This window comes from Bombus vancouverensis, chromosome 1 (assembly GCF_051014615.1).
Source record: "Bombus vancouverensis nearcticus chromosome 1, iyBomVanc1_principal, whole genome shotgun sequence".
Lineage (NCBI taxonomy): Eukaryota > Metazoa > Arthropoda > Insecta > Hymenoptera > Apidae > Bombus > Bombus vancouverensis.
The window spans coordinates 12,802,260-13,046,052 of NC_134911.1; the positions used below are offsets into that span (position 1 = coordinate 12,802,260).

Sequence of the window (243,793 nt, forward strand, 5' to 3'; positions counted from 1 at the left end):
TCTTGTAAGAGACTGTTTTCAATGGGCAAAATGTTTGTTAAGAAGCTGTTCGCAATACGCAATTTCAATTTTTGATACAATTCTGCTGATCTTCTAATTTTGCAGTAATAGCAAAGTAGTGGGAACGAAGTAATAGCAAAATACGGATTGTGAAGCACTTGAAGATAAAGTAATTTGTGTCAAGAATATCATTGAATAAACATGATGTACATGGATCATTTAACACGTTATAGTTGTAATAGTCGCTCTCCTTTTTTCACGGTCCAATTGCAACCTCAAATGAAAAAATGTCGATATCCTTTCATCGCTGATCTTAAACGATATATCCATGAATTCCGACAATGTTGCTTGGGAAATTAGAAAAGAAACAATTGTAAAAATCACAATAAATTACGAATCATACAAGTTCGTAATATTTTATAGCAGCTCTTTGAAAAATCATGGCTAAGAAGGTAAGTGTAAAATTTGATTGAAATCGATATCTTAACGTTCTTTCAGACTCAACCAAATTTTTCCTGCTGTCATCAGAAGTTCCTACACGCTGCAGCGAATTCGCGGATTTATTGTTGCGATCGTAAAACTGTCAGCCGATTCGCCTACGGGTAAATCACTCGAGGCGATGATCGAAGAAGAGAGAAGAGGAAAGAGATCTATCGGCGGCAACCGTGGCCCTTGAACGCGTGTCTCGTAAAACAGCCACCATCGAATGCTAATGGCGGGTAGCGTGGTTTTTATAGGGTCGATAATTTGGCCGAGGTCGAAGGTCGAAAACTCGCTACGAGGATATACGAAGTGTGAAATATATTTAAACAACCCTCGTGACCGGTACTTGCTGCTGCCGATTATTTATCTCCTTTCCTTCCTCTATCTTTTCTTCTTGAAAATATTCCCGAGAAATTTATTTTCGTCAGCGAGGAAAATCTCGTTATTAATTCAATGAACGATGCTCTCTGGGTCGATGGACAAGACGATCGTATTATATTCTCACGTTCTTGAAACCTACTTCGGCACAGAGGAGAAGATTTCTCGCGATAGCGCCGTGGAAACGACACAATTGATTGTGGAATCTGTTGGATTGGTAACCGTAATTCGTTTAGATAGCGAGATCCGGTTGGTTATAGTTTGAAGAGGGTTCTTAAAGAGCTTAACTTTCGGAAACCGTTTTTGGATAACGGAGAGGTTTTGGACAACGGGAAGTCGACCGGCTCGAAATACGTAATCAGCTGTTCCGAAATGCACATCCGCTCATCCGGTGGAGCGTGCGAACATTTTCACAGAAACGAGGTCGATGCTTCGAACAGGCAACGGTAGAATCCGTAATATCGATCTATTTGATACGACTCGCAAATATCGTATATTTTATCTCACGTTAGTATAACTTACCATCAATTTCAAGCATAAGTTGGTAAGACAAAAGATCTCTAAAAATCTTCGCAACTGCCCAAGTTTTAGTTTCTTCAATGTACCGCGGAAATTTCCAAATTTAACAAAGAATCAAAAGTATAGTTGTATTCAGCTATAGTAAGTACGATTCGGCACATTATCCGGCCGATCGTCGAAAGAGGTATATTTCTAGGAAATTTCGAACTTCTGTCTTCTGCATCGAGTGTAGGATACGGATATCTAGTATATTTGTTTTTTTTTTTTTGTCGAGGTTGACTGATAGAATAACGAATGGATGAATTTGTAGTACAGAAATATATTGAAATAAATAAAGGTATAAGTATAGTGTAAGCTGACAGATCCTCACTCTGACAGTGTTACAATACAATAGAAGAAGCTATGATAGCGAGCACGTTCATATATTTATAGCAAAGAACATTACCAAAAGGTTAACCTTGTAGCTCTAGCTGCAGGCCACAAAAACAGCAAGAGAAATCTACTTATAGTTCTTTTGTTTCTAGATCTTGTAAACCAAAACATAATTTATATTCAAGGGCACAATAATATGGACCTCTTTTTATTTCGAATTATTTTTTTGTTTCATTAAATTCTATTCTCTTCGTAACAGCGGTCTCCAGGTCACGGATATACGAAAGTAAAGATGTATAGTTTTTCTTGAAGTAATTTTACATACTGAAAGCTCACTCCACGAAGTGAATTTCAAGAACTGGCAGGAATCGAACGCCAACCAACTAACGAAGTAAAATGCCAGTCTAACCGTTGCAAGTGGAAATGGACAGAAAGAAACAGACAAGCCCCACTAAATATTTAGTCTGCCTCAAATTCGGTAGAAACTGAGGTACACGCCGGACGCAGTAGAAAAAGAAACGAAAGAGCAGACCTCCAAGACGAGCGTGTGCGCGGCGCGGCGTGAAGGAATTCGCGACGAGGAAGAGGTCGCGAGCCGAGGGCAGCCCGGAAACGCGATATATCCCGAGGGCTGTCTCTCTTGGTTCTCGCTTGATATCGGCCTGGGCCACCAATATGCGGCCTTTCCGGCTCGCGGGAACTTTGCGAAACTGCGCAAGCACGCCGCGCAATTTGATTCGGGGTGGCCCGGCTCTTTTCTCTTGGACTTACCAACATACGTACGCTTCTCGTAACGGTACGCTCTTGAACCTCGGGCCGAGGTAATTGGGTCCGTCTACAGCCACTTCCGGTTCAGCCGCTCGCTCAGAATCGGTACTTCATCAGGTACGAGAATCACGTCCACCGATACTCTTTCTTCCGCTACCTGGAAACGTAATATTGATGCAACAGGTTGATGATAATAATTTGGACGATATATTGATTGACCCAAGTGTTTTTTTGTGATTGATTTATTTGATTATATTCAGTGTATTATACAATTTGGTAAGATTCGAAGAGAATTATTTATTACGTAGGTACTTTCGCAAAATGATACATAATTGGTTATGGTATGTATTTTAATTTGAACATTTATTATGGAAGAATTTTAAGAATGTATTGTGTGTGTTATGCGAAATTTTTGGAAATTTCATTGACACTATATACAGGGTGGTTGGTAACTGGTGGTACAAGCGGAAAGGGGGTGATTCTACGCGAGAAAGAAATCGAAAATATAGAATAAAAATTTTTCGTTTGAGGCTTTGTTTTCGAGAAAATCGACTTTGAATTTTCGCTCGGTAAGCGTGCACTTTATCACGTCTCGTTATAACGGATCTCACTGTAGATTTTTAAAAAAATTAAAAAAAAATTGAAAAAACAATTTTATTCTATATTTTCTTTTTTCGCGTAGAACCACCCCCTTTCCGCTTGTACCACCAGTTACTAACCACCCTGTATAATGAGGCGCGACTATCGCGGTTACGCTGGTAAAATTTGAAATCAATTCGATGTATTTAACTTGATAATTTTATTCGATCGCGCTCATGCGTTGCAATATAAGTTATTATTTTACGTGGACGAGAAACTTTTTAATCTGCTACGTGGAGACGCAATTGATCTGGAAATAAACGAAGCAGGATCGATTAAATCGCAAGGTAAAATTAATTCGGCCATTCGGACACAGATATTAATCTGTCAAAATTGCATTAAAAAAAATCGATATTATTTATAGCATAGTAATTTGTCGGAGCGCGATTATCGAGGTTTTGTATATGTCCCGATTTCAATCAAAGGGAAAGGAGAGGGGTCGAAGGAATAAAAAGCATATTTCAATGCCCCACTATTTCCGCATGTAAATATTCAATAATTTCTGAAACTTGTGGCAATAAAAATCGTATTTCGTGGACTAATATATTTTATACTTCATATACTTACCAATATATTTTATCACTTTTATACTTATTTTATACTTCGTACATTTCGTCCCATTTTTCTTATAATTTACGTTTATACCCAGAAAAAAGAAACAGTCCGTGCTCTAACGAATTTTAAAGCATATCTATAAATCTACCAGTGATCAAAAACTCTTATTTATTCAGAACGGTAAAATCAACGTTTCATTTGCATATTAACCTCCTGGAGTAATCGAACGATTGTTTCTCGCATCTTTATTACCGTAACACAGAAGTACCGTTGAACGTGTCTCAACATTCACGACGATACACAAGCGATTTATACAACCAATAAATGAGACACGAAGAGATACAGAGAAGAAACACGTGTAAGACACGAACCGTGTACGATTCGATCGATCATTACGAATGAAAACGCAATGGTAACAGGTCAATTATATGGTATCAGGGCTTCTAGTATCTCTTATCGAAAGGATCGTTCGTTTGGCCATTTGTCGTCGGTCGATCCCGAGGCGGGTGTCCCGAAAAGGCGTTACACCGTGTCGCGTTTCAATCTCCCCTCGGATCTGAGAGAAGGAAGGATCCCGCGCGTGCATGTCTGGTATCTACAAATGGCAGAACAGTATCGTACGATCGATTCCTATAGCGGATCGTGCATGCTCGATTCCTCGAAGAACGGCCGCGACTACGTTTTCTCCCTCGCTTTCCACCAGCTGTGCGCCTCTCCCAGTTGGCTAAGAGAGCGAGGGAAAAATCGTCGACACAATGCCGGTGCTTCCCGGAAGGTTGCCAATGCCCGTAAGCATCGCATTAGAAAAATTGGCGGACATTGTTGTGACCGGTCATGCCGCTTCTAGGAATGCGTGTCTCGCAAATTGCCGACCTGTTGTCCACGTACTGTCTCCCCGCCGACTATTCCTCGCCTTTTGTGCTGTCCTCTCCGTGGGATTCGATGGCCTTTTCTTCTTTAAACGGAGATGTGTATGGTATTTAAGTTGGGAAATTCCATTTTTTTATATCGTATAAATTGGAACTGTAGTAAGCGAAGAAGTGGTAAATGTAAGAAAAGAACACAGCGCGGACAAACAAACTGTCGATGTAAATAAATAGCGTTAGGACGTGAACAAACCTAATATACTAATAAATATAACAATTATGTAACTATTTAAAACATTCCTTTGTGGTGTACTATTACCAACTTCTACATACAATAAAACGATACTTTATCATAATCCAAAGAACATCCAATACCAAGTACTGAATCATCCTAAAACCTACTAAAATTGACGAAACAATTTTCGAAGAAACATTACAAAACATCCCTTCGCATTTCTACCAACGCTACAAAGAAATTCTTTCAAATTCTCGATACTAAGTCATAGATATCGTCAAGTTCTTACTTTGATTATTCCCTCCAATCGTCAATAGCAAGAAAGCTTCTTCTTAGCCCATATGTAACCTACTCAGTCGCTTCAGAGAACCGAGAAATAGAGAAATAGATTCGTTCGTGAGAAAAAGTTGCGGCCATCCGGTTTCCAGGAAGAAATTAATGAAACACATCGAATAACGTTGCGTAGCGGTTACAGCTTATCGTAAGGCTCATTACTTGGCCGGGGAACGAGCACGAGGACCGACCGGCGCGCCTATTAGATCTGTCGCGTATCTCTTCCGGCGAGCTAATAGACCGTCGAAGGTCGATTCCTGTCCGATTTCGCTGCCAATCAGCTCGTGGACCGAACGGTTCGTCGGTTGACACGACCAGGACGCCGGTGTCCGGTACGATGCTCGTCGTCGAGTGCGCGCGGATCGTAAATCGACGAGAGACAAGAGTGTCGCGGCGAGGCAGAGTCTTGCTCGTCAGCCAATCAACGGGACGAGCACCTCCGATAAGCGATAAATCACGCGGCTTTCGTTCCAACCGTTCCAGCTTGGAACCACGCGTGTTCCTCCAAGTGTTCTCCGCAATTAGTGTCAGCCCCCCTTCTGATCGATCGTTCCGCCGCGGATTCTTCGCGAACGACACACGGCCCTCCCTCCACGACTTCAACGACGCGACGGCATCCTGACCCACGCCAACGCCGCACCTCTGACGACTCTGTTCCTCGAACTCTTTACGATCGGTCATTTCTACGATCGCGAACAGGACACCTGCAAACGTGTCCCGGCTTCTTCTCCCCGTTTCGGCAGATTCAAACTATTGCATCGCCTCGGTATGGAATCTTGAATGTTGTTGAAAGTTCTTGCGATTCAAAAAGTACACGACTGGCAGCGAAGGTTAAACATTTTTCTGATATTATTGGAGATTCGATGACATTAATATTTTTGACTGATATTGTGTGTAGAACTTTATCGATAATAAAGTAGTGACAGTTAAGAAATAATAATAGGGTATAATAAATAATAATAGGTAATTAATAATGGGCGATAATAAAGTAGAGAGGTAAAAAATGTTGATATTTCTGGATACTGTATTTTAATATCTTTGTTCAACGTATATCGATGTATGCCGACAAAGATCAAGTATTTGAAGTTTTCTTTACACCCTTACGATATTTAACTGGTGCATCAAGTTATACGTGGATATAATAGGTATACTTTATTACAATTTGATCGCCTCGGTGACTGGAAAGTAAGCCTCGTCTCGAGAAATTGATGACCTGATTTTTGAGAAACTAAACACCGGTCATACATGCTGATATTAAAAAACTCAAAGTTAAAAGAATATAGTGCTACTCGGTTCCATTGCTGGGCAATTTATTCGAATATGCCATATGTTTCTATTCTCGACAAGTTTACAATAAAAACTAAACTAATGCACGAGGTGAAACGTCGCGGCAATAATTTACACCTTTCCCTTATAATCCCTGCAAAATTCTCGAGAGCGACGCACGCGCTCGTTCACATCAGAACAGCGGCAATTACTCTCGGGGTTCGATATCGATCTAACGATACACGATGTTTTACACTTTTATATTTTCCATGCTTTCCTTCTCCTCTATTACAACTTACATAACGCGATATGAAACATGGCCCAGTTGAAATATGCTCCCGGCGCTTGTTTCTATTTACTCACTACACTCGGTACAGTAATAGAATCACGTAGTCCGTTCACCGATAAAGCAATTTTGTAACGTGAAACGAAAGGGATCGATCTAACGGGCGGTCGAATAATTAAGGAAGCCGATCGATTGGGAAATCGATACGTCTAACGCAGAGACGAATCTGAAACGGTGACTATGCCACCTAATTCCATATGTGGCAATTCACGATCGACAATATATCTGTGGAACGCGATGTATCCATCATGATTCTATCCATTACGCGGTCGCCCCGTCACAAACCATCCGTCTTGATCTATCGCGAACCGATCCAATAGAATTAGAAACCATAAACTGGAACCCAGGCCTGGCCTCTAATCGTGGACCTGTCTTCGATAAAATATCACTGAGATCCCCTGGCTAGGCGTATTATTGATTCAACGACCGCCTGTAAATCTCCAGGCACACGACGAAATTAAGTCATCGTTTGATAAATCGTATCGATTCGCCGCGTCTTATTTTCGGGCCAGAAGGTCCGACGTTCGAATCAATTACACACGAATCTGTAACATTAATTTCTTATGACGCTGTTGGGTGAAAGTACCTACACTCTACCGATTTTCGTGCCACTGCATCCTCTATATATCTATATTTTTACTTTCCTTTCTATCTTTCGAATATTTTGTCACTTATCCCTACAATATTCTGTAATCAGCTATAATCCATACTTCGTGAGTTCAGCTTCGAATTGATTTACGTAGACTACAAAAGTATATCTATCCTATATGACTTATCCTTACTATTCTTAAATCTCCATAATTCCCAAAAATTGATCTAACATTAAATTTCTACATATTTTCGAAAAATCAATCTGCGTTGATCTGCGTGGTATAAACAAAGTTAGATGTTTCAGACTATTTAATTTCATTTATGAAGATTCGAAAGTGTAACTGTACAGTCGTAGCGGTCATCAGATGGGATTCATTTCCGTTGGTTTACGGTTCTCATCGGAGGAAACGTTCTTCGAATAGCTCCACGAACCAATGCAATCCGTCGTTCGCGACAAGATTGTCAGACTTGCTGCTGTTTACTCATGAAGAAAGATGACACGATTCGACGGAAAGCTACCGTCGATCTAGTAGGAGGAAAGAAGCGTGACGACCATTAGAATTCCATCCCAATGAGAAGAACGTTTGAAATCTTCAAAGTGTGCTTTTACGATTACGCGTGATCGTTTTCAACATCGTTTCGATTTTTATACCCATTCCTGTATGTTGTTTTTTAATGATTATCTTGAAGCTTACCATATTATCAATATATCAACAATATGTCAGTCTATCAATTCTATACGACTTCTTCGTAGCTGTTCGCTTGGTTTATACAATAGAGTTGATCACAATATCGATCGTCTAATCGTCTCTAGTAGTTCCTTAAAAAGAAATCAGAAAATGTAGTAGAGAATTTGACAGGGACACATCTGTCCATATTGGTATGTTAATTTAAATGTTACTCGAACGTACCATTTTCTCATTGCCTATATTGTAACAAGCAAAACAACGAATAAAAATATCAAGGGCGAACAAAACAAATCAATAATAGGCAAATATCATCTTCTAACCTGAGATTTCGCTAATAGCTACATAACATGACAATTACACAAAATTCGATAAATCGCTGCTTGACAAAAACAGAACAAATCAAGACTGGCTCATCTTCATCGACGATCGATTATCACATCTAAATCCCTCAAAACTCTACATAGAAGACTGCAAAATCAAGTTCGACGATTCGATATCGCATGCAATGGCTCTATGAAATCCATCGTTTTTCACTTTTTCCCCAATTTTTTTTTTCTCGTTCCTTTTCTGCCCATTTCGCAAACGTACGGACGCGAAGGAAGACCTTTTTCTCTGCCGCGGGCGCAATATCTCGACGTATTACGAATTACGAAGGAACCCGATGCCCAACTGGAGCTCCTCATGCCACTCCCACCATATAATCAGGCTTCTTGGCCCGCCACTGCTGGATGATGGCTTGCGTTCTCTTTCTGCCTCTTTCTTGTCCCCCTCCTCCTCCCCTGAACTCCCCCAACCGCCCCGCGCGAACCCCTGTTTTTCTTTACGTCGTTTCCTTTCCTTTCGCGGCCACCTCGGCCTTCTCTTTTCTCTTCAGTGTGTACATCTTCACGCGCGGTAACCAATAAAAACGGTTTCGGTAATGAGCGGTTGCTCGCATCTCCTGTTCGGGGCCCTTCGCCTCGAATACTTTTACGCCCCTGAACGTAGAACCCTCCGGGCCATGCCGTGCGCGATCCCGCCGCTGGCTTCGATAATTTCCGGCTCCCGAAAGTGAAATTCGCTGACAGCGTCGATGGACGCTCTACCGAACCTGTGCTCTTTCAACGTCGCGTTTCTTCCACGAGTGTCTTGGTTCAGTTTTGCGTCTGCTTCGAAGGTTATCCTGAGGTACGGTTTGAGTCACCTGAGCTTCGAGATCTTGAAATTTAATCTTCAACTTCTCACGCAATATCAGCGTTTAACATGGCAACGATAGGACGAGAAAATGCTGTGCAAATACTTTGCTTCCAAGGAAAAATATAAAAGAACGTGGAAATAATTCGAATAACCCAGTGAAAGGGTCATTCGGATCAATGAGGAGATGTTATATAAGAACTAGCGAAATGAATGATAAGATAACTTCCACAAATAAATATACACACGCTATTGAATTACGTATGTAATTACAAGTGAAAACAGTTATTTAGTTGAACAAACCATTCTCCTCTTAATAAGTACGGCGTAATGTATCCTTCATTTACTTTCTTTAGATATTTCTAAAAGATGATAGCTTTCTGTCATTTATTTTTGGTTAATTTTCTAGCTGAACAGACTAAGACAGACGATTGAAAATTATTCAATCGTAAGTTTGAACTTGTTTGAAGTTGTCAGGATAATAAAGTTACATGCCTCGGTATGTCTGATTATACGGTTCCTCGGTTGTAGTATTAACGACACGTTAAACATAAACGATGAATCTACGCGAAGCATTATAGAACAAACCAACGCTACATTAACTGCAACTAATATCGTACCAATGCGAACAAGGGCAAATATTTAACCTCAAAGTGAAATAAAAACACATGGTCTTGATAACGCGTGGTTAGCTAAATACTTTTTAAATTAAAAAATTGTTTCCGCGAGTAAAGTAGTATATATAGCCAATCGTGTTATTGCCCTGCAGCCTTTAAATGACTATTTCATAATACTACACTCTGGCCGGGCTGTGTAAACGCTTCTGAACGTAACGATGCAAACAGGAGAGTGAGTGAGGAATGCGAACGAAATAATCTTCTTTCTTCCTACAAGATTCAGCGTAAGTATCATGCACGGACGGATAAAAAACACGTTTACTGCATGTGCTACAGTCATTCGACGAAGACCTATATATTTCGCATTTATTACAAGCCTAGTCCTAAAGAACTAGCTTGGAAATCGTTGCAATTGAAATTGAATCGGGTAGTCTCAATTTTCTGATCTAGTAAACGATTAATTGAAAAGTCAAACGGCTTTAACCACGTTCATGTTAGGTGGAGCATGAGCCAATGAGTAATAACTCAACGCGAACGTAAGATAGATTGCCTTAAAAACACGAGCGCCGCACTCGACTGAGCAATATTTTCTGTTGGCTGCGGTCCGCTCGCCGTTTAAACCGAACGGTTTTAACAAATAGACTGTCAGACGAAAATTCAACGATGCTTCAACCATGACCGTAACGATTTTTCTACGCCTTCCGCTTTGTTTGACGTCAAAATTGAGTTTCTGAACGGTACAAGTTTTTATCGACCCCTTGACCGGATACCGGCAAGCCGCATATTACGTATCTGACAAAGTAACGTTCAAGTCGATCCAGAAATCGAGTACCTTTACCAATGGCAAATAATTACAATTGTAAGGGTTAAATTGCAACCCCTTTTACAACGATTAATTGTAGAAAGAATTGCTTCGTATTAAAGGGATATTAAAACTGAGGAAGATTTCATCGAATACAACAAGCTCTAATCTCACTTTGTAATAGTACGAAGGAAGAATACACAACCAGCTAAGGTTTTGGACGATTTAGCTCGATATCTTTTCGAAATATTTCCATGGAACGAAGGAAAACAATAAAATTTTAAAAAGCCTATTAAAAAAGAAAATGTCACATGTGATATTTCCAAGCAACAGTAGTACATTAACGAAATACATCTCAGGTAAAAAAAAAAGATAATTGAATATAAGAAATTATGCATTGAACCATGTTCTACTTAAAAGGTGCTTAAACTATAGAAATAAACATTTCCCAGAACATCAGACTAAAAAGAATAGAGAGAGAGAGAGAGAGAAGGGGGGAGGGGGAGAGTAAGAGAACAAGATACGTTCCGTGACTCGTCTGAGGTGCACGAGGTTCATCGTGGACGAGCACAGCTCCTCGGAAGGAATATCGCGGGCGTATCACGATTCACGTATTATGGACGCAGTAATCCGATCCGGCCGGATTACCGGTGGAATCCACGGGAGGACGAGGTTTGACGTATCGCGCTGTACAAGGGAAAAATATCGTCCGCCTCCACAGAGCCGGTATCGAATGCTCCGATGCGGCTGTCCCGAAACACCTTACGGTTCTCGAATTACCGCCCTCGGGCCTTCTTAAGTACCCCAGAATCGAGTCCACGGAATGTCAATAAAAACAACGGGGCCAGCGCAAGAAATTTCGGCAGAGGTTGTGATGCAACCCATCATGCACGTTCCGCTTTGTACATATTTGGGATAAAGGTATGTTATCGAGGGGAAAGGATTTTTGACGTATGATTTAACAGAGGCGAGACGATGGTTCTGGGAAATGACAATTAGAGTACAGTGGGATTTCACTTAGATGAACTCGATTTAATTGCATCAAATATTAGTGGTCCGGCGGACTGTGGTTACCTGGAATAAGGGTGAACGATCACGTAACGATTCACAAAAGAAAATGATTTAATGATAACAAAAGTATAAGGTGTTTCTAGGAAATTAGAGTTCGAATGTAGGGGAATTTTCGCTACTCTGCTGATCAAAAGATTGCAATTCTTATTATCTGAATGAGAAATTATAGTTTGTTTTTGGACAAGTTCGAATAGATAACTAAAAGTGTACTGTAAATAGAAGAAATAGAAAAGCAGAATAAAGTTGTATAGAAAATAGTGTGCCGTTGACGAGTACGCTATTCAATGGTATAGACTATGCTAATCAAAATATACCACACAAACGTTGCACGATTATTTTACAAAGAAGCATAAACAATTTTTTTGCTAAATACATGCCCCTTAGAGGACACAGAAACGAGTCGTCGTATAATCGTCATCACGTATTCCGTATACATTAAACATGATACCGAATGCTCATAATGGACAATTAACCCCGGTAGAAGACATCAATGTCAAAAAACTTGTATTCTAACACAACGTTGAATAGTTATCAGTTAATCGAAGAAATACGCTAACACGTAAATATGATAGTAAATGATGAATCCAACCTTGCCAAGCCACATAGAAGCTCTTGCAAATGAACGTTATTGCCTAGTAAATGGAAATGAATTTTGACGCTCGTTGATATACATGCTGACGTGTATTTGAAACGAAATGCAATAAGGCAGACAGTGGAATATTCGAATCGAACGATCCGCCGGGAGTCTACATTGGTTGTATGCTAATCTAATCCCGATAGAAGCCACAAAGTTACTATCGTCCTACGCTTGACGCTGGGTCATTGAATTCCATGGTGTTTCTTCATTATCTCATTGAATACTAACAGCTTGACGGTGTTTCCTCATCGGCCGTTCTTCCGCCTCCTTTGCATACGCCATAGACGATCGTGGATCGTAATAGCCTCTCTGTATTTACTCGTTAATTCTTCATATGCAAAGCGCGCCACACCTTGGAAAAATCGTCGCGAAAGGTCAGGAACTGGCCCGGAACGACTTTCCGTTGTCGCGATTCAACTCGTGGAAATCGAACGATCATTTGCATACGAAGTGACCTCGTGACTGGCAAGAGTATAATACCGCTCGACGAATTATGTTGAAAATCAATGAATTCGTAATTAAGTATGTGCGAAGGTTGATTGTTTCGTTCTTATATAAGGTACAATAAAAAGCATGACTTATGCTTTTGTGTCCTTTTACTATCGAGTTGATGCAGATATTAATTTGTGTATTGATACGCTATAATTCAATTAAACGGTAAAAAATCAAATCATTCCAGCCGCGAGGCAAATAGTTAAGTCACTAAATCGTTCAACTTTGGAATCAAATATATTTTTTATAAACATACTTCATCCATAACTTATACCACGTATTATGATCTACGTGTAAAATAAGCTCTAACAGAAATTAATTGCAATAATCCTACAATTATCAACCATTCTTATCTCTTCATATACCATAATTAATACAATAACCCATTAACAATGAAGTTCTGTTTTCCAAAAATATTATGTAATTTTGTAGATTTTTAGTATACGATACTCGACAAATTTACTCAGTAAATATTCTTAAAAATCAACTACACCTATATATGTATATCTTTTTATTCAAATAAATGCCCATTTAGAGAATCTATGAAAAGCAAAATTTCTTTTCACAATCCTCGAAATGAGATCGTGGCGTCTAATACGTCGATAGGTTAAATGTAACATTAACATCGGAAAATTCGTAAAAATTCACGGTAAATCTTTTAACGGAAGGTATCGATTCGTTTTCAAACGGTCCGCGACAAACAAAGGGTTCGTCTATCGCGGGAAGAATGACATCGTTGCACGAAGAACACGTGAGTTTCGTACGTGTTCGTGTAATTCGTGACCAACCGTTACAAGGCCTTCCGTTGGACTCGCATCGTAGACTGTTACAACTATGTACAGAGGATGCACCGGCATTCGACCCCGAGAGATGCACTCGGTTGCACGCGAGGGACGATAGTTTCTCAGGTGACTGTGGCTCCCGGGAATTCATTCATGCACGGTCGGGGCCGCTACTGCCGGCTTTGCATACACGTCAATGGGATACCAGCTTCCGATGGATTTCACGCTCTCCGTCTTTATTTCATGCAATTTACGGTTTTCCTTGAGAACTAGATATTATTGCGTGCGAAGAACGCATTCTAATCTTTCTAGCTATGAATAATAATTAATTTTTTGAATCTAGACATCTCCAAATTTTCTCATCTTCTTTAAATACAATTTCAACGTCTATTTGTAACATAGATCGAACATATCGAGTAAATTCTGTATCGCATATTTGTTAATATTTTATTTATTATTTTAATTGTCTAAATAAAAGAATATTAAACGCGAAAGGTGCTGCAAAAGATTATAGGATAGATAAACAGATAAATTATCTCGCAGTCATATTTATGGAAGGATAATAAACATATCCGAGTTAAGAAAATATTTGTAAGCGTTGAAGCTTTCTTAAAAAAATTTCGTTTCGATAGAAAATTAATTACCAATTTAAAAAATTACGTACTAAATAAAGTAGAAGGATGGATGTTAAATTTTTGTCTAATATTCCTGGAATAGTTGATATAATGATTTGCCAAGGGATCGTTATGAGATAATGGAATTGTTCTAGTGTTTCTGGCCTCAATTAATTCCCTGTACCTTACGATTCTCGCCCGTGCAGTCGGGCTATCGGTTGCACGATTCTTAAGGCGTATCCACACGCTCGGCTGCTTAAGGAAACTTGCGCGTGCCTCGTTCTTCTTCCCCTTCAATTAATGTCCACTCATTCTCAATTAATCCGCACTGTCTGTATCGATTATTGCATACCACTTGTCGCTCCGTGGATCAGTTTTACTGTTAAGGCTTGCCCTAACGAACCACCGTCGTAAAAAACCTGAACTTGACGTACCAATACGTCCGGCCGAAGTATAGATTCCGATGTTTTCTTGTCGTCAAGGCTTGTTCGACGAAACGGGCAAGGGAACCGATCCTATTCCCGTCAGGAAATTCGCGAAATTATCGCGTGTTCCGAGTAAAACCGGGAGAACGTTGCGCAGGCGTGTTTCACATGAAAAGGCCATCAATTCTCTCGCGAAATCAACTTTCTTCTCGTCGAACGATCATTTCGTCACATCGATTAACGATCGATCGAATCCTGGACCGATTCTTTGTTCAAAACAACGTCACAGCAAATTCTGATACCTTAGAAATTGTATTTGTTTTTTATAACCTGCGGTTCTAAAAGGAATGATGCGGGACAATTTAGTTTCCGACACTGAGAGACGATCATAGAAAACACATCGATTCAGCCATGCTAAAGTTGCTGTTATTTTACGCTTACTTTATAAAGTTGAAATACTATTAACTTTTGCACGGCGAATGCTGGATCATTTTTTCCCACAGCGCGCAATGAATTATTTTATAGATGAAGTACCGTTAAAAAAGTATTTCGCGAAAGGAATAAAATTCAAATTTAATGTGAACAGTCCGTTCATAGTGTCTACGTTGCAACTTCGATGATAGCTCAAAGTAATTCTGTCGTGATTCTAGATTTGTCATTGAATGGTAAAATATCTCCTATAATCCGCTTGTTGTGTTGCGCGACGACATTCTGTAACCCATAACAATGAAAAATCGAAAAACGTGTATCGAATATCGATGAAAAAGCAAATGGCCATGATCGTTCAAGACCACGATAGGATCACGAGAAGACGTCGCGCGGTCGGGTTGCGTCACTTCGGGCTACGTAAACAGCAGGTGACTGATTCGACGAATCGGGCAGTTGTATTTTTACGAAGCCGACCGTCGACCTGACGAGCGAAATAATTCATCCCTGAAAAGGTTAATCGCAGCGGGACTCGAGCTTCTTTCGCTTCCGGCGAGAGGGTCCGCGAGTGGAAGAGAGGAAAAACGAGCAGCAAGCAAGGAAGGGTCAGTGCAAACGTAGCTGCGGCAACGGCAGAAGAACCAGAAGAAGAAGAAGAACAGAAGGAAGGAGAACGAGGAGGAGGTGGTGGAGGAAGGTGGAGCAAAGACTCGAAAGTTTTCGGTATTTCGCTCACGCACGCTCGCACGCAAGCACGCACGCACTCGCTCACGCAACAAGAACGTTTCGCAAAAGCCACGATCTGCTCTACGACGGAATTGCTCTTATTCGGCACCGAGGTTGCGCTATAGTACGGGCACGTTTCGACCCAGTGCCTTTATTCCAAGCCAGATAAACGGTTGTCGATTAATCGTGAAATTCCATTCTGCCTTTTACTTGGACGCGATGTTGCTCATCGCTATGGAATCCGGGCGAATAATTAAATTCGAAGGAGAAAGAGTTCACGTTCGTCGATGAGAAATATGTATCTGTGTACAGCGAAACGTGAATCGCGTTGCGACCACCGCACCAGCAGCAGATTCATAGAATTAATGGACGCCGAGGCTGGACTTCTTGTTTCGTAGTTGTGTATTGCGAGGGCACTTCATTAGTCAGTTTGTCCGGGCACTTTTTAGATCCAATCGGTAGATGAGTGTATTACAATTTATATGACGGTAGCCTGGCTAAGTAAGAACGAGACACTTCTACAAATGATCGCGCGACTCCCCTTTTATAGAACTCACCCTCGTAGACGCGCATAACACGATCTTTTAAACCCTCTCGGGCATTTAATATCGCTTCATTTTTAAATATCATACACCGCATTCCTTTGCTTTTGCTATGTTAAATTACCAGCTTTTATGAATGGAGCATCTTTTAAATTCTATACAAATTGCGAATGAAAAAGAAAAAAGCAGTCCCGATCATCGTATAAAGAATGATATGAAAATTCATAGATTTAAGAACAATTAAACATCTTATCAAACGACACCGCTTCTTTCAATGGCTTTTATCATTGGGAGCAGAGAACTTGACTTTTCATGGGTTACGAATACGAATATTTTATTTTCCACTGATTTACTGTAATTTAGTTGTATAAATATCTTGATATCTTAAAATCGTAGTTATCTTTTTACCGATTCCGCGTAAATACAAGGATCATAATTTTAACCTCGCTTATCACGAAACACAACTATTCAAATTTCAGTGATATCAGATACGAATTTTATTTGTTCCAAAGTAAAATCGTCTTGTACGAGCCTGGTCTACCATATCCGTAGATTCTCAAACACGTTATTAACTGTCTGAAAACTTTGATATTTCACATACGAATGAGTAAGATTCAACAAAGGGCGGCTGATTTCTGCTGCGAAAAGTCAGCGCTATCATAAAGTAGCATTATGATCGCGATAACGGTGCATCGAAAGTCGCAATGCCAAGCAAATTAACGGGAGATACCGGAACGGGGTAATTTAGATTAGGAGCGCCGCGAGGCCGCGCAATTAAACATAAAATACCGGCGCTCGCTGGAATTTCAAGCTAATAAGTAATAAGAGACGATAAGGGAGGGCCGTCGGCTCGTACATCAGATCGAACCCACGCACCGCGGAGCAATTTCATTTCCAACGCGCGGCACGTACGAACAGATTATCAGAATGTTGCGGCCAGCATCTCGTGGCTACAATCTCTTTCTCTCTCTCTTCTATCTGTCGCTCTCTTTCGCTCTCGCTACTTGTGCTATCCGGATGGAATATCGTTTCGCGTGATACAACCGCGACCAAACGGATCTACGGTCACCTGTTGCGCCGCCGCGCAAATCTATTTTGGAAATTGAAATCGCATGGAATTACGTCAGGGTTGGTTCAACTCTGGACTTATCGAGAATCAACTGTCCTTCAAAGTGAGATTTGCTATTGCATACATTTGATATTGCATACATATGGTTTCTGATTCTTGCGATTAATTAGTACACAGGTACACGCGAGGTATCGTCTTCTTCAGATAAAACCCTAACTACGTATAGCTTTTTCCAGATACGAAGATCATAAGTTAAAAATATGATAAACCTTATTCGTCGTCTTTTATAGAAGACACTCGAAATTTTCAAATATGTTAGTAACCGATCATACATAAGAAGTATGTGGAAATGAATAAATTAAATAAATTAAATTAAATTAAATATTTTTGTCACCTTCTTGGGCGCTTAAAATATATCAAGAACGTTAGTTGCGTATACAGTCTAATATTAACGAAGTTAAGTTAACATAGCAACTGAATTAATATTATTCGTTTCTTACGAAACATCGTGGAATTACCAACTATTTTCAAAAGACAGGAATGATCTGATTATTCTTATCTGAACAGAGTATTTAATAGCTTCTATATCATGTTTAAATTTCAACTCTAATTAAATGACGAATCTGTTTATGTATAGTGTTTAATATTCAACAGCAGCTGTAAATGAAGTATAATATTACGGAAAGACTTGATGGTTAATGAGATTTGTAAGTTTCTACTATTTCAGAATCATCGATTAAGAGAAGGAAGGTACGTAGACGCAGAAGCGAGAACATCATTGACAACCATGTGCTTGCAAACAAGACTCGGCAAGGTTATCGTTCTATCTGCATACATAAGGATTCTACTTACACGCCACACCTAAAACACGAATATTACTTCGATTTTTACAAAACGACCGAATGCTAAAATTGTACCTTCATGTTCTGGAACACATCCAGATAACTTATTTTCTTAGCATCTTAATAAACGTAACTCAACGAATCGTATAACATAAATAGCAGACTAAAATCTAATTAGACTGACTCTAATCCCTTATGTGTGCACACTGATGTCAGGAAGCTTGTTAACTTTCTTATTTTCTTTCGTTTATCGAAACCAATCTCGCCAAGGGATCTATAAAAAGCTATACGTATAATTTACACCCGCTGAATACACCGCATCACGCACAACCATAAACATACGATCAAAAAACCAACAAGAATGAACGACGCATTATTGAAAATCAGAGCTCAACAGACCACGTAGAACGTTATAAAGTGAACGAACAGAACCATGGCCGATCCCTGGGATTTAATCAAAGAGCGAGTCTCGATAAACTCGACTCGAGGATCATACTTTCGCATAGATTCGCGAGATCCCTTGCTATTTGCTAAGAGAAGAGAGAGAGAGAAAAAAATAAGTTCCAGTACACGATACGGGTTTAGGAGCGCGAACCACACTCTCAGTAGTCTCTCACCTGTTGCGGTGTGCTCGTCGTACCACAGGTGGGGCCGTGGGTGGGAGTGCTCCAGGTAAGAGGCTGCAGTTTGATAAAGAGGAAGATACCCTTCCTCCGATGCTGCAGCTCCACAACGAAGGACGAAGAGGAGAAAGGGAGAAGGAGAACGAGTGAGTACCGCAGAGGGCTCACTTTTACCCGCGCGCGAGGGGAAAAGAGTCCGCGGAGGCTGCCAGGCTGGCTGGCACGCTACGTGAGCGGCATGCACGCACAACCTTTCCTCTGCTTCATCCCCAGCTTCTTCGATCGCTGTTCTCCCTACCTGCTTCATGTTCTTCCTCTTTATTCTTCCTCCCTTTCTATCCTCCTTTTTACCAACGGCTCTGGTCCATGGTCTGTTGACTCACCCGCACCACGCCATCGTACCGCCGTTCACCCGTATACTTCCAGCCAGAGCTCGACGATGCTCGAGAGTTTGGACAGCGAGGAAAAAACGAAAGCTATCGTGAATCGAAGGGAGGTAATTAATTGGCCGAAGGTTAATACGCAACGCTATCTCGATTGACCCGTCTCTTCTTCCAGCGAAGGAGAATAGGTAGAGAGTAGCGAGCGTAGGTGGGTCCCTAGAATGAATCGAGCGCGGTGAGTCTCGAGAACTTCCGATCGGAAAACCAATTTCCTCTACAGACGAAGAGCAGCCCCTCACGACCATGTGTAAATACGTACGATCGTGGCGTGGTAAACAATCGACAGAGGTTAATTCAATTCGGATATCACGATCGACCTTGCACGAACGCGTAGGCGTTTAAAAGGCAGGGACACGAGCTTACGAGCCATGACGGGATAATTCAATAAACGTAGAACCGATCGGCTCACGATCGAGGATTTCGAGGGCGGCGCGGCCCTCGTGGACAATATCGGGGGTCCGATGAACACGAAATGAAATTCAGCGGAATTAATAACCTCCGCGCACGTAGGTATCACGGAGGCCTCGGAATTTATTAGTAGCCGCGGTCGTTGCACGGTGTTCGAGCTCGAGATTACTAATAATAAAACTGCTAATGATATACTCACTGCGAGACAACCGGTACTTGTAGTCGGTCAAAGTACCACCGAACTTATAAACAGCACCGATCCATAACCATAAATAATACCTAAGGCCACGCTCACTGTGTTCGTGCGATCGGCGAAATAAATTGCGAGGCCGGAGCTCGCGCGGCAGCGCGCGCACGCACGCGGGCCGCCCTCACGATCCAGCACGCGTGTACCCGCGCACCTGCACCTACGCCCTGGTGATACTTTAGACTCGCCCTTTTTTCCAACTAGCGTCCACCGCGAACCTCGCAAGACCGAGTATCGACCAAAGTAGATAAATCGGAATGAGGCGTATATATACGGTCAAGAGACCTGAGATACATACGTCGCGAAACCTCGCTGCACTACCAGCGATCTAACCCTGTCCGAAGATGATAAAAACGTCTGCCATGCTCCCTTTCGCTCCCACGATGTTGATATCGTGAGATATTTTATGTTATATTTGTATGTTTATATTTTATGACTGTTTATTCGAGGTAGGAATTTCTATTTACGATACGTTTAGAAACATAACGAAATATGGCAACACGAATGTAATTGGTTCTGAAATTTCATTCATCGTAATATTTATTTCAGTATGTTTGTTCTCGTATAAGAATAAATTTTGACGATTATAAAACGTTATGATATCCTGATTTCGTTAGTAGAAACATCAATAAAAACGTAGCTGTAGCATTATTCATTTCAGTATACCATGTTATATGTAATGTTATTTTTCCTGCATTCGGTATCCTAAATCGGAAGTATTAATTAAGTTTATTATTGCTGTTTATTATTCATATATAGTTACATCCACCTAAGCAAAAGATTACCGTTGAATGTGATTAACGCTGTCAGAAATCACGAAATAATATTATCCTTCTAGCAGAATGATAAATACATCCGGATTACAGCTTGTCAAAAGAATGAATACGATTCCTCGAATGACCAAGCACGATTTCTTAAAATAATAGAACGTCCAAGAACAGTAGCGTATATTCCAAACACGCTGCAATAAACACACCTATTTGAATCATTAACCTGGCAAGCAAGTTGCGCTATCAAAGAAGTCTAACAAGAACGCGTGATCGATGCATCCCTTTCTTGCGTAAATACGAAACTCCCGGAATGGCACAGCGGAAACGGTAAGCATCGATTCACCTGCAGCAGAAAGACGTAGCAGCGACCAATCATCGAGCACAGACACGATCACGCTTTCCACTAATTACGAGAGCTAATCCCGTGTTGCGGCTGGAGATGAGTCACGCCTTTCGCGAGCTCGTGATTACCAGGCTTCGCTCGAGGCGTTCGCTACCCGGCAGCTCCTAAGTTACACGTCGCACCCGGAGGCTCGAGGATAAATCGAAAGAAATCACGAGCCGGCGCGGCGATACGTCACGCGTGCCGTCCCTGAAACTCGCAACTACCACCCTTTCTCCGAGGGAAACGCACACGCCACAGAGACCACAGAGTAGCTCGCGGTGGTGGCTGTCGGTTAATTAAAGTTTCATCGAATATATAACGCGATTGATTCATAATCGTAAATAACCAAGGTAGGCCGCGTTCCTGCGTTCTAACTAATTACACGAAACGGGGCGCAAATCGTGACGCGACACCTGCGGTCGCATCTGCGCCCCGAAGGTGGTAGCAGCCATGGACTTCCTTTTAAAGAGTGCCAGTCGGCCGCGAACCGCCGACAAAGTAGATAAATCAACGAAGACGATCACGACTCGGCGATAGGAACTCTTATCGCGATACACGTATCGCCGTGTGGAAAAAGTCTCGGCGGTGGACACGCGAGTCGCGAGGCGACGCGACGCGACTAAGAACATCATCCTCGCGGTTCGTAACACGGCGCTTGCTGTTGCAAGACAAATCCTCTGGCAACATAAAACGCGATGCTTATGCGCGACGAACCGTGCCCCGCGGCGTTGGCACCCCACGGCCAACGGGGAATTAATTCGAACGGCCGAGTCGATGTAATTAATAATTAACCGAATGCTTAATTAGTAAGGGAGCATTCCGACCAATTAGACCGACCGGCACGGGATGAAGATGTGACTGTCCTTGCGTCCCACTGGGAAAGAAGATCGTGCCACTCGACTTCTCTCCTTCGCCATGGATGTGCACGTCCGCCCCATCCCTTCCTGCCGCGCTGAATCTTCCGACGTTTCGTGGCGTGTAATTGCTGCCTCTTAATTGCACTCCTGTGGAACCTGGCATCCAACGGCAGCTCGATCCGCTGCCTCTCAACCTCAATACCGATGCATCTCCGAAGCTGTGTATTTATGTTGTTTGTGGTTGCTTGGCGTGATCGTATTTGACGCAGGTCTTCAGTATTAATTGTATTATAATAGAAATCGTTCGAAATTCTAGCAAGCATTCGTGTGGCTCGCTAGTTTGATAGCCAAGTAAAGAGAAACTCACTCTCAGTTTTATATGCGGTAGTTTATAAGTATTCGATCGCTTATAAAAAACTGTTTATGAATATATTACGCGTGTTATCTGAAATATTTTCCATTAGCATTATAATTGTTACGCGATTATGTCGAAACAAACCTGAAAACGTACATAGGAACTACAAGGTACGTCGAATACACAAAAATTAACTACGTAATACCAATTACAGGCGAGTTTGTATCCAATAATAATTAATGTGGCAACTTATTCCTAGCGAAATTTCTTAATAACATGGCAGTTAACACAGATTTGTTCTCCTATGCCGTTATTACGCGAAACCGCACAGAATACCTGCATCGAAATATTCTCCATATATTCATAGAAACCTGGAATTTAATTCTCAGCAATCAAAATTCGTTGTGTCATATGCGTATCATCGAGAATACTAACTTAATCTAATTTCACGATGAATTTTCGAACAAATAAAACGGAAATCACATGGCTATGACTGTAACAAGAGTTCCAACAAGAACATTCATCGTGAATCAGTCATCCGCGAATAATAGCTCGCAGAGGATGACAAGAAAAGTCACCGGCTGTTGATTTATCGCGTCGCGGATCGACATTGTCGATACAACTACCGCGTGGAGCCCAATAGTTTGTATCGTAGACATAGGTAGTCTCGACGAGGACCGTGTAGTCCATGTAAGTTATGGTTTAATACGGCATATGCTAATCCAGATTGATAAAATAGCGGTCGACCGGTCGTAAATCTCGACCGGTGGACCTTCGCTCGCGATTGGACCAGCGACGCCTCTTACGAAAGCCTTGAAAGCCTTCGTATCTCACCCTCCGCGTAATCGAGCGAAGCATTGATATCCCGTCGTGTCGTTTAGAACCGAGATAATTCGTACAATAGCCGTGCAATCGTTTCTGTTTCTTGTATCGAGCAAACAAAGTCACAGTTGATAAATGAAAGAAAAAATAAAAACCAGCCGGGGAATAGCAAAAAATGATTTTCAGTGGTTTGGGCGGAGAACAGGAATATTAAACTGGGAAGTCGCGTAGGCTGGTTTTTCTCGCTTCGACGATTCGGAACCATTGAAGCGGTAATGGTTTATCGAACGACTTTCCGCCAGCTGAGATTGATGCGGAGGGCATAAGATTATTGGAAAACGCGTTCGTTAAAATTCCTTCGAGTCGATGTGGTAGCTTGAATTGCTCTCAGTAGGAAGGAATTCGTATTTGTACTAAATTGGCGTATTGTTGCGTACGGAATATCGGTAAGTTTAAAAGATCGTTCGAGAATAAAAATTCATACATCGATGTCCGACAAGTTTTGTCTTGCAGATTTCCATGCAATCGAAGGCATAAATCTTCCCTTGTCTTTTGTAAATTCTTCAAACTCAAGTCTAACGTTAGGCCGGTAGAATTGGCAAGTAATAGTCGAGGTTGAAGGTGAAGTACCGTGTGCGGGAGAAGCATATAGTCATAAGTCTTCGATTTTTTACCGACGATTCCATCTACTGTCGGCTATACGCCATATTTTATCGACTATACGAAGAATTACAACTCTATAGTCATCGTATCCCGTATAGTTTAGCCAAACAGCCTCCAAACTAAAAGCAAACCTATTTAAAAGCCAAGAAACAAAGCAAACTAAAACACCTTATTCGCGATCAGGCCAACAAGGATCGTAAAAGTCTCCTCCGTAATCTTCTGTAAGTATCTCGACTTTCTAAAGTTCGACAGATCGAACACGTCGAAAACAAGCGTTCCGTTTCTGCGTATCCTTGAAAGAGACGCGTACGAGGGTTACTCCGCCGCGAGGGAAAGCAGGACCGGACGTTGGTAGCCGAAGAGTAGCCCCTGTGGTAGCAGCGATGTGGTAGCCCAAGGCTACTAGAAGATTGCCGGCAGACAGGTGGGTGAGGCGAAGGATGGCTGAAGTAAAAGGCAAGAGAGGATGGTGTTGTGTACCCCTCCGCCTTTCCTCTCCTCTTCTTTGTCCTCGTCTTCATCATCATCATCATCATCATCATCATCTTCTTCTTCTTCTTCTTCTCTTCTTCTTCTTCTTCTTCTTCTTCTTCTTCTTCTTCTTCTTCTACCTCTCCTTTCGGGGCTCCTTTTCTCGGGGCCCACTTAGCCGCACGCGAGACTTCCAGTGCTCGAATAGAAGCCGTGCGTTCCCCGCAGTCTCCTTCCCCTCCTGCACGCTTTTTTCTTTCTCTTCTCGCACTCGACTTCCAGCGCCCTGGGGGCGCGAGAAAGCTACGAACGCCACACAGGGACTGTTGCGGAGGAGGAGAAAGAGGTTGAAGAGGAAGAGGACGATGTGATGAACGAAGGAAGAGAGAAGGTTGACGCGAAGAGTGGTAGAGGAAGAGGTAAGCGAGGATCGTAGCGACGAAGAGAAGCGGGTAGGGTGCATTAATCATAGATTTATTCGAACGGGAAGCCCCGAAATTGCCCGATTACGGTGTTACACGCCGCGCTCATAGGAAGAAAGAGAGGTACGTCACGACTCTTGCTCTTCGTTTGACGGTGAACGAGATCGAGGGAGGGAGACTCGCGATGGAAAGAAGAAAAATGGACGCGATGGAAGGTGAAGAAGGAGGGAAAGAGAAAGACAGAAGAGTGAACGAGCGAGCAAGGGAAGGGTGAAGAGGAAGGGAACAGTGACGGGCCCCAGTTGTAAAACCGACTTTGCGAGACGTAGGCGATGCACCGAGCAATCGACCGACTCCTCTCGGCTCCGGCAATGGAGCACCGGGGCCGTTCCTCTTTTGAGGGTGGCAATTTGCGGTAATATCGCCAACGACGAGGTAGCGCCCATAATGGGGCCCCAGGGCCCCCACCGGTAGAACGTGTAACTCGGCCCTCGCCTCTGCCCCGCGGCACTCGACTCTTCTTTTCCCGAGGGGAACCTGCTTTTCGATGACAACCGATCACGATCGGGATCGTTTCGAGCGCGAGCCCGACTCTTCTCCTTCGCTTGTCTTTTACTCCATCTCTCTTCCTATCTATCTCCATCTCTTCGCCATGTGGTTATTGCAACGTGCAAAAAACCATCGCGTTTCATTCCACCTTCCTTTCCATCCGTTTTCGCCTCGAAACGCGAGCGTTTATGGAACGCCTGAGAAATTGTACATTCAGGCTCGCACGACGCCACGGAAACAGTGATCGAAGGATCGTTTGCCTTGCATGCTGGTAGTTAAACGCATTCTGCATCCTTATGGGTGTAAAAATAAATAAGAAGAAATAGAACCTGAGAATGAATCGCGTTTACACATCGGTATACGTTAACGCATTCGTAGACCCGACAATTACTCCTTGAAAAATACACGAAACAGAAATACATCTTCTTCTAGCTGTTCAATAGAGCCATATTTCCCTGTTTGTTCAGCGTTCGCGTAGTTTCACCGTACGGGCTATCCGGCTGTCGACACCAACATGATTCATTGTTTAAATAAGAAGTAACAGCGCGTAGGAATTTTCATGTACGCCCTGTGGCCGACCATTCGAATAATCGACACGCTTCAGAGAGCTGAAACAGTCGGCAGCAATTATCGAACCTCTCGCAGCAGTCCAGTCTAATCGGTCGTATGCCGTGGCACGACGAAAGGAATCGTTTGTTCTGCATCGCGGACTCCTGGAAGTCTCAACCTGTTCAGGTGAGACGGTATCGCGGCTGCTACAGCCTTGCCCTGAGCTATACACGGTATATAAACTCTCTTCGAACGGGTTCTTCCCCTCGGTTACGGCTCTTCATCGACCAGAGAAGTCTTACTCCGCGTCTGACCCGGACTATCCGCATCGAGAATCCTGCATCCTGCGCCTCATCAGCCTTCACCTTTCATTCATGATCTTCGTTCCTCCACATCACGCCCGTACGTCTTGCTCCGCGTCATAATTTATACGTTGTTAACTCGAAATACACAACATCCCTTTCTTCTTCTTCTTCCTCCGTTTTCTTTCTTCTTTTTCCGGGTTCCTCTTTTAAGTTACCCTTATCCGCTGCTGTTGAAGAGATTCTTTTTATTCAAACGCGAGTAAGGTATTCCTTGGTAGATACACTTGTAGATAGATATTCAGTGTTTAAGACAGGATGATTCGAATTGATTATAGAATGGAATATTCGAAGAGCCGAACGAAGAGTGCGATAAATCATTATATAAAATTATTCCATGTATTTTTGTGTAACGCGGCGAAAGTATGGCGATACTCATAAAATGCGATAGATATCTCGGAACAGCGTGTGAGATAAATTTTGACACAACTTTCAACTTTTTTTTCGTGGAAATGTATTGCACAGAAAATATTGCATCGCTCGTAATAGAGATACTATTTGATTTTGCTATTAAGTCCATACAATATCCTTGAATTTTCTATCGATATGGATTGAAAAAGTCATCAAGCGTAATTACCGCGTACAGGAGGTTTCTGTCGTTAATTCTAGCAATCGCGTGTATCGTGTATTTTAATTATCCGATGTCTGAGAGTTTTGGTTAATTGAAAAGAACGCGAGACCCCTTTTCCCTGAGAGGGGCGTTGCACGTGCATCGAAGAACACGCGTAATACCGTATCGATAACGAGGCATTAAATCGACAATTTTATTTGCCCATATCGATATCTTCCACTCAGCAGCGCCGAAAGGGAAAGCTCAAAATGGAAAACATATGACCAATTAACATCCAAAGTTTCTAATAAAAAGGATGGAACGGGGATTAATGTCATTGGCAATAAATTTCAAACAGAGTCATTGGATTCAATATTAGCGAGCTTCTGCCAAATATTAACTGCTTGTGCAAAATTACGATTATTCCAAACTCCCGGGGAATATTATCTTCTCATTGGCATTTTTATAACTGTTTAATTATCGTACATTCGAATAGATGCCTATTAAATTCCCTCGCTCGTCATTTTCACTTTTTACTCAGGTTTAATGTCGGTGCTCTCTATCTGCCGTATTTATCTTCGGTTTAATTGCCTCTATAGAAGCCGTGCCTCGCGGCTACGACTACGTGAATCACCAAACGAATCGTCGAAAAGAGAAGCTCGTCGCCCGTTTTCTTACTCGTGCGTCGATCCGATTCGCGTATCGATCCGACTCGCTCATTGCGAAACAAGAGAGCCTCTCGTGTGGAACAAATAGCGGCGATCGTTCTCTTCTCGGACCAGTTTCAGTTACGATACGCCTCGATCGAGGAAACATCCAGTCCGACGTAAACCGCAAGGGTAGTATTGCAACTCGAAACGAAGAAAAAACATTCGCGATTATCATCCTTTTTTCGTGAATTTTTAAACTTTCTTCGGATATAGACAGATATATTTTGTTACGAAGAAAAAGTGAATTTGTATTATGAAATGTACAAGGAGAGATACTTTAGAATAGGATAACATTTCAAGATCGGATATACCGAAGAGAAGATTGTAAATTAGAGAATTTTTATCTACCTTTTACTACGGTGTACTCATTGAATTTCTGGAAATTTGTATGACTTGGTTTAAAGAAATCTTTCAGTCCATATTTCTTTCAACAGTTATCCCAAAGTCAATTCTTATCAATACATCAAAATTATAGAATTCCTTTGTTTTTGTTTGCGTGGTTGTATCAAGACGTTCATAGTAGCAATATATATATATATGTTCTTCGCGTCGAAAAAATCACCCAACTTCTTCAAACATTAAGATACACATTTTATGAAAAACGTGGCGAAAAATTGTATTTGATTGTATTTGAGATTGAATTTGTGTCGTAAAAAATACAAAGGTGTGCTGGAAGAGAAAAACGCAAAAATTTCAAGGTCAAGGCCAGCAAAGGGAACATTCCCATATGATGAAAGGTATCCTCGAGATATTGGTGGCCCCCGCTGGTCAGGGGCCTTATGAAACCCCATACCACACGGAAGACCCGCCGGCGAAACATCTTGCTGAAGACATTACTTATGGCAGTAATCGGGCTCTTGGCCACTAAGAGGTGATAAATTCAACGGGTTACATCTGACTGGCTCGCGTGAACGTACGGCAAGCAATGGCTAACTTATGGATGGATTTCCTGACGAATGATCCGAAGACCTCTTCCTCGTGTCTTCGTATTACATGCCGACAATTTCGATCTCAAGCTTCTACCTGCGCTTACATCAATATTTTGCGGTTTGCAGAAAACTATCATTTGGTAAATAGTTGTTTAGACCTATACTGTTGCTAAACTATACATATATATGTGTATATATAATATTTCTTATATCGTGAAGAATTAAATGAGAAACTTTGTGAAAACTGTCCGGTTTTATTAAACTAGTAAGTGTCTAGTTACATAACAGCAAGAGGTATTAATATGTATAGCTATTGACTCATTCCTTTTTCAATGAATGTTGAAACCCGATCCAAGTAATTAATTGCAAATCACAGTGTATTTCTTGTAAGATAATTTTTACTATCATTGCTATACAGTCTGCTAAATATAACAACCTGTTGACTAAGAATGTTCGTAATTGTGGCGCATTTGCATCGCATACTTGAGGCACTCGAAATATTACAAAATGCCGACGAAAACGAGGGCAATCAATGAACCAATAAATTTCTGATTGACGTAAGCCAATTCGACGGAAGCCAAACATCGTGTTGATTTGAAATTTGTCTATTTTGTCTATTAATTATTCACGAATGTTAATCTATGCGCATAATTTATTGATAGTGACATTCGGAAAATCTTTGGTCCTTACTTTCACTTTACTAAAAGTATCACTGATAATATACGCAATTTCAATTTCAGACATTCGAATCATCATCTTATCGATTCCCTAAACCAAATATCTTCAAATCTTCAAATATCCAATTTTTACATTTCCAAACTAAAAATAGTCAAAAATTTCCTTCTTCCAGAAATTTTGCAATTTCCACTTCTTCTTCGATTCTGCTTAATTCCATTATGAAATTTCTAATCTCTGCAAACTAACCATTACACGCATTTCTCACGCGCATCGCACACATTTCTCAGATCGCGTTGGTACACCTCAATACCAAGGCGAAGTACAAGAAACTGTTTAATCTTTCAAACATAACTCAGCTAGTGCCCTTTCAAAGCTTCAAGTACGAACGTGTTACACGTCCGGAGAGGCAGTACCAGCCGTGATCCTTACATCCTCGACGCGATCCACCCCCGCAATCGGCCGGCCGTGTATCCTAAAACGGGAGCTGTCCATCGTTGTTACGATTAATCTTGGCTGGTCGTAAGGCACAACCGTTATCGTGCATCCAGCCAGCGACTGGTAGCTGAGAGGTGTTTCGTGCCGATCCGCCGCTAAGATACCGCTTGCCTGCCTAGACACGGGCGGATATCTGGTAGGCGTGATAGACCGGCTGTTATGCTCGCTAGACGTTCGAGACTCGGGCTACTGGACAGTACTTGTCCCTGACGAGGCTATACTTCCGTGTACGAAGTTCCCGGAAAACGGCACTTTATAGGCGCTATCCTACGAGTTATTTCGCGAAGGAAATCTGCCTGCGGCCATATCTAATTCTGCTTTCAAGAAGGAAATTCTGTGCAAAGGATCCGTCCATTCGTTGAGATCCTGTCGACGTGGATTTATAGATTCTTAAATGGAATACGAATTCCTACTTGCACTTTGAACTTTCGTTGCTTTATTATTGCCCAGTGCGTGTACGATCGATGTAGAGGTACAGACACTTTTCGCATACTGGCTGATATATGTGTGAAATACTTTAGCGTTCGAAAGACGCAAATGATGATAAACAACAATAGAATTTTCAAACACAATTCGTGGATACAATTATCGTGTCGAGTGCAAGTTTAGCATAACACATTTACTTGAATTCTGTGATTCTAAGTGATTATAGTACTGGATGTGTGTCCTACGATACCCTGTTTTGACGTATAAAATAGGAAGTTTAATTGTTGGCAGTCAGCAAATTCTAACCAAACTCCTGCCTTGCATTTTAACCATCGTATAGTTACGTTACAAGAGATTCCCTTACACGCTGTTGTACAGTTTCTTATATAAGAAACCACCAACAGAGTACCTACATAAATATTCATGGTATCAAATTATTCGAAAGCTACACGCTCGTCTTAAAACATATCCGACAACCCGTCACCTTCCTTTCGTTTACTTCGGAAGTGTATACGTTCATTTTCATTCGGTATAATAAGTTGAATCAGTTAAGAGAGATCGAGATGTGTGTGCATGAACGAAATCTCCGGGGATGATTGATAAGACGCGTACGTTCAAGCGATGGACACCCGGAAAAAGTGGCGGAGGGAAATTAAGCGAGACGAAAGGAGAATGCGGAGTTAGTTTATTGACGAGGCAAAGCGAGACAAGGAGCGAGGCGTACGGTCGAGGGTCCGTTGGTGAACGGGGCGCCTTATGGGAACAGGTAGCAGTCAGCGTTCGAGCCGCTCGCGCCGTGTATCGGGCCCCTTTGTCATTGTCAATATTCCGAGGAGGCAAAGATTATCTGGTGACTGATGGCCCATTCGCGTACCCATTGGATCTATGGTGCATCCATGCGCGAGGATGCGAACCGACGCAACGATCGATCGACGCAACGCGAGTCTCCCTCTTTCCTCCTTCATCCGCGAGCGTCTGTTTACCCTTTCTCCTCTCATTTGCCCGCACTTCTACGCTCTCCTTTGCCGATCGACGAACTCGCGGACTCACCAGGCTTTCCTTTTCCCGTTTCTTCGCCTTTACTTTATCCGCATGACGAGATACCTTTCCCGGCCCGATCTTTCGGATCACGGCAGTGACTAACATCGACTCTTTCTCCCTCCATCATGGTCCACCGCCACTTCCTTTTACGTTTTTCTTCTGGTAACCGTCGATACATCTTTCTTCGTCCTTATCTCTCGCTCGATTCCCTCTCTCTGTTTTGCCCCCGTGTTCTCACTCTTTCGAACGTTTCTCTGTCTATCTTTCTCCATCACCACCAACGTATTGTATTGTTTCGAGATTAAAGATAACGAGATGCCTTTCAAGTGGGCCCAGAGTTATGGTGATTGTCCGATGTGGCCGCACTGGTGCGGCCCTTTTATTTTCGATCGATACCCGGTGCATGTGTATCAGGGACAGGCCTGGCCATGCCGTGGAGGATACGCGTGCATACGCGAAGAGCCGAGCGTGAACGACCTCTCGGTAATCGGTGGCAATGGTATGGAATCGGTGGTATGATTGCTTCTGCGGTATTCCATTCGAATAACGATTCTTCGCGCCTCAACGTCATTTACAACCGCTCATAATCTCTATCTGCACCCTGTAATCTTTTCTAATTTCTCTGCATCAACTGACCAGCTGCAAGATTCCAATTTAGGTTAGAAATTAAATCTTCGTTGAAATTCGTAAATTAACAAATTCTACCGTCCCTTCTTCAACCACGGTCAGTTACGAAAGTATAACTTGCTTCTTGAAGAATAACTTTTTGCAGCGTAATAAATATCTGGGCTTTTCAGGAAGCCTCAATTTCATTGCACAAGTACGCGATTAATATTTAATTCACAAAGGACAAATGATTTATTTTTTTCAATTCATTCACCGCATGGAAACGTCACAGCAATATATTCTAAGGTAAATTAAGAAACAGTATTTTTAACTTCATCGCCTTCCTATACTTTTCAATTCATGGAATCGATCAACGTAGCTTTCGAACGCCTCGTTTACCAGGGATAAGCTTCTTTCAGGCTTTCTTTTTCACTATTTTACACTAAATATTTGTATATGTGATAAATAAATATTTGTGTCGACATCAAATTTTCGGATAAAATATACTAAATATTCAACACGGTTGAATGGTTTTACGACTGACTGTATACGTTCCTATATGTACAGTAGGAAGAATGTTGGCTGTTCCAGTTCCGTGAAAGATAAGGAACGATCGAAATAGTCGGCGGTAATTCGCGATGAATCGGATGAAATCGTCGTTCAATACCGTCACGTAGAGTTCTCGCTGCGGATCTTAAAGCTCATTCGTGCCGATTGCAAGAGCTCGATTACGCGAGCAATGATTTGCCTCGTTTCAAAGATCGCGAGGAGGTCAGCCCACAGCGTGACCCTACGATTTCGCGAATTATTACCACCTGGATCGCTACTCCTTTGTCAGACGTGACGTGGCTCGAATCCAACCCCCAGTATCCGCGAACTACATACCACGTTTCCTGGCATGAGTTTGCTAAACTGAAACTGTTGGAAGTTACCAGAATCGCCAAGCATCTTAAGACCGAAGAGACAAAAAAATGTTCCTCAAACTTAATCGCGAATTACCAAGAAACATCGTCAAATGATATTTACTTTTTGTTCTCCTTCTGTTATGTAGTTCCTGGAATCATTAAGAGAAATAATCTAAGCGTGTTGTTTTTTTCTTCAACAATAATACTTTCCTATAATTTTCGAAGATTTCTTTACAATTTTTATTCGTGCTGTTTTCTTCTTTTCTTTTTTTTTTTTTTTTGTTTCAAGTCACTCAGTCATTTCAAACGATGTTTGCAATCTTTCCGTCCTCGCAAGAGGTATCTTGTACTTATAAAAAATTATTTTCTCCTGTATTTTAATATGCATATCTCCGTATCACATGTTTCCTCTTATCTTATATTTATTCATTTTAAGAATAATCTTCCTCGAGTATTCAACGTCCATGAAACATCTTTAAGATTACTCCAGTATCTACTATTCCTCCTTCACTTTGGTATACGAATCTCCATACTGTATGTCTTCTCTTATCTTATATTTATTCATTTTCAAGATCACCTTCCTGCGGTACTCAATATCCATGAGACATCTCTACAGTTTCTCCAGTATAAACTACCTCCAGTCTGTTTGACAATCCTTTTATCCTGCCATAAGTTTTTCCAAATTTTCTTCCTTTTCTTAAATACCATAAATCTTTCATGCGTATACATTTAGAACAATATAATTCATAAAATTTCCTATTCATCCTCTACATATATTATCCTCATTTAAAGCAATTCAGGGTTCTGAGAAAATCTTTGCAAGATTTGCATTTCTCCGATGTCCGGAGATGTCCAATGGATCAAAGAACGAAGCAAAAGAATCGTTCAACGCCGGTGTTCCACTGTCCAGTGGAACAGAAAGGAAAACATATCGTTGAACGCGGCGAGCCAAGAACCTCGGTGACGATGGGGCCTTATGCCTTGATGGAACGACCGTCCAACCGGTAGGTCCCACTGTCGAAATCGTCACGTCACTAACAGTTACCTGTGTTACTAGTGTTACTGGTTACCGATACGGATCTTTCTCTCTCTTTTTTCTCTTGTCCGTCACTGGCCACCGTTTCTGCTCGTCCGCCTTCGACTTTCTTGGCCTCTCACAGTCAGCATTCAGATCTCTCCGCTTCGCTCTTCCAGATCTGTGAGCCAGATGACATCTTGTACCGCATAATGGGCTACGTTAGGGGAATAAATTATACGATACGGGGCCCAGCGCAGAGCCGCGTTCTCCACGGGCCCCTGTTTACAAATATATTTGTCTACCGTGACTGATGCTCGTCAATTAGAGTGAAACTTGCGCTGTACTCCGCGTTTGCACAGAATTACGTTGCATTACACTAGACACGAACGATTCGATGCCATTCTATCCCACGTGGATCCCGCGAGAAATTATCGTCGATACGTCAGCTCGTTTGTCCGCAAACGGAAAGTTATTTTTGTGTTTACAATCGCCGTCGCTGCCTTATTGGGCCAATAGCGAATGTTTCTGTTGAAATATGGGCTATGGAAAGTATCGATAAGTTTCTTATTTACCGTCTTACAATCAGTGGCAGTTTGAAATGAAGAATACAGGAGGAAAAATAATCCGAGTCCGTCCATTGAATAGTACGAGTCGTCTTAACGCGCGACATTCTTCGTAGTTGTACTTTCCTATTTCTTTACTTGCTCGTAAAGTTCCATCTTGAATGGATCACAAGGTGGGATTTTATATTGCAGCAGGGCGCTGATTAACTGAACAGATTCTGAGTCTACTTATCTGAATGTAAACTATTACATAATAGCGAAAATGATAAAACAGTGAAAAAAGCGAATTCCTATCATGTAGGACGTGTTCGGACAAACGAACCTACAATTGCACGCGTTTTATTTTATTCTAGTGCGTTTTTGCTGTTGAGAAATTGGATTATTTGCAAATAAACGACTAAATCCAACACTCGCGTAGAGACAATGCAGAAGGCTGTTAGGGCAAGGGGAGAGAGAAAAACGTTAAGGCGGCTTTAAAACGAGTAAATTATTTCAAGGGTAGGAGGATCGTGCGCTACTTAAACAAGGGAATGCAAAGCGACGATTGACGACGTTCTTTCACCTCTCTACCCTGTTCCTTTGCACGCTCTTTGGCGCAGGTTCAAACGATTTCAACGGGGCTTCGGTTCCACGTCGTTGTTCGTCTTGAGACCGTTTGAAAACGCGATTCATTGTCTCGCCCGCTTGCATTATTTACGTACATCAGAGACGACTTAATTTTGACGCGAGGAAAGATTATTTTCGTATGCATCCCACTCGCGTTCGTCTTCCTTTCGGTGTATTAAAATTTATCTTTATATATAATCGAAAGCTTCGCATGGTTTTGTTTAATCCGCAAATGATATACCCTCTCAAACGTTAAAGAGATTAAAACCATATATAAACGAGGGAATTCTTAGTCTTGCAATGATACATCTACATCTTCTTAAAGATAAAAATATTCGTTTAAAAAAGTATTTATTTCATATATTAAAACCTAATAGCAAAAATTGTGGAAACGAACTGAACATTCGCTACGTTAATACAAACATGAAAAAATAGCATATATTCAGCTGTAAAAAATTACGACTGGCATCGTAGGTTTGCAGTTTTTATAAATAACGTTCGCATTTTTAAAAAGAACAAAAATATTTAAGATGGCCAAACGATAATGATACCCCCTACGTATCTAAATCTCAAACTGTAACGTTTAGCTCAAAAAGTTCATTGAACATTTATCTTCAGAACTATTCTGTTTCGCTCGTATGCAGCAAATCTTCTGGACGATCCAGGAAACATCTCAGGTTGGCCTGATAAAATAACCATGGTATCGCTGCCCTCATCGATTTAGATCTAGCTTATCGCTGACTCGTCGAGCTTCCAGCATCGCGATAGATCGCTGGAATTCGATCTTACCGTTGAGGATCTACGAGGAAGAGAAATCGCGCTAGCGCGGTAGCAAGATAAAAAGCAAATCGCGGCCCAAGAGGCTCGCGCTTATAGTTTCGCGCCGACTGACAGCTGGACAATTGCCAGCAGGGAAGAAGGTACGCGGGATTATAGAAACCAAGATTACCGTGGAAACGACGGACTCGGCTACTTAACGGTAATTGCCGAGCCCGAGTAAATCCACTGGGAGTGTGTGCAATTGTACACGCATACGTGGCCTGCGTCGTTCTTTTGCACAAACCAAGCGTCTATTCGTCAGGTGAAACTCGTAGCACGCGCCTGTTCGTGCCATTTTACTTTCATTCGCAAATGAAAAAAGAGAAATGCGGATCTTTGAATGCCAAGGACCATCACTTGAAATTTTCAGCTTTATGTCTTATCATTCAAATACACTGGTTCACGACAGTATTCGAACACTTACCATAAGAAAACTTTTACGTCCATATTGTATACGTTATGTAAAACATTTTGAAATTTCATTAGTACCGTAGTGAGGTACGACTCGAATATCATGATATGTGCACTTATATTGGTCAAATCAAATCGGGAGACGTAGTTTGTAAGAATATATCTATATTATAAATAAAAGATAATAAGAGACAATGAATTCGTTACAATATTCAAGAAATACGATAAAGCGCAATTATACACTGCGTCTAGTGTAATTACTTTCTCCATGTTGCATTCGATTACCTACGTATCCCACGATCCCAATGTCCAGGAATCAAATTCGTTCGAAGTGATTGAAAGTCGAACAGAGTGGGTAGAGGGTAGAAGTTAATTAAGTTGCAAAGGATTGAGACAGTATTCCTGGCGGAGGTGATTCGGGATGATGCATGAGGCTCGGCAGTCGAGGAAAAAAGGGCAAACGAACCGGAAAGAAAGCACGCAGAAACGAGAAGGAGAAATGTCCTCCCGATTCAGTAAACTTTGACCCGCGAGCGAGCTCGATTCTCGACAGTGATGTATCGCATCCTGTCGTTGACCCGTATTCCTCGAGCGAGATTCCTTCTTCTTCTTCTTCTTCCTCCACCTCTTCTGCATCCTCCGACTCACTCCGTGGCACACTCATTTTTGCCTTTTTTTCCACTTCCCTTGTCGAGCGTGCAGCGAGTGCACTGACTCATTGTCAGAAGGAGTGAGTGCTTAGTCAGTGGCTGGCATGCGTACACGAAGAAGGAGAAGTAGAAGAAGAAGAAGAAAACAGCGAAGAAGAAGGAACTATCATAATAGAGGGAGCCTCTGGCAGGGCGTAGGCGCTGCTCCTCGATTCTTTTTCTCGATGTCCCGCCGTTCTCTGTCTTTCTGCGTTTGTTACGATTTATTCATTTTTCTATCTATCTTCTTCCAGTTTGCTGTCGCGACTAATCTCCGCCTTCCCCCGTTTCTTCCCCTTCAATTCTTTGTTCGCCCAGTTTCAAAGGATACGTCGCGTTTGCGAGGGCGAAAATAACAGAAGAGAGAATGCCGTGATAGAAAAAGAAGACTCGATTCCATCCGTCCAACGTTTACCAGCCCGGATCGAGAGATCGACTAAATATAAACAAGTCCTCCTTTTATTCGCCACTGCGATTACACTGGGAATTTGAAACGGGCGTCGCTTTTAAATGTTTCGAAGGCACGCCACGCGTTCCGTCCCGGAATCCTCGATCTTTTACGGGGGAGGAGCTCAGACTACCTTTGTTGCTATTCATTGTTTGAAGGCTAATAAAATAAGAATCCTATTAAATAGATCTACAGTGCAACTCCATTTATCCGAACTCTATCTATTCGAACGAAATTTTATGATTAACTGAACTTTTGTCCATTGAATTCACTTATCTGAACATGGACGTCATTATCAGCTCCTATCTACATAAATTATTTACATAAACTGTTTGCCCCTCGACAAGTTCATCCTGTCATGATCCTGTCATTTATAGAAGAACAATTTTTAAATCCACTGTGTCGTTCATCGTCTCGAATATCTTTCTCAGTTAATATAGCACTGCTATACATCGCAAATTCGTCGAAATAAACAACATTCTAAAACAGGAACAAATAACTTTTACTCGTTTATAACGACCCTTGGCCCTCTTTTCCGGAACCCAGTCATCTCAAATCCAATGTCAAAGGCAAAGTTGGTGGAAACAATTTCAATGAATACTGATGACAGGTGGGATGCTACCCGGCGCGAGTGGACGCGCGCTGCTTCGCTGCCAGGAGCACGGCTCTATAAAAGGCGGCTTAAATCAACGAAGGAAAGAATACGGATCACAGAGGTATTACCTACGCGCGGACCATTGTTCGCGTTCTCATTGGCATTCATGGGGTGCGCGGCCGGCCGTTCTATCAATACCATAATACCCGACGCTATTATGAGTTATCGCGCCATTGTTTCTTCGGAAGCGTATCGGCCCGGTTTCGTACCTCTTAATGCACGTTTCGGCTCTATATAATCCTTTAACGTCTCAGTTTCGTTGTTCACCGCGATACGGTGGCTACTTCCTAATGTTACATTACCAACAAACGTGGAAGATGCTCTTTGACTGATCCAGAGATTTCGAATGTAAGTTCAATAAGATTCAAATTAATGAAATAACTATAGAAGATTTGATTATTTCATTCGAGATCAGAGATACATCTCGAGACTCTGACGATTCGTTTGTTACTTTCATGATGCATCGACGTCAATTTCAATTCTCATGTAAATACTTTCCTATTGACATGTCGTAATTTTTATAACTTTTAAAGAACGATATTGCCCAGGATATACGAAAATGAAAACGAAAGCGAAAGTACTCGATTATAACTCGCTATTTCAAATAGTATAGAATGACATGAATCCTATTTTACTGAAAAGAGCGTTAGAAAATTCTCTTTAACGCGCAACAATGTCTGGCAGAAACATCTAAATTACCAAAGAATTTTCTCGCTGTCAGAGACAACAGCAAGATGAAGAAATCTCCGCCTTCTCTTTCTGAATCGCGTGAGAACATGGTCCTCTCGACACGTGCGATCGTAGGCAGCTTACACTGCCTCCATAGCTTAGGCGTGAGGTCGCTTGCTGAACGACACTTCCCGTGCATATAAATGACACCAGTTCATCCGTCAAACATAGCATACCGTATTAAAAATGATCAATATTCTATACAAAAAATATTGATATTATTATATAAAACAGTACGATATCCTAAAGCTTAGACTGTCAATAGATTTTTCTTATAAAATAAAATCATTAGTTGAAAAGAACTAAACAGAGATGTAGGCATCAAATAGATAATTACGACACGAAGGCGATAGACTAGAAAAATTATAGTAAAAGATAGGATCACAAGGAGACTTTACAGACTGACAAAGAAGCTACAAGTCATTATAAATATTATATAATTTTTATTATAAGTTAAGTTATACATGTGCACTTTGTTCACACTCCTGTAATAAACTTAAAGAAATTCGAACACTATGTTTCTCTGGCAAGTTTCGGTGTAAAAGTGCGTTTTCCATCAACCGAACGACGAACCGCAACGGTTGCGCGTCGGACAAGACGTAAAAGAAAAGCTGACGAATGCAAACGGTGGCTGGTGCGTGCACAGCGCGCATCACAAATTATATTACCGCCGGCGTATGCAGATACACCGCAAACGCAATTGTCTCGACGTCGCGTCGTGGCAAACGACATAGAGAGTGTGGTGAACAGGGGAAAACGTTCAGGCGGAGGGGTAACGCTGTGGAGACGCATTAAACGAATAGAAGACGTACACCATCGTTCATAAGTATATCCGAACACTTCGGTCGATTTGCAGGAACAGCATTTAAATTCGAACAAAGTTGACAATGAATAAATAATTAAAAATAATTAATAACATTTTCATGGAATCGGCAGATTAGAAATCTACGTCATTTACTAAAAAGGTTGTCTCTATCATTTTAAAGGAATCTTCTTAATCCGATCTACGATTCAGAAATTAAAAAATCTAGATATATAATGTTTAATGCAAAATAATTCTAATAGGATTTGATTATTAGAGACATCAGTTTCATCGTTGAATAAGTAGCTTCCAAAAATCAATTTAAGCGCGTCATAACATTCCATTTTATATAATTACGGTGATTATAAAGAATACGTTGCAATAGAATTTCTCCGTAATTTTGTAATTAAGGTATACGTATGTTGTCAAATGTAAGTGTCCGGATACTTTTGAACTGTAGTGTAACTATAACCGCGTGCATGAAGTTGCGTGTGCCGTGCGGTCGCGAACATTGTGCGTGACCATTTTTCCGGTGTCTACTCCTCTCTCTGGTGTCGTTCTCGTCGCGATTTACGAGTCTATCCTTTTCTCCTTTCTTTCGCTTACACATCGAGTCTCGCTCGTCTACACCGAGATAACGACAGATGCTTATGCATAATGCGTCGTCCCTTGCCCTGTACGCTTCTCCCGTCGTGCTGCCAAGATTCTCGGCTAGGTTTCAGGTAATTTCCGCGTTGTTAGAGTCGCCACGCAACGGTCGTTCTTCTTTCAGAGAAATTTTCTCTGTTAAAAAGGATTCTTTCTTTTGTTGCGGTTCCTGTACACTGACCTTGTGTGCTCAATGTTGTTTTCAAGGTATTTTAACACTTTTACTGCCGTGCAAGTTGGGTTTGAATATAGTAAGGTAGAGTTATTTGAGTCATCTGGGTTTTAACATATTAAATATATATTTGATCATGAATTTTTCACAGAACTAGCGATTAAGCATCATACGAGTCTTGTTACTACTAGAAACGAATGCATTTCTATTCACTTGTATATACTTGTCCCCTGTACCTAGAATCGCTTTATAAATACAAATCATTCTAAATCAAACTGGACAGCCATTCCCAGAAAAAACAGTAGGTGTCCCTCCTCCAAAAATTGTTTTCTATCCCGTCACTCTCTGCTCTACTTGCCAAGTCCTAAAAACCTTCATATTCTCTCCAGTTCAATTTAAGTTTTCAGTCCAATCAACCGTTCAAACTCCGACCAAAAAATAATCTAAGGGGTGAAAAACAACGTTCGCCAGTAAAAACATCCCACGCTTTCGAACAGGTTTGCAATTTCAGTTCCAGCAAACCTTCATCTTAAGATCTCTGCTATCTTCGATATATGAAAAAATTCGAAAAAATTCTCTCGGCAATGGTGCGTGACTTTTAGTCGTGGCAGCTGAATTACACGCACGGCGCTAGTTTTCCTATTACATAGTGGCTGCGCCGTCGCAGAAGCCGCCAGTGATAGATCGGCCGATAGAGTGATTCGCAGATAAGTAAATTGATACGTGAGCAGCCAGATAAAGAAAAGGGTGGTAATAAGGGATAGGTATTCCCTTGGTAATGGCGCGAGTTGCGGCGAGATCGTGGGACGGCTGGCTGTTAGCGGTGTAGAACGAAATTATAAGCGAAGAAAGCGTCTAAGGTTCGATGCACTGCAACATCGTTCTAACTTATTACTCCGAGACAAAGGGTGTTCCTGTGTACGATGGTCGGCGTATTATAAACGGCCGTGATTTATTAGACAGAAAATGTACGTGCGAAGCGTCAACCGAACTTCGCTTAAAAATACCTTGGATGTGGTAGCGGCTACGTTATAATTTCCATCGCGGAGATACGATGAAGATACTGGTCGGCAGCCTGTCGAACATTTTGATATAGTTTCTAATGTAGCATTATGAAATTCACTGCTCCCGGGAAGAGAAGGATGGAGGGAGGAAAGGAAGAACGACTTGAACGTGTTTTGCAAAGTAATTTAGATACCATGCGCAGTATTTTAGAGAGTAGAATTAGAGACTCGTTACGGAGAAACAAAATTATTGATCTAATGTTTCCATTCTTACTTGTACGATGAAACTTATACGATCACGGAATTAACATTGAATAAAGATAAATCAATTACAGGTTAATTTAAATTTTTGGTAGAATCCAACATTAACGAAAGCGCAGTGACACGTCAAAAGATAGAATGGTCCTAAATAAGGATACTGTCCAGGATACTGACAGTCCAAATGACAAATTAACGCGTCTTCTCCGTTAACAGGCGAAAACCCAGATTAAATTCTATGTACATATATGGTAGAAGCAACACATCGCATTGATACTACTTGTGTAGCACCATGTTAGAATCAAGTTCACCATAAATTGTGTATAACAAACAGGAAAGCCGTATATAACATAAATTCCATGAATGACAAGGATCAGGTTTCATGATCCAAGTGACACGTGTACATGCATCCCGACGCAAATATCCACGTAACCGCATGAAAGAAAAATGTCACACAACAATCCCGCGAAAGTTTCAAGCGCCCTCAATACGTATAAACAAACAGAGAACACAAGAGAAAGCTACAAATGTTCCCTTGTAATTCTCTCATTAATTTCGAATGCGGGTCGAACGGGACGCCCACACCGGGTCCCGTGAGAAAACGAGAGAGGAAAAGAGAGCCACGCTTCACTGTCGGCGTGGTGTCCCGTGGCGACTTTAACGAGACAATCGCACGGATGTGCATGAGCTTAAGGAGTCGCCTTAGGAGCGAAGTTCGACTCCTACGCGCTACATGGGAGCCGTGGAGGCGATGGCGGCGGTGGCGGTGTCGACCGGACACGAGGACCGTGGCGTGTCGCGGCCAGGCGTGTACGCAATTTGTCTCGTCCTCGGATAATTACGCCATTATGCCAGGCTTCTTACTTCTCCTCGCCTCGTGGTCTCGCGCTCGCTAGTCCCCCAGCTTATAGGGTCTCGAGCTAGGAACGAACCTGCCTCGCCTTATCCGAGTCGTCCTCGTTCCCTGTTTCTTCGTCTTTTTCTTCTTCTTCTTCTTCATCTTCTACCTGCTTCACCATTCATCCTCTTCCACTTCTCTTTGCTCTTTTTACTTGTTCTCGTACTCTTTTGCCACGTTTCTAACATTCGTCTCAAGAATCACGAAGAATGACAAAGCGTCGCTTGAAATTTACAGTTTTATTTTATAGAGTTTGTTACAAGATAAGTTATCCGAATCAAAGGAATATTTGAGTCAAACTAGATGATTTATCTTGTAATTCGTCGAATTCGGTTATGAACAATGTTTAAGTGACTTACATTTGAAAACAGTGTATTTAACTCGTTATTAATGGCGTCATTAACAGCGAAATGTGTATATTGCGTATAATTGACATTTCAGTAATCTGTGTGTATTATTTTATTTCCAATTATTGTGTTATTTATTTCCTTAATTTTTATAGTTCTTCTTGCTAACACAAATAACGCTACCTTAGAATAATTTGAGTCATCCAGTCCAAGATTAAATTTTGAGTTTTGAGATATTGTATCTTAGGTGACTTAAACAACTTTATGTTATTCTAAAATCCTTGCTAGCTGCAGCACGTGAGATCTTGGGCTAGGAACGAACCAGTCTTTTATCCGAGGCATCCTGGTTCCTTTCTAAAGCTTCTACTTTTTCTTTTTCTTCATCTTCATCTTGAACTTCCATCAGCTTGTGTTCCTTTTGCTCCTTCAGCTTCTCTTCTGCCACTTTCGTGGCGCTCGTCTCAAGGATTAGGCTTACAAAGTGTCGCGTGGTACGCGAGGTGACTATCTTAATTAATACGAGGGCCTCTTAACGTAGCGTTGATTTATGCCATCCGGCTCAATCAGAGAGCGTTCCGTCCCATGATTCCTTGACCCCGGGCTGGAGGACAGCAACTTATCAAACGCGTCTTTCCTCACCTACGTAAGTTTATCTGAAGTTCGCCATTCACGATGTTTGTTTTCAACTGTCTGGTAAGTTCTTGGAGGATAGAATTTACATGCGTCGTCGGTGGCTTTCAGTCCTGTTTTGACATATTTCGAATTGTCGCTGATACGCGCACACAATTTTTTCCTTTTTCATAAAATACCGGTGTAACGATAGCGGCATGCTACTCGGCTACTGGTTTGTTGCGATAATCGTCGAAAAATGTGGAAACTCGCCTTACTCGAACAGTGCCAATTAAAATGTTATATACCTACGCCGTGTAGAGATAAGTTTAACAAGCTGGTAATCTTGAAATGCTGCACGACTTTCCGATATTACTGCGTTTAAATATGATCTGCCTAATCTTCCTAAGTTAATCGTTAGCCATGTCTAAACGATTCGGTAAGTAAAAAAATAAATGCACAAGCCAAGTTCTATTTGAAATTTAATCGTCGTCCGTATCGAATCGCCTGACAAGCAAAATCTGTATTAATTCGACGCATGTTTTACAAGCTTGTAAAAGATGGAAGAGACGTTCGAGGGAATCGGATATTCTCGAGTCGAGCGAAAGGGATCCCACGCGGCGATATCGTGGAGAAAGGCAGGCAGGGATAATCGCGCGAATTCCAGCTGCTTCGCAGGATCAAAGGGACCGTACAGGTACAATGGACGTCTCGTAACTCGCGATATCCTGCCACCATTAGGCAGCGATCGGTCATAATTTTACGAGGTGTTAAAACCGGGTGCAATCCGGGCGAACTGCGAGGAGGCGAACTGAGCGGCGAGCAACAACGCGCGACGATAATATGTAAACGTCGTCGTAAAATCTGCTGCCGCGTAGAAGATAGAGCCGTATAAAATCGTGTAGAGACATGTTTATTAGGGGGTCCTCTATGGGCCAGTTAGAGACATCTCCGTGTTTCTCCCTCTGCATAAATACCGGATACGTAAAATTCGTGAAACATGGACGATATCGGCGTTCATCGTAACGATGCCGGTTGTCATCCAGCTTGTCACCGGATTTGTTACGCTTACTAAGCTTATTTTGTCGTTTACTAAGTTCCTTTATCTACTCCGGCTAACAGATTTATTGCGGTTTTCAATTTTAACGGCATTAGATCCAACTGCTGTTTAGACATTGTACGGAAATCGCGGTTTTTCAATTGTATAAATCAAATTGTTAGATTCTTTAAAAGAATTATGAACTATGGTTCGGCTCTATGTTAACTTTTATTGTTAATTATTTGCGGATATAAGGTACACCGATCGAAGATTGAAAACAGTTTGTCTCTCAGAAGAAAGAATGGTAGAGGAAGAAGGAGTAATAGCAGCTGAGTTTAACACTGAAACTGTAAAAGGAATGCTACTGTTGTAACATACAACCAAACGAATCGTGTAAAAATTCAGGTCTCTTTAACTCTTCATCGATTCACTTACATAACGGGCGTGTGTAAACTGAGAATTCGAAATAGCAATATACCTATACATAACGATATATCGTTTCGCAAATGTCGTCTCATTTTAAACGCTAAATAACCAATGAAAATTGCAAATGGTACGAATCCTTTAATATCGAACCTCGACATAAGATTAATTCGCTTACAGTTTGCCAAATCGATTACGAAAAATTTCAAAAGCGCGTGACAGAAAGGAGAGGAAGCGAGTTGAATGCGAGGAAGCCTCGTAAATACTGTTTTTGCAGGGGGCAATTACGCGAAAGAACAACGCGCGTCGCCGTTAATTTCCGTAGCGGGCAGCTGTGGCGAGATTCAGTGCAATATGTTATGGTATTAGGCGCGGTATCTGCTGTAATTAGGGATTACCACATTTCGCCAATTACCCTACCACGGTTAGGCACGACCTGTGTGGCGAACCTCCACGGGCGCGATCCTGCCCCGCCAGGATTTATGGTTCTCCGGAGGATGCAGCGCCGCTGCACCTCAAGAGGAACAAGCTTTCGGTGCGAGTACCCTCGTCGTGCACCGAAACTCGCACACTGTGACACCGTGTGTTCTCCTGGGACAAGTCGCGACAGCATTCTTCTACACTGATATTACACGCGTACGCGTTACCTGCGGTGGCGTATTAAAAAGATGAATTCTTCGGGGGTGGATCCGTGTCTCACGCGTATTTTCGTATTGTACGAGGCTTTGAATGAATGGAATGTTCGGGCGCAGGAGGGTCGTGCGAAGAACGAGTGTTTTTGATTACTTTCTCTTTTATTATTGGATTTAGTATTGTGTAAAAATATTTGATAGAGAAGTGGACTTTAATTTGTTAACTCGATCTTCTTAATCTTCGGTTTCAAGGTACAAAACAAAAATTGACAAAGAAGAAGATTAAAAAGCTATTAAGAAGTAAAGAATCTTTGAAAAAATGAACTGTTACAATAAAAATATTGGTAACTCGCATGATGGATTAATTGTCAATCCCAGGCTCTTGGCAGTCCACAAAGATTTCAATTGATATTAGATGTAAAAATGTGATATAGACTTACGTCCCGAACAATATAACAAATGAATGCTATATGCCATAATTACAAAAATATTTGTACCCGGTGATTTTTGCAAGGTTATATCAGTAATTGTAAAAATGTTATTTGATAAAGAGAAATATACTTCCTCATTAAATACCGAAAGGCACAATGTTAAAAGTGTTCCACTTCCATACGAAATACACGGATCCATAATTCTTCTATAATGTAGAAAACATGACCGATGTACACATGTATGTGTATTTTTTATCCGATCTAAAGTAATTTATTTTCTTCAACATTACACGTGTCTGGGCGCAAAGAAAGGTTAACGGTATTCGTGCGAAACCGTGGCTTATCGTCATCATTGATGCCGAGCACGACGTTAATTAACGAAGTTAACGCTTCCTTCGTTATCGCGTTACAGGACACGAAGCGTCTTCGTAGCCTCTTTAAATACATACATGTATACCGAACTTCCAGCGATGACACCGTAGTAACAGTACGAGCTAAAGGTATTTAAACAAGATTCGGGAACATCTGATTACAAAAAGAAAGCTGACATTATTAAATCGATAACGTGTAATGCAGAGGACTTCTCATTAAAATTCAGGGACTGACGGTGTTATATCGATGATTTCTATTCGAAATCGAAAAAGGGGTAGAAATTCTTGACGATAAAGAGAAAACAGGTTTCCTTTGACCGAAGAATTCTTTCTACCGCTATTTATAAAGCTTTCGATTCTCTGTTACGTATCTAATCTTCGAAATAATAAGATGTATGTTCTTGGCATAAAAACATTTGAATAAAATCTACTCGGAAATCTTACTAATAGTTCTTAGGGAATTGATAAAAGAATCGAAAAGAACAAAAGACAAAATCCCTCGAACCAGTTTGTGGACCCAATTTCAGTACAGCTCTCCAGACTCTCCAGCGATATTTTAACAAATATTTCGATAATTAATATTTTCAACTTCTGTATTCAATGCTCAACCGATAAAGTATATGGTAAAAAAGTGAATCTCATTGGTTTTTCATCGAATACCACGTAATGTTGTTCGTCGGAACGACGAATTCACAACAACGGAGATCGAGATCAAAGGGCGATCTCGTTGGCCCCATTAATTCGTCTCGAGGCCAGCAGAGGTCAAGCTTCACCTGCTTGAACTACGATCTCCGTGGACGTGGGACTCGAATCGAATTCGGTTTTGATTTCTCAGGTTTGTGCCGCGTGCGTGGGCGAGGATCCCCGCGGTTCGGCGCGGCTCGTCGACCTCTCGGTTCCAAGAAGTCGAAACGTCCGGTCGTATCTCACAGGTGGAAGGGGGGATTTCGTGCATTTCGGGCCTCTCTACGAATAATGTATACCGTCGTTGGTCATCGCCCAGCCCCACGACCCCTGGGGTACAGGCGATACCACGATTAGTAATCGCGTGTTACCGCTCTCCTTCGTGCCCCCTTCCTTCCGTCGAGCATATATTTCGTGAACGCCCTCGCGAACAGCCACTTCGTGACAAATTGCGCCAAAATGTCGGTGAACCATTATCTCTCGCCCCCATAATCTGTCGATCGCCACTATCGTGTATTATTGTTACTATTACTCTTTTTATGTGTACTTCCTTTACTAAACTAAATAAATAATTTGTTTTGTCATCTTAGTTTTAAATACCATGGAATTATATTTTAATATGGAATTATATATGAAACGACGAAGAATTGTGTCCTACTTCAATCGTTATTTAACTTTAAATAGTAAATATCGAATCCATCATTTTGTCATCGCTTCTTCAATCGATCAATGGATAGTAATCTGATTCATAAATGGTTTGAACAGTTGTATACATAAAGTACAGTTTATGGAATAAAAAATGAAACATGCGAAACCTGCGGAAATCTCTATAAAGCTAACGGGAGTATATTCCAGAGGAACATAAAGAATTTCAAGTCAAGAACTGAACTCTAGTTGTTTGTCGTCCTTGTGAACGAACATCACTCTTGATCACTTTTGACCACAGCCGCCATCGATCTTATAATTAATAAAAGCCTTATAGGAGAACCTTATAAATATTAAAGTTGACAAATGAAGGTTAATTATTCTTGTGGTCGCCAGTGTTTGGCTCGTTAAACCCATAATAGTACATTCTTTCACGCTCCACGAAATATCGCTACCTTCAAACCATAATTATTTCATCAAAAAGAAAAATTTGTGGCCGACGATAAAATTCTTCAAACTGCCAGGTTAAAAATTGATTCGTGCCAGCGATCGCGATACGGATGGGTCTTCGCCGTTAACGGCGAAAAACACGAAGAGAACAGCAACTTATACCTCAAGTACGATGTTACAATGTTCGCGATCAATTTCGAAAATTAATTTACAATTTCCCGTGGCTTTTGTGGATTATACGGGGAACCAGGAGGCAAGAAAGGAGGCTTCGTATCCAGCGAATCGCGCAAATAGACACGTTTACTCGGACAGACCTCGTTATTTACGAAAACCCCTTATTAAAGGCTCTAAAGATCGGCGAACACGCATTAAACCGTTGCCTCCGAACTGTTCGCGCGATTATCGTTTCGTCCTTCCGTCGAGAAAGAAGCGGAGGCCGACTACGTTCGACTGCGAAATTCCAGCAGCCCTCGCTGAATCCTGACCTCTTGGAAATCGACGATTAATTAAATACTACGTAGATACCGACCTAACCACTCGTTTTGTGAACTTTCACTATTTGGAATTTGTTCATTTGCCAAGATACAGTAATTGAGAAAAGTATTTGAACAGTATTTGTCATAGAAAAGTTTTATGTATATGTATATCGTGTATGCTATGTAAAACATTTTGAAAATTCATTAATATTTTAACGAGCATATCGGTGTTTGTTAATGTAATGGATAATGATCGTTTAAATAGTTTTATGCTCTCTACGAAATATATACTTGCACTGAATATTAAAAATCAATAGCAACAAAAACTTCTAAATAAGAATACGCTTTAAAGGGAAATTATGTAATACGTATTGTTCCTCGATCTTTCTTACAAAAGATCATCCCAAAATTACCATTATTACTCGGTACTCGAATAATTGTCGTTCCACAGATCCATGTTCTAATATTTATGTGATAAGTTCGCATAATTTGGAAGATTGACATTTCTTATACGAGATATTGTACGGAACATCGATAAACTGGTTATAACAATAGAAGTTTCGTAATGAAATATTACATTTGCGAGTTTCCAATCAAAACGTGATTTACTCGGTAAGTAGAACAATTACAGCAAACAATGCGTATAATTGCAGTTTGCTTTCTCGAAACTTTATTTTCCTACAACTTCTTTTCCTTTTCGAGATACCACGCACAAGAACTCGTGCCATTCAATGGTGATTCTGGCTAATTCTGCGAATAATGCTCGATGAATTCTATTACCGTTGAAAGTGGACATCGAAGCATATAAGGGATCTTTCATCGCCAATTGGAACTAATCGCACCATCTTGACTTTCTATCTTTCAACCAATAATAAAATGTTCCTGAATATTAAACCAGTACCGTTTATTATTTCTAGATCCACTTTCTTTTGCACGTATTATCCAATCATATTACTATATAATCATATTATTACATAACTGTATAATTATATCATTAGCTATCAATTGCCGAACTAAATTAGGTTACACATCTAGAATATTTATGTGACACTTATATATCTACAGACTGAAGGATGCTTATCCATTTATGGCATATTTAATAACGCAAAAATGTATATCCAAAGTAAAGCATTTGACATGATATTTAAGGAACGACACAAATCTTTATTTAATTTTCATCCCTTTCTCGTCGTTACGATATGAATCTGCATGAATATTTGAAGACTACGTAGATATCCGACTTTATCATTCGACTATTTTCTTCTTCTAAATCTTTTAAACTTCATAAAAATCCAAGAATCGAGAGAATAGCGAACCTTAGCGAGGTTTAATTTTAGCGGAAGCTCGGTACTCTAGAGAACAGTCTCGAAGAGGTTAGAGATCAATTTGGAGGCAAATTAAACGCAGTCAGGTAGAACAACGTTTAACGGTGGATTTCGCGAAGATTGGGTTCACCTGGATCGGGCAAAAAATCGGTCGAACAGCATCATTCTCAAGACCACACCCGGAAGAGACGTTTCGTTAAGGTTAATATGGATGAGCCGCGTATTCCATTCGGGCTGAATTTATGTCGATGGCTTTCATTGAAATTGAAATCAACGCACGACATACGCCTCGATTTCGAGAGTTTCGTCGTCGTTGGACTAAATTGGAACCACCCAGGCAGATCCTAAATTTACTTTCCGTATACCAATTTGAAACCCGTCGACGGCGAGGTGTATTTCGAAAATTTGTGTCACACCGACACGATATCGTATACATATACGTGAATGAAATTCCTTTCCAGGTGGACCAAGGGGGAAGTCATAAAGAAACGTCTAACGATCCTTTGAAACCATCGATTGTTAAGGATAAGTATCGATCGGAAAGAAGAACGTCTTTCCAGTAGAAACTGAATCGACAACTCACTGAAGGCAAGTCACGGATTTTCATAAATCTCTACATAGTTTTTAACAAGATACCATACAAGAAACGATTTAATTATATTTACATAAATATAAAAAGGAAACATATATCCCTGATAAAGAAGTAGGAACAATGGTATCGCTGTACAATTATCAAAGAAAGCTACGATCCTTAAACCCATTCCCATGATCGTGCTTCACGCTCCAGAACCTCTTAGCGAATTTATCAATTCGATCGCGCGATATCTCGCAACTCGGTCGACTCAGTAGATCCATAACGTTGATTTCCCCTGAGGACACAGAAGGTGGCAAACGTCTCCCGTAGCCTTATTAACGCTAAAGGCGAGGGTGAGGCTCGTGATAGGTAGAGCGTCGTTGGAATCCAAGCAGGTAGGCGCCAACAATGCCGAGGAACTGTCAAGAGGAGAAAACCGTCGACACCGCGTTAACGACTCGCTGCCATGTAGGGCTACGCGGCCATTTCCCGCGCAAAGGTAAAAGAATCTCTCGAGTGACTCTCGAGTGTAACTTAGAGAAAGAGAAGGAAGGAGCAGAGGCAGCATGAGGGTAGGTAGATAAACGAAGAAGAAGGGAAAGTAACGCGGGGGGTGGGAGGAAAGAGAGAAGAAAAGAGGGAAGAAGAGAAGAAGAGGACGATAAGAGGAGAGGCAAAGAGAAACGAGCCCTACGTAGCTCGTTCCAGCATCCACCGCGTCGGCATGCAAAACGGGCGTTGCCGGTCCCAGCGAACGACAGAACAGTAGGTCCGTATGAGACACACGCTCGAACTGGCAAAGAGGGAGAACATGGAATTCCTCCAGTTCCTCTTTAACCAGTACCTCTCTCTAATAACCACCAGGAGGAGTCGTTCAACTCCTTAGAGAAGCAGCGGCCGATACGAATCTTCCGAAGGAGGTAACCGCGTGTCACCAGGGATCCGATTCCCGATTCAGATACCATTCTCCCGGACGAAAATTAGAAGCCACTTATCGACTACCTAAACTATCCCTTCCCACGGTCTATTCCAATGGGGTATACCGATGAAAATTACGATATTGACAGAATCTTGGAAGTGGAGTTCGATATCGGGGGACAACGACGAATGACGCGCGTTAAAGAAGACAGGTATAAGATAACGTTGGACGGATACAAGTGTACCACAACCTAAGGTGTATATAAGGATCCGTAGAAGGAAAAATCTTCTAAACTCGTAGGGAAACACGGTGCGTTAATGGCAAGTGTATACACCCTGGTAATAGCGAATACTCGGTGTCCCATAAGTCTCCAGTTACAAGACCAACGGCTGGCAGTAAGTAATAACCATCACCTACCTAGAAGAGTTTCCGGAGAGCCAGAACCGATCCGAAAAGCACGAACGATCGTTATCTCCCGTCGCTCGCACGGAATCGATATCAACTTGGTACCGTACGTTACAGAGCACGCGAAGGGTACCACCCGGTGTACCGGTACCCAATAAATATCAGTCCGGGTATACGCACAGGACATATACACTCTGTTACATACACACTCCGGTCCCGTCCACGATATCCCGTGCTATCTACCTGCAAGGTACTCGAGTGTGTAATCGCGAGTCTCGTATAACGCACGAATAGCTGGTCCCAACTCCGAACGATTCTCCAAGACCTCGAAGGCTAGCTAGAGTGCTATTCCTCATCCGCATTATCCGCCAGTTATAAGTCGTTCGACGACGCTACAAAGTCGGCGTGCGTCAACGTGCAAATCGGTGGCCGGTTTAAATAAATGCTGTCGCGAATCCGAGTCGAATACACCGGTGATAGGATTGGATTGGAGCGTTGTACTAGATGAATGTACGCTTCTTTACATAGAATACGAGACAACACGTGTTCATTGGGATTTAGTAGGAGAAGTTTTGAATAATATCACTATGAATCTGTCAATTTCTATTTGTAACAAGAGAAAAATCATTTTTGTAAATTTCCTGAAGAATGATTAGCATTACGATTAAACAGGAGAATTTCGATATTATACGATTGAAAATGAAAACATCCCGTAAGGTTAAAGGATATAAATCTTTAAAAAATGGAAGCTTTGTGGGAATCAAAGGTATAATTACTAAAACAAGAAGTATTTTAAAAATTTCGTAGAGAATGAGAAAACACGATAAAGATACAATTCTGGCATTGATCGATAACGTACTGAATTTGAAAGCTACTTTCCTATAAAAATAAGAAATGTATTTTATCGTGCTCGCCTCCTATAGTGTTCAAATATTTTAGCTTACAATTAGAGCTATTAAGTACACCTACATCGTGCATTAAACTTTCTCTGTGCCTATCTACCGACCCATTACTCTGTTTGAAAGAGATTCTGGACATGCTTAACACGCCTCACGACACGCCCCAGCAATTTTATTATGCGCTGCTGAATCATGATTACGGCGTCGTCGGCCCGAGTTTCAATATCGGCCAAGTTGATAGACGTTTTTACTTATTCGCGAAATTATTAGCGGCGAAAGAGGCGAGTATTCGACAAAACACGAATCTCTAGATTCTAAAATGAGAATGACGAATAGAATTGAAACATTGGAGTGAAGTAGGATCATAGACGAGAGCAATAAGACGCACTCTCACAGCTATCGGCTCCAATTTAATTAACGGCCTCCGGTGAGCCGTAACTCGCTAATTGCGTAGCTCGAGGTGGTCACAAATGCATCGTACACGTCCGAAAGGGACAGGAAGGGCGGCCCGTCGAAGAGAATCGTCGATCGATCTTCCCGACGCTCGTGACTCCTTTTTTCGTAGGCTTCTCTGACTGGCCCTTCTCTTTCTCTCTCCCTCTTTCTGTCTGCGTCTCCCCTCTCTCTCTCTCTCTCTCTCTCCTTCCCCCCCCTCTCTCCGTTTCTTTTCGATCGCCTTTTGCAGAGCAAGCCTTTGCAATCGATTGACTCCGATGTTTCGAACCCCCTTCAAATTATGTGAAATTACATACGTCGCCCGAAGGATTACCTTAAAGGCGATTTTTCTTTTCTTCTCTCTTTATACAGTCCTGAATTAGGATCGAATTAGGATCACTCAAAACTTTTAATATTTTTCATTGCTTTAGTATAGTGACGAAGAGTCAACGAATTCTAGTGACAAAGCTATTATACGTAGGTAAATGTTAATGTTAATGTCTTCATTATAATTCGTAGGCAGCGTCTTTATGTTCTCATTATTTTGACAACGATTTTGAACATTTTGAAAGTTGATTTGACCAATCTCTAAACACGGTGATATTCTTGGATATAGTGTAATGAATTAAGCAAATTGTATAATTGCCATTAATACAACGTCTACGCATTTAGTAATAACTTGGACAAGCACGAACAACGTTACTTATATGACGTAGTATGCGCGCATACGACATACCGCAATTAGGGAACGAGTTAAGTACCTATATATCTGTATTTTCTTCTGTAACTGTGTATATCATAAAAACTAAAATTTAATATGGTCACTCTGAAAGAGTTTCAATATAAAAAACACATACATACAATGTACGTTTTGTTCTTTCAAATACCTTGAAATACTTGCCATTTTCTAACATCTTGCCATTTTGTCCGGCACTAGAAAACCGTACAAAAGTGAAATTTCTCCACGTGTCCTGAATTCGATGGTCAAGAACTGTAGCCTCTTTGATCTGTTTTAATCACGGGTCTTCTAACGACTCGCGAGAAACAAAACCTGACTGGACGGTCTCCACGACACCCACGCGCGGCACCTTCATTACCATAACAATTCTCTTACACGGGGACGAGCAGGCGTAGCGGCCGACAAGGCAATTAATATATAAATCCGCGGGCGGCAATAGATCCTGCTCGTCTTCCCTCTTCCTCTCGTTCTTCTTCGCGCTCGGTCCCCCAAAGTACACGGGTCCCCTTCTCGTCCTTTTCTCATAAGTGCCGCCCGCATAAATCTATGAACTAACCTAAAGCGCGCGTGGTTCCGCGAGATTTATATTAACTGCGCCGGCGACCGTGTGCACGCCGCGTGCGTGTACGCGCGGACAACGCGACCGTGCGCGTACCTACACGCTTTAACGCCGCCGCGAATGCTAAATGCCCATGCTGAAGTGGAGGAAGGGAGAAAACGGCCGGCACGCTCGTAAAGTATAGCGATTTGAACGTAGCCACGTAACCGAGAGCAAAGGAAAGGACTTAGAAGCTCATCCGAAGGAAGGGAGAAACTCGCGCGCGGATAGTAATGAGTGGAGTAATGAATTTCGCTAAACGCCACTCGCCTACGTGGGGATCTCGTAAACACCGCGACTTATGCTCGGGACTCCGACGCCACACGGTGCTCGCTTTCTGTGCGAGAATAGGTATAACAGCCACGCCATTTTCTACCACCCACGACAGCCTTCGTATTTCTTAGAGTGGCTGTTACCACGAACTTGTCATAGGATTTGGTACCTTTGGTTGTAAGAGTTACATGTTACATGAAAATATATAACATATCGATATAAAGTGTTATATAATATTTTTTGGGAAGTATTTTTAATTGTTTCGGATAAAGAAAGAACGATAGTTAGCAATAAATTTGTCAAGCTGGAATATGGTATCCTTGGTTGTTAACGTTGAATGTGAGGGGGCATATAGAATATTTGGAAAATGGTTCTGATCGTTTGATACAAAGAAATAGTGGCATGACAGCGATGAGTCTATCACAGGATTTGGCACTTTGGATTGTTATTGTTAAATGTAGGAAAAGACGTGTAATATCAATGTAGCGTGTTGTATATATTCATTCAGAGGATAATTTTAATTAATATTTTAAAATAAAGAGCTATTTTTTAATGCTAAAAAAGTTCAGTAGGGTTGGCGATGATCGGAAGAACGCTGCAGACGCTTAATCATTCTTATTTTTTTCCTTCCGAGAAATAGTTTCTTATCTGGAATAACGCAAAAAAGATATCGAGACTAACAATCGATAAGGTAGCGGGATAGTATCTGGCTGCGATCATCGTTGTTTTGCGAAACGCAGCGAGTGCGCACACAGGTGCACGATAAGATAATAAATTTCTTGAAACGTAGCTGGCTTACACGGAAACCTCATAAAGCTGGGATTTAGAGTTAGAACACCGGCGATGCTTCCTGGCAAACACCGTTCACGATGTTCGCTCTGGTCTGAACTGTTCTTCTGACCACCTGCAAGGCGGCCCGATTCAAGTGGGCGGCAATTGAAATATTATAACCATAACACCATAAATAAGATAACCGGTGCACTTATAAAAGGCTGCAAAGAAGTAGCTGCCTATAATAGCTTGCAATGGATTAATCTTCTTTTACACGTCGTCTACAATGCCGTTATCATCGAACGACTATTCGCTGATAAACATATCTCTCCAATACCAGAAAGTAGCAAATACTCTGCATTTGAAAACAACTCGAAAAAGAAGGATTATCTAAGTTCACACTCTCGAAGTATGCATCCATGCATAAGTACCCGAACATCTGATACAATTCGATCAAGAATTAATATTTTTAAAGACCTTTTTTCTTAATTATTTACCCCTTGTCATAGATGAGATCAAATGCTAAAAGTATATATATATATATATCGTTATATGTCGTTCATATTTACCTTTAATAAATAATTAGCACTTCATGGAAATTGTACTATAAACGTATACAGGTGTAACATTGAACAGGTACGCTTAAAATCAATTAACTTAGATGTTATCACAGAATAAATTTTTATCCACTTTTGATTATCGCTAATTTTCTATACCGATTAATAGTACCTATTATTTACACCAGTATCTATTAAGTATACGTGATTGTCTGATACGATATCAGTAACTAGAGTTAGATTAAAGAGTTTCATTTGAAAAGTACACTTTATAAATTTGCAATAAATCAAAAGTATTCAAATAATTATGCGCCGCAGTGTATCTAACTTTGAACACCTAACTGACCAAACTAATTATAAAATCAGCAACTCATGTAACGGTCTTATGAATGGAAACGTGTTTGGCTGCAAACGAGCAATTTTTATCAATCCATCAAAAACGTAATAGCTGCCGGATACGATACAAATGGTCGGGAATCGTTCGACAAATACTAGCATTCCATCGACGCCATTACTGTAGTCGGTGTATCGAGAAGTGAATGCACCCATGAAGGCCTTTAAGGCCGTCACGGCGTAGGAATTAATTCGTCTTAGGGGAATTTCCTGGTGAGCGTAGGAGTCCGAGAATGGCGGTGAAAGTCTATCGGGTTCTAAATCCAATTGATCGATTTCTAATCGATGCACGGTTACTGTTATAAATGCCTATTCACGTACGTGACGCGATTTTTGTACTGATATCGTGGCTTAATGGAATTCAGGGAGCGGTATTAATTATCCTGATTTTCATTGATTCTATCACCTTCAAAATTCACGAATCTTTTGTTTAAATATCTTTGTTGCAATATACTAAATATATTCGTCGTCGATTCGGATTGTGGTCCATTAAGGACATACATTTTTATTTGCGAAACTAACGGAGGTAGTGTGATACAAGGGATATAAGTTAATCATCGGTAGTCAGCTGTACAATTTGTATAGTTCCTACCTACGTAATTCCTTAGGTTTATTTTTTATATATTCATCTCATAAAAAGCCAAGATAAGTTTAAGTATTTTGCAACCCATGCTTTAGCATTATATGTTACGTATTCTCTCTTCACTAAGACACTTTTAAGAGAACAGAATTGTTAATACGTATGCTGAGTATTAAAAAATGAAGTGGGCGATATTTATATGATGTGACTCTGGCATTAAATATAATGAACTATCGTTTGTTTCTTTGCAGTGAAAAACACGTAGTGTGAATGCATACAGAAACGTTCGTCAGCTGATTCATTGACCAAAGGCAGCTACGTGTAAGTGTAAATTTCTAATGTAGAATTCGATTGTTTATAAGTGGAGAAAACAGCATCAAATGACATATCTTCGTTGTCTTGAAGTTTGAGATCACACGTTATAAATATTTCTTTCTTTCTTTAGGAACTTGTGTAAATAATTAAAATCGAACAATCACAAATCGTTATGGAGAAGAAATCACGTGCCAACTAGTTCACTATTGTTCCCAAGGTACTCGAGTGTGAGGCGTTACACTTTGTCCGAGAACCGCTCCAGGCAGCAAGTGGTGTCGTTTCAACGATCGCGCACGCGATGTCGAGCGATCATTGTGTCTCGAACAAGAAGGAGGCACACTACCGATAGAGAGACACGCAGCGAAACCCACGTCGCGCGTTATCGTGGTAGAAATATCATCGATGAGAACGAGCGTCGTAATTCGTCGCTAATCACCACGTGCACACGGTGTGGGAGGCGGCACCGCAGGAGAATGTCAGTGAAAGTCTATCTCGGCGATCGTTCCTACGATGATTGTCGTCCCACGTGTTCTCGCCGGCACGACAATCGCTTCCTGATGAAGCGAACGACCCATTCGATACCAACAAGAGAGATTCCAAAGCCTCTAAGAGGATACCCGAACAGTTGTTATGCGTAGTCAACTCGGGAATGGTAATGGAACTCCCTAAACGTCGTTTAGCCGACATTATATCGCATTGCGAAATATGTCTCATAAATTTTAAATTTAAATATCGAACGAGTTTAGTTTCTTTGATTTTCTTTTGTTATGTCATCCTGAAAGTTTCCGCAGTTTTACGCCATTCGTTTGCAAATGATATAACGCGTTTGAAAGTGAACATTTTTACTTAAAATATCTTCCGTAATTTTCAATACATTTTTCTGGCAGTATATAATACTATTATATAATATATAACTCTTAAAAATCAAGAAGCTATGGAAAAGTGTTTTCGATATTCTCCTGTTTTCTAAGTCGTTTAAGAAGATTATTAAGTGTGCAGAATAAGGAAAAATTAGATGGGGAAGTGTGGTGAATCGAGGGTAACATCAATACTCAATTGTTGCAATCTTTGTGGAGTTTGCTACCTCTCGGGTATTTCATTTTTTGAAATATGTTAAATAAAAGATCAATTAGCGACTATTTTAAACAAAAGAAATACGGCAAGTATAATAAATATTCAAAATGTCCCAATATTTATGTATATATGTATTTAGTATATGTATTTAGTACAAGAATAGAAATGTAACGATTCCTTGGATAATTCGTCGATTTGGAACTTACATTTTTAAACTGACATCGCGTGCAAATTTGATTGTGTTGTAAAATTGTGTTTCATGATAGCACGCGCCATATGTAGCAATACAGGCACGAAAAAAATTGCAACAATGGGCTACAAAGCTTTTCCTCCTCCGCCTTATTCATTGTATCCCTCTACCTCAGATTACCATACGGATCTAAGAATGAGTTTGGCGCGAGTCAATTACATATACCTCGCATTGACAAATGAATACTCAGGCTATAACCTATATCTTTTGTATTCTCACAAATCTATATGCTTAGGAGTACTTGTAACAATTTCCTCTAATCAACTCTAAATATAGTAATGAAGCAATCAACGCCTAATGCTAAAGTATTTTGATAAATGAATATTCAAAAGACTGCGACCTAAATCTTTTATACTAGTTAGAAATCTATATGCTCGAGAGTTTCTTTAACAACTTTCTTTAACAATTGCAAATACAGTAATGAACCAACCAACTCGTAATTCTCGAGTGCAGTCCTATAATATAAATATTCCTATAATATTCATATATCCAAATGTTATGTAATTATTGCGTTATACAACTGCAATTGAATCTCGGCGAGTTTCCCTAAAAGTGTCGATAACTTGTCAGTAGAAATTGATACGTTTCAGACTGGAACACGTCGGACATAACTCAAGCGAACAGATGACCACGACTCGATCGATTTGATAGCATAGCAGCAACGGACCGCGCTGCATTTGCAATCGATCTTGATTTATCGGTTTAACCGATGCGATGGACGCGAATGCACCGCCGCAATTTGCATCGGATCACACTGCGATTTGTAACGCGTTCGCGGCTCTCGCCCGCCTAGGACGTTCTGATTTATGCGAATAATTAGAAAACGAGTTCGCACAGGTACACTCACGAATATTCATGCAAGAATACAAATCTGAACGAAAAGGTTTGATGGTTCGAAGGTGGCCTTAGAAATTTTCGCAAAGGCACGTGCACAACCTTGTATCGCATATTGCAAAACGACGAAATTCTACCTAACAAAGTCTCACATATCGAATAGTGTCAGCAGGATGTTGGTCATTAAGGATCACGCTATATCATACCTTGAACCTAACCCCAACCTAACCCCAAAATTCTCTAAATGGAAAATTCAACTTTCCTTACTCTTCAAATTCAATTAACAGTCGCTAATATTAAATATCAAATTTGAAGAATGAAGACTGTGTTCTTCAACTCCAATATTTTCTTTCTTGTTTCTTCCTCTCTCGAAATACAGACGTAGAATTTTAGCGAACATACTTCTGCAATACCCAGTACCCAAAAACGAAACATATCATAAATTACCACATATTCCTGTAAATAAATAATTGCCCTCTAAAAGTTGAACTTATCTTTCGTCGAGCCACCGCAATTAAAAAAATATTAATCCCTGTACAAAGCGATTCTCTCTCATTGAATCGTTTTCCTTTGTTAAATCTCCCCTACTTGAAAATCTCGTTAAATCAGAACCTCCTGAACTCGAAAATTTTCGTTCTTTCGTCCTTTGAGATTCGAATTATCGAATTTCAACTCTAATTGGAAAATGTGTATACTCGCGAATATTCTTCTCAGAGTAACTTGTGGCGAATCCGGGTAATAAGATTCGATAGCTCGAAGGCGGCGTTAGGAATCAGTACGCGCGACTATTAGCTAGCCACAGCTATAAATAGACGCGTATTAGTAGGTACAACAAAGGGATGCCAACGAAGCGGCCGTGCCCATGCCTAGAGACGCGAGTTTCGCGTGCGCGAGTAGCGTGCACGCGCGCTCACGCCCGCGATTATCTTCTACAGGGGCCGTGGTTCACGCTTCCAAGCAGCGGCCAGGCTACGTTGTGGGTAGGCAGTCAAGGTGGGCAGGGTCAGGAATTCCTAGGCGCGCGAGAGTGTCTGGCACACATCGCCACGTCGCGCAGCCCGGAAACGAAGGAGAGCTTTCTCGAGGCCGTTCACCAACAGCCGCAAGGACGTTCTTGCTCGTTGAAGAGGACTCTCAGCGAGAGCCTACTAGGATCCTTCCTTTCTTCGTATAATTGCATAAGGGAGGGGGGATATAATTTTAGATCGTTGGACGAAGTGGTAAACCGTTGAAGAGTTCTTCCAAGATTAGTCTTAGTCATTCTTATGCATATCAGAAAATTATTTTAGGAAAAGTAGTGTTCCTGAAGTTTTGGGTAAAATAATGTTGAGAAAACATTCTAAAACGACATGATTGAGCGATGGAAAGATTTTCTCGTGATTGTCATTACTATGCATTTGTTGAGATAATGAAATATGTAGCCTATAAATTAGAAGTCCTCTATAGATTCAAAAATCGCATATTTTTTGCAAATTACTTAATAGTCGGTTCAATTTTGCTCAGATTTGTTAATGAACAATATATCATTCGAATCGCTAATTTCAATTCATATATTCGTAGAGCCATCTTAATTGATATTCGACACGTTTCCTTGAGAATAGTAATTTTTAAGGTTGCTGAAGATATTTAGATGCTTCGAAGATTATGAAACAATTCGATTTGATATGTTGGGCAAAAATTTTAGTGAAATTCAGCTCTTCCAGTTCGTTCGTTCGCAAATAGCGCCTCTTTGGATTTGCCGCGGCGACATACTGTTGGCAATAAATACCTGGAGGCAACATAATTCTCCGGAAGGACGCCATGCGTCATGCTAGATTGGTATCGGAGACGCGTTATCGCTCGGCGCGACTTTACGGGTATAACCTTATACTTTACACGTGTACAGGAGAAGGCCCAGCCACCCTTCTCGCGTCGTTCCTGGCCGTCGTTCCGACGGTTCCTTAAAATATGTCCACAAACCGATGTATATTTTACAAGCTAAGGCTGGATCTAGAAACTAGACAAAAGACTCGTAACCTTCATCGGAAATTTATTCCTGCGGCCTTCCCTTATCTCATTCATGTAAAACTCATGCCACTCATAATCAGTATCGTATCGAAGTGTCGTAATAAATATTCCATTTGAAATTTCAGTATTCAGAATTTATTGAATTACAGATATCTTGGAATCACAAATTATGAATAGTAATATTTTGCTAATGGAGACTAATCAATCGATTAGCAAGCAGTTACATTAGCAAAATTATAGATAGACTGTGGATTTTTATGTAGCCATGTAAAGTTTGAAGTAAAAAGATACATGTAATATGCAAAGATATACGGTGTCTACAAAAAATGTCCGCGCAGACTCTTATTTTCTGCTGAAGCGTCTTTTTATCAGATTCTATATTTCATTTTCACACTGCACTTATATGAAAATACTACTAAATGATGCAAAATTTAATATGGATCTGTTTAGTTAGTTTGTACAATATGCTGCAATAAATACAATGTCGTACTTATGTAAATACTTTTTGTAACCACTGTATAAAATATTCAAAGTCCTGTGCTCCTCCATAACATCTATACTAATTAGCGGAACAAATCTCTATCTACATTCTACTCTTTTACCTGTAACCACGAAAATATGAATTTGCATAAATTCAAAACACAAAACTAAGACTATACAACTAAAACTATACAACTACAAAAGACAAAACTAAGTGAAGAAGAATTATCGAGGCAGAAGATTAAGAAATTCCATTAATTATCAAGAAAGTCTAAGGAAATGAAAAAGTTCACGGAACCAGCGAAGAAACGAAATTAATTGTCCATTTGGGAAATCAAGAGTTTCACGAGAACCAGAGGGGAACCGCAAAAGCGATCCTGCAGGGCACAGGAATTCGAGGAACCTGCTTGTAGCCGAGCGAATCGGCGGAATAGCAAAGGGTACCGAAAGGCGTTCTTCCTCCGACTTTGCAAAAGAAGGGACCGCCGCGCCGTCCGGCACGTTTTTCCAAGTCGCGAAGCCGCGGTTTACAAAAGCCGATGTCAGTTCCGCCGATAGAGAGATTCCATTGGTCGCTCTCCGCTGGCGCTGCCGGCCAATATCGACGAGCGACGATCTACCCAATTAGTAACCATCGCGAATTCCCATTAGCCCATGCAAACTATCAGCCAATCTGCCTGCCCCGAGCTCCTTTCCTCTCTCTGCGTACATTCGTCACCGAAAGTGCAGGCCAGCTCCAATCGATTCTTTTATTAGGTATCTTACCATAGAACTTCGATAAATTAAGAAATTTTACAATTTCTACAAAGAATTTGCGAAGATAAAATAACGAAAATTTCTCATATACATAGAATGTCTAGAGAATTATATATTCCGTGATATTCTGTACATCTGATGCTAATTAAGAAACGTCTACATATGTAAATATATAATTCTTTCGAAGATCGTCTTATTTACGTTTTTACTACTATCAATGTTTGAATAAATGATGTATATGCTTATCGATACGTCACAGTCAATCTTCATACTATGCATAAACTGTCTGTACTTTTGTTAACGAGTATACAAGATCGTGCCCGCGACAATCTGCCGAAACACGCCGTTAGGGTATCTTCATATCAAATATCAAGCTTCTATACCAATTCAATGTATACTGTCAAAAAAGTCGTCGTATCATTAAATTCCACATAAAAGAAAAGAGAAGTGGCACATATAATTTCAAGACTTCGTCTTTCGAGGATTTGAAAGGACTTATAGAATTCGATCAGGAAGAGTCACTGTGAAGCAGGCTTAATGCAGTTTGGCCGGCAAAGAAGAGAACTTCTCAGTGTAAGGTTCTCTTCGACGCATCCGTTGGCCTGCTGCCTCGGCAGATTGTTGACCGTGATTGCAATTAGTAACCCGGCGGGGGCCCTGTGTGCCTTGGAAAGGCGCGCCTCCTTCTTTCTCGTCCTCTTTTCTCTTCTAGCTAATACCTTCCTTCTTTCGGCCCTGACCGCCCCCGAACATGTCAACCGGGCAAACGGTGACCGGCAAACGTTCAACGAGGACCAAGAAGACGACTGTAATGGACATTTGTTAAGAGAGAAACGACCGATCGAAATGCTTCGTCCAGGCTGGATTACCCGTCGTCGTCGTTTCTCCCCCCTCGGAGGTAACCAGACATCGAGATACCGAATCTATTCCGCGTAATTACCTGGAAAGACGCCGACTACGCTTTCAGGCCGCGTAACGTCGCTCACGCATGCGGTCGCCGCCGCCGCCGCGGTGAGAAACTCACTGCTTCACCAACACCGGTGTAAGAACTCGTCACATCCGGTCTTGAGGCAGAAAAGTTTTGCGGTGGGGAACTTTCGAAATCGTAATCAGTCGGCCTTGTTTGATGATACGATACTTAAGATAACGTTAAGATCGAGGTTAAAAGTTACGAGGAAAGAAAGTAAATATTTAAGACTATACAGCGGCGTTCGCGAGAAGGGATTATAATCGAAATTAATTTAGAATAGCAGTAAAAATAAATTTCCGATGTTTCCTTTCCTCTGATGCTTTAAAATTGAGATGTAAATATTTTCAATGCGAGTGTCTTTTTAATTTATCTGGTATAACCTGCACGATATGTTGCCTATGGACAGAAATTTTGTTTAGAATTTTAATCGAAAAATCAACGAGAATCAACAAAATAACGAATGGTGCCATTGCCAAATGGTCAAAATACGATCTAGAAAGATCGTTGCGTAGCTGGTTGAACGATCGGATGAGAAATCGATTCGATCTCGATAGGCGTTCGATGGCTCTACCGCATACCGGCCGATGAAATATTGGAACGGCCTTTTATATGCATCGTTCCACGGTAGTTAGCCTCCGTCAGGGCGAACACACGCGTACAACCACGTACCGCAGGTGCACACACGCACCATGCGTAGGCAGCGCTGGTAACGAACAATCAACGGCGCCCGTTACAACCGTGATTTTATGTTCCAATTTGCAAACGCGACGTTAAAGGCCCTCTCGACGTCGGCAACCACCAACAACACACCGCCATCGTCATCGTCGTCATCCAGTCGAGTTCGTCGTTGTCCTTCCAAGATACTTCTCCACCTTCTCATCATTCTCATCCACCTCCTTCTTTTCACTGTGCACGACCGTGAGAAGAGATTACCAGTTGAAGCAGCGTTCTGCCGCGCAAGAAACGTCGTAATGTTCGCGGTGAAAATAATAGCGCGGTGAATTAACGAGTCCGTGGAACGTTCGCGATGTTGATATGGAAACTCGTTTTAAAAGTGGTCCGATTCAGGAGAAGTATGACAAAGGAGGCGTGATCGAGGATATTTTCAGAAAATTATTACGTTACTGCGTAATGTCCGCCGAGGAATTAAAACGTACGAGCTTTTTGTTTGATAAAACAAAATGTACGATATATGATAACGATAATATCATGTAAATATTAATAATACTCGATAAGGACAGACGTCCTTGTAGCAAATATACGTATGTATACCGCTTCGAAGCCCCAATAACCCTACATTTTGTATAATCGAACTGTTTTTCTAGAGGGAACAATCTTACGACGCGTTGAATATTCATCGTAGAGTTGATCGATCTGCCTCGGTCCCATCGTACGTAAAATATCAAGAAAAAAACGAGAAGAACGTGCTGTCGTTCGAACAATAAGATTTCGCGACACGATGGACGCAAATGAACGAGAGTGGATGATCATGAAGGGGACTTAACCATCCCCCTCCTCTCGTTACAGGATATAATTTACATAAACCATAAACATCAGCATCGGACAATAAACGTAAATAATTACCTATATTCTTAAACCGTCGTAATAAATTTCGCGCATCCATCGTTTCGCCGTGACTCGTTCCGCTTGAGCCCGCGCAATGGTTCTGCTCCTCGTCTTCTATCGTTCTCCCTCAACTCCAATAAGACTCCTTCTTTCTCGGTCATCATTGCGTTCTTTACCCCGCACTCCTGTTTTTTTCTTTCTCCCGCTTCGGTAAATTATATTTTTACGAGGCTGGATCGCGCGCTGATTACGACGCGAATGATCGTGCGCTGATTACGACGCGAGTTATCGCTGCCTCTAATGTAACATCCCGCGAACCAATGACTACGAACTCGACAACCAAACTGGATCACGGAAATTGTCTCTTCGAGAGCTGTCTTAACGAATCGTGATAACCAGCCAATAACATTGTCTATACATAACATTTATAAAAATTTAATAAAAGATACAATAAAAGTTTGTAAATTGATCTTGTTAGAAGAACAGATGGGAAATATTAATTTTTAATCGATAGCTAATTAATTCATCTTGTCAATCAGCAAAACGTTGATTGGAAGGCGCAAGGGAGCAGTAAACGAGGCTGAAGAAATGAAATTTAATGGAAACGAATCTTATCTGTTGCTCTCTTCGGATCACGTACATGATCTGGAACGTACATATGACCGAGGATCTAGGAATTCGAGAAAGAAACTTGAAATGTTGCACGACGAGATCTCGCAGGAGGTTCATCTAGATCAAAGGCTCCGTTGACCCCCTGACTGACGAAACCCTGGATTTATACCGACGTTCTCCACTACCTCCTAAACAAACCAGACACGTAAACCTCGAAAGAACTAACGAAGGCACACGGATTTGGTGAACAAGAGATGAGGAATCGCGTGACAAAAAGTTAGAAAGGCATGAAACAATACTTGAATCAACGCCATCGATGAAACTTTTACTAAAAACATTGGATTAAGTGAACAATGCATCGTGAATTATTTTTAAAAATATTCTTCAATTGTTCTTAGTACATCGTATATTTTATGTTCAGGCTCTATAAAGATATCATTATAAGCCCTAGGTAAATATGAGATATGTATACCTATAAAGAGAAAAAATATTTCTTTCTACTATAGAAAACTTATAAAATATAAGAACAAAAAGAATTATAAGGATCGACGATATTTATCGCAGTAGGTAGATTATGTGGGGTTGCTTTTACCAAAGACGTTATCAGTCATTCATAGTACAAGTTAGAGGATTTCAACGGGGAATCCCAATCGTGGTCCATTTGCAATTCGGAATTGTTTTGGAAACTAATTTCTACGTAGAACACAGGGAAAACCGCCACGACGTGTCTGCACGGATACACTGTCGTGTACAGAAGCTTCTGGTAAATTAGATTAGTTCGGATGTTCGTTACAATCGCGTCGAGTTACGTTACTTCGTTACTACGACGGACCACGCGTCAATCTCACCGGGGAGTTCCGTCTCGACTCGCGACGAGTTTCCCAATTTTTACTTATTCCTGGAAGTTATTGCTCGGCAAAAGTTTAGATTGCGATAGAAAAAAAAGGAACACCCTCCATTACAAGTTAAATTGTACGCCTAGTGATCGAATCATGAGAAAAATACGACTAGAGATGTAACGACAAACAAAGATGGAATCAAAACATAAAAATAGTAAAAAATAATAAAAAAATATTCAAGAAACAGCGCATAAGTATAGGATAACTATGGCTTTAAAATTACATAGTTTCCTAATAGAAGAAAAAACAAGATAGATTTATCGATAAAATATCATATTATTATCGAAATTGATATTTCCATGGTTCAGAAATAATTCTAAACATAAGTACCTCATACTAACTGACAGTTTTAAGATCTTGCCATACGACGTAATCAACCTCGGGTATTTGACGAGTGCAAATCAAGTGCTAAACTAATTCCGGTCGCAGAATCGGAAGGGTCCACGGTGTAATCAAACTTCCGAAGGTAGAACTCGACGGAAACCGCGAACACGGAATTCAACATCTATCGTGCACGATTCCTATACACTCCACGTTCTGTATTCGACGGTGTACCAACGAGCTGACAATTACAGATGTTGTTGCAGACTTTTCCCTTTGTACGCGTTATCGGGATAAAACGGAACTTTGATCAAACTCTCGATCGCGAAATAATTGCATCTGTAACAAAGCGGAGGGAAGATCCTGTAATCGATGGTCAGCGATAAAAATTAAATAAAGACATAACCAGTGTCGAGAATGCTTTTATTCTGGACCCCATAGGACAGAGCGTGTTCATGTTCTTGTCTTGTCGTGACTGTGCAGAAGCAGAAAAAAGAAAGGGAAGAAAAAGAGGAGGAAAAGAAAAGGAAAAAAAAGAACGACGGGGAGCAGAGTTCGAGATTCGCGACAGCTCGAAGCGCTTACACGATTTATCTGGCCGGTACCGGCCGCGTTCGATCGTAGCCGACCATTAATCGATTAATCAATTAAGCGGTCGATTAATTATCGAAGAGGTACGCCGGTGTGAAGGTAGGACGGGAGAGGGGAAGACGCCGGTAATTAAATCGTCGCGTCGGGACCAATCGGACGCGCTCGAGGGACCCCGACGAGAGGCCACAAATGATTTTGTCGTAACGACGTGGAGCACCCTGGACCGACCCTGGCCGGCTAATTAAGTCTTAGTCGTATTCGTTTGTTTCTTTTGCTGGATGATCGCGTTCGGGCTAACCGGCTCGAAAGTCACCACTTCAAGGTTGATTCACACGAGGCGACACCCTACGCTCCTTCGTTGGCTACCCGCCGGCCAAGTAGGAGTATACTGGTAGCGTACATTGAAATATTATCGCGCTACGGTATCTCGAGTACGCTCTTGTTCTAGTCGGCCATTTGCATGTTTCTCATTTAACCGCGACGCCGATGGTAGCTTTTTCTTCGTCGCTTCTCGTTTCGCTTTCAACGCGCGCTTCGTTACATGCACCGGCTACGTCAAGTGAAAACGGTACGGGTATGCAATTCAGTACATATTAAGAATTATTTTTATATAAAGGGCAACAGAGCGGAATAAAATAAAACTGTATATACTTAGATGCCTGATAAATTAGGTATGATAAAATATGATAAATATATGTTAAACAAGGCAGAGATGTTTTTTTGATCGGTATTTAAAACTACTTTCCTTAACAAGAATACTAAGAATATTCTTTAACCAATATTAAAAATATGTATCACAAAAATACACATATACAATCGTGTGATTCAAATTTCAAACTACAAATAGGTATATGACATAGCATAAAAGAGTTACTTACCTTTTCGGTAACGTCATCATTTCACCTGTTCACAAGAACCGAGGCAACATCCGTAAGAATATGAGAACCCCTGACAGCGAAGAGTCGGACGAAGAAGGACCAATCGTGACGTTGTACTCGCACTCTGGCTGCTCATATCGTCGGAGTCGACTTTCGCGATAAGTACAACGGAGACGATAATGTGAAAGACCGTCGAAAAATCTGTGTATGTGCACGCGTCTGCCATGGGCGTGGGAACCGCAAATAGCAGCCCTTATCGTTCCATACAAAAGAAGATAGTGATTTTTCTTTTTGCACAGTTTCACGATGATTCCGAAGCGAATCGTGGCAACGACCTTCATCGATGGTAGCCGTGTGATTAGAAAACCGTGAGAGTTCAAATGTTGCGCTGGTTCCATGCTCCCTATTCGATGACAGCGATTGAAGCGCACCTGGATTTCAAAACAGAAAGGACGCATCGATTAACTTGGATACGGGACAGAACGCTATTGTATTCGATCTTATCGAGTCAAGAATTATTTGTGCATCGTGATTTTTACGTATCAACAGGTCGAGCTGTTTGATCATGATTATTCCACAATGAACCATTTGCATTTGTTAAATTTATCTTTCCGAAATCTCCTCCCCAATGATAATTTGAGAACTCGATATTATAATTCATATATTATATCATAATACATATTATATAATGTTGTTATAACATGTTATATATTGTAATATGTTATAACATGTTATAATAATTCATGACAAAATAATCAGATATATAATGAACACTTGTAAAAGACTTTTATGAATATATTATGTTATGCAAAACGTTTTGAAATTTCATTAGTATTGTAATAAAAACCGACTGTAATTATATATATGTTATAGCACAAATATACATATATTTTACAGAGATCATAAAGTATTTAAATAATCCATCATTATATACACTAATATTGTATTAAATATATATATGTTTGCAATAGATGTCATGTAACTTATATACCGTAACGTATATCGTTGTCGTATTCTATTACAATGCTATTGAAATTATAAAATGTTTTTATAACATATACAATATATATGTAAAATTTTTCAAAGTGTTCAAATACCTTTGTGAGCCACCACATAACATTACCGTAAAAAATAAGACATACCTTTTAAGTCGATACGTCGATAAGGTTATGGCTAACCTATCTTTTAATAACAATTCCGTACAAGAAGTCGCCTTGACCATCTGGTGTCTGCGATCTTTCTACCGGTCGTTCTAAACCACGACTCGCTGCTCCAAACCGAAGAACGATCGTAAAGACGCGTTCGCAGCCCGAGGGTCTGTGATGAATTTCTCGCGAAATGTCTGACATTAAACCACGACGAAGTTCAGCGCCCAGGGCGCGTGCCGTGTAGCGCGTATATTTGTAATTCTAATGGCGAACCTGCTCGCGGAGAGACTGGAGAAAGCGAGTGTTGTACGCTTCGTAATAGTCGCCGTGGAATTCGGGGCTCAGGGCTCCGGGCCTTCTGAAGAGAAGCACATTCAAAATATGTTATACAGATACCGTACGCAACCGAAAGGAACGTTCAAAATGTCCACACCTACCCCTCATTCGAAAATTCGCCTTAAAGGTAAGCAAAAGCTCTTCATCGGTCACTCATTTTTCAGAATCACGCTACAAAGTTGGTTTTATGACTTTGTAATACTCGTGTAATGTAAATATAACATAGTTGTTAACAGCTCATTTAATACGCGTATATTATTATAAACGATCAATTTTGACGAACACGTGTTACATGATAAGATAATTGATTATACTCGGGATACAGTGGTCTCATTGCATGATAAGAACTATTATGCATTCATATCACGGAAAACGTAATCAACGGTCTGCAACCTAACAGGATCGAACCAAGTGTAAAGTAGAGGATTTTCATGTAAACGTTCAGACTAACACATTCGCGTTCGAAAATGAAGTCGATGTTGCACGAAGTTGGCCGAATCATATCCTGTATACTGTATACTACTTTACGATCTTGACACTCGTACGGCTGTTGATGGCTCACTCTAGATATGATTTAGTAGATTAGACTAATGTGTAATCCAATTCATAAAATCTGATGAAATGTACAAGCATAAGAAAAACATTTTATAATTACAATCAAGCGTGGAATAAGGAGAGGCTAGTGGGAGGAATGCTATTGTAGGACGAGTCCCGAGACTCTTCTTATTTATGCGTTACGTATAACTCGTTTATATTAAGAAAAATAAAAACAACTCTTTTAAAAATGCATTTTGTCTTTCAAACAATTTTAAATATAACTTATTACAAAATAAATTTCATTTCACATTTATGTAAATTTATTTCATCTTATCATTCACCTATCTTTCTATGGATGGCGCCACTATGTCAATAGATCACAATACACGAATCTCTAAAGAAACCTAGCATCGATCATTCGCGAAAGTATTTTAGCGACGGTCGTACAAGAGTTACATTCGGTTTACCAAGCATCGTATTTGCTCGTGGCATATTTCCCGTACTTACCGAAGATCTTTAACACCAGAACATCTTCAATTTTGATGAGAAAAATCGTGGTTTAAGTCGTTGATAAATAAAAGATTGCGCTGTATTCAGCGAGCGGTTGGCCCCCGAGGTTCCCATAAGTGGGACAACTTTACGCAAGTTTTTATATCCTGGGGATTGTCACGGGGCTGGCCCCTTTCTCCCGTTCCCCGTGCACGCATCTTCCTTTAGGCCAGTCATTGATATACGCCGACCGTAAAAGCGCAGTGCCGCTCGCTTGATAATGCGAAAGAGAAAAGACGGAGGAAGAAGGGCGAGAAAAGGGCGACGAAGGAGACGAAGACAACACGCGCGATGGTTACAGGGAACGTAGAAGCGACGACATAAATAAGGGTCGTTGGTACGTGCGCGGATATAACTGTTTCCCAAGTGTATAAGTGTGTAAGCTTTCGTGTAACCCTGTTCCTTCTGTGTCCATGAGTGGTTTCATCGCGCGCTGAGAACGGCCAGAGGCGCCTTTAACGTTGTTAAAGATAATGCTTGCTGTTCGTTGCTACTCTTTCTTTTCCTGTTCCTATGTAAGTATACTTATATTTCCTTTATACAACGAAACGCAACTTTCAAATCGTTAAGCTCAACGCCTTAAAACTTATTCTTTCTCTGCCTATGAATGAATACGATAAGGTTATATAGAATCGTACACTTTATCATTTTTATGACTGAAAATATAACAAAAATATGTTGAATATATCTATTTCTACATAGAAATATATGATTCTATATATTTCTTGCTTTTTAAACCTAAGACGATGCACATGAGTATAGGATCTCATAATACAGGATTCAATTCAATTCACTTCTGCTAGAGGTCCAATAAAATATTAAAGTATTGTTGAGAGCAATCTAGTTATCTTTGTATTTACAGCAGTATGAGGTTGATGTTTGAAATTAGTACTTTCGCGAGTGGAGCGTATACATTTTATGTTATTTAATATGCAAGCGGCGTAAAGTACTTAGAACTGATGTTGATGAAACATTTTCGTAATTGAATATTTAATTAAACGACTTGAATGCATGATAAAGTAGATAGGAAGCACCTCGCGTAGAATGGTAAATGATCAAAGTCAGTAACGTTCTTTGATGGGTCTGTGAAGTCTCGTAAAACCGCAATTTATTCGATTTCTCGGTGACAACTAGCATTCGGTAGGCACGGTTGAGAATTAAAAGATTATTAATTGTATATATCGGGAGATACTCCGTAGGGGGTTCAAAAGAGGAAACATGTAGAGGATAACGAACGTCAAGTTAGATTATCGTCTCCCGTGGATTTTCATCCGATCGGCTTCTTATCGCGCTGACGATCGCTGTAATCTTACGAGTTTTTACTTCAGCTCCCACGGACGAATCCGAGCATGAAGCTGCGAATTCTATGGAAGTCCACGGGTGGCACTACTATCTCTTTATCTTTTTTTCTTTCCTCCAGAACCTTAATGAGAAACAACGTATTGACCGATCGCAAATGTTTAATACTAGTAAACAGCTACGATCAGCCTGTGGAAACTTTCAAATTTTGTTGAATTCTTCCATTTTAGTTTCGCCAAAAATATAACGAACCATTATTTCGAGTTAGTATCGGATTACAATTCGAATTTTTTAAACCATTGAATTAAATCTGTGAATATTTTGCATTGGCTTATTTTACGGATTTGTTAAAGATTTTATTTCATTCCTTGATTTTATCAAAGTTTAGAAATCTTTCTTTCATTTCTGCATTCTACAAAACATTCAGATAAACAAATAATTTGATTATTCTGGTAAAAGTATCGCTTGATTACACATAACGATAACAGACGTTCAGATATAACATACATATTTATAATTAGTTTATTTCTATATTAAATCAGTATTAATCATAGTTGTGTTGCCATCTAGTGGCAACAGCTGCAGTTTGTTACCGAAGAGTCGAAAGAAATCAACGCCGTTTTATTCTGATAATTATACTCTTGCGACGCACATAACTGATAAAGCATGTATGTTCAAATAAACTTTACAAAATGCATAAACTTTATGTACACATAGGTTTCAAAATAATGTTCTCCTTAAAACTAGTATATATTTTTGGATTTTACTCGTTCAAATCTATCTTATGTAACAAGAAAATTACAAATTCTCCGAATTACGTGTGCCTCGAAACGAAGTTTAATTTTTAATTTTTAAAATAAAGATCAAAATCATCTATTTTTGCACTGCATAGTAGGAAAACAGTGCACTGTGGAGGCATAAAATATTAGAAATATACAGCAAGTTACTATTATCAATGAATGATAAAGATAGAACGTTGGATACCATTCCATTGAGTAAGAATATTCATCTGTGCCATTACCAATAACTAAGAACGTGATATTACCGACAGAGTAATATAGAGATACAGAAGACTAGAGATACAAAATAGACGTGATATCACCGAAGAGTTACAGGATAGACATAACATTCATTGGCTTTTTCATTTTGCCACAATGATCTGGAACTCATATATCTTCACCGACAAAGACGACACATCGACCTAGAAAAAAGACTAAGTGCGTTTGCTACGGTGAACGTAGGAAATATCACGAACGAGCACAATGAGGATACAGTTATTCAATGCTCTAATCATGCTAGAATCCTATTTATCCTGAATCGATGACGTTAGAAATGACACTAAAATGGAAAAGGGCTTTAAAGTTTTCTGTACCAACAATTAACTTTTAAAATATGTAGTAGTATTTTAAATAATATCTCTATCTGTACTTTAAGTCTAATATGCGAGCATTAAAAGAAATGTTAATAAAGTATGTACCTAATTGATTGTCAAAAACATTATAGAAATGAAAATATTTATACGTCCAGCGAGTGTTTCAGTTCGTTACTAGATGGCGCTCCCTTGCTCTTTAAAAAGTCGAGAAATACATTCAGTAACTCTTTTAGCAACTCAAGAAATTATATTTTGTAACAATTCTCAACATTTAGATAATTTAGAAGAGAAGTTGTGGATGACAGTAAGTTAGTTTTTATAATTTTTGAAGGATAACATAAAATTATATCTTTTACTATCAATCACTTGTACCTATAGATTTATAACATTATTCACGAAATATTTCCTTAAAGTACTCGTTTTCCACGTTTATACTTGATATATTTATTTATCATATTTTAATGTCATCGATATGTCATAATTAAATTGAAGAATATATTAAATTATAGAAGAACAAAAGATAAAAAGATATACGATAAATTTGTTCCATTAGATCGAATAAACGAAAATGATTTCATCGGGAAATACGGTTTGTGCATAATAATAAGATAGGGCGTTCTAGAAATAAACTGTTGCTTAATAAACAATATCTGGCATAATGTTGAAACGAACATTTCGAGCAAAGTCAACGTACACGAGCTTTCACCAGATCAGCCTGTAGCCCCCGGCTATAATTCTCGTTTTCTCTTCTTCCAACTACGATTCGCTTTTGCTCTCTTTTTCCAGTAGCCTCTCGGTCGCTCCCGTTTCATTCCTTTTCTCGCGTACTTTTCACCCGCCATTTAGGTAAATTTCGTACGTTTCCTGTCGTCCAGAATTCGCTACTGTCGCCGTTTAAAGCGTCTGTCGTCATGGGAAGGTATTTGATGTTGTAATCGAACGCTTAGGCATACTATTGTTTTCTGGCTCACGTTTCAACCGTACTCTGATTACTACCATTTATATAATTTCTAGCCTGACCAAGATAGTTTGAAACTTGACCTTAAACTCACTGACTTCCGAAAAAAATCAATTCTTTATCAAAACATTATAATTAATCGTTAAATTTAATTAAAACTTAGAGAAAGTGATTAAAATGTTAAGCAATTCTCCAAGAAAAATTTGCAAATTAAAAACTACAGTGGAAGAGGAAGATACGAGAAGATAAAAGAAATAATTAAAAGCAAATGAAACAAACTTCTTTTTATAGATCATTAAAACGTCAATTATTATTCACTTTACCCCAACACGAAAGAAAAGTTCTCTGCAAAAAGAATGGCTTCCGGGAACCGTGCATTGAACATTTTATGGAATACTTTATCAAGATCCCGCCATGCTACACTGCTCAAAACAATGGAAGGATTTCAGACCTCACCGAAAACGCAGCTGATATTAACACCAAAAGAGAATTAGAATACGATCCTTAATAAATTCAATTTAGATCAGGAATATATGTAAGTAATTTCCATATATACGCACTAAATTTTAACGGATAATCTGCTTGTTTTAGATCAAAATGCATTCATCATTTAAATGGAATATTTAACATTACTCAGCATAGTGAATCTCATAAATTGGCTGCAATAGATAAAACATATGATTTATGCAAATTCATATGTTCAAGGATACAAGTAGAATAATGAGCAAGCACGGATTTGCACCATTTACCACATATTATAACCAGTATCCTGCTTTGAATATTGTATCAATTTTTACATGTTGCGTGCATTCTGTGTATTCCTGCATCTTTGAACTTCCCATAAATACAAACATTGCTAATTCATGTTTTTATCGTCGCAACCAACAAAGTAAAACCGAAGGAGAAATTTTTTTCATTTGCTAAGTCTCACAAAGGTTAGTACACTTTAAATGTTTTATATAATTTTTCATATGTATATTCTGTTTCTTCGTACGTGCATTTAGTACCTTTAAATTTTACATAAATATATAGATATTAGCTGTGTGCTTATAGGTCAATAAGAAGTCCATCGGTAAGTCATCGTGAACTTCGTAAACAAAGTTCGGTAAGTAAGTACTTAGGTGTATAGACAACGATCACGACGCGGAAAGAGGGAGGTAAAAGAGAGAGGATAGTGGTCGTCAGTAAGTCGGCGACCAGAGAAAGAGGAGGAAGGCCAGCTAGGTTGGTGGTGATCGAGTCCGGATCCGCGACTAGCAGTTCACGGCTGGTAGTCAGCGCACAGTCAGTCAGTCATTCAGGCAGTCGATTGTAGTTAGTTGGTGGTAGAAGTTGCTCCGCTCGCGGAGCCGCGACATGTTCCTTTCGCGTCTCGGTTCGCATGAGTTTCACCCGTATTATTTAATCTTTCATTGACACGGCTTTGTTGCGACTCATCGACCACCACTGTAACCGTTTTCCTCGATCTTTCGCTCGCTCTTTCTTCGTTTCTCTCTTTTTTTTCTTGTACTTCCTTTCCACGAACACGTTGGTTGGTTCTGCGCAGTGAAGTCGATCGATGAAAGTGCAAGTGCCAGTAAGGTCAGTGTGTGCGTAAGGACCTTCCTTTCTTCCAGTGGAACCAGTGATAAAGTGAGAGGAACGTGCGACCTTGAGCAGGATCTCGAAGAGGACCTCCGCGAAGAGGTGACAGCCTGGAGAGGACGCGACGTAAACGCAGCCACGGATGGTTAACGTGAGTATCTTCTGATGTGTTTACTACCTGTAGCTCTGCGATCGAAAAATCTATCAAGAAACTTCTGTAAGAATATGTGTAATTGATTACTGTGTAACTGAACTCGTGTAATTGATTATATAGAACATCATAATGTCGCACCTATATAGAAATTGCAGAGGATTATGTTGATCGAGTTGTATTTTTGATCGGAGCATATAATGACGTGCAGATAGATTTTTCAATTTATCCTTTAAAAATGATATTTAAAAGAATTTTAGTGAATATCGGGTATAAGAATATGGCAAGTAAAAGCAAATAACATTACAAAAGAACGCTGTAAAAATTCATTGAAACATCGTTTTTGGAATAAAAATCTATGTAACCGGAAACTTGTACGTGTGCTGCATGTATATTCGTTTGATATTCTTCCTGACGCTATTTACGATAATTTCAGTACCATAATTTAAATACATAGTTGCTCACATCTCACGCTGCTCCGCGTCCAATTTCGATGCGATGTAACAAAGGATATTAAGAGAGACTGGAGAAAGTAGTTGGCATTACTTATGAAACCGTTCGCGCCGTTTCCTACACCGATAAAAGAAACGAAACACGAGAAAGGAGATAGCCAAAGGTTTTGTTTCAATAGCACCTGAATATGAACGTACAAAGCTGGTGCAACAATTGCTGGCTAGCTTTTCCTAACTTGTGAACACCTACGATCACGATTTGCCAGTTAATCTTTTACAAGGCGGATCTATTTGCTTGGTTCGATGCGGCGATAAATCGCACTGCTGAAAAGAAATTCTTTGTTTTTCTCCACACTTCGGTAAACATACGAACAGAAGATACTCGTGCGCGCCAAGATTTCCCTCGTAGTAGTAGGTCATTATAGAATTTCTAGCGAGGTGCGCCTCGCTATGTGACCAGAATGATTTCTTTGCGTGAAAGTCACCCTAGAATGGTACAACCGAATCCAGCCAGTGAAATGGAAACTATTTGATCCACGTGGAATGCGAACACACGCACGCAGGACTATGTAGAAACTTGTGGAAATGCAAATGAAGTCTCGTTAAACTGCAACTCCAAGACGAGTGGAAATGTAAGTCATATTAACCCATTAAGAGTCAAGTAGTGAGATATGTATAAAGGTTACGTAAATACAGAATTGCCAGAAAACGGGAATGACTTGTACACTGCTATGTTGAGATACAAAAATATACTAGAATAATAGATACTCTACAAAAGTCTGTTGCACGAGTTAGAAACAGAAACAGAGTTTTTGTGATTTAAAACAGAAAAGCGACATTCGCTAAGGTAAATTTAAAAAATTGGAAATAAAATGTTGCGGTGATGGATTCAGCTTCGACTTGGAGATTTCTTGTGTCGTATATGAAAAGATGCCCTAACACATATTTTTCGTCAAACGGTATGTTACTAGCAATACCTTGAATATAGTTAAAAATATTTAAAAACGTTGAATGCTTTCGAAGCTTCAACTGGAAATATAAAACATCACCTCAGTGCTGTATAATGTACTCGTACAGGATGCTTGTTCTATGGATATTTACATTTGTCCTGCCGAGACTTGTATCACGAATACGCTTTCCAGTAAAAGATACGAAACGCTCGTAGTTTGCAGGAGTATCGGCAGGATAATACATGCGATGGAACGGCTGAGGAATAGTGATTTTCTTGTAACGCGGTCCACAACTTCGAAAGCCTGGCATAGGTATACGTTTTATCACTCTGGACACGAGTTTTCGTTTACGTGACCGAACGTAATTTATCCCTTCGCTAAGACGCACGCTTCTCGCTTCCGCTTTTTAAATCTTCCATCGAATAATTCTGATAGCCGTTTCAGCATGTATTAAGTTCGCGTGCGTCCACACTTCGCTTAGATGCGTATAAAACGAATCCGACTCGTTGAAAAAAATAATTCGGCATCCTCTCGCGAGTTGCAATCCGTGAAACAGCCAAGTTACAAAATATTATTAACGTTGATAATTAATTTGATTCAAGGCTAACACCGGACAAACGTATTAAATTATCCGCCTAGCCAACAACTAGGCAAGATAATCGACAAGCTAAACGCGTTAGGAATAAATTTGAAAAGAATTTTCCAGCTCTTAGGTCTGATACGCGTTTCTTCGTGTTCATTTTTATTCCTTTTCCGGTGGTATCTCATAAAAATGAACTCGTCTCGACTCGTAATCACGATACATATTAATCCTTATATACATTTCTGCAACGTCTAATGAGTTCATCGGAACGAATAAAATTTATTCGCGGGGGATGACGTTACTTAATTCTTCGGTCGTTCGACCGTCATGATTACGTAACGTTCCGTGAAAAGGAGATCTATTCGTCGAAAGTGATCTCCTCGCATTCTTCAAAATCTTTCTCTCCATTCTTCCAGCCGTAATTTCACAAGTCGAACGCTACGGTGCCTGCATACGATTACGATAAAGTTGACAGTAGGCGGTATGGTACGACGCTCGGAAGACAATGTACTCCGTATATACGTGTCCCTGGAGCATTTTTTACTTTCCCGAGCGTCGCCCACATTCGTGGCATCGATGTCTTTTGTAACGTCGTTGTCTACGCGGCTGGTGTAACCGTACACACGTCTCATACCCGACACATCCCGCATATTCTCCGTTACGTTAGGTCAGTCTTTGTATTTTGCTTCGTCAACTGCTGTTAAAAGACGGGTTAAGGTGGTTCCTTACGAATTTATGGTAAATTTATTATATTATAATTTTATAGTAAATATATTAAATATATGTTGTATCTACGTTTTATCATATTCGATATCCATTAAATGGAAAAATATCTTCACTACGTAAATATATCTTGACTGTAAGTTGGTATATTCGTTGGATTTGCATAGGTACGTGTAGTATCGACTTGACTCCGTAAACTAAAGATTCGATGTCGTGAAATTTTAGAGGAAACTTTCATAGTAAATAGACATTTAGATATCCAAAGATTTCAGATCGGATCGTATAGGGTATTTTAATCAAGGTCGAGTCGAAATGTTGAAAATATTTTAAGTCAATTGTTCTTTGAAAGGTTCAAGTACTAATCACGCAGCCAAGTAACGAAATTAAACAATTTACTAAAAACGGAGTTAAAGTTAAGACGTAACAAATTCTACGATATGTGCATATACATAGAGAATAATTTCCAAGATGTGAATGTAAAATTAATTAGTGCAATTACAGAAGAGCTTTGATTGTATCTCCAAATTTGAAACGGCTTGTACAAGTTGGATTCTCGACGCTTGGTTCTCCCGAGCGGTCTAGAAATCTGATCTTCCACTTTGTAAAGCGAGTCCAGTTGTAGAACTCATAGTTTCCTCGATATAATTTATTCATTGTTGCTTGTTAAATCGCGAATGAAAAAGCAAGCAACGAAACCAAATCGCGCTCTCGATAAGATCGGAAGTACAACCTAGAGGAACCAGTTTCGCGAATAGAAAATCATGTTGTTACGTTTGCGGGCCTTTATCAGACCGCTGTTAAATTTATTGGCGGCGAAAGTAGCATTTTGTCCAGAAGTAGTTTGCCTACTTTAACAACAGCCTTACGTTTTCAATCCTTCAAACTTAATCGATATTTCTCAAGAACCTCAAGTTCTTCACCTAACGTACAAAAATGATCAGTTTTTCTGTTTCAATTGTTTCTTGACTCTGTAATAACGTTTCTTTTCCTCCTCTAATTATAAGGTTATATCTTATTATTTATGACAATGAAATGCAAAGTACAATATAAGAAGTGAAAGAAAATAATTACTTCCATGAATGCGATAAACATAATACTTTATTCATATGAAAAAGATAAAAATCCAATTATGTATGATAAACGATCTCATTGACCATCGGAGACTTAACTAGAAGGAAATTAGTTCTCTGCTAAATAATTAATTCCAATTAATTCTGATTTAAATTCGAGAAATCGAAAGAGTCGAGAATTTGAGTAGCGAGTACATACTTCGTAAAAATCAGATACAAATTTCGGCGATCTTACAATGAAACCTTGGATACACGAAAATCTAGGTCGTTACGTTCGCATTTCACGAATCCTGGAGCAGGTCGCGTTACAATTGGCGCGTAAGCAAGTAATTAGCCAAAGACTAAATTTTCAATCGCTCGTTCCATCGCACTTTCGCGCCTGTCCACGACGAACGACAACCAAAGTACTAACTCCCTTACAAAAAAGACAAAGAAAAAGAAAAGGAACAGCGTTTATTACAGCACCTGTCTACAACAGTTCTTCGATATGGTCGATGTACCTCGAACTCGACCGACACGTTTCTACCTCCGCGAGATTCCCTTGCCTTCGAAACCGGGTCTTCTTCTCTCCACGACCTCGAAACACACAAATTACGGAGGCACGAAGCAATGCGTGCGTACCAAGAGAGCCAATAGGAGAGACAGGTCGTTCCTTGTGCATCGTGTCTTCCTCCTTGTCGTCGTCGACGTTGCCCTAACGAAAGAAGAATTCCCGGAGACGGGATCGTAGAAAGTCCTCGGAGGTTCGAACGCTTCCGATAGTCAGCCTGTTCGCTCGCTTCCTAGAATTTACGATCCCTCCACTCTCCAGAGGATTCGTTCCCTCCCACGAGAGGAAGCGTGGTTATAAATTGAAGGGAATCTCTTGGTTCTTCGTAAGATTTACTAACCTTGCCGTCACGACGAGCCAAACGATCGTGGTGCGCTTGGTTTTCGCTTGAATGCGAAAGGAGGGAAAACGAGGAGAAGGCAAATTTTACGAGTACGATGCTGAGGTATTTATATAGTTTCATTCATTTCAGAAAAATCAATCATTGCAGCAGTGAGAAAGCATCTTTGATATTTGACCCACAACTGATCAACCAGGGATTAATTTAACGATTATTAGTATATGTATAACGCAGAATCGACTATCTTCTGTAGTAAACCTCTGAATTAGAGATTTATACTTTATTGAGCGTGTTATGCGTTTAAGTAAAAAAAAGAGGAGTATAAAAACGAGGTGGCTTAAGAATTAGTTTCTCTAAAAGTTTAGTCATCAGACTGCAATTTTTTGAAATTAATCTTTGAGATTGTTTCTCGCCACCTTTATAAATGTTACACCACACGTGAAAAAGCATTCGCGGGTAGAGGTTTTTGTCGAGTTTGTAGACGGTTCAAAACACGTTCTTCGTGTTAAAATACCAGCTGAGTAACGACCGATAAAGGTCCCTGGCTATCAATTGCTGGGCGAAAGTAAAACTCCGAGAGCGAGTTTCCTGGGTTGGTTCTTCGTAAACTTTACCTCAAATTGTTCCTGTTAAACAATCATCGTTGCTAACGGTTGACAATGATCGACGACAAAGCACGTACAAAAAAAGAAAATCAACGACGAGAAGCCTCAAGGACACGGATGGATCGTCGACTCGATCCATCATTGACCGCAAAGAAGCGAATCGAAAATGTTGGCGAACCGCTAAATCACGATGAATCACCGTTGAATTTCTTTTAAATCGCTGCCGTGGATAATGATTCGCGATATTATGAAAAGTGTAATCGCGGTTTGCGAAAGAGAGAGAATTCTCGTGCAAAAGGCATTTGCAGATTTCCAATATTTTTCTTTCGTTGCTTAACAAGCTCGGTGTGCATGAATTGTGTATGAAACTTACGATATGCGTTTAATATCAACTCGAACGACGAAGGGAAATCAAAACTCATGGAATTTTAAACAAGACTTTCATAATAATTCATACGTTATATATTCATCGTTTATCGTGAAATTTTAAGACATTATGATAGATTTTACACGAAAATTATTAGTAACACGATGGTATTTTCATAATTAATGGAAATTGGATCAGCTAACTTATTAAAATGTTAACCTACGTGCGTTGGATCAATTTCAATTCCTTTAATGCTAAAAGATTTCTTAATTTCGTTATGTCGGTATTATTCTTAAAACATCCAAAGTCTTTTTGTTCAACGGGAGAAGATCAAAATTGGACCACAAAATTTGAAGACTATTTCACGATTGAGAAATGCCTAATAGATTCGACGAAACGTTGCGTTATAGTCGTGATTAAACGAAGAAATACTAACGTTTATTCGTATCGGAGGAACGGTTCGGGAAGCGAAGACAGATACGTTGAACTTTTCGATTCGACACGTTCGACATGAAGTTACGGGGCAACAACCTCGGCGAACGTCGCCAGAAAAACGTCTTAGAACTCGCTGCCGATGAGAAGAAACTCGACTCGCTGGACAAGTCCTCGTAAATCAGAATCTCTTCAAGATGAAATTAGTGTCAGTTAAAGGATTCCGTGGCGCCGAGTCGTTCCGAGTCGCCCACAGCTTGAATAGCGAATTAACGATCGCTCTTCGGAAAACACGAGCAAGAGTTTCGTTACATTCGTAGGAACTTCATTACGATATCCGTTCGTAATAAAATCGAATATTACCAAGCTCCTATTACTGTAAAATGTTACTTGGTACGTTGAAACATACATCATCGGGAGACACGAGGAATTTAGATCACGTAATGACTTTATAAAATCTGGATTTTCAACCTGTGAATCTCGGGCTTTGGAGTGACTTGGAAACTGGAAAACTGTTGTATGGCGTTTTCTAGAGGCGGAGGAATCTTTGCGAATATTTCGAGTTGTAATTATTTTCATACGAAAATTCATCAGGAAAATTCTTAGCATTTACTTCTTTCTACATTGCAATATTCCAATAATGGTGATTAGATTAATTTTTAATAGACAACAGGAAATAACTTAAGGTCCATTATGAGAGATATTTAAAAGAAATAGGATAGAAGGACACGAAACACAGTTATAAGATTTTAGATGAAAATATCAAATTTATCAAAAGATCGATGAAATTCAGAATCGTAGCAGTTCATAGTGCGTAAAAGGATTGAGAAATCAAGGCTTCAGGGTTAAGGAACGTTCGTCGAAAGGCCGTACAGAAGGTCTCGCGTTCATATCACAGTAACATCTCGTTGAATCACGTCGATGCTCGCTCCTTTCTTTAGTCCTTTTATACTTGGCTAACAATCTCTGAAAGTTTTTCCCACTGTGGTTTCTCGACTCGAGGATTAGCCACAGAAATGATGTGTTTGTATTTACTGAGTCATCCGCAGGGATAAACCTACGATCTATGGAGAAACGGTAAAAGCAATCGGCAATCAACACGACTTACGCGATATTAAATGACGTTCACTGATGTTAATATCAATTAATAAATACATATGTATGTTACATAGAAATCTAAAACACATCGGTGAAGTAATCGTTTAGAAATCAAGAAATTGCGATTATCCACGTGGAATATATCAATTTAAATATACGTTAACACTTTGTGGAGATAAAAGTACAACCATTGATTGAAATTGATTAATTGAAATTCGTTTCTAAAATTGTATTCCTAAAATATATCTTTTGAAATTCCTTTTTTTATTTTTATATTTATTGAAAAAGGTCTTGAACATTCCACTTAACGAATTACCATATGATGTAGTAAATACATTTAGAAGTACGCGAGGATCATTGACAATTTTTTAGGAGCTTAAAATAACAGAAATTGGATTTGAATATAAACTATCCAATTTGTTTACAAAATATGAGAAAAGACTTTTTCTCACGAGTTGAAGATCATCGTATAATTTTAACGTTAAAATCTTATTTAATCTTTTCACGTTCAACTCAAACTTATTACAAACTTGCGAGTAACGTTTCTCGGTAAATCGATCGATCTGACGTAGACGAGCGAATCAATCGTTCCTGGAATCAAGATACTTCATCCTAACACCTGGATATCGCATTATCTCCTCGATTACACGAATCTGTTTATTACCCTCGTAGAATCAGGAAGACTCGAGGTCTAACGAAGGATGCGCAGTAAAATCGCGAGTTGGCTCGCTCTTAAGATAAACCGTCAGATAGCCGTTGGCCTGGCGTGCACTGTCTTTCCTCCTCCACCAGAGTTTGCATCTACTAGATGATGCATAGGAGACCAGTACCACGAGCCGAAAGGGAGAAGACGTGCGTGGTAGATCGAGGCTCGTGGTTCCCCCGATCCTCGAACGTGATAGTGTTAAGGCGCTTGCACAAATTTCCGGTATTTGCTAAGGGAGTGGGAGCACGAGCGACTGCTTACAGGTTGTTTCATTATCGTGCGAAGCGATCTCGAGGTAAAACGGCCCGAGGAGAATAAAGAGCGCGGCTCTCTACCCCCGGAAAATCGGCAAGACCTCGCGCGGAACGCGCGATGAAATTTCACCGTGTGTTCGCTGGTGCACGGTGGTCTGGGAAGCGGCACGTCGTTACCAAAATCCAGCTTTTCAGTTTGTCATAGAAAATAACTTCTTCCTTAAATATCACAGTTGCAAAATCGAATTTTGCTCGCGAGGTGCCTCTTCTCGGATTACTGTACGGTATTCACCGTTTACAATTCCTCTCGAGCGTATCGCCTTCGTTTTTAATGCGCGCCCTGTTTTCTACGATCCATCGAAGATTAAATCGGTTGTACTAAATCGAAACGGCATTCCTGTTCGGTTGATCGGTTCTTGATTTCGAAACCAAGTAAAAATTGTCGAGTGGACACCGCGGAAATCCTGGCACCGAACTCGAGATATCTGAACATGATATTGCGGGTTACGCAAGCTTCTTGCACCGGAATCTGTATACATAGACAGGAAGTGGTTCGCGACAGACGGAATCGCCTTCTCCTAACGAGATACTTGAGATACGGAACAGATTATGTTCGACTTCCAGGTGCATTCTGATGGTGAATTTCATATTTGTTGCTGTTATAGAAGTGACTGTAGAAGCGTTTTCCGTGTTACAGCATTGCCGTAACATCGGATTGAACGATACGATATTAAGATATTATACGTAGTTTGTACGTATTTAATGATCTTTATTTAATAATCCTCCGTTCGAACATTGAAACTGTAAATCTCAATTCAAGTTAATTTCGTTATGAAGATAATCTACCTTTATTGTATCGCGACAAAATTCACATTAGACAAGTCGTTCAGTCTTATGTCGCGTATTTAACTGGTCGAAGGATCAATATGAATATCACAAGAATATGATACAATTGAACGTTGTCAAAGAAACATAATCGGACTATTGAAGAACTTTTCGAAAGTCATTATGGGATTCTAAAGTAGTCAGAATCGTTTATCGAATTAATTAGCTGTAAAGGTTCATCAATATATCTTCATTTATCAATTTTCGAATATTCAATTCACCAATATTACAATATTTATACGTAAGAAACGAGAGGTGTAGAAGTAGAAATTCACGTAAATCCGAAACAGTGCACACAGCGAGCGCACCGACTGGAGAAAGTGTGCTCAGCGATCGGAACGAGCACAATTCGGCGATTTATTCGTAATAAAAATCAACGGTCGTTTCCTTAACACGTTTCTCGATGTGACACGAATTACCAAGTATTATAGAGATACAAACGTTGGACATTTTTTTTACACCAATGATGACAGAAAATGGATTTTGAAAATGACATATAGATTGAAAATAGATTACCATTCGCGTTCTAGCTTGATCGACAGATTTCTTGTGTCTGTGTTTATATATATATATATCTCAAAGATATGTACGAATACAGGTAACAATTCTTTTAGTACAGCTATTCTTCTAGATCAAAAGTCTTCGAAGCATAAGAATGTATTATTTGTTCGCACACCAGCGTACCATTCTTCAAACAATACAAAGCCAAGGAACGTGGGTCTCCTTTATTCGAGTTACTCAAAACTTGGTCACCGTGATGAGTGGCAGGTGTGTACTCCATTGTTCTTCCCTCGGTCATTAAACGGCGACACGAGTCCCCTTAGCAAACCTGTCTCTATGAGAACTGGAACGAACCTACGAAAACGAAAGCAGACGTTCTCTTGTCTCTGGATAATTTGAAATCTTTGATTATATTAGATCGAAGAAGAATTTTACCAAATTCTTCGTCTAATAAATTATGATGGATTACGATATGGTGCAACGTTGCAAGATAGTTTCACTTTCTTTTTATGGAAAAAAGATATCTCCAAAAATTTTTGTTATAATTTTCAGATTTTGAAATACTTTATTCGTAAAAAGTACGAAATACACAAAATCTAGTAAAATGTACCGTACATATACGCTGCCTAGTAAGTAATATTTAGTAAGTAATATCTATTGAAATATAATTTTTATTCGGGAATTCATATTGACTTGGGAGTTTACAATCTTCCTAATCTACATAATCTCGAATGATTTTAGAAAACATCGGATTGGGGTAAACGATGGCTGTCACGAGAGCGCCTCGAAGGCGATCAAGTTATTTCATTGTGCTTCGGAGGTTGGCTGAACTTCTTATCGTGGCAGAAATAATAGTTACGTGGCAAAGGGTATTGAGCCTGAGGTAGCTATAATTTTCTTGTTGGAAAGCGAGGAGGCGGGCAAAAGGGTAAATAGCAGATAAAGATCCACGCGCGTTCGCGTTAATCATTTCCGACACGTACCACGCGCATCCGCAAGGAAACGCATTTGTGAATCGAACCTCGAGATCGCTTGTCTCTGACTAGCCATATAAAGAGAATCGTATTGAACATACACAATTCACAAGAGTGTTCGAACGCTCGTGGACACCTTTTATGAGTAGAATGTTTTGAAATGTCATTAGCACTGTAATGAAACTTGGCCATTACCATTATATTGGTAAAGTGTGAAACAAATCTAAAAATATATGCGTTATATATATAGAAGTTACAAGACATTTATAGTACATGTTTCATAGAGTTCACAAAAATATTGAGACAGTCAAGTATGTATTGTATTAATATTTAGTGGGATCATCTTCAATATTTATTATATGCTTCACATAGTTATCTATTCTATATACTAATTTTTTACTACATATATATTTGAAGTGAATACCTTGTAACTTTTATATAGATCTTCTGATTAATTTCAAACGTTATCAATATGATCGTGGCAGTCGTGTTTCATCATAGCACCAATGAAATTTCCAAATTTTTTGTACAACATCCACAATACACGAATAAATCTTTTCTATGATAAGTGTTCGAATACCTGTGTGAACCACTGTATGTGCTAAAATGACAATTTGTATAACATCTTTGATCTTTAGCTGATAATACATCATTACAGATACAAAGATGATTATTTTTCTGATAAATATTGTCTAAAATCGGAGGACGATACCTGGCAACGGCACTCAGAGGAATATATCTAGAGAGTGAGTCAACAAACTGTTAAAGACAGTCAATGCAGGATTATAGTGATTCACCTAGTTGTTATATTAGAATAACGAGAGGTGATTTCTGCGTTTACGGATTAATATCGCGGATCTCCGTTTCCTTACTTTGCACGTTCGTTGCGTCGTTGGTGATGCAGAGACATGGTCTCGCTTCAGGAGTTTGGCCTACCTTGAGCATAATTTGCTTCTTTCTGTAGCGATCGAGTAGTGGAATGCCAGTTGAGAATTTGATTTCGTTTTGCTTGGTTTTTTTGCATTTCATAATTGATCATTCTCGTGGGATACGCTAGAAAGACGTCTTACTGGTTTATAACCTTGTAGTTGACTCTTTGTGTAAATATTTTTATGCTGGCAAGGAATGTTCGAATAGCAGGTTCGAAGGATTAATATCCTGTTTTAACACGGTTAACGTCGTAAAAATGTTTTCTTCGTGTTATCAACTATCCTCAGATTCTGTGGAACTAGGTTTGTTTTATATTTATTGCCTGTGGAGAACTTCTTCAGCTTTAGCTATTTTTCTAAGGTATTTCCAGTTATAGCAACTTTTCTTAATTGTTTAATTGTTATCTTCATTAGATTTAATCATATTTTGATAATTTATAAGAAAGGGATTTAACTAATCACAGTCTTATAGTTTAACTTGAAACTTGGGAAGCAATTGATCATCATAGACTACCTAGTTCTTATATAATGGTATATTATATTGACGTAAATAGTTTCTACACGGTTAAAGTACAGTCAATGATAAATCCTTCAAAAGAGTGCAGAATTTCTCGTTTAGGTATATTTGAATTAATAACATGTGATACACAGTATGACGTTTGAAAGCGAACTTTTCAAATCTTTATGTCTTAATTGCAGAAACTTGCAATTTTTTATTTTATAGGACTCTGTAAAATTAAAAAAGTTAGAAGATTACTTAGACGACTATATAAACAAAAAGGGTACTTTTAACAAAACAAAAACTAGCACCTTGCCTTGCCAATATACGTACAAATACAAATTTTGTATGCAAAAATTGTTCGTCTTGTGAAACAATGCGTCGTTCAGCGCAATAAATTATATGCACTTACAATGTCGATCCAGTGATTTCGAAATCATTGTTGGAAGAAGAGACGCGCTCGCAAGGGGATGAAAAATGGAGCACCGTATAATAGAAGGAAGGAAATTAAGGTCGTAGTGCACGAGGTTGCACAGAACTCTCCTTCGTGGTATCCCGTTACGTGAGCAACTTGCCACGACTGCTCTGGCACATCGGAGAAATAATCATCCACGCTGATACACGTTTACAGACCATAACCATACGGTGATAATCGATTGCGTATACCAATCGAAAGGAACGCATTCATTGCGATCGATGTTTCATTGAGTAACTTGTCTATATCTATTCTATTTTTACCACATTGTCAATAACAGCTGATCAAAGCATATGCGAATATTGTCTGAAAATAGTTGACAGCGAAAGGAAATGTTATCTTTTGTTCTTACGTAATTCTTACAATTTCGAGATTCTAAAGATGTTTAGTTATATATTTGTATAGCTGATAAAGTTTGTACATATTTATTATTATCTTTTCTTCTTTAAAGTATACGTAACTATGGTATCAAGAAACTATGGAAAGTGTTGAAGTTGTTGATTGAAGTTGCTGATTGCATTAAGTTCTTGGAGTGCGAAGAGTCGAAAGGATTCGTCAGCATAGGAAAGATACGTTTTCATCTTCCGTTTTTATACAATTCTCGTAATTTCGTAATTTCTCGAAGCATTTAGTTATACACCTGTCTTAAAAGATTCGTTGAAATGAACGTGTACGTGGAATAAAGAAAAATGATCGAGGAAATAGAAAGTGTATGATTAGTCATCGAGGACGCAAATACTGAATCACGTTCATGTTGCCAAGTGTTTCCGTGATTTTAAGCTTGTCGATCCAGAAATGATGGATTTCATACATTCTACATTTTTCTACGTTCATATTTACATTTCTTCTGCTTTTATATTTTCTGCTGAAAACATGTGGATACCTACCTTTGATGAAATTAATATCGATTTTTATTCAGATATCAATATACCTACCTATAAATGTAGAAACAGGGTAACTTCTGTTTAATATATTTTTTCGAATTACGAATAATTAAGATGATGAATTGTGTGAAAAAGTTCAAATGTAATACAAAACGTTGATAGTTCTACATATTAACCATACCCCAAGTAAACATATCCTATGATCTATAAGACGTTCTTTCGTCTTTTTATCTTAATCCATATTTTTTTTATCGAAATCATACAAAACAGTGTTCCTTAGAAACACTCTTTTATTCGCCCAATCAGCACCTACTAACCCACGTTCCCGCGTAGTCGCGAAATTTTATCATCCGGAGCCACACCTTCCTAGCGGAGGAGAACATTTCCAATCGGTCCGTTTTACCAGCGTGATTCCGCGCTGCAGGCACACCGCAGTGAATCGTCGGTAATTTGCGTCCCGGGTCGGTCGTTTCTATCGTAGAGCTGTATAAAAGCCGAAGCCTAACAGCTGAAATTCCGGAAGGCGGGGAGCCGGAATCCACGTAGAGAGGCCACGACAGGGTCCGACGCAACGTCGTCTCGGGAGAGGCAAAACCATAAAGGTTTTCTCGTCGCGAGTTTGCAGCGGTGGTTGGCGAGCTCCAAGGCCGCTGGAGAACCAAGCGTGAAACTAGTCCGACCGGTACCAGAGTATGGTAGCTATTATACGGCTTAACATATATATAGTGGATCGGAGAGAAGTGTTCGGTTTAGCGGAAGGCGAAGTCGAATAACCTGGCACGTACAATGTAAAATCTTTCTTTCTCTCTCTCTCTTTCTCTCTCTGCCCGTGGTACGTGCCAGGGGCATCTATCTCTGACGGAATACCAAGCCGCGAGTGTGCTTCATGCTTCCCTTCGTCGAATGATTGCGCCGAGGCTTCGATGCTCCTTACTCCTGCTGCTGACAAAAAAAGATACCGGGCAACCGGTAATTCTGTAAAAGTAAATAAAACGTCCGCGTGGTTTCCTGCGAAATAAAGTTCGACCGGAGGCTTCTTGCCAGCATTTTCGTCTGTTCAATTGGATAATTTTTTGCGGAGTTCCGAATCGTTTGGATCAGAATCTTAGAACGTTGCTCCGTTAGTTAAAATACTCTATCTATCGTCTTGGAAAGAGTCTGAGAATAGAGACAAATTTTATGTATATCATTTTCTTTATGGCAAAATAATTTTTCATATAGTAGACTTAAATTCTACGAAATGTTGCATTTTCTCGTTTCATTGTTCTTACTTACAGTTAATCCTTTGTTGAACGCGAATCGGTCAAGGCCACTTGTAACTGCGAACGATGTCGCAAGTGACCAGTTTCTTTTACTATCTCATTACTCGGTTCAACGACGGCAGATTTGCTTAAGGATAAATTCGAATGGTTTGAACAGAGTGAAAGTATTTCGCATGAAAGCGAAGCCAGTTTCGAGAAATGAAATATATCATATCGTACGATTTGTTTTGCGAGAAACGGTAGATCTCGTAGATTTCCGTAAGAAAACAATGTGGTTTTGTGCGCTCAGCCGTCCAAGCTCCTCTTCGTTACTGGTCTACCGAAACACAACTGCCTTTAAACCGGTTTGCGGAATTAAAATTTATCAGCGACAGTCTGAATCATTATCCCGCTACAACGGACGCGTTACCTACGACACGGTTCGACAAGAGGGTTTCCTTGCTCATTAGGTTCATTGAACAACGAGCAATTCAATAAGCTTGTCACTAACGTACTCGTGTGTTTTGATTGGCAGAATTTATTAATCGTCACGTATTGCGAGAAAATATTATGATTTATAATCAAGTAAAAGACACGAGATATAAAACTCCTATTTGAAATTCCAACGAATGAAGTCGTCGTCCTAAGCATCCCAAATGCAATCATATTCTCTGTAGTTCTAAAAATATCTCAGGCCAATTTTATGGGAAATTTATATACGCACAGAATACAAATAACACGCAAAAGTACGTAAAATGTCCAAAGTATATAAATACATAGTATAACTGTTCTGTAAAATAAATCTCTGTTTAGTCGCTTACGAGAATGGCACTCGTTTGTATGTTTATATAGACGTGCGCATATTTGACAACGCGACTACAGGTGAATTTTTTTCTTATTAGAAAAAGAAGAAATTGAACTTTTAGTCGATGCCTGCGAGAGCATAGCTTTGCCTTCCATTTCCTCACTTGTATCTATAAAAATATAAATTTCCACAGACAAATATCCGCGCTCTACCTATAATGCAAACTAAGCTGTAACATATGACTAATACACAACCTATTTAAATCCAAATTTCGACAAATTGTTTCAAGAATAGACAGCGAGAAATCGTTATAAATAACGTAACCCTATTGCAAAAGGGATTAATTAAAAAAGCAAACAACATAACCGCACCTTTTGTCAACCAGTATAACAATAGAAGAATGCACGCCTTAACCCGGTATGCCGAGGTAACGACATAACATAACAGAAATTTGTGAACCGTTGAAATTGTTCAATGTGGAGGAGCCTCGAAGGCATTCTAATTAGTCAGTACGCGGTAGCAACTCATTACGATCTTAATTGGTGCACCAGATTGTTCTGCGGACGGATTAGTTGACTGGCTGGAACAATGGTCAGAACGTGGCGGGTCCAACCTTCTGTAATTACCTCTACCTGTTTCGCAACCGTGACGCTTTCACGAGTTACTTTTGCACGCGTGTGCGCACCTTCCCCTTCGCGTTATCGCCTACACGCAGTGAAAATATATTATCAACCGCGCGGCGTTGCAAAATATGATCGTGCGGTGTTACCGCTCGTTCAACCGTGTCGAAAATCCTCCTTTCGCGCGTGCAAATCGCCAATACCTAGGCTAGTTCTCGCATCTCTTCCGTGACGATGATTTTGAGTAATAGCAGACGGACGATTCGCCAAGGGGAAATCGTCGATTCGTTAGGATTCGAAAGCGTTTGTACTTTTGCCTCGAGAGATCGCACATTTCTGCGATCTGCGTTACGATCTTTGCAGAAGAAACTTCGTGTATTATTAGAAAGGGAGGAAAGTAGTATGTCCACGGTTATGTTTGCTGTTACAAAATATTTATGATATAATTTTTGTAGAAAGTTCGTCGATATATAATTATTACGTCCTGTCGTTACGTTTGATTAACAAAATGACGGTATAAGCACCAATTGCATGAAATAATTACTTTCTATTGAAATGAAAGAAACAATTCGTTCATGATCCATTTGCATCATTTTCTATTAATGCTAGTTATGATTTACAACGTGAAAGATATATACAACGTTACATCTAAAGGGTCATGTTTTTAAGATAATATAGAATGAAGTTTAGCTTGAAGATGCTCACGATATAAAACAAGATTATGGTTAAGTTTTATCGTAATAAACTTTCGTGGATGACCCGGGGGAAAAGTGGCGCGAATGACGAAACCTTTAATCTTCAGAAATTTATCGAACCGCTCACAAACTACAGTAATAAAGTCCATAGATTGGAAAGTAGAGGAAATTGACGATGTCATAAACACTGCTTTTTAAATCTACCTTAGAATTTACCATTATTTATATCATCCTTTTGTGATAAATGAGTTTACGAAAGTAAGTCATTTGTTTCTTGAGAATCGAATATTAATCATGTACTTATGTAACGAAATTAAGAAATTAATAAAAAGTGGAATTCGTCAGTTTGGTTTCTGAGAAACTCGGATATCGATTTTATGTGTTATTTGTTTTATACTTATCTCATTTTTAATAAAGGCACGTTTGTACCACTTTCCCACTGATTATGACGCCCTCGGATACAAATTGTAAATTGCCTCTTTGTTTTACGGTTAATGATTACTAAAAATATTTTTTCCGCCGGTCGCAATGAGTTTGCTTGCGGTTATAAAGGAAAACGTTGTCTGAGCAACGAAGACTTCCAGCCAGGAGAGAAAGTGTTGACCTCGATACAATGGTTCTTCGATGAGGTCTTGAAACGCGTTATCACATCCTATCGAGGTCGTAATAAACGTTTTTAATGCGCCTGATGTTCACAGTGCTCGCTATCTTACGTAATCTACACGTTGATGTAGCCGACGATAGAATATTAATATTTAAAATTATTGCACGTAACGTTACGAATGGAAATCCGTGGAGGAATTCCATCGTGATAATGGTTATAATAGTGATTTAAGTATGGGAAGCGTCGAATAAACGACGTGTACGGTTAGTTTCTCACCTTCCATACGCAGCTTGCCATAAATATTAATTAAGAATATAATACACTAAACCAGATTCAACCGTGAAAGACCTACTCGTTGTAAAAATATTGTTGATAAATTCAGATGGACTGTTACATAATAATTTTGCATGCACGAATCAAAGAACAGAAAGTAAATGCGTGTGGAGATACTAAAAGTCCGAGTAATTACCGTAGCTAACGAATGGAATTCTATTGTTGCAGGACGTAATGAGCGAGTACGAACGAATCAAGCGTTCGTGCTTGAAACGAGGTGAATTATGGGAAGACCCAGAATTTCCAGCCACGCAGACCTCGGTCTTCTACCATCAAACGCCTCCGTTTCAGTTTCAATGGAAGAGACCAAAGGTAATTTTTTTACCTAATTATCATCTCGTATACTTTAATATTAATTCATTAAGAATAAAAGATATTCCATTCATCTTTCGCAAACTCCACGATCTTCCACGATTTTGAAGTACTTTTCTTTGGAGATTTACAAGTTCAAAGTCATTCGATCTCCAGCTATTTCATAATTCAATACTTCCTTATCTTAAGGTGTTCTTTTGTTCATGACGTCGTTCTTGTTGGTTTACAAGTTCAGGATGTTCTACGTTCTCCTCTACGGTTTCCTGTCATGAGATTTTTCGTATCTAGGATGGTAGGTATTATTTGTGTCCAATAATCTGCTTATGAACTTGGGTTAGCTTTATCCAATTCTACAGCTCCAAGACGATTCAGTCCAGTATCCAATGAATTCGTATCAACTGCAGCTGAGTTTCAAGATCTCGTCATGCTTCCTGAATTGAAATATTGTGACTCAAGATTAATTCAAATATACCTTCATAGTCCCACTGCTTTAGGATTTCATGAGACTAAGGAGTTTGCGTGTATGTCTTCCGATTACAATGCCTTAGGTTGCGGTGGATCTTTGAATTGTTACTAATTCTACAAAATTTCTCACCACTCTTATATTAGAATTTTTATACCGTCATTGATGCGGTCTGTACTCAGTGACATTGATTTACCTCAGTTTCTACGAGACGGAAGGACAAAGAATCTGAAATCTAGGAACCGTAACGGCGGCACTATGCAACCTTGACACATAGCGTATGTCTTTACCGTCTCCGTGTTCATAATCGCGCAGTAACATCTTTACTGTACATGACGTATTAACGGTTTCTTGCCAAGCAAAAAGTCGCTACATAAAATTGCTCGATTAATATCTGTAACGCAATTTCCTTAACTACAACTTCAAATGACCAAGTCATTTATATATCAGTAAAACGGACTATAAGAGTAATAAAATTTTTAGTAAAAGGTAATAAACGATTTTCCGAAGATTTATCGAAGTAGATCGTTCTGAATGAAATATGCGTTTAATGGAAGTATGAGAATTTTCATGGGATCAGTAACTCAGCGGATTAATTACGTAAATTTTACGACGATCCGCAGAAACGAGAAAAAGAGCAAAGAGTATGGTTACCAACGCGTAAGCGGAGTCTATTTAGCCTTTGAAACGAGACATTATGGTTCTCCTTGTTGCGTATAATGATCATAATAAAAGTTACTGACATCGGTGCGTTTCTGCAACACAGTCGACAATTGCGTTCACGCAATAGGTATTACGTGAGACGCGCATTTACGTGTCACACTTTGCTACGACCGGAAAGGATCGAAGGTGAGCGTGACACGAGTAGTGAAGAGGAACGACAGGTTAAATGTTCTGTGCTGAAAAGGAAGATCATCGATGACTACCATATAAATTAAATAGAAGTAATATGAATTATATGTATGACGCAATATCATACATGATTTTGCATTCGTTTTTTTGAAAGCTTGTTTTTCAAAAGTCTTTTGATACCTAATTCATAGTATTGGATCGTGGATGTCTACGTATTTGTGTAATGTGGAGAAAGATTTAAAGTTTCAAGATTTAATATGTTCTTTTTAGAACTGTTTTTGTTTTTGACAAGACCTGTTACATATCGTTATCGTTGTTAATTTGTCGAGCGAATTATCGACCAATCTTACGGGATTGTAGAAAAGTATCATTAAGTTGCACGTTTGATCGTGAAAGATTTATTCGTTAATAGAAATCGGAAGTGCCACGGTAAAAGTGGAACGAACGTGGCAATGAAAATATAAATGACGAACTGCAAACGCTCGAGTCATGTTAGAGGATTGTAATTAGCGGTAATTAACGACTATCTGTCACGTTACGTTGCCAATCTAAATCTTACGTCGTGTGATCGCGAGGAATTCTGCGGAAATGTTTCTTCCGAAACCGGAAGCAACGTGGAAACCGTTTCTAAGTTGCAGAAGGGACGACAAAAAACAGCGACGCTGTAAAAAGTTTGCTCCGTAGGTTTCGATAAAGCCAAGAGCCCATTGCGAGTCGCATTCCACGTCCGTCTGGGAATAATTATGCGTTGTAGAAGATAAAACGAAGCGTTATATAATCAGCCTTTGTTCTGTGACTGAGTCGGTTTCAGTCGGATAACTTCTGATAAATTAATACCACGATATAAAATAAATTTCTTTATTGCTCTAAACTTTTCGCAGAATCAATGTGGCATAAAAGTTCTATGTAATAATATTATGTACCGCTAAAGATGAAGAATTCGAAGAATTATATATGAAGTAAGGATTTTAGAGACGAATAACCGTATTTCCGTTTTTCTTCTTTTTTAGGAATTATGCAATCGTCCAATATTTGTCAACGACACACCAGCTCAGTTCGACGTAATTCCCGGGAAAATGGGTAAGTTTGGAAATCAAACTTCTATTTTCTAATTTAGATTATCATCATGATTATATAATATTTTGCACGCACCTATCAGTTTATCATAAATCAAAGCGAAATAGTTCCGATAGATAAAATGAACGCGGAAGATATAGAAGCATAATAAAATCAAATCGTTCTGTTTCGCTCTTCCTTCTGGCGCAAAGAATCCTCTCATGATCAAACCTAATGATATGGTTCACATGCGTGCATACACGTGAATCAATGAATCACTTCACCTTGGTTGATTTCCTAACAAAAACCGAAGCGAGCACGGTTTACAGTATTTTATACAAACAGTTATGTATGTTATCTTATCTCGTATAAGCTACTCGAATGTTAAATTTGAATTATTTTATATCAATGTTTAACTCTACATTCGTATTGTTTCTTCGTAATAATTTTATTAAACTTTTAAAAGGTATAACGAAGTCACACGTTTTTATCGTTAAATTATGTTTTACCATTTCATGACATCACTGAGACACTTTCACACGTTTAAGATTAGCTACGACTACTATAATTTGCCATTTAATAACGTAACGTTATTATTGTCATAGATATATTACGCGAGTCGACATGCTTGTCAAGTCTTTTTCTGAACGACCTCGAAATCGTACAAACCCTGAAAGTGACTCTGGTAACCTTTGAAGGATGTGGGAGATATGTATAGCGTGGTCGTTTCTACGGTACTTATGGCTCGAAGCTGTTAGATCCAAACGAACTTTCTTCGGGGCACGACAGTTACGACCGTATACCGGTATAATCAATATTCTCGGCGATTTAATTAACGAATAACCGAACTCATCGCTATTGTATGATAATTGTATGGCTACCTCGTACAGCTCCTTTTTGGTACTCACCCTGTAAAAATGTAGAAGTCAATAACTCTGAATATTAAAAAACTAGCGATTTCATAATTACGGTTTACTTTCAGTTTTCAAGAATTATCGAAATGTAATATTGTAATTATCGAAATGAAAATTATTGGTACATGGAATCTGCACTTTTATTATTTGAGGAATTCAAAGTTTATAAGAAGTATAATTTCTTGAATTATATAAGAATTAGAAATTGATTGTTCCAGAATTTACAAGAAATACAAAGAACCAGATTTTATTATTATATGATGAAAAGTTGGCGAGAAAAATTCTATCTAGAAGCATTTAAGTTTAGTAAAATAAATGCACAGTTTGCTTATTTTCCTAAAAATCAAACTTTTCCAGAAACGTGATATAAAGCATGAAAATTATTTTAAAAATCCACCGCCCAGGCGGATATTTTCAGAAATAAACCAAATATACAATAAAGACAGCAAAGAAAACGTTCCACGGCAAATCTGTAAAAGAATTGATTTAAAAAGAGTATAGAAGTCATAAAACGATCGAACATCTCTTTTACATTAGAATCAGCTTATTTCGTAACAGGAGCAATTTGAGTCGCCTTAATGTAGGTCAAAAAGAAACAATCACGTGTCATGGTAATCCTTGCCCGCTTGCGCGCGTACTCTTACGTACTTATGCACGATAACGGGACACGGTGCTGTGAACGCGTCGTCTTCGAGAAACGCGTTTGCACGAATTCCCGGATCGCTCGACTTCCGTCCACGATGCTGTTACGATGCTCGTGAATTACCTACATCGGCTCTCCACAAGACGGAGATTAAGTTCACGATGCGTCCGAGTTCTCTTACTATACTTGGCGTCGCAACTCGTCGACCGCGATGCGACACGTCGATAGAACCGAGTATCTTGCTGTTTCACTGTTTCCAGCCATTAACACACGTGTAACGGAGAATAAAATACAAATTGCAAATCGTTGAAAATTCTCCACGGATGATGCAAAAGAAGCCGACTCCTTCATTTAAAAAATGAAGTTTTAAGCTGAACGGTATCATGTTTTGCTATTTGATAAAATTGGAATCGAAGTGCAGAGATGTTATTCATGTATGTGTAATGGAAGATAAGATACAAGTTACGGGTCGTTAAAATTTTTTATTTGGACGATAATACAACATTACAACTTGACAAGTATTGAGATTTGATTGTCAGGATATAGATAATGGAAGATAAAATATATAATCGCATATACTGTTGAAAATTAATCGACTTTGAATTATTCGCGGACGTAAATGAAATGGATTTAGTGTTCAAAAGATAAATTTTTTATCTAGAAGTTGATACGATTGAATATTCGATAAAATTGAGATTGGAATTTTTGGTCTTTGAGATCGAAGTTTTTATATTAAATGCGCGAATAGTCCATCGGATAAAATATTTTCTTCGTTTTGACGACATTTCTTCCTTTTCGATATAAGAAACGCACTAAATGCTGGAAATGAAAAATTCGTAGAGGTGGTGAGTATTTCGAGAACGTGGAAAGAATTAGAATTCAAGTTTGAGAGAGGCTGGACAATAGAATTACAGGTCTGCACGCTGAATTGTAGACAACCATTCTTTCTCGTTTATTTGAATAATCGAGGCACCTTCTTTTCCGCTCTACAAGCGCTGGCATACATATTTACGTTCCAATGAGAAAAATGCGGGTGTAACGCGACCGTGGTAACAATTATTTAAACGTTTAATATATGAGAAAAACATTATAATAAAAACAACGAATTACGCGCGTGTTGTTACGCTTTATAATTACGATTCGTTGATGATTATCTCTTATTTTCTTACCAGTCGGAGAAAGCCGATTGTTTGATCTTTGCGAATCACTTTCGCGCTATTTACAAATTATACCCCACGATTCAATAAAATTACAAGATTGTCTTGAAGATATCCAAGTAAGTTACGTGAAATGAATGACGGATGTTATAAAATAGAAAAAGAGAGAATGTACACTACCGTTCATAAATCATGGGACACTTGATACAGCTAGGATAGGCATAAGTGGATGTTCAAATCATAAAATGAAATTGACACTTATTAATCACGTGTATAATGAGGAAAACTATATTAAACTCGAATTATATTATAATTTGAATTCTTTATTACAGACATACTTTATTAAAATTCATATTTCGAATTGTATATGTCACGATAGATCGAATAAACGTCACATAGAGGATACCATACCTGAGTTAGCTCTTGAATAATAATCATTAAATCATATTGCATCGTGTGTACTTTATATTTTTAATTACTTCTATTTTAACACGTATATGTCTAATTATATCTTTAATTTCATATTGAAATTACCAGTATCTTTTCGTCCTTCCAAAGATACTATTCCAAAGATAATAAAAATTCCTATATGTATGTAGTAATATTTAGGTATTATTGAACCGCGAATGTCCCTCGTAAAATCCGATTTTAAGCCGTGTACATCTCCATAATCGGTTGTACTCTCTTGCACAATGTATTTCCAGCTCTTGACACCGATGTCAGTGCAAACGTCGAGTCCGACTCGAAGCATAATTACAATGGACCCGGTTTCGTGGGTATTATTCCTCGTCCAAGCTTGCGGGAACGACAGGTTCGAGGAAAAATATTTGTTTACCCGCTGAAAACTGGACACCGGTTAGCTCATCTGTAATCGTTGCGGTTCGGAACCGGGTCTCGTCGTCATCGCGGTTGTGGCTCTAGTGAAAGTGGATCGATGCATTCACCGTTTGAATAGAGACACAATTTAATCGGGTCGTGGCAAAATGTCCGATCGTCGCCGCGTTAACGCCAATCTCGTCGGCGTCGACGATGTTAATTTCAAAGAGAAAATCGTGAGAGCCGGACACGCGTGTTATCCTATTTTTGTACCGGTCGGTGTGTCGCAACCGCTCGGAGATTTTTCTCCTCGTCAATCTCAGGATAATTCTGAGGCGTTTTTTAACGGCGGTTTATTTTTGGCGAATCGAAAAAAACTCGTCGATCGATGATATTTTTAATGTCCTCAACATGTACTTACGTGATTCGATATATTTACGAGGTTTTTACCTCGAACCGGTCGTGTTTTCGATCGGGACGATCGACTTTGGTTTCTCTCTCGGAAGTCGAATAATTAAGCTGCTATGCTCTGGTAAGGCGTTGCGTAACAATGCACGTGTGGTTCTTTTCTTTTCTTTTTTTTTTTTTTTTCGTTTGAATAGAAGCGAACGTGAGAATGCATGAACAAGAATGTAAGAGAAAGAGAGGCGTTTAAGTTATTCGATAAATTATGGAACAGAGCCCTGATGAACTTCGTAGAGGAGCGAAACAGATTCTTAATCTTCGGTCGGCATGTGTCGTAACGTCGTGAGAACATTTTCTGCGATCGAACACCGCGACGACTTTATTGCTCGGTTAACTTTCGTTTTCGAAGGTCTAATCAGGAATTATGCAGCTCGCTTGTTAAACATTTTCCTGTTTAATTATGAGACACGAGGAAAGGAAAAGTTGTACGTCAATTTATTGCATTTACGTGTATTAATACCCTTTTACTTTCGGTCATTATTTACTATTCTCTAATAAGTTCGAATAATGTAACGAGTAATAACGAACAATGCAATTACAAAGATTTCTCGCGATTCTACAGATGATTAATTAACGATAACAGAGCACTCGTAGCTCGCACGGAATATACTTAAAAAGAATTCATTTGGATCGTAATATGGTTAGTTTCGTGTCTGTTGAACCGATGTGCGATGAATAAAGAACACGTGCAAAGGAGAAAATGCAGTTATAATTTGCCTAGTTCATGAAACACGCTTGTACGTCTGCCATTGTTTAGATACTATATCTTTCGAAGATCAATGCACCTACAATTTACATATAAGTCTTCATTTCCATTCAGTAAAAGTTCATTCAGGATAAGAGTAATTTCGTAAGCCTCGTTAGTCAAACATTCGTTTATATCTTCTTACTTCTGCTTACTTACATAATCATTACGGGGAATATTCGTTATTAATAGCGCAGAAGATGAAGTCCTATACTGTAAAACTTAGCTAAACAATTCTCGAATCCTTCTAGTATATATTTTACAACTAATATCTAGATTTTATTCAAATTACGAAGGGATATCCCACAAAAGACTCAGATATGTTTTTATATTTGTATAATTAATAATATTTTTATTTTATAATTATTATAATTATTTATTTTATTCGTTACAGTTATTAGAACTTTCAACACTTTATTCTTAACTTCAGGTGACAAATGGTTAGTTTCTTGCCTGGGCGTTCTGCACTTGAGCAAGGGACTTTTCTACAGGGTGGTACCAGCTGATCAAGGATTCGGGAACAGCGGAGAACCACCTGGGTCACCAACGGCTGAATACGCAGGGGTCTTCAGGTTCCGGTTGTGGTGGTGCGGCGCATGGGTCGAAGTTCTCGTCGACGACAGGCTACCGGCGATTCACGGACGGCTGGCTTTCGTGCAAAGTCGTCACAGTGATCAATTCTGGCCGGCTCTTCTGGAGAAAGCGTATGCCAAGTGAGTACCGGGGCAAGTGCTTCAACTCGAGAGTACTTGCTTATTTATCCATCATGTGAGCGGCCGCGCATGAGATTCTTCTCGCGCCTGCTTCTCTTGTCTTCTCCTTTTGACAAGGTTTAAAGAGGCAAATAGTTGACTCAGAATGAATATGGGACCTACCTAAGGCTTCCCACGATATACGTACGAATTACAGGATTTAGCTAGAATCATCCCAAATCCGTGGATTCCGACAATCTTTGTGGTGAAAACACATCAAACTTACTAGGAATCACATAAAACGATCGTTTTCTTTAAATTTTTTCACGGGAATATGTTCGATATTTACGTATCGCAATATGATTCTTTCTTGTAGCCATTTGGTCAAGTACATGTAAATTTTATTATTAGCTATGATGATAGTTGATGATAGTTAAAAAGTATTTCTCCTTTTTTATATGAATAGAACATTTATTCAACTTTTCTAAACGACGAGTCTTTTAATATCTATCTATTAGTATCCCTGTTACATAATTAATTGGCCACGCTATGGACATAAATGGTAGGTGGATGATGTCATGAATAGAAAAAACGAGTTTCAAAAATGGGCGTATCTTCGGATGTTATAACATCAAACTGGGCAATTGGCCAGTTTCAATCGCATGCAGTTTTACGTGGGCGTAGAAGGCGGTGGCGATCGAGGTTCATCGATCGATCTGGGTAAGGTCGATCTTCGTGCTAACGCACCATGAACGTCCACCTGATGAACACCCACGCCACCCACCGGAACTTACAAGATCGGCCGTGGTAACGTGAAAGTTATTCCGTGTGTTTGCATATCCATCCGATCCACAACTCTCCATTCTCTCAGGAAATTCGAAAGTCATGCGATGACTACAACTTTCGATGTTTTTCATAAATAGCGTGGGTGCAACGAAAACATTAAATATACTTAAAGAATCATTTTGAGGAAATGAAAATTTTTATACGAAAGAAATTGAACCTCCTTTATCTTTAATTACAACATTCATAATTATTGGCAAATTGCGGATACTTATGCAAATCTATACTTTCATAACTACAACGAAAGAAATGAAATGTAAGCCGAGCTTCTAACTGTCACTAGAGATTTTTTAATATTATATACACTTCCGCGTATTATGTGCATTTTTACTCGTTTAAATTTCTCATACATAGATTCTGCTATTAAACTCGCGATATTTCCAAAGAGATAGATTTATCATTTACTTAAGGAGAAGAGAACTGAATAATTCTGCCCCCCTACTAAGAAAATCAAGGAGAGCGTAATTGAAAGGATCGTAGATAGGTTTGCAACTCATGAGCCTGAATGTCGCAGCATTGGAGAACATTTTAATGAAAAGGCAGCAACTTGCTCTAACGGTCGGGAGATATGATCGGTAACGAAGCGGCGTGTAATCGAGCGATTCAAGAACACGGCAAACGAAGCTCGCGTCATATCGCAGGGACATGGAATTTATTCACGGTGTCTCGTAAAATCTACGGAGCAGATCTGCGACGCGAGTAATGGTACCGCGCGATCTCCTCCCCGAGGTGGAAGACGCGTTTACGCGAACGAACGAACAACGATGACCGGTTTTGCCGAAGGTCCTTGCTCCTCCTCTTAATCTTTCCGCTGATGACCGTTCCTCCTTCCTTCTTCTCTCCTTCACCTCGTTATCCGCTTCTTACTCGCGTCCCTTCCTCGGCATCTCTTCGTTTCTTGCCGTCAGAAGGATGTAAACCCTAGCTGGGCGTTGCTCTTGAAACGACTGCAACGTGACGGCCTCGAAGAGGAAGACGACCTCGCGAGGAGCAACTGGCGAAAGAAGAGCAGGATCGCCGATAAGAATCGCCGTGCGACTCATCCTCCGCCTTCTTCCCTTTTTTCTTCTTTTTTTCATTTATGAGAACCACGGCCGTAACAAATTTCACTGGCGATAACGCGATATTTACACGCTCGTGAGCGATGAGTACACGTACACACGTGCGTGCACGTCGTTCCTTTAAACGTCGGGCAACACTTTGCTCGGACGATATTGTGCCATTAAACGTATAATGGAAAGGGTTCTTTTCCTCGTTTTTATACGTAGTCTTAATAGAAAGAATTCCGAGGACGCGTCCTTTGAATCGTTGCGAAAAAGAAAGTTTCCGTGGGTAAACGTTCTCTGGCGCTTACACGGGAATGTTTGAAGGTATATACATATATTAACAACGTTCAGAAAAATCTGATACCATGTAATCTATTGTAGTGATTTTATTGTTATACGTAATACGTGTAATTTATTGGTCATTTTATGTAAAATGTTTTTACTTGCCTCGTCACAGCGCACTGGAGAAACTGGAGATTTCAATGCTCGAATAGCGCGATCGTTGCACGGTTTGAAGTCCTAATCTTCCTTTAAATTTTATACAAATTATTTAATTATGTGATTTACAATTTCTATTAACCAAACACATCGAGATACGTCTGAAATTAGTTAAATTCTGATCTGTTCATTCGTAATTATTCGTGTAGATGTTGGTCAACTAAACACGATTTTCATTAACAACTTCGAGTTTCAGCTAGTGTAGCCTGACTATTTACCATTTTCATTGCGATATAAATGCGAACGTATCGATCCTTGTGCGTTCTTTTCATTTATTTCCAGCAATTAATTTATCAATCCGTTTAGTTAATTCCTTTTACGTAAACTTATCCAATTTTTTCTTACTCGTCAGAGTTTTCTATTTTTGATCATACGCTCTCCTAAAGGCCAACACTCGTAGCACATACCCTTATTTAACGGTCGAGAACACAGCTCGTTATAATTTCATCATCAAACGCGTACATCTTGCATCACAATAGTGTGTGTGTGTACATATGTAATAAGAAATTGTCGTGGTTGCACTGCGTTTTGCCAAGAGAAAGCAGAACAAAAGGATCAAACGTTGTAACATACGGTGGCTACGAAAATATTTGACCGCTTACCGCACAACATTTTTACGAATATAATGTATCTACATAGTGTATTCAGAAGACGTTTCTATAAGTGTTTAAATACTTTCGTGAGCCACATCACGATACCGTACGAAAATTAAATAGCCGATTAACAAATTATACCGCGATAATAATGGTTCTACGTGACACGACCATTAAACCTGACACAATCGTCGAATTGAAAAAAAATTGAAAGTGTGTATTTCGTAAGTGAAACACAACTGAGAACACGTAAAGAAGATTCTTGAATCTTGAGGTCACGACTTGATCAAAGGATAAATAAATTCCCCGTAAATTAATTCCAGACGATCGTTCGATTCATCGAGCATTGGTCTTTCTTTTCAATTAATTTGATTCGCTCGATTACATCCACCGAGAGACGGTGTATCGTAATGTCGCTTACAAGCCGTCTGTACGTGGCAACGATTACACTGGTCAACAACTTCGGCAAAGGAATCGAGGTCGAGATTCATTAATAATTGATAGCGTGTTGCTGTCTCTCGATGACTTCCGTTCGACGTTGAATGTACGATGCAGTCGATTAACGCTGAATCGCTTGAAATCAACTGGCTTCCATAACCGATTATGGCCGAACGATGTCTCACATTTGTATTGAAAATGTGATTGATCTTTGTGTCAATCGACTTTTGCGGCAAATTTTACGACAAAAGCTTGAAAATATCTAATCTTCGATGCTATTCATCGTTAATTTTCGCTGGCACGCTGTGTCACTGGCGATCTTCGAGTACAATTACAATCGTAAGAATAATTGAATCATCGTACGGATAATTGAAGAGCTAGACGTGATCATTATCTTGAAATTTCTTGTGGTTCGCTGTTTGTTTAAAAAAAAGAAGTAGTATATAGCCAGATTCTGCTAATAAATACTACAATAAAAAATTTCGGTAATTAGGAAAATTCGCATTTTTGTTAACATTAATGAACTTTTCTTAGTGTTGGATTATTGTGCTATCCTAATAATAAACCTTTTTTATATGCTATGTTTAAAAATATGCCGTTTATCGGTATTAAAACGGAATTTATACCTGTCATCAGCTAATTATGGAGACTAAAAGGCACTTTAATAAAAAGTAGCCTCAAGTAGTATAAGTATCTAGTTACTAAATTCTTATCGTCTGGTTGTTAACTTAACACGATGCGCTCGACGTTCTAACCAAATTTTCTTCTAAACAAACATTAATAAAATATCTCCATATCCGCTACTGTATTCTTACTAATTAAATCATAATCGGTGTTTGTTTCTCGTCCGGATGCGAATATTAATTGAAATTACCCCACGATATCACATGTTTTCATTCTCTATTTAATTTCCTGGAATCGTACGCGATAAAAATCTCTCTAGAACATTGTCCAAGCGAACCGTGTCTAACGAAGAACATTTTTCTTTATAAATACATTCATAAAAAATGCGCAATTTTATATGAAATCGATATTATCTGGCTAACATTGACCTCAATTCCAATTTCGTTTGGCACACGTGGAGATCCCGTGCGGCAAATAACGGCCGAAATGATAAACCGACTGATGATTTTTGTCACGATGACGAAATTAGTATTCCACGCGTTTCGATTCGATACGGACGCGAGATGAGAAGAGGGGACGCGTTCTCCAACCGAGAGAATCTCGCCGATGACACACTTCTTTCCACAGGGAGAGAAGCATTCGTTGGTTGACCTTCCCTCTTTCACGATAACCCCGTCGCATAGATCCCGTCGATCCGGGACGTACCGTGTATCCAGGCTTATTAATCCGACGGCTGTATTAAAATCAGTTAGAAAGCTCGTACATTCGCGTGCCAGCGCGTGCACAACTAGCCAAAGAATTATGCTGGACGCGCTTCTTCGCGATTTCCATTAGAAACCACTGCCTGTTCCTGCCGCACGGTACTCGAAGCAACAAAGAATCACTAAGTAACGCATTATGCGTTCACTGGTTACCCCCAGTCCTACGATAACACGTTTCGCTTCTAATTATTTTGTAACTGTAACGATCTCCCGAAGTAATTAACTCTTTTTACTCGCTAAAACCGATTCGGTTTCTCCTCTTTAAGATGGTCAATGCGATTCTCTTTTCGCGTGACTATTAAGAAGAGGAATTTCAGATTGAGTTTGATATGCTAAAGCATGAAACATTTAATAATCCAGCGCCGACAGAACCAGAGTTTATTTTGTGAGTCGTAGAGCATTTGATCAGTATCATTTAGCGTCGTTACTATGGTTATAACGGATGCCTGTTCTGACCATCTGAAACAATCAGATATGTATAAAGATTCTTACTAGTATATGCTATATGCACTTCGATCTTCATATGTTTAATTCGTCAGACTCGAACGAGTCATCTACTGTAATTATAATTTTACGTGGTGCTACGTAATTCGATTTGTAGATGCGATACTTGCAATTTCGCCAATAACGAAAATTCGTGTACCTTCTCCTCGTGATCTTGTAGAAGATGATGAAAAAACCTATAATGCGTTTTTGTTTGAAAAGAAGGTGTGAACCAATTTTCATCTATAGATACTACCGAATAAAAATTTGGCAAATTCGCGTATCAACACTGATAACGCAACGACGCAATGACAGATGGATTCTCAGAAACTGGACAAATCGAATATTGAACTTGATCGATCGAGTTTAAACTTTGAAATAGAGAAAGCATTCCTTGCGTGCCGTTGCAAATATTCGAAAATGCTTTTCTCCGCAAAACGTACACTCGAGGATAATGATTCACCGCGTTGGTATTCGGATAACAAGATTTTCAACGATGGGTCACTAGACGTTTTGACGCGCGAGCAACGAGAAATCAGAATTCGGCATAGCTTCGGGATACGCCAGTATGCCGGGCTATATTCGGCGCTGTATATTTGTGCACGCACATGCCAACCATGGGTAGGTATACTAAGCAAGTATATCCGCGGATACTTTCACTCGACGAGTAGTCGGTTCGTTGGTTGCCAGCAATGGATCGGAGGTCAGTGCACCGGTGACCACAGTCCACGCTCGTATCTGAGGCCACGAAACTGCTACAACAAACGTACCGTGCTAATGGACGCTCGAAAACGAGCCTCATTAACAGTTCATCCACCTATCTGATTCCTTAATGTTAAAATCTTATCGGTTTATAAACAGCACGACAGATATAACTTCTCGTTGGAAGTAGTTCTAGCGAATCGTTTCAACGTTAAAGATAATTAAGAGTTCGAGTTTCAGGATACCTCTCATTCTCTGATAAAGCTACTCTACTCGCTGTTCTGGTCTTCTTATGCGAGTACCCAGAACTAATTTTGTTTTCTTACTTTTTTAAATATCTGGAGCAAGTATTCATTTCACGTTCGTTCCTCGTTCCTGCGCATTATTATGTACGAACAATACGAAAGTCTTATGTCCGAATGTGTAGAAATTTCATTCTTTCTTTTTTCTTTTACTTTCTCTATTGTACCTATTTGGCATCAAAGAAAAGCTTAAATTAAGAGAATGAGCAGCGGGTAAGTTATAAATAGTAGTTCGAAGGGCATGGTACAGTAAAATTAATCTTTAATTTATTCGATTACAGAACAACGACAATGATTTATACGTCGTGCTACTTATGAATTTAATAATCGATAATAACCACCACGATGATAATCTTTATAAATCCTTAGTCATGTTTATGTCCTAAATTACGAAGCAATCTCGACTAGCTATGCCGACGTATACACGTTATGTGTAGCCTGTCGTGTAACTGCATTGTACATTGATCTTGAAATTGTTTTACCGTGTGTCACGGTATTATAGATGTGATTCGAAGTATCGTAATGCGACGATCGCACGAAAGAATTGTAAATGACATTGCACATCCGCATGTGACTTCATCACCCCGTTAGATGGTCATGGGACGGAAGTACGTCAATGGCAAGACTCGTGTTACCGTTGACTCACAAACCGACAGCGGTATTACATAGTCGACAGAATGTTCGCTCGAAAGTGCGCTGACTCTTGCGACAAGCTGCCACATATTTTTTTTTTTTTTTTTCTAGTATAATTTCCAGTCTGATCTATTATCTCATCTATCTTTCGTTAAACTTGGTTTAACACTGCAGCAGATTGTCCCAAATGTCTACAATCTGTCCAGTGCTGTAACAGACTGTTCCAAATCGCTCTTACTGTAAATCAAGAGCGGTCAATTTAACCATAACATAATTCAATCAACGACAACCATTAACGTCGAACCGTTCATTTCCTCGAAACGTGATTCGATCAGTGAAAATAGTCGAGACAACGGCTCGATCATTACCCTGTTAACTCGTCCCGCTTCAATCTGGTATTCTGGCCGCGGACCAACAACTTCGCTACACCACTTCCGAGTCATTGCCACTTCCGCCATCGGCAAATTGCGGAACACACCGAATCCAAAGCCCATACGAGGCACACAATTGAAAAACGGATCTGTCTGTTGGTCGCATTGCGCTCACCTTCCCTGAGAAAATACCCATGTGACTGTTTGAACGGCTCGTGTGAATGGTTACGGTTTAGAGATTAACCTACGTATACAGAGTGTTTCAGAAAGTAGCAAACTTAGGGAGCGTATATTATATACTCGTTGAGAGAAGCAAAAATGACCCAATAGACGTGGGTCCAAATATCATTTTCTACTCATCGGAAAAAAAGAAGATCGTCCAACTTAATGTTAATATTCCCAGTTGCGATTATCATAATTCAATAACGCGTGTATATTACTTTATTACTGGAACTTAGTTTGTCGTTTATTTTTTATTAGTTCTTACATATACACAGGGGGCGGTCACATAATATGTATAATAGAAGCTGCATGACGATAAATTTTCAAACTCAATTTTCTCGTAAGCTAAGCCTTAAATGAACAAATTTTATTCCATATTTCGTTCTTATCTTTTCATAAGGAATCTATATATGATATCTAGAATTATTCAAAGCATTTTCTCGCTTTTAATATTTTCTCCTGCCGGAGCTAAGGTACAACTTATATTATTTAATATTTTATCATTCTTTCATTATTAATCTTCGAATTTTAAAATCTCGATAAGCTTAAGCGACTTAAATAATTCTATCTCATTATATTACATTGTTACAAACTCAGGCTGTTAGAAACGTCTTGTAATTTCCAAATTAACGATACATATTTGTATATCATTTTATTCATATTTTTTGAAGACGTTTTTGCTTATATTTACGAATCGTGCCGCTAAAGTTTGGAACCAACTTTCTGAAACACCTTGTACGCTGGCGTACACTCTCGTGAGTATGGAAAGCTCGCTATCTAACCAGGAGCGAGCATATGTGGACGCAGAAGAGGCGTTGGCGTTACTGGGACGAGTCAGTCCACGAACATAGAGCAAGAGAAAGAAACCCCGTTATCTAGAGAACGCTAATTCCCGCAGGAACGGCACATTCGAGCAGATACAATCGCTACCTTCTCGCCTATCCTCTTATCAATCCTCGCGAGATCTCGCCTTTCTATCTCGACCGATGATTTCCGAGACGAAAAGTCTTGGTACGCAGGCTTAATCAAACTGGCAGGTTCGCTTCGTGGAACAAAAGCTGCTATTCCGGTAGCATGGCGAGCGAGATTAACGAGCTGTCGACTCAACTTTCTTCGCGGAATCGATGAGGAGCCCGCGAGAAATCGCGATCGCGTGGTATTCCTCCAGAGGTGCCTCATCGTCGACGGGAAGAGGTCGCAGGTCGAAAAATTCTAGACATCCGCTTTCCCTGAGCCGATCTTGACGTTCCTGAATTTAAAAAATACCGCCTGCATGATACGAGTTTTCACTATTATTTAAACAACGTGAGTGAAAATTCCTGACAACTCGTTGGAATTGAATAAATGAATAGGATTTTCCATGCACCTTTAGACTCGTTATGTTAGGATGGTAGTCGTTTCTTAAGAATTCATCAAGAAATGTTACCTCGAGAAACTGACTTTTTATTATTTGCTTTCAGATTGCACGGATCGTACGAAGCTTTGAAGTATGGAACTCTGTTGGATGGTTTGTCTGACCTTACCGGCGGAATCACTGAGAGTATCGCCATACGCCAAGATCCTACTGCGTGTGGGCGAGTACTAGCGAAACTCCTCGATATGACATCCCTTATCACGTGTACAGTAAATAACAATCAGCAGCAGGTAAACAACACGTGACTCTTTTCTTCTTAATTTATTATCGACCGCAGGTATCTTTAATACTTTGTAAGCCCGCTATTATTAGACTATCGGTGTTTGTACATTTATAGAAAATTAGATCTCTCGGATCGTTCGGATCTCTATTTAGATTCCATTTCTCCGATTATACCCATAAAAATATAAAACTGCTTAAACATGGGCGTTATAGATGTTATAAACATTGTGTTATTGAAAAACTAAATTATTTGTTTTTACTTCGTTTAAGATTCGTGCCAGTACAGAGAAACTCGCCAATGGCATTCAGATGGGGATCAATTACAGGCTGTACGCTATTGAAAGGGTAAATACCAGAGATAATAATCGTTCGATGATCTTGATTAATTCTGACTCGTATTTCATGATGGATCGTTGCGTAAAATATAGGTGGAAACATTCAACGGCGAGGCGGTTCAGTTAGTAAAATTAAGAAATCCTCTTGGACCTGGTAGGGAGTATGTTGGCGCATGGGCGAGAGGTGGCCTTGAATGGGATGAAGTACCTCCAATGGAAAGGGATCGTTTAGCCGTCAGAAATATGGCCGAGGGAGAATTCTGGTGAACTTATTTTAATAATAGCTTAATTTATAAAATAAGCTTTGATAATTTATTTAAGTTATAAGGTTTATTTGAGTACGCACCTCATTAAATTTAGTTACGCGATAATTGCAATAAATGCTACAAACGTGTGAATAAAAATAATTAACAGGAATCGCATGAATCATAGGATATCGTATTCGGATTTCGTGAAGACGTTCACTCATTTAGAAGTCGTACATCTTGATGCCGAAACGTCGAGAGATGAGCCATCGTTGCATAGCAAACATACCTGGCAAATGAAACTCTATCAAGGCAGTTGGAGGAGGGGCGTAACCGCAGGAGGATGTCGGAACAATGAAGGTTCGTACGCGGTTTACTCCAATGATGAACGTTTTACAACGGAAATCCGGTAATACGTAACGTAAGCACTTATTAGAATTACGATAAATTGTTCTACGATTCTATAAATTTATATATGTTGCAGAAACTTTCCATATTAATCCACAATTACATCTAATCCTAAGTGAAATGGAGGAAGTAATTGTCTCTTTGTATCAACACTCTATCATGGAAATAAAAGTAAGAAATACTCTTTATAGCTTTTAAATGTATCCTATTTTAGAAATTTTATTATTTATGACTGTACCATTTGTATTATATTAAGGTGATAGGCTTCACGGCGTACACTTTGCCGAAAAATAGCACAGAATCGATAAACAAGCAATTTTTCAAAAAGAATAAATCTTTGGTTAACTCGCAATATACCAACAGTCGTCAAGTGAGCCACAGATGTCAATTAGACCAGGGTGGTTATTTGTTAGTACCCACTACTTTTGAACCTACGCAAGAAACAAGTTTCACACTGCGAGTCTACAGTAGTAAGCCTCTAAAACTTAAGTAAGTAATTCAATTTTAATATTAACAGGTTACTTGAAAATATAATTTTACTTTATACATATATAATGATTTTATTAGACTTCTCGATACACCGCCATCTTTGATGAAATCGGCCATCATCAAAGCGCCACCCCTCGAAGGCAAAGGTTTCTCACAATATGAAGCCGTGTTTCTGCAACTTGCTGATGAACACAGAACAGTAAACGCTTTTGAATTGCAAGAACTTCTCGAAGCTTGTTTACCAAATGGTAAAAGTTCGCACTATCTAAAATTATAATAAAAAAATTAATTCATCGATTCTTCTAATATTACTTGATAAATTATTGTGTTTCATTTATAGATTATATAAAAAGCTGTGCTTCTATGGAAGTATGCCGACAGGTAGTTCTTACAATGGATGTATCCTTAAAATTAGTTACCTTAACTGTTTTTAATAATATTTTTTTTAATTAATAATAATTTACTGGTGGTTTTCCTTACATTGATATTAATATAGAGTTCTGGTAGTGGTCGATTAAAATTCAATGACTTTAAGGATCTCATGTGCAGTTTAAAATACTGGCAAGCAGCGTTTAAAAATCACACGAAGGAAAAAACGGGTATACTTAAAGCGGAACGATTGCGAGATGCGTTATTAGAAGTGGGTAAGTATATATTATATATATACATGTTTACCGATGTTTGATATTCACCTATCCGTACTCTTAACGCATGAAAAATATTTCTATTAGGGTTCCAATTAAATACGGATGTACTTTCAATTTTAATCCTTCGCTATATGAGAAAGGATGGGACACTCAGATTTGGTGACTTCGTCTCGGCAATACTGCACTTGAGTGACGCATTTGGTATACTTTAAGTTTCTGACTCCTCCTTCTGTATATTTAAATATTTAAATATTTAAATCGCGCGCTAATATTTACACTTATTTTATAGGAATATTTGAAAGTAAAGACCCTTTGCAAAATGGGACCATAAAATTAAGTTTAACTGAGGTACTCACGTTACATATAAAGTTTGGTTTGATTTAGATATAAAAAATTAAATTATTATTTAAAATATCAATATTTATTTTCAGTGGCTCAGATCATCTTTGATGTGCTGAACTTACTACTCAACATAATTCGTGTACCTTGGAATACTTGTAAATAATGTTTTTTACGTCGTATGTAGACTTAAGTTTTAGCCATATTAACGGTTAATGAACAAGTCTATTTTTTGTGCTGTTTGTAAAATAATGTCATTCTTCCCGCCATTAGCAATCTCATCATTCCTTCATCTGATTAAACATTATAAATGACAATGTATTATATGTTATTTGTATAAGAAATTCATACTGAATAATAAAGTTAAATTTATTTTGTACAGCCCCTATCCACAATAAATAATTAATTATTTGTAAATAGGCTTGTCATCAAATTATATACTTCAAAGTACATATAACTTATATGTATAACAAGTTGTACGAATTACATGCATATAATTTGAACTGAATGATATGAATTTGTTTAAAATAAAATTTTTCACACAAAAAATTATTGGAAAAATTCTTATTGAAAATTGTAAATAATATCAAATACCTAATGCTATTAATTTTTTATTGCAAACTGTATATATCCTAAATTCAATCGTCAAGAAGTATTTTAAATAATTGAAAAATCGCACAATAAAAAGTAAGAATAGAGTCGACAATCTCATACGTATGAAGTATGAACGCACATGTATGTATAATGGCGTTCCTTTCGCTGATAAATATTGAGCGTGTTTAATTTATTTAAATTTTGTAAAAATAATGCTAAGGTGGTTATTACAAAATATATACAGTATTCAATATACGGTTTTTATACGGTGACTAGAAATAGTGCTTAGTTGGAAAGTGTCACATCACAATTAATGACGTGGATTTAGGTTAGGTTATGCTTTACAATTTTTACCTGAATCTTGTCGAAATATTACTAAAAAAGTAATTTAAGAGTTCATCGTAAAGCACAAATCGTAAATAATGTTCGAAATTACAGATACGCAAAGTAAGTAATAAATAATTTATAATTTATAAAAAATCTACGATCTGTAACTATTCTCATGAGTACGAAATGAAATGTAAATTTCAAAACACTATATAACAATTATGTATTGATTTCAGAAATAGGAGTCGGACTTGCAGGATTTGGTATATCTTTTCTTTTCCTTGGAATGTTACTACTCTTTGATAAAGGTCTTCTTGCTATTGGAAATGTAAGAACTGTTCTCATAGATCTGTGAAAGCATCTAGTGTACATTATTACATTCCTCTGAATTAATTATTTCTCTATAGATTTTATTTATATGTGGATTATCATGTGTTATTGGACCAAAGAGAACCCTCAGCTTTTTTTTTCAAAGGCACAAGATAAAAGCTAGTGCTTCATTTTTAGGAGGAATTATTATAGTACTTATGGGTTGGCCTATCATAGGCATGATCATAGAAACGTATGGTTTTATATTATTATTCAGGTATGTATTCTACATCTGTTTTATTACCGAATACATATTCGTTCTTTATGAAACTAGTTAAAATTTTAATGTTATTAATTTTTCAGTGGTTTCCTGCCAGTTGCCATAAATGTTTTACGAAAGATACCTGGTTTAAGAATTATTTTAAATTTGCCAGGTTTATCTCGAATATTAGATTCAATTGCGGGAGATCCAAATAGAACAACTGTATGATATGTTTCTTGATATGATGGCACAAATCATTGTATATAAGATCCACTATTTTATATTGTGTCCCAAACTTTCTCGTCATTCCCTTCTGAAATTTCTCTCAGATCTCTGTTTGTATTGTATAAATGTCAAGTGTAAACAACAAAGTTCAATTACCTACCCATTTAATCTAGAAATATTGTGTAAAAATAATATATAAATTTCTCATTTTCATATAAACTACTGTATTGCTGCAGAGACTATATGTGTATTTTAAGAGCATTCCAAAATGTTCAGGTAGATTGAGGATCAAAATTAAAATGGGAAGTATTTTTATTTAAAATCATTAATTCACTGTATCAGTAGATTAATGATATTAAGGCTAACACCTACTTTATATTTGGAATGTTTATAATAATGAAACATTGTATGAAACATGAAATATGTAATATGAAATATGATACGTGACTGTCACTACTCCTTAAAAATATAATTTTACTATATAAGAATGCAGGCATATTATTTATTTTTAGTATCTATTTAATGAACAAACAATAACTTAGATAATTATCTTATCTTGTATGTTACAAAACGTAAGATAAAGAATTTAACTAAAAAAAATTAAAGAGTTATGTTTAAGGTAAGAAAAGACTCAAAACTATGTTTTGTCATTACTTTTATTGATCTGTTGGTTTCTTTGCACACATCCTAACATGAACACATTGGATGCGTACACTTACAAGTAACGCTTCTCATTATCTTACACGTAGTAGTCTGGAGTGTGAAATTAAATTACTGTCACTGAAACTCGATGAATTTCATTGATATCGTTAATATGATCATTTATTATCTACAACGGGCCGAGAGTAAGGGCGGGGGGGCGGCCCAAGTCTACGCGTCCCGCCGTCGCCGCAATGGTATTTCGTCGCGCGTCCTTCTCTTGCTCAAATGTATACGCTTATTTTTGTTATTTTCTTCTTTTTTGTTTAGATAATTATTTTTACTACTTTATGTCTCGACCATCGCTTATATAGTCACATGTATCAAACATTTCACATATCCATTCGTTTTTCTTTACGAAAAGGGAATATGAAATATAGAACATGTGAGCTGCAAGAAAATACTGAATCCGGCAATAAATTAAGCGAATTCTCTTCTACAGTCAAGATACATATTCTGCCGAGTTTCATGCATTTTACAAGATGCTACCAAAAGATCATAGTCTGACTGTTCTCAAATTTCTCGACAGTTCGTGTACTGTTTCAGCCATGAAATCACTTGATCTGTTGTTATGTCGGATGGTGAGGGTAATAAAGATGGTACTTGCAATTGTAGTTGTGAAGGTAATGAGGTGAGGATTGTTATTATGTCTTAAAGGAGATTCTTAATTTCATCATAAAGTACCAACACGAGTGCACCACCCGTACCACGAAGAACGTTGGAGAATGCTCCTTTGAAGAAAGCACCACCACCTTCTGACTTATAGATAGTGGCCCAACAGTGAAGGGTACTCTTGTATAACATATCGGATTTAGCACGACCAGACTGCATCATCATACGCCTACGTACTGTGTCAAATGGATAAGATACAATACCCGCAACAGTTGTGACAACCTGCAAGAAATATTAGATATTAATAAAAGGATTACAGTTGTATCAAAATTTAAAATAGATATTATTGTCTGGTCTGTACCTGAGCAATACCCCATGAAACAAGGAATGGTGTCTTTTTGGGATCAGGCAGCATACCACGGGCAGTATCATAGAAACCAAAGTAGGCAGCACGATAGATGATGATACCCTGGACGGATACACCGAAGCCACGATAGAGGCCACCAATACCGTCAGTCTTGAAGATCTTAGTTAGACAGTTACCAAGACCTGAGAATTCACGTTCACCTCCAGCTTTGCCTACATCAGCAGCCAACCTATAAATAATAAGTGTAAGTAATCACCATATATAAAACTTTATCACACAAGTTGTAATTAAGAATTAATCACAATCGAATACCAAAATAATATATAAAAAGTACCTAGTTCTGGCAAAGTCAAGAGGATAGACAAAGCACAGAGATGTAGCACCAGCAGCACCACCAGAGGCCAAATTTCCAACAAAGTAACGCATAAACTGTGTGTTTTTGTCAACACCACCAAGGAAAACTTGCTTGTACTTGTCTTTGAAGGCAAAGTTCAAAGCTTGTGTGGGAAAATATCTGATAACATTGGCAAAGTTACCACGCCAATAACTGAGGAATCCTTGTTCTTTTGGAATGCGCACAAAGCAGTCAATCATACCTGGAATAATATGAATATATATTTACATCATACTTTATTTCAAGAAAGATTATATTTTGCATGAATAATAAGTGACAAGATTAATTACTTTTTCATTTTATTCAAAGTATTAGAATCTTTTCATGAAAATTTTTGAATATCTACATGAAAATATTTCAATGCTAGATTTAGAAATTCTATAAATTTTGTTTTGTCATATATTGAACTGCATGCTGTTATGTAACAGAACATTGTCAGCTATAGATTTTTAATTATTTATAATATTTCATATCTTCAAGTACATAAGATTATCTTTACAATAACTAAGATATGTTAACATTGCAGAAACTTTAAAAATCCGTTTTTTTTTAATACTAAGCAAAGGAAGATACTCAAGGTCATGAAATCGTATTATTTTAGTATAATTTAAATATCATAAATTTTAATGATAACATATCGCGAATGATTAAATATTATCTACTAAATGTTTATCATAAAACTACAATCTAAGATTATGTATTATTAAAACATTATTATTCGTCAGCAAAATAATTCCACGCTTGAATCTGTGCAATTTAATATATTCGTAATTTTCTTTTTTTCTTAAATAAAACATTACTTATTTTTTCATAATTACATCACATCTTAGATATAGGACAATAAATTACATTCTCGTAAGTATGATTTCAATTGTTCATTATCAAATACATATTAAAAAATCTTTAAAGTAAAATTTGAGTATATGCTTTATATTATAAAGGCAGCCATATTGAGCCGCATAGTCATCGATCGGCACTTGCGAATCCCGTACAAAGAGCAATGCCATGCACTGCCATCTGGTACCCAAGTCATTTCACCGAATATCGACCCACTGGTTTGTCAGAAAAGTACGACTTCCTCTTCAATCGATATTGCAAAAGTTATGTAAGACCCGAAACTTTATCTTTGTTACATAAAGTAGAAAATTAAAACTAGATAGTACTACTACTGGCGTACTACTAACATATAGTATGAAATGATATTACATAACAGTAATCTCGATCTTAACCACCGTGGAGGAACTTGGCGGAAACGCTTGGCAGTTTCAGGATCCCGATATGAGCGAAATGTTCCTGTCACATGTTTTTTATGTTTCGTTGCCTAGTCTTACGCACAGTGATTTGTGATTCCAGTTACTTGCATGTTATGTATCCTGACACTTTGTCCATTTTATTAATCTCTCATAAGTGATCGAATAAATGTAATTGCCTCCTTAAATAGCTTACCTTTGTAACGCTGGTCTTCAGCAATTTGCTTGGAGATATGCTGTACCTGCAGCAACAGCTTCACACGTTCGATGGGAGCAACCGCCGTTTTCGAGATAGCGGCGGCTACACCACCAGCCAAGAAATCCTTGGCGAATGCCACTGGATCCGCAAGACCAGACATATTGATTCAGACAGTTAGTGTGAAAACGGGTTAACAAAATAAAGAGGAGGAACCACTCCTACGTTTCGGACGCGCGCCGGACGACGAGTGACCGAGACGAGTTCCTCTCGTTGAACGGACCTCTGCTAAGAATAGCTGCGCAGGTCACGTGCAGAGTTCTGCGCAGGTTCAATCTTCTGGCACGGCCGCACCTTGAGACCCTGACACTTCATACACTTCGAATGCGTACTCTGTTCCCGAATTCGTGACCTTTCTTTCGTATCTTGCGACACTACGCCTTTCTTCCCCTTTTTCACGGTCACCATGTGTATATCAATTAAATAGAATGCGTTCACGGTCAGTCATTTCGAAATTAGATGTTTAACCGCGCTTATGACGTGTTTCCGGTAAAGAAAATATAGAAATTGTCGCTAGTGTCAAGGTATTCGAAACGCGAAGTAGTTTGGCGGGAATATATTTCTATAAAACGATGAAATATGTATCATATTTTTACGTATTATACCAAGATTTCTTCCGCATTTAACAATAGTGATTAAATGAATACCAAACACGGATATTATAGCAGATTAACAAAAATAATTGATATCAATATTTTTAACATATTTCTACAAATAAAAATTAATTGATGATTGCAACTCAATGTTTAATAAAAAAAAAGAGTATAGTGATATCGTTTTCTTTCTTCATATCTTAATTCACAAAGAATTGTACAAATTATAGGAAGAAATATCGTAGAGAAGTTGTGTGTATATTTGAAATACCCGCCTGATACACCCATCTTTACTGGTTCTCCAGGTACTAACAGGGTATAATTTGCAATTATTTTCCTATTTCAACAAGGAATAACTAATAACAATTTATCTTTACCTTAACTTTAATGTAATTCATTCCTTAATTATCATTTTTATGTAATCACAACATTGCTTAGTTTTAACATAAACATTCTTATAACTATAATATTATTTGCAACAATCGTTAATGATAAAAATTGCTGGAGCGGTCTATAAAATCGAAGAAAATTACATTGAAGAGAAAAATAAGAAAACATTATGTCAAGGATAATGACCGATCGAGTTTTGTATTATACAATTTGATGTGACCCTATTCGATTTGAGGCAGGTATTACAGTACAGTTCCGTCATACCGATCGATCGTTATCTCTACACTTTGGTAATGGTCATGTATATAATATGAATACATAGATCAAGTTATATCCTCATCAATAAGAACATTTATTACCAACATTTTTTATATTTTCATTTATTAATACAAGCAGAAAATTTTGATAAATACAATTGCGATAAGGTACATGTCTTTGGGGTGGTTTCGAGTTTGCGCTGTTTAAGATACAAGAACGAGATACAAGGTCAATCTTTCATGAAGAAGGAGGTCAACAGGGCGTGACTTGCGTAACCCTGGCGTACGGCCAGTATGTTACGAAGTACAACGCCAGAGTTCAATGGAGTAACTTCAAGTAAAGTATATTTATACACCTTGAAGACACGTACATACGTAGTGGACCTTGTAGAGAATAGACTAATGCTAAAAATGTCCTTTGTCTACATCAAGTAAATTCCACTGCGCGTGCAAGTATTCATAGTGAGAATTAATCATATCAACTGATATCAGCCGAGCATAAACCTATGGATACTGGTACATAAATACTAATACAATAATTTTAATCGTAACACTAGTAATCGACTGTATCTTTTAAATGTTCTTGCACTTCCATATAAATTTCTGTTTTCGATAACATTAAACATTTAAAGAAATTGTAACTTGTATATAATAATTATCCATTGTGTTTCCAATTGGATGAATAATTGAATGGTAACAAAAAGTGATTGAGGATACTATAAATACGTAATATATAATTGTAATTCATATAATTATAGAGAATTAAGTAAGAGACTATGTAGTATTCGAGAGGTAACATTTTTGTGATAGGACACTTAAAAAATTTCAAGATATATCATCACCTATTTTTATACCAAAATATTTGTCTATATTTATGTCTAATTCTATCGTACCACTACTAACTTATCTTCATCGATTTATACAGACATTTCAGTTATAACGGGAAATTCCACATTTACTGAGTTCAGTGATAATATTCGATATACTGTTGTGATTATCTACACAAAAACACATGTAAGCAGAATGACTCGTGTGGCTCATATTATGCATTATAATCAGTAATTTGACGACTGTGTAGATATATATAAATAAAAATTCAAAATTTTCGTCAATGCATCCATATATTATCCATCACAGAGTACTTCCTAACTTGCAAACGATGTTACGTAACTATTATCAAATTGACATATAATACTAAAAAGAAATTAGAATGAATAGAAGAAAAACCATTAGATACATACGTATATGCGTCATTCAGTTGCATACATAGAAAGTTAACGATTGCAAGCTCTAACACATTACTATATCGAACTTGCAACGTGGAACTTAAGTGTGTGGATTGGATTAAATAACGACCTTGATGGCGTATGCGGCTGTCTGCACATAGTGTAATAACTGAAGTCATGATGGTCAATGCACCTGAAAGCAGTTCGAAGTGGTTTTATTACTTGATAGAGATCTACAGGATTTATGGTTTTGTAGCGCGACAATACATATCCCACAAAAGTAAAACACCCAGAGAATCGAAAGCCATATTCTTCGCGCATGCCTAAGATTCTTTCTCTATCAGAAAAGGAAGAACTTTCTTGACTGTCTGTATTTTCTGCACGCGTACACTAACAAACAATTCAGAAATCGGCAGAACGACAACTTTACATTATAATAAACACAGCATTTTAGATGCCGAAATTACCAATGTTACATATTTCCGTAATTAATCAAAATGTCACTTTTGCAGAGACTTACTATAGAGATTTTATGTTAAAACTTTCAACTTTAATAATGAACGTCTTTATTTCGGTAAGGCTAGGTTTCCTAAATATTGAGTCATGTATAGATAATATACTAACGTATCGTATACTTACGTATCGTCAAGATTTGAGAGCAATTAAAATTAAGAAAATTAATTTGCGTTACAAATACCTTAAACGTATATAGGATGATGTAAATAATTTATACGAACAATAATATATTATGTGAATATAAATATAAATTCTGATTAAGGGTAATGCTCAAGACATTTATTGTTTTTGCCTTTCGAATAGGACGTCTATTATTAATTACGTAAAAATAAATATGATTGATATTTCTAATTGCACAATGTTCCGATTATACATATACGATGTACAAAATAAAATTTTGATGTTTCTCTACCCGATCCAAATAAGGCGAGCTAAGCGAATAGTACGACATTTATTTGTCACTGCAGAACTAATAAAATTTTATATTTCTTTAATTCACTGTAGAAGTACGAAAAGTTTCTAAAAAAACTTTTCTCGAGTGATTGATTTGTTAGAATTAATAGCATATTCAAAGTGCTTCATTGCAATGTCAGGGTCATTTTACGCACAGGAAGCTACTAACAATTTACTCTATGGTTTCTGTGGCATTTCATAGTATCCGCCGTTGGTACAGTAGAATAAATCCTACCTAATCCAAACTAAGATCAAACCAAGAGTAGTAATAAATAAGTTATTTTAATATATTTTGTAACGTAAAATACAATAAGGTTATCCATGATATACAATTAGAGTATATACCCAAACTTTAAAATTTAGATTATGTAATTAATCTATACTCTGTCTCTAATATATTTAAAAATATTGAAAAGCACGAGTAAACATACATTACATATATTTTATACAGTTCCCAATGAACTTTTTTTTAATTAATAATTAGATCTAACACCCTCTAGTGGAGTATTGCGAAGTATGTTAAATGCAGGAACGTGTGGAATATAAAACTGTGAAGTGACGAATACATACGAATCAAGCCGGACATTTATGAAACGTCAGACTTACAATTAAATTACGATTTTACGGCATTTTACGGTAAATAACATGTTTCTTCTTCACGATTTTCAATTATGTAGTGGTTGTCTAATAATAATGATAGTGTAAACTTTTGTGCGAAATTTTTGTATTGTTTCATAAATTTATAATGATGTCACTTTCTGTCTCAGGTTATGGCTTCCTACAATCTCTCAGACTTTTATTACGCTTTAAATAAACAATTTTTATTTTTCACATATCTCGTAGTATTATTTTGTGCAAGTAAAAGAATTAAAATATTTGAATTCCATAATATATTTATGACAATACGTGGAAATAAAAATATGATTGTCTTATTTTTTAATTCCGACTTGTATAAACATTGTTGTTAGAAAGTTCATATATATTAGCGTCGCCAAGTTAATATATGAATGAATGAAGTAAACAAAGATATATATATATATATATATATATATATATATATATATATATATATATATATATATATATATATATATATATATATATATATATATAAGTACATACAAACGTGTGTGTGTGTGTGTGTATGTTTATATATCTCATTCTGCTCCTATATTTTTTATTTTTGGAAAAAGTAAATATTAAAAGAAATATCTTACATAACATAATTTTTTTGCTGTTTTAGAACGAAAATGCTATGTATTTACAGTATGACATTAGTATGTATTAATGTTGCCTGAAAGCAAGGCATTCATAGACAATATGACAGAAGGTTAGTAAATATAGTATTTATAGCCTATTGTTTTTTAAATTTGAATATATATATATTTTATATTTTAACATGTATCTATCTGATTTATATATTTATCAAGATTATAACGAAATGAATTAATTCATATTTTAGGAGGTGAAACTCAACCAACTCCTGGAAATGAGGCACAACCTGGTATGCTGTTATCTTCTTCATTGATTCTTCATATACATTAAATTTTTCAAATTTTAGTGCACTGAAAATGTAGCTATCAAGCTTAATATAATTAAGTTAGTGTTCATTGTGGGCATCTGTTACGTTACAGAATGGGGCTTCATCTATTAGTCTCTACCATCATACAGAATTAATAGTGTTAGAACTGAGAATATTTTTGTAGTAGTAGTTTCTAGACATGATCATACAAAATATTTGTGTTTAAAACAATATATTTTTATACTTCTATTAAATAAATTATAGAATTAGTTAATATATAAATTTCCCAATGACTAAACCTGTCATTTTTATCAGAAGCCTCTGAAGCCAGGGCCGTACATGGCGAAGGATTACATGAAGCAATAGCAGAATCATCTCAAAGTGTACCTGAACCAAATCAAGATTTACTTACTGTTCATGGAGCAACGCAAGGAGAAAGTAGCGATGCTGTTAGCATTCACACTGCCAGTACTTCAGTTTCTGGCAATGGTTAGCACAGAACTCATATAACATTGGCTAAAGAAATATAAATAAATATTGAAGTTTATTGGTTTTCTTAGAATCAAGTTCCAGTAGAGTGAGTGCAATAACTGTTGTGTTACCTTGGGGTGCTCAGAAGGAAACAGTGAAATCACAACAAATAGGAGATATGGATTTAAGACCTGGAGAGTTTGTGATGCGTACTTTGTTTGCGGAGTTCACCACTCAAGCAGAAAAAAAAATGGAAGCAGTGATGACAGAACATGTAAGTAATTTTATTATTTAGACAAGGTCTGTTTTTGACAACAAATATATTACAGGAAAAGCCACTTTCAAAAGTTTTACAAAGAGGAGAAGATCCACAATTTGACCAATTGTTATCTGCATTTGGTTCAGTTGCAGAACATTGTTTACCTTCTATTTTACGAGCACTTTTTAATTGGTATGAACGTCAGTTAGTCGATCAAGGTAGTGATCAAAGAAAACCTGCTCCTGGAAAAGAAGATCAGAAAGGAAAAAGGTAAAAACATGTTTTAAATATCAAAATTATGAAAATTGTAAAATAAGTGTTCTATTTCAGCATTATGTATACAATAGTATCAGGAAGTGTAGAGACAGTTGAAAGAAGTGAAGCAGATTTACTTCAGGAACGAAGAGATCTTGCAGTAGAATTTATATTTTGTTTAATGTTAATAGAGGTTTTACGTCAATTACCATTTCACCCTGGTCATGAAGATTTAGTAACTTACATAGAAAATATAGCTTTCAAACATTTCAAATACAGAGAAGGGTAAGAGCATAATACAATACAAATTTTATAAAATATCAGTCAGTTTTATACAAGGTTATGATTGTGTTACAGAATACAAAATGAGCCAAATGCAGCAAACATTCATATCATTGCTGATCTTTATGCAGAAGTAATAGGAGTTCTTGCACAGTCTCGATTTATGTCAGTTAGGAAACGTTTTATGGTCGAATTGAAAGAATTGCGTGCTAAGGAACCAGGACCTCACACTACACAGAGTATTATTTCGTTACTAATGGGAATGAAATTTTTTAGAGTAAAAGTAATTAAAAAGCAAAAGTTGTTTTTAAATATTTTTATTGTATAAGTTTCTGTATATATTCTGCATATATGTATAAAATTGTAGATGGTACCAATAGAAGAATTTGAGGCCTCATTTCAGTTTATGCAAGAGTGTGCACAATATTTTTTGGAAGTAAAAGATAAAGATGTCAAACATGCTTTGGCTGGACTTTTCGTAGAGATACTTGTTCCTGTTGCAGCTGTAAGCTTATAACATTACATCACTAATATCTATATTAAAATTTTAACATGTATAAGTGATATTAATTTTATATTTCAGGCTGTCAAAAATGAAGTTAATGTACCTTGTCTAAAGAATTTTGTAGAAATGTTATATTCTACAACATTAGATATGTGTACAAAGTCAAAACATAGATTGGCCCTTTTTCCTCTTGTAACTTGTTTGTTATGTGTCAGTCAGAAAACATTTTTTTTGCAAAATTGGCATTATTTTCTAGCAATGTGCCTATCGCATTTGAAGAATCGAGATCCTAAGATGTGTCGTGTTGCTTTAGGTGTGTAAATAATTTCTTATATAAGCAGATTTTATATTATAATAAAATAGTCTGAACATTTCTGTTTATTTTTCAGAGGCGTTATATCGTTTACTTTGGGTATACATGATACGTATTAAATGCGAGAGTAATTCAGCTACTCAAAGTAGATTACAAAGTATAGTAAATTCTTTGTTCCCGAAAGGTTCAAAAGCGGTAGTACCACGTGATACCCCACTGAATATTTTTGTAAAAATCATTCAGTTCATTGCACAGGAAAGATTGGATTTTGCAATGCGAGAAATAGTATTTGATTTGTTATCCGTGGGTAGACCAGTGAAGATAATTTTAACTCCTGAACGTATGAGTATTGGACTTCGAGCTTTTTTGGTTGTAGCTGATAGTTTACAACAAAAAGAAGGAGAACCACCTATGCCGCGTACGATGGGAGTATTACCAAGCGGTAACACTATGCGAGTTAAAAAAACATTTCTCAATAAGGTAAGTATGGCAAATGAATTGTGTATATAATTTAAATAATTAACTACATATTTCTAACAAAGATTTTAATTTTATAAAATTTAGATGTTAACAGAAGATACAGCAAGAAGTATAGGAATGTCTTCGTATTTTCCACACGTTCGACGAGTATTTGTTGATATACTACGTGCTTTAGATGTTCATTATGGCAGACCTCTTATGATGACAAGCACTCAAAATATGAATAAGGAACCAGATGAAATGATTACTGGAGAACGGAAACCTAGGATAGATCTTTTCCGAACTTGCGTTGCTGCAGTTCCTCGATTAATACCTGATGGAATGACTGGTGCTGAATTAGTTGATTTGTTATCCCGTTTAACTGTCCACATGGATGAAGAACTTCGTGGATTAGCATATCAAAGTCTACAAACCTTAGTATTAGATTTTTCCGACTGGAGGCAGGATGTTGTTCTTGGATTTACACAATTTCTTGCTAGAGATGTCCAAGACACTTTTCCGCAACTTGTTGATAACGGTTTGAGAATGCTTTTGCAACTTCTAACGAGTTGGAAAAATGCACTAACAAGTCCTAGCATAAGATCTAAGGAGCAATCAGTGGATAATGCAAGAACTAATACTCGCGTAGATAGTAACATTAAGAAAAGTGAATCGGGACAAAAGATAGAACCTGTTTCTAGCGTTTTTCATCTAGTGGAAGGATTTGCGTTAGTTATGCTTTGCAATTGTCGCCTTTATCCTAGAAGAATAGCAGTTCATATATTACGTGAAGTTAAACATTTATTAAAAACATTAGGTAAGTTCAATTACATCGGGGCATTTTAACATAAAGAAATCAAACATTGAACAAGCATTTATTTCATTTTAGGAGGCTTAGAAGATGATCAACCTGTGATCGATGTAATAGACGCTTGTTGTCCAATAGTTTTGGAGAAATGCTATCATATGTTACCTCCTGCTGAAAAAGCAGCAGCTGCTTCTACTTCTAACGTTGATCTTCAGTGGATAGCTGAAAGAAGTAGTTGTGTATGGACAGCAGGTGATGATGACAGTGACATAATCATCTTAATTATATTAGCTAAGCATATAATCTCCCTTAATATATAATGTAAAATTACAGGTCTTCATGATGATACTAGTACAAAAAGCTCTTCTTCTTTAAATTTGAATGGAGCAGATCCATGGGGAAGTTGTTTGTTTGCATTTTTAGAGAAAGATAGAGTGCTAACATTGTGTCCCACTGCTGTAGCACATTCGTGGCCTATCGTTTTTACCCGGATAAATTCACTGTTCTCAGTAATTGATCCCACGTAAGACCATACTAAAGTTTGTAAAAAGTTATATGTTTATAATTATACAAAAGTAAAAGTCTTTATTTTTAATTTTTTAGACCTGTAAATGACAATAGAGCTTCTCTATTAAGAAGTTCAACCGCAGTTCGGAAACCTGTGAATGAGAGAGATATGTACATGCATGTGTGGAAAAATTATCTAACTTTTGGATACAGAGTTGTTCCACCAGTACCAAGCCCTGTTGTACGGTGTGCTAGTCCAGATCTCAGCCTAAGGTAAGTTCGTGCTTAAATACCTCTATAGGAACATTAGTCTCATAACGTACCATTTTATGTTATTATTTAAAATACACTGAAGACATTATATTAAAACATAAAAAGTCAATAAACATTAGTCGTGTAGTCGTCATATAGTCCTAAACTCACATTATTTGCACAAATTAGTGCCAAATTCAAAATCATAAATGATGCAGTTTATAGCTCAATTATTAGAGCTTTAGGCACATATAAAACAATGATTATCAGGTGGAATCAAATTTATTTGGTATTAATTGGTGTGGGGTCATGTCTGCTTATGTCTGTTGTATACCTCGGAAATATTTGATATATCGATGTTTATTTCTCATAAACCATTACAATAATAATTAAAGTGTAGAACTCTGTGAATCATATGATTCTTTATTATAACATGTATATCCTGTTGTGGCACGCACGTGGCATCTATATTCCTAACGTCTGATACGTTGCAAGATTGTCTACTCTCACATGAACTATGCACATTATCACCTCTAGGACTCCATTATCGTATTAGTAACAATAAGGTGTTTTATATAAAATAGAAGAGCACCAATTTCTACCAAGGCGCGCTTTGCACTCGGGAGCGGGATTCAATATTGCACATCTTTTTCTTGAGCGCATATCTCTTCGCTTTAGTTTCCTGTAACATTCTTTACCTCGCATGCCATTCGTCACTGTCTCGCACATGTACATCTGGACCTTAGAGTAGTAGTCTCTGAGCAGTAAATAATGTTTGATACAAGGAGCATTGGTGGTACACTGTATTGCATACTCTAGTGGTCAGCATACGGTGGAGTTTGGTGTGTTGTGCATGAGTAAGGAGTTGAGTCAGAGCCTGGAGAATCTCGGTGGGGCACAGACCCTGCCGGGTCGCTTCTCCGTTCCGTCCATTTCCGGCATCTACACCAGGCATAAGCGGACCAGGTGAGCCTAATTAACCATAGCGAACGACGATGCTTCGAAGTCACCCGGGATTAAACGGTCGTTGGTAATTTGCACAATCTTTTTATGAGACTGTTTTCTTTATTTGCAAGTTTTTTAGCTCTCTGATCAAACTGCTGTTGCTAACACGAATATATATTTTTATTTACTCTTTCTATCTAGCCTTACGACCGTTCCCGATCGCTTTAATCGGAAATTAAACTTGTCAGTCGCGCACGATTTACATGTTTGTAACAGTTCAACTTTAAAAGACTTTAATATATGAAAAATTTGAATATTCTCATAGTTCATCGCCGGATAGTCTATCTGCTGAACGAGGTGATAACAAATCACCTGGTACAAATGCAAGTCCTGCAGCTTTATATAAGTTAACAGTACCTTTATTGAGATGTGAAGTAGTGGATGTTAGAGATGCTGCTGTGCAAGCAATCGGAAAAGTAAATGCCGATGCGTTAAAGTAAGTAAATATATAAATTGTTCAGCATGAAGTATCCTTATTGATGATCATTATTTTCAGAGATTTAATGGAAGAATTAGTTCTTTACATCCGTGAGGCGGTTGATCGTAAACAAGAAAATATGAGACGTAGAAGACGAAGAGATGCATTGAGATTGCAACTAGTGAGAGTATTGGAATTGATTGCTGAATATGGAACGTTCGGTATTTGGTTAGTAATCGATCTCTTTAACATAGTTAATCATCACTATCTCATTCCCTTTATTAAATTTCGTGTATTTTTATAGCCCTGCAGTATTAGATCGAGAAACACAATCGCTTCATCCCACATTTGTCGAGTACATCGATGGCGCCCGTTTATACTTAGAAAACGAAACTGATAAAGAAGCTCCTGCGGTTCGTGATATTAAGTTGCATTTCTGTAATTTCATCAGAAAAATGATCAAGAGCTTTTCATGTAAATATCTTATTCATAGAAACACATTTACAGTAAACATTTGTAGTAATTCATATTTCTTGTACTTTAGTGGAGACATGTCATACATTATTGAAAAGAGACTTGAGACGGAACTTGTTTATGCTATTCGCTAGTTGGTCAGGTCCTTATGGACGACCGCTTGCTAGTACATCTTCACTTCAGGAAGAAGAAAAGTGTTGTACAGAATTACAACTTTCAGCGTTGCAAGCTATGAGCGGTCTATTATGTTGTGGGTCGTGTTTTAATCCACAATCACTTTCTGAAGAAGGAGCAATACTTTATCAATGGCTAGATTTACTACTGGCAAGCAAGGATGAAAAGGTAAATTTCAGAATATTCACGATTTTTACGTTTGATAAGTTGTCTTCAGGGATTTTACATGTTGAAAAAATATTTTAGATCTATGCGCTTGCTCGAGAAACAGTAGTTTTATTGTTGGAATGTAACCCCGATATTGGAACACTTCTCGATTGGGTAGTCGATCGATGTTACACTGGTGCTCCACAAGTAGCTGACGGTTGTTTCCTTGCCTTAGCAACAATTTTTAGTGCAAGGTTAGTGACATATTTATACATTCAAATATTTAGATATCTTAAATTATGAAAAATTTATTTTTAGACATGATATCAAATTATTAGACAGTACAAAAAGATTTGGTCATTTCTTTAGTACATAAATATGACACAAAGTATATTTAATGTTTATAGAGAGTATCCTTGTGATCATTATACAAGCATCATTAATGTCACCCTAATGAGTACGGGTTGTCCTCGTGCCCCTGTTCACGATGCAGCACTCCAACTTCTTCAATTGTTGGATCAAAGATTTTTCGGGAACGTAGGTCCTCTTCCCGCTACAGAACCGGAGACCAGTAAGTTTATAATTGTTCGTTCATTTCAGCCTTCTAACGAAAAGTTAACATTACATTTATATTTGAAATTTTACGTAAAAATATGTTCAAGAACGTAGCTTTAAAAATATTAACTTATATCACTTCTTAGATTATTATAAAGTGCTTTACTCTACATTTAATTCATGAAATTCTTCCCATGGTTCCGTAAATACAATCGCATGTTGACGTGTTGCTCCCGTAGTAGACCGTACAAAATTTGAACCTGAGAATAAATATGATTTTCATAAATCAATGAATGAATTAATATTGTGTATAAAAACAATGGCTATCAACATTGATTTTACGTTATCGATTTCGTATGTACCATTTTGTTTTCCTTGATTCGACACTTGAGTCATAGTCACATTTCTTCTACGGAACCGTCTCAAAAACATGCAGCGTATCGCTCTTCGAAAATTTTGTCCTGTTGCGCAGAACAAGATAAAATTAATTCCAAAGTTGGTATTAAATAATAAATTACAAACTTGTTGCGCCAATTCCACTGATCTGGGTGCGTTGCTTTCCTCCTGAAACTATGTTTTTTACATCCAATATTGATGAAATTACGCTAATACATAGATGCTAATCGTTTCAATTCTTCTTGGTTGTACGTACATGTAAAAAAGCGTGAATTCTGAAAACATACGCAGGTAGATTGAAACAGAGGAAGACGCTAGAAACAACGAGCAACATTTTGGTGATCTTGGTCTGCGCCAAATTGTTCCGGAAACTTTGAGCGTATGGTTGTCTCTCTTTCACGATACGCGGTTCGTTGGTTAGAGATTTTCTAATTTTAATATGTCTATAAATAGCTCGTGCAATCAGCACGTTCAGGATAATGATCACCGTGAACGGTATAGCAAACGTTAATACCGTGTCAATCACGTTGTAAACAATAGCCCAAGATTCCAGTCCTTCCGCCAAATGGCACTCGGTTACGTTTCCTTTTTCATTAGACTCTAATCGCGGCGCTGAAAACCATAAAACCGGACTACACAGTATAAGTCCCAATATGGTCAATATAGCGACTGCCAATTTTGCTCTAGCCACTGTACACATTGACTGACGATACAGCGGATATTCCACGGCAATAAACCTCTCGATGGTGAATGCCACCACGAGCCAAATGCTCATGAAACTGCAAAGAGTCGTTAAGTAGATGAAAAATTGGCAGAAACCTGGCTTATTGAACAGACCAACCTCTACCATATTTAGCCAAACCACGAAAACGGATACCAGAAAACCGGTATCGCTTATGGCTAATGCACCGAGGTAAATGCTCGAGGAATACTGGCAGAGTTTCGTTCCAAAAAACACGATTACCGAAAGGCAATTCCCCAGTGAACCAAAGTAGACTAGAATCGGGGTGTAATATAATTGGACGCTACGTAATATGTTTTCCGTTACGTCGAGCTCCACGAGGTCTCTTTGCACGTGTACCATTTTCGCAAGATGATTTTAAACAAGGGAGAGTGATCGATCTTGATCGTATGCAGGATGCGTTCGCAATGACGCGTGACGCTCGAAAATATTTTTATGTTTTCGTTTTTCATCAATTGACACCCCACAGATGCGAATACATTTTCGCGTGATTTATATTTTCCACGTGCAGCATATTTGACTTGATATTTTTCTAATCGTCTTTTAGAAGAATATTTGGTAATACTATTTTAAATAAAGAAATAACGCGATAATAATTGTTTGGAAATTTCATTTGGAAGAAAATCACTGAATTTTCTAAAATTAATTTTTTATGAATCAGGATTGTAGCGCTGAGTATTCTCTTATATTTTATCATTATCGTAAAATAGTGGTCCTCTTAGTTGCTTCGTAGCACCAACATGTTTTTAATTCATCAAAGAGATTCAACGATTTTTTCAGTTGTTATGCTTTCCCAGTCTTTGATTTAAGTAGATGAATTCTTTCTTAGCTTTTTGAAGCAATCTATTCGATTCCATATCGCGAATAGAAACGTACGGTATTTGTTTAACGTTCTACGAAAAACTGTATTGGAGTGTTGCCAAATTCTCTTGACGTCTTCAAAGGTTCACGAAGAAGTGCATGTCACTCGCGTAGGATTTGCTATAATTTCAAATTAGAAAATTCAGCGCAAGTTTAAATTACCATTCATTAAACTAAATATTCAATTTTCAATTAAAACTTCTCACATAAGTTATGGTAAATAGAACTGAATGATACCGAAACGTTTCAATCGTTTGAACTAACATATTTTATTTTATTTTATTTTACCTTATTTTACAGCACAATTTTTGCTTTAATTAATTCAATGATTTTTCCACTATACTGCAGTGAAAAGTGCGCGCACAGTTTATTTGTTTATAATTTTAATAAGTTATATTCGTTGTTATTATGTTCAGTTTCAAGAAAACTTATGAATAGGAACACTATCTTAAATGCTTCTTTTTATTTTTATAGCTTTTTTGCACGTATTATTGGTACTAAAAATGTTTATCGATGACAGATGCTTTGAGGAATTGTTTATTTAAAAAAAGACTTTTCTGGATAACGGACGGGAAAGTTAAGTAGTATACATCGAGATGCCAGCTCGACTATTTCTGCATGGTGCATCGGCAACCGTTCCTGATAAAGTCCAATCCAGCTTCTGCGCACCAAACCGATATATGAACTCTTACATGTTACGTGGAACACTTTGCAAAAAGATAACATATTTATTATCAAATGCAAGTCATATGATATTAGATATTATATAACTTCTACCGACACTATCGTTAAAAAATGTTATTCTATTTGCTAATTATAATACGTGTAGACTTACACTTATTATAATATAATTTAATATATAACATAATATAATATAATAAATAATGTAATTATAATATAATATTTGAATTTCTAAATTGTATTGATTCTCTAAGGAATACTTTTTTCTAAATATGATTGAAAAGCTAGCGTTTTTCCTTCGCGTCCTTCAATTAATCAGTTTTAATATTCAAAAAGATTCCACGTTGTTTTGAAATATGTGGTTTTAAAGATTGTGAAATATATTTCATATGTATCTTTTATTCTCATAAAGTTTAAAATTGGCTCCTCTTATTGGTTTCATTAAAAGCATCTCTTAGTTTTATTCGCTTCCTTAACGCAATAAAACTGTATTGAACATTAATTATACGCTTCCCCATCAATTTCAGAGTTATTTTGACGCGAAGCACTGTCCTTAATAATTCCGCCGGTACTTGCTTTAGGTCAGGATGACCCTGTTGGCGGCTCATCAACTACAGCTACTTCTGCACCAGGACAACAAAGTAATCCCATCGGCGGAATGTCCTCGAACGGTACAATTAGGGGTGGCACTCTTGATGTACTTCTATCGACTACATATTGTCGCAATCAAATGTATCTTTCTCGTCAACTTGCTCAACTTCATCCGGAGCTGACGATGCCAATGTTCAGCGGTAAGTTTCTCTTTCATTGTAACAAAAATGATTTTGCAGCTTTACTTTAACAAAAAATTCAGATGTTTTTTAATAAGCATTTCAGAAGAAAATATTGACTATGAATATACAGTTTAAAAAGAACCATCATGCTATTTATATTCTTTTGGAATAATTTGTTATTTCAATTAGCGGTTTAATCAGTTGCCAGACTAAGTCTTTTAATATTCATTTTCAATTGTTATTGTAAGATATGAGAAAGAGAAACGAGATTACTATATCTTTATCCATCATAATTTGTATCATTTATATCCTACATTATAGTTATGTTGATTGCCCTGTGTAACAGATATTCGTATTTTATATAAACTTATTGATACAAATTGGATGATGCATCGATATGATATTATTTATAGCGTTTATTTTCGCAATTATTTCTCTTATTTTTCGTATCAGTGTGAATTTGTAAGTTTAATATTTTTTCATTATTTACGAAATAACGATTGGTACAAGATGATGATTGTTATTGATCATTGCAATATAATTTTTAGGATCTACATTTATATCATAATAATAAACAAAATGCATTCGTTTCTGTTTCTCAGTGTTTATTGTGTACAACATTTTAGGCAGAAGTCCATTAGACAGCTCAAGCCTTCTACTAGCGGACAGCTAGAAATAATTCATCCATTTATAACTCAGCCTAATACCTCTTTCTCTAGTTTACTTTGTATATTTGTACAGAAAATATACGTTGTCTTACTGGTTTTGATTAGTATTTCCAATGAACAATGATACATGATATTATCAAAATGAATTTCAAACGATACTTTACACGTTCAAATGTAATCTGTCTTTTGTTTGAGGTGTGTGCGTGTCCGTGTTAATTGTAGATGATGGCTGTAAGATGACACTAATGGGGTACTGCTATTTTTCTTCCAAATTTAGATGCGTGGAAGAAAAATCGGACTCCGGGTCGCCGGGATTCGAACCCGGGTCTCGAACGTTCGTAACTTAAGGCGCTAACCACTGCGCTGCTGTCGTCCGATCCTAGTTAGTGTCGAGTGGTGGTATTTGTTGTTGAGTGCTGCCACATGTTTGATCACGTTTTCTGTGTATACATATATACTTAATAAAAAGCAAAAACAGAAATGCTTTCTTTCTGCACTTCACTTGGCAACATACTTATCAAATAATGCATTGAAGTAATTGTTAAGGACATTTACATTACGAATTTAATACATGGTTCTTTCAACAGTGTACTTTAATTATGCGTTAATTAAACGTAATTATATGTTATTATACGTTAATTAAAAATGCAATAATCAATATTTCAATCCATTCAGTAAGAAAAGATGAGTAATTTTCACAAAAATAGTCTTGAAATAGACATAAATACCGTACTACGAATTAAATCAATCAATATCTTATTAAAAGAATTGGTTAACAAATGTATAAGACTAATGTTGTATTATATATTATTTGCAGAAATTACACACAGGTTTCAAACAGCTAGAAGAGAAGTTCGGCAATTGTTACTGCAATATTTGTTGCCCTGGTTACACAACATGGAATTAGTGGACCCAAATGTACCACCACCCTCCAATCCATTGAGTTATTATCAGGTAAAGTTTATAGATTATTTATTAAATAATCTTCCTATTATTTACCATTGAAAATTTAAAATTAATCTTGTAGCAACTTAATCAAAGCTTTAAGTGGAATGGTAACAAAGCCGCGATGAATGTTATTGGTATGCATCTTATCATATATGGAAAAGAGTTTAATTTTTTAATTGTTAAAAAATATTTGGAGGCCCCGGGCATCAATCCCGGTACCTCTCGCATGCTAAGCGAGCGCTCTACCACCTGAACTACCTCCCCTTTAATCCGGTTTATTTCAAGTATTATTTTGGAACAGCAGTGTGATCCAATTTAGTGAAAGGATCGAAAACAAGATTTTGGTGGCGCCGAGCATATATCCCGGTACCTCTCGCATGCTAAGCGAATGCTCTACCATCTGAGCTGCGTCCCTTTTGATTACCTTCCTTGAGAAATTAATTTTTATATCGAAAATAAGAGATTCCTAGACAAGTTAGAATTCAGTAGTATAACATAGGAGATGTCAGACGTCAGCTACGGTACTCGGCTGACTGCCATTTGCTACTCCTATACTACTTACATGCTATTCAGATATTATTGGCGACTAGTTCAATTGGTTTGAAATTCTGCGCGCAATGCACTTTATACAATTTATATTCAACAAAAATTGTTTATGAACAATTTAAATATCATTTGTATATAATTGTAGTAGAATTCATAGGAAGTTCGCGGTATTATACACGAAAGAAACATTTTTGATTTTATAGATGTTTAGAGAAAAAAACGTTATTACACATATATTTACAGAAGGCCATTTTGTGAACAGTTAAGAATAACCATAATGATTACTATCGAAATTTAATACTAATGGGATATCTGCTGGCAAAATATTCAGGATTTATAATTAACAGATACTTCTGCAAATTTTCTACTTTACAAAGATTAAATTAAAACCTTTATAGTCAAAAAATTCTTGGAGGCGCCGGGCATCGATCCCGGTACCTCTCGCATGCTAAGCGAGCGCTCTACCATCTGAGCTACGCCCCCTTCACTGTTGATAATTTTCTGTATCAGTTTGCAGTATCAGAGTGCTCCAATTTCGATAAAAGGATTAAAAGTGAAGTCTGGAGGCGCCAGGCATCGATCCCGGTACCTCCGCATGCAAAGCGAGCGCTCTACCACCTGATTTTTTTTTTATAATGTTTATTGTTCAAGATGAGTATTACATGTGTATGTTATTCACAATAAACAATGAATTTCGGTTGTGGGGTTGTTTAGGCAAAAGTACCGATACGTGACGGTACGACATAGCCATACAATATTACATAGCCATACAATATTGCTCTACCATCTGAGCTACGCCCTCTTTGATCTCATTCCTTTAAATTGTCATTGTAGATTTATAATGTAGTCCAGTTTTGGTGAAAGGAGCAAAAATGTATTTTGGAGGCGCCGGGTATCGATCCCGGTACCTCTCGCATGCTAAGCGAGCGCTCTACCATCTGAGCTACGCCCCCTTCGATGTTATTAATTTTCTTTATCAGTTTGCAGTATCAGAGTGCTCCAATTTCGATAAAAGGAGCAAAAATGAATTTTGGAGGCGCCGGGCATCGATCCCGGTACCTCTCGCATGCAAAGCGAGCGCTCTACCATCTGAGCTACGCCCCCTTTAATCTGATTCCTTTAAATTGTCATTGTAAATTTATAGTGTTTTTTTTTTTTTAAACTGTTTATTAAAACCCAATATACAATTATAAATACATTATAGTGTTCACAATAAACGGTGAATTTATATAATGGTATCTTAGGCAAAGGTACCGATACGCAACAGTACTACGTAGCCATGCTGTAATATGTGTCGACGCTTTACATTTTTCGTGTTGAATATATCTTTTGGTTTAAGCCGCTGGGGGAGCGGAGCTTCTATGTGATTTTGTTTTTACTTGTTTTTATTGTCCTGGAAACTGGGTCGCAAAAACAGGACGCTTCGGTAGTATGTTTTTGGGTGATGTGGAATTTGGGGGGGGGATGAGGGGGCGGGGGAGGGGGATGTTAAATAAATAAGTTTCTTTTAAAAGAAGGAGAATTGCGAAAATTACAATGTTTGCACCTGTGTTGTACGGGGGCAGAATTGAGTTTTATCGGTTTAATAGATTTTCTTTCTTATTTTATTATGGGTTCAGTATCCACCAATATTTTTTTGAATTTTTTCTATGTTTGTCTTTGGTGTCTTTCAGGGGGAGGGCCATGTTGTATCTCCATCTAGTGTCTGCGGTCTGACCGTCTAGGTTTTCTTCGTAAAGTATAGTTTGGGTCCCTATTTTTCTCTTTATGTGATAAATTATCGGGATGTTATTTTGGTCTTGTAGGTAGTTTTTTCCGTCAAGGTATGGGAAAGCTTCTGGCGGGATGTAGCCTGTTGTCAGAGTGTTTTTGTAATATGTGTCATTTGGAAATAAGCAGCTGAAGATTAAACTATTTTCTTTTATCTTTGCCGCTTGCGCGAAGTGGTTTCGTATTAGCTTTAGGATGTGACAGTCTATGCGGTGAACGTTGGCTAGGTCGTATATTATTTTGTTTCTTACGTATTTTTTGAATCCGCTGTGTTCGGATCTGTAAGTGCTCAAACAAGCTCTGATGCATTTTCTTTCGAATATGCGAATTTTTTCCATTTGGGAGGCTGATATGTTGTACCAGATTGGGCAGCCGTAGGTTATGATCGGTCTGATTAGTGCTTGATAGCATAGAATTTTTACTTTGCTGTCGAGATGTTTGGAGTGGAATAGTTTTTTCATTTTCCAAAATGCTTTATTGGCCTTGGTAAGTTGAATTTCGGTGTGCTGCTTGTAGTTTAATTTGTAATCTATGTTTACCCCTAATTTTGCGCAATTTTTGTGTGGTATGAGGGCCCCTTTGTCTGTTTTTTCTCTTATCTGAAATTTTTTGCAGTGTTCTCTTTCTATTGGGCCGATTTCACTTGACTTGGGTCTAAACAGTATGGTTTCGCATTTGCTTATGTTGATTTTTAGTTTCCATGCGTGGTAATAGTCGTTTATTTTCTCAAAAAGTTCTTGGAGTTCCGTTTTTATAGTTTTGGTTTTGCGACCTGTTACGTATATGATTAGGTCGTCTGCGAAGGCTATGGAGCGTTTATGGATGGATGTATTGAGATCAAAGAGGTTTAGTAAGTCGCTGTTGTAAATACTGAAAAGTAACGGGGAATTTACTGTACCTTGTTGTAGACCGTTTTTTATGGAGAATTCTTTGCTTGATGAGTGTGAACCTTCAGTCATTACGAATGTTCTGTTTGTGATCATGTCCCAGACTATTTTAATCAGGTGTTTAGGGAACTTTTTTTTGATCAGTTTGTATATGAGACCTGGGATCCAGACTGTGTCGAAGGCTTTTTCAAGGTCTATTAAGCAGGCGGCTACTCGTTCTTTTGCGTTTAGAGCCCAGCAGATGTCCGACGTGAGTTTGTTTATTGCGTGGATTGTGGAGTGTTTGTGTCGGAAGCCGAATTGATTCTCTGGGATTATGTTATTTTTTGTGCAGAAGGAGGTTAGGGGGTTGTTTATGATTATTTCAAATACTTTGCTTATGTTGGGGAGGAGACTTATGGGTCGTAGGTTTGCGGGCGATGAGCCGTCTTTATCCTTTTTTGTTATAGCTATCAGTTTGGCTTTTTTCCATTTTCTGGGGAAGTATGTGTTGTTTAGAGCATTGTTGAAGAGTACTGTGTAGTACCATTTTATTTTGTTCGGTAGGCGCTTGAGTAAGATGTTTGGGATGCTGTCGAAGCCGGAGGATTTTTTGTTGTTTAGTTTGGAGAGGATTGTGTTTAGTTGATTGTAATTTGTGAAGTAGTTTATTTCTGGATCTGGTTGTTTGGGATTGTCTGCGGTGTTTTCGTTTGAGAATGTGCAGACTGTTTTGTTTAGCGTTTTGTCTTGTTCCATTTCATTTTTGAGTTTGTTAGTTTCGGCGATGATAATTCTGTTTAGTTGTTCTCGGCCCATGTGTTCGTTTTGCGTATGTATTTTGGAAAAGTGGGTGCCGATGGTAGATTTATAGTGTAGTCCAGTTTTGGTGAAAGGAGCAAAAATGTATTTTGGAGGCGCCGGGTATCGATCCCGGTACCTCTCGCATGCTAAGCGAGCGCTCTACCATCTGAGCTACGCCCCCTTCGATGTTATTAGTTTTCTTTATCAGTTTGCAGTATCAGAGTGCTCCAATTTCGATAAAAGGAGCAAAAATGAATTTTGGAGGCGCCGGGCATCGATCCCGGTACCTCTCGCATGCAAAGCGAGCGCTCTACCATCTGAGCTACGCCCCCTTTAGGCTGATGCCTTTAAATTGTCATTGTAGATTTATAATGTAGTCCAGTTTTGGTGAAAGGAGCAAAAATGTTTTTTGGAGGCGCCGGGTATCGATCCCGGTACCTCTCGCATGCTAAGCGAGCGCTCTACCATCTGAGCTACGCCCCCTTCGATGTTATTAATTTTCTTTATCAGTTTGCAGTATCAGAGTGCTCCAATTTTGATAAAAGGAGCAAAAATGTATTTTGGAGGCGCCGGGTATCGATCCCGGTACCTCTCGCATGCTAAGCGAGCGCTCTACCATCTGAGCTACGCCCCCTTCGATGTTATTAATTTTCTCTATAATTTTGCAATATCAAAGTGTTCCAATTCTGGTAAAAGGATCAAAGGTGAAGTCTGGAGGCACCGGGTTTGGATCCCGATACCTCTCGCATGCAAAGCGAGCTCTCCACCGTATGCCTCCTCCCCCTTTTAGTTTAGTTTTCTTCCTTTATTATTTTGTAATATTAGTGTGATCCAGTTTTTATAAAATAAAAAAAAATGAAATTCCTGGAGGCGCCGGGTATCGATCCCGGTACCTCTCGCATGCAAAGCGAGCGCTCTACCGTCTGAGCTACGCCCCCCTTTGATTTTACTTTTTTTACTAATACTCTTATTGACCAATATATTTTTTAAATGATTGATGAAGTTTTTTTTGTTAATATGCAATTGTTTGTTACATATTTATATTATTAATGCTAATTTAAAGTATATAAATATTAAAAATTTTCGTTTGTCTAGTACTATGCAACTGATATGTCCCGTGGTGGAGCACGCAGAGAGGGTTGGGGTAGCGCGGAAGCAACGGAGATGGTTTTGAACAATTTATTCTATATAACTGCAAAGGTATCGTATATGAAAGAAAATTACGGCTAATTGCATAACAACAGAAATTTTATTATATAGTTTTCTGATGAGCATCCTAAAGAGACGGAGGAACTTTGGGCAACTCTATGTGGTTGTTGGCCTAACAATTTAAAAGTAATCATTCGTTACTTAATCATCGTATCAGGAATGGCGCCACAGGAACTGCTTCCATACGTATGTCATTGTTTAATCAGAAAACTCATTACTTTTATCTAAGTCATTAAATCATTAATTCTATATTTTAGGCGAAGCGTGTTGTCTTGTATTTAGCAAGAGCCCGGCCAGATCGCTTAGTTGACGAGATGATGACTGAATTGCAAACAGTCGAGACATTAAATTGTTTAATCGAAAGAACCGAAACTCCACCTTTCTATAGATTAACTAGCATGAGAAAAGCTTCTTCTCACAGCGATGCTCCAGTTGCTGATCCTGGAAATCCTCCGCGTGATTTAGGCGTTGAAAAAGGTACCATTCATACTAAAAGGCACTCGGGCGAAGATCCCGTTAAAACCGGGTAAATATTATATCAGGCATAATAGTTCGTAATATATTTTTATTAATTTACTTAATTCATATATTTAATTCATATATTCTATTCTATAGTTCCAAATCTGATACTGCGTTGCGGGCACTCGCTGGATTTCAAACCCCAAGGGCGGAAAAGACACGGACTGCGAGCGGTCCGCCAGTTCTTCCGGATGATTTGTCCACTCCTACAACGGAAGCCGAAGTACATTAACTTCCTTATTGACTTTATACTTCAATTTACTTTGCAACTGCCTTTTACTCGATATTTTGTGTTTGATTGTAGTTGACTACAGACGAATCTTGTTACGGCACACGGAACGGACCCGTGGGAGTAAATGGAAAAATTTCCTGCGGTGGAGAAAAGTTTGATATTCCACAGCCACATCCTTTACCAATGCCTGAATATGGTGGATACTTTGCTCCTTTGACGGAATACCTACCAGATAGTTCGCAACCTATAAGTGGATTCCATAGGTAAGGATAGTTATATATAGTTCTATTTAATTTGTACACTAGGGTGACTTTTATATATAGATTCTTATTTTTAAAAATAAATAATCATCCTGTAGCATATTCAAAATATCCTCATTGCAATGACTATTACGATTATGAATTTCAGGTGCAACATTGCCGTTATGCTGCTGACTGACGTCGTTGTCGATGGCATACAGCTTGACTGGGCTATCCATGTTCCTTTAATGTTACATATAGTTTTCCTTGGCTTGGATCATTCAAGACCTCTCGTAAGGGATCACTGTCGTTGTCTTTTGTTAAATTTGTTGGTTGTCCTCGGGGATCATCGAGATCATCTCGGCGTAGCACGGGTACTATTGGCATCAAAAACTGAACAATTGGGCTTAGGTCTCTCTACTCCAGCTTTACCAATACTCGAACACAACTTCACTGAGGTTGATCCAGAATTTGACAGTTATCTGTACGGTCCACCTCCAGCACCACCTTCTACAACACCTCCTCCATCATCTTCACCGCCTCCACCGTCATCTTCTCCTCCTCCTCCACCTCCGCCTCCACCGCCGCCGCCCCCACCGCCTCTTCCACCGGAATCGTCTATATTCAATTCAGCTCCTCCACCACCGCCACCTCCTCCTCCTCCACCACCTTTTCCATCTTCTAATAATGGAACACCTACTCATTCACCTATCCCTAACTCAACATCTACCCCTCCGTTATCAATGAATCACACAAATCAATCAGTTGTGGACAACTGTAAAGATTATTCGAATTCTCATGCATATGGTGAGGAGTTAACATTTACTGTGACTGTATGTATTGTCGATAATATAAAAGGGTTAATACAACAATGTTGATTTTACAGAATCATCCGTGTGCAATAATTGGCCTTCAACTTCAAATTCATCGAATACGGTGCCACCTGTTATTGTCACACCAGAAGACGCAAATAACTGGGTTGGTCCACAACCAGGTCCAAACATGCCAATTCAAGATGTAATCAAATCTTTGATCAATTTCTTAGCATCTCGGTACGTTTATAAGTAGATATATTTTTGTAAATATTTTTACAAAATTTGAAAGCACGTTTTTCTATAGAATAAATCAACCATTGTGGAACTATGAAGATATGACTGCCAAAGTATGGTGGGTTCGCAGTGCTGAACAATTAACAGTATTATTGCGACATATATTACGAGTCTTTAGAGACTCCTTACCCCACGCTCTGGTTAGTCAACGTTGGGCACAAACTGCATTACAATTAGGTCTATCCTGTTCGTCTAGACATTATGCTGGGAGATCTCTTCAAGTATTCAGAGCATTACGAGTTCCTATTACATCTCGAATGTTATCTGATATTTTATCTAGATTGGTAGAAACAGTTGCTGAACAAGGAGAAGATATGCAGGTACATGGTGTATCTATCTTTTTATAATATTTATATGAATATTTTTATAATGGCTGCAATTCTGTTTCTTTAATTTATGTATAGGGCTATGTAACTGAATTGTTATTAACACTTGAAGCAGCTGTCGATTCGCTAGAATCCGACTTCCGACCTTTAGATTTTATGAAAGAAATATTTAAGTCTACTCCAAATCTAAATAATAAAGATCCAGCGTCAGGTGGTTTAATTGGTGGAAAACGAAGTCCAGGAGGAGGTAATGGATATCCAGCAGGTCCACATATGTTCTCTCACTTAAATCAAGGTGGTCATACAAGAAGTACCAGTTACTCAGTCAGTTACTGTATGAAAAAATCAAGTGGTGGTAACTCGACAGCAAGTGAAATAAAAGGTATGTGACATTTGCATTAATAGCCATACATAAATTGTAATATATAATATGTCAAATATTTTTTATAGAATTAGATAGCAGATGCAATAAATATCCCAATTCTAATCTTTCACGCTCGAGATCGGCTCAATCTCTTAAATTATTGGGTGATTCAGCAACACAAGATGATAAAATGACTATTTTGGCACAGCTATTCTGGTTATCGGTGTCTTTACTCGAATCAGACTATGAGCATGAATTTCTTTTGGCATTGAGGCTGCTTAGCCGCGTACTTCATAGATTACCATTAGATCGACCAGATGCTAGAGATAAAGTTGAAAAATTACAACAGCAGCTAAGATGGAACTCATTTCCTGGTGTACATGCACTATTATTAAAAGGATGTACTAGTCCCAATACATATGAACCTGTCGTAACATTATTATCTCAGTTCACTCCATTATTGGATTTGCCAGTTGTTGATCCAACCCAAAGCCTCGCGTTTCCGATGAACGTTGTTTCGCTCCTTCCCTATATGCTTTTAAATTATGAAGACGCTAATGAATTGTGTATTAGAAGCGCAGAAAATATTGCACAAGTAAGTATTATTATATGTTATAGTAACTTCGTATATACTTTTATTTATAAGGAGGATACAATGTTTCTTCATTTATAGGTGAGCGCCGAGAAAGGAAAAAAATTAGAAAACTTAGGTACTGTTATGACGTTATATAGTCGACGTACTTTTAGTAAAGAAAGTTTTCAATGGACTAAATGTGTTGTCAAATATTTATATGATACATACGCTCATCTCAGTTTCAATATGCTTGCTTTTCTGGTTGAAGTATTGGAGAAAGGTCCAGGAAGTGTTGCGTTACCTGTGCTTAGTATTATACATTGTATGTTACATTATGTTGATTTAGCTTCACAAGCAGCACAACCAATCAACACTGAACTTCTGAGAGTGATTTCAAAATATGTTGAGGTATGATTAAAAAAGAAATGAAATAAGTCACAATACCTATATATAGCTCTCTCATAAGCAGGTGATTGATAATAATGTATGTAATGTTAGGGTCCCCATTGGAAAGAAGCCCTTAAAATATTAAAGCTGGTAGTAACAAGGTCATCAACATTAGTAGCACCACCTACATCAGTACATGGATCATCTTGGGAATCTTCAATATCATCTCCACATCCAAGTTTCACCGATACCGAGATATTCACCAAAAAAGAATTACCCGGTAAAACGCTACTCTTTAATATACGTTTTGCATGGATGTGGACGTAAAAAATTATTATGTTTTGTTTTTCCTCTTACAATGCGGAACACGCTCACTGCATGGATTGCTTATCTGACGATGCTCAGGTTGCGATAAAAATAATAATAATAGTAAATTGTAAATTGTTTACGAAATATAGTTACTATTTTTTTAATCAAAATTAAATTTTGTTACCACATAGCACGCTTCCAATAATTCTTAATTTCTGTGAACTTTTTTATCGATTTATTTTTTTCAAATACATATTTTTAGAAAAGGTAAAATTTATTTGTTAAATTGTATTATTTAATATCATATTAATTATTCTTAATATTTGTTTGAGTTCTTTGTCATAAAGTTGAATTGTTATGTTCTATTCGTAAATAGGAAGGACTATGGATTTCACGTTCGATTTATCACAAACTCCTGTAATTGGTAGACGGTGGTTAATACGTCAAGGAGTTGAAGAAAAATCACTTAGTTCTCCCCGATGTTCATTATCTCTTTCGCCAGCTGACAGTAATGCGGTTTCCGGTTGGAAAAGGCCATGGATGTCACAGGTTTGGCAAATAATATTAAATAACATAAAATTTACAAATTTGATATTTAATAAAATATATATATTCCAGGGTCGTGTTAGAGAATGTTTGGTAAATCTTCTAACAACATGCGGTCAACGAGTTGGACTACCAAAGAGCCCATCTGTAAGTTTATATTGGAGAGAAACTGTTTTCAAAAACTTGTCTGTGCTACATATATTTCATTCCAATAGCTTTCAACCAAATATCATATCTTTTAACTGATTCTGGTTGTGTACCCCTTTTTAGGATGAACACATTAGTTCAATGACATTATATAGCAAGGTAACAGGTTTCTTTAAATGCAGTCTGCACTCATTATCACGAGAGTAAAAAAGAATCTGTTTATTTTCATATGTGATGTCCTATCAGTTATATTCACGCTTTAACATGCTTCGTGCAAATACCTAACTTGCACAAAATTTTGGAAACGGAAGAAAGTCTCTATTATCTGTAGGATTATCTATGTATAGTAGATTTCTGTGTAGCATGTTAATTGTATGAAAAAATGGTGTATCAGGATGCAATGTACGCGTGCATCATTGCAGTCTTTACGTTATCGCTATATCAGTTGAAATGAAACATATATAAAAGAGTTCATTAATGAACACGTAAATGCACAATAATCGCTAAAGTTCACAGCATTGTCACATAGTAAAGACAGAAATTAAGATGTGTCAGACAAAGTTCCTGTTCTCGTTTTTTTCATGATTCCTTCTATTAACTAAAGATTAAACATTTATAACACAGGTGATATTCAGTCAAAGTTCGGATCTAATGGAAAGACAATCATCTATGGCTTCTTCAACGGAAGAAGTTTCTGGTGCAAATAACGATTTAAGCGGAGGTTCAAGAAGAGACGACGAACAATTTGGCGTATTTAAAGACTTCGATTTTCTTGAATATGAAAGCGAAAGTGTTGAGGCGAGTGTTTCATTTAAACATGTTTATGCATGTATTGTTGATATAAATCAACTTGGTTTTAAAATAAAAAATATCTCATTTATGTATTACAGGGTGAAAGTACAGATAATTTCAATTGGGGAGTAAGACGCCGTCCTCTCAGCGAGGGAGAAGAAAGAGAACCAAGTTTAAGGCAATTTGAAGAAAGTTTAAGTGAAAAGACTCAATCATCTAGTAAACACACCAGTCGGGTAAATAAATAAAATTTTTTTTAATAATTTTAATAAATTGATAAGAATCAGAGTGTACAATATTAAAATTGTAGCGCGGCGTTGCGGAAGAGTCATCAGATGATGAAGCTGGTTCAGAATCACCATTAGATGAAGTACCCGGTGGATCTGGAGCAGGACAGGAAGTAAACAATATACCTGGAATGTTCCCACCATCCTCCCTATCTTTAATACCTAGTCGTACTCGACATGATTCTTCGACAAGGTCTGACACATCGTAAGTTTCTTATTAAACCAAGCAAAAAATTTGTTTTGATGTTCGTTCATATTTCATGTGCAGTGGCTCTAGTGCTGGAGATTTAGGAGATGTGACCCCTTGTAATGCATCACCAAATCTGTCAGCGTTAATGCCTTTTAGACAAGTTGTAAGAGATGACGCGGAAGAAATTTGGCGCCAACAAATTCAAAATCTAATCACGCAATCCCTTTATAATACCTTAGATTTCTTCCAATTATTGAGCAGAATTTTAAGGGTAATTATATTGTTTGTTAGAGTTATATGTATTTTAGTATTGATAAATTAATACCTTATATTATTATTATCAGGATGTAAGCAGTAAATCGGTCACTCTTACAAGAGAAGCTAGTGCCTTATTGTGTAACGGCAGTCCTGCCTCCACTCAATTAGGCTATCATTTATCTAGTCATGCGGAACTACTTAGTTCAAAAGCCGAACCACCTTTAATTTGGTTTTCGATCGCAATTTTCGCAAATCAAAGATTAAATGAATCATTGCGATTTGGAATGTTAGAAATTCAAGAGCATCTTGAGACATTCCTTGATAAGAAAGATCATGCTACCGAAGTAAATAATTGCTTATTAAATATATGCACATATGTAATTATTACTAATATATAATTTTTCAGTGCTTGGAAGCAGCTAAAGCAGCGGCAAAACTCCAAGCATTAGGTAGTGGTCATACAACAGAGGCAGGCCTTGAAGAAATGCTCTTAGACTTAGGCAGAGCACTCTATAAACTTCATCTTCAATTGTTATTATTAATCGAAGCTTCAAATAAGATGCTAGGTACTCTCATGAATGCTGCACGAAACGTACAAATTCCGCTTTTAGATATATCCGCAGAAATTGCGAATATGAAGATTGCTCTGAGTAGAGCACTTGAAGAGAGTACAGAGAGTGAAAGAGGGACACCAACTCCAACGCCTAGTCCTAGTCCTTTGCCCGGCACTGGTGCTGTGGAAGAAGTTGCTCGTGTCGCAGAACTACTTAGAAACGCGCGTTGGTGTCCTGCGCTTGAAGCTGTAAGGCTGCATAGAGCTCAATGGCCAGGAGATCCTTTTCATGATGATGATGACGTAACGACTGCTGTTAATATGTATTGCAAATATTTAGGACAAGATAGATCTGGTAATATACCGAATCACACACTAAATCATCCTAAAATAGATATTATATTTTGTGTAAAATAAAAATCGTTAGAATATTATGTATTTTATGTTAAAAATACTATACAATAAAAATTAATTATCACATTTTTTTCAGATATTTTTGTGGTTACACGCAAGGATGATGAAATGTCAGAAATATTTAGTAGATTGATGGAAAGCTTATTTCAAGTTTTAGCGGCTGTTACAGGTTTGGAAGCATCAACAAAGGCGGCACGGGCTCAGCATGATCATCCTAATAATACGAAAAATGACTGTTAATTTAACATAAATTTTAATGTATCATATATTACAGATAGTTATTTGTCTAAATTCAAGTCTTCGTATAGTTTAATTGTATCGTGCGTTTTATTCGTGTATCTTGTATACAATTATAGACGTATGTATGTATGTATATCGCGAAGTAATCGTATAGACGTTAAAAAACACGCACGAGCGGAAGCACCAAATCGTCGATTTTGTCGTTTCTTTTTTTAACACGAACGTAATGAGATATGTAAGTTCGGTGAAATAAATTTTTGGAAACTCAAAGAAAATATTCGTTTCTACAATTTTCACGTCCTGTAAATATGCTTTCACATAAACACTCAGCATATAATACGCTTGAAGCTGACGGTCACTTGTATCAATGCTATCGTACTACAACAGACTTTATTAAAAGATTCGTTGATCAGGCAACGTTAAATGCATTCAAGATAATCAATAACTTGGTTTGTAAAAAATTCTTTCCATCTAATTTTATAATGTTGAAATTTTCAAATACAGAATTTAACAGGGTGAACTTACTTTTGACAATGTGACTGGTATAACTACACGGAAATTAGGCTATTTCGGTAATAAATGGCCTACGTGTGGCAGTTTGACCGCACGAAATGGATTAGAAACTGTGACAAATGAAATGAAATCGTGGAATGCATTATCAGTAAAACTTCGATATATAAAAATTTTTATTTATAATAAATCTTTAGACGAATATTTTTATATAGTGTTCCTGTAGGCTTTGAAGGATTGGATGTTCCATGTAAACTTCATGGGCCTTCAATATAAATATAATATTGAAATTTATACATACCAAGTTCTTTGGAGTGTACCCACTCCAGCGTATCCCGAACCTCAAGTCACAGTCAGTGTATTCTTCCACATCGCTTCGAATCACACTTATCCTCCTCATTTTCCCCTCGATGTGAGTTACCTTTACTGCGAATAATAATCGAATAAATTTAATACCATACATTTATTTATTCCTAGGTTTCCTACATTTTCGAAGGACATCAGTTTACACATACTTTGAATATGATTTTCAGACCTAAATGGCTTTATGATATTTTAGATATGAAAACAATGATGTTTAAAACATTCAATTTTTAATATTATACATAAATATAAATTACTTCTTACTATGCGATATCTATTGTTATTCTTAAAGTTCAATCGATTTCAGTTGAAATACACTCTGCAATTGCAGTTTAATTTACATTTGAACACGTAAAACTTTTAGCAAGGGTAAACAATAACGAGTTTAAGAGGCATATGCAAAGTATCGTAAAAGTAAGGGTGTCGTATTCCTCGAAAATGGGCACAGGCCTGCTGCACTCTGGTTGAGTGGCAGACGTAAGTTTATTTCAATTGGTCAAGCAGCAAGAGCAGGTGACAACTGCAAGGGAAAATACAACTACCTCGGTCGTTGCTTACAGTTTCACTTACGCCGCTTGCAACTACTGATCAGCATTGATCTTGGTAAAATATAATATTTCTAAGACAGCAACTTTGATTCATTCTTACCAATTCTCAAATGGTCGTTTTCCATTTTTTTGTAATATTATCTTTTTCATAAAAAAAAAACAGTAGTTCCAAACAGACTCTCCCACAGAGTATATGCAGGGCACTTGTCGCTTCGAAAGGATCTATTTAAATTTTCATCGAGCACACCGAGGAGGTGCAAACTGTGCGTTGGTCTTTCGGATGGTTTCTCTTTCCCTCTCTCTCTCTCTCTCTCTCTCTCTCTCTCTCTGCTTTTTTACATGCCATTCGGTTTCGGCGATACCACGACAAATAGAAGACAATTTCAAAACCTGAGAGGGACTTCACCGAGCTCGCGTGCACATGGTGGTCGGATGACACTGGGAGGTCTGTGTTTCTCGGCAGGAGCCTGGAATATCGACAACCACGTGTCGAGCATATCTGACTCGATCCACGCGTCGTGTACCCCTTTAGTCTCACTAAATTATTTAGTATGTAGTAATGTTTAGCAGTATACGCACTTTAAAAACATTTATACCTTATCGTATTTATGTTATACTATATTTCTCTCGTATCTAACAATAACGATTTCTATGTAGTATTATAATCGACGCGTGCTAAGAGAGTAAACGGGTTATTGACACGAGTAGGTTAGTGTGTTAATAGCTTCATCATTTTCCTTCCGTTTCCTTCTGTTACTGTAACATGAATCGGCACAGTTGTGAAGAGGATCGCGTTCTTTTGACCTAGCAGGTTGCAGGTCAAAAAAGATTTGACTTCCGAAACCCAAGTGGAGACAGGCCAACAAGTGCTGCAGTTCTTTACAGTGATCATATTACCAACGCATTTACAACTTCGTTAGAATCATTATCCTCTTGTCAACCGTGACCACTAAAACATAAGACCTAATTTACCACTAATTTATTAGTATTAGTCGAATGTTAATTTTTAATTAATACATATAATTTTACTTTCTATACCAAAGCCACGCAAGGTTACTATAAAGAAAAAAGAAATACGTGCCTTCATAAATAATCAATGAAAATATGTGGGTCAAAAGTTAAACGGCAATACCGGGACCAACCACTGTTGCCTATTTATACGGAAAGAGTTTTTTGTCCGGTCCATGTCCTAAACATCACATCCGCCGAGGTGCTTCCTCCGCGAACCGTGTTTTACCGTGATCGTGGCTAACTGATGAAGGAAACGCAACAGGAAAGACAGAGAAAGAAGGCGAAAGGAACCACCGCACCGCCTCACTTTCAGCAGCTTCAAACATCCGCTGCACCAGCCGCCGCCAGATCTCGTTTACCTCTCCTCCGTTTCCCCTTTAGCTCCTTCTCAAAGAGACACACGCGTCCCTTCCTCTTCCTTCTCCCTTTCTCTTTCTTCTCTGCCTTTTGATTTCAAGGGTTGAAGAGGCCAGATAGCAATCTCCATCAAAATTGAAGAATACCTTTGAGTAATTAAATACAACGAAATATATATATATTCTCTCACATAATCTTTAATAAACAAAATCAAAAGATTTTACTTTAAAAAATTCGTTTCGATTAAGTACTAAGATATTAATCTTTTCCAATCTAATCTCAAGTCGAACAACCAAAATGACCTCGAAATCGTTCGTCTTAATACCCAGCGGTATGTCTAATATATCGCATGACTTTGAACGTAGCACACATCTGGAACGAAACGAGTGGACACGTCGACCTCCTTCGAAGAGAGGAGAAACAAGAAGGGGGATGTCCGTCGTGCGTGAACGGTGAGACACGTACCCACGTGCAAGGCTACGTCTTGAATCACCAGCTGCCGATTCGCCGACAACTCCAGGAACCCTGGAGACGAACTAAAATTAGCGACCAGCACCCCCGCCTAGCCCTTACATGGCCACGTCACAGACACACGCGCCGCTACTTTCAGAGAAAGAAAAAAAGATAAAGGAAACAATAATAATCACGGTCCGAGCGGCAGGAGTCGATCGTGTGCGAAATGTCACAGCTGGTGCAGTTGGGTGACCAATCATTTGTACGGGTAAGATTGACGATAAACGTATCACCCGTAAGAAATAGTTAACGAGTATGAAATTATGATACAAATATTTTTATTTCTGTTCGATTTTTCTATTATTAGAATTTGCTGTTATCAGCACCAGACCAATATATGTTACGTGTTTCTCTGATTATTTATAAAATTAAAAATGAGCTTAGTATTTTTTAAAAGGCAAGAATGATCTGTTAGTAAGCAATATTTGTTGCTTTGTAAAGTTTTAGTAGTAAATGTTTGATCCCTTTTATCACTCAGACAGGAAATATCGTAGGGTGGATTAAGGAACCACATGGCTCCTGCATGAATGAATACTATAATGAACTTGCTCTACTCGTGATAAGACAATCATTCAAATGAGATTCCAGCCAGAACTGTTATAAATATTGTAGGGGTGGTTAGTTTTACCACTGTTAATTTTCTGAAATGCTTGTTTGTAGCTTTTAAGTCTAAATGTTTAACAATGAAGAAACGGTAAACATTTTGACATTCATCTACATTATAGCAAGAACGATGGTAGTGAAAGTGTATCCAGATGTCTGGAAGTGGTCAAATTCAGTTTAGTTTAGAGTAACGGAGCACCTCGCATTCCTTTCGCGATCGATCTTCCGTCAAACAAGAATCCATGGAATCTGTTTCTATCGCGTACACTTCAAGTTCATTGTCCTCGATATCTGGAAGGGCATAGAACCTCGAAACGAGAGATTCTTTTGGTTTCGTCGTAGTACTGGAACTCCATTCCAAGTACATCTGCGGCGAGCGGATGCAGCCTGCATTTTATAGCCGCCCAATGCAACCGATTCTCATTCGTGCACCCGTACTCACACCCTCCACCACTTTCAGCACGCGGTACAACGACTTCTATAATTAGATTTCCTTCCCTTTAGCTTAGACACCTTCGAGCATGATCTCCATTTGCCCCGCGAATCGCAGAAACCTACCACCTGGGTTGCAAACGTTATTGAAGGCTCTACAATTAACAGGGTCAATTTCTCTCGAGGGTTGAAAATGGAATTGAAGAAATACCATTGATCATAGGATATAGAATCTTGTCATTCAAAGGTCGATCAACCTATGGATAGATATCGTCTGAAACAATATACACCTTCATCGTCAAAGCCAGCAATCACTTGACTTGTGTCGTGTTTTGCATTTGAATGCCGACCATGATGTCGGTATTCCAATACCGATCTACACGTTCAACGTGCTGACATTAACGGCACACACGCAGCTACGTTACAGGTTTCACGCCAGCTATTTCGAACAGGTTGCGCTCGGATCTATTTTTCGATCATTGGCATCGACTGGATCCACGGATCCACGCTTCTGATGACAGGTAGCCAGAAAAATAATTGAAACGACGACGATTAAATCGAGACGCGATCTATAAATGCTGTGTCACGTGCCAAAATGTAGTATCCTCGCAATTATAAATGGTTAATCGTTGGTGGTCGGCCAGGAGTTTGCAAAATGGTCATGGTTTTAATTTCGTGAATTCATGCACATCTAAAACGTCATTAGATGCATCTAATTTATCTTCTTGTATTATTATTTAATTTTATTTACATGCTTCTTTGATTATTCTTTACATCCAGTTAACAATATTTATCATTTTGATTAGTTAGTTTTTCGTGTACTACTATATTGATAGTGTATCTTTTCTCCTATTATACATTGTTGTGTATTTACAAACAAGACAAAAACCATCTCTCTTAGCTTCACGAAGTGTCTTTCATAAAGTGTCATTAAACGCTCTTGGCACGAGGCTCTCGCTTTCCTCGTTGGCAAATCCTACGTGGTCCTTTAAGAAAACTGATCGATAATGATAACTGATCCTAGAAACCACCTCATATAAAGTATTATAAACTCTCGTAACAATAACAGAAACTTCTCAATGAGAAATTTTGAAATCAGTATCCCAAAGCCGAAAGAAGGAATTTGATTGTGCAACAATGGCGCTTCTTTCCGAGCATTGCCAAGTTCGTAATCGTCATCGAAGTAGATACAAATGATTGCTGAAACGTCATGAATGAAATTTTTCTATACATATGTAAGAATAAAAAATATAAAAAATATAATATCCTGAAAATAAAATTTATATACAAATTTTAATACCGAATGAATGTATCGTAACACGGTAACGATGATGTTTCTTATTTATAAAAACGTTTCATAACATGAAAAAATAGACTAAAAATTTTGTACTACAAACCTTGTGGACTTTGCACGTTGTAGCAGCTTGGCAACCCAGTACGATCCGTCCCTGATCTGCATGCAAATACGAGCTATACTTAGAGATGTCCGATTTCCCTCGTTACGACAACAGATCGCATTTTCGTCTTCATCGACCTTAATCATTCTTCGTAGAATTTTCATACAGTAATGCTTTCAGACAACGCCAATGCAATGCGATTCGGAAAATGTTTCCCGCTTCGTTATTAAACAAAAATTACAAGTCTCTGTTTCCTGTGATTTCCGTGTAGTAAAACGGTTACTAGTTCTTCCCATGTCATTCATTAATCGCTACGGAAACTGTTTAAAGGATTGAGATAATGTGCAACGAGCATCTTCTTGCGCCTGGATTCTTCAATGAGCCACTAGAAAGAGGAAATCTGAATGAGCTACCTACACGTATACATGTACCGAGCAGACGCAAAAGGTCACTTGAAATATTTTTTATGAGACCAGAAACAACCTGGCGCATGAATTGGCCTTTAAAATTCTACATACTTCACGTAAATGCCTTTTTATAAACCATAAATTTATGAATTAACTAAATGAATTAACTAAATTAACTTATAAAACACTATTTATTTGTATATTAAATGATATTTAAATAATTACCATTAGCATCAGTGTCAAGAACACCATAATGTCTGTGTTACCTCGCATAGTAATACTGATAAACATTTCTCGACTAATTTACAAATTACGCTATCTCAAATTATGTGACAAAACACCAGCCTTTCATCTAATACGCGCGCGTAAACTCAAGATGATCACGTGTAAGAGATGAATGCATGTGCGTGTGAAGGGAAGCTGCGGTGGAAAAAGAAGCGTAAAAGAAGGGGAAGATAGGAAAGAGAGAGACAGAAGAAGGGCGCGTGTCGGTCGCGTGCCCGTTGCCGCTGGTGACTCGGTGTCTGCGACCCTCCTGCCCTTTAACCCCTCTTACAACTTTTCCATGGACGAACGTTTGAGTGGGGACAATATAATCACTAGACCTTTAAACGTATCCAAGTTTTCATAATCTCAGTATAATATGAACGATTAACACAGGTATCAATCCCAATTATTTTCTACTCTTTCATTTATTCTTCTAATCTTTTCTTCTTTAACTAGCATATTAATTTTTTCACGGTAAATATATGGTATATTATACGTAACTTTATCAGTTTATTAAATAACTTTTTTTTATAATACCGATTAAAAGTGCGTAGAAGGATGAATTCCATGAATCCACCAGCAAACTGTTCAGGACTACGACCTCAGCCCCCTCATCGTCTAGTCCACTTCCTCTTTTTCCGTCCCCTTCATTTTTTTCATCTCTCCTTAAAGCCGTCTGGACGACAGCAATGGAAGAAAGAGAATCAACGAGGGAGGATCAACGTGGCACGTGGTCCGTACGCGAAGCGATAGAAGGAACCACCTACTGCAACAGGAGATGTATCCCATCGGAAAACAGACACTCGGTCGAATAATCATCGAACGGCACCCGTGCGTCACGTTAACGGTTCATCCTTCTTTCTTTTACATCCTAACGCTTCCGATGCTTGATGCGGGAGACGGAAGTCATCAACATTCTCCAGATCTCAAACGGGCAATAATCTACATGATCGTTAAGTATATTTCAGTCAGCTCAGATCAATGAACAGAATTTTCTATCTAATATCATTTGTACTAATGTTCGTGCATTCGTCAGTGTCAATTAAGAACACTGATCGCGACAAAGTCTTTTTGTAAAACCTCATATCTTGATTACCTTTTTCAATAGAATTTCGGGTGTCCTTATTTTTATGATCATTTAAAGATCTTATACGTCAGTCTATGTAGATACGTAAAATCAGCTGACTGCTCGATAAATTCCTGTGCTCATACCGGTTGCGACGAATTTAAATGCATCGTGTACGTCATTATGAACCATCGTTGGTTCTTTTGTTGCAAAAAAAAAAGCTTACGTGAATATAAATCCAGCAACAAGAGGTTTCAAGAATAAGGATATCCCGATCGCTCTCACTCTTATGTGTTTGTCTCTGTTGTCTCGATCAAGATCGCAGACGGTCCGGCCGAGTGTAGAATTTCGTCGTGAAATTTGTGAATGAGCCCTCGTGACTCGCGCATTTTGAATGGAAACCGACAGGCCGGTTTTTACGAAAGCAGCACTATGCTCTGGCACAGGATGCGGGTGCGGACGAAGGGGGTGTATGCTCATTTTTATCCTTTTTAATTCTTTTTTCTCGTCGTTGAAGGAGATAAGAGGGGAAAAGGAAGAGAGAATACCGCCAGCTGATCGCCTCCGTCTTTGAAAAGGTTGTGCAAAATGCGAGCACGTGCTCGTGTGTGTGACCCTTTTTAGATTCGCATGCCTGCTTGCCACCTGCGAAGCCATTTAGTTCTACAGTCTGATCGGCATGCAATTAATCTACGAATTACTATACTTCCGTCCTCTTTATAAATTTCATTATTCTGCATGCTTTCCTAAAATTGATCATTAAATTATTCTTTATTTTTTGTATATACATGTCGGAGATGGAGGGACAGCGGGATTTCCCGTCCGGAATGTTGGGAAAAACCCCAATACCCTAGTCCAGACTTTTACTATAGCTGCATTTAAGTAATAAAAATAAGAAATAGTCTTAATGTTGCAATCTGACTTTATGACGATGGATTCGGGCTCGAAGTGACATAGCGGGTCACTAGACGTAGCCACGGTCACGGGAAGGACGTGTACCTGACAGAAGCTTGAAATGATTGTATGACTCTCCTTAAAAACAAAGATTGACCCGAGAAGTGGGGACAGGAGTATATAAGGGCAGTATCTTTTGGATTACGGGAGAGTTAGTTTGTTAGTTAGTCGTTGGACGAATTACTGACTGAGTTATCGAGAAGTTACCCGAATCGAGTACTACGTTGATGTCCTTGTCCTCCCGTGGACCGTGGATTCGTTATCGAACCTGAATTCGTTGTCACCATCATCTCGACCATCCTATTGCCATTACTCATAGTCTCTTGTAGTGTCCACATTCGTACTGATAAATATTAGCTACATTCGCGACGGTAAAGTAAGTAAAGGTTCATCGAACGCCCCAAAATGCCAACCTGACTCCGACATACATAATAAAAATATAATATATTATATATTCGCATATAAATTGATTTTCAGATGATTTTGATAAAATTTATAAGACTTCCTTTGTAGTAAAAATATCTATTCATTGATCTTAATAGATAGTAAGTGGCGACGAATCGCAAGAAAAACGATATAAAGAAAGGGAACAAATCTGAGGGGCGAGAAGGGTGAAACAGGCGGCTGTTCGCCGTCGGCGGAAGGAACTGTCTCCCTTTATACCCAAAGACATTCCTCCAAACATGAACCAACGTGCTTCGTATGACGGCATTCTCCCCTTGTAGGAGCACTTCCACGGACATCCCCACCCTGTGTTAACCTCTTGCACCCGAAACTAAATTAAGGGCCGTTCCGGTTGATATTTTTTAACCTTCTAATACTCCTTTCTTCTTTCTTTCTTGTCTTCGCCTTATTATACGTCGAGATTCATAAACTTGCATTTGATTATAGTATTTCACGCAAGTTTACTAAATTAATAATTTAGATTCTTATATTGTAAAGCCACTTTTCTGGAATTTTAAGAATTCATAGAAAACCAACAACTTTACATAGAACAGATATGTGCATACAATGACTCATGTACTGAAAATAGAAAATTGTCATCTAAAACCCGGTGTCATTGCACCCTAGGTCCTAGAGGACGTGTACGGTGGCTAGAAGAGGAGACAGATGAAAGTTGGAAGTACACGTAGACGACTGAAAATCTCGTCTGGCTCGTTGCCAAGATCTTCGAATCTTGTCATCTTCTTCATCCACGTCTTCTATTCTTCAGCACGCACTTCTCCCCGTACATTTGCTGGAGGCAATCAATTAAATAGTTCTCATAGTTTCTATCTTTCTATCTCCCGATGCCTTTTACTATTCCGTACAAAAGTATAACTTCGCGTAGTTCTTACATTGACAAATAAAATATTTTTTTTGTTAATACATTCAGCCTTAGTGCGTTTTATTAATTATCGTTTCGATTCTACAGTAGAAAGAACAACTTTAATCTTAAAGAATGGAAGGTTTTAGAAACATCGAGAAAAGAGAATAACAAAGGAAAATGGTTAGATAAACGAAAATAACATGACAAGGATATCAATTTCGAGAATGGGTAAAACGATAAAACGAACTTCCGGTAATACTACGTTTCTTTTATCGCTGTCGTCTAATTTTGATCAGAATTAGCGAAGATGCGTCATCCTTTACGAATTCTCGAATCGTGAATTTAGAATTCCAATCTGTACGTTCTACCTTGTCCCGCGAGTGACCGTGGAATAGAAGAGAGGTGGTTTACCCGAAGAACACGACAGCTGCATCGAGCCACCGGCCTGAAAATAGCACGGCAACCCCATACTGAGGCCGAAGAGCGAAGTCGAAGCCCTCTCCCTACGTCGGTATATACTTCGGTTAAAAAGCCACCCACCTACGAGCCTTTTAAATAGCGATCGCGTGCTTTTCCCTTTTTTTTTCCAGCAGAAAACTTCTCGCTAAATGACATGGTCGTGGAAAGAGGGAGTGTACCGACGCTGATTTATAAGAAGAACCAGGCGTTTCCGGATACTTTTCGAGACGATACTTGACACACTCGCCGAAACATTTATTTTTTTACCGAACGATCGAAACGGAATAGGATTGCACTTAATGACGCTGTTTTCCTTATCGAACAAAAAAACATCCCCTTTCTCAATTTCCGAGGAACTTTTTCCCTTTCCTTCTGGTCTGGATAACCATTAGGGATAGTGTTTATCCGTATCTTCTGAAATACGAGCACTCTGTAATTTTAATTTCCTGCTAATTCGATTGTCTAAACTGAAAAAGATATATGACAATATTTCATTCATTCGATAGTATGTGATGTATAATATATGCGTATATATAGTATAGATAAATCTAAAAACGTATAGTCAGCTTCTGTCTCATTTCTGTGAAAAATAGCAACGCACGTGGTTTTGCCTCTAGATCTATCCAACTTCTCTTTTTACTTCACCACAATTTACACGTACTTCCTCCTCCGCACCTGGAGCTTCTCCAAGTGCGCGTTTTACGCGACACGTTCCATCGGAAACGCGTTCAGGCACCTGTAGATGCGCCCCGTCCGCTGGTTTATTAACATAGAGACCACGAGGTAAGTTACATCTTACGTATATTTGATGACATATAGAAGTTCGGATGGACAATCCATCGCTGAGAAAAGCTTCTGCGAGTTGCGTCAGTTGAGATGCTCGACACTCGTGACTTTATTTTTAGGTCCGCCGTCGATAGTACCATGATTGCAATAGAGTTGTTGAGACACCTGTTCTTCGAATCATTTCAAAGACGATTAGGATGTCGAGATTTATTCGATCTGAAAAAATGAACGAAGTATGTAAACTAGAAAGAGAAACATGAAAAGGATATTATCTGTACATACAACTATATAATATCTTGTTTCTTAATGTCCATCAATTCCTTCTCCAATACAACGTTAGTCTACGATACTTAAATCTGAACCATTATTCTGTTGCCTCGAGATTTACGAGTGTCGATAAATGCAGCTTACACTTGGCATCGTATTTTCGCGACGAATAGAAGAGAAGCATCGTGAAACATCGACGCGGGACGAAAGAAGGTGGCAAGCAAATAAGAAAACGACGTAGGCTCTCGCAGTTTCATTGGTGGCTACAGGATAGAAGCAGGTTGGTGCGCTGGGTGGTTCTTCTGGAGCGACGCCAGGCGTCCGCCGAATTTAGCACCGCGACGCTGACTAACTCGCGTGGCATTCATTCAATCGCCGACCAAAAAGCCCGCTGCTTGCATAGTCTCTCGCTGCATAGTCTCTATTTGCACGAACGACGCCACTCACACTCAGAAAATCTGGCTTTCCTTTCCATTTTTCTCCTTTTTAAGCGCTCTACGAATCACGTTAAAATTTATCGCGTATGCTTCGATACCTGGAAGCGTGCAACAATCCTTCGTCGTGGTTCATTGTTCAGTTACATCGATAGGAAACGAGGTAATTAATAAAGCCCTTTTCAGCAAAATCATCTGTGATATTATTATACGATCGTGCAGAATATATAATCGATAAAGTGTGACTGAAATAGAAGTGTCATTTTATTAATAACGACTTGTTATTAATAAAACATTGCAGAGTATCTTAAAGTATGATAGTCGCTTCCCATGAAAATATAATGTTTATTTTTAAAAAATTCCACGGAAAAAGCGTGGAAGGTTACGAAGCAAGAGACGTTTAAGAATTGTAGCTGATTTCTCGTCATTTGCAACGAAAGTTTATAATATTATTAGTGTGGTTTCCATCGTTTTCTCGAAATACTTGTAGCATCGAGTTCGAGGAAATTTCACTCATCTCGTAAGCAAAAAGACTGTGTATCCCGATGAATCGCGTCTGCCATCTTTGCGCTTTTTCCGTTTCTCCGTCATGACGGTCAAAAGATGCCGCATACTAAACGACACACGTTCCTTTCCCTTCCCTTTCTTCTTTTCTCGGTTCAGTGGCAGTTAATGAACATCGGACGCGTGCCACGGATCCCACAAAATCTGTCTACCAACGGTGGCTTCGCATAAAAATAGAATGCTATCCCTTCATTTGCCAACTGGTAAATATCGTTTCAATAATATGCTTTCTTCCGTTTGTTTCATTTGTTTTTACCGATTCTCTGGATTCGTGCCTTTAAATCTTAAATATCAACACTTCAATGCAGATAAAATTTTATTTGACAACTTGAAAATTATTTTACATTAAAACGATGCTTCGTCCGTGTTGTTAATTGAAATTGGATGTAAATCTTTTTCGTGACAACGCCTCTTAGCACCTCGGTTCATATCAAATTTAACGCACTCTAAATGCACTTTATATGTTTACACCTGTTCATGTCCATCCGGAAGCAGTTTCATAACTCATCAAGTTTCTTAAAGCGAATGCAGTAATAAGAACACTTTGTTCGATTCTTACTGGTTCATCAATATTACATTAGAACAAAGTGTTCAGTGACCGCACATGAGCTACAGGTCGACATTTCCTACAGATAAACGAATACGTAGGCCTCCAACCTACCTTCCCCCACGTATTTCGACCCACGTCAAAGAAAAAATAAATCTTCGTTACGCTTCCTTACGAACGCGCAACAATTCAGCTGAAAAAAGCTCAGTATAATTTTCCACCTTGAAACCATCTAATATGTCTTATATTTCCAAATCAAATCCAAAAATACAGAATTACTTCAAACTGAAGCTTTAACTACCTATTAAACATTAGAACGAACTTATAAGGATTCAAATAACACACAAAACGATGTTATCAGTCGATAACATTTTGGCGACTTATTAAAACGAAAATTGTTTTCGAAGCTTGAATGAAAAAATCTTAAATTAAGAGACCTATTTTGTTTTCTCTTTTCTCGTAATGATAGTTTTAAACTCAGCCAGTATTAAATTTTGATAAAATATTATGTAAAGGAAGTGCTCGAATTTTCAAGAGTATTTTGCCCAATGAATTACATAAAATTTCAATAAGGTAAACATTACAGTTTTCTAACAAACATAACGCAATTTCTAACAAATAAGAGAAGAAACTTCTGGTCGGTACTTAAATGAGTGCCTAAGCGAGTGTAAATAAAAAAATGATAATAAGCAAAAATCGTCATTAGTTTCAATCTAAAGAGCTTTTAATATTCAATCTTTTACGCGTGTACTCGTGCACAACATTGTCCCCGTTCACGCTCGATTGAAAAAGCGACACGGATGTGCATACAGTGGTCGCACACTTCGCCACCACTCAAACAGAAGCAGCGACGACACACGAGCCAGTCGGGCACCCTTCTGAGCGCGTGCAACGCGGTGCGCAGCAGCTGAAGAAGAAGAAGACGATGACGAAGAGACGGCGGAGGGCGAGGGAGGCTGCGCTGCTATATGTAGTCCCGAATCTTAGCCGGAGCAACTATTACGCCCGAAATTCTCGAGGCGGACGCACCCCCGTGTTTAGCAACAGGTACAAGATACCTTAAGAGATTACTTAAAACCGCGCGGCATCATCTTCAATCCGGGGGTTCAACGTTCTTTCGCGGTATTCTTCAACTTAAAGTAACACTTGCAATTAGTGACCGTGTGTGACAGTGAAGTTAGATCAGACAGATCTAAGGTATGGTTTGTGTGATTCCAAGAGTCAAATAGAGAGAAGAAGGCAAATTACAATAAAGAAGAAAATGCCGAGGGCATTTCTAATCACCCACCGACGATACAATGGAGTCGAAGAAGAGTTTGATGGATCCGGAAGAGGTACGTCCGCTTTCGTAACTGTCTCTTTGAATATTCCTTGCTTATCCCGTGCCAGGAATTTTTTTTCATCTTCTGCGCTGTATCTCCGTTTTAAAAATAAACCTTAACGCGTCCTCTTCGTCGAAAAACCTGTAAAGATTGCTATTTCTTATTCATCAATTCGATTTTATGTTCGATTTTACATGCAGCTTTACGTTCCATTTGGTTTTGCGTTCAGTTTCATGTATTCGTCAAAAAACTTTTAGTTATGAGAAAACAGTACATTGAAAGTTCAAAGGTTAAGACGAAAGTTCCATTAATGGTAATGTTAGCGCCTCAAAAACGTAAATGTAGGTACTTGAGTCGGAGCAAGCAAAATTTTCGCGCTGCTTACGTCCATCTCGTCAATCAAAGTTTCTGACCACAAGCCAAGAGAATTTGCTGGTCGTTGCTTCGTGATTAAGGTGGTACATCATGCAGATTTAAGAATAGGAGACGCTAGATGCGTCACGAAACTAACACGACGCATACCGTCGCGATGCCGTCAACCCCTCCAAAACTTTCATACAAACGCATATGTATGTGTACATTGAGGTACGCAGAAAATACAAGAATTAAATAGAGAGAGAAGAATAAGTTAGAAGATAGAGAGAGAAAGATAGCTACTCTATTTCTGTTCTCTTCAAAAACAGAGCAGGCGGTATACTCGTGAAGGTGCTTCGTGTTTCACGAAGCGCCTTGATACATGGATTCAAAGTCATAAATATGGATCTCTTTGTTCGGCACGGTTTACGATTTAAATACATAAAGTGTAAGTTAAATTCATAAAAAGAAATTCCAGAAATAAGAAATCCTCTGTTCTTTGAGCGAAATTTTTCTATAAGCTTCTGTTAATATGCGCAGAGCGGTACCACCTGTTTCAAGTTTCATCAAAGAGATTGATATATGATACAGAAACGTCGTTTCCTAAAAACTAGTTATAAAGAATGAGGCGCCAGAACATGATGCATTTCCTCGTTGCACAAGAATGACGCGAAAATGTCACTAATTTCAAAACAGCCGCGTACAACGAGATCAAACTATCAATTGGAAGTTCTTTTAGTTTGATCACGAGATTTCCGTTGGAAATTCGCCAACACGCACCGAAATCGTAGAAATCTCCACTAGCAATGATAAATGTTTCCACGTGCGGCATTTTGAACTTCCTTCAATTTTATTATCCGACGTGATAGTCTAGTGGTAATATCTCATATTGTTTAAATGTTCATACTGTTAAACGTAAAATTTGTAATAACAAAAATACCTTGCAGAGGAATAAAAGAGACTAATGATAAATCTAATTTTTGTCGATCTTTCATAGATTTCAGTCCTGAAAGAGGAGTAAGACTGGCCGATTACAGTGGAAACCATCCAACTTCTGACGGCGCTAGCGAATGCGGTAGCGAAACATCGTCAGATTGTCCCGAAGAATTGTACAATCTCACAAAATTGGCAGAAGTGAGCTTAGCCGCAGCCGCTGGTACGTTAATTCATCCCAACAACGTGATTTATCAGCAACCAGCTTCGCCTAGATGTGCTCAATTTTCGGACAAATGCGGCAGAATAATGACCCCACGAGCAAAACAGCAAGAATCGCAATTTCAAGATCACCCAGAGACCCTCGAAGATGAACAGACACTTGGTGAAAGAACGAGACTCTTCTTCGAGAGGATCGAGTGCGAACGTGAGATTTTACAGAATCGTTCAAAGAGGAACACAGTTTTAGGCATCCACGTTTCACCTCATTCTCATCAGTTGCAAGAGGAACGTCAAAGTCTCGAAGCCTCTGAGAATTCGCTCGATAAAGCTGAATTGGAATCAATTCAGTCCACACCCTCGACTATCTGTCAAAACCGAAGAACAACCTCGACTTCGACGGAGACGTCGAAATCCGAAGACAATGAGGATCACGAATGTCCTGACTGTGGAAAAAAGTACTCGACATCGTCTAATTTGGCCAGACATCGACAAACGCATAGATCTCTTGGAGACAAGAAAGCCAGAAGGTGTCCACACTGCGATAAAGTCTATGTCAGTATGCCTGCGTTCAGTATGCACGTTAGAACGCATAACCAGGGGTGCAAGTGCCATTATTGCGGCAAGTGTTTCTCGAGGCCGTGGCTCCTGCAGGGACACATACGTACTCATACAGGTGAGAATTTAAACAAAAATATTATTTTATACGTCGCTGATGGAGTGAATGATGTATTACGTAACCAATAAAATATATAAATACGTCGATTTTTATCAAATAATAATTACCTGCCCACCATGTAATTCAACGACATTTCCCTTTTTGTATACTAGGCGAGAAACCATTCAAATGTACGATCTGCAATAAAGCGTTTGCTGACAAGTCAAACTTACGCGCCCACATACAAACGCACTCGAACACCAAACCATATGTATGCGGTCGCTGCGGTAAAGCATTTGCTCTGAAGTCGTATCTCTACAAACATGAAGAGTCATCATGTATGAGAGCGCATCATCGATCATCTGCGGATAAAGCCGATGGGAACGATCAAAAAGCAACATCGTCGTCAACAAAATCCTGTGCTCCGCTGGCATCTTCTTTGAACAGACTACAAACAACGTCGTGCGTCACGGCATCCCCTACCAGCGTTATCGTTCCTCGCTTGGGTCTCAATCGCGATCAAAATAATTCATCTTCGGCGTTTTCCGCTATCATTAGGCACACCAGGGTTCCCGATGCATCAGTGACACCTCCGCCATCAAAACGTTTCTACAGAGAGAAAACCCCAGGCGAAGAACGAGAGAGGAAAGCACCTGATAACACAACCAAAAATCCAGAGTGTGTGTCCAGAATGGTCATTAGAACTTCCGTTATATCTCCTAATCCGGAACATCTTAGTCGCTTCAACAATGACAGTCAAACCTCTTCTAACAGTTATGATTTTTCCGACCCTGCGAGGTCTTCCGCATTTTCCCAGCCGACAACGATGACACTTAATTTAGCTATTGCATAGAATAACCGCATATCGAAGAAAAGAAGAATATTCGTCCAAAATGCTAGAACAAAACTACGGCAAGTATTTTTAGCGAATAACGATAGCAATATTATCGTACATAGATACACCAAAGATTATTTTATACTCATGAAACGTTCAATCTGGGTTTGAATGTGTATCATAAGCATGAAAGAACTACAATCTACATCAAAAAATATGAATGATTAAATAATCGCTTTATAGAGATACAAAGACGTAATTACTTACTAGCAACTAGTGTCATTCCTATCAATATTAAGATAAGTTCGTTAAGTTTTAATGGGAAACGTTTGAAATTCTATTATCTTACTTACTGACATCTTTCTATGAGCAATGAACACCCATTTCTATATAGTTAAGTATATGGAGTCAATTTTGAGATGAGTTCAACGAGGATAAGAAATATTATAGAGATTACTTATATCACGAATATTATTCCACACACCTTCCTAATTAGGGACCATCTAGCACATAGTCATATTAACGATAAAATTGTGAATTATCAATTCCTAGTGTTGTGCCTTAAATACTATTCGTACGTAGTTACAATTTTTTAAAGACATATCACGCGTATTAAGAAACAAAACTAATTTATTGATTTAAAGTGAAATGCAGTGCCTATATGCATACCTATCTTAGTATTAGTTGCATTGATCAAATTTTCCAAGCTCTTCTAGGCAGCTAAAAATTCCTCGAGGCTTGAAACTAACAATACACTGAAGTGTAGATTACCAACGAATACCAATCAAATTATATGTAGACATTCATATAATTGTGAAATAGTATAAAAATAAGTGAAAAGAATAGAACTATTTTTAGTTCAAGCAATCTGTATATAAGAAATTACATTTTTCAAGAACTTGTAACTTTACAACGTCTTGTTTAAAATGTATGTTAGACGTTTACATTGAACTACATATTTTTATTACGGTGGTCAAATTCAAATTTGGCAAAATTAATCATTGAAGTGTATAAAGTAAAGCGGAAAAATATTGAATAGCAATTAGGATTTCCATTAAAACAACAGATAATGTGGATAAATGTAATTTTGGATCACATTTTTCTACAAGTATATATCTAAGGAAACACATAGTTTTATATTGTAGTACGTTAATCGCGTTTTTAAATACGAACGCGTATTGTCTGTGATTCGAGTTTTCATAAACGGAACCGACGGCCATATGCAATCTAGTAGCCCTCTAGTGGTCGTATTATGTAATTAAGAATTTTTTTTGTTTTCGATACGTTACCGATCATCGGTAACGATCTGAGTGTAAACTAGTCCAATCCGATCTGCTATTCTATGCGCAACCCATCGAATTTTTGTTAATTTGTACTGCATATGTATATTATGTATGAAATGATTCACGCATATCTTTCATAATCTTTCTAATCTTTTTTCGTAATTACTTACATGGTGATTTAAGAAAAATGAAATTACTTTTCTCGGCTAAAATAAAAACTTACAAAAGGACGGTTGCGCAGAAAATCGAATAGCAGCGGTTTTATAATAAATATTTCACGTAGTTTATCTATTTTTTCACAGTAATGTCATACATTAGAACACGTGTTTGTAATAACCTGAAATCAAAAGCGAGTACAAGTACTTGTATCCTAGTCATCGATCTGTTACGAAGATTAAACACAGAACATTAAATTACATCCCAAAATGTAATGTTATATTGTATAGTTATGTAAAATCACATGTTGTAAATAGCATTCCCTACATTATACATTAGTATATATCTAGAATGTCACAAATAGTCTTACTAATTAACACAGTTGTAATGTATTTTCGTTTTACGTATGTAATGTACCATTTGTACATTGGAGTGCCTAAGCAAACATTTTACCAATTTTTCTACGAATTGTGCAAGTCATATCTATTAAAATGAAAAAAATATACGTATAGCTACATATACTTGATAGTGTGTATAATATTTTTGTAAAAACCCATTCTAGTTTTAATTGCTTACAATTTTGCTTATTAATTTTTATCTATATTTTGCTCTTTTCATATTCTAAAATGGAAGAGAAGGAAAACGGAACTATTCAAGAAACGTTAGCTACGCTTTTTATACGCAGTTATAGTCGAAAAATTTTCCAAAGAATAAAAAATATATTTATGGTAAAGATTCACTTAACACAGCTTCATAACTAGACAGCTATATAGCGCGTATTAATATAATTGCCAAATACGAATAATCCAACTTTTACTCATCCAACTTTTTCTATTGCTGATGAACTGTGCGATAGTTTAATAACACTTCGAAGAAGAGCAAACAACGACTTTCTGTATTTACCAAATGGATTGGAGTTTATAATTAGGGCAATGAAGGGGAACACATCTATCTTAGTCAGTCGATGATGGTCACATAAACTGACTTTAGGCGATATCATGCACGATTAGAAAGATATTTGCGTCTTGGAAAGTAAGGCAGCGAAATGGTATGGTGAAATAGATTACTCTTATCCAAAAGTAATTTTGCGTAAATAGGAATATCATCTTCGAAATACTATGTGCGATCAAAGCAAAAAGAAGGTGTCATCTTAAGTTGGCGTTGATAAACAAATAAAAAATACTAAGAACAAAAAATAATGGGTATATTATTTTAATGATCTTTTTTACTATATATGTATTCCTGTATAGCAATACAAGTAGCTTTTTTTAATAAAAGTTTGGTCTAAATACTTGGTAATTGATAAAATAGAATTTGTAATAAATTGAATACAAATAAATGAATAGCTGTTCAAAGAATATGAATTAGATAAAATGGCCTAGATCTGACTTTGTTTGTCTTTTATTTCCATTAATTTCTTCATATATTCTAAAGATTCTCCGCACAACTTCATGAATATTGTTATTATAAAAGCATAAAAATGCTTGTGAAAACATGCCGGTAAGGAGATCTGGACATCATGAGACGACATAAGATAACGTGATGCTTATAAGACTGCAGACGCACTTCATATCACGATTTACATACCCACGCTTCTTAGAATTTCCCCTATCAAACTATTCCCCCACCCAAGCTTCAATTCAAATCCTCATACTTCTTGATCTCTTTGCAAGATCGAGTGTAAGTAAGCCGAAGAAGAAGAAAAACAGGGAAGAGGTACTACATATTTGGAGGGAATCGGCGAATGAATTTACTAGAACTACCGCTAAATAGAAGCCAACAGTCGCAGCGAAGGCCTCAAAATAAACTGGAGCCATGCGACCGATCCTTGTCATCCTGGTTTTCTTCTCGGGATCAGTACTCTCAAAATACTATGTAAGTTGTCATCCATTATTTTTCATTTCAATTTTTTAATTTTTTAATCTTTAAAACATTTGCTCGCAACGAATGAATTTAATCTAAAGCATATTTAAAAATATTCATAAAAAAAAGTTATAGATGTCTAATTAAATATATTCGTTTTTAAATTATTTACAAATCAAAATATTGTAGACACATTATAGAGTATATTAATATCTGAGTCAGATAATAAGAAAAGTACGTAATTTATTATAATGAATAATTCATATACAATGAATTTCTTTATGTACCTTTCCCAATTCGAATAAAACTTACTCAATTTTTTAATACAAATTAAATATTAGTGTGACTCTAGCTAGTTGAGAGGCCAAAGATTTGGAGATCAAAGTTCATAAGATAAGTTGATAGGAAATCAACTCGACCCGTTCCTAATTCCTATATTCGATTAGTTTTCTTTTCTTTTACGTCTCCTTTTATTTTGTTTGTCTTATCACAAAATGTTATCAATTATTATGTATTGTTTAGAAATAAATTTAAGTAATACACATTTTGAAGAGATTAAGATTCGAATATTGTATTTAAAAAGTGTAAAAAGTGTAAAACAATTTTTTTAGATTTAAAAATTATCTTATAAAAAACTATATTGTTCGTTTTACGTACTTTTTTAATCTCAATAATTCCCTTAATAATTTTCATTCTTCGTTCATAGGAAAAAAAACGCTTTGACCGCTCCATCTATGATGACTTTGAAATACCGAATGTTAGCAAGCACTTAATAAAGAAGCAATGGACATTTACTGATTATGAAACGGTAATGAGAACTTTTACTCACCGAAATTGTATAAACAATATTTTATAATTTTTATTTCTTACAGCATTTTAGTGCATATAAAGATAGAGAAGAAAACAATTGCTATGTAGAGAAACTAGAAGACAATATCGCTGCAGAAGGATTTTCAGAAAATGGAATTGAACAGAAGCAAACATCAAAAGTTCTTTATGCTCCAAACGAAGTTTTGACAAAATTAGAGGTAACACATTACTGATATTGTTAACATTATTATTACTTATATAATACAAAAAATAATTTACCTTTGACAGGCATGGCAAATTGCAGGGGCTAGAATAGTTGATTTCTGTAATGGCCACAAAATTATTTTACTACAAAAAACTATTCCAATATTCGAACAAACGATAGATCCTTTTTTTAATATACTTCCCCTGGATGAAAATGATATCGTAACAAGAAGAGTAGCTGATATACTTCTAACACCGCTGATAAGTCGAGCTAAGAGACAAGTCGCGCTTGAAGAAAGGCAGAAGCTTAATAAAAACTTTAAACAAAATCGTTTGCGTCGTCAAGTACAACCATCTCCAGGAAAATTTCGAGGACAGACACAATCTCAATACTTAAGTATCGGTAATAATGAACAGAAAGAAGGCAAGGCCGAGGCTGAAGCTACTCAACAATCTTCCCGCGCAGTTGTTAGTGCGTAATTAAGAAAACATTTTTACTATGTTATTGCATGATTTTTTGCATTTTTGTTATTGCAAAACATTTTTAGCTGGAAGCAATGGTATGGGGCAAGCACAAAGTATGTCATTGGGTAGTAATGGATGTGAAGATTGTTCAAAATATACTGATGAAAATGTTCCAGATAGATATGTTCAAATTCCAGGTATTGTAAATATTGCTATCCGAAAACACAATTTCGCATACCGTTATATGCACAATGAATAACATATCAGTGAATTTTCATTCTAATCTTCTGAATTTTTCGAACTTTCTATTGTACATTAATTAATGCTTCTTCAGCAATCAAACAGCCAGGAGATAATACTGTTAGACAATCTGGTATGATCACTCCTGGAATGGGTACAACTTATCCTAGTAAAATACCTGCTAGTACAGTTCGAGATCACATGCCTTACCTTAGTGGAGGTGCAATGTATCCTGGACGTATACCTGACATTGCAACTGGTAGTGATGCATCATACCCAACAAGAGTAGGTGGCACAATTTATCCCGGAAATATACCTACTACAATTGATGGTAGAGTAGTTCATTCTGGAAGTGTACCTGGAGGAACTGTACCTGGTACAACAACTGCTGGTGGTGTAGCATATCCTGGAGGAGTTCCTAGCACTATAACAGGTGGTGGTGCAGTTCACCCTGGTGGTTTGCCTGGTACTGTAATAAGTAGGCGTATACCTTATTCTGAAGGTCCACCTCGTACTACCACTGGTGGTGGTGTAGCTTACCCTGGAGGTATACTTACTACTACAACCGGTGATGGTATTGCTTACCCTGGAAATATACCTATTACTACAACTGGTGGTGGTGTTGCTTACCCTGGAAGTGTATCTAGTACTGTAATTGATGGTGGCACAGTTTACCCTGGAGGTGTACCTAGTACTACAATTACTGGTAGTACAGTTTACCCTGGAGGTGTTCCCAGTACTACAACTGGTGGTGATGTTGCTTACCCTGGAGGTGTACCTAGTACTACAATTACTGGTGGTACAGTTTACCCTGGAGGTGTATCTAGTGATGATGCAGCTTATCCTGGAAGCATGCCTGGTACAACAATTGGTGGTGGTGTAACTTATCCAGGAAGTATGCCTAGTACAACAACTGGTGGTGGTATAGCTTATTCTGGAAGCATTCCTGGTATAACAACTGGTGGTGGTGTATCTTATCCTAGAGGAGTGCCTGGTACTGTAACAGGTGATGGTGTAGTTCATCCTGGAAGTGCACCTGGTACAACAACTGGTCGTGGTGTAGCTTATCCTGAAGGAGTGCCTAGAACTTTAACAGGTGGTAGTACAATTTACCCTGGAGGTGTGTCTGGTACTACAACTGGTCACATTGCTTATCCTGGAGGTGTGGCTGGTACTACAATTGGCGATACTGTAGCTTACCCTGGAGGTGTACCTAGTACTACAACTGGTGGTGGTGTAACTTATCCTGGAGGTGTACTTGGTACTACTACTGGTGATGCTGCAGTTTATCCCGGAGGTCTGCCTGGTACTACAACTGCTGGTGGCATAGCACACCCTGGAATAATTTCTGGTACAGCAACTGGTGGTGGCATAGCTTATCCTAGGGGTGTACCTGGTACTACGACTAATGATGATGTTACTTATCCTGGAGGAGTACCTGGTACTGTAACTGGTGGTAGTGTACCTTACCCGAGTAGTGTTTATACTAGTGGTACTGTACCAGATACCAGAGATACTCTTCATGGCCAAATTATAACAGACTCAAAAGCAATTGGAGATACTAATGTGTATCCCGGTGGACAGTCCCCTACACAATTTTTTGGAACACCAGGTACACCAAGGACTTTTCCTGGTCGTCCTGCTGATGTTACAAGTGTTTATGGTGGTGGTATTTCACCACCAGCAAGTCAATTAGGAGAAACTGTACATTATCCAGGAAACGTGATACCAGGTAGAAAGATTGATGGAGACATTATACCAGGAATATCTGTCACAGCTCCAAGTGGTGGTATTACATATTCTACAGGTACTGCACCGGGAACAAGTAATCTTGATGGTACAAGAGATTCTTTTCAAGGAAAATATTCAGAAAATCGTGCAATAATACCGCCGAGCTACCCATTGCAAGGACAATATCCTGGCAGTTCAAGATGGCAAGATAAAGGAGCTTTAACTTCAAGTCTTGTAGGGCATGGACAAGTAATTGAACAATACCCAGGTGAAGGACAAGGTATCAGACAATATCCTGGTAGTATACAGTATCCATCCAATATAAGATCCATAACAAATACTGGAGAGATTCCTCAATATTATCAACAACCTAGTAATCTTTTACCTGTAGAAAATGATAACTCTAATTCTCAAGCATCTAGTTCTGTAAAACAAACAGATTCAGGTACTCAAGCAAGCGCATCAGCTCAAGGCAAGTTTCAACAAGGTACAGCTCAATCTCAAGTAACAGGTACTTATAGTGGTTCTGGATCATTCTCAGCTCAAGCTGGTAGTACTGACATAAATAAAAGTGCACAAGCTGAAATTAATGGTGGTAAAGGAGGTGTAGTAAGCAATGCTCAAGGAGTTGGTGGTTATGGAAAGAGTCAAACACAAGTTCAATTAAATTCAGAATTAGGTGCCACAACAACAGGTGCACAAAGTAGTGGCTGGAATCATGGTACAAATTCCCAAGTACAAGCAAGCTCCAAAGGTGGAATGGCAGATGCTCAAGCAAATGGTGAAGGAAGTACTTCAAGTCAAGCTCAAATTGGTTTTCAACCATATCTTAAGACAGATGAAAAAATTGAAAGATATTCGAAACCATTCCGCGGAGGTGGAACAGCCTCCGCTCAAAGTGGAGCATATACAGGTCAATCTCAATCGCAACTTGAAGGATCTTTCCAATATGGAATTACTTACACTGGTGCTGCACAAGCAGGATCGGGATCTGGTGCAGCAACTTCTAGAAAGCCATTCAACTTCAATCTTACGGATAGTGAGCTATTTAAACCATTCAAACCATCTTATGGACCACAAATTGTACAGAAGAATAGTAGTGAAAGGATAAATACAGCCCCAGATAATGAATATAATCAAGATAAACTTCAGTCAGGTTTACAAACTAGTTCTAGTTTCCAAAGAAGAACTTTTACTAAGCCAGATGACAATTCACGAAATATTACTAGTAAATCAGATCAATCTGTTGAGAAGTCCCAACTGGATGATTCAGTATATGATTATGAAGAAGAATATAATGGTGAAGATTATGACATGTCATCATTTCAAACTTCAATGAATCCGAAGATTTCAAAAAGCTATGCTGCAGAACAAAATAATAGTAATTATCAATTACAAACATTACATGTTGCAGCTGGAAATCAGTATGACGTTCACGTGAAACAAGATACTAATACAGCACAAGTTGGTGATGTCCTCCAACCTGGTCAATCATTACAATCGAGGTACACTATACCACCTGGCTTTCGTGGTAGAGTAATATCTGTAGCTGGTGATAAAATTATTACTCATGGCGATGGGAAATCTCAATCTCAAACAGTTTCCCTGATTCCAAAAGAACCAAATTTAACTTACGAAAATAAATCACCTATTTCAGAAATCAGATCTCTTAAAACTAACCATGAAAGATTAATAGAAAGTCATGCTGCATCTAAAGAAAAGCAAAAAAATACTTTTCCACAAATCCGATATCAAACTTCAACAGAATATCCGAAATACAATTCTAATGTACCAATGAAACCAAGTTATTATACAATAACAAACAGCATTGCTGGTAAACTAGATGGTAGAAATTCACCAAGAAAATATGAACATCGTTATTACACGAAAAGTTCAACTTGTGGATATTTTACATTCTCTTGCAATATTGTATATGGTTCTAATGGTAGAACAAAAATTTGCAAACCAAAAATGCCGACATATCCCGATGGTACTCCCATGAAATGTTAAATAGTGATTATAAGGTATAAAAACTCTCTTGTATTGTTTAAAAAAACTTAGTTTTTATTCGTAGATTATTTTATACTTTACTAATATTAGAGATATTTTTTTATTACAATTTAGATTATTCTTCTTGTTTATCCTTGCATTAATATTTATGATCATTCATACATCTTATGAATGTAATAATATTTCTATTATTTCTTTCACATATACACACTACATATCATTTTTATTGAGGTACTTGTACTGAGTGTACATTATAAATTTAATGCTGCATCAAATTTTAGTATCTAACCTTTTTTATCAATAAAACATATATTAAACAAATAAAGGATTCTACTTTCTATTCGCCTTCGAATATTAATTACATCAATTAATAAATATATATGACCTCTTTTAAATTCATTACAGTCAAGCTTGAATTTAAATAGTTCTTCTACTTAAAATTAGGGCATTAACTTCCATATAATATAGACATAGGTACATTCACGATTTTTTAGACCTTATTTTACAAACCACGCACATATAAATATCAGGTATCATAGATGGTACAGATAATCTCTCATTATCTAACTTCACCAGTCTTTAGGTAAGAAACAAAATTTGAAATTACATACATATATGTCGGAGAAGAGTCAGGAACAGGGTTGTGGGCGTTTGATGGATCTCCCTTGGAATTGGCCATCGTTGTGTGATAACGAAGATACGGCCTGATGCTACGAGTATGGACACCACTGATTCGACAATTAACAGCGGTGGTTGGGCACTTGCGATGTTAGTGACGTTGGTCTTAGGTTCGATGACGAATCCACGGTCAACGGGATGAAAGATATACTTGCTCTAACTCAAACTCACTGATCGTCAGGCGCTGCTCCCTTCGTCGGTGGGATCTCAAGAAAGAATGAATTTTCGTCCCAATGATGCCACAGAGGAAAACTATGATGGGGTGTATCTGAGGACACGTGATCATCGGATTCGTCGGGTATAGCCCTCGTTTCGAAAGTAAGGGAAAGTGACGTCGCTGTCAATTGGTCAGTTTGGGACAAAGACTGTCTGTCCGTTTGGAAAATCTTAATTGCCGGAAAAACTCAGATTTTATAGCGGGTCCTCGGGCTAACTGGACTTGTGCTGTGTACGTGCCTCAACATCAGGTATTCATTGTCCTCAGGAACCGTTGGAATGTTTTACTGTCAAGTACCTCTATTGGTATTTCTTTTAATGAAGATCATACTATAACTCCACATCTTTGTTAGGCGAAGCGCCCATCCCGTTGACCGCGGCTACGTTCGGCGACTGATTGACAGTCGCCTTGAGCCCAAGTTTATTATCACAAATCGCAAACAAGTACAATTGGGCAGGATAACGGCAAATTGTTTAATTACGACTGTAAACTTTAATTATGATTTTACGGATTTTCCCGAAGTTCCAGAGGGACGGCTCCGGTGTCCTTTCATCTCCGACATATATGATTTAAGTTATATACATTATTTATATACATACAGTAAAAATATTTAAAACATAATACATTGGAATGTGAATTTTTACAAATAAGAAATATTTAAAATATTCACAAAAGTGTTCATAGTATAAAACATTACAAAAAGAATTATATATATATACAGTTATATGTAAAATTAATAAGAAAGAGCAAATTATAATACAAACTTGAAAAAATAGTCTAATTTAAACAATAATACAATACTGAAATAGACAATAATATTTCATTATTTCAGTTCAGTTATCAAATAAATAAGTTCTTATACATTTAACAGGGTTTTGACATAATTCAAAAGTATTGCTACATCGACTGGTGTATACATTTTGGAAAATATGGAAAAAATTGCTTTTCACATTCCAAGTTTCACATTTATCATTGCTCGAATTAATTTAATATTATTATTAAAATGAGTGAATACTAGGCCTCCTGTGGCTCATACTCTGAAATAGTATTTATATGATTTATTTATATTTATTAAATTGATACGAAAATCAATATATTGAAACTTACCATTTGCTAATTTGCCATCATTAGTTATACGTAATTTTTCTTCAAGATTTTCTCCTGTTCCTACATCTACCGAATAGGTATCAGTACTGATAACAAATTAATTGTCAATATGAGTTCTATAATTTAATGAAAAAAATGTGGATATATAATATAATCAAGATATTAATAAATATTGTTACCATTTACCTATTTCGAAAATGTTCCAATTGTACATTAGCTGATTTTAACTGTTCTAAGAGATCCTTATTTGCTCGTTGCAATTTACGAACATTGTTAGTTGCAGCATCCACTTCATCTTGAACTGCAGCTAATTCTTTTTTCAATTCCTCTACTCTCGCTCTAACTCTCTTTACTTCTGCTTCATATTGCTCTGATCTTCTCATGGCATGTGAAAGTTCTGTTGTTTTTTCTTCCAGAGATTTTTTCAATATTGTCTAACAATAAACAATAATACAAATGTTTAATTAAATTAGTATAATTATATACTAAACATATATTATATTCAAATTAAAGTGTTAGTACATAGTACAAACCACATTCCTAACTAAAAATTCTTGTTGCAATTGTCTTGTATCGCTGTCTGATGTGGAAACTGGACGTGATCGTCGAGATTCTATCCTTTCTTGTAAATCATTTAATTCATTACGGAGTTGCTTATTTTCACGTTCTAAAGAAATTTTTTCCGTTTCCAAACGTTCTCGTTTTCCCCATTCGGCTGCATTTTCTGCTTGAAGTTTCTCTAACTAAAGTCATATAATCACAAATAATTACAAATATATCAAAGTTTTAAATATATTTCTATATTTATATGTCGGAGAAGAGTCAGGAATAGGGTTGTGGGCGTTTGATAAATCTTCATTAGAATTGGCCATCGTCATGATACAACCAAGGTACGGGTTATTAACATGAGTATGGATACTACAGACTTGACAATCACTCGCGGTGATTAGGCACTCACGACACTAGTGATAATGGTCTTAGGTTCGATAACGAATCCGCGGTCAACGGGATGATAGATATCCTTGCTCACAAAATCCAACTCAAACATGTAAAAGAATGAATTTTCATCCCAATGATGCCACGAGGAAAACTATGGTGGGGTGTGTCTAAGGACACGAGATCATCGGATTCGTCAAGTATGTATGTATACCTGTAAGTATGTATACCTTCAACCTTATGCATTAAAGTAACCTCATATACATCCAAACTAGCGTCGGTATGTAATCCTATCGGATAATTAGGGTCAAATATCGTTACCACCAAAGCATCAGTCCCAAATTGACCAATTGACAGCGACGTCAATTTCCCGTACTTTCTGAACGAGGACTATACTCGACGAATCCGATGATCTCGTGTCCTCAGACACACCCCATCATAGTTTTCCTCTGTGGCATCATTAGGACGAAAATTCATTCTTTCTTGCGATCTTATCGACGAAGAGAGTAGCGCCTTACGATCTGTGAGTATTACACGTTTGAGTTAGATTTTGTAAGCAAGGATATCTATCATCCCGTTGACCGCGGATTCGTTATCGAACCTAAGACCATTATCACTAGTGTTGCGAGTGCTCAACCGCCGCGGTTGATTGTAGAGTCGGTAGTATCCATACTCGTGTTAGCAGATTGTACCTTTGTTATACCACAACGATGGCCAATTCCAATGAAGATTTATCAAACGCCCACAACCCTATTCCTGACTCTTCTCCGACATATATTTATAAGATATACCTCAGCCCTAAGTTCACACAGACGACGATTCATTCCTTCTCTACTGGAAGCTTCATCAATTATACCAGCTTGTACATCGCTAAGCTTAATTTGAAACCGATCTTTCAGTTCAAGTAATTCTCTTGTAACATCAGCTTTGCTTTCTTCTAATTCTTCACACTGTTCTCTTAATTGTATTATTTCTGCTTTCAATTTTTCCATACTACGATGTAAAGAATTTTTTTCTCTATTAAAATAAAATCCAATTAATTCAGTAAATTGAAGTTAGATATAAACAAATAATAATTTTTCATATTCTTACTCTCTTTCAGTAGAAATAGTTTTTGTAGCTTCATCCAATTTATGTTGGAGTAAAATTATTTTTTGTGCATATGAATCATCTATACGAGTTAGTAATGAAGACGAATTTTTCTCTACATTATCTTCTACAGAATTAGAATCTGCAACCAATCCTGCAATATCTTTATCTAATGAATTAAGAGGGCTCTCTTTATATAATTCTACAGCATGTTTTGGCACTGCACCTTGCAATACATATTCTTCAATATCTCTATCTGGTAAGATACTATGACTTCCTAAGCAAACATTAGAGTCATCAAGAACTTTACAAGTAAGTAAATCTTTCTGAGAATTTACACTTTCACTTTGTTCCACATTATTGTAAAACTTCAACAATTCATCTATACCTAATGTATTTCTTAATTGTGGATCTGATTCTAAAACTGTAAAAATTTGTTGATCAAATTGGCCAGCGTGTTTTAACAATACCATATGTATTTTTTCCATTTCTTTTTTTAATTGTTCATTTTGTAATTCAAGTTCCTGGCATTCGTGTTTATAACTATTTGCATCTTTTACAGCAATTTCTAATTTTGATCTAAGCGTCTTTGCTTCTTCTCTTGCCATATTCCTTTCATTACGTACTTTGCTCCACTTTTCTCGCCAGTTAGCGGTACAATCTGACCACCACCTCATTGTTTTTTCCATTTGTGCAGCTCGCGCTCTTGCTTCCTCAAGCTCTCTTTGTCGTAAAGCCTAAGAATATTGAAAATAAAAAGCTTACTGTAGGTAAATATTATTCTAGTATTAAAATAAATATATGTAATCATTGCTATTGTTTATACAGAAATAAGTAAGAGTAAAATGTTTTTAAAATTTCATATGTATAGAGTGTAATTTATTTTTTATGTAAAGTAACAAGAACAAATTGTTATGATTCAAAAATAAGAGTAACAAATTTTAACTATTACCTCTTTAGTTTCCCATTCACTATCCACATAGCGTGATGAAGATGGTACATTAACATCGTGTTCTTTCATATATCGTCGAGAAGACGTTCCACTAGCTGTTGATTGTGCCATAGTAACCTAAAATGCTACTATCTTATGAATGAATGTACGTTAAACAGTATATATTCCCTCTCGAATCAGATCACTTAACAAATTTAGAGACAATTTCTGTATCTTATTTATACTTTAATTTACATTATATTTAAGAGAATAGCAATCTGAATACAATACTTGAGTAAATTTGATCTTTATACATCACATAGTATATTTATCTGAGCTGACATTTGTGTTATCTATATATAAATATACATATACGTATATAGCTATAGGTACATATTTCGTAAAAGGAAACAGAATAAGTATAAATAGGTGAGGTGTATAAGTCGTGTCCGTGATGATTGTGGCTGGTGGCTGTAGATGTCGCTGCTGGGGGTACTGCCATATTTTCTTCCTATTTAGAATCGTGGAATAAAAATCTGACTCAGTCGCTGGAATTCGGATCCTGCGTTCCGAACGTTCGTAATCTATTGCGCTAACCTCTGCGCTACCGTCGTCCGTTAGTTGTTTATGTCGAGTAGCGGTATTTGTGCTGTCAAGTGATGCCGCATAGGTATATTCTTTCTATTCACTGTTGGTTTAAGCAGGTATATATATAAATTCAATAAGAAGTTATTGCTAAATTTATTGTGATATTGTAATGATGTGTAACAATATACTGATAATTTCAGGTTATATAAAAGTAATACAAAATTATTTATATGATGAGAAATCGTATTTGATAAATAATTGCAATTAAAAATGAAAAATATTTAGAAATGATTCTTTGTACATCTTAAAATATATCGCAATTATTAAAAAATTTATTGAATCATATAATATTACATTATAATTCTGTATTCATTTGTGTGTAAAGATATTCCATATAAATAAACAAAACAGTAATGAATACTGTGAAAAATAGTTGTGAGATTGGAAATGGTTTGGATGATCTTGGTATACCTGGACAAGGTTTCTTAAGAGATGCTTTAACAAGTTGTACAGACCCGCTAAAAGCAATTGAAGAATTTCAGTTAGAAAATGGTATTTTATTACCATCTTTACGTCCAATGTTACCTTTACTTGATCTTCATGGAGTAAGAAGACTAGATTTTCATGCATCAGTTCTTGAAGAATTAAGAGAAAAATTAATAAAAAGAATTAATGAAATTGGAACAGAAAGAGCAGACAGAGGTTCAGCAGGTGACAGAAGATTAAAAGAATTATTGTCCAAAAGTTTTCCAGCTGTAAGAGTTGCAGCACTAAGGCCAGTTGTTATGTGTATTTTAAGAAATACTCCACACATAGAAGATAAATATTTACGAGTACTTGTTCGAGAAAAAGAATTATACAATGATGCAGACACTGAAGTTAAACGTCAAATTTGGAAAGATAATCAGAGTTTATTTGGAGATGAAGTTTCTCCATTATTTAGTCGATATATCATTGAGAAAGAACAAATATTATTTGATCATCGAAACTTAAATAGTCTTTTCTTTATGCCTTCTCCCAAGGTATAGTATGTTAGAAATAAATATTCATTAAAAAAATTGTGAATTTCTAATTATATAATTTATATATTTAGGTAAGAAGACAAGGTGAAGTAGTACAAAAACTAGCACATATGATTGGACATAGTGTAAAATTATATGACATGGTATTACAATTTTTAAGAACTTTATTTTTACGTACAAAAAATATACATTATTGTACATTAAGAGCAGAATTATTAATGGCCTTACATGATTTAGAGGTAAATTTGTATCATTTTAAATTACTTATACAATATTATGCAAAATGAATATAATATTATTTAAATATTAAATATTTAGGTACAAGATATTATTTCTGTTGATCCATGTCATAAATTTACTTGGTGCCTTGATGCATGTATTAGAGAAAAGAATGTTGACATTAAAAGATCCCGTGAATTACAAGGTTTTTTGGATAGTATTAAGGTATGTAATAAAAATATTTGCATTTAATAATACCTATTTACTTATTGATAGAAAGTAAAATGATCTGCATTTTTCTACAGAGAGGTCAAGAACAAGTCTTGGGTGATCTAAGCATGATATTATGTGATCCATATGCAGTAAATTTCCTTGCTAGTAGCGCAATCAAAATTGCACTTCATTTGATAAATGGTGAAGCACTGCCTAGAGAAAATGCAGTTCTTGTATTGTTACTCAGAATGCTTGCATTAGGTTTATCTGCTTGGCAAATGATTGATTCGCAAGATTTTAAGGAACCGAAACTAGATAGTCAAGTTGTGACAAAATTTCTACCTGCACTTATGTCTTTAATGGTAAACTTACATAGGCTGTATATAGTAATACGTAATTTTAAATAAATGTAATAATTAGTAATTCATATTTTAGGTCGATGATCAAATAAGACAATTAAATTGTAAACTTCCGCCTGATGAGAGAGAAAGTGCAATTGCTATAATAGAACATTCTGGTCCTCCTCCTGATGCTTGTCAAGCATATGCACAACTTTCAGGAGTTGCTGCTGTTTTGTCTATGTATTATGCATTACATGTAGGAGGTGGTGGTGGAATAGGAAGAGGTAGAGGTGATGCTAGGGGTTTAATGAGAGTATTAGCTACTTTACCAAATTGTCAAGCACAACGTGCATTTGAAGATCCCTTTTTACACACTTTAGTAAGTACATTTTACTTAAAACTTAATAATCATTGATAGCATAATAATTAATTAATTTGCACATGATTTGCAGGTATCATTATTAATATTAAATATGGCTGATGAATTTCCTAATGAATCATTCTGTACAGTCATCTTTGACGAATTTTTCTTAGCTGGATTAGGCAGAGACAATGTTACACGCCATTTATTAAAGTTACTTTGGTACATCCATCTAAAGTTACCTCCGACTCGTCTTCATACGCTAATAAAAGCACTCCAACCAACTAGTCAGGTAATATATTTTTATTAAAAGAAAAAGATAAAGTTATATTATATCATAACTATATAACAGTTTCATAACCTCATGTATGATTTCAGCATAATGAAGCAGTACATAGTCTTTATGAAGCTTTACGTGATAAAATTGGGAATCGCTCTACGGAGGATCAATTAACAACAACACAAATAGATACATTAGGTCTTGAATGTCCACCCTCTCCTCTTACTGGCGTACCTACACCAGCATTGTAAACATAATGTAACATTTTTTATTAATATATGCAAAAATAAAACTTAATTATGAAACTTATGAACAGTTAGTTTTTTACGTTGCACGTTTCTTTAATTTTAATGAATAATGAATGTAAAACATAATAAAAATTTCATATGTATATCTTTATTCTACTTATATTATTCAAATACAATATTCAAAGAGTAGAATTCAAATGTTATATAATATGCATGATTTAAACGACATTAGTATTTTTATTATTATACAGGTATTTGTTTATCTGTATTATTAATTAATTCCATTACTAGTCTGTCTAAATAATTTGAATCCAACTTGTATGACATTAAAATCATTGAGATGTACATTGATGCTTGTTTGCTTAACAATACAAATTTTAACTCAGGATCTATCATGCTCAACCTAAGTAAAATATATTAAAACATTAATCATTTTTATGATAATTAAATATCTACAGTTTGTTGAAATACTTACATTTTAATGATAATAAGACCCACAAGAGTCCATTCAGCTGTTTTAAAAATAACATTTGCAGCAGACAATGAGAAAGTGTTAATTAATGCTTTAATTAAAGTACTCTTTTCTCTGCTGTATATATATTGTGGTAATTTATTACTAGCTAAAGCACATAATAGGTCAGGTAATCTATAACAAAAAAAAAATATAAAATAAACATATTTATAAAATTATAAATTAAGAATATTAAAGAAACATAGAAGATCATATTACATTTTATTAAGTTTGTCTAAAAATATTCGACGTCGAAGTATTTTAGGTGCATGTGCTTCTGTTAAAGGTAATATTGGAGTAAAATCATTATCCTGATCAGTAACTTCTGTAGTGTTTTTGTGATTTTCTATAATCATACTCCCTTTATAAAATGCCCGAACCTACAAATGATACTTATGTTAGAAATTCCTTACTTTTTAAATTAAGCTGTACATACTTTTAATTCCATTTTTTCCCCCTCTTCTTGAAGAACACATAAATGAGGTAGTGGTTTTAAAGAATTTGTCGTTAAATCTACATGGATGTCTTTTTCATCTTCCAACTGCAATTTATTTAATTTTTTACACAAATGCATGTATCTATCATGTTGAACTATATTTTCTAACAATTGATTTTTAATATCTTCATTTCCTAATAATAAAGAAATTGTATCTTCAGTAATCCAATTCCTTACATTATGTTCAATATGAATTGCAAGATTATAAAATTTATTTGACTGATTTTCTTTAGTAGAATTTTGTTGCTTATTTTTTTTATTTTTATTTTGTTTTATTTTTTGTATAGGATCTTTATTACTAATAACAGTATTATATTTTGAAATAGTTGTATTATCCTCTGTTCCTGATGTTTCAAGTAACTCATTTTGTTCTTTATTTTCTGTATTTTGATTTTTGTCTTTATTTACAAGAGTAGCACAATTATTTACATTTGTAGTATTTTGAATTTCTGTATAATCTAGTAAGCTATTAGCTTCTATGGTACATATTCTTTTAACAGTATTATCATTTATGTAGTCTTTAGCAGTGCTACCTTTATCTTCTGAATTAATAGATACTTTCTTCACATCTACAGGTTCCTTAACACCATTTTCTGGAAACTCTTTTAAAATACCAGGTTTTCCAATAATATTTTTTGCTACATTTTCACTACTTCTTGGGGACATTTTTATTGTATATTCATCATGTGCTTCAACTTCTGAAGATTTACTGAGAAGTGTATTTTCTGTACTTTTGCATGTTTTATTATTTTGTACATGTTCATCTGTGTTTTCAGAATTCAGTACCATTTCTATATCTCTCACATGAATTTCATCTCTAAGCATACTTTCTTTTAATTCGTCTTTGTTTAACAATATTTTAAATTCTGGTATTTCTTCTTTATCTCTCAACCATAATGGACTCGTGGGCATTTGTTCTAATAAGTAATTTGAAGCTCCATAACAATGTGAACTACAAAAATTTTTACGCCTTGTTATATCATAAACCTTATTTTTTGTTGTTGATATATGGTATCGTTGATCAATTATTTTTGTTAATGCATTACTACATAATACATAGCCACATAATTTGATTATAGCCCTTTCCTCAATTACATCTTCCATGTGACTTTTGTTAATATATCCTAACTGTAAAAAATTGATAATTATTTAAAGTAAATGTCAAATTATTTAAACACATAAAAATATACTTACATTAGTCAAAAGCCATTGGAAATCTATTTTTGGTTCTAGAAGGTGTTCAACAATTCTAAGAGCTTTTGCATCACATTGTTTCTTTTTAATTATTACTAATTGCATTTGTGCTTTACTTAAAAAATGTAATAAATTAGTATATATTACATATATTTTTTATATTTCAATTATATTTTTAAATACATTTATGCAAAGTAAATCTTACCTCATCTTCTTTTTCACTTTTTTCCTTTCAAAAGTTTCTTTTCTAATATTAGACATCTCCATTTTTAAATAATAATTACAAGAAAATCTATTTTTATAGAATCTTTATTAGTCACAACTCAGCCTACTCTTGTGTACTATTGGTACTATTACTCTACTAGTGATCTATTTTATACAATATCTCATTTTAGAAGCAGATATGTCTGGAAAACGTAAGATAAAAAAATTCCTGCATTTTAGGAATAATAAAAAATAATAGAATAACTGAATTATAATAAAATCAAGTTGTAAATCAGATTTTAAAACTATTCTTCACACAAATGTATAGTACCTAATAAAAAGTAGAAAATTTAAAAATATACAAAAATGGAGTGAACATTTTTCATATAATATTATTTATACCAGTTTATGTTTCTACTAAGATTCACTTATATTATTTAGTAGAGCATCATTGCTATTTTTTATTTTATATACTTAACGCTAATGTTCGAATGTGATTAAGTAAGAATTTACAATTTTATCATCTCTTGAAAAATATTTTAGTAAATATACATATCTATTTTTCACTAAAATAATGATTATAGTAAAGTTGGTCAACCTGTTTACGTAATTAATTAATCAAAGTCCAAACAAATTTAGTTGTTTTCTTAATCGTATATGATTGTAAAATAAAAAAATGAATTGACATGCTCTTTATAATAGAATTTATAAGAAAATTTTTTACAATTATGTAAAAATTAGTAATATAACATATAAGAAAATGTAATAGATTTTCATTCGAACGTTAACGCTCTCTAGTGACGATTTAAAGAAACATTGAACCGGCTGTCTTGTAGAGGTAGAAGTCTACCGAAGTAGATGGAAAAAAAGACCAGTAAAGTGTGACTGGTTATATGGTGTGATTTTGGAGTAGTGTTACGTTTTGAGTATTATCTTGTTGTGCTCGCCATGACGTTGGTTTGAAATTGTATTTCAAAATATTAATCCCGATGTTGGTCGCAGGACTGTGCCAATGTAGTTTTCATGCTTTTAACGAGGAGAGAATCCGGGGAGGCAATTCGTGGATACCGAAGAAAGCTTCAAACGTGTTTGAAGCTTTCGAGGTCGTATTCATGGAACTATGAACCTGGACTCGTTATCTTTTACTTTGTCACAAATCAGTTATTTGGTTACGAATTTAAATAAGAAAAATTTTCGAGACAGCTGCCAAGAAATATCAGTTGTAAGTAGAAAAAAACCTGTTGTACTACTGCATCTCTTATGTCCACCCCTTCCACCTTCTATTCATCACACGCCGTCCTCGGAACAACGCAATATGCTTCGTGAATATTATTACAGATTCCATTTAATTTCAATTATTAAAGTGAACATCTTCACAAAAAAAAAATAAATGTGGATTTATATATAGATTAATAAACTTATTCTATAAGTAATGGCAATTGAATATTCACGCGGCATGAAATACATCTTGAACTTAGCCTCTTTCCGTAATTTGTATGTATTCCAACGTATTATTTCGAACGATGAAACTCTGTATATTTTTCAATGCTCCCTTCTAAAACATAAATAATAATAATAATGTTTCAGTTACTTAACAAATATAATAGTTGTAAAATACTTATTTGTTTGAAGTTATTTTGAAATATATTATAATCTTTTCTCAGTTTTATTTCTGTTACTGAATATGTGATAATGCCGTAGAGGTCATATCTAATATATTCATGTTTATATACATATTTTATATATGATAATTCATCATTCTAAAATGTATTATTGTATTCTAGCTGGTGCAGTGGAAGGGTTTGGAGGCAGACAGACATTTGCTGCGCTCTTTACTCTCGTGCATCGACTTTTCTACAGGAGAGTCACCAGAATTAAGTGCGAGAGATTACTTTCAAGTGCAACTTCTAAAACAAGAGTGTACTAATCTTCTTAGCAAACCTTCTTTTATTTCTAATCTGTGCTTTGCTATAGACCATCCATTTCATCAACAAAAGGTATATTTTACTTTTTATTTTGGTAAAGATTATCAGAATTGGTGTGTGTATATGTGTATATTTATATAAATTGATATATATTAAACATTTCTTTATATCACATTCTTTTAAAACAAACAACTTTTGTTAATTTTAACTTTATCTTTTAGACTTTGAACCCATCACCAAAGTTTTTTTTACGTTTAAAAAAGGCACTTGGGTTAACTCTGGTACAAGAAGTTGCATTTGCGATTGCATTGCTCCATTCTGAAAATACTGAAATTCGTACATTAGCTCTAGAGCACGTACAAAAACAGCTGCCTGAATTGATAAAAAATTATATTAATTCTGAAACAAGCAACAGACATCACGAAGAAGGATTGCACGATTCATTACCTGAAGTTCTTCATCTTATATTGTCTCAAGCTTTTCATTCAGCCAATCAATTTGGCCTTTCATCTGAAGCAAAAGAAAAATTTCTCAAGAATTTGAGGCGCGATTTTCCCCGTGAGCTGGTACCAGTGGTGCTAGCACCACTCTTGTACCCAGACAACGGGGAAACTCCGCAAACCAAAATCGAACTAAACATGGCTGTTAATCAAATGGTAATACAAATAATAATAACTGTATAATTATTGTAATATATTATATATTAAAAATCTTTTAATACATGTAATATGTCTATTTTAGGATGGGAATTCTCTAGTAGAATTGATTATGGAATTAGGATATGGATTCACTAACAGTGTTGAAGAATGTCGATCAGCTTTGGCTGGTTTAGGGGCTCGAGAAATATCTCCAACATGCGCAGCAAGGGTTTTAGGTCATATGGCACGTAGCTGTAGTAGTCTTGATGATGCTGGAGGATTACAATCATTTTGGGGTAATTCAGGAGCTACACAAGATGCAAATAAGGAAAAATCAAGTGATAATGCTGCTCCTACTACATGGAATGTTGAAGTTTTTGTTCAAGCTTTAAAAGAAATTGTAATCTTTAGTAACTGATATCTAATAACTTTATGTATTAAATTAAGTATTTAATTTTAATTTATGTTCATTGTTAATTACAGCAATCAACATTATCTTGGAATGAAGTGATAGTTAAACTAGATCATGCAGAATTTGTTATCAAAGATAGACAAGGATTGAATTTGTTGATCACAGGATTAAGGTTGGGATTGCAACATCAAGGATATCCTCCAGATATGTTTCCCGTGGAACTTTTTTATCGTCATTGGGATAACATAGAAGGACAGTTTTCTTTAGTGCAACAAATTTTAAAGTGCCCTGATATATTTTGTTTCGCCGATTATCCATATCATTCTGTAACTGTTGATGTATTGAAAGCAGCACCAGAGAGTGACAGTAAGGAAGCACAAACTTGGAGGTCCTTAAATGTAGTTGAATTACTCTTGCATATGGCAGAAAGAGGACTGTATGGACCAGTTCAAGAAATATTTAAATGGCCCATTCAACACTGCCCTGATGTTCTTGTATTAGCATTATTACAAATTAGTGCTCCTATTACAATACTTAGACAAGAATTACTTAGTACATTAATGCCTATTTTTCTTGGGAATCATCCAAATTCAGCTGTTATTCTACATCATGCATGGCATGGAAATACAGTTAAAATAAAATCTATTATTATGCATGCTATGGCAGAATGGTATATACGTGGAGATCATGATCAAACAAGACTATCTCGTATTCTTGATGTTGCTCAAGACCTCAAAGCATTAACTCATTTATTGACTGCTCAATCGTATCCATTTGTTATTGATCTAGCCTGTTTGGCTTCAAGAAGAGAATATTTAAAATTAGAAAAATGGTTGACTGATAAAATTAGAGAACAAGGAGAAGTTTTTGTTACTGCTTGTGTAAAGTTTTTACAAAGACGTTGTCCTCAAGTAATGGGACCTGGTATAAAGGAAGATCTTACAGTACCAAAAGCAAGTCAACTTCCACAAGAAACACTAACAACAATGCTTGCTTGTTTGCAAGTATGCGCTGGGTATGTTTTACTGTTTTTGTATTCTAAATGTTTTTAATATAAATAATATTTCCTTATTATTAATATTTTTTTTATTTCCCCTCTTTTTTATTTTACAGAAGTGTATCTCAAGAATGTTCCGAGGCAATAATGACAATGGTACAAAATTGTAGTCTAATGTTGAGTAAAAGTACAATGAGTAGACCTCCACCACCAGGAGTTTTACGACATCGTGGATTGGAACCTTTTAATCCAGCAACTTTGGGAGGACAGGTATCGAAATTAATGTAATTTCTTATATTTACTTGTACACTAATCTTATATATAAATATATCTTATTTAATTTTGTAGTTGTTTTCTTCAAAACAAGTGGATCCGCTTGGAAATTTAAGTTCAAGTCTTGCATCTATTGGTTTGGGTTCCAGTCTTGGTCCACCAAGTAGTTCTGCGTTTAATTTATCAGGTGCACTTGGACCTTTAGTATCAGCACCTGGCTCTCCATCTCGTCTCATGGGACCTTCTCCAAGTCCATTTCCAATGTTACCGTTATCTTCACAGTTGCATTCAGGACCAGTTGGTACGCAAGGACCATCTGTTTTACCTGGAAGTACAACAATCGGAGGATTAGGACGACTTGGACCACCAACAGGCATTGAAAAAGCAAGAATACCTGAAGCATCGAACTTATTTCCTGATATGGCACAAAATGTTTCCAAAGAAATTGAAGATGAAGCAAACAGTTACTTTCAGCGAATATACAACCATCCGCCACATCCTACCTTATCAATTGATGAAGTTCTTGATATGTTAAAAAAATTTCAAGATTCTGGTAGTAAAAGAGAGAGAGAAGTATTCAACTGTATGTTGCGAAACTTATTTGAGGAATATCGATTTTTTCCTCAATACCCAGATAAAGAGTTGCAAATTACGGCACAATTATTCGGAGGAATTATCGAAAGAGGATTGATTAGTAGCTATATGACACTTGGATTAGCTCTGAGATTTGTATTGGATGCACTTAGGAAACCAGAAGGCAGCAAGATGTATTACTTTGGCATAACAGCTCTGGATCGGTTCAAAAGCCGTTTAAAAGACTACCAAACATACTGTGATCACGTCAGGGCAATTCAACATTTCAGTGAGTTCCCACCACATTTAATTGAGTATATAGAATATGGATTCCAGGGGCAGGAGCCTCCCACAAGACCTCAAGGTCCAGTTCTCCCAAAATCTTTAGCAGCTATGCTGGCACCAGTTACTACACCATATAAAACTATTACAACAACAACAATAACGACAAGCACTACTCAAGCGAAATCATCCACGACTCCAACCACCTCTCTCTCAGCCAGAGTAAGTAAAATATAAATTTGAGAACTGCATAATACATTTTCATTGTTACTTATGATTTTTTCTTTAATTTTAGCCTTCTATTGCTAATGCAACAAACATTGATACGTTATTAGTAGCAACCGATAAAGAAGAAAAGATAACAACACCTCCAGAAGCTTTGCAAGATAAAACAGCATTCATCTTCAATAATCTTAGTCAACTTAATTTACAACAAAAATGTGACGAAATTCGAGAAATTGTCACAGAAGAGTATTGGCCTTGGATGGCTCAGTATTTAGTAATGAAACGTGCAAGCATAGAATTAAATTTCCATGCTTTATATTCAAATTTTCTGGACTGTTTGAAATTACCAGAAGTGTACAAAATGGTTACTAGAGAAACATTTAGAAACATAAAGGTTTTATTACGGAGTGATAAAGGAATAGCGAATTTTTCTGATCGCTCACTTTTAAAAAATTTAGGTCATTGGCTAGGAATGTTAACTCTTGGCAGAAATAAACCGATTTTACACATTGATATAGATCTAAAAAGTTTACTTGTCGAAGCATATCACAAAGGTCAACAAGAACTTCTTTATGTTGTTCCATTTGTTGCTAAAGTACTTGAAAGTTGTGCAAAAAGTCGTGTTTTTCGTCCACCTAATCCTTGGACAATGGCAATTATGAATGTATTAGCAGAATTACATCAAGAACCAGACCTAAAATTGAATTTAAAATTCGAGATAGAAGTATTATGCAAAAATTTAAGCATTGATGTAGGTGAATTAAAACCTGCGCTTTATTTAAAAGATCCAGAAAAATTACGGAACTTAGAATATCAGCTATCACATCCTAATAAAAAGTCTGAATCAAACAACAATCAGCAACAAACACAAGGTCCTATTGAAGAATTGGTTGGTCCTACTACAGCTGGAACTATTGTTCCACAAACAGCTCCAGCAAATACAACACCATCTTTACCTACTGGTCCACCAGAGCCGCGTTTTAATTATATGGATATTTCTGTAACAGGGATTGCTAATATTTCTCAACATATCACCATTAATAATAATTTGCCATTATTCCAAACGCACCCACATTTGAAACAATTTGTTCGTCCAGCTGTTGAAAGAGCAATTCAAGAATGGATTCATCCTGTAGTTGATCGATCGATCAAAATAGCTCTAACCACTAGCGAACAAATTGTGAGAAAAGACTTTGCATTAGATCCAGAAGAAGTTCGAATGAGAACAGCAGCAAGACATATGGTTCGTAATTTAACTGCTGGAATGGCTATGATTACTTGCCGTGATCAAGTTTTGGCGTCAATTAGTACAAATTTAAAACAAGCTTTTTTAACTGCAATGATGGGCACCACCCCACAACAAAAAGAACTTGCAGAACAAGCAGCTAATGTAGTAGCTGCTGATAATATGGAACTTGCTTGCGCATTTGTACAAAAAACAGCTATTGAAAAGGCAATTCCAGAAATGGATAAACGTTTATTGAATGAAATTGAATTACGAAAAATTGCACGGCAAGAAGGAAGAAGATATTGCGATCCATTACTTAAATATCAAGCTGAGAGAATGCCTGAACAAATAAGACTAAAAGTTGGCGGAGTGACGCCTCAACAAATGGCTGTTTATGAAGAATTTGCGAGGAATATTCCAGGATTCTTACCACTATCTGAACGAGACACACAAGCTTTGTTAATGCCAAAACCTGTTACAGTATGTATTCCATATTCTATATGTCGTATATTTATAATTCTTATATAATATTGTTTATTTAAAATACTTTTTTCTTAAAGGAACCTACTGTAACTGCATTTGCTGCTAATCCAGCAGTTGCAGTAGCGACGGCACAACAAGTTGCTGCATATGCAGCAGCTGTGAGTAACGATGAAGTTGGAGCTATGTTAGAAAAACTTGCAGCTGAAGTTGAAGTATTGCTTGCTGCAATGGGTCCAGTTACACCTCCTCCACAACATGCTGCTCTTCACAGTCTCTTAGATTCTATTATCCTAACACGAAGATCAAGAGATGCAGGCGCTGCTATGACATTACTTAAAAAAGTAAATTATTACAAATTATATTATTTAAGTATGTAATCTACATTATATGCAATCTATATATCTCTAATTCTAGGCTGTAGAAGGTTTATTAGATGGCCCTACCATTACCAGCGGTGTAATAGATTCAGAAATTATATTGCGATATAGAGAACTTCATCTACGTATTTTAAAATGTTTACAAGATCCACGTGCCTATGGCATGCAATGGACAAACAAACACATTACTCGGTGTTTAACTGAGTGTCGAGAAGAGTTTCGATACAACTTCGAAGCTGTCGATTATCTTATCAGGTATTCTATTTTTCATAATATATTATTAAATTATTAAATTTATTTGAGTGATAAAATATAAATAGTACCGTTACTATCTTTTTTAGGTCTCATTTAATTAGTCTTCCACAGTATGATTTAGCTTTGGCTCAAGCTATAGATTCTGGAAATTCTATGGCGACAGCATTTGCTATGCAGTTGGTGCAACTTTATTTAATTGATGAAAGACAAACTACACATGTTGCCGAATCTGACCTATTTCACACAATTGAAATACTTGCCCGAATAGCTCACCACAGAGCACCACCTGAAGGGTGACTATTAATATTACGATATTAATTAGTGCAGAATTAATTCAAATAAAACATATATTTTTTTTTTCAGAATTTTACTGTTTAGACTGACAAATCTGATAGAATCATTGCGCCTAAATCATGATACAGGAGTATTAGCAGACAGAGCTCCTGCTGGCCCTACGGCGCATATTCATTCTGGAATTCTACAGGTGAGAGTAAGTAAATTCTGCCAATCTTAAGGCACCAAGAACACACGTTTGTATTTACAATTTATGTTATTTATTTTTTACAGGCTCGTGACTTTGACGATCCACCTGGATTGATGGAAAAGACGGAATATTTGTTACGCGAATGGATCTCAATGCATCATAATCCAACGCATGCTCGTGATCCCACGAAAGCTTTCGGAATGTTTGTCCATCAAATGAACATTCATGGAATCCTTAAAACAGACGATCTCATAACAAGATTCTTTAAGTTGAGTACTCAGATGTGTGTCGATTCGTGTTATCGTGCTTTAGCTGAGACAAATTCTGTAGAATGTATTGTTCGTGCGAAATGTTTCCATTCGTTGGATGCTTTCGTTCGTTTGATCGCACTTCTGGTAAAACATTCTGGTGACAGCACAAACACTCATACAAAAATTAATTTACTGAACAAGGTTTTGGGAATCGTTGCTGGTGTATTACTACAGGATCAGGAAATGCGAGGAACTGATTTTCAACAATTACCGTATCATAGAATTTTCATCATGCTTTTTTTGGAACTTTGCACCCCTGAACCTGTATTGGAAGCAATAAATTATCAAGTATTAACTGCTTTCTGCCATACGCTACATATACTTAGACCAGCCAAAGCTTCAGGATTTTGTTACGCTTGGTTGGATATAGTTGCACACAGAGTCTTTATTGGACGTACGCTTGCGATTACACCACAACAAAAATGTTGGGGCATGTATGCGCAACTTTTAATTGATCTCTTTAAGTACCTTGCATCATACCTTCGAAACACGGAACTTGCAAAGCCTGTTCATACATTATACAGAGGAACAGTTAGAGTACTATTAGTCTTATTACACGATTTTCCTGAATTTCTTTGTGAATATCACTATGGATTTTGTGATGTAATTCCACTTAATTGCACACAGATGAAAAATATTATTTTAAGTGCATATCCAAGAAGTATGCGGTTACCTGATCCATTCACGCCGAATTTAACAGTTAATCTGCTACAACAAGCAACACATACCCCCCGAATATTGACAAATTTTGCATCTATGATACAGCCATTAAGTTTCAAAAAAGAACTTGATTCGTATTTAAAAGCGCGAGCTCCAGTTACTTTCCTTTCTGAATTGCGTAGTAATTTACAAGTGTCTCAAGACACCGGTTTTCGCTATAATATTCCATTAATGAACGCTCTCGTACTTTATGTTGGGACACAAGCTATATCTTTTATTCGCAGTAAAGGACATACGCCTAACATGTCTGCTATCGCACATTCTGCACATATGGATATATTTCAAAACTTGGCAGTGGATCTTGATACAGAAGGCCGTTATTTATTCATAAATGCAATTATGAATCAGTTGCGGTATCCTAACACCCATACGAATTACTTCTGTTGTACACTTCTGTACTTGTTTGTTGAAGCTAATACGCAAGCGATACAAGAACAAATTACAAGAGTTATTCTTGAAAGACTTGTTGTAAATAGACCTCACCCATGGGGTCTTCTTGTTACTTTTGTTGAACTTATCAAAAATCCAACATACAAATTCTGGACGCATGAATTTATTCACTGTGCACCAGAAATTGAAAAGTAAGTTATTAATGATAATTGTGTATTTTATTATTTTGATTTTTCATATAATGTATATTTTTTTATTTATATTGTTTCAGGTTATTCGATTCAATAGCTCATTCGTGTAGGAACCTAAAAGATTTAGAATCCATTCGGGAACCGAATATCCCAGAGTGATAGGACGCTTTATTTTTCATTGTCGATTTGTGTACAGTAAAAAAGAAGAACATAAATAATAAGAATCGCGTGTAAAAAGTTGTTAATGTACGGATAGATGTACCATACTTTGGGCTTAACTTTTGGTGGATAGATATTGAATAATCGTATATTAAGTGTATCAATTGAGCTAGAATAAGCGAGATTACTATTATGTTAATATTTTAATAAAAATATTGTTGCATCGATCAGAAAGCAACGAACATTCAACCTCACAAAATGTGTCTTTTGAACAGTGTACTTGAGACAGTGTGTTACCACGACATTGTAATATTATAGCACAAATGTCAGTATAATGCGTATCATAATGAAGAAGAGGAAGTCAAGACAGCAAGGGTGTTCAAGAAGTAATAGTGAATTTTTGTAGGTTAAATTGAATATAAATGTAATATGAATAAGTGGTATATTGAATCAATACCAAAATTAATATGTTGTACTATGTAAGTCATTTAGGGAGTATTTGCAGAATGTATGGTGCACCTGAAAATCTGTAATATAGTATATAATTACTAGTATACATTGATGTAATTTTTTAAGAATTGTAGCTACGAAAAAAGATAAAGCTGATTAATTAAAATGTGGTTTAAGTAATCCTTTGCTTTATATGTTAAGTAGTGATTTATAATTGTCACTTATTAAATAATTTATTAAACTTTATATACATTATTTGTACAAAACTCAAAACTTATAATGTTAGAGTCAAACAACTTGATGATCACGTGTTGCATGGTAAGAATCCCTTTCCTTATCTGGAAATTTGGTTGGTAAATTAGGACTATGCAAATGACATTTTGCGGGAAATTTTATTCCCGCTACATCTACTTCGTAATCTCCTGACAATATATATTCATTTGTCACTTCTTGTGGACGTCCTTGTGAGTCAAAATTTTGAACAAATCCAAGGCAAACCTAAATAAAAATTTATTGATTATTATAAATGTTTATATTTTGTAATTTTTATGCTTTCAAAATTTACCAAAGTTTTATAATCATATAAATTTAGTAATCTGTTAATAACGTTAAATATGTACCTGCTTTTTGAATGTAAATCCGTAACCTGTAGTAGTCGTCATTCCACAATATTTTCCATTTCTAAAAATAGGTTCACTGCCCCAACACCATGTATCTAATTCGGGATCATGATCGTTTAATAATAGCTGCACATATTTCCGTTTTACACCTTCTTCGCGTTGTTTTAAAAGAGCATCTCTTCCAATAAAATGCACACCTTTCTATTAAGCATATAGCTTTAAAATATTGTTTTAATTAAACTTTAATATATAAATCATGCAAATTCTAAAGATAACTACATCTAATTTTACTCTCCAAGTTCGTCCACATTCCAAAGGAGTAGTAAAGGTGTCTAAATCTTGACCCCAAAATGCGTAAAATTTTTCAACTCGTAAAGCTCGAGTTGCATAGTAACCAGCATGTTTTATTCCATACTTAACTCCAGCATCTACTAATCTTGTATAAACATGTAATGCAAACTACAAATGTGTAATGTGTACATCAATAAAATATAAAATTCATAATTTAGAAAAGATTTTTTTATTAATTTAGGATACTAACTTCATTTGGAATATATAAGACATAGCCAAGTTCTCCAGTATGAGTTAAATTCATTGTGCGTATTCCATTAGCAAGACCAACATCTAACTCCTTTTCAAGAAATAAATGTGTGGTAAACATAATAAAATTAAATATGAATAATATAATATTAAATATACTTATAATTAATAATAAATATAATTAATAATTAATAATAAATACCTTAAAAGTAAAAAATGGAAAGTTTTTGGGATTTAAGTCAGTATCTGTTAATTCTGATAATAATTGCCTAGTAGCAGGACCCATAATACAGATTGCTGTATATGCTGATGTTACATCAGATACTGCTACAGAACCATCTACTGGTAAATGACGATTAATCCAATGCTTACATCGAGTTTGTTGTATGGTAGGTGCAATCATCATATAACTTAAATATAAAAAGTCTAATTATATAGCTATATCTTATATCTTATAAGTTGTACAACTTATTTAAACAACTTACTGATTGGGAGCAATACGTGCTAAACTGCAATCATTTTCATAACCTCCACGATGATTTTGTAGACCTGTATGAATAATACCTCCTACTGGAACATCAACATCATTGGAACACAAATATTGTAAAAAATCGACTACTTCCGTTCCATTTGACTAAAACAATACATGAATTGAAAAATCATGTAATGCAATAATATATCCATATATTAGTTACAATAATCTATCATACCCATAAATCAATTTTAGTGAAAGAAGAATAGTCGCTCAGTCCAATTGTTTCTCGACATGCAGCATACTCATTCCAAACTGCTTCAAACCATGGTGGTTTACTGAACGTATTTGTATATGCTATCTTACATCTTTGAAACCCATCAATCGTCTCTAAATCTGTGTAGCAAAGCAATCTGTATAATAAAATCCAGTTTCTTCTTTTATAATACAGACATGTTAATAAATAATGTTTTATGAAGAATTTTATACTAAAAAATATAGAAATATCTATCTTCTAATATAAAATTTTTCATAGAAAATTTGTCTTTTATAAAATAGAGTGAACCTACCATTATCACCATCTAATTGAAACCAGGATGGTCTCTCGTACCCCATTACTTGACCAAATATGGCACCAGCTGCTCGAAGTTTTGGATAAATTGGAGACATTCTTAAATTTCTACCAGTTTTAAATTCATGATGTGGATATTGTAGAGCATAATGCATGCCAGGAACTTCTTTTACTCGATCACGTAGGAATTTACGGTTGTTATGAAGTCCCAAAAATCGTGACACATCTAATTCATACATATCTAAAGATGTTGAACCGTTAACTATTAATTCTGCAGTTGCTCGACCAACTCCACCAGCTGCTGATATACCCACCTATAAAAATTATATTTTTGTATATCTTATAATTTCATAACTTAAGGTAACTTACCGTTTTCATACCAGCAGCAATATAATAATTACGTATTTCTGGTGCTTCACCAACTATCCACTTACAATCTGGAGAAAATGCTTCAGGACCATTACATAATTTTTCTAAAATAGCATTTCCTAGACTTGGAATTCTATAAAGCATTTGTTCAAGTAATATATGAAAATGGTCCCAATCTTCTGGCAGAAATCTTTGCTCTGTACCTCCTAAATTAAAATTTGTTGCATGTTTAAATCTATATAAGGTCAATAATAAATAAAAATCTATATCTAACCAGGTATTGTTCCATCTTCAAATGCTGGTTTTGCAACTGGTTCAAAGCCACCAGCTAATAAACTTCCGTTATTTTCTCGAAAATAAATATATCCATCTAAATCCCTTATAACAGGGGTCATAGGATCTAAACCATTAATTGATTTTGTATGCAAATAATAATGTTCTACAGGGTGGAGAGGCACCTAAAAATAGAATATATTTAATTCAGATTATTTATAAAAATTATATTTCTTTCTTATATTCACTAATAACAGTAAAGAAAATATTTAACCTTTACATATGGCTCGCTTAATTTTCCTACATTACGTGCCCAAAATCCAGCGCAATTAACAAAATGTTCACATTCAATAGTACCATGTGTTGTTTCTACAGCTGCAATTCTACCATTTTGTGTAATAATTTTAGTAACTTTACAATTTTCAAACACTTTAACACCTAAAAGTATTAGGAGCTAAATGAATTTTACAATCTCATTATAATATGAAATTAAATACATATTCTTATATCCTTTTTTACTTTCATGAAAAACTGTAAACACCTTTCTTTCTTGCCTCTCCTATTAATGTTAAACAAATTTGATATGGATCTCCCACTCCATCCCCTGGGATCCATAATCCACCAACTAAATCATCTACTCGTAATAATGGACATATTTCTTGTACTTGCTTTGGTGTAATCAAATGACATTCAATATTGCGGGAACTAAAAATATTCATAGAATGATCTACATTTAATTAATTTTATATACTACTACAATTAGTAATTGACTCACATAGACTGTGCTTTCATTCGTCTAAATACAGTCATACGATCTCTTGTGCGTGCTAAAGAAAGACTACCACATTGTTTCCATCCTGTTGATAAGCCTTTTTTTTCCAATGCTTTATATAATGCTATGGTATTCTGAGCTAGCTTAACTTGTGCCAAACTTGGTTTAAAAGCTCCTACTAATCCTGATGTATGCCAGGTTGTTCCACCTCCTAATCTAAATTTAGTCAAAGTAAATAAATGAAAATACATTTTTATCCAGTCCAAAATGGACTTACAAAGTCTGCCATTTCATACCTGCCGCTTTCTACAATAACAGTTTGAGATCCTAATCCCATAAGTGAAAGATGATAAGCAACTGCACCACCCATAACACCACCTCCACATATAACAACTTTTGTTTGCTTAGGAAGTGGGTCATCAACATCTTCATTTGTTTCTACAGTAGTTTTTGAACTACTATGTCTTATTCTTTTGTTGTAGTTGTAAAAAGCAAAATTATTCCATTTTGTCACAAATTTATTACAAATTAATTTAGAATGATGCCACATTGTCATAATGTATATAGATAGAACTTTAATATCTTTTACTAATTTTCACGTAAAAACAATATAAATATACATGTATATTTATAGATCATCACGTTTCTTTTAAGGTTAGATTGTTATAGAATGCGAGACTGTTCTCTGAACTATCGTTTCATTAATTGTCTTCAAACACTATCAACTATATTATGTTAACATTTAATTTACAAAATTCAAAATACGTTTAGTCTTTAATAAATGTCATGTTCCTGTAAGTTTTTATGAGATCACTTAGATAAAATCGGTTTGAAAAAGAAATAAGTAGTTATAACCGATTTATATTAAATAAAAGTAAAAAATTTTATTTGAATTATAATTTTGAATGTTATATAATAATACAGTTTTGAAAATATAAAAAAAATGTTTAACTAGTAAAAGTCGACGAAAATATGTAAAGGCAGGCAAAAATTACTTAGGACATTAAATTTTATTCATTTTGTTTATAATATTATAATTTTATTAATATAGAATACACTGCTGAACATTTTATATAAAAGCATATATATTACACTAAAGTAATATCAAAAATACAGATTAGTTAATCAAATATGGTTATTTTTACAATTATTGTTATTTATGACTACATTTTATGACTACACTTTTTTTTATGACTATTGTAAGAATTAGTCTCTTCTATAAATATACAAGTAAAAATTACTATCTTATTCAAAAATACATTTTTGAGATTTGCTATTAGTATAAATTATTTATAAAATACCTATATTAATTTGTATTTATACATATATAGGCACTCCATTGAAAGGCATTAATTACATAATTTATGGAATATCAACTTTTTTTACATTAATATTATTAATTGATTTTATTTTTAAAATGTAACTTTTCTGTTATATGTTATAAAGTATTTATTTCTATTTGAAAATATATAAATTTTTATAAGTGATAAAAAGACAGCAGTGTACATTATTTCCAAAAATAGTTATTTTCATAAACTTCTTCATAGACTTCATAGACTTCATAAAAACAGGCACAAATTGTATAAATTTATCATCTTTAACAATTTAAAAAAATAGATTTTTAACAGTACTTGCATACACAATAGTACTTGAATATTACCTCATCTAGAAGTAATTTTATAAACATGTTACATATGAAAATTTATATTATGTACTATTTGTTGTAAACAAAATTATCGATGAACCTTGTTTTCATTTGTACATTCTGCTCAATTATTTTATACTTTTATAATGAAAAAGTTTCCAAATATAACAAATAAATTGAATTCTAGGAATTTTTTCATTTAATATTTAAATCCACGAATATGTTTAATGATTCCCTTTATGAAAGTAAATATCAAATACCTTTTTTATATAAATATGTGCAATCTTGCATTGTGCATTACATACAGGGTGGTTGGTAACTGGTGGTACAAGCGGAAAGAGGGTGATTCTACGCGAAAAAAGAAGTCGAAAATATAGAATAAAAATTTTTCGTTTGAGGCTTTGTTTTCGAGAAAATCGACTTTGAATTTTCGCTCGGTACGCGTACACTTTATCACGTCTCATTATAACGGATCTCACTGTAGATCGTTGTCTCGATTGACGTTATGTTGATAAACACTTCCAATGTGACCGAAGTGTTTTCCTACCTATTAACTTACTATCCGACTTTTATCGCTATCCACTATCAATACCTATTAGTCTACCATCATGTCTACATACAGCAATCGGGAATATACGGACATGACACTTTCGTTAGGTGCGTGTGGTGGTAATGCATCAGCCGCAGCTGATCATTACAGACACCGGTATCCCAATCGTCGACATCCTGACAAACGTGTTATTCAAAGAGCAGAACGAACCCTCGACGAATATGGTTCTTTTGAAAAACTTAGACGACATGGTGGTCGTCGACGACGCGTTAGTGTAAATGTTGAAGAGCAAATACTAAAGGACGTTTTGGAACATCCTGACATAAGTGCAAGAAACCTTTCTTTGCGGTATAATCTTAGTTGCTTCACGATTCTTCGAATTCTACACGAAAACAACTTACATGCTTATCATATCACCAGAGTACAAGGACTCATGCCTCATGATAAGATTTCGTGAAAGGCATTTTGTCATTGGTTGCTTCAACAGCATGCCAACGATGCAGAATTTCTGTTAAAAATTTTATGGACCGATGAAGCGAAATTTACAAGGGACGGCATGTTCAATGTCCATAACATGCATAATTGGCAAAATGAGAATCCTCACTCTATTCTTGAAACACATTTTCAAGTAAGATGGAACGCAAACGTCTGGACTAGCATAATCGGACATCTAATTATTGGGCCATATTTTTTCGAAGGAAATGTAACGTTAGCAGCATATTTCGATTTCTTACAAAACAAACTACCGGAATTATTAGAAGATGTACCGCTGAGAACTAGAGAAAGTTTAATTTTTCAACAAGACGGTGCACCGCCATATTTTAGTCGTCATGTGAGAGATTTTTTAAACCAACATTACCAAGGCTGGATTGGTAGTGCTGGAACAATGGCTTGGCCACCACGCTCTCCTGACTTAACTCCGCTTGACTTTTATTTATGGAGCCATATTAAATCAATTGTCTATTCTGAAGAAATCGCAAGTTGCGAATAATTGAAAGAAAAGATTATTGTAGCCTTTCATACTTTAAAACAATCGAATACGTTAGAAAGTGTTCATAGAAATTTAATTAGAAGAGCAGAAGTATGTGTTCGGCAGAATGGGCAACATTTTCAGCAATTTTTGTAATAATAAACTTTATGATTAGTTCATATTATTTCATTATGTATTCCTAATTTTCCGTTACGGCAAAAACAAACTTAAACTGCGATAATATCCATCGAGACAACGATCTACAGTGAGATCCGTTATAACGAGACGTGATAAAGTGCACGCGTACTGAGCGAAAATTCAAAGTCGATTTCCTCGAAAACAAAGCCTCAAACGAAAAATTTTTATTCTATATTTTCGACTTCTTTTTTCGCGTAGAATCACCCTCTTTCCGCTTGTACCATCAGTTACCAACCACACTGTATATCAAACTTTCATGTGAAAAATATTTGAAGCTGATTGTTTATGTTCCAAACATTGCAAATATTTGTTGAAGATAAAAACTAAAACTTATTCGTTATATATGTATATATATGATGCAATTTTCAAATGACTTCAAAGTGAAATGCAATAGATACTAGTATTGTGTTATCTTATCTCCTATAACGTCCCAGATAAGCTTTACAGTTAGGGCACCTGTGATGAATATCCATACATTCATCAATACAGCATGGAATTAAACAGCATCCCAACCAACATCTGTTGAAGATAATATACAAAATAGTAATATAATAAATTACTGAATAAATAAATTAAAATACTGAATTGGTAATTGAAAAATATTTTTGTAAATACCCCATTAATGCAATTATAACCCCAGATATATAGGCAATCATGCCAGGTTCTGTCTTTGTTGTAGTATCTATTTCTGCATGGCAATGTGAACAAATTGTATGTGTTGATCCTGGCCCCAGTGGAACAATTGTTGTTACTATAGTTGGTCCAGTTGTGTCTATAAAGAAATAATAAAGTTTTTAAATTTATTTTCTTAATTAATTAGTTAAATTGTAGAGTTCACTATAAAAAAATAAGAATGAGACATACAAGTTTCTGCAGATGTGAAAGGGCTAGCAGGTGGAACACCACCCATTGTTTGTGAATAACCAGGCGGTACATATGGAGGTGATTCATAAGGTGGTGGTGATCCATTATTATACATGATGTCTTATTTATAAATAGTCTATCTATAATTAAACACAATTATGTAACTATGTATAAACGAATAACAATAGTAATAATCCATATTTTTAATCATACTTAGATGCAAATAATTCAAAATTTGTATTGTATTTTAACAAGATGTAAATAAGAATAATTGTATATAATATATGTTATATTATATCTAATATGACATATTTTTGAAAATCACTTAGAAAATTAAATTATAGAAATATCATCACATAATCAAGTGTCCAATTAATAACAGAACAATTTTTACCTTATAAAATTATTAAAAATTATTAAATATACAATTTAAATACTACAGTAAGTTACAAATTATAATTATTCATTAAGAGAAATATCAATAATAATCGTATCTTAAATATCAATTAATTGATTGCGAATAATGTCAGGCTGACATTTCACTTTATTTGAGTTAATGTATGACAAGTCGCAATGATCTTTTGTTAATGTTTGTCTAATTACAAAGTACGCCATAGTTCTTCCTACCTTACTAAAACAATTATAAATTAAACACTAATTATTTAAATAATGTATGAGTAATTTCTAAATATAGTCCATGTGTATAATTTTAATAGGTTTGAAGTGTAAACACGAAAAACGTAACAAATATTCTTATGCACATAGATATATAGATGGCAGGATAGAGGTTTCATGAACATTCCATTGAAATTAATATCTCTGCTAATATCGATTATTTAAAATTTTTCAATTCAAATATTGTTTTTTAATCTTTCTTTTATGTAAATTAATTTAATAAATAATGAATAAGGAATTTTTGACATATGTAAGATATGTACATAAGAAGGTGCTAATAATTTCTTCTACACATGTTTTATATATTTTTTCTATTGGTTGAATGCTTAATGTAAGTAAAGCAAACCGTACTATGTTCAACACAATACGATACATGCAATGTGGATAAGTCTTGAGAAATCAATATCATTTTATGGTGCATATCTATGTATATCTACATCATAGATCAGAACGTGGTATTTAATCTTGTTTGACACAATAAACAATCGTTCGCTCAGTGTAAAGAACAGATGTTAGGTGGTTTTATGCATCATAAATTCTTAATTATCTAATTTAAATGAAAAATACTTTGAAGCATTAAAAGGTTATAGAAGAACATAAATTCTTAAATTTTATATTTTTTCTTATTGAAATTTTTTATATTAAATATTTGTTATTTGTAACAATACTCGTATCTCATTTTATATAATATAATGTTTTCAAATATTTTTTAACTTCTTATTTTTTTAGTTTTTGTAAAAATGAAGATATTGATCAGGTAATAGTTTAATTTTCTGTAATCAAGTATTAATGAACATATTTCTATATCAAATTTTTGTGGTTGTTTTTGACAGAAGTATTTTTTAATAAAATTGCAAAATGGTGTTAAGTCGAAATGATAAAAGAAAAAGGAAAGAAGGAGATTTGGTGGATCTTATGGAGCCACTCTCCGAATCTCCAAAGAGGTAAATAAATAAACATTTTAACATAACTAATGAGTAATTTGCTATAGACTATTTAATATACATTTTTTGTGCAATATATGAATCTAAAGATGTGCAAATATGTTTAAGATAATTATATTCTTTAAATGATTTAAAAGGGATTTTATTTAATTATGATATAATATAGCTTTTATTTTTATTATTTATTTTTTACATATATTGTTTATTGTAGGACCAAAGTACATGCACAAAGAAAATTTGCACAAGGTGCAACGACAGTTTTCAATCCTTCACATACTCCTATCAAGGATAAAGAAAAGACTAAACCAGCAGTTATAACAGAATTAATAACTCACAAACGACCAAATACAGAAGATTTCTTGACATTTTTGTGCTTTAGAGGTTTTTAAAATTTTACTTCATACTTAATTAATTTTATGTATCAATAATTAATTCGAATCTTTATATAGGAACTCCAATTTTACCTCCAAGCTTAAATTTTTTCAATGTTGGAAGTAAAAAGGAAAAGCCAGATACTAAGCCAGCACGTATAGCGACAGATAAAACTATATCTTCAACTAGTACATCTATTGAAAATCAAAAACCAGATTCAAGTCAGAAAAGTATCACAAAAGTGAAACCTATTATTACTGACAAGAAGAAAGTCTCAAATACAATACAGAAAAATATTACAACATTTAAAAGTACTACATCTACAGTACAAGCACTCAAAAAGAAATATCAAGAACAGCGTCTTGCTAAACAAAGAATCAAAAATAAATTTAAAACATCATGTGTTATGAGAACAAGATCTTGTACAGAACGAACGTTATTAAAATCTGTAAACAAATTAGCACCCAGAAAATTTTTACCAAGAGTTGAAACTAAGAGACTTGGTTTACGAAGTAGTGTGCTTGCAGATAAAACAAAAACAGGTCCTTCAAAAGTTAAACCTGTATCATCTAAACCAAAGAAGAAAGTTATAGTAAAACAAAAGAATAGTGATACATCAAATTCTGATTCTACATCTGAAGAAGAAGAAGAAGGTCCCTTGGAAAAATCAGTTCCACAGATGAAACGTACAATTCAAAAGGCTGTGCAAAAAAACATATGTACAAGAAGTAAATCTGAAATGAGAAGAATTACACGTTCTCATAGTGGCACAATTTCCCCAAAAAATCTTTGTAGGAGACCAACAAGGAAAACTAAAGAAGCAGCTGCTGTATATATGGAAATTCTTGGACGGAAACTCGTAAGTCCTGATTTAGAAAATGATGATAATGTTTCTATGGACAGTTTTCCAGAATTACCAAATACACGTAAAACTACTCAACCAGAAAATGAAATCAAAACTAAAGTAAAACAATCTGTTACAAAAACAACTACTAAAAATAAAGATAATAAGATTACTTCTATTCATAATACATCAAATAAACGATTGGATAAGACCAAAACTAATAAAATTGCTTTTAAAAGTAAAAGATTAATAAGAGTTCACAAGTATTGTGAAATTGATAGTGATGAAGAATCTGTAAGTTCTAATGCCACTAGTAATACAAGACCTGTTACAAGAAGAAGTTTAGGAAAATTAAATAAACCTGTAAGTCGATATCTTAGATCTTCTACTAAAAATATAACTACAAGAATGGAGATTCAAAATAATATAAGTATTAAATCAAAATGTCAAGTTCAAAATAATGCAAAATTTAATAAAGAAAAATTTGTAACTAAACGTAAACGAGAACAAAGCTCTACTAAATCATTACCTGAAAAAGGTAATGGACTAAAGCAAAAAGAATTAAAAGATACTGAATTTGAAGGTACAGATTCTGATGAAGAGACATTAGGAATGTTGCTCAATAAATTAAAAAGAAAGAAAGATGATAATGTACAAAAAGAAATTGTTAATAAAAATAACAATCAAGATATTGAGAATAAAATTGAGCAGTCTTTAAATGAAAATTTTGTAAAAACCGACCTTTCAAAAATATCAGATGACGAAGAATCTTTTCGGGGATTTACAAAGAAAGCAATATCCAAAGTATTAAATTCTTGTCAAACACATGTTAATGTTAATCTTCTGACCACGAAAAAGACCAGTGATAAATTAGAAACAGTTAAAATAGAAAATGAACAAAATTCATATGTAGCTAATAAAAAGGTAGATAAGGAATTGTCGAGTAATGAACCTTTACTAAGCATAAATTCTCCACCAGTATTAAATATACCATATAATCAGCATCTTCAAAAATCTGAAAAAGATAAATCAGAGTTACCTGATTTAATATCTGATGAAATAGAACAAGAAATATCAACAAATACTGAAAAAGAATGTCATCATAAAACAGAGATTTCATCCACAAATGTTATAGATATGTCTTTATCAACATTGCATGTAAGGAAGGAGAAAGTAAATATGTCGACTGAACAAATTGAAAAATGGTTAAATGAAAGTTCATTTGCTAAAGAGGAAAGTAAGTTAGAAATGGAAAATGTGTCTACTTTTAAATATGATGTTTGTGAAAAGAAGACTGATGTATCACATTTATCAATTTCAACAAAAATTCAACATTTGGTAAGACCAGTTAATGTTACACTTTCTAAATTAGCAGAAAAGGCTAATGTAAAAGATCGCATGAATACATATAATAAATATGCTCCCATTATAACAGGAGAATTACAATCTGAAATAAAACAGCAGAATGAGTTTTCTAATATTAATATTAATATTAACAAACAGAATACATACTTGAAAGATATTAATAAAGGGCGGAACATAAAGCCAAATAAAGACTCATGTCCTGGAGAAGAAGGTGATAGTGCACTAAAACCTGATCAAAATTCTACAGATAATTCTAATGAAAAAAAGATATCAACAGAGAAGAAAACCATATTTCAACCAAGAAAACCCTTTTTACCAAAAGTTAAAGAACGTAAAACAGTAATTCCTAATGCAAATGCATTTTCTCCAGAAAATGAAAGCAGTGTTTATGCATTTGAAAGTGACACAGAAATCCCTGTTAGTACTCCTTTTAGACGTAAAGTTCGAGAATCTAATAAATCAAACGTGATTCATAATCTATCCCAGATGGATGTAACTAAATCTGAAAATAATACAAATAAATCTGAAAATAATTCAAATAAATTTGATAACGCTCCAAATAAATCTGAAAATAATACAAATAAATTTGTCAATAATGCAAATAAATCCGAAAATAACATAAATAAATCTGCGAGTGAAGTAAATAAAGATGTAGAAGAAATAATAAAAGATAATTGTGAAATGACAATATTTAAAGAAAATTCCATCAATAATTCTGCAAAAAATGAAAATGAAATAGTAGAAATAAAAAATATATCGAATACAACATTAAATGTAAACAAATTTGAATTACCAAAAAATTTTGCAACTTTGGCTAATATACAAGTTTTACCATTAGATAAATTAACAACAACTTGGAGTAATGTAAATTGTAGTACTTCAATAGCTGTACAAGTAAATCTTGATGATAATGCACAAACGCAAAAGCAGATTGGAGAAAGTGATACAAATCAACAAAAAAGTACAGAGATATCTACTCAGACTGAAAACAACAATGAAAATGATGATGAAACTGATGGTCAACTGTTTTACATACCTTTACAAGCTGTCACAAGAAATGGACCAAATTTAGTTCAAGGACAGCAATTAATTCAAGGTGTAGCTGTAAAACTCGGTACTGAAGGACCAAATGGTCCTAATCAAAAAGTTCTTTTAAGAGCAAAATTGGTTACTAAACCTCCATCATCAATTGCACGTTGTCCTCCTGTAGGAACAGTACAGCCTACAACTCGTACTCCACCTAATTCTACTTTAATAACAACTGATCATTCAATACCATCTACTTCTTCAAGTACAGTATCAACTGTTACTACATCTAATTCCGAACTTCAACCATCTACTCCAAATAAAAATGAAAACATGGTACAAATTGCAAATAGGCAAAATATTGGAACTGGATTAAATATAGGAACTGAAAAATTGCCAAAATCACCAAAAACTCCTAGAGAAAGAAAAACCTCAATTGATTCAAATAAGAATGGGAAAAGGTAATACAAGTTGAACGTAAAAAGAATTGCAGCTTCACTTTTCACTTTATTAAATACATTATTATGTATTTCTAAAATTTTAGATGTCAGATCAAAGCAAAACAGAAGGGTTCTGAAATTTATTCTCCCATCAATAATGTGACATTTCCAAGTGCAAAAGATGAAAATAATGAAGCACGATTAGTTGAAGCTCCAACATTTCATCCTACTGAAAAAGATTTCCAAGATCCTTTAGAATACATAGATAAAATAAGGCCAATTGCAGAGAAATTTGGAATATGCAGAGTTGTACCACCACCTAATTTTAAAGTAACATTCATTAAAAGTTGTTGCATAATTAAATGTATATATTTACAAAATATAAATACATTCTTTTCTCTATTTTAGCCGGAATGCAAAGTATCAGATGATATGAGGTTTACTGCTTACAATCAATATGTACATCGTATGTTACATAGATGGGGTCCCAATGTGAAAGAAATGATGGCTATAAAGAAATATTTAGCTACACAAAGCATAACATTAACTCATCCACCTTGGGTACAGTTTCATATTTATGATTTTTTTCTACTTTCTTTAATGTGTTTATTATTTCAATTCTTTTTCTTTCTTATAGATTGGTGGTATGGAAGTTGATTTGCCTCATTTATATCAAACAGTTCAAAGTTTAGGCGGATTAAAGGAAGTGATTGAAAAGAAAAAGTGGCAGAAAGTAGCTGATGGGATGAAAATACCAAAATCTGCTCAAGATCGTGTAACCAAATTGGATGACATTTACTGCAAATACTTATTACCATATGATACATTATCTCCAGGTATTTGTGCATAAATATAGAAAATATAGTAATATAAGAAACTATAATATTTTAAAATTATTTATCAATAAAATAATGCGATTTAGAGGAACGAGGTAAATTATTTGATGAAGTCGAATCTGAGTGGATGAAAAGAGAAAGTAGAGTTTTACAAAGGCAAAATGCACCAATAAGTGAAAATGAAGAAGATGAAGATGATGATAGTTCTGACGAAATTGAGGAATGCATCGTTAAAGTGAGAATTCTAAAATTATAATCATAACCACATAATTTTCAGTTCTTCGTGATTTATATAATATATTGTATATATAAATATTGTATATATAAGTATTGTATATATAATATTGTATATATAATATTGTATATATAAATATTGTATATATAATATTGTATATATAAATATTGTATATATAATATTGTATATATAAATATACAATTTTACAGGGTAGAAACATGCCGTTAAACGCTTTTTATCGTATTGCACGAAACACACAACGTATGTGGTTTGGTGAAAATCAACGATCTGGAAACGAAACAGAAGGCGCTTCTGCTGATGAGGTTGAAAGTGCATTTTGGAAACATGTTGCAGAAAGGAAAAGACATGTTTGTGTACACGCTGCAAGCATTGATTCAAGTGGACGCGGTTTTGGATTTTCGGTTGCTAAAAATAGTCCGTTCGCAAGACATCCATGGAATCTTAAAGTACTTACTAATAACGCTGGCTCAGTACTGAGAGCTTTAGGTCCTATAATGGGTATAAAGCATTTCTTTAAATTTGTATAACTAAAACATATGTTATAAATTGATATTTTCTTATTTACAACCGTTTTAATTTTATTTGCAGGTGTGACTGTACCAACACTTCATGTGGGTATGTTATTTAGTGCATGTTGTTGGTACCGTGATCCTCATGGTCTTCCTTGGATAGAATATTTGCATACTGGTGCTAAAAAAATTTGGTACGGTATACCCGACGAACACAACAATAACTTTAGAGAGGCTCTTTCAAAAATGGTTCCACGATATTGTAAAAATAAAACTATATGGCTGCCATCAGATACAGCAATGGTTCCTCCAGAATTATTGGTTAGTAACGGAGTATCACTATGCCAGACTGTTCAGGAACCAGGGCAATTTATAGTTGTATTTCCTAAAGCATTTACATCAAGTATATGCACTGGTTATGTAGTATCTGAAAGTGTTTACTTTGCACAACCATCCTGGTTAGAAACTGCTGAACAAGTATTTAAAGTAAGTGAATAACATTCCTCTATTTTTATTTTACATATTTTATAGAATGGCAAAATAATTTTAAATAATTATTATAGGATATACAAGATAGTTGTGAACCATCAATCTTTTCATTTGAAAGATTATTATTTAATATTATTAATGACTCTAGATCTCATATAGAAGTATTAAAACAGGTAAATATGAGAGCTAATAATTATGAGATAAAAAATGTAAAACTACATATATGATTTATAAATAATTATATTTGCAGATTCTAGCAAGTGTAATTAAAATTCGTGAAAAAGAAATAGATTATCGTAAACAATTAGAATCAGTAGGTCTCATAAACACAGAAAGATTACCTTTACCAGATAGTGGAAAACGAAAGAAAGGAAAAAAAGTAAAAGAAGATGATGGCGACTTTGAATGTGAAACTTGTAGAGCTAATTTGTTTGTTTCATTAGTGAGTAATTCACAAGATGACAGTGTTTACTGTTTACCACATGCATTGCAATTATTTAATAGAAAGAAACAAATTTTAAAACATTGTACTCTAATGTACACATACAACGAGGTAAATATGTTTTTTTTAACTCAAGTGGCTTTTATAAATAATAATTTTATTTAAAATAATTTTTATTTTCGTAATAGGAGGAATTAAATGATTTGATCCATAAACTAGAAGAAAGAATTGAAGCCAAATCTAAAAAGACTAATCAAATCAAACAAACAAAGTAAGGGGTTTACAAAGTTATTTATTAAATTACATACATAGCAATTATTTATTAATCTATCTAATAATAATTACAGAATTTTGTTTTATATATATATATATCATATTTATTATTTTTCTCATAATAATACAATTGTATAAAAAAATTTGTTTCGTAATTTTAAAAAGAAATCAACTTCATTATTAGTATTAGTATAGTATTAAAAAAATTAAATAATTTAATGTGAACCTCTAATGAAATCCCTAAGTTTCAAAATAAAAAGATTACTTTTACCATCTGTAAATCGTACTTCTAATTGCAAGTACGATACCAAAACACATATTTTTTGCATTTTATTCTCGTATATTATAATTATAAATATAAACTATATATAAATTATGTTTCAATAGTTTACAGAGTTATAGAAACATAATCTTATTAAATATTTCTTACAATAGACGAATTCCATAGGACTTATTTAAGAATTAAATAAATAATAACATATAATAGCATACTTATGTATACAAAGTTTATTACGAATACTTTAAGATTATAAAATAAAAATTATAACATTCTCAATATGAGAACATACATATTAAATAAATTTCTTTGACAAAATACATTATTATTATCCTTATGCAAATTAACATGTATATCATAAAATCAAATAAATTACCATAAAATTACATAATTATATGAAGCATTGTTTTTATACTGTATAATTAATTTGTATAATATTAACATCAAATTACATAAAATACGATTTATGAATATAAAAAATTAATAACCTCTTTGTCTACTGTAATGTTTTTGTATATTTGTCCTTATAATATTATAAGAATAATATTAAATAACAATAATGGCTGTTCACACAAATTTTGATTAAAAAGTTGTTAATTAGATATACCTTTTTTTTAAATTAATAATAATTTATAAAATGTACACAGTTTTTCAATGTTTACATTATCATCTATTATTATGCTGTGTATTTCTGGAAGTCTTGTTATTTGTATATAAATATATGTATATAGCACAAATAAGATCAAATGTGAAAAATACTACTAAATAATAAGGTATAGTTATGCTATTTTTAAGCAAGGAACTAATAACACAGGCTGTAAGTAAATAATTATAAAATAAATTTCCTTTTAAAGTTATTTACTATACATATATGTACTTTGTTTTATATATGTATATTATTTGCACTCTAAGTTTTTAAGTGTTTAAATAAAAATTTGTTTGTTTTTCGAAATAATATTAAAAAAATAAATTTATACATAATTTTACATGCATAAATAATATCCTTAAAAATAGGACATAAATAATAATTAACATTTTCATTGAAAATTAAGGATTATAAATTTAATAATTAAATTGAGGTGTAAAAATATGTATAAAATGCGAGAAATAGTATATAATTAGATATGGAATGACTTTTCAGAATAAATAAATTTTATGTCCTTGTATATCAATGTTAAAGTTTAGACTTTACTGTTCCCTACGTTGCAATATATTAGATAGTATCTGAGTAGAATTCTCAGCATGTTTAACTGTATCATCTTCATCTGAACTGAATTCCGCGTTTAAAAGATTTGTTAGCGATGTTGATTTTTGAGTTAACAAAGGTAAATTTGTATCGATTACCTCTTCAGTTTTAAAATTATTACTTGAAAGAGAATTTACTTGTAATTCCAAATTTTCAGCTTTTTTGTTCCTATTGGATAATGCTTTTTGTATCGTATGAATTGTGATTCCACAAAGGCACATTAACAATCCTACAAAATTAAGATGACTCATTTGATCACCTTCCCATTCAACAGCCAAAATTAAAATAAATATTTCCTAGAAAGACAATAATTTAAAAATTTTTACCCAAATATTAATATTTTACTTGTATATTCCAATATTCAATAAAGTTATATAATATTATGTTATTTAATATGTAGTTAATTTACCTTAATTATGCCAATAATTGAAAGTGTAAGACTAGAAGTATATGTAACAACTAAAAATTCCATAACTTCCATATGGAAAGCTATAATAGCACTTCCAAATACAGCAATTATAGTCATTGTAATAGTTTGAACATCATTCCAATCTGTATTTTTAAAACTATTGTATAGATGAGATCCTAAAAATAATATATTTTTTTACCTTTTTCAAAAACACAGTAACATAATATTTACATATACAATTTAAAAAAAAAATATAGCTATACATTTTACATATATATACCTTCAAACCATATCATCACTGGTACAATAGGTAATAACATCCATAACTGCATATAGTACATCATGTCAATTGGACTTTTCATTCCAAGTTTAGATTTTTGCATAACTAGTTGTGTCATAGTCCACCGAATACCACTTAAAAATGATGCTAAGAGGCAAATTACAAATCCAAAAACTTCAAATTGTGTTGATTTATAAGTAAACATAAATAAACCTCCTGATATCATTACTACAATACATGATAATGTCCAAGACTATAACAAAATTATTTCTTTAATATATTATATTTGAAGCATTCATATGGGAAATTAATATTACTACCTTTTTCTCCAACTTCAAAAAGAGTGCAAATCCAAGAATAAAAATAATAGAAGTCGATTTTGTCATAGTATATCTAAATAACAATATAATTCATTAATACTATCACAAAGTCGTAAATATATTTTATTTTGTTCTTAATGTAGAATATTAAATACATACAATGACATAGTAATTAATGAAATTGCCCAATTTGATAGACCTATATCAAGGCCACTAGCTATGCCAATTGGCATAACCATTCCTATTATGCTTTGTAAAGGAAGTTTTAATTGTTGTTGTTTCTTCCAACATGTTTTAATACATCTTATTGAGGCAGAAAACAAAAATTTTATTAATAAGTGACATATCACCACAACAAGTGGAAAATGAAATCCCTAAAAAATGAGTGCATATATAAAATAAAATCAAATAATAAACTCTTATAAATCACAGGTATCTTCACTTACATATGTATTATAAAGCCATTGTACATAAAAAGTTAAACCTACAGACAACACAAAATAGCACAGAATTAATATGATAATTTGAAAAGATTTTTTCCAAAAAGATACTTCTTTTTTAGACAGATTTGGAAACTCTTGGACTGGTTCGAGAAAATAATCTGATGTATCATCTGTATCTTTTGCAATTTGATATTTTATATGTGATCTTGTCATACTTCAGAAAAAAATAATCTGTAATGACAAATTTACGATATTAAATATAGTATTAAAAATGTATAAATAATATATTCATTTACTACATAACACAGTTAAACATAAGAAACAGTGAATTATTAAATGGTATTTGCAGAATACAATTCTTATTTTAAATCAATAACACTTTTAATTAAGATTCACGATTTATGATAACATTATGCAATGTAGTAAAATATAACCGAATGTTATAACAAATATGTTAAACGTACCGTCTTAGAATTCTTTAAATACATAAAAAATACTCATAAATTGTTATGTCTAACTTAGACATCTGTTATTTTAAGTTATATGTTTAACAAAAGAAATAATTGTGTAACAATGACGACAGAATTCACATTCATTCTGTAAATTTATAATGTATTTAAAATTACAAGTGAGAACATTAGAAAGAAAACAAAATTAAAGTACATACATATCGTTATCACTTACTTCGATGTGACATACGATATACATAAACGTGAAGTCATGTATAAACATAACCTAAAAATTATAGTAGACAAAAATGTGGCATATCACAATCTGATAAATGCATATTATCACAGTAATCTTCTTATCATTTTGAAATTTCTTATGGTGGTAAACTTATTTATAGAATTATCTATACTTTGGCTGAGTTTTTTTTAAAAACCTTGACTTTAAAGTAAACACAAATACTTAATATATCCTTACTTTTTAATAATTGGGTTATTTATTATCCGGCACATCCATTAATTAAAAAATTGACACCAATTTTAATGTTATAAAAATTGAATTTAATTATGTACAAAATATAAATATTAAATAAAAATAGGGTCAATGTACACAAAATAATTGATAGTTATAAGTAGTAATAAATACTGTACATATTTAGTTTTCTATTTAACGCTTCTGATGAAAATATACAAAGTCAATAATCATATATTTTTATTTTAATGTATATTTACACTGAGTAACAACATCATATAATAAATTCAAATATGTTTTATATTAAATGTTTTGTATACAGATTGAATATTTTTCAAAATTATTTTATCCTTATTTACTCAGTGTAAATTAAACATACACATATTATTGTTCTTTATTTTATAAAATATATTTTAAAAAATTAGCAAATAAAATTATTTATCAGTTAAATGCAAACATTATATACTTTATATATATATTACATTCATTTATCAGAGTAAGAGAAATTTGATACTTTTACTATGATTTGAAGACAAGCTCCAGATTTAAATTAAGAAATGTACAAAACTCAATGATTCCAAATATATGAATTAAAATTAATTCACTGAAACATTAATATATTATATCATTAATGATAGTATTTTTCATCTATTCTACTTAATTGGATTGTCTTCAATTCATGATGTTATATTCTAAGACAAATCTATCGTATACATTAATTCATGAATACACATATACAGGATTATTAAAAAAACAGTATATTACAGTTATCCTAAATATTATATAACCAATTGCATATTTTTATTACACATATATAATTAACCACTTTTTATTTATATGTTATCTACGATCACTGCGTCCACCATTTCTGTACCCCCCACGACCACGAGAATTAGTTTTTGTTGCAACAGATGTTTTTGTTGTTGAATCACCAGAATATCTTGCAGATCCCCCTGGAAGTCCTGAAGTATTACCACTATTTCCACCAGTGCTATTATTATTATTGTTTCCACTCTTTGTTGTTGTTGAACTACCAGAAGTACCACTAGCAGGTGTTGTTGAATTACTTTGAATTGTCTATGATAAAATAAATTAATACTAATATTAATAGAAGCACTAAAAGTAGCTACACTCTTTGTAAAATTAGAAATAAATCTATTATTAATATCTAATTAAAAGCAATGAATATATTGCACAACATACCAATGGTTGCCTTCCAGGTTGGCCAGTGATATTATTTGCATTTCCATTATTTGTAATAGTATTGTTAACATTACTACCAGGTGGACCAGAACCACTTTGATTAATCATTTGTTGCGCTAAAGCAGGATTTGGTTCACTCATGTTTAACTGTTCATTTATTACCATACAAAATTCACCAATTTTTTGTATGTCTCCATTTTTTCCAGAATACAAAGTTAAGCATTGTCTCCAAACAGAAGCATAACCTTTTGTTAATCTTACAATATCCCCTGGTACTAAAAGCTGTCCAGGTTCGTCCCAAATTGAAACATTCATGCATGCTGTACTGTCTGCCACTTTAAACGTTCGAACTTCGCGGTTTTCTTTGGTAATGGTAGGATGACCAACTTCCAGAACAATAAACACTACATTAATGTTTTTTTGACCCGGCCGTATGTCTTTTATCAATACGTATTCCATTGTTTTGACAATCAATATGCACTTTACACTAGCACTCTTTACGAATAATCACCTATACGTGTATATTTGAAAATACGTCAGATATACTTTGTTACTTTACGTACTATTTAATTTAACTTCCCTATTATCTTCAATATGTTGTTCGATATCGTATAACTACATCAATTTCTTTCTACCAGTACTTAGAATGACACTAGTGAATGTTCAAAATATTTGGTTGCGTAAAGTAAGAAAGAAGTTCATTAGAAAGGTAATACGGGTGTTATGCTGTTGGTAGCTGGTAGAATGAATATCGGCCATCTTATTTTAGTACGTCATATAGACACTAGTTTCGCTACTGTCCTATAATATGCGCGTCATCGAAGTAATCTGGCAGCAGCTGGTTGTAACATGAATATACTGTTATTACTACGTAGGGTAAAACTGATACATCTATTCGAAACATCATATATGTGTATTATATGCATATATGCAAATACATGATTATCTATACATAACTTTTATACATATATACGTAGCAACTGCATATAGAATTTATGCATACATTAAATGTATGTACTTTAGTTTATTTTTTTTATAAGAATAAAAAAAAACAATTTTACTACTATACAAAGTATACATATTGTTTGTTATATATGAAAATTATATTTAAATCCTTTCAATTGAAACTTTATGTTATGTCGATTACATTATGTTTTTTAAAGAATAATATAGTCTGTTGAAAAATTGCGAATGAATTGGAAATGAAATTATTTTTCATTTAACAATATGTAGAATGTAATTTAACTGTAGATCTATGAAATTTACCTAGTAAAAGATTCAAAATCTATTCCCTGAAATTTGTCATATCAGTTAGCAAGTTAGGTAAACGCGTTCTACTACTACGAAGTTTGTGTTCCATTCGATAATTATTCAAGAAATAAAAATATTTTTAAAGATCTGCTTATTTTTGAATGCCTATCAATGTTAACCCAGGGAGATAATCATAAGTAGTAATATTGAACTTCTTTTTATTATGACAATATTAGTTTAAGAATAAACTAATGTCAACATTACACTTTTAGATAATGGACGTGGACGAATCTCTGGATCCGAAAGAATTGAAAGTTACCCTCGAAACATATAAAAAATTGGCGAATGATTTTGCAAATCATGATACGATTTTGAAGGTAGGAAATTTTTCAAAATTTGTTTATACTTTATTTTTATAACAAGGATTACTGATTTTAGGATAAAACAGTTTTGTCGTATGTAGCGTATGTCTTAGAAGTACCCGATTTTGAGATTGTTAATTTGAGTTTAGATATTTTGGAGTTATTTGTTAAAAACGTGGATAATTATGTACACATAACCTCTACTTTTGGAGTTCGTGAAGCCTTGGACGCAATTATAAATAAGTACAATGTAGATAAACCAAAGATATCTAAACGAGCACAATGTATAAAAGATGACATAGAAAGAATGAAACCACCAATATATAATTTACGTAGCAGATGTAAAAGAGTTATAGAGCCTAAAAAGTTAAAGACTCATGTGATTGTATTACATGTTCAAGGCTTATTACCGGTAAATACATACAGATAGTATGTATATGTTTTAATTTTATGTATTTATTATTTCATAAAAATTATATATGCATATGAAATAGGAAACTCGTGCAGAGTTGGAGGCAATATTAATAAGAATCAATGGACTAGTTTCTCTGGTAGTTGATGTAGAACATCAGCGTGTTACAATGCGTACTTTAAGTTATGTTACTGCCAAACAAATTGCAGAAGCTATCCAAAAAAATTCTGAGAATATGGAAGCAAGATTGGTGACACGAAATAAATTCAATCAAGAGTATCTCGTTAAATTGGTAAATATTTGTACAAAGCAAAATTTCTAAATTTTAGGATTAAAATGAGTTATGATTTTTTTATTAACAATATATTTAATCATAAGATTCATACTGGAAATAATGGTGATACTGAAGACATGCCAGACTACTTACCTGAAGAAGATGAACAAGAAGATGAGAAAGAGGGAGTTGTATCATTATTGACTGGATTAAGACAAAGTGCTTCATCATTGTATAAATCCACTGCAGAATTTCTGCACAATTCATTTTATTGGTAAATTTGTAAGCTCTAGTATATTAAGTATTATTTTTTATTCTATTACTAATGAACAACTTTATAAAAGTAGAAAATGTTTGAAACTATAATTCTTCATAAACATGTTTTAATTTTTATTTATTTGACATATAATCTCAAGTTATTCATTTTTCATGACAGTTAATATAATACTCAAATATTCACTATATTTATTAAAATAGACTGAATATCTACTAGAAAGTGTAAATAAATTTAGTTTTATTATATGTAATAAAAATTTGATGTCCACGTTTAATGTTTGTCCTCAAGTAAACTGTACATATGTAATGTATTAAATCTTGTAATTAAGTAGAGCTATAAAATATAGAAATTTCAATATGATGATCTAAGTGATTAGAACTTTCACATGTTCAATAATATAATAGAATAAAAAACATAATCATTAATTTGATAAATGTGAACAAGATTCAGATCGCTATTTTATGTCGAATGGATATTGAAACAGTGTTATACAGAAAGAAATTTATTTCAAATTATGTTAAATATATATAATAATTAAAATATTACGTTGTTTGTATGTATAGCAACTTTTATTGCTAGTAAGGTTTTTCTACCATAATAATATGTATACTTTGTTGTTAAAAATAGGCTGTGCAAATATTTATTGTATTTTGATAAGTTAATATATATATACTTACATGTAAAGTAACATACTACCACATAGCATCATTTTTCTTTACAACATTTGCTTTTCACTTAAATAAAGATTTCAGATCATATATATATTTTGTTTTCAAATGTTAATGCATATATAAATAATTAATACTTTATAATTTATATAAAAATAGTTTTATTATAACAAAATCAAATTATCTAATAAGTTTACAATGTTATTAAGGTTTGTAATTAAATTAAATATACCAATTATTGTAAATCAACTTTATTTATTTATAACACAAATTTTGTGTACTGCTTCTATTATTAAAGAATAATAGAACTAGTCAGTTTAGCTGCCACTGCACAAGAAGGAACAATTTATGCAACTACTCGCATAAATATAATAGATACAATATGTATGATTATCATAAAGTACATCTTTATATATCTTATTAATTACTTCGTCCAAATGAGCACATGAAAATGTTATATCATACCTTAGCTACTATTTTCTTAAGTTTATGTTGTATTGTCTATATTTACAATAGTATAGTAATTGTCATTAAGGCAATTTGAGTTTCAAAGCAGGTACAATAGATGGATGCAGACAGTACTTTGGACAATTGACTTAACGATGTCGTTTAGTTTTGCATGTGTAATTACGATATTTATTGTTATTAATTTGAGAGAATGAGTATATGACTTTTACATACAGTCCAACACTATTATTGAGTTTCAGTTTGAAACTCAGACAACCTGCATTGTTTTGACTATATCATAATACTACTTACACTAGTTTTCTAACATAGTCATTAAATTAGATTGTTTTCATTTATTAATTGAAAAATGAAACAATAAAATTTATTACATATAGTACATTAATGAAATCTGTAGTAAGATTATTGGTAAAAGTTTTAATGCATCAAAAATATTTAATGACTTTGTTACAGTAAAATAGCCCTCGAGCAATACCTCATGTTATTTATAATTTGATTTTATCGGAATAGCAGAATATTTATTGAATCGAAAAATTATTGTACTGATGTGATCCTATTTTCAGTTGCAAGCTTAATTGCTGTTTATTGCACATTAATTAGAGTTTGTTATTTTATTTCAATAATCACTATTTGGTGTACTTCATGAAAATTGCCACAGGCACTTATGTTTTAAAATTTATTTAGTAATTGTCATTCCATTACATATTTTCTAAATTACTTTCAAAAGTATATTTTTCTAATGCAATATTTACTTTTATTTTATTGTATTTATATACAATAACTCTTTGTAAACTACCAAATAATATATGAGTTTATTGATTTTTAAAATTGATTTCTACATTATGGTGAATTTCATCTATACGTACAAGTGAATGCAATTATCAATAACTGATTTTGCATTCATCATAGGAATGATTGATTTGAGTCTAACTGAATATTTTTTATTAATAATATGAAATAAATGCAATACATAATTGATAATAAGTTCATAATTGATTAGTTGAGAATTCTACATTTACTAAAAGGAACTATAAAAAAAAATATAAAACATAATGGAATGAATTTTAAGTAATGATTTTTTTCTCTTTCAGACGCGAGCATGAGGTGCATGTATTTACAAATAATACTATATAACATGTTTATACACATGTTTGTGTAAATTTTCGATTCTGTTGAAAATATCAGCAATCTATATTTTATATTTTTCTTAGAAAAAATAGTTATTGATTTATGTTCATTTTCTATAGCGTATAATAAATCATATCATAGATAATGATAGAAAACAATTTCATTAAATTAATTCAGTTGTTGAATTCTGTAATAGTTTTCAAAAATAGTAATTTAAATTTTAATAAAGATTTAGAATGTGATTTTTATAAACTTTTCTCAGTAACTGTCTAGTATCTTAATAATATTAATGTAATATTTCATTGATAAATAATGCATAAAATTAATGTACATATATATCTAACATATACCTTAAATTGATAAATATCTACAATATTTAACACAGGATGAGAGCATACGCTACAAAAATGCACTGGTTGTTAGGTACTTATATCAATCGTAAATGAGATATAAAAAATCCTGTTAATCTACACACTACTTTCTATTTTTAAGTTTGCAACTACTGGTTGAGATGCAATTGTAATCTCACTGACTTCATCTGTTTCCGATTGACTTGATGTATCAGAAACATCATCTATTTCTTTCCTCTAAATAAAAATAGAAATAAAAGTAAAAATATATTGTGTATTATACTGTATATATTTTTACTGTATTTTCAATAATATTACATTAATAATAAGAATTATTTTGACTCACCTTATGAGAATAGTGAATATTACGAAATACTCTTTGCATATCGGGATTACTTTCTAACGTGGAGGATTGACTGGACGGAGGATGTGAATATTCGGAAGTATTTTCCTCATCAGAAGCTAACACTCTCTCTATGCGTTCAGGTGCATGTTTAAATCTTCTTAATCTACATCCAGGACCAATTGGTCGCCTTGCAATACTTTAAAATAAATTCATTAAATTAAGATATGAATTCGATTAATTTCATACTTTTACATTATTCTAAAAAAAATACCTTCTTCTTTTTAAAGAGTAATTATACGTATAACTTGGATCTTCGCCTTCTTCATCTGACCAACTTTCCTCACATGCATCATCTTCACGATCGCATAAAGTATCCATACTTTCAGAACAAGGTCGAGTTTTAATTTCTGATTGTTCATGAGGTGTATTAGTATTGTTAATAATAATTCCACAAAAATGTCCGGACAGGTTTATAGGTTCTTCTTTGCCTCTGAAATGAACAATTATTTATTACTTTTAATTATTGTTGAAGTCCATATATTGATATATGTATATTTATATTAAATATGTTTTACCTGTGTTGTATCACATCATCGCAATTTCCATTATCTATAGGAGAAATAAGACGATTAGCATTAATAATTTCGCTAACTTTTCGACCAAGTGTTTCAAGATTATCGTCATCACTACAGTCCTTTAAACGTTCATTTCCATTTGCACGATTTTCATTTGAAGGTTCAGGACTGGAACAAGGACTAGATTGCATTCTATAATGAGCTTCGGATAAAACTGAATTTCCATTTAAACTTTCTGGTGTTTGTTTATTTAATGACTGTTTATTAAGACTATTTACAGAAAGTTTTTCTGTTGATGAGATTGTTGTTGTATGTCCAACAGGATTAAAATCAGTTTCGTTGATATCCATTATATCTGTTTGTGTTTGACTATCAACAAAACGTGCACATACTTCTGTACTCTGAAAATAGATATGCACCCAGCATTATATTTTAATTTGTTAATTAATAAGTACATATTCTCATGTTAGATACGTACTTTTCTTTCACGATGAGGACTCGATCGTGGGCTAGAATTTACACCACATCCAGATCCTACTCTACGATGCCTATATTTGCGTTGTTTGAAACTATTATTAGGGACTAAAACTGTCTCTGGTCGATTAGATTCATTTAGTTGGGTACACATAGTTGCTTTTATAGGGGTTTGTGGACAGTCTGTTGGGGATGGTGGAGTTGTTGGAGTAGATGATGTTGAAAATTGAGGGTTACGTCTACGATGAAGTCTTTCTTGAGCCTTTATAAGAGGGTGTACAAGTCGCTTCTTACATTGCTTATACCCACTTTGTTGTTCTCGTCTAAGAGAGAAAATAAGATATATTAAAATTACTTACTATTAGATATTCTAATTTTCTAATTTATTACTTACTTAATTACATCTCGTTCACGCTGTTCCAACTGCAATAAAACAGCGCTTAATTCTAAGTACAAATTATTAGTACGTTCGAGTTTACGTTCATAATGTTCTCGAATATCTTGAGCATGTCTTAATTCATCCTCACGTCGTCGAATGAGATCAGCTTCAAATCTTGGACTACTACAACTATTTGTCTGCATTTGTTTCATATGATCTCTAATTTCTTTTTTCCAAGATTGCTGTAATTATAAAAATTATAAACACCTTTTAATATTTAAATAGGTTTGTTTCATTTTTATTTTTAGGTTTTCAATTTACCTGTGTCTTAAAGTAATCATCAGGTTTTGTACATAGCACTTCAACTGCTGCAATTCCGAGATGAATTTCAATATGTTTAAAGGAAGGTCTATTACGTGGTTTTGCTGCCCAACATTGTTTTACAAGTAACCTGTAACCTTCTGGGCAGCTTGCAGGGATTGGTAAATGAAGAGAATTATTGCCCACGCCCCAAATGATTGCGGAAGAATCCACGTCTTTGTAAGGTATTTCTCCGCTTAAGAGTTCCCATAATACCACACCATACGACCATATATCTACTTTCTCAGAACAAGGCTCGTTTCTGATGATTTCTGGGGCCATCCAGGCAACTGTACCAGCGAAACTCATTCTTGTACTAATTTCATTCCATTCTCTACTAGTTCCAAAATCGCTAATTTTGACAATTTCTCCTTGTCCTATCAACACACTGAAATTGTAAATAGAATTTAGAAGATAAACACGTAAATATAGTACGTAAGTATAGTAAGACAAAGATGCTCTTATTTTACGAGGTAAATAAAAATTTACTGAGCCTAAAAATATATATGAATTTAATTATATTAGATTAAATAACATACTTTGGGCTTTTAAGATCTCTGTGTATAATTTTATGTGCATGAAGATAGGCCATTCCAGCAGCAATTTGTTTTGACCATGATACTAATCTAGGAGGTGGAACTGGTTCTCCAGCCCTAAGGAGGTCGTATAATGGTCCGTATGGACAAAACTCCATAATTATACAGTAACATGGTGCTTGTGTGCAAACACCTCTGAGAATATATAAAGATTATTTATATTATTTTTTATAGCATTTATAGTACAGCTAAAAACTTACTTAAATTGAACAATATTCGGATGATTTAACTTCCGTAAGTGCCGTATATCAGTTTCACGCGGCTCTCGCACCTTTTTTACAGCTACAACTTCTTTATTTAATTTTCCACTAAATACTGCCCCTTGTGCTCCAGATCCGAGCCATTGCAGTTCACTGATTGATTCAAACGGTATTTCCCAGTCATCCGCTAAAATTATTTGATTTCATCCTATAAATAATGTTATAAAGACTATATTAAATCTATAAAAAGTGATTACTTACTTTGATGTCCTTTAATTTTTTCATTAACAGCTGCTTTTGAAAGCATAGTCCAAACTGGACGCATGCACCCTAATATACCTTCCACCCAGCTTGATCTTTGTGCATCTAAAGTTCCAGTACCTGGAGTACATTTTGTTGCAGTTTCACTAGAGTTACTATTGCTTTCTGAATTGCTATGATTGTTATTAGGTAATTGAGCATCACGTGGGTCAGGGATAATAGGACCTCCTGCAATTCCACTCAACTGACCTAATTCTTCTTGTATACATAACATGCTAAAATAAATAATCAAAGACATTAAAAAACTTAATTTCTGAATATGAAAATGTTAAAATATTAATGAAAGAACAAAATTATTTCAATTATTTTACTATTTTACAATGCAGCAAAAATACTATCATGAAATATGTAGCAAATGTGTATTACGAAACTTTATCAAGCAAGAGTTACAGGAATTTTGTTTTTTACTGGAGTTTCTCATCTTGAACTACTGAAAATAATGTAATATATGATATTGTGAATTGAAATATTAACTATAGAAAAAATGTTAGTAAGGAGTAAAAATATTCTTTATTAATTTTTTTGGAAATTATTAATTTAATTTTGAATAAAGCTTCTAATATAAACTAACTGACTAACTCATAACTTTGTTAAAAGAGTAAATAATTGTCATGAAATTTTTATTCAAAATGTCAATATATAAATTATTTTTGAAAATGTACCATTTAAACAAATCTCTTTATTAACTCATTAATTTACACTAATCAAATTATCTTAATCAAACAATAATCATATTTTTTCGCTTTATAACTATTATTAATAAACTTAAGTCCCTGACATATCTGTGTTGAAAAATTTCAGAATTTAGACTCCAAACAAAAGAAAAGTGACGTTATTTCGGAAAACGCAACAAAGAGATTTGGGCATATCAAATTTTCATGTCTTATTGTCATAACAAACGATTCGTTACATACACAATCAATATGGACATGTGTATGTATTAAAATCGTCATGTTAAAACGTCATGAAATCTAATGTAAGTGAAATTAATAGGAACATTTAATCACTGAGCATCGATTTCCTTAAATGACTTATACACCTGTCAAACATGTAAGCTGTGATCATAAGTCGTGAGTCAAGTAGCTGTTATAAGCAATATCATACGATAAGTGTAAGTATCTGCAATGTACTTTACTTCTGTGTATTATGTATCTTGTGCTATATCATTTAAAAATACTCTTTCGTGTTTATATCGAAGATACTGAAATCGCGTAAGAAAGACATGTTTTAATAACTGAAAAATAGAAATGATAAAAATGACATGGGTCGTGTGATTAGGAATTATGTTTAGGACATAAATATATCTGATAAATAGAAAAGATTGACAATATGAGTTTCTATAGATGTGTTAGTGTGGGGACAAGATCAAAGCCGTCAACGATGGTGCCGTTATGCCGTTATCGGAAGCGCATTCCGACGACTTGGCCTTCGTCCTCACCTCCTCGTACCGACGTTGTTTGGAACGACCACATCGTCGTTCTGTGTCTTCCGAAGGAAAAATCGTGTAAATACCATCGTATCACGCGTAGCATATGGATATAACACGCTTGACCCATACACTGAGAGAAAGTGTCACAAAACCATGCCACTGATTGAACGTTTTCACGATAAACAAAATATAAATACGATGAAACTATACAGGATGCATACGACCACGAGACATATCGTAAACTAACAAGTTAGCCGGCAGAGGGCCACATTTACCGTTTGCTTTTATGTGTGTATGTACAGTATGATGCATGACGATGTTACGATTAAGTGGTTGTTCGTAATTGTAGTGCATTACAATTTGACAATCGAAAAGTATACGATTATTCTACATATCATTTATAGGACAAATACATATGTACAATTGAAACATTATCAGAATTAATATCACGCAGTAAAGTTATATTTTATGATAATTAAGTTACTCCTAATTTCAAATATAAATTTTAAGGTCTATGACAGATAATTAAGAATGCGCATGCGCAATTGTACGCGCGTAATTTAATGTAAGAAAGCGTGTTATTTCAAATTTATTATATGCAATACTCGTTTTATATTTGACACTGTAAAAATACTACATTCTTACCTGTTAGTGAATATGTGCGCTTCCGGATGAGAAGGTGATAAAACTACTTGATTGACACCCGATGACGCTTCTGTTTTCTGAGATTCAAATTTGTACATCTCAGGTTGCGACAGTGTCTCTGTCCCGGCAGGAGTACGCATGGTTGCTTATTGTTTTGTATTCCAATTCTGTAATATAATTTATCATTTGATAAATAATACAATTTATGGATGTAAATTTCCTTACTAATATTATTTTAAGCAAGAGAACATTTTTGACGCTTGTTACATGCACGTGTATATCGTCAAAAAATGTATTCGTCGCAATGTTACTTTATCAAGAGCGAAGACCAGAGGAAAAAGAGAAAAGACGAATAAGAAATCACCTTTAGCATAACATGGGGAGGCTGGGTTCAATGGAATGCCGATCTAGTAAGAGGCGTGGTATGTGGCCGTCACATACCAAACAACCGTGCTTTTATTTTTTGTGCAGATTCTTTAGGTTAAACCTAATCATACTTGCATTTTTAGCCGATAATTAAAGAAATCACGCTTTCTAACAGAATATTAGCACGAAAGGTAAAGTGAAAGATTTACTTAAAATTTGAGTATTACATATAGCTTGTCTTTTATTTAATACTTATGAAACAACAAAAGTCTTTGCTTTTTTTAAATTATAAAATCTTTGCAATTTTGTAGCAAAAATAATGCGACAGAAAATAAGAGGATTAATTAAAAATCCAACCGGTTTTGCAAAAAACCTTTATCAGATACTGGTTTAAACACGGAACCCTTTCGCGCTACGAAAAGAAAAAAAAAGGATACAGAGTTTTGTATAGTGAGTCATTCGTAGGTGTGTCTTGGATTAATCCGCAGCACCTGTGCTAGGTAAGGTCTAATATACTAGGAACCACCTCCCGAAACCTAGATCTGTTGGGAGAAGAGAGGGGGGCAGGAGGGATATTTCGTGCTTCCAAATATATTTATTTGGGATAAATACAAAGAAAGACGTTATTAATGGTTTTTTATGATTATTCAAATAATTTTATTTTCAAAATTGAATATATGTTCATTTTATTTACAGAATATATTTCTAGAGCTGGAACCTTCACATGATACAATGAAGGGGTTTCTGAAAATTTTGCTAGAGTTAACAGATCAATGTTCCAAAAGAGTGAACATGTTGCACCCCACGTTTCTTGAACAGACTATTTCCGTGAGTAAAGTTGGGGAAGAATGAATCGTAATGAGTAGGGTGCTCATTGTCTATCCTGATTTGTCGCTTTGTTGACCAGAATGCTATAATTTCCGGGTATGTGTGAACATTACGATATGGATGGTTAATATTAAATTATAATATATTCAGTATATCACAAAGTAGATTAAAATAAGGAATTATGTGTACATGACTAATGTTATAGCGGCAAATTTAATAAGTTAACAGAAAATATTACGTCAGCTTCAAACCTTTATATTTTCGTTACATATACATATGCATGTGTGCGTTACATATACATGTGTGCGTGACTTTGTTGCATTGAGAAAAGTTCCATCGTAAGTTTTATAGAACAATCTAAAAATACTTCCAATATCGAGGTCGCGAAACAAAAGAGAAGAGTTTGATAGAAAACTTAAATACGATAAGAAATAGAAATGGTTTATTATGTATAACGTAACGAACAAATTCTGTTAATACATTGAAAGAAGGATGAAATACATATTAATGCTTCCATCATTGCATTCGTTAACATCTTTTTACGAATACACCTCCGCATCCTTCGACGGAGGTGGAAGAAATTTCAGTTTTGCTGTTGTCTGAAACGCACGAAATGCAATGTATGCGATAGAAATGATAACGTGGAAAAATATCCATGAAATGTTTTAAGTAGATCATCACTAGAATAAATTAGAATTTTTAAAAAATTTATTGATTACATAAAAAATGAATGAGCGCTATATGATCTAGTACGGAAGGTGTATCAAATAGTCTTAATTCATCGTTTATATATTGCATCATTACTATCAAAAATGAAATTCGACGTGTTTATTATGTATACGTGTTAAATATTTCATTAGAGTAACATGTATAGTATTGGTGCACATCCTAGCGTTGAAATCACCCGATAAATTGAGTGATCGCGATGCTGTTTATAGCATCAGTGATCGGTACACATATTGCTTTAATGCGGTTCTAACTAGACGATATTTTGATAATATTTCAAGAAAATGAACTTCACTACTTATTTTTTAAACACAAGTGAAATGAAATTCAGTGTAACCTATCTGTTCAAGGGCACGTAGTACAATGTAATAAAAGAAATATGTCACCAGAACTTAATAATAACTTTATATACTAATATCTTATGTAATGTTTATTGAGAATAAACATCTTTGATATTATTGCCTTTACTCGGCTCAAAAACACAAAAAGTACATGTGTGCATTGCATATATAGTGTATGTTAAGAAAAGAAACCTTTTCCGAAATTATAATATACTCAAAAAATAAATAACAGGCAGTTTTTCATTTTATATACCAGTACTCATCATTTTCAACATTTTACTGGTCTTAAAGAAAACCGAACCTTATTAATATTTAAGATAAAAATCCTTTTATTTTAATATGCACGGATTAATTCGAAAAACCTGTTTTTACACAGAGTATCCTTTCTCATTCATCGCCTTTCTTTAAAAGCGTTCTTTTCTCATTCATACGAAAATAATGGACGCTTTTACTGAAGAAGTAATAAGAGTACAATTCAAAGTGCCGACAACTTGGGCCAAATGACGCTTCAGTGTTTGAGACGAGACGCATGAAACGTGCACCACTACGACGCGACGGACGGAACGAGATTCGTGCTCAGTGCAGAACGATCGGGAACGTGAGCTTTCACTTTCCTCGAGCGGCTTGCACAAGCGAGACACTACCGTGGTCAGGGCGCACGACATTTGGTACGAAAAACTCGTCGAACCATGAAGCGTCGGACATTCAGACAACGACGATACATAAAAGTTTCCCGTGTTTGAAAACCAGAGAAAAGGAAGAGAAAGAGTATGGAGAAGACGCTTTATTGATTAAGCTCGGGCAACCCCTCTTTTCTTACCTTTATAAAAAATATATCTGCCGACGATGAACGACGACAGTGGCAATCCCCTACCAAGTATCCATATAGTTGTATCTGGCGCCATACATTTGCGAAGTCTTTGGAACTGTTAAATCTGACACTATAAGCACGAGAGTCCTCGACTCTTTCAAAAAACGTATCCTCGTGTTGCACGTCACAATAATCATGCAAAAGACATATATACGTGTCTTCACTGTTCAAATGATTACACTAGTACGTACGCGCGAAATTGTAAGCGAGCTCAAAGAGCCGCGGATTTATTCTCGGTTGACGGTCATGAAAACAACCCCACAACACCCCGACGCACGACGCGTCCAGCGGACACTAAACAAAATGGCGCGTACCATCGTCCATGGCTTCGACACCAGAGTGCGCCTGCTTTCTGTGGGAGTGTGTAAAGACGATGGGTTCTGTATCTAGTAGAGGGAGACAAAGTACCGAACAGGTTCGTCTATTCAAACCACGCCTCTTGGTATTCGAGTCGCGCACACGAATACTACTACGTGCTGTGTTCTATGTATCCGTGCGCAGGTTTACAGGGAAGCATGTATACTTTCGAAGAATCCTGTTAATTTGTTGATATCTTAAAATAACATATTTTGATATTTCATTTGTTATAGTAGTTTCAATGATCTCGTTAATAAACGTCGCACAATTAAAAGTGTAAGGATACAGAGCAGATATTGATATATTATTTAGAAATAACCTTACAATTAATAATATACTTTTTGAAGAGGCAGCTATGCGACCCTGTATATGTTAGATGGCGCCACTACTGTACACGCTACTTCCTTCAACCCCACATTATGAAAAATCACTAACTTAAAGCTTTGGAACATTATCTTCTAGATTTTATGAAAGAAGAAGAATAGATAAATTCCATGTTGATTACATATGCCTCAAGATTTATGTAATTAATTCATATTCAAAAACCTTGTCTTTTTTTATGGCAATACATACATACTATCGCCAGATTTAAAAGATTAGTAGTGGGGTATACTTAATCTTAAAGGTGCTCAATAGTTAGGATATGCAGTGGGGGCGATGAAGGGGCAGCAAACGAGTTTCTGACAATCGTAGCTGTACCTGTAACGCTTGACTGATGCTAGAGAACGGTGTGGATAGTGCATCTGTCGTTGTTTATATAGTATTCCCCACGCCATAGATTCTTTTCTTTTTTTCTACCTTTACATAACGCGTCTAAAAGTAAGACCTTGAAATATCTTAGACAACCATAACAGATCATTTTATTTAGAAATTTCAAAATGTCCTATATTGATATAATTATAAAAAATACTTAAATTTGATTGCGCCCAATAATATGTAATATCATTTATATATGTAAAATATTTAAATCTTAAAATAATCTGTAAGCGTTAAATAATCCAATATATTAGTTATTAAATATCGATAATCATGTTTTAAAAATTATATTACACAATATTCTCAAAGTTTAATTATAATTAAAGTTAATCAAATAAAATTCAAAGTTTCATTATATTTTAACAGTGATGCTGTACCATATAATACCGTTCTCGATAAATTTATTCTTTCGATTCTCCCTGGATGAACAGAAGAGGGGAAATAGATGACTACGGTTCTTGGAAATATTTTCGTTGTTTCTTGGAAATGGTCAGAACTTTTTCATTCTGCATCATTTGGATTCAGCCGCCCCTTCGCACAAGCGCAGAATATACCTTCCTACTTATTCCTAACTCCCACATTATAAAAGGGATGTGTAGTACAAAGATGCTCATTTTCTCATTTACTTTCTCCCACTCTCTCCAAGTTAAACTGAAAACCATTCTCGATTTGTTAAATACGTCTCGTCTTCTCTATGTTAAATTTCTTTTTATCTTTTTTTACTACATTTCTTGTTTTGTCTTTGTCATCGTTGCATTTTAGGCGTAGATATCTATTATACCTACATAATATGCAATATACAACGTCGCAAGTTGGTCGATTTTCTTGTGACGTCATAGTTACCCTTCCATACGTGTTTTTGACTCCTACGTACACAATATTTGAATTTGTCACGAAAAATAGCTTGCTTTTGTGATACAAGTAAAAATTTATGTACACAAACAATGTTGTAAAAAGTTTATAATTAACTTTTTATTTATTACATTTCAATTATGAAAACTAATTATGATTTATTATTGCTTTGCATGAGGAACCAATTCTTTATAATCTTTTATAACATTTTCAAGCACTGCGAATGCTTGTAAAAAATCATCTTCTTCTAAACCAAATTGTTTATATTGATGTAAAAATGCAGAATGAACATAAGACTTCCAAGCTTTGTTTAAAAGTATATCCAAAGAATAAGAAATTTGGAAATTATTGGTTATCAATGCAAGAAATTTATCATGGTTTAAGAATTTTCGGTTTTGATGCAAATGAGTGAACCAATTAATTGTATTCCAGTCTGCATATAAATGTTTTTCTTTAAATATGTCTGTTACTATAGGATCTTGTTCTGATGCTATTCCACGAGTTATCAAAACGTTTGATATTGAGCAAGCATATGTATGATGTGTGGTGTTGCTTAATGAATTAGATGGTATTTTTAATTCAACATTAGTTAACTGTGAATTGAAGTTTGATATTCTAAGCGTTTGCTTTAAATGATGTATATATGAATTCCAATTATACACAGGTTCATAGTTTGCGAATGCTGCAGGTATATGTGGGCTACTCTTGATTGTTGCTATTTTATATGAAGGGTGACATGCTATCTGTGATAATAATGAATTTATGTTATGGTTTATACAATCTACTGGTTGAAATACAGCTAGTAGCTTTTCTGAAATAACCTCATTCATATCTTGTAAATTTGTAGGTGATTTCTTCAATAAATTGGTACATATATTATATATCTGTTCATTCTCAATTAAAATATTGATATCACTTTCACTGTAAAGTTTTGCTAAAGTCAATAATGTATTATAATTTTGTGTACATACTTCTCCAAATGAAAATGGTAATATTGTTGTGTTAACAATAGATTTTTTACCATATTCTTTACGCAATAGTTTTGTAATATAACTTCCAATGCCAGATCCTGTTCCACCTGCAGAACTTAGTAACAAAAGAAATCCATCAAAATGATCTAATTTTTCAATTTCTTGTCTGACACAATTTAATATCGCATTGCTTAATTCATATCCTTTTATCATATAACCAAATGCCCAATTATTTGCACAACCTCCGCCAGCTTGACAAATTACATTCGTTGTTGAATATGTCCATGAATTACTTTTATCGTTATAAATCTTACTTATTACTTTTTGCTCAGTATCAACAAGAACTGCTCTTGCCAAACGTTCATTACTTTTAGATATACCATTAAACCATTTATTAAATGTGTCTTCTGAATATTGATAATTAGCCTTATATGATACACCTGTATTTGCACATTCCAAATCAGATGATACTTCTGAGAATAATGTATGTCCTAGTTGATTTCCACATTGCCCAAATTGTATGGTAAGCATTATTAAAATATATCATTTGCACAAGTTACAAAAGTAGTTCATTATATTATCAAAACAGAAAAATACATCTTGCTTGTTACATTCGACTGAAGCGTATTTAATACACGAAAATAGATATAAATGTGACTTGATTGAAATGATTTGTATTTAAAGATATAAGATACAGACAGTCATAAAGAAAAGTAAATTAGGTACTAATATTTATACAAAGTATAACATTTTTTTATCGAGGAAATGTGTACTTGTTAAGAAAAAGATTCATTTCGAATGGTTACATAAGTTGTTTTGAAGGTTCATTGACAAAAAAAACAAATTTAAGTTAGATTATAAGTAGGACTGCTACATGATCAGTAAAAGGTAATGTTTGTAAATAGTTTAATAACTCACCGCGAGATCACGCAATCATAACGCGCAATGGAATTGTTAAAAATAACAATAACGGTTTGTAAATTATTGGTTGTAATGTCTTCAAAAATATTATATTTTATTTTATTTATTATTTATCTATTGGCTTAGAATGAACTTCCGGCTTTATATTTTTTCTCTTATTTGCAAATTTACCTCCCGCACTTTCGCCATCTTCATTCATCTTTTTCATTTATATCATATGCATTCTGTTTACGGACTATAAATATCGTACTATATATTTAAGGGTATATTATATATATATATAATATAATTATATATATATTATATTAATATTATAATATATTAATTATATATATATATATAATTATATTATATAGAACATTTTTGTACATTAGTACAAGATATATTCGAAAATATCTGTATACGATATAAAAATAAATTACAGAAAATTTTCATTGTATGTAAATAAATTAATATCTTGGTAGTTCAAAATGTAGTTCGTATATGAGAATAAATAAGCATACAATAAATGTCATTAAATATTATTTAAGCCTTATTTTATATAAAGACTCTGTTGAAAAGTTTACGACCAATATTATAATTACTAGGTATAATATATTATCTCTAAAGACGGGCATGTGTCATTAGTGATTCTCTTGAATATTAGTTATTTTTATTAAAGATGAAAAAATTTTTTTTTCTAACATACGGTTATCGCAAATGCTCCAAGAATATGCTATTCAAATCAACTTCACAAAGAAATCAATAATGATTACTCTTCTTATATAAAATAATTAAATTTTTTTAACAAAATTATAGAAGATGTTTTTAATGTATTTAACGTGATTAATGTTTTGATATCAACGTAAGGTAAAGTTTAACATTAACGAAAACCAGTAATGTAGATGTCTTTAACGGAAGAAAGATTTACAATAAAACATTATGTAACTAAATTTATTTTGTCTCACTTGTCTCAAACATTTTTTTTAGTTACTTAATACCTTGAACTAATAACAAGATTATACATATATATATATATTTAAATTTTATGTATAATGAAAGATTCTTTGAAACATGCAAACATATTGCATATTTCGGCAGATAATCTTCAAAACATGAGTGTTTTTTATCAACTGCTATGCTACATATGTATACATGTATAATCGGAGCGTTAACCACTTAGATAACACGAGACTTAAGTGTCAAATAAGAAGTAACATAAAAGTTAAGTAGGAAATGATTATAATAGGTTGCGTGTAATATTATAAAATAAACTCGTGTGTTAATTCATAAAAAAATAAACAAGTACAATCTAAAAGTAGGTATGTAATAATCTATACTACTCTGATTTCAAGCATCATTATCATGCAAACAAAATGTAAGATGGGAAAACACAGTGGGATAAGTTCATTGCTATTATCATATCGTATCTAACTTTACAAAAATAAATATTGCTAGCAGCAAGTTGCACGGTTGAACTCTGGATTTCAGTGACTTACAATTCAACGAGATGTAAGACTAGAATTTCCAGTTGTACACGACGAAAAAAAAAGACGGAGAGAGAGATTGCAAACAATTTTGCGGTTTGGTCGACAAATCATCGACAGTTCGTCATGACGACAAATCACGGATAGATAATACCGACGCTGGACAATCCTATTTAATCAGCTCGCTTTAGTTTTCATTGATTGAGACCTCGTGTCTTATCGTAAAGAGATTCGTGAAATGGTAAAAGTGCTGCTTAACTGATAATGATGAATTGGGCGTGAACATTTCACCAGCTTCTTTTTAAATCTTCCTTTAGCTTCATTTTAATGTACGCCAGTGACGTATCGAATACTTCCTTCTCCAACCGTGTGTGCTAACGACTGTCACGTCCTTCGTGAAACTCGTTGAACGTCACAAAGCAGTGACGTAGAGTTGTGAAACGACGTGAGACGAAGCGAAGACAGTGAACGAAGCGATAGGATGTTAATATTAGTCGAATCGTTTACGAATATCCGCGACGCGTCGGATTACGTCTAATTTTTTTTATGTGCCATACATTTTTACGGGGTGTGAAAACACGAGTTTATCTGTGTCGAAGTTCCAGCTGCGACCTTCGGAGGCGCGTGGTATCACCGGCAATAGTGTCCGACAGTACAGAATCATTATAAGATTAACATTTACTTTATGAACGTGTTTTCATAATTATATCAATTTTATATATATATATATATATATATATATATATATGTATGTATGTATGTATGTATCGCATGTGTAAATGTACAGTGAGTGGCATGCACAAAGTATTTGGAAACCGTACAATTTTTGAGAGTTCCGTTCATCGATATCTTCCTCTCGAGCAGCGTCGATGAAAATTCAACTATAAAGACGCCATGTTAGAAGCTGATAATAATAATTAGAGGCGCAGACAAAGTGACTGTGGTCGATGGAAACGATGATCTGTGCGAGGTAATTCCATTATGATTCACTTGATACTCACTTGAAACTAAAATTACTTTAATCATTCTTCGTCATTGTTAACTTTCTGCATAATTATTATTGTTATTATCAAACTTCTTGTCATCTTCTGTATCTTTCTTATTACAATTTTCCTTGTAAGTGTTTTCCCTTTGACATCTTCCGATTCTTTAGCTTTGTCATGTTTAGTATTTTATGATTGCGTAAATTTTATAGTATACATTGATCTTCGCCCTATTAGTGCGATTAACACCACTCCAAATACATATTACGATAAGTCATTACTAGCTAGTCATAACTAACTGAAAAATTAAAAAATTAGAATAATAACATAATTTGTTCGTTTATTATTATTATTAAATTATTATTAAATTTAAATTAAGATATTATTAAATTTGTTCAATAAATGGAAAAGAATGGAGCAAATGTAAATATAAATATTTCAAGCCATTCGGTACCTCAAAAATTACTTTGATGATCTAAATTGTAGGCCATTATGTGAATTGATCATAGATTAGTAACTTTCTAAATATGTATCCATTCTACAAGTGATTAACGATAATGTTTGCTCGGAATGTCTTAGGAATAGAAATGTGTTAGGAAAACAAAGGATATAATATCCTACAAAAAATTTTATGAAAGGATTATCCAGTCATTTATAGCATATACGTATTGTTTGTCAAATGATATGTCTAATGTTCTGGAATTCACAAGTATAGATCGGTCATAATGTATATATATGATTATATGCAACTTAGCGTATTTATTGTTACTGAGATATATTGGTCGAAATATAAGACTGAATCAAATCTCAGCGTAAACGTGAATTATTAAGTTCTATTACCTGCGTATCTTTATCGTTAATCTCTTTTATTATTCTTATTTCATTTTCAAACTCAAATTCTTCATTAATCACATTGTATGAACTTATCATCTATCGTACATGTTCTCCATTCATGCTATACTACTTGGTTGAAGATACCTCATTAAGAAAATAGTTTCATTTGCATATTTAAACTACTTACATTCATAGTGTACAATAACGTAATTAAAATGTATGATAAGTAATTACATTTTTTCGTGAGCATACAAATTTTGTAACGTGTTAAACGGACTCTTTCTTTCTGCAGTGTGTTGGTATGGTGACATTGGTGCAACAGCATCGACAAACGGACGAAAACCAATATCTAAAAGATTCAAATCAAATAAGCAACGCCTCCATTGAAAATCGCGATAACGAAAACTGTGGAGGTGAGATAGTGCATTCTTCTGTTGATACTGTGGTTAGCGTCACCGGAAATGGCAGCCTTGCCGGTTCCTCTACGCAGTGCAGTAACATAGAAGATGACAGTGAGGATGATGAAACGGATATCGATGAAGGAGATTGGGTACCAGACTTACCCGTGCCGGCGGTGTTTAAGCAACATCAAGAAGTGACCACAGTCGATGGCAATGTGGTGCTTCCAAATGCAGATGTCTCGAATTTTGGTGATGTACGCGTGAAGAATTCGAGTAACGTGCATCTTGGTAACAAAACCTTCTATAAAGGTCCAGTAACAATAAAGCAGTTCGTTTACACGAACCCGACTTCGATACAGGAACCCAATACGGCGAAGAGTGATAATGTTCAAGCATCGAATGCAAATACCTCCGATTTGTCGACTACCAAAGGAGCTTCGACTGCGATCTTATCACAAAATCCTGATCTCCGTAACGGTAATTTTTTTTAGTAGTCTGCCCTCGATAGGTACTGTGCGTGTTTAGGTTTCTGTGGATGTTTTTATGGGAATCTGTAAACACGATCGTAACAGACATAGAATCCATTAGGTTTAGCTACATATAAGTTTCATTGGCTAGCTATGGAATCTAAATCTTCTCCATTTTTTTCGATGGATTAATTTTGAATGCACTGAGCCTAAATGCAGACGAGCCACTTTTGTCTGCGCGATATTGTTGCAATCATATTTCTTTCTTTGTTTCCTTAACTAAGAACAACGGAGACAGACATATGATCGCAGCAATATTGCGCGGATGAAAGTCGCTCGTTTGCATCGTGCCTGATACCGTGATTGTCTTTATTTTCTGGAAACTATTTATAGATAGTTGACTATTTGAAATAGTCTTATTTTAAATATAACTGAATGATACCAAAATAAAAGGTGTTGTCTATTGTATTTTATCTCATACTAAACACTTTTTAAATATTTTCTCTACAAATGTTGGATTGATTAATTTTTTATGCGTAAATAAAATTTCTTTTATCGTAAATGCGTAGACCTCTTGTCGTTAATGATGCAATTTTATCATTGCACAGTTATTAAATGGAAATGATACAAACGACAGGAAATAATGATATTTTAAAATCTGCGTTAGGAAATTGATAAAATACGGGGGAATTCCAAGAATTAGCAGACAGCTACGAACGATTTCGCAGACCATATTTTTTTCTACACAGTATATAGGTACTTCGATCTAGTTCTATCACTGTACTTTGGGTTTAAAATCCTATGGTTCCCGTCATTACGCTAACAAAATAATGAATAAATCAAAGTCGTGTATTTGTTTTTATGTCAGAATAAAAAGGTATGTGCAGCTTATAATAGATACAATCTTAATTAATGTTAATATATATAATATGCAATTTTTAATCCGCACGGTATTTGTATTTTTATATTTTAATTTTATTTAAAAATATGTTTATTCTGACATAGATTGAACAAGAACAGTGAGTGCTATGAAATTAGAACAAAAAACGCTGGTGACAGATGTAAGAAATTTTTAAGAAAGGATTAAAACGTATAAACTAAATATTATCAAAATTATCTGTATAAATATATTAGTAATAATATTAGTAATGTAATGATTTTTTTCGTCTAATAATACTTTTATGTTATTTTAGTAACAAAATGGGTGTGGACCTGGCGATGCGCAGCATTTTTGTGTTTACTAGCTTTGCTTCTTATAATTGTCGTTGTCATTGCGAATGTATACCTCACGCGCAATTCTACTACTACAACATCTGTAGGTTTTCCGCAAATTCCAGATTCTGGACTCGGAGGTAATATTCATAACTTTCTTAATCATTATATTTCGTTAATTTTTGTTATACTTGTCAATCAATTAGTAGTTTAACGATAATTGAAAATGTCTGAAGAATTAATATATTTGTTGCTTGTCAATGAGTTGTTTGTAACTAAATTATATTGGTTAAATTACAGATAAAGTAAAAAATGTTCGTTTCATTGAACGAAATGAATGGGGTGCTCAACCACCTACGACAGATTTAACAAAGATGAAACTTCCGGTACCGTACGTGATTATTAGTCATACGGTAACTGAATTTTGTAGAACACAAGCGGGATGTACATTTCACGTTCGTTATATACAAACATTTCACATAGAATCTAGACAATGGTCGGATATCGCTTATAACTTTCTTGTTGGTGGCGATGGATACGTATACGTTGGTCGCAGTTGGGATTTTATGGGCGCTCATTCCTTTGGATTCAATAATATTAGCATAGGTATTTCTTTTATCGGAACATTCAACACCGTAATACCACCTAAAAGTCAACTGTATGCTGCGCAACGACTTATCGAATTGGGCATTGAAAATGGTAAAATTGCGCCGGATTATAAATTATTAGGACACCGACAAGTCTCTCGGACTTTAAGTCCGGGAGATGCATTATACAGTGTCATCCAAACTTGGCCCCATTGGTCACCATCGCCATAAAGAAATCTTTCTTTTTGTACAATACGATGTATCAGTGATATTTCAAATGTATTCAATTATATATTCTTATCGTCCGAAATACAGATGTACATTTGTACAAATTTCGAACAATTAAATTCTGTTTGTATTTATGTCTTCATGTAGCAATTTAGTACGTACGTTACCTTATTGATAAAATTTGAACTATGACATTTTATATAAATTTATTGTAAATTAATCTGCAGATATTTAGATATATCTGATAAAATGTTAAATAAAGTATGAAACTATAAAGGTGTTATAAGGATCTTTTCTTTGGATTAGGATAAGATATTTAAGAAATGTCATATTTTTCACTGTTAATGGTGATATCCGCATAATTTTTTATGCAGATTATTGCAGGTGTATTACAGAAAATTATAAATAATTTACAATACATACTGTGAGAACAGGGAATTGCGTAAAAAGGTATAAAAGAAATAATCATATCAAGTTCTCTGTTCCAAATACTAACTTTTTGGAGGGATTTATTCTACAATTCATTGCTACATTAAATAATACAAGATAGATTGTACCGCCAAAAATTGAGGTAGCAATTAAATTTTAATTCTTCATTGTCAGAGGGCGTTAGAATCGTCTTCAGCGCAAATCGTTCAGTCTTATTTACAATTTTGATGTATTTTAATTGAGAAAGTTTGCGGAACGCGAAAAGGATATAGATGCTTATGAAATGATTGATTATGGAACACATATTGTTTAAGGCAACTGTTACTAACAGTAACAGCATCCTTAAAGGAAGTAAATGTACAGAGCTCTCAGGGATTGAAAATTTTTATACATGTTTATAATTTTTCGATTTATATATCAATATAATGTTGTTAAAAATGGGAGCCGTGTACTATTTTATAGTTTCGAAGATAGCCATTTTGGCGGGTGACGTGTTTGCATGCCGTGTATTGACAGCCATAACATAAATGATCGACGTTGCATGTAATATGGCGATAATTGTTTTTCCGATGTAGAAGAAGCAAAGAACATGGTAATTCGTGGCTGAGTTAGGAAAAGATTGATAGAATTTTTCACAATGGTGAGAAACATCGATGAATTTGAGATTGGTGGAAAGTAAACAGTAAGTAAATGCGTAGATCTCTTGTTGTTAATCCCTTGGCCTATAATCACGAGCGAGACTCGTGGTACGGGATTTGTGCCATAAGCGAAAACCACGAATCCAAAAACACTATTTGTCTTCAAACGTTGTTTATTATTTCACAATTCCCTTTGTAGCCCCTAAATATACATGTCATAAGAGGTATACATCTTGCGCCAGTTCGAGCACACGGCTAAACAGATGAATGGCACGGCGCGCGACCGAACTTCTTGCTTATTATGGCTCGCGCGATGGGCAGATAACGTGTAGGGCAAGGGGTTAATTATGTAATTTTATCATTGCACAGTTATTAAATGGGTATGATATAAACGACAGAAAATAATGATATTTTAAAATCTGCGTTAGGAAATTGATAAAACACGGGGGAATTCCAAGAATTAGCAGACAGCTACGAACGATTTCGCAGACCATATTTTTTTCTACACAGTATATAAGTATTTCGATCTAGTTCTAACACTGTACTTTTGGTTTAAAATCGTATCGTTTCTGTCATTACGCTAACAAAATAATGAAAAAATCAAAGGTGCGTGCTTCTTATTATGCCAGAATAAAAAGGTATGTGCAGCTTATACTAGACACAATCTTAATTGATGTTAATATATATAATATGCAATTTTTAATTCGCACGGTATTTGCATTTTTATATTTTCATTTTATTTAAAAATATGTTTATTCTGACATAGATTGAACAAGATCAATGAGTGCTATGAAATTAAAACAAAAAACGCTGATGACAGATGTAAGAAATTTTTAAGGAAGGATTAAAACGTATAAACTAAATATTATCAAAATTATCTGTATAATTATATTAGTAATAATATTAGTAATGTAATGATTTTTTTCGTCTAATAATACTTTTATGTTATTTTAGCAAAAAAATGGTTGTGGGGCATTGGATGCGCAGCAATTTTGTTTTTAGTATCTGCCCTTCCTGAAATTATCATTCTCATTACGAATAAATACCTCGCGCGTAATTCGAGTACTACAACATTTGTAGATTTTCCGCAAATTCCAGATTCTGGGCTCGGAGGTAATATTCATAACTTTCTTATTCATTATAATTCGTTAATTTTTGTTATACTTGTCAATCGATTTGTAGCTTAATGATAACTGAAAATGTCTGAAGAGTTAATATATCTGTTGCTTGTCAACAAGTTGTTTGTAACTAAATTATATTGGTTAAATTACAGATAAAGTAAAAAATGTTCGTTTCATTGAACAAAATGAATGGGGTGCTCAGCCACCTACGACAGCTTTAACAAAGATGAAACTTCCAGTACCATACGTGATTATTAGTCATACAGCAACTGAAATTTGTAGAACAGAAGCAGAATGTGCATATCACGTTCGATATATACAAACATTTCACATAGAATCTAAACAATGGTCGGATATCGCTTATAACTTTCTTGTTGGTGGCGATGGATACGTATACGTTGGTCGCAGTTGGGATTTTATGGGCGCTCATTCCTTTGGATTCAATAATATTAGCATAGGTATTTCTTTTATCGGAACGTTCAACATCGTAATACCACCTACAAGGCAACTGTATGCTGCGCAACGACTTATCGAATTGGGCATTGAAAATGGTAAAATTGCGCCGGATTACAAATTATTAGGACACCGACAAGTCTTTCGGACTTCAAGTCCGGGAGATACATTATACAGTGCCATCCAAACTTGGCCCCATTGGTCACCATCGCCATAAAGAAATCTTTCTTTTTGTACAATACGATGTATCAGTGATATTTCAAATGTATTCAATTATATATTCTTATCGTCCGAAATACAGATGTACATTTGTACAAATTTCGAACAATTAAATTCTGTTTGTATTTATGTCTTCATGTAGCAATTTAGTACGTACGCTACCTTATTGATAAAATTTGAACTATGACATTTTATATAAATTTATTGTAAATTAATCTGCAGATATTTAGATATATCTGATAAAATGTTAAATAAAGTATGAAACTATAAAGGTGTTATAAGGATCTTTTCTTTGGATTAGGATAAGATATTTAAGAAATGTCATATTTTTCACTGTTAATGGTGATATCCGCATAATTTTTTATGCAGATTATTGCAGGTGTATTACAGAAAATTATAAATAATTTACAATACATACTGTGAGAACAGGGAATTGCGTAAAAAGGTATAAAAGAAATAAT

At 36.0% G+C, this 243,793-nt stretch overlaps 19 protein-coding genes, 3 long non-coding RNA genes and 8 other non-coding genes across 53 annotated transcripts; 11 read left to right on the forward strand and 19 right to left on the reverse strand.

The window, feature by feature from the left end:
- The first annotated feature begins 75,763 nt into the window (after window positions 1–75,763).
- Window positions 75,764–114,028, forward strand: CalpC (calpain C). Its single transcript, XM_076619577.1, has 16 exons — window positions 75,764–76,306; window positions 94,050–94,193; window positions 96,519–96,588; window positions 101,735–102,017; window positions 110,973–111,156; window positions 111,419–111,493; window positions 111,577–111,746; window positions 111,916–112,088; window positions 112,213–112,307; window positions 112,393–112,625; window positions 112,704–112,873; window positions 112,966–113,024; window positions 113,122–113,269; window positions 113,357–113,473; window positions 113,562–113,620; window positions 113,704–114,028. Exons 1-16 carry the CDS (start codon window positions 76,298–76,300, stop codon window positions 113,728–113,730), a joined length of 2,016 nt encoding a protein of 671 aa, XP_076475692.1. The 5' UTR covers window positions 75,764–76,297; the 3' UTR covers window positions 113,731–114,028.
- Window positions 114,029–114,315: 287 nt separating this feature from the next.
- LOC117153702 (vesicle transport protein GOT1B) lies at window positions 114,316–116,357 on the forward strand. The gene is made up of 4 exons (XM_033327988.2): window positions 114,316–114,652; window positions 114,769–114,860; window positions 114,940–115,118; window positions 115,205–116,357. Exons 1-4 carry the CDS (start codon window positions 114,628–114,630, stop codon window positions 115,329–115,331), a joined length of 423 nt encoding a protein of 140 aa, XP_033183879.1. The 5' UTR covers window positions 114,316–114,627; the 3' UTR covers window positions 115,332–116,357.
- Ant (ADP/ATP translocase) lies at window positions 115,967–119,115 on the reverse strand. The gene is made up of 4 exons (XM_033327987.2): window positions 118,847–119,115; window positions 117,341–117,602; window positions 117,001–117,235; window positions 115,967–116,921 (listed from the first exon to the last, which is right to left on the reverse strand). The coding sequence occupies exons 1-4, from the start codon at window positions 119,007–119,009 to the stop codon at window positions 116,679–116,681; spliced, it is 903 nt and encodes a 300-aa protein (XP_033183878.1). The 5' UTR covers window positions 119,010–119,115; the 3' UTR covers window positions 115,967–116,678.
- A 1,540-nt stretch (window positions 119,116–120,655) lies between these two features.
- LOC143302880 (uncharacterized) lies at window positions 120,656–121,992 on the reverse strand. The gene is made up of 3 exons (XR_013058716.1): window positions 121,893–121,992; window positions 121,388–121,565; window positions 120,656–121,316 (listed from the first exon to the last, which is right to left on the reverse strand). It is a non-coding gene; the product is annotated as an uncharacterized LOC143302880 (long non-coding RNA).
- Window positions 121,993–122,840: 848 nt separating this feature from the next.
- On the forward strand, window positions 122,841–148,772 carry fry (microtubule binding protein furry). Of its 4 annotated transcripts, none has more exons than XM_033327980.2 (45): window positions 122,841–122,977; window positions 123,585–123,671; window positions 123,804–123,845; window positions 124,179–124,352; window positions 124,424–124,608; window positions 124,664–124,863; window positions 124,924–125,133; window positions 125,206–125,413; window positions 125,498–125,635; window positions 125,714–125,948; window positions 126,025–126,428; window positions 126,513–127,224; window positions 127,297–127,467; window positions 127,549–127,738; window positions 127,819–127,995; window positions 128,794–128,940; window positions 129,245–129,415; window positions 129,476–129,625; window positions 129,702–129,871; window positions 129,942–130,213; window positions 130,292–130,446; window positions 130,600–130,763; window positions 134,009–134,218; window positions 135,686–135,822; window positions 140,898–141,002; window positions 141,063–141,197; window positions 141,269–141,537; window positions 141,627–141,753; window positions 141,835–142,025; window positions 142,171–142,808; window positions 142,888–143,053; window positions 143,121–143,430; window positions 143,515–143,818; window positions 143,887–144,395; window positions 144,474–144,782; window positions 144,873–145,041; window positions 145,447–145,619; window positions 145,689–145,763; window positions 146,388–146,561; window positions 146,654–146,791; window positions 146,866–147,047; window positions 147,111–147,303; window positions 147,377–147,634; window positions 147,697–148,198; window positions 148,334–148,772. In XM_033327980.2, exons 2-45 carry the CDS (start codon window positions 123,629–123,631, stop codon window positions 148,495–148,497), a joined length of 9,756 nt encoding a protein of 3,251 aa, XP_033183871.1. In that variant the 5' UTR covers window positions 122,841–122,977; window positions 123,585–123,628; the 3' UTR covers window positions 148,498–148,772. The 4 variants fall into 4 exon arrangements, with proteins under 4 accessions (XP_033183871.1, XP_033183874.1, XP_033183873.1 ...); XM_033327983.2 differs by having other exon boundaries at window positions 146,866–147,035; XM_033327982.2 differs by having other exon boundaries at window positions 124,182–124,352.
- LOC117153700 (C-C chemokine receptor type 1) lies at window positions 130,475–133,378 on the reverse strand. 3 transcript variants are annotated; one of them, XM_076619603.1, is made up of 4 exons: window positions 131,400–133,378; window positions 131,110–131,317; window positions 130,878–131,007; window positions 130,475–130,796 (listed from the first exon to the last, which is right to left on the reverse strand). In XM_076619603.1, the coding sequence occupies exons 1-3, from the start codon at window positions 132,225–132,227 to the stop codon at window positions 130,910–130,912; spliced, it is 1,134 nt and encodes a 377-aa protein (XP_076475718.1). In that variant the 5' UTR covers window positions 132,228–133,378; the 3' UTR covers window positions 130,475–130,796; window positions 130,878–130,909. The 3 variants fall into 3 exon arrangements, with proteins under 3 accessions (XP_076475718.1, XP_033183877.1, XP_033183876.1); XM_033327986.2 differs by having other exon boundaries at window positions 130,475–130,793; window positions 130,919–131,007; window positions 131,400–133,377; XM_033327985.2 differs by having other exon boundaries at window positions 130,919–131,007; window positions 131,400–133,377.
- Window positions 136,773–136,845, reverse strand: TRNAA-AGC (transfer RNA alanine (anticodon AGC)). Its single transcript has one exon. It is a non-coding gene; the product is annotated as a tRNA-Ala (tRNA).
- On the reverse strand, window positions 137,243–137,315 carry TRNAA-AGC (transfer RNA alanine (anticodon AGC)). The gene has a single exon. It is a non-coding gene; the product is annotated as a tRNA-Ala (tRNA).
- On the reverse strand, window positions 137,394–137,466 carry TRNAA-UGC (transfer RNA alanine (anticodon UGC)). Its single transcript has one exon. It is a non-coding gene; the product is annotated as a tRNA-Ala (tRNA).
- TRNAA-AGC (transfer RNA alanine (anticodon AGC)) lies at window positions 139,911–139,983 on the reverse strand. The gene has a single exon. It is a non-coding gene; the product is annotated as a tRNA-Ala (tRNA).
- TRNAA-UGC (transfer RNA alanine (anticodon AGC)) lies at window positions 140,062–140,134 on the reverse strand. Its single transcript has one exon. It is a non-coding gene; the product is annotated as a tRNA-Ala (tRNA).
- On the reverse strand, window positions 140,213–140,285 carry TRNAA-AGC (transfer RNA alanine (anticodon UGC)). Its single transcript has one exon. It is a non-coding gene; the product is annotated as a tRNA-Ala (tRNA).
- On the reverse strand, window positions 140,364–140,436 carry TRNAA-AGC (transfer RNA alanine (anticodon AGC)). Its single transcript has one exon. It is a non-coding gene; the product is annotated as a tRNA-Ala (tRNA).
- On the reverse strand, window positions 140,668–140,740 carry TRNAA-UGC (transfer RNA alanine (anticodon UGC)). The gene has a single exon. It is a non-coding gene; the product is annotated as a tRNA-Ala (tRNA).
- Window positions 148,773–153,536: 4,764 nt separating the features above from the next.
- LOC117153574 (uncharacterized) lies at window positions 153,537–159,953 on the reverse strand. Of its 2 annotated transcripts, XR_004463633.2 has the most exons (4): window positions 159,762–159,953; window positions 159,493–159,695; window positions 154,232–159,429; window positions 153,537–154,034 (listed from the first exon to the last, which is right to left on the reverse strand). It is a non-coding gene; the product is annotated as an uncharacterized LOC117153574 (long non-coding RNA). The 2 variants fall into 2 exon arrangements; XR_013058725.1 differs by having other exon boundaries at window positions 154,232–159,695.
- A 166-nt stretch (window positions 159,954–160,119) lies between these two features.
- LOC117153572 (uncharacterized) lies at window positions 160,120–167,572 on the forward strand. 3 transcript variants are annotated; one of them, XM_033327736.2, is made up of 5 exons: window positions 160,120–160,343; window positions 160,844–160,947; window positions 162,104–162,625; window positions 163,965–164,795; window positions 164,951–167,572. In XM_033327736.2, the coding sequence occupies exons 3-5, from the start codon at window positions 162,553–162,555 to the stop codon at window positions 165,628–165,630; spliced, it is 1,584 nt and encodes a 527-aa protein (XP_033183627.1). In that variant the 5' UTR covers window positions 160,120–160,343; window positions 160,844–160,947; window positions 162,104–162,552; the 3' UTR covers window positions 165,631–167,572. The 3 variants fall into 3 exon arrangements, with proteins under 3 accessions (XP_033183627.1, XP_076475746.1, XP_076475740.1); XM_076619631.1 differs by having other exon boundaries at window positions 160,844–162,625; XM_076619625.1 differs by having other exon boundaries at window positions 160,120–162,625.
- A 1,135-nt stretch (window positions 167,573–168,707) lies between these two features.
- On the forward strand, window positions 168,708–174,699 carry LOC117153567 (uncharacterized). The gene is made up of 6 exons (XM_033327726.2): window positions 168,708–168,926; window positions 169,621–169,722; window positions 169,787–169,942; window positions 170,013–170,400; window positions 170,477–170,590; window positions 170,728–174,699. The coding sequence occupies exons 1-6, from the start codon at window positions 168,867–168,869 to the stop codon at window positions 174,372–174,374; spliced, it is 4,467 nt and encodes a 1,488-aa protein (XP_033183617.2). The 5' UTR covers window positions 168,708–168,866; the 3' UTR covers window positions 174,375–174,699.
- A 42-nt stretch (window positions 174,700–174,741) lies between these two features.
- LOC117153571 (coiled-coil domain-containing protein 102A) lies at window positions 174,742–179,684 on the reverse strand. 3 transcript variants are annotated; one of them, XM_076619679.1, is made up of 7 exons: window positions 179,354–179,684; window positions 178,405–179,138; window positions 178,104–178,305; window positions 176,910–177,119; window positions 176,563–176,810; window positions 176,377–176,462; window positions 174,742–176,306 (listed from the first exon to the last, which is right to left on the reverse strand). In XM_076619679.1, the coding sequence occupies exons 1-7, from the start codon at window positions 179,462–179,464 to the stop codon at window positions 176,284–176,286; spliced, it is 1,614 nt and encodes a 537-aa protein (XP_076475794.1). In that variant the 5' UTR covers window positions 179,465–179,684; the 3' UTR covers window positions 174,742–176,283. The 3 variants fall into 3 exon arrangements, 2 of the variants coding, with proteins under 2 accessions (XP_076475794.1, XP_033183626.2); XM_033327735.2 differs by having other exon boundaries at window positions 178,104–178,329; XR_013058742.1 differs by having other exon boundaries at window positions 176,287–176,306; window positions 176,377–176,492; window positions 178,104–178,329.
- A 142-nt stretch (window positions 179,685–179,826) lies between these two features.
- Window positions 179,827–182,665, forward strand: NELF-B (negative elongation factor B). The gene is made up of 8 exons (XM_033327734.2): window positions 179,827–180,036; window positions 180,121–180,942; window positions 181,014–181,181; window positions 181,261–181,386; window positions 181,467–181,736; window positions 181,810–182,094; window positions 182,168–182,368; window positions 182,455–182,665. Exons 2-8 carry the CDS (start codon window positions 180,334–180,336, stop codon window positions 182,605–182,607), a joined length of 1,812 nt encoding a protein of 603 aa, XP_033183625.1. The 5' UTR covers window positions 179,827–180,036; window positions 180,121–180,333; the 3' UTR covers window positions 182,608–182,665.
- A 65-nt stretch (window positions 182,666–182,730) lies between these two features.
- LOC117153569 (putative RNA polymerase II subunit B1 CTD phosphatase RPAP2) lies at window positions 182,731–185,179 on the reverse strand. Of its 2 annotated transcripts, none has more exons than XM_033327732.2 (6): window positions 185,011–185,179; window positions 184,806–184,920; window positions 183,552–184,739; window positions 183,335–183,495; window positions 183,080–183,250; window positions 182,731–183,007 (listed from the first exon to the last, which is right to left on the reverse strand). In XM_033327732.2, exons 1-6 carry the CDS (start codon window positions 185,070–185,072, stop codon window positions 182,848–182,850), a joined length of 1,857 nt encoding a protein of 618 aa, XP_033183623.1. In that variant the 5' UTR covers window positions 185,073–185,179; the 3' UTR covers window positions 182,731–182,847. The 2 variants fall into 2 exon arrangements, with proteins under 2 accessions (XP_033183623.1, XP_076475786.1); XM_076619671.1 differs by having other exon boundaries at window positions 184,806–184,915; window positions 185,011–185,170.
- Window positions 185,180–185,836: 657 nt separating this feature from the next.
- On the forward strand, window positions 185,837–195,562 carry Not1 (CCR4-NOT transcription complex subunit 1). Of its 2 annotated transcripts, none has more exons than XM_033327724.2 (14): window positions 185,837–186,231; window positions 186,794–187,006; window positions 187,156–187,590; window positions 187,676–187,972; window positions 188,056–188,999; window positions 189,098–189,251; window positions 189,330–190,331; window positions 190,405–192,042; window positions 192,123–192,386; window positions 192,460–192,677; window positions 192,764–192,970; window positions 193,041–193,167; window positions 193,245–194,773; window positions 194,854–195,562. In XM_033327724.2, the coding sequence occupies exons 1-14, from the start codon at window positions 186,130–186,132 to the stop codon at window positions 194,930–194,932; spliced, it is 7,209 nt and encodes a 2,402-aa protein (XP_033183615.1). In that variant the 5' UTR covers window positions 185,837–186,129; the 3' UTR covers window positions 194,933–195,562. The 2 variants fall into 2 exon arrangements, with proteins under 2 accessions (XP_033183615.1, XP_033183616.1); XM_033327725.2 differs by having other exon boundaries at window positions 185,838–186,231; window positions 193,041–193,161.
- Window positions 195,563–195,589: 27 nt separating this feature from the next.
- On the reverse strand, window positions 195,590–199,778 carry LOC117153568 (pyruvate dehydrogenase phosphatase regulatory subunit, mitochondrial). The gene is made up of 14 exons (XM_033327730.2): window positions 199,296–199,778; window positions 199,003–199,215; window positions 198,769–198,932; window positions 198,502–198,665; window positions 198,229–198,412; window positions 197,955–198,160; window positions 197,584–197,899; window positions 197,253–197,410; window positions 197,028–197,176; window positions 196,745–196,952; window positions 196,544–196,633; window positions 196,282–196,461; window positions 196,003–196,203; window positions 195,590–195,880 (listed from the first exon to the last, which is right to left on the reverse strand). Exons 1-14 carry the CDS (start codon window positions 199,553–199,555, stop codon window positions 195,671–195,673), a joined length of 2,703 nt encoding a protein of 900 aa, XP_033183621.1. The 5' UTR covers window positions 199,556–199,778; the 3' UTR covers window positions 195,590–195,670.
- Window positions 199,779–200,376: 598 nt separating this feature from the next.
- On the reverse strand, window positions 200,377–204,000 carry LOC117153708 (LITAF domain-containing protein). 2 transcript variants are annotated; one of them, XM_076619684.1, is made up of 4 exons: window positions 203,854–204,000; window positions 203,227–203,366; window positions 202,978–203,134; window positions 200,377–202,881 (listed from the first exon to the last, which is right to left on the reverse strand). In XM_076619684.1, the coding sequence occupies exons 2-4, from the start codon at window positions 203,339–203,341 to the stop codon at window positions 202,776–202,778; spliced, it is 378 nt and encodes a 125-aa protein (XP_076475799.1). In that variant the 5' UTR covers window positions 203,342–203,366; window positions 203,854–204,000; the 3' UTR covers window positions 200,377–202,775. The 2 variants fall into 2 exon arrangements, with proteins under 2 accessions (XP_076475799.1, XP_076475802.1); XM_076619687.1 differs by lacking the exon at window positions 203,854–204,000 and adding an exon at window positions 203,621–203,837.
- Window positions 204,001–204,329: 329 nt separating this feature from the next.
- Jarid2 (Jumonji, AT rich interactive domain 2) lies at window positions 204,330–212,213 on the forward strand. Of its 2 annotated transcripts, XM_033327992.2 has the most exons (14): window positions 204,330–204,484; window positions 204,631–204,658; window positions 204,735–204,845; window positions 205,057–205,226; window positions 205,295–208,913; window positions 208,997–209,222; window positions 209,301–209,453; window positions 209,530–209,728; window positions 209,815–209,963; window positions 210,173–210,482; window positions 210,573–210,979; window positions 211,057–211,155; window positions 211,233–211,535; window positions 211,613–212,213. In XM_033327992.2, the coding sequence occupies exons 3-14, from the start codon at window positions 204,760–204,762 to the stop codon at window positions 211,697–211,699; spliced, it is 5,808 nt and encodes a 1,935-aa protein (XP_033183883.1). In that variant the 5' UTR covers window positions 204,330–204,484; window positions 204,631–204,658; window positions 204,735–204,759; the 3' UTR covers window positions 211,700–212,213. The 2 variants fall into 2 exon arrangements, with proteins under 2 accessions (XP_033183883.1, XP_076475803.1); XM_076619688.1 differs by having other exon boundaries at window positions 204,332–204,658.
- A 214-nt stretch (window positions 212,214–212,427) lies between these two features.
- LOC117153706 (solute carrier family 35 member C2) lies at window positions 212,428–217,565 on the reverse strand. Of its 5 annotated transcripts, none has more exons than XM_033327997.2 (8): window positions 215,357–215,626; window positions 215,137–215,269; window positions 214,676–214,903; window positions 214,389–214,603; window positions 214,230–214,302; window positions 213,910–214,162; window positions 213,630–213,805; window positions 212,445–213,516 (listed from the first exon to the last, which is right to left on the reverse strand). In XM_033327997.2, the coding sequence occupies exons 3-8, from the start codon at window positions 214,883–214,885 to the stop codon at window positions 213,163–213,165; spliced, it is 1,281 nt and encodes a 426-aa protein (XP_033183888.1). In that variant the 5' UTR covers window positions 214,886–214,903; window positions 215,137–215,269; window positions 215,357–215,626; the 3' UTR covers window positions 212,445–213,162. The 5 variants fall into 5 exon arrangements, with proteins under 5 accessions (XP_033183891.1, XP_033183890.1, XP_033183888.1 ...); XM_033327998.2 differs by having other exon boundaries at window positions 215,340–215,358; XM_033327999.2 differs by lacking the exon at window positions 215,137–215,269 and having other exon boundaries at window positions 212,438–213,516.
- A 50-nt stretch (window positions 217,566–217,615) lies between these two features.
- On the forward strand, window positions 217,616–220,282 carry LOC117153707 (uncharacterized). 5 transcript variants are annotated; one of them, XM_076619711.1, is made up of 5 exons: window positions 217,616–217,669; window positions 218,317–218,421; window positions 218,483–218,818; window positions 218,901–219,110; window positions 219,197–220,282. In XM_076619711.1, the coding sequence occupies exons 1-5, from the start codon at window positions 217,643–217,645 to the stop codon at window positions 219,368–219,370; spliced, it is 852 nt and encodes a 283-aa protein (XP_076475826.1). In that variant the 5' UTR covers window positions 217,616–217,642; the 3' UTR covers window positions 219,371–220,282. The 5 variants fall into 5 exon arrangements, with proteins under 5 accessions (XP_076475826.1, XP_076475839.1, XP_033183892.1 ...); XM_076619724.1 differs by having other exon boundaries at window positions 217,643–217,664; XM_033328001.2 differs by lacking the exon at window positions 217,616–217,669 and adding an exon at window positions 217,681–217,803.
- On the reverse strand, window positions 220,273–230,761 carry wnd (Mitogen-activated protein kinase kinase kinase 13 wallenda). Of its 2 annotated transcripts, XM_033327993.2 has the most exons (12): window positions 230,387–230,761; window positions 227,306–227,472; window positions 225,172–225,446; window positions 224,911–225,097; window positions 224,654–224,845; window positions 224,076–224,502; window positions 223,770–223,996; window positions 223,380–223,698; window positions 222,902–223,302; window positions 222,598–222,816; window positions 222,327–222,522; window positions 220,273–222,217 (listed from the first exon to the last, which is right to left on the reverse strand). In XM_033327993.2, the coding sequence occupies exons 2-12, from the start codon at window positions 227,443–227,445 to the stop codon at window positions 222,098–222,100; spliced, it is 2,703 nt and encodes a 900-aa protein (XP_033183884.1). In that variant the 5' UTR covers window positions 227,446–227,472; window positions 230,387–230,761; the 3' UTR covers window positions 220,273–222,097. The 2 variants fall into 2 exon arrangements, with proteins under 2 accessions (XP_033183884.1, XP_033183886.1); XM_033327995.2 differs by lacking the exons at window positions 227,306–227,472; window positions 230,387–230,761 and adding an exon at window positions 226,670–226,801.
- Window positions 226,213–229,781, forward strand: LOC117153709 (uncharacterized). Its single transcript, XR_004463658.2, has 4 exons — window positions 226,213–226,342; window positions 226,575–227,862; window positions 227,983–228,171; window positions 228,368–229,781. It is a non-coding gene; the product is annotated as an uncharacterized LOC117153709 (long non-coding RNA).
- Window positions 230,762–231,733: 972 nt separating the features above from the next.
- On the reverse strand, window positions 231,734–234,510 carry LOC117153535 (tubulin delta chain). Its single transcript, XM_033327677.2, has one exon. The coding sequence runs from the start codon at window positions 233,902–233,904 to the stop codon at window positions 232,564–232,566; it is 1,341 nt and encodes a 446-aa protein (XP_033183568.2). The 5' UTR covers window positions 233,905–234,510; the 3' UTR covers window positions 231,734–232,563.
- A 1,206-nt stretch (window positions 234,511–235,716) lies between these two features.
- Window positions 235,717–243,461, forward strand: LOC117153452 (uncharacterized). Its single transcript, XM_076621395.1, has 11 exons — window positions 235,717–236,730; window positions 237,870–238,455; window positions 238,899–238,981; window positions 239,216–239,322; window positions 239,451–239,506; window positions 239,639–239,797; window positions 239,958–240,474; window positions 242,082–242,177; window positions 242,306–242,361; window positions 242,494–242,652; window positions 242,813–243,461. Exons 2-11 carry the CDS (start codon window positions 237,879–237,881, stop codon window positions 243,328–243,330), a joined length of 2,328 nt encoding a protein of 775 aa, XP_076477510.1. The 5' UTR covers window positions 235,717–236,730; window positions 237,870–237,878; the 3' UTR covers window positions 243,331–243,461.
- Window positions 243,462–243,793: the final 332 nt, after the last annotated feature.

Coding starts and splice junctions, on each gene's coding strand:
- LOC117153708 (XM_076619684.1), bottom strand. CDS start 203,341: ATGTATAATAATGGATCACCACCACCTTATGAATCACCTCCATATGTA. Junction 203,135..203,226: donor TTTCACATCTGCAGAAACTT/GTATGTCTCATT, acceptor ATTTCTTTATAG/ACACAACTGGACCAACTATA. Junction 202,882..202,977: donor GTTATAATTGCATTAATGGG/GTATTTACAAAA, acceptor TATCTTCAACAG/ATGTTGGTTGGGATGCTGTT.
- LOC117153571 (XM_033327735.2), bottom strand. CDS start 179,464: ATGGCACAATCAACAGCTAGTGGAACGTCTTCTCGACGATATATGAAA. Junction 177,120..178,103: donor TGTGTGAACTTAGGGCTGAG/GTATATCTTATA, acceptor ATATGACTTTAG/TTAGAGAAACTTCAAGCAGA. Junction 176,307..176,376: donor TGATGGCAAATTAGCAAATG/GTAAGTTTCAAT, acceptor ATACTATTTCAG/AGTATGAGCCACAGGAGGCC.
- LOC117153707 (XM_076619711.1), top strand. CDS start 217,643: ATGAATATACTGTTATTACTACGTAGG. Junction 217,670..218,316: donor TACTGTTATTACTACGTAGG/GTAAAACTGATA, acceptor TTACACTTTTAG/ATAATGGACGTGGACGAATC. Junction 218,819..218,900: donor ATGTTCAAGGCTTATTACCG/GTAAATACATAC, acceptor CATATGAAATAG/GAAACTCGTGCAGAGTTGGA.
- Jarid2 (XM_033327992.2), top strand. CDS start 204,760: ATGGTGTTAAGTCGAAATGATAAAAGAAAAAGGAAAGAAGGAGATTTG. Junction 205,227..205,294: donor GACATTTTTGTGCTTTAGAG/GTTTTTAAAATT, acceptor ATCTTTATATAG/GAACTCCAATTTTACCTCCA. Junction 210,980..211,056: donor CTGCTGAACAAGTATTTAAA/GTAAGTGAATAA, acceptor TAATTATTATAG/GATATACAAGATAGTTGTGA.
- CalpC (XM_076619577.1), top strand. Junction 111,747..111,915: donor ATGGCCGAGGGAGAATTCTG/GTGAACTTATTT, acceptor CATGAATCATAG/GATATCGTATTCGGATTTCG. Junction 112,089..112,212: donor AGGATGTCGGAACAATGAAG/GTTCGTACGCGG, acceptor TATATGTTGCAG/AAACTTTCCATATTAATCCA.
- LOC117153700 (XM_033327985.2), bottom strand. CDS start 132,227: ATGGTACACGTGCAAAGAGACCTCGTGGAGCTCGACGTAACGGAAAAC. Junction 131,318..131,399: donor GAATTCACGCTTTTTTACAT/GTACGTACAACC, acceptor TAAAAAACATAG/TTTCAGGAGGAAAGCAACGC. Junction 130,797..130,918: donor AAGAATTTCATGAATTAAAT/GTAGAGTAAAGC, acceptor ACTTTTCGTTAG/AAGGCTGAAATGAACGAACA.
- LOC117153535 (XM_033327677.2), bottom strand. CDS start 233,904: ATGCTTACCATACAATTTGGGCAATGTGGAAATCAACTAGGACATACA.
- Not1 (XM_033327724.2), top strand. CDS start 186,130: ATGAACCTGGACTCGTTATCTTTTACTTTGTCACAAATCAGTTATTTG. Junction 192,971..193,040: donor CACAGAGCACCACCTGAAGG/GTGACTATTAAT, acceptor TTTTTTTTTCAG/AATTTTACTGTTTAGACTGA. Junction 193,168..193,244: donor CTGGAATTCTACAGGTGAGA/GTAAGTAAATTC, acceptor TATTTTTTACAG/GCTCGTGACTTTGACGATCC.
- LOC117153567 (XM_033327726.2), top strand. CDS start 168,867: ATGCGACCGATCCTTGTCATCCTGGTTTTCTTCTCGGGATCAGTACTC. Junction 169,943..170,012: donor AAGTTTTGACAAAATTAGAG/GTAACACATTAC, acceptor TACCTTTGACAG/GCATGGCAAATTGCAGGGGC. Junction 170,401..170,476: donor ATCTTCCCGCGCAGTTGTTA/GTGCGTAATTAA, acceptor AAACATTTTTAG/CTGGAAGCAATGGTATGGGG.
- NELF-B (XM_033327734.2), top strand. CDS start 180,334: ATGAATACTGTGAAAAATAGTTGTGAGATTGGAAATGGTTTGGATGAT. Junction 181,737..181,809: donor CTGCACTTATGTCTTTAATG/GTAAACTTACAT, acceptor TTCATATTTTAG/GTCGATGATCAAATAAGACA. Junction 182,095..182,167: donor ATCCCTTTTTACACACTTTA/GTAAGTACATTT, acceptor CATGATTTGCAG/GTATCATTATTAATATTAAA.
- LOC117153572 (XM_076619625.1), top strand. CDS start 162,553: ATGCCGAGGGCATTTCTAATCACCCACCGACGATACAATGGAGTCGAA. Junction 162,626..163,964: donor GTTTGATGGATCCGGAAGAG/GTACGTCCGCTT, acceptor GATCTTTCATAG/ATTTCAGTCCTGAAAGAGGA. Junction 164,796..164,950: donor ACACATACGTACTCATACAG/GTGAGAATTTAA, acceptor TTTGTATACTAG/GCGAGAAACCATTCAAATGT.
- LOC117153452 (XM_076621395.1), top strand. CDS start 237,879: ATGGTGACATTGGTGCAACAGCATCGACAAACGGACGAAAACCAATAT. Junction 239,507..239,638: donor AAAAAACGCTGGTGACAGAT/GTAAGAAATTTT, acceptor ATGTTATTTTAG/TAACAAAATGGGTGTGGACC. Junction 242,178..242,305: donor TATTATGCCAGAATAAAAAG/GTATGTGCAGCT, acceptor ATTCTGACATAG/ATTGAACAAGATCAATGAGT.
- LOC117153702 (XM_033327988.2), top strand. CDS start 114,628: ATGTTCGAAATTACAGATACGCAAA. Junction 114,861..114,939: donor GTCTTCTTGCTATTGGAAAT/GTAAGAACTGTT, acceptor ATTTCTCTATAG/ATTTTATTTATATGTGGATT. Junction 115,119..115,204: donor GGTTTTATATTATTATTCAG/GTATGTATTCTA, acceptor TTAATTTTTCAG/TGGTTTCCTGCCAGTTGCCA.
- Ant (XM_033327987.2), bottom strand. CDS start 119,009: ATGTCTGGTCTTGCGGATCCAGTGGCATTCGCCAAGGATTTCTTGGCT. Junction 117,603..118,846: donor TGAAGACCAGCGTTACAAAG/GTAAGCTATTTA, acceptor ATATTATTCCAG/GTATGATTGACTGCTTTGTG. Junction 117,236..117,340: donor CTTGACTTTGCCAGAACTAG/GTACTTTTTATA, acceptor TATTATTTATAG/GTTGGCTGCTGATGTAGGCA.
- fry (XM_033327980.2), top strand. CDS start 123,629: ATGTTGCCTGAAAGCAAGGCATTCATAGACAATATGACAGAAG. Junction 129,872..129,941: donor AATGATCAAGAGCTTTTCAT/GTAAATATCTTA, acceptor CTTGTACTTTAG/TGGAGACATGTCATACATTA. Junction 145,764..146,387: donor GACTACCAAAGAGCCCATCT/GTAAGTTTATAT, acceptor TTTATAACACAG/GTGATATTCAGTCAAAGTTC.
- LOC117153569 (XM_033327732.2), bottom strand. CDS start 185,072: ATGGAGATGTCTAATATTAGAAAAGAAACTTTTGAAAGGAAAAAAGTG. Junction 184,740..184,805: donor TCCAATGGCTTTTGACTAAT/GTAAGTATATTT, acceptor AATTTTTTACAG/TTAGGATATATTAACAAAAG. Junction 183,251..183,334: donor TTAGACAAACTTAATAAAAT/GTAATATGATCT, acceptor TTTTTGTTATAG/ATTACCTGACCTATTATGTG.
- wnd (XM_033327993.2), bottom strand. CDS start 227,445: ATGCGTACTCCTGCCGGGACAGAGACACTGTCGCAACCTGAGATGTAC. Junction 225,098..225,171: donor AAAAATTAAAGGACATCAAA/GTAAGTAATCAC, acceptor AAATAATTTTAG/CGGATGACTGGGAAATACCG. Junction 222,817..222,901: donor GATGATGTGATACAACACAG/GTAAAACATATT, acceptor TGTTCATTTCAG/AGGCAAAGAAGAACCTATAA.
- LOC117153706 (XM_033328000.2), bottom strand. CDS start 217,252: ATGGAATACGTATTGATAAAAGACATACGGCCGGGTCAAAAAAACATT. Junction 214,604..216,793: donor AACCTGGAAGGCAACCATTG/GTATGTTGTGCA, acceptor CTCATTTTTTAG/GGATTTCATTTTCCACTTGT. Junction 213,517..213,629: donor CAATTATTGGCATAATTAAG/GTAAATTAACTA, acceptor TTGTCTTTCTAG/GAAATATTTATTTTAATTTT.
- LOC117153568 (XM_033327730.2), bottom strand. CDS start 199,555: ATGACAATGTGGCATCATTCTAAATTAATTTGTAATAAATTTGTGACA. Junction 196,462..196,543: donor TCTTATATATTCCAAATGAA/GTTAGTATCCTA, acceptor ACACATTTGTAG/TTTGCATTACATGTTTATAC. Junction 196,204..196,281: donor CTTGGAGAGTAAAATTAGAT/GTAGTTATCTTT, acceptor TATGCTTAATAG/AAAGGTGTGCATTTTATTGG.